This window comes from Ceratotherium simum, chromosome 21 (assembly GCF_057802395.1).
Source record: "Ceratotherium simum simum isolate JZ-2026a chromosome 21, ASM5780239v1, whole genome shotgun sequence".
Lineage (NCBI taxonomy): Eukaryota > Metazoa > Chordata > Mammalia > Perissodactyla > Rhinocerotidae > Ceratotherium > Ceratotherium simum.
Genome location: NC_141920.1, coordinates 39,486,679 through 39,775,036, shown reverse-complemented (window position 1 = coordinate 39,775,036; position 288,358 = coordinate 39,486,679). Strand labels below are relative to the sequence as shown.

At 39.8% G+C, this 288,358-nt stretch overlaps 1 long non-coding RNA gene across 1 annotated transcript; it reads left to right on the top strand.

Moving 5' to 3' along the window:
• The first annotated feature begins 66,372 nt into the window (after positions 1-66,372).
• Positions 66,373-73,987, top strand: LOC147914289 (uncharacterized). Its single transcript, XR_015555649.1, has 2 exons — positions 66,373-71,049; positions 73,036-73,987. It is a non-coding gene; the product is annotated as an uncharacterized LOC147914289 (long non-coding RNA).
• The last annotated feature ends 214,371 nt before the right edge of the window (positions 73,988-288,358 follow it).

The following is a 288,358-nucleotide window of genomic DNA, read 5'->3' as shown; positions in this document are numbered from 1 at the left end:
AGATGATAACGTGATTTTTATTCTTTATTTTATTAATGTGGTGTATCATGATTGGTTTGCAGATGATGAACCATCCCCGCATCCCTGGAATAAATTCCAACTGATCACGGTGTATGATCCTTTTAATGTATTGTTGTATGTTATTTGCTAGTATTTTGTTGATGATTTTTGCATTTGTGTTCATCAGTGATTTTGGTCTGTAATTTTCTTTTTTTGTGTTGTCCTTGTCTGGTTTTGGTATCAGGGTAATTTTGGCTTTGTAGAATGAGTTAGGAAGCATCCCTTCCTCTTCAATTTTTTGGAAGAGTTCGAGAAGGAGAGGTATTAAGACTTCTTTGAATGTTTCATAGAATTCACCAGGGAAGCTGTCTGCTCCTGGACTTTTATTTTGGGGAGATTTTTGATTACTGTTTCGATCTCCTTACTGGCGATTGGTCTATTCAAATTCTCTATTTCTTCTTGATTCAGTTTTGGAAGGTGGAATGATTCTAAGAATTTATCCATTTCTTCCAGACTATCCAATTTGTTGGCATATAGGTTTTTTGTAGTATTCTCTTAGAATCTTTTGTATTTCTGAGGTGTCCGTTGTAATTTCTCCTCCTTCATTTCTAATTTTATTTATTTGATCCTTCTCTCTTTTTTTCTTGGTGACTCTAGCTAAAGGCTTGTTAATTTTGTTTATCTTTTCAAAGAACCAGCTCTTGATTTCATTAATTTTTTCTATTGTTTTTTTAGTCTCTATTTCATTTATTTCTGCTCTGATTTTTATAATTTCCCTCCTTCTACTGATTTTGCGCTTTGTTTGTTCTTCTTTTTCCAGTTCCTTTAGGTGCATTGTTAGATTGTTTATTTGAGATTTTTCTTGTTTGTTGAGATAGGCCTGCATTGCTATAAACTTCCCTCTTAGAACCGCTTTTGCTGTATCTCATAAATTCTGGCAAGTCATATTTTCATTTTCATTTGTCTCCAGGTATTTTTTGATTTCTCCTTTGATTTCTTCATTGACCCAATTGTTGTTCAGTAGTATTTTGTTTAATCTCCACATATTTGTGGCTTTTCTGGTTTTCTTGCTATAGTTGATTTCTAGTTTCATACTGTTGTGGTCAGAAAAGATGCTCAGTATTATTTCAGTCTTCTTAAATTTATGGAGACTTGTTTTGTGGCCTAAAATGTGATCAATCCTGGAGAATGTTCCATGCGCATTTGAGAAGAATGTGTATTCTTCGGCCCCGTGGTGTATCTGTTACGTGCACACACTCCAATGCTGGCGGCGCTGGTTCGGATCCCAGGTGTGCACCGATGCACCGCTTGTCAGGCCATGCTGTGGCGGCGTCCCATACAAAGTAGAGGAAGATGGGCATGTATGTTAGCCCAGGGCCAGTCTTCCTCAGCAAAAAGAGGAGGATTGGCATGGATGTTAGCTCAGAGCTGATCTTCCTCACAAAAAAAAAAAAATTATTCTTTGGTTTTGAATGGAATGTTCTATATATATCCACTAAGTCCATCTGTTCTAGTGTGTTGTTTAAGGCCAATGTTTACTTATTGATCTTCTGTTTGGGTGATCTATCCATTGGTGAAAGTGGAGTGTTAAAGTCTCCTACTATTATTGTGTTACTGTCTATTTCTCCTTTTATGTCTGTTAATAACTGCTTTATATATTTAGGTGCTCCTACATTGGATGCATAGATATTTACAAGTGTTATATGCTCTTGTTGGATTGTTCCCTTGATCATTATGTAATGCCCTTCTTTGTCTCTTGTTACAGTTTTTGTTTTAAAGTCTATTTTGTCTGATATGAATATTGCTATCCCAGCTTTCCTTTCATTGCCGTTTGCATGGAGTATCTTTTTCCATCCCTTCACTTTCAGTTTGTGAGTGTCTTTAGGTCTGATATGTGTTCTTATATGCAGCATACATATGGGTCTTGTTTTTTATCCAATCAGCCACCCTATGCCTTTTAATTGGAGCATTTAGTCAATTGACCTTTAAAGTAGCTATTGATAAGTAAGTACTTACTGCCATTATTTTACTTTTTTTCTTGGTGTCTTAGTAGTTCTTCTCTGTTCCTTTCTTCTTCTCTTACTCTGTTCCTTTGTGGTTTGATGGCTTTCTTTAGCATTATGTTTGCATTCCTCTCTCTTAGTTTTTTGTGTATTTGTTATAGGTTTCTGGTTTGTGATTACCATGGGGTTTGTATATAGTAACCTACGTAAATGCAATCTATATTAAGTTGATGGTCTCTTTAGTTTGACCTCTGTCTGAAAGCTCTACTCTTTTACTCCCCTCCTCCCACATTTTATGTTTTTGTATCATATCTATCCTCTTTTTTGTGTGTTTGTATCCGTTACCCTCTTATCATGGAAATAGATAGTTTTTCTTATTTGTGGTCTTCTCTTTCCCCTTCTAACGAGTCCATTTAGCATTTCTTGTAGGACTGGTTTCTTGGTGATAAACTCCTTTAATTTTTGCTGGTCTTGGAAACTCTTTATCTCTCTTTCCATTCTGAATGATAACCTTGCTGGGTAGAGTATTCTTGGCTGTAGGTCTTTTCCTTTTAGCACTTTAAATATATCATGCCACTCTCTTCTAGCCTGTAAGGTTTCTGCTGAGAAGTCAGCTGATAGACTTATGGGGTTTCCTTTGTATGTAACTTGTTGTCTTTCTCTAGCAGCTTTTAGGGTCCTCTCTTTATTTTTAATTCTGTACATTTTAATTATGATGTGTCTTGGTGTGGGCCTCTTTGAGTTTATCTTGTTTGGTGCTCTCTGTGCTTTCTGTACCTGGATATCTGTTTCCTTCCTTAGGTTAGGGAAGTTTTCCACTATTATTTCTTCAAATAGCTTCTCTGCCCCTTTGTCTCTCTTTTCTCCTTCTAGGACACCTATAACATGGATGTTAGTGTGCTTGATGTTGTCCCAGAGGTCCCTTAGACTGTCCTCACTCTTTTTAATTCTTTTTTCTTTTACCTGTTCAGCTTGGGTGATTTCTTCTAGTCTTTCATCCAGCTCACAGATCCGTTCTTCTGTGTCCTCTACTCTGCTTTTAAGTCCCTCTAGTGAATTTTTCATTTCCACTCTTGTATTGTTCATTTCCGATTGGTTCTTTTTTATATCTTCCATTTCTTTGTTGACGTTCTCACTGACTTCATCCATTCTTCTCCCCAGATCAGTGAGCATCCTTAACACTCTTTGTTTGAACTCTCTGTCAGGTAGGTTGCTCATTTCTGTTTCACTTAGTTCCTTTTCTGGGGTTTTGTCCTGTTCCCTTACTTAGAACGTATTCCTTTGCCTCCTCATTTTGCCCCTTTCCCTGTGCTTGTGTCTTTGTGTTAGGTAGGTCAGCTACGTCTCCTGATCTTGGAGAGGTGACTTTATATAAGTGATGCCTTTTGAGGCCCAGCAGTGTGTTTCCCTCTCGTCACCAGATCCAAATGTTCCAGGAGTGACCTTGGTGTGGGCTATGTGTGTCCTTCTGTTGTGGCAGGGTTGCTCTTGCCGTAGGTGCCTGAGAAGGCTGAGCTGTCCCCCTGGCCAGCTGTTGTAATGCTCAGCTCCATGTAGTTGTTGTGGGCCCTTCAGTCTCTTTATCAGGTGTGGGGAACCCCAGCACAGTTGGCTGCAAGGTCTAATAGCACATTCCTGTTGCAGTTTTTCTGTTAAGTGAGTAGACCCCCAGAGTCTAGTTGTTAGGCTAGTTGTTAGGCTCAGGGGCTTACAATTTCTATAAGCCTCTGGCCCATAAGGCTTTTGTCAGCTCTCTGAGGATTGCAGATGGGTGGGTTTAGCCTCAGGTACAGGAGCACCTAATTGTTTCAGGCTTTGGAAGGTGGGGCCAATCCCCTATGTGGCTCTTTGAGAAGCACAAGTCATCTGCAGTTGACAAGCCCCACCGCCCACAGCTCCACACACACAGTCAACACAGTCCTGCCCTGTGCATGTGCCCTGACCCCCTGGAGTGGACCCAGTTGCTCCAAAGCAGGAGCCCCACACTCTCCACCCACTCTTGGGGCATACACCCTGCCCCACAGAGGTGAATCCACTCACAGAGAATCCAGGCAGCTTACTTAGCAGGCCCACAAGTTGCTGGACGGCTTGTTGTTGGGTGGGGCCCGTCCCAAGGGTGAGCTGCCTTCCTTGGCTGAGCTGGATTAAATCCGTGCTCTAGTTGGTGGGGCAGACCCTGGGCTAGCAGGCCACAAGGAGAGCTCCAAAGGCGTCTGCCAGCATCTGTGTCAGCACGTCCACACCAGGTCACAGCAATGGCTGCCGCCAATGTCCCAGTCCCTGGAGAGGTCTCATCTCTCCCCAAGATGCACCAGAGCCTATCAGGTGAGTCTCTTTTCACCAAAGGACTGTGCACCTTTCTTTCTGGTGATTTTAGGTTGCTTTCCAAAACGGGTGAGTTTGTGCATGGGCCCTTTCAGTGCCGGCTTTGATTTTTTTGTGCCCCAGCTTTTCTGGGGGTATTCCCCATTGTTGTTTGTGGCCAGCAAGGCCAGATATTATGACACTCGTCTCGGTTGTGCTGAGTCCAAATAATGCTTATAGTGGGCACGCTCCCGCGCTCAGGTCCCCACTCCTCCAGTGAGGGCTATGTATATTTGGGTTGCTCCCGGGTGGCGATGAAGTGCTTCGGCTTGTGAAGGCGGCGTTTTTTCTCTCCAGAAGGGAGTTTCTGCCTCTTGCACCTCAATTAGGATTGTCACTTGTTGTGGGGGTTCCTCTTATCCAGTTTTCAGTTCTCTTTCAGGGGTAATTTTTCCAAGAGTAGTTGTAAATTGGTTGTGTCCCTGGAAGGAGGTGAGTTCAGAGTCTGCCTACACCGCTGTCTTGACTTCTTCCTTTCTATAGCACATTTTCTTTATCCATTCATCCATTGACGGATGTTTAGGTTATTTTCACATCTTGGCTATGGTGAATAATGCCTCAGTGAATATGGGGATGCATAAACTTCTTCAAGATCTTGATTTTAATTCTTTTGGATAAATACCCAGAGGTGAGATTGTTGGATCATATAGTACACTGTACTATATGTCTGCCTGGTTGATATCAATGCTCTGAAATGTTTGTTTCTGATAATTTTCTCTAGTTGTAAATTTGTTTTCTATGTTGTTTCTATGCCTCTTAATCTCTTCACATCACCATTTCTGGAGTCAGAAATCTCCTAGATCCTTCTAACTAGACGAAAAAGCTTCTTAAATTCTTAAGGGCTTGTTCTCATAGTACCTTTAGTGTGGCTTTTACCTAACGGGAATTGTATTTTACATACAGAAATCCCACAAAATTTAAAAGAAATTATATTGCCTTGGACTGATGTGGAGACAGACAGTATAAACTGAAAAAGACGCCTATGGCAAACAAAAAGAAAGCAGGCCAAGAAAGCCACTCAGCAAAACTCGGCTAATTTTTTAAACAAAAAAGAACACTCAGAAGGCAGAACCAAAAGCCCAGAGGGCCAAGTCAAAAGCTTTTTATCTTTTTTGATGATCGTCATTCTAACAGATGTGATCATCTTCAGTACTGTAATCTCTTACTGTTATCTAGATCTCTTATAAACACATTTTGGCCATATATCATTGTGAAATCTGTCTCTCTGAGGGCTCAAGGACTGAAACTTCCTATTCTGCCCTCTTACTGATGTCACCCCTCGAAGATGTTTCCAGAACCCATTTTACTTTTCAGTAATAATTATTTTTTTCAAATGAGGCTAATTTTAATAAAATAGAAATATATTTTTATGGTAATTTTCAACTTTATGTGATGATATTTTACAACAATCTTATGAGGGAGAGAAAGGTAAATATTTTGTTTTTATTTTATGAATCAGAAAATCGCATCCAGTGAAGCTAAGCTGATTGTCAAGATCTCACCCTGTGAATGAAGGTGCATACTCAGTTTTGTCTGGGAATATGAGAAGCAATCGCCTCTACTCAATAGCATATAGGGAAAGGGATGATATTGCTGAACACTAATAGGTTGTGAATTCTTTCTGTCTACCTAAGACCCAAAACCTCACTAGTGTAGTAACTCCATCCGTGTCCTGAATTGCAGCAGGGAGGTGTGGCATTCTTGTTCATATGTATAGGTTGTTTGTCATGAAGTTTGTGTTGAAACTGCCTGAATAAACACACTCACCCAGGGAAAAAAATAAATGGGAAAACTATATAGGTGGCATATATTCACCCAAACATATATACATTTATAGTCACATAAGAGCTTACCCTAATCAGGGACACAGTAAAGGCAATATTCATGGAGGTAATTTTTAAGTAGAATTTCTTCAAGGGCAGCAGATATGTTCTGACAGTAACAAGTGTAATAAATTATGTGGGTTCTTTGGTGTTGGCTCAATGCAGCAGGAATGCTGTACCCTCTTTTTGGAATTCACTGACATTGCTCTGCTCAAAGGAATTATTGTTCTCACCTAGACTGGCTCTTTTTGTGAGGGAATTCACATGGCAATACACAAAGATGCAGGAGGAGCCACAAGATGACTAGAAGGATAGAAACTATATTTTATAATTTATCAAACTATAGAATTCCACAAATACATTTCATTAAAGAAAAAAAAGCACAGATTTTTGTTGCTTAACCTGTATTTTAGAGGCTGCAGCAGCGCAGGAATAAATACTGTAGTCCCTCCTTATCCACGGTTTCGGTTTCGCTTTGGCGGTTTCAGTTACCCGCAGTCACCTGCCGTGGATAATATTAAATGGAAAATTCCAGAAATAAACAATTTATAGGTTTTAAATTGAATACTCTTCTGAGTAAGGTGATAAAATTTCCTGCCCTCCAGCTCTGTCTGGCAGGGGATGTGACTCATCCCTTTGTCCAGCGTATCCATGCTGTATACACTACTCACCTTTGGTCACTTAGCAGCCATCTAGGTTATCAGATCCACTGTTGCAGCATTGTAGTGCTTGTGTTCAAGTAACCCTTATTTTACTTAATAATGGTCCCAAAGTGCAAGTGTAATGGTGCTGGAAATTTGATATTCTCTTACTGTGCCTAACTTATAAACTAAACTTTATCATAGGTATGTTTGTATAGGAAAAAACAGTCTATATAGGGTTTGGTACTATTTGCAGTTTCAGGCCTCCACTGAGAGTCTTGGAACATATCGCTCGCAGACAAGGGGGAACTACTGTAACGCTCCTGATGATAGTCATTAACCAGTATTTTTTGGACTCCACCTCCTAATGTCTCTGCAAGAATAACAACTTCCCTCCAATTCCTCCTGAATCTGTTTGGGCTGCCCCTGCAGGTTTCTCGCATGCATTCTGCAAATAAATCCTCTTGTCTTGAGGAAGGAGATGTGTGATGACACAGACTTCCCATTTCCTCCTCCAGCGCATTGACTCCTTGTGCCAATCAATCCCCGTTTGTCCTAGGGCATTGCCACTGCTCCACTGTCTGGCAATGTCCTCCTGGAGGCAGCTGATCCATGATATCAAGGGTGCCCACATTTATGCTGAGGGTGCTGATTCCTGGTCCTACTGGCCCTGATGCTGCTGCTGTTGTTCTTTCAGTCTCACGGACAGTATATGAAATTGATTTTACTTTTTCTCTTGCTTTTCTATCCTTAGGCCTCCAGCATACTTAGAGGCTACACCAAAATGCCACCACCATACTGCCACTATCCTGTGGTATTGCTCCATTTTTCTTGAACTGAAGTTGTGGTTTGGACCTTCTAAGATCCCCATTAAAATCTATATTAGTGGTCCCACCTTAAAAGCCCTCCAAACATGTCCAGGTACACTGAGTCCTTAGGACATATGTAGTTTAGACTCAAACTGGGCCCCTTTTACATGGACTAGATTCTTAGTCATTGGAAGCATTCTAGTTTCAAAGGCGACTTTCTTGAGGCCTTAAATAATCCAAAGGAAAAGTTGCACAGGCAGAGCCCCTATCCTCCAGAATTAATAGTGTGTAGACTTTGGAGGCATAAACAATGGCGATTTAGTCTCTTTATGATCTGATTCTTCTTGAAGTGTAAATTGGATCTGCACAGAGGCCAAGGGTCTTATGGAGAAATCAGTGATGTCCAGGGGGCCACAGTGGCCTGGAGTGCTTCTCCTAGTCATTTCTAGAACAAGTGTGGGAGGTTTTCATTACAACCTTCAGTGTTCTACATTCTTATTTGTGAGCTTGCTGCCTTGTCAGGAAGATCATGTAGAAGAAGGTTTACTTTTTTTTTTTTCCCCTTAACCTCCTGGTTTTCCTAAGGAGGCTTCATTTCATTTGTAATTCGATACCTGTTTAGGCAGGAATGCCCTGAAATTTCACTTGCAGATTGGAGTAGAGGAGAGAAATACTTGCCTGGAGCAACAGTGTCCATCCAGGCCAAAAATGACATTCTGATGTCTGAAGGCTGGAGAGCCTCATGTGCTCCACTTTGTATTTTTTGACGTCATACCATCCCAAAGCCTGCCTTTTTCCGAAGAATATTCTATTAAATGCTCAACTGTTCCATCAGATTGTGTCCCTCCTACCTACGTGGCATTGCTATATAAGCTTTGAAATATTTCTTTCAAGTCTTCAGATCTTAATATTTAAAAACTTTTCTCAGACTTCCTTCCCTTGGCACTCACTGAGTTTGCATTCTCTGGGCCTCTTACCATTCCTTAGCACCTTCATAATGTCAGACATGCGCTATGTCATTTGAATCTTAAGTATTCTGATCACCATTGCCCCAACTGTCAGTATCCCAGATGTGGCACGGAGCTGTGAGTGTTCTTGGGCAATCATTTGACTTCTCTGAACTGATCCATCTTTTTCTCACCTATTATACTGAATCTTATGGAATGCATACAATAGATTTTCAACAAATGTGTGCTGAATGAATGAATGAGCCTCTATTTATTTATCTGTGACATGAGTAGGCTGGACAAGTAAGCTCTTGTCCAGCCCAAACATTTGAAGATTCTTTAAGTCTATATCATTGCCATACGTTGTATGAACAACTTAGACAGGACAACACCCTGCAATTAGTTTTCTATTTTAAGCAGAAGACATTGATATACATATATATTTAATGTCATAGAAGGAAGACAAATTCATAATACACAGAATGGGCTCAGGATAAGAAGTTTTCTTTTGAAAAGTATACAGATATTTTCAGAAAATTCTTTAAGAAAAATAATGAAAAGATTATGAATTTTTTTTGTCTTGAAGTAACAAAAGCTTAATTAGATTCTTCCATCATACCTTAAAAGCATCTAGATTGCTTCATCCAATCATCTTTTGGATGTTTTGACTGGTCTCTTGGACTGTTATTTATAAGCTATCAATGAGAAAAATTATATAAATGTATTAGGGAGCTGGTTCTGACTTGAGATGATTATCCCTAATGTGGGACAAGTTACACAGTTTTAGAGGGAGACGAATATGGGCTTGAATTCTGGATCTGATATGCTCCTTACCAACTCTGAGCTGTTAGCCACTCTGAGACTCAATTTCCCCATCTGTATAATGTACAATAAATACACTTTCTTTTATGTTTCCAGACTTTTGGACACTCTGTGGTGTATTTATTGTACTATTTTTCAACTAACAATTAAATCCATTGTTTTAAATTTAGTGCCTATTATTTGAAAATAAAACTGATGTGCTGTCTTAACATAAGTTTATCCTCTGGTTTACACCTTTTCGGACACACTATAGATGCACATGGTTTCCATTTATGGAAGTGAAATGCACGTTAGTGGAAATAAAACATTGTCTTTAAAGAAAGGAAACAAACCACAGAAACTGACCCAGAAATGCTCTCTGGAACTATGAGTATTTAATCTTCCCTAAACTAAAAAATGTTATATTGAGGGTAAAGTGCAAATGACCAAAGATAAACAGGATGAATAATGATCGGTGTGGAAGGAAGATGCCTATAGTGAGACCCAGAGCTCAAAACTGCCATCCACCATGGCCAGGTTGGAAAGCTCCAGATGTTGCTGAGGGGGAAGGAGCTCTTCATCTGCTGAATCTCCATCAGGCCTGCCAGGTTAGTGCTGCCTTTCTCTACATGTGATTGAGGAGTCTCATGATGTACTGTGACAAATTGTGTAATGTGGACACAGAACTGTGTCCTCAAAGTCTCTAACATCATGAAGTCACCAGTTACCAGGTTGGTTTTCATTCTACTGGGATGATCTATTATGAGGATCCAGCAGCATGGAAACAGAACCTCAGTCTGTTCCATCTCCTCTCTGTTTACATGGGTCAGTTCTGGGTAACTCAACCTTCGCAATTAGACTGCAATAAGGCATCTTAGCATCGATGTAGCAGAACCCTTTCTTTTTGTAGTTGGGGAAACTGAGGCCCAGAACTGTTGTGTGACTTGCACAGGAAGAGCACAAGTGGCTAATGGCAGAGCTGGGTAAGAACCCATTTCTCCTGACCCTAAGTCCAGCGATCTTTTCACAAGACTATGCTTATCCTGTGCAGAATGTAAATCTGTAAGGAGGAATGATTGAAATATTCATCCATATCCTTAAAAGGAAATATAAATTTTGTGTGTGTAGAAGCAACAACTTGGGAGAAGTCCCTATATGGATGGTCTAGTGCTGAATGGCTGATTCCCTGAAGTTTCAAGGAGAGGTCCAGTGCCACAAACAACAAAAATAAGAGGCTGCATGGTGAGAGCCCTGTTGTGAACACGCAAAGGCTTTGGCATGAATTCAAGGAGCCTGTCTGAGTCAGAGCCTGCTCATTACGGATGGTAGGCAAGGCCATTACAGCTGAGATAAGATTTATCCTAACAAAACCTTCTGGGGAGCGCCTCATGCCATTTCCTGTGCTATGTATGCTTTGACTTGTACAGTTCCACAAACTATGCCAAATCCTTTGCTGTGACGTAGCCAGGTAGACACCCACACATCCAGAATTCTTTTTTAGGAAAAAAAAGAAAAAGAAAGAATGAAAATAAGACCAGAAGCTTACTACTTTTGGGAGGAAGACTCGCTCTCTTTTTAACTTCCTTTTATACTATTTTTCCTTTGGCTATGGCATTCTGAATCACATAGCCAAGAATCCCATCTCATGGTTTATATATAATTCTAATACTTGTACCTCATAAAAGCACTTATGTTTAGGTGAATAAAGGTCTATTTCTCTGCTATCAGATATGGTAGCCATTAGCCTCAAGTGGCTATTTAGATTTAAAATGATTAAAATTAAATGAAAATAAAAACTCACATCTTTAATTGCAGGAATTGTGTTTCACATGCTCCACAGCCACATGTGGCTAGTGGCTTCCATATTGGCCAGTGGAGATATGGAACATTTCCACCATCACAGAAAGTTCTAATGGGCAGCGCTGGTCTATTTGCTGAAGATTAAAGAAGTAGGGTTGTATAACTTGCCAGATTATATTAGATATGTTGAATGACACTCCTGATTGAAACAATGATAATGTTGGATGGAGTATTTTTTCAAAATTTGAGCTCCTCATTGAGGTGGCAAAAACACAAAAGGTATCTTTAGTCTCCAAACTGAAGTGAAAGTAGGAACCCTGTGAGGTAGGTTAAGTGCCACGGCTGGAACTTCTCCTGGAGTATCTAAGAAACTTAGGGAACTTGAGCTTCTGATTTGGCTCTGCGGGATAGAGGAGGGCAGAGGAGGTAAATCTTAGGGCCCACTTCAAGTGGAAGTCTGTTAGGACATCTCCTTATAATGCTGGGATTCTTAAGGGCTATGCCCTTGGAGATAAGGTGAGCTGGAAAGAAGCCTCACCCTCAGAAGGGGACATCTCCTCTAATAATATGTCATCATAAGCCAGCTCTTACATGAGTTTTAGTTCATATTCACACTGCCTTTGTGGCCTGGAAAATTGCAATTAGGTAATTTAACTTAAGTGACACTGTTTTGATAATGCTGTTAGGCTCCCAGCAGATGAAAATGCATATTTTTTCTGTAAAACTCTAAGTTCAAACTCATATTTAAAAACTCCCACAGAAAATTTCAGGTAAAAACGAGCAATCCACAGTCAAAAAATCACAATACACAAGGAAATGATGCTCAAAATCATTTTTGATAACAGAAATACAAATTAAGTTCAAAATGAGACACCATTGCACACTACCAGTTTGATAAGTTTTAAAACATTTGATGATATCAAATGATCACTAAGATGTAGAGGAACCAGAACTTTCGTCCACTGTTGGTTGGGGTGTAATGGGACAACTTTGGAAACCACTTTAGCATCAAGGATGATATTGAATCTATGCATTTCTGTAATACAATAATCCACTTCAAGAGACAATGTACACTCATGGAACAGAATATGTGTGCAAGAATGTTCACAGTAGTGTGATTTATAATAGCCAAAAACTGAAGGTAACCTAATTTTCATAGAAGTAGACTGAATCAATAAATTGTAATATAGTCATGCAATGGAATAAAATTCAGCAGTGACAATGAATAAATGACAGCTACATGCCTCAACATGGACGAACTCAAAAACAATGTTGAATGAAAGAAACAAGTCTTAGAATAATATTTATAGCATAAGTCTATTTATATAAGTTCTATTTATGTAATTATTTATATAAACCAAGCAAAATGAAGTTATATACATATACACCTATATATAATTGATATATATCTAGTATATGTATATTAGAAATACTAACATAGATGATAATTCTTAAAAGAAAAAACTGAAAGAAAAGAATGGTTAACATACAACTGAAGTTCAGGGTGAGAAAGGGATGTGATTTGGAAGACCCACACAGGGGAGCTTCTAAAATAGTATGTCTTCAACGTCTTAAATTGGGCGATGGAAACACAGGTATGCTTTCAAGTATATATATATTTCTTATCCTCGGATATTTGATCTATTAAATAATAGTGAAAGTTCTGAAATAAGTAAAATATCTAGGATCATCTAGATAAGAACTGACAATGCTGGAATTGCAACCCATTTCCACCAGGTCAATTGGCTTCTTCTTCCAAATACATTCTTCAGCATGTATTCTAAGAAGCAGCTTTCTCTCCTCACCTCATCCTCAGTCATCAATAATCCTTAATATTTTCTGTATCTTCCGGAAATCTGTGGATATCTCTTGTCCTACAATAATCTCACTCCCTATTCTCTTAATTGTTTTAGTATATTACAATCATACACACACACAAACACACAAACTGACCCTGGAGGATACAGAGATAATTCAGGGCACAGAAGAGAATGTAAAAAAACATTCCAATTTAAGAAGACATTGTAGGCATAAAGCAAGAATAGAATGCTGTGAAAAGGAACAAAGTGTATGAAAGAATCTTTTCAATTAAAAAAGGAGAAAAATGAAAAATATTCTCAAAATATGGAGCAACAAGAAAAGAATATGGAACGTTTTAGAGAAATAGTAAGAGACATAGAGATCTATCCAAAAGGTCCAACAGCCAGTAAGTAGTAGTGCCCAGAAAGATAGAACAGAGGAGCTGGCCTGGTGGCTTAGCGGTTAAGTGCGTGTGCTCCGCTACTGGCGGCCCGGGGTTCGGATCCCGGGTTGGCACCGACGCACCGCTTCTCCGGCCATGCTGAGGCCGCGTCCCACATACAGCAACTAGAAGGATGTGCAACTATGACATACAACTATCTACTGGGGCTTTGGGGAAGAAAAAAAGGAGGAGGATTGGCAATAGATGTTATCTCAGAGCCGGTCTTCCTCAGCAAAAAGAGGAGGATTAGCACGGATGTTAGCTCAGGGCTGATCTCCCTCACACACACACACAAAAAAGATAGAACAGAGGAACTTGAGGGGTCTAAACGATCTGAGAAGCCAAGTAGATACGTCTCAGAGCTGAAGGGGAACAGAATTCTTTAAATAGAAAAGATTCACCTCTACATCCTGATTATGAAATGTCAGAACACTAAGGATGAAGAGAATAAAAGACATTTTGGCAACAGAATTACCATTGGAAGCATCAAGTACTAGAAAAGTAATGGAACGATGCCTTCAGATTTCTGAAGATAAATAATTTCCCTTCCTCCCTTTTTTCCCCTTTCCTTCTCTCCATCCTTCAGTCCATCCACTCCTCCACTCATCCATCCATCTATTCATCCATCCATTTATGTTAACTCATCTTTCCTGAATTTTCTTTTATAGTCCATACATTTCCTCAGCTATTTCCTTATAGCAGTTGCCATGTGCGTTATAAACAGATCTGTCAAGTTTTTCGTTTTAAATCTGAACAATATTATTAACTCTTCTAGTATGTCATTTGCTGGTCTGTTTTCATATCTCATTTTTTTCCCTTGAGATTTGTTTTTACCAAAATGAATACTTAACAATACATGTTATTCTGAAACTTGCTTTTTCTCATTTAACGTATAAACAGCACATAATGCAAATATGGATCTAATTAACTCTACTTATTAGCTGTCTAATATTTCCTTGTAGACATTTACCACAATTTATTCAACCGCTTGCCCGTCTATTTACAGTAACCAAGTTCTAGTCTCTTAGAATAATAGAAGCCCAGAGAATTAACAAGTGTCCAGAATGGGGATCTGGGGAGATCCAAATTGTCATAGTGTATTTCAAGAGTTTGCACTATGTCACTCTCCACTCCATCAACTCTGTACATAGTATCTGATTTCTATACAGACCTATTATCTGCTTATCACTGGAAAATACATCTCCAGGTAACAGCATAGATTTCCTTTTAGAGAAGGGTACATGAGTTGCATGGTGCAAGGCTATATTTTCCTTCTCAAAAGGACTTTCCACTTCCCTTAACTCATTTCTGCTCTCCAAGCAAGTCACCAGAATGACAGATCCTACAGATTTCTATCTTGCTTTTGAAAAGGAAATATAATTCCTGACTCCCAAAACAGGTAACCTTAAGTATACACGTAGAGCTTATCTGGGCGAGAGATGATGAATAGTAATTTAATTCCGCTTCTTAAGCTAACAGCATAAGGTTATATGCTGCCTTTTTTACATGAACTCTGTCTACGCAGCAGAGAGAAAGATACACTGCAGTAAGCGCTATATTCCTTCTCAGTGTGAGAAATAAATGCAGCCAAATCAGTTTTATTTCCAAAGGAAATTTTATGAACCATCAACTTAATTGAAAAAATATCCTTTAAAAAGAGTTTACAATGGGGGCCGGCCCGGTGGCACAAGCGATTAAGTGCGCTCGCTCTGCAGGTTCGGATCCCGGGCGCACACCGACGCACAGCTTGTCAAGCCATGCTGTGGCAGCATCCCATATAAAGTGGAGGAAGATGGGCATGGATGCTAGCCCAGGGCCAGTCTTCCTCAGCAAAAAGAGGAGGATTGGCAGATGTTAGCTCAGGGCTGATCTTGCTCACAAAAAAAAAAAAAAAAAAGGGAGAGTTTACAATGAATACTTTTAAACATGTAAATATGGTATTTGAGCCTAATACTGGCTTTTTCTGCAGTAGGACTTTAGTCCTTTTAATTACAGATTTCTTTAGATACACCACTGCTTTACTTTTTCCCACTGACTTTTCAGAATTTTTGGCCATAATCTAGCATTTGAGATACAGGCTATTATTAATGTATTAATTTTGTAATGTTAATTATCTCTTACAAAAATCATTTAATTTTAAAATCTAAGCATACTATTTATTTTTACTATAGGTTTTTATTGGTTTTATTGCTCACTATTAGGCCTTTTTCAACTGTTTTCAACCATTATTTCTGCCATTTGATTGATTTCTCAGGTAATGTATTTGAGTGTTTTGATTTTTTTTTTTTTTCCAGGAAGGTTATGTGGATGCTACATTTTCAGTACCGTAGAATTGTTTTTAACTTAGGTATAATTAACATAAAATGCAGAAGTGTCACGTGTTCAGACTGATGAGTTTTTGACAATTGTGTAATATGTATAACCACTACCAATAATAATATGCAGAACATGTGCACCCCTCCAGGAAGTTCCCTCATGCACCTTTCCAGTCCATTCTCCATCCTCCCCTTTGCTTCCTTCCCCCAACACCCAATATTTGATTCCTATTGCCATAGATTAACTTTCCATGAATTTGGATTTCAAATAAATGGAATCACATGGCACGTACTCTGATCTGGCTTCCGTAACATATTTTTGAGATTCAACCATGTCGTTTTGTATATTAGTAGTTCATTCTTTTTTATTATTAAATAGCATTTCATTATATGAGTATACTACAATTGGTTTATCTAATTTTTTGTTAATGGACATTTGGGTTATTTCTAGCTTTTCAATATTATGAGGAAGGTTGCTGGAAATATTCTTATACACGTCTTTTTGTGGACATATGTTCTCATTTCTCTTGGGTAAGTACCCGGGAGTGAAATTTCTGGGTCACATGGTAAAGTTAAACTTTATGAGAAATTGCTGAAGAACTCGGAAAGTGATTGTCCTACTTTGTACTCCACAGAGCAGTCTACAAAGGTTCCAGTTGCTCCACATCTTTGCCAGTATTTACTCATAATGCATTCCATGATAATTGTGATAGGTGCCTGGGTGTTCTACCATTTACTTTTACTTTTTCAGTGTCGCCCATTCTGATCCTACACGGTTCTCCAAGGCTCACTGTCTTCAGGCTCAACTCCAGTGAAATAACACTAAGCTCATATTCTTTCAATGGTGTCCCAGTCACAAGCAGTGAAGGTTCTCTGTGGTCTGACCTTTACTTAAATTTCTAATTCTATCTCCCAATCTCTAATACATAAATTCCACACACTTTACGTTCTAGCCAAACCAGCTAGAGCTAGCTATTCCCCAAATCTGCTAGAAGATTTCTTGCTTCTCTGATTTTCTTCATGCTGTTCTCCACCGTCAAGTCCTTCCCTGACATCACTCATCTCCATAGTCGGCCCATTCCCCAAGACACAGTTCAAATTGTAACTTTTTATGACATTCACTCTCCCAAGCATGAAATTGAATTTCAGAATCCCTTTAGAATTTGATTCTTGTCTTTGTTCTAGGATGTTTCACTTTCACCTTTTATTATAGTTCATTTTTTGTATACTTTTAGGTCCCTTCCAGGTTGCAAGCTAGTTTGAAGGCAAGGACATATCCCATTTCTTCTCTGTTCACAGTGGGCCTTCAATAACTCATAACTGGAGGAATGAATAAGCTGAGTGAACTATAAATGCAAATGCTGAATGCTGTTTATGACCAGGGGTGGCCACTCCTTTTTAATTGAATTTTATTTTAGTGTCAGCTTATTTAAAACTAGTTATTCAGAGGTAGTCAGATCCACTTACCAGATAACATTTGTATAAAAAACAGTAGGAATGGTAAAAGTATGGGCTTTGGAATTAGATGGACCTGTGTTTCTATCCCATTTACTAGCTGTAAGACCATGAGCAAGTCTCTGAATACTTTGAGCTTAAATTTTGCTCATTTATCAAATGCGGATGATATTACTTCATTGTCTTGTTGTGACAATTAGATGAAATGAATGAAATACTCAAAACATGTTAGAGTTATCTTATTTTCTTTAATACAGCATACTGACCCACAAATCAAAATTTAAATTCTCTTCTTTTTTTAATTGTGAAATTTTTGTTGTACATTATTGTTTGTCAGTCACCATATAAATGCATCCCTCCACCCCTTGTGCCCACTCCCTAACCACCTTTCCCCAGGTAACCACCAAATAGTTCTATCTGTCCGTGTGTTGGTTTATCTTCCACATATGAGTGAAGTCATGCAGTGTTTGTCTTTCTTTTTCTAGCTTATTTTGCTTAACATAATACCCTCCAGGTCCATCCATGTTGTTTTAAATTCTCTTTAATAATTATTTTCTATGTAAAATTTAGAAGATTTTAAGGAGGACATTCACCATGGCCCTATATTGGCAACAATGAACCAAACCTAAGGACAGTGTGAGTTACATACCCACCTTCTAAAAAATCACTGGGGCCAGGCCCTGTCCCAGGCTTATCAAGAGGAGACACGTCATCCCTACTATCCAGGGAAGTCAGCCAGTGCCCCTTCCCAGCCTATTAAAGAAGAATTGAGAGAAGTGGGGGATTCACAAGAAGTGTGGGTGTCAACTGGTGAAGCAATTGCTCATGATAAAGATGCTTTCTCATCTCCGAAGCTAAGTGGTGGGATTTCTAAGAGAATCACACATAAAGACTGGAGATACCTGCAAAAGGGAAAGGTTAGATCTCTTTCCCAGATGGACACCTCCCAAGGCAAGCAGGCCTCCCTGTCTGCCCCATAGCCTAACTGAAGAGGGAGAGAAAAGATAAGGGGGCAGGATAGAGACCAAGGACCAGTGGTGGGTGGATTTGCGCACCCACAATTGGAATGCAAAGAGTTTCCTCTGGTGGCATTACAGAAAAGAGCCAGTTTTGTGTCATCTTGTCAATTCTCCACTGAAGACATTTTCTTAAAAGGCAAAGGCTGCCTATCAGGAACAAGTGTGTGGGGTTTTCCACCTGGAAAGGAAAATAAAGGAAAGGGGGAAGGGATTTAAATGAGCCAACATATTAGCAAATTGTGTAGTAGGGAGACCCCAATAAGGTCTTTGAAAGACTTCGTGCATGCAACCTATGAGACAGCTGGCATTTCAAAGTCTCTTTCACTCGGAGTGTGTTGGTGGCCAGTCCACGGTAGCTCAGAAGCAGCAACCACCACAGAAAAATGATGACAAACTTACCCAGTAAAAAGCCTTTTACCATTTTCCCTGATCCCTTCTGCCTCACCCAACATCAGAGTAGGTGGAGGCAAGAAGAAAGAGGACCGAGACGGATTTCAGAGATGGATTGTGTCTTCCCATTCACCAACTCCAAGGTGCCAGAGTAGGAGAGAGGAAAGAGCCGATCACAATCTCATCCATTCTGCAGGTGGGGCCTTTGCTTGGAGAAGGGGAGAGGTGCGATTTAAATAGCTACTTAGATTAAAATTTTAAAATGAACAGAATTTTGGTAATTGATGGCGACTAGAAAATCATGGAATCTGCCCAAGATGTACCTAAAGGACTGGACGAGAGATGCAGCAGAGATCCAAGGAAAGTAATAGTGTGGGAAATAGAAAACTTTTTCCTGTTTTTTTTTCCCCCTAACTTTTCTTATTTTTACCCCACTATATTGAGACTTAATGAACTGGCCAAAAATGCATTCCAAATAAAATTTTCTCAAATTACCCTTGCAAGTAGTCAACAGAGCGACATCAAATTTAAGAAGATTTTTTTTTTTTTTTTTGTGAGGAAGATGAGCCCTGAGCTAACATCCATGCCAATCCTCCTCTTTTTGCTGAGGAAGACTGGCCCTGGGCTAACACCCGTGCCCATCTTCCTCCACTTTATATGGGACGCCCCCACAGCATGGCGGGACAAGCGGTGTGTCAGTGCGCGCCTGATGGGAACCTTGGCCGCCAGCAGCAGAGCACACGCACTTAAACGCTACCCCATAGGGCAGCCCCCATAGTATACATTTTTAATGATATTTTACTGAGAATAGATTTTACTGAGACTAGATTTCAGATGCATTTTTAGCACGTCTGTTTTTTTGATCCGTTTTTTCTCTTGTGAAGCAGATTCTGCTACCTGCCTCCCCAACAGCCCTGATAATGAAGCCCCATTTTGTTCTCCAGTCAGGGCAGTGTCAGGCCCCAGGGAATGGGTCTAACCAATCTAAACCGATCACGGCATCCCCACTCCTCTCGCTGGTGAGCGTTTCAGGGGCAGGCTGGCCAGTGAGTTGTAAGCCTACATCTGCTGGAAGGCTTCTGGAAGGGGTTTTTTCCACCCTCACAAAAATCTACAAGGAAAGAAAAGCCGCCCATTTTTGCCTTTTCTGTTGTGTGGCAAGAATGTGATTCTTGGAGCAACCGCAAGCATTTCGCACCCAGAAGAGACGGTCCTGCCCACACACTGGGGAGGACAGGCTGCGAGTGGGAAAGCCATTTGCATCGCGAAAGCATCACCGAGTCGCTGAGCCAGCCGCAGCCTCCGGGTCGCCTTCACCCCCCGCGGGAGGCAGGTACGCGGCGTCCTCTCTGCGGGGTCAAGACAGCGGGTTTCCTGTCCTTGTGCAGGACGCACCAGCTGGTACACTTGGCCCAGAGGCCAGCGCCCTCCCAGGCTTGGGGACGGCAGTGGGAAGGAAAGGCGGCTCTTCCGGACACTGTGCAAACTGTTAGCAGAGGCCCTTTTGAAGTTACTTAAGAGCTCAAGGTAAGCAACTGTTATTTGTTTAGCGCCCGCAATCCAAAGATTATTCATCTACTCAGATCAAGAAAGCCATAGGTGTCATCCAGGAAGGGCTTCCAGGGCAAGAGGCCGCTGCAGTTTCTGTACCTGATCCTGAGGGTCTTGAGGATCTCAAAGTTCCTCCTAGTCAGAGAGAAAAAGAGTAGCATTCTGTGGGCCAGGAAAATGCCGCGATGACTAAGCTTGGGCTGACATCTTGTGGTTGGGCATGAAATAGGCGCTTCACTAAGAAATTGTTCCTGAAGACTGGCGAAGGGGTGGGAAGGGTGGTGCCCTGAGAATAGAAAATAATAAAAACCAATTAACTTTTTCGGATTCTATGATGATATTATTTAGTTGCATTTTAAAGGATATTTATGAGAAAGATTGGCTAATCTAAATGGCACAGGTAAAAGCTATCCAAAAATGTGACTAATTCTGTGTCCAATTAATTTCCAGGATATGAGAGGTTCCCTTTCCTTTATTGTTCAGTGGTCCCTAATTGGAGCCCCCTGTGGGTGCTGGCAGGTATTTCTGAGAACCCTGAGGAGTGCTAGAATGTTCCATATGCCCACCTGTGCCCCTGGGCAGACACTTCATGCTCCGGGCTCAGGCTTAGCCCCATTTCCCTCTGATTTTTCATCAGGTCATAGCTCCTAGCATGATGCCATATTACGCGGGCCTGTGCTTTGCCCCAAGAAGAGTCCACATTTTTAATATCCTCTGGAGTGAATGATCCGGGTTGCTGCCTCTGGTCCCTGTCTGAGGAAACAAAGCATGAGTCCACATTATATTAAGCTCTGCAGTGACACCCCTGCCCACAACCACACTGTTCACATTTTTAAACAGGCCACTTACCATACCATTTTGAAGCATTTGACTTTAGATTACAGTGCCAATGTTGAGAGTCTCCCAAAGAATAATGGGCTCCTGTTTGATATACATTTCATGACAAAAGTGGCTCACAAAGATGATTCTTCTCAAAAACATATAAGTCTATCCTGATCCCTAATTTTAACTTTTACCTTCAGAGCTACACAAAAGATATGTTTTAAAATAGAAGGTTCTTTTTCAATCTCACTGTATCACTATTTGCTGATGGCAAAGAGTTTAACTCCTCTATGCTTCCAAATGAAGACGGTAATACACACTTAATCGAATGAGGATGAAATGAGATTACTTATGGGAAAGCATCTTGAAACTATAAAGGATTACATAAACATGAATGTCTGTTAAGTTTTATCTTCAAGTCTTCTTTACTCAATACTTCTGAAGCTGGTAAATTAGAGTTCTTTAGTTACAATGTACGGTTCTGTGTTAATGCAGGGCTATTAGGAGAAAAATTATTCTTCATGTATTCAACATTAATTCATTTGTATACGTTGGGATTAACATTTTGGAGTATGTGAATATGCTTTTCTATTTTATGTTTCTGTGCATGTGGCCTTCTCCCTAGTCAACCTGCAGCACCCCATCACCTTGGGCAGATGGGTAAGGCGGGGGGTGGTTGGGAGGCTAGGGAGAGATGAGAATTGTTATGGCAGAAATTCAAAGAGAACAGAAAATAATCTTCTGATGTGTAAAGTTATTGTTGCTGATGTTCAACAAGAATCTTGAGAGTCAGGCTTTATTATGAGAGAAAGAATCTTCTAAAATTCCTCTAAGTCCCATTGAACAGATCAAGAGTTGGACCTGGAGGCTCGGATCATAGAATTTCTTCCATGTCCGTGTCATCTTTCATTACCAGGAGAGGGGTAAATGGACATACACTGGAGGAAAGAAAAGCCCAGTGGAAGGGTTACTGTCCTGGGTAGGATATAATACTAAAGAAAGCAAAGCCTGAAGAATATTTCTTTAAATACTCAAAGTTTTCTTTAAGGAGAAAGGGGAAAGGAGAAGTGGGGGGAAGGAATATATCAGTTGCTGAAGTCCTTATCCCTGGCAAGGTGGCCTGCTTTTCTTAAGATCATACCGATAGGTCTGGGGTAGCCCAAGAATGCTGTGGCCTACTTGCCTGGGATACTGGATAGAATCTGCAGGCCTCTGAGAAAAGCACTGCATGTGGCCTCTTCCAACCTGGCAATGGGCAGTGGTGCCCCTGCAGGGGCCAAAGACTGACACAGTGGGGAGACAGATGATCAGACATGTGTCTGATATCCCCTTCAAGACCTTGTTCTCATTTATAACCCTGGGAGAAGAAAACTTCGCAGTGATGAAGGCAGTGAAATGTACTTAGGCACAAGGAAAGGGCTTAAAATTGGGTGTTCGCAAGCTGTCCTCAGTTCCTATGTGGCATGGATGGGTCTCAGAAGCTCCTGCATGTCCCTTAAGAGGAGAAACAGAGATAATTGGGAGCATGGTCAAGCATCTTGCATGAATGTCATTTTGGTGGTGAAAGAAGAGCCGTCTTGGAACTGTCTGGCCCAGGATCACGACCATATCCTGGGAGGAATTCACAGCACCATCCAAAGCTGATGTGCTGATGGGGGCCCAGGCAGCAGGGACAGTAGCTGGGCACTGCTCAGCTATGCACTACCTGAGTGACACAGATACCAGCAGCTGACGACAGCAGGGTGAGCATTAACTCTTGTCTCAGAACCAGTGTGGACTGTGAATGCAGATCTGAGATGCTCCTGCCTCCAAGTCATAAGGACACATCTACCCCAAACCCTCCATAAGGAGAAGGGAGAAAGAGGTGCAATCTGACACATTGTGCATTTTACATAATGAATAATTTTATGCACAGTTTAAAACATTGAATCAGACTGAGATTACCAGATTGGATTATATCAATTACTTCCACTCCAGGTTTAGTAACAGGGAAATGGCATGGGGGGGTGGTCTGGCCCTAGGGTGCTGGTAATGTTCTATTTCTTGATCTGGGTGCTCACTCCATGGGTGTATTTACTTTGGGAAAATCTATGCAGCTGTACACTTAAAGTCTTTGCATATTTCGCTATGTATGTTATTCTTCAACAAAAAAGTTTGCTTGAAAATTCTAATGCCTTCGACATGCACATTCACAAGGACACACACATACAACCCAGTGGGTGGCACTTGTGAGAAGCAAAAAGTCAATTTTAGAGAAATGAAGATGCCACCTTTCTCCATACATTTGAGTACATGTGTGAATTTACTTAATGTGCTTTTGCTAATGAAACTGGGTCAAAAATCCACAAACCTGGAAGACTCCCCAAATATAGTGGCAGTGATGCCATAAGGAAAAACTCAGGCTAGCTCCATATTTACTATTCTCTAGAGCAGTAAGTTGAATAGAATCAATTTCAGTGACAGAAATTAAAGGAGATTTAGTCATCGTTATATCTGCATACTATCATACTAGATGTATTAGTAGTTGAAAATCATTTCTTATATTTTACTGTTATTTTGATATATTTTTAGAAATATCACATACTTTCCAATGTCCTTGGAAGGTTTAAATTAACTTTAACTAAATCTTCCCCAAATTGACATCAGCCTCGTAATACAGCAAGGTATAGTGGAAAGGAGAAAAGAGAAGGAGGAAAGTGGGTGAAATCCACATCTCTTAGCAGTTGTAAGGTGAACTACATAATCTCTCAGGCTGCTTCCTCACCACTGAGAAAATCCTCACATCTGACCGCCCCACAACCTTGTGAGGATAAAGGAGATGCTGCATGTTGAAGTCTCCTGCAAACTGCATTCACGGGATACTCCTTGGTGATTGCAGATCTGTCTTGAGAAATGAAGGACAGAACACATCCATGCTCTGTAACTCCCATGGTAGCTTCATATTTCTAGTGCTTTGGTACCTTGCTAGAAGGTCTAAAGGAAGCAGCATTGGCAATGTAAAATTCAATTGGTCGCTGATTAACGATGCTTAATAGTCTGTCCCACAAAGTGATGTATCTATAAAATAGCTTGCGCTACATGGAAGGCAACTGCTCTGTGGATATGATACAAAGTGGGAGTAAGATAATTCTTTCTTTATGTTCAGCCCTGCACATCTGTAGCTGACACTGTTGGTCCACCCAATTCCCTCTCTCCCACCACTTCAGTGCACAGCTGTAGATTCCAACTACCAGCTCTTGCATCACTGTGCCAGGGGGGCTTTCTCTGGTGAGTGAGGCTGGCTCTGCCTGCTCATGGAAGGTACTGGAAGTGTCAGAGGATTAATGCCCCTCAAAGCAGCGCTCAATCAATATCCCAGCTCCCTTGCCCCTGGAGAGAGATAACACTGAGACAAGTATTCTACACTGGCTCCCAGAACTCTCCAATGGGATTGAGCTCCAGTTACTCCAGTGGTAACTGGTCTGATATCATTATGGGGTGACTTCCCCTCTCTGTCTCACTTCCACACTGCCCTACCCCTGTTTCCTTCACCTCCTAGATACACTAATTACTTCAAATCCCTATCTTAGCATCCACTTCTGGGGGATCCCGAACTAAGAAAATGACCAACAATATTGGCTCCAATTTTTGACTTTTGAAGTTGAATTTATTGCCTCATTATGGTGTTTTCCCCCCACTGTCCATGCACCAGACCATGGACCAAAGGTTATAAGACTGAGTTGGGAATAGGTTATTGGTTTATTTTGGTAGATACATGCATGTATTCACTAGCATACTTTCTAAAATTAATCATTATCATTTAATATCATCTGGGTTGCTTCTCCTCCAAAATACTGATTCTCTAGAGTTCCGTAAAACCCCAAAGAAATAACTTTAGAATGTGTTAAGGATAACAAAAATATCTATTTCCTTAAGGAAAACAGATTTCTGAATATGCTGATTTATCAGGGAGGAATGAAATATTTTAATAGATGAGATTCATTCTACTGTGCAATTCTTCTGTCTCTCCCATTGATCCTCCCCCCCTTGCTTTCTCTTCCTTTTATCTCTCCACATCCCTTCTCTAATCTTTTGTCTTCCCATGAACCCCAACTTCCCACTCCACTTTAAAAGAAAAAGTATCAAATGACTCCTTGAGAACCTGTCATAGAATGAACACACTCACTCTCAGATAACAGCATGCCTTGCAAGATCTCTTTTCTTGGTACTAAGCTAATTTAAAAGACATTGGCTTCTGAGTACTTCATGAGCTAAAGTCTTGCCAATTAGAATATTCCTTAGTGGGTTGGAGTCTCCCAGAGTCATGTGTTATACTCTGAGATCTCAGATAACTTAGGAGAGTCAGACACAGATCTTCCAATGGAGAATAGACACACTATGGCTTAATTAAGACACAGATGAAGAGTAGTATCTTTTAAAAATGAACCGCTATTTTTTTGTTTTCAACTTAAATGTCACGACAGACTCCAACTACCTTCAAGAAGTTTCTTTGGAGAATAAGGACTGGCTTATAATCACTAAGTCACTTGGAAACCAAACCCTCCATAACCAAGCGTCCACCATAAAATGTATTTTCTTTGTTTTAGGCAAGAGAAAGAGAAGAGAGTCCATCTCTGAGCTGAGAGGATTTTGCCATTAATAGTGACACTAAACCTGGGCTTTTTTTTATAACTGGAATGCCAGAAAGAGATATTTATTCCTCTCATTTTTTCTTCTAGATAACCCAGGTTGATGTTTGAAGAACACAGAGACCTTTTCAAATGGGTGGGACTGAGAAACAAAAGAAGGAAGCTTCTGTTGGTACTGTTGATGTTTTCCCTGAAATTGGAGAATTAGAATGGGTGGTGCATGGCCTCATAAAGCTTCTTCTGTAAAGTTCAATAGGGAAGCAGGGTTTTCAGAGTTCTGAAATGCTCCCTTTGAGGATTAGGGGGTACTGTTTTATGGAGGTGATAGTACCTCAAAGTTTTCTGTGGGGAAAGGCGTTTGCCATAAAAATATAGGATGTGTGACTAAAATATAGCTTGTTGTGTTGCTGTGAGCATATCTTAACTTTTTATGGCCTGAATTTTTATTTCTTTCCAAAATAAGTCTTATATTTACTTAGTCAAGTGTGTTTGCAGAGCTCCCCTACAAAAATGCCAGAGTTTCTGAAATCTGCTGAACACAGAGGGGCCCTTTGATGAGGAGGGAATTAGCAGTCCCTGTGGTGAGAAACCCACTTCCCACACTGTAGGAATTTTCCATTTGATGGGATTTTAAGGTCTCTGTGCGCTTCAAGTGTTAACATAAGTGTGTTCATGGAAAATAGCATTTCCCACAACCTCCACGAGCTGGAAAGTTTTGTTTTATCTGCTTTAACCATAGTTGTAAAGATCCTTAATCTCCTTGTGTTCCTAATTCCAGTATATCTCTCCATCAGTCAAACACACATAATAAACATTCTTTCCTTTTGTAGAAGATATAAGAAAAATTAATCAAGCCTGGGAAAAAGTGAACATTTTAAGTTTTAAAAAAAGGTACTGATTTTCTTTGTGCTGTTTGAGTCATTCCGTAATCAGAGATGAGACCACTAGGGGCTTCAGTTGGAGTGACAATGTTTCATTTGTCAAATTGGGTGTGTGTAAATGAGTGTTAGTTGTATCATTCTTTATGTCTTTCAGTAAATATCAAATATTGTACAACAAAATAAAGAAGCAACAAAAACAAGAGTAAAGAATAAATAGCATATTCATGAATCAGGTTTTCATATACTTATTGGGAAAAATAGTTTTTTGTTAACTTAGTAAGACAGCTCTTTGACTTGAACGTAAGAAGTTTTATATAATGATGTCTTTATTCAATTTGAATCCTTGCTAAGGAATTGAAGGCAAGTGAAATCCAAATGCACTGTGAAAATTCATGTATCAAGTACTTACTAACGGACACTCAGAGGGTTAATGACAGCAATACTGTTTACCTAAAGCTAATTACACCAACTGAGTGTAGAAAAGACTCCAGTGAATCTAGTCATTGACTTTTTGTTTGTCCCCCCTGAAGGCTGTCATGTGCAGATGGGCCCCCATGGCCACTGTGCAGATCTTTAGATGTGGTAACTCATTGTCCATTTGTCTGGACTCTTTGTATGCTGTGGTGTGGATGCCCATCACTGAATGCCCATGGCAGTATTTTCTTTCATATTTAAAGTTACTAGAGGGCTGGGACCCATCAGAGCCTACTCATTCATCCAACAGACATTTAATAAGTGCCTACTATATGCCTAGCCCTGTACTGTGCAGTGACTTCACCCCTGTCAATTGAGTCTTTACTAAAGTACCCCAATAAGAGATGCTACCTAGACCAGGATAGAAAGACAAAGAGTAATAATGCTCAGAGAAGAGTAACAATGCTCTTGAAGATCTTTGTTTGATGCTAAAAGCTTTGGGTCCTCTGTTCTCACCAGCCCTACTTTAATCTTCAAGTGTTTTTGCCTTCTGCATTTTTAAATGCTTTTCCCCCAAGCCTGGAACCTTTTACAATACTCTCTATATTATAGATAACAATTGCCATCCGTAACTAATATTAAAAAATATAAGGGCACACTGTTAGTAATAAAGAGTGAGAAACAGTTCTTACTGACATCAGCTTCTTTTTCCACTCACTATTAGTTAAAGGACTGATTTAAAAAGCACATCAAATCATGACTTAATTGCTCAAGTCCATAAAATCCACAAGAGTTAATATGAAACTTGTTGAAGAAGCATTTCAAATGTGTGACTGGCTCTGCCAGCACTGAGGCCTTGTCGTAATACCATAAGTGGGGTTTCTGAAGTGAAAATTTGCCCTTGGAAAATCTCTACAGGCATGGTAAAGGTTTGCTTTGTCTTCCTCCATTAGCTCAAATCCCCCTTAGCAAGAATGGCAGTAGAAAAGGAAGATTTTGGAAAATGAGAATATGAGAATTGTAATGGATCATCCAGTACAGGGGTCTGGGAAGTTTTTGTAAAGGGTCAGGTGATAAATATAATTGGTTTTGTAGGTCATAAGGTTTCTGTGGCAACTACTAGACTTGACCATTGTAGTGTGAAAGCATTCACAGACAGTACACAAACAAATGGGCATGACTGTGTTCCAATAAAAGTTTGTTTTCATAAAAAAGCACAGAGCCAGATCTGGCCTGCCAGCTGTAGTTGCCAACCACTAATCTAGTTAGATTCTTTTTTTTTTAATTAAAAAAAAAACAACCTCTAATGTGCCAGCAAGGCCCATGCTCTTGGCATGGTTTAGAGCAAGAATTAAGGCTAAAAGATTGAGTAACAAAATGAGAGAACACAGTAGCATTTACTAAAATTAAAACATATGCACACATTACAACACCACATTTTGTATGAACTCATACAAAATAAAAGACATATTAAACACATAATGATTTCCTTTGGGGGAGGGTAGGAAACAAGAGAATGGGAAATTGGAATAAATAAATTAAATAAGAGACTATATTTCAAGGGATCAGTGATTATACTGTGCTTTGAACGGAGCCTCTGATTAACTCCACCCCCTGCTGCTGAATTCCCACCAAGAAAAGACACACTGAAGATAATACAAAAACAATATAAACTTTCACCTTGATTTGAACTGAAAGGCAGCTGTGTAAAAAGACTTGTTGGATATAGAAGATCATGACTTACCATGAATATCATATGATATAGCCTCACCATTTAACTCTATTTAATAAATATTGAATGCAATCAAAGTGCAGTACAGCATTCCATAGTATGATTCGTACAAGCTATGAAAATGAACTAAATAGCACTTTTCTCTGTTGGCAGAAAATAATACCTAAATAAGTGTTATTCAAAGTGTGGTCTGGGGGCCACTGCTGACCAATGAGTTTTTACTACAGATCTGGGATGAGACAAGTACAGCAATTGAGAGCAAGTGTTTAGAAACTTTCATAGCAATTTGTGTCACAGCATCTAAATGGACTTGTCTTACTGAACCAGGTGTAGACCAGGTAGGGTGTTGTCAAACTCATGTGATAAGTCACAAATGGCAGGAGCTGCATAATTGTTGAATGCAGTAGGGCCATATTCTGGAATAATTATCTAGATTAAGAAGTTTGTGATGGATTCTAAATCAAGTACTGTTTTATTTATTTAAAGTGTCTTGTTATAAAAAAGAAAAATCCAGTTGTACACTGTAGTTAGAGAAATAGGAAAGCATATGAATTCCATAAAGCCTTATAAGTTAAATTCAAGATTATTTTCTTTTGCAGGTGATAATGTGGAAGTTGATCAACAACTGTTGATATATGTGGAGGTATGTGGTTATTGAGGGGAAAGGTTTGGTGGAGGATGTTTGAACTGTGGAATGAACTCAGTGTTTCTGCAAGGTAAGCAACCAGTTTGATTCTGACTTTAAGGATGGAATTGGACTGTCTTGCTTATTTGTATAATCCTATGGGCATTTTAATTATTATTTTTTTTTGCTGAGGAAGATTCATCCTGAGCTAACATCTGTGTCAATCTTCCTCTCTTTTGTATGTGGGTAGCCACCACAGCATGGTTGCCAATGAGCAGTGTAGGTCCAAGCCTGGGAACTGAACCTGGGCCACCGAAGCAGAGTGCACCGAACTTAACCACTAGGCCACAGGGCTGGCCCCTTAATGATCTTAATACTACTGCCTGGCAAGGAAAAAATTCAACATGTCTTTCCATAGCAAATAAAGTTGAAGGGTAAAAGCCCAAGTTAGAAGCTTGGAAGAATAGGGTTTCTGCAGATGGTTCCATGACTTAACAACAATTATCAATGAAGTATTGGTGATCTTGATGTTGCACATCTGCCAAAGGTTGTCACCAAAAGCCTTACCAATTTGATAGAACATTAAACTTTTTTTCTACCAAAAGAATATCCATGTCCGATACTCATGTATACAGATCACATTCCTTTCACTAAAAGATAATTTACATTTAATTATAATTTTACAGGGAAGTCATGTAACTGCCTATTGCTGAGGGATTGAAGATAAATTTGGAAACACTGCATCACCTGCTTCATTTTGGATAAAAGTTAAAAAATTAACATCACGCTCAAAAACTCTTATTCTATTCTTGTCAACTACCTGTGTGGGAGTTAGTTAAATAGAACAAAGCAAGAATTTGGATAAGATTATCCCTGCTGCTAGTATTGTTATTAATCCAATCTAGATCAATGAAGCTAATAAGAAGCAAGCTTATTTGTCACACTAAACATTGAATATCAGTAAATACAGTTTGTTCAGAATGTTGTATATGTGTTTAATACGGCAAATTGCTCTTTCATTCATAATTTTGTTTAAATATAGTTACTGAAGGACAAAAAGTAACAAGCCTAACAATAATTTTCTATGCTAACCACCCATATACACACTTTCAACAAACAGCATGTATATTTTCTACAATTCTCTTCTTTTTTTTCTTTTTTGTGAGAAAGACCAGCCCTGAGCTAACATCTGATGCCAATCCTCCTCTTTTTTGCTGAGGAAGACTGGCCCTGGGCTAACATCTGTGTCCATCTTCCTCTACTTTATATGGGACGCCGCCACAGCATGGCTTAACAAGTGGTGCGTCAGTGCACTCCCGGGATCCGAACTGGCGAACTCCGGGCCACCGCAGAGGAGCGCGTGCACTTAACTGCTTGTGCCACCGGGCCAGCCCCCTATAATTCTTTTCTTTTTCCCTATATTCTGATTATGTTTGTTGAATCTATTAATAACATTTTTGACTTCTAATATATATGTATTTTTTTTCATTTTTTTTCTAGTAATTGTTTTTTATTTTCTTTTTAAAAAAGTATTTATCTGCAAAGGATTAGAAATTTTAAAAAACTGGTCTTTACAACAGGTAGCTTGAGAAGCATTGGCCTAAATAACTTGAATAAACAACAGACAGTGATATGTTGTAGCAAATTTAAAGACTAACTCATAAAGGCATAAGGAGAGGAGAAAATCTCACTTCTTGGGTAACTCCTGAAAAATGTATTGTACTTTTATCTCATTTGACCCTTGAGACAGGGCTGTGAGGTAGACAGAGATCATTAAGCTCTGAGAAGTTGACTTACTCAAAAGGCTTAACTGCTAGCAAGTTATAACGAAGGGTAACACTTACTGAGAGCTTGTTATGCCTGCCGCTGTATGAAGAGGGGGTCAGTTCTCCCTCCGGGACGTTCTCCCAAGTAGCCTATGCTTGCTTCTTTTTTGAGATTTCTGGGTATTCTTTTAATGGAAACATGATTTACTGGAGAGGGGATAGTTTTATATTTTAAATATCTACATCTCTAACATTCTCCCTGAATATACAAGATACGTAAGTGTGTGGCATGTGGGTATAAGTTTGATGTCCATGTAAGGAGTCATATCATGGGTGAGGGGTACAGATTTAATATGAGTATATGTATCACTTATTACAACGAGAGTGAGCCAATCTTTTGTCCTTCGGGGTGAGAAGATTCATTGAGTGGAGTTAGAGTCCTTGCACAGCAGGCTGGAATGTGTATGCACAGAACAAACTGACTCCTGGAGCAAGAAAAGCCAGTATTAGCTCCCATTCCTGATGGACTAGGCTTTGCTGAGAAGGTTGTAATAACCCTGGAAGAAGTATTTTGTTGATGTTGGGTCAAGGAATAGTTTTCATAAGGCTAGTCCCTCAGATTTAACCCCCGGATGCTTCCCTTATTCACAACACATTCTCTATCGGGACACCACTTCCATGGTCAGCAATTGGGATAGATCAGGTAAGTGGTCACAACAGCTTGCATCAGATTAGAAGGGATAGAAAGGGAGAGACATAGGTGAACTTGAAAGCTATGCAGGAGATGAGTCAGTAGGAGCAAGATACGGAGCAACAAAAGCAAGGTGCAGAAGAATAATACAGTATAAAATCATGGCATTTAAAGACATGAAAAACTATCTGCTATCGCATTTAAGAGTACAAAGAATTGAAGTCAAACTACAAAGAAAGGCAACTGATGAATAAAAATAAAATTCAGAATAGTGGCTACTGAGGAGATGGTTGGAGGAGGGCACACAGAGGACTCTCTTTCTTAAGGTGAGTGATGGCTACTGGGATTGTTTAATTCTCTTCCTGCCTCCGACATACATTTTGTAGATTCTCTCAAGTGAGTCAGATGTCTTATTTTATTAAGATGGGAAAAGCAACCAGAGGCAAAAACCTTGACTTAGATTGATGAATTTTGAGAGCCTGGACCGCAGTGCTGGGCCCTCCTCTATAGGAAATTTCTACTAAAAAGTGATTCAGGAAAAGCTCACCTCATTCAAAGATAAGTTAAGAAAAATAACCAGCTAGACAGCTGCACAAAGATACCACAAAAACACAGAAAAGGTAAAGCAGAGCCAGACTCACTGAGAGCCCTCCTCTGGAACTCACCACCTCAGAGCAAATAATGCCAACTGAGAGCAGAAGTCATATACACAGCGCCATGCACAGCGCAACTGAGAGCAGAAGTCATATGCACAGCACCATACACAAGTCATAGGCACAAATCATATACACAGCGGTCATGCAGAGCTCTAACTACTCACAGAAGAGGAAGGGGGACACCAGCAGGTGTTTAAATGGGAGTTGGCAGGGGTGGGGCATGGGGCAGGGGGCAGATCAATATAGAAGAATTGATGGGGCAGAGAGAAAATGGCTTTCTGAGGGACAAGGCCATGGGGACAGGAGGAGAAAATTTCTGTATTCCGAAAGAAGGCCTTAAAGATGATTGCTGAGTCTCCATGAATATTAGCTATTATAAAAGGAAAAAAAAACCTATTAAATAGCCTCTTTCCTGACCACTACATGACACTTGAGTTGTGTAGGTGGTCATCGTGGGAGGCTCAGGTTTCTGCTCACATAGCCCCTGGGCCTGGGAGAACCCTCCTCTTCAGCTGTCTCCTCCATTCTAAGGCAACCCTACCAACAAGAACACGTTAAATAGATGGAGTGCCTCCTGGTTCCTCTTGTGTGTCTTTCCTCGACTGGTCCTAGTGCTGGTCCCTGGGGACACAGGAACGTGGAGGCTCCTTCCACCATGCCTCTGTCCACGTACCCCAATCTAAGCTCCTTAGACCACCATCTTCTGTTTCCACATCGTTGCTGCCTTGATACCCAGGTTCAGAGCCCCAGACCTCAGAGCCTCACCTCCCCATGTCCAAGCCTACCCACACTTTGTCCCCGAGGCCGAGTGGCTCACGTTGAGGCCCTGTTTCTCCCTGTTCCTGCCCATCACATCTGCACATCTGGGCTTCAACTCTTGGGCAGCCAACGAGATTGGGAGTGGGGTGGACACTGCAGGGTGGCCAAGGCAGTTGAGACTTGTTTACTGTCTCATCATGAAACCCCAGGACAGTGTGCTGGAAGGTGCATCAAAGGGCTGGGGTCAAACACTGGAGGTGGAGTCAGAGCTGCTGGGTGGCCCAAGTCTCTGATCCATACCCAGTGCTTCTGGGCAGCCCTTCTGCTTGACTTTTCAGACCCAGCTCACCCCTGCATCCTGGGAACGAGTCTTCACTATTGGCTCCTGAAAACTTGGGACATCTAGCTCCATCCACACTGGACAGACAGAGGTGAGATGGGTGAGAGGGAAATAAGAGCTGGAAGGAGACAAGGAACATTGCTGGGTGGGTCTCTCATGAGCAGAGGCAGCTTGAGGGGACTTCCTGGGATGGAGTCCTGAGTGTGGGGTAGAGGGGAGTGTGAGGTCACAAAGGTCTCACTGTGACCCACCCAGAGCAGGGTCAGGGATTGGCCAAGCAGGTAAAGGGGGTTGATAAAAGGCCAGTTGCCACGGCCGGAGCCCAACAGAGAGAGGCTGGACATGAAAGGACTGTGCTCGGCCTTTTGCTTCTCCTCCTGACCCCTTTCACACGACCTCCTTCACACGGTACTCTCTCGAGGACTCCCTCACTCCCAAATTCTCTCATAGATCTCAGGCTCAGGCTATGGTCTGAGGTCTACAGCTTCCTTCACATCCTCTCCCCGAGGGTTCCTCTCGGTTCTCTGCTGCTGCAGTCCTGCACTCGGATTTCCCCAAAACTTCGTCTGGTGCCAGCTCCTCCATCCAGTGTCTTTGGCTTATTAGCTGATCCTCTCCTGTGTGTCCTGTCCACCTGGAGTCCCAAGAGCAGCTTTGAAGTGTAGATGACTATGATGGAATGACTATTTGAGTTTTCTGGATCACTATGCAAATGAGAAATGTGTCCTATCAGAGGGAAATGTTGAAGCTTCATAGCAAGGTCATTTTGAAGATGGGGCTGAGGAAGACATCGGTAACCTAGGACTAGTATGTGAGGGTACCACAAGACACTGCTGTTTGTAAATTCCTGCAGAGGTTGCAGAGGCTGCTAGGGAGAAAGGCCTCAAAAACATGGCCTGTGTCCTGGCATAGTTTACCCTGGCAAAGCCCCTGGCCCTCTGGATTGTGAACAGCCTTCAAGGGAAGAAGGTGTCTTGCAGGCCACTCCTCAACCACTAGGAGACACCAATGCCATGAAACCTTGAAAAGTCAGAAACTGACTACACAAGAGGAGCCTTTCTGAAGACACCAGAGCCCAAAATAGATAAGGGACATTGCTCATAGGAGGAAATCAGCAGCCACTGGAACATGCACAGATATGTCTTACAATGGAAGAGTTCTAGATACACATAATTTTATTTTATTTTATTCCTGACATATCTGCTCTTTACAAAGAGATGATAAGAAGTTTCTTAAAAGCAGAATAAGATAAACAAATAACATCTGAAGAGAAATTCAAGTTATTTTTGACACTACCAGATTATAATATTTTTATAAAAATCTTGCATAGTTCTTTAAAAGAAAATTACAGAGAAAAAAGAAAGAAAAGTGAAATAACCAAAGTATCAGAAGATATCAAAAGTACAATGACAAAATTCAAGAATTTGAAGAGATATTACACAAAACTGAGTGGTTCTACAAATTCCACATCAGTACTCTTAATAAGAAAGTCCATGAAGTTTTCATTGCATCCTGGGCTACAGAAAGAGCTTTTCATACAAAGGGAATGAAAGTGGCCACCTGAGAGAGGTCCTTAGGAAATAAACCATTAGATAGCTTGGCTTTGATGGCCAACTCCAGAAACATATGTTCACCAAACATTTTCACAAAAAGGGCATGCAAGCCAAGGGGACTCTTTGGCCCTCACATTGAAATTGGGGAAGCATTCTACCATCCATCAAAGATGTCCCAACTTGTGAGATCTTCCTCTTCTGGAGATGGAAGGTTTTGGCTTTTGCCTGAGGAAGAGTCTACAACTAGTCGTAGTGAGTCATCAAAATGTAAATTAATGACCTCAGAGTTGGGCCTTCTTGTGGCCACATCTACAGCCCTATGCAGACTGGATTCTTCTATGGTGAGGAGTGGTGTTTTTCACACTGGTGCCCCTGACATCAAGTTTTTCCTACAAATGCCAGCATGATTTCACCAATCGGAGGATGCCCACCTCTAAGTAGTAAATTTAGACCGTGTCCTCATCCATGGAAACCTGATGGCCTTCCAGTCCACCTCAGAGTTCTGCTATCAGGATCAGAGTATCGTTCCTGGATTTTCACATTGAGATAGAGAAAAGTAGCCCTGGATATCTGGGAACTGGGCTGGTATTATTATTTATCCTGTGGTGTTGCCAAGAGTACTAACAGCTAGGCAGTGGTGTCCTCTCATTGAACACAAACAGAATATGAGTATTAGATAACACTCTGTGATCACGGTGGATCAAGAAGAAATAAGAGCACTGTGTAATGATATTGAATGCAGACAAAAACATGAAAATTGTTCAAATTACAAAAACAGCATTTTCCTCTCCTAATTGGAATATGAATAACTGTGTTTTTTTTTTTTTTTTTACCAATCAGAGCTTTAGCTTCACTGTCCTATCACCTTCTGGATTAGATACTCGATTGTGCAGTTGCCCCCACTTTCTGATCATGTCCAATGCAGAGCAAAGCCCTGCTTCCTTGAATCCTCTCCAGAAATACCTCACATAAGTCCAACTCCTAAACATCTGTTCTAATATCTGATTATTGTGATGGTTCATAGTTCTCTATAGTGTGTATTTTAATTATTTTAATGAATCAGTAAGCCAAACTTGTTAAACTACAGCTGTTTTCCTTAGGGTCTTTGCCTGTAAGGCATTGACAGAAATGGAAGTTCACTAAGATTCAACTAAAACCAGGTGAAGCCTTTATTGCCTTGGACCAGAATCCTTGACTCAGCAAGAATGTGCATATGTGAGACCTTTTGTATGTCTACCTGTTGAGGTACCAACTTGCCCGTGGCTGAGTGGAAAGTTAATGTACAAAAAGCTCCAACAATCAATGAAGCTCTTTTGTGTATTGTTTATTTTTCCTAATTTTAAGGTGCTCTGGTACTTTTTCTTGATCTGATTAGATTTGTATTGTTCCTCATTGAATTTGTTTTCTGGCCTAACACCTGCTTCTATGGTCCCTCTGCTTGTCTAGTGTTGGTGTGTTTATAAGAAGAAATTTCTTTAGGAAATAGACTTGCATAGGCCTGATAAGAAAAATTCAGAGACCTGTGGGACAACATCAAGTGAGTCTACATAGGTGTAGTGGGGAAGACAAGGAGAGAGAAAGAGGAAAAAAAACTATTTGAAGAAATAATGGCTGAAAACTTCCAAAATATGATGAAAAAAATATTAACCTCCACACCCAAGAAGCTCAACAAACTCCAAGTAGGATAAATAAAAAGAATAGACACATTGTAGTCAAAATGTTGAAAACCAAAACCAGAAAATCTTGAAAACAGCAAGGAAAAAAATAACTCATTATGTACAAGAGAGCAACAATGCCTTAATGGCTGACCTCTCATCAGAAACTATGGAGGCCAAAAGACAATGGAATGACATATTTTAAGTGCTGAAAGAAACAAAAACCTTGCCAACCAATAACTTTATATCCAGCAAAACTATCATTCAAACCATGAAGGCAAAATAAAGACGTTCTCAGATAAACAAGGACTGAATTCATTGCTACCAGACTTTCTTGATAAGAAATACAAAAGAAATTCTCTCAGGCTGAAAGCAAATGATGTCAGACAGTACTCAAAGTCAAAAGAAGAAATGAGGAGCACCAGAAATGGTTAATATGTAGATGGATATATAGATAGACAGGTATATTTCTTGTTTCTTAATGTCTTTAAAAGCAACAACACACTGCATTATTGTGATTCTTATATATAACAATGTAATATCAATGACAATAATAGAACAAAGGGAAGAAATGAAGCTATATTGGAGCAAACTTTTATATTTTGATAGAATTAAGATAGTGTTAATCTTAAGTAGACTGTGATATGAGCAATATTTTAAACGCTAGAGCAGCTATTTAAAAATAACACAAAAAAGTAAAAAAAAAAATTCAACATAGGAATTAAAATGTTAGATGAAAAATATTTGACAATAAAGAAAGCAGTCAATAGGTATGAAGAATAAAAATTACAAAGGACATGTAGAAAGCAAATGAAAAAATGGCAGACAAATTCAATCATATCATATTCCATATCACATTAAATATAAATGGTCTAAATACCCCAATAATAAGGCAAAGACTGTCAGACTGGATAAGAAAGCATGATCACACTATAGGATGTTTACAAGAGACACTCCTTAAATTTAAAGACACTGAAAGATTGAAAATAAAAGAAAAAATATACAAATAGTAACCATAAGAGAGGTGGAATGGCTATATCAGATACAATAGATCCTAAGACAAGAATATTACTGGAGACAAAGAGGGACATCTCAATGATAAAAATTTAACACATCATCAAGATACAACAATTATAAATGTATACATACCTAATAACATGGTCTCATAATACATGAAGCAAACACTGACAGAATTGAAAGGAGCAATAGAAAATTCAATAGCTATAATTGGAGAATTCAGTACCCCACTCTGAATAACTGGTAGACCAACTAGACAGAAAATTGACAAAGATATAGAAGACTTGTACAACACTATCAACCAACCTGACTTTACTGAGCTATATGGAATACTCCCCTCAATGACTGCAGAATATAAATTCTTTTCAAGGGCATATGTAACATTCTCTGGGATACACCGAATGTTAAGCCATAAAATGACACTAAATTTAAAATGATCTAAATCATACAAAGTATATTCTCCAAGTAAAACAATTAAATTAGAAACCAAAAGAACATGCGAAAGAATGAAAGTAGACCCTTATCTTACACCATACACAAAAATTAACTCAAACTGGATTAAAGAATTCAATGTAAGACCTGAAACCATGAAAATTCTAGAAGAAAATATAGGCAGTATGCTGTTCGACATTGGTCTTAGCAACATATTTTCAAGCACCCTGTCTGACCAGGCAAGGGAAACAACAGGAAAAATAAACAAATGGGACTACATCAAATGAAAAAGCTTCTGCACAGCAAAGGAAACCATCAAGAAAATGAAAAGACAACCTAACAATTGGGAGAAGATATTTGCAAACCATATATCTGATAAGAGGTTAATCTCCAAAATATATAAAGAACTCATACATCTCAACAACAAAAAAACTAACAACCCAATTAAGAAATGGGCAAAAGATCTGAACAGGCATTTCTCCAAAGAAGATATACAGATGGCCAACAGGCACATGAAAAGATGCTCAACATCATTAACTATCAGGGCAATGCAAATCAAAACTGCAATGAGATATCACCTCACGCCTGTCAGAATGGCTATAATTAACAAGACAGGAAACAAGAAGTGTTGGAGAGGTTGTGGAGAGAAGGGAACTCTCATACACTGCTGGTGGGAGTGCAAACTGGTGCAGCCACTATGGAAAACAGTATGGAGAATCCTCAAAAATTAAGAATAGAACTACCATACGATCCAGCTATTCCACTGCTGGGTATTTATCCAAAGAACGTGAAAACATGCATGCATAAAGATACATGCACCCCTGTGTTCATCGCAGCATTATTCACAATAGCAAAGACTTGGAAGCAACCTAGGTGTCCGTCAAAGGACAAATGGATACAGAAAATGTGGTATATATCCACAATGGAATACTACTCAGCCATAAGAAACAATGAAATCCAGCCATTTGTGACAACATGGATGGACCTTGAGGGTATTATGCTAAGCAAAATAAGTCAGAGGGAGAAAGTCAAATACCATATTATCTCACTCATAAGTAGAAGATAAAAACAATAACAAACAAACACATAGAGACAGAGATTGGATTGGTGGTTACCAGAGGGGAAAGGAGAGGAAGGAGGTGAAAGGGATGATTAGGTGAATGCGTGTGGTGATGGATTGTAATTAGTCTTTGAGTGGTGAACATGAGCTAATCTATACAGAAATCGAAGTATAATGATGTACACCTGAAATTTATATAATGTTATAAACCAATGTGTTTTTCCGCAAAAAAAAAAAAAAAAAAAGACAGACCAACAGAAAGAAATCTAGGAAATCTCCAAATATTTAGAAATTAACAACACATTTCTAAATAAATCTCAGGTCAAAAGAAGAAATCACAAGGAAAGTTAGGAAATATTTTGAACTCAGTGAAAATGAAAACTTAACATCAAAATTTATGGGATGCAGCTAAAGCAGGGATTAGAAGGGATAGTTTTAAACACCTATATCAGGAAAGATTCAAGGTCTTAAAACCATTTGAATTATATACTTACAATAGGTGAATTTCATGGTATGCAAATTATACCTCAATAAAGGTGTTAAAATGTGAGAAGAAAGAAGAAAAAAGTTATTAAGTGGTATTTCTTTTAGGAACACAAGCATATTTACATAATAAGCTTTTTTTATTATAGTTATGGGCTAAGAAGCAATGGCATTTTGTTAAAAGGAATGATTTTGGTATGATTCAGTGCTTAAAAACCTGTAAACAGTATTTTTGTTTATATAAGATCAGGGTGAAATTCCCCATGATTTAAACTTCATGAATTTCCTATATTGAATTTATGAGTTATTAAATAACTTAAAGTGGTAACTTAAACAGTGGTAACTTATACCACTGTTTACATAACCGGTTTAAAACAAAAAACTTAAGTTTATGTATTTACATAATGAAATACAATGATAACTAAATGAAATGATAATAATGGATGTCTTTTAAAGGTTTTAATTTTATTCTTACAAAGCTACAATCATAAAGATTTAATGTATTAACTAAATTGTAATTTCCCAATCCTTATCTAACTTTAAGATCTTAGACAAATGAGTCAGTTAATTAATAAGTTTTGAAAGCCTGGAAATTTTCTAAATAAAACACAAACACAAAACACTTACTAAAAAGCATAATTTCTACTCTTATTGTTTTAAATTGCAATAGACTACAACAAAATATTCAGTTGTCTTTGGATGATATCTATCTCATCCAAATTATACAAATAGAAATAAATAAATACTTATATATATATATGTGTGTGCATATCCTTCCACTTCAATTGTTAAAAAGATATGTTTATGGAGAAAATATAGGGAAAAAATTCTTGGTTTTTTTGTTCTCTAGTTCTTTTTTGTGTCTAGAAAATGAACTTGGTTATTTTGATTAAAGATGATTTTAATATAAATGGTTAATTACATAAGATATGATACAGAAATACAAATATGTATAAAAGAAAATATATTTGATTTTCTGCTTAAGAAATTTCTAACAGTTTATTCATAGGAAAAATTTAATGTAATATATACATTGTTTAATATACTGATGAGTTAATTATGTTATAAAGCTATAGGTAAAAGTTTAAATTATTACCTATTTAATATCTGTTTGCCTAAATATATACATATAAAAGTACAATAATAAATTCTTTACTCCAAATTGTTACATAAATAATGTAAAACAAATAAAATTAAAATAAATGACTGGGGGCCGGCCCCATGGCTTAGCACTTAAGTTCGAGCGCTCCGCTACTGGCGGCCCGGATTCAGATCCCGGGCGTGCACCGACGCACCACTTCTCTGGCCATGCTGAGGCGGCGTGCCACATACAGCAACTAGAAGGATGCGCAACTATGACATACAACTATCTACTGGGGCTTTGGGGAAAAAAAAAAAGGAGGAGGATTGGCGATAGATGTTAGCTCAGAGTCGGTCTTCCTCAGCAAAAAGAGGAGGATTAGCATGGATGTTAGCTCAGGGCTGATCTTTCTCACAAAAAAAAAAAATAAAATAAATAAATAAATAAAATAAACGACTGGGCCATTTTATGCTTAGATTGTGGAGTTTCCTTTTGTTACTTAATTATTCTGTTTTGCCCTTCCAAAATTCAGAATAATAATTTGTTCTTTTACTCTACAAAATAAAGGGAAATAGGAATAATTAGGTTTCTTGAAATTCCTCAAGTTTTAATTAATTCAAAACTATATGAGAGGCTTTGTCCGCCAACCTTGGCGATTAAAAAAAAAATCCCACAAGACCTGACAAATCCAAAAGAGATTTGATCCTCCTAGGTGAACTGTATATAAGTAGAATGTATCAGTAGAAACATCTTTAAATGATTGTTTAATTTTCAAGTTAGAAGAAGCATGCGCATGTTTAAGCATAAGTAGTGAAACAATAACTCTCTATCAAAAATTTTTTCTCCGGGATTCTAGATTCACAAATCCCTTTCACGTTTTGTGCATGAAAATTCTGAACAAGTGGTAGGAATGCTGACTCAATTACCTGAGAATCATTAGAAGCCTCCTGCTTGTTTCAGTGTTTTGTTAGATCCGGTAACCAAGCTATATCTACCTTAAGATGTACAACAATAGCAAAATGCATGAAAACTTCCATTGATTTAGTTCTAGCATCTCCACTATACTTAATGGTTTCTTATCATATACAGCCTCTTTTCTTTTTTACATTTTAAAAACTTTATCATACTTTAGAAGATATAAAAATATAAAACATTTGCATTTTTTTAAAGTTAAAGTGTTTTAAAACTGGCTGCCTTTTCAACATTTTCCTTTAGATCTGTTTCTCCAAGATATAATAGACTAAAATCAGACAATCAGACCTCATACTAGCTTTATCAATATTGCAAAGACAAAGGATTAATTCCATGAGAAAACAGTTGAATAGGCTATATATTTACTGCTCCTAACATCCCCAATTATGGCAAGCCTTGGAGTCAGGCATCCACAGGCGAGCCAAGTTATGCTGTGATTTGTCTGCTACATCACCCACCCCTGTATCTTTACACTAAACCCTAGAGAAGCTAACATACAAACCCACTCAGAGATGTCTCAGGGATAAATTCTACAGATGCCTACTAGCCGCACCTGTCTCTGGAAGCTCTTGCTTCTGGCATCAAGAGGCAATGAAGCGAAAGCCTGGATGGTGGTGCCACAGCCACACATCCCTGGGGCAGTTACAAACAAACAGTTCATATAACCATCAGTAGTAACTTTTTTGGTTCTAAAAAATGTTCAGTTCTCAAATAGTGATAATAATATTAATCCATTAACTTTTAAGTCCTTAAAACAAAACAAATGAAGTCTTCAAAATATGTATTTAAACTTATTGCTATATTTGAAATAAGTTACAATATAAAAAAGCATCCATAGAATAATTTAAAGATGCACACTTTTTACTTTACTGTGTCAGTGCTTAGTTGATGAAAAGAGCAACATTAGGACTTCCAGAAATAATGACATAATTTCCTACTGACCGTCTGAATTCCCATCAGCCAATTCTTACAGCTTGCCATAGAAATTTTTTTAAAGAGAAAGACATTGCATTTTTATTGTATAGGTACAGCAGTTTTTTTTTTTTTAAATGATGGCTTGCAATCACACACCACCATTTTATTTATTTTAATTTTTTTGTGAGGAAGATTAGCCCTGAGCTAACATCTGTTGCCAATCCTCCTCTTTTTGCTGAGGAAGATTGGCCCTGAGCTAACATATGTGCTCATCTTCCTCTATTTTATATGTGGGACACCTGCCACAGCATAGCTTGATAAGCGGTGCATAGGTCCGTGCCTGGGATCTGAACCTGCAAACCTCAGGCCGCTGAAGTGGAGTGCATGAACTTAACCACTACGCCACTGGGATGGCTCCTATAGCAGTTTTAAAGGGACAAAATTCAAGTCAAGACAGATGAATTCTAATCAATGTAATTACCAAAGCATGACAGAAGATATTAAGAAGCACAATCATTAGAGGACCACAAATAACAGTTGGCCATCACTATAGAGTCGTTTGCATACCACCGGTCTAGATTAGAGCCAGCCTCCAGTGGAGAGCCTGCACTGGACTGGTTGAAGATGGCTCCTGTCCCTGCACCAAAGTGCTTGGACAGCAGAGGAGAAGTCTTAGTTACTTACCCTTGGAGGCTACCCATGAGGTCTGGACCAAGTGTTGGTTACTGCTCATACTCTAACACCCAAAGGTACATAAAGATTGTCTCATGAGAGTGCTTCATGTGGAGGGAAAGGCCCAGCTCTTTGAGAACTCTTCTCTCCACCTTTATAGTTTCGTTCTTTCAGTTAACATGATCTTGATCCAGTGGTAGAGGCACAAGTTCCCTTTCCTCTCTCAGATGTCTAAGGCAATGAAACAAGTTGATGACATCCTGTAACTGCTTGGAGGCTCTTCTATTTTGAAGGCCAGTAACATGCTCTATGGAATGCTTTACAAAGGACTTGGTATAAAAGAACCACTGGAACAGAACCTGTCTGGTAGCCATAGCCACCTACTTTCCCCTTCAAGGGTCTCCATCCATTACTGCATCACTCTAAAGCTAACCACCCTCCTTTCTTTACCTGAAGAAAGAGAACCCAATAATTACTTACCATAATTTTGGGATCTATGACCAGTATGGATTTTCTAGATGAGATAACTCTGATTTTATATGGTTCATACTTCAAAAGAAAAACTAAAATTTATGAAGCTGGGTATGCTATAAGAAATTTGAATTTGCCCTTGAAATATAAGCTTCATCCCAAATTAAATATTTCCAGTTGGCTAAATTAATTGCCCTCACCCAGACCTGTTGTTACTGAACCAAGAGGGCTCGCCTCCTGGTGAGTTAAATAAGACTCTACACTAGTGGAAGTTGTCTCACAAAGTCAAGTGTATTTGTAGCAAATAGGAGACCATGAGGAATCATTTTCAAAGTCATGGCATCCTCGAACACAGGGACCTTTATTTTGGTTGGGGAATGAATATTCAAAAGGGAGAGGCGGGTATTCACTTGTGCAGGCTCAGTTGGAGAACATGCTTCCACATACACTGCAGGTTACCGTAATGAGGCCTAAGCTCCTCCTGGAGAGATCTTAGCATTAAAAACAAGGCAAAGGTGGGCCGGCCCCGCGGTTAAGTGCACGCGCTCTGCTACTGGCGGCCTGGGTTCGGATCCTGGGCGCGCACCGACGCACCACTTGTCCAGCCATGCTGAGGCAGCATCCCACATACAGCAACTAGAAGGATGTGCAACTGTGACATACAACTATCTACTGGGGCTTTGGGGAAAAAAAAAATAAAAAAGAGGAAGATTGGCAATAGATGTTAGCTCAGAGTCGGTCTTCCTCAGCAAAAAGAGGAGGATTAGCATGGATGTTGGCTCAGGGCTGATCTTCCTCACCAAAAAAAAAATAAATAAATAAACAAGGCAAAGGTCATGGGCGTAGCCGTTCTGGTGAGGCTTGGTCAGTTTCAGGGTGGTTGGTGGTTACATCTCCTTAACATAGCAAAAGGGGAGAAAGCAACTTGGAAAAACAGTTAAATGATTCCAAACCCACCTTTGAGTTTCCCGGGGCACCTAGTGGGTGACACTGTCAGCTGACAAAAGATAAAGGAGTAAATATTTATAGTGATTGTTTCTGATCTTGTCCCACCTGCTGATGACACAACCCCAACAAGACCATGGAGGTGGGACATGGATGTGGTTGTGGTTTTTCCCTCTGGACACTATGGCAGTAATGGTAGGGGAAAAAATATTGCTTGATTTTGCATTCTGACTTGGGGAATCCTAACTTATCTTTGCAGTAATGGGGACACATATTTCACTGGTACCATTATTAAGAACTCTGTAGGTTTTATCTTTTATTCAGGAACTCCATTTTATCATCCACAAATCTCAGGGAAAATAAATAAGTAATGATCAAAGCTCTCAAAAACCCTCAAACTTCTAAGGCCTTATTCCCATTGGCCTTGATGGCAATAAGATCAATCACTTTTAGGGCTCAGAAGTTATCACCTTCTGTGTTAAAAAACTGCCTTCTGAATTTAAGAGTTACTTCCAATTCTAGATTCTACCCTATTATAAGCTGAGATGAGTAATTATTGCAAGGGTCTCACACAATACTTCTGATTTTATCACCAATAGGTACAATTTCTAAAACAGCCACTGAAGCAGCCACTGCATGATCTGAGACCTGGAGATTTGGTCCTCTGCAAAAGGCATCAGAGAAAAACTGCCCTTGACTCTCAATGGGAAAAGACTCTATCAAGTATTGTTAATGCCTGGTACAGTGAAATTCCAAGGTGTTGGTCCTCAGGCTTATGTTGCTCAACTTAAAAGACATAAGTCACTTCCTCCTGTCTACTGGACATCCACTGCATCAGGAGACCTGAAACTGAGGGTTCTTAGGAATTCTCCAGATGTTGTGGAGTGCAGAAACAGATTTCACCCAAGATGTCAGAATAAGATAAATTTTATGATTCTTCAGCACCCCTTTGCTTTTCCTTCTCTATTACTAATCAAATGCCCACTGTTGTCCTCTGACACCCTCTCAATATGATCTTCCTCATCTTCCTCCTATTCTTTTTGATGGCTCCTCCCCCGGCCATGGTCTTCTGCCACGTAAGAAAAAACGAAGCTCTCTGGCATGTTTTTCTCAGACCATAGCTTTTGGACACAAATTTAATAACTTCCTTTAAACACATATTTTCTTCTACAGATCTTTCTGGTACCTAAGTTTCTCTCACATAACAGATCCAAAATTTAGTCTTATAAAACACTGAACCTTGACCCATGTCAACAAAATGCTTCTGCTGAAGCCATTACAACCATCTCAGAAAGCTGGCCCAGTGGGAACTAAATGCTGGACTCTGTTTGGTCCAAAAGTCAGTTACACTACAGGCTGCTTTGCAGGAACTGTTTAATTCCTTGAGGGATAAAATATTGGGTCAATATTATTGCAAAATAATACTTATAATTCCAATACAGTTCATGCCTCGCTAGGATCTGCTGCTTATGTGGCAATCTGGTTTACCCTGAATGCAAGGATAACTTAGTGTGTAGTGTCAGCCACATACTGATGATCCTGCATATTCAGGATAATTGTTAGAGACTTTCAGATATTTAAAACTACTACCCTTCCAGTGAATCATATTTTCCTGAACAAAAATATGCATAAACCTCCAGAAAGAGGCAAGCAGAATCTACCTGGGAGAAGTCCAAGAGGTATAGCTGTCCCTTGTATGCATACTACGTGAGTGGCAGCTCCTTTGGTAGACATAATGCAACTGGAAAAGTAGAAGTAAGTCCAGAACCTATCTCTGACCCTAGCATATGTCATGCATGACACAATTTCTTCTCTGGAAGCACAACAAACCAGTTTAAATTTATCAGCCAGAGTCATGGATAATCACGAAGATGTTAACTATCTCTTAACTAGCCCAGGGGGAGTTTGTACGATAGCGAACACTTCTTGTTGTACCTACATACACCAAGCAAGTAAAATAGCCTGTTACTAAACTCAAAGAAAAAGGCACCCAGCTCTCCACCACCAACCTTACTGGATTCCAAGATGTGTTTTCTTGCCTCGGTTTGGTGATTTAGGTCCCTGTCTGCAGGCCTGTTACAGGAACTAATAACCATTTTTGTTTCTGAACTGCCTGCAGTGCAGTTGACTGATACATCCTGTCCAGAGTTTTCAATGCCACTGGGCAGCCAATGCCATGTCTGATGATACAACAACTCATCCTGCAGCAAAGGAGCAGGAGAGAGAACTCTGCCCACAGGCAGTGTGCTCTGGACAACAGCTGGTTAGTAACGTCTCAGCAATGGTGAAGACCATTGATTTATATCCTGAAGCCTGACTTTGGCTTTGGGTGAACAGGGGTCCTGAGAAAGAGAGAAACAGCCCGTGACGTCTGGGGACTGGCCTGGCACTATCTGTTAGGCCTTAGCGTCTCCAGGAGCAAAGCTGGCCCTCATAGCTAGGCCATAATGTTCTCCTGTTGAGTATAAACAATTTCACAGAATGCCAACATTAGAAGGGGCCACGCTGTGACTGTGGTGAATCAAGACAAAAGGAAAACCCCTCCAGTCTTGTCTGAATATAGACAGCAACACAAACATTGTCCAAACCACAAAATTGACTGATCACCCCCCGACCCCAGCTAATACGTCTAACAGTTGCTTCTTACCAATCATAGCTGTAGCCTCACTTCCGCCCAAATCTTAGATAAGATTTTTCAAGCTACAGAATCATAGAATTGACTTCACTTCCTGACAGCATCCACTGCAAAGCAAAGATCCAATTCCTCCAACCTTCCCAGGAAGCACTTACCTCAAGCTCCAAAGCCTATAATGTCCTCTCTAACGTGCTCCTACTGAGAGACCCCATAGTTCTCTGTGGTGTTGTCCCTCATTTCAATGAGCAGTAACTCAACTTGCTCAACCACAGGTCCGTTCCTGGTGGTCTTTGGCTGGAAGGCATTGACAGCGTAGAATAAAGAACCCTTCTGAGGGCACATCGCTGGATACCCCGTGAGAGACACACTTCCAAGGACTGTGGTTCAAGCAAAAATTGAAGTTACCACCAAAGAAGATGACCTCAAGCCACAAGGTCAAGTTGTGACCTCCCACTGACTGAATTGCTTATTTTTTTTCCTTTGCTTGTGTAAATAGTTAATATTAGCTATTTAGAATATTATGATTGTGTCATGCTTTTAAAAAATATTTTTATTTATGAAAGCCTCACATGATTCTGATGCACACAACGGGTAGAGAATCCCTCGTCCATGCCTAGGGCACTGAGGTGAGGGTCTGGATTTCATTACAACATTGCAGTATGTGGTCCTTGTAAAATCTTCACCCATTATCTTCTTGGGCCCTAGGATAGTGCTTTGGGGTTAGGTGGGACCTCTAAGGCTCAAAAAAATCATCTGCTCAAAATCAGAGTAGATGGTAAATCACAGCAACAGTTATAAGAACTAACATGTACTGAGTGCTCTCCGTGCTGAGCACTGTTCTGAATCCTTTGTGATTTTAACCTCCCGATAACCTAGAGGCTGGTACTATTATTAGCTTTGTTTACCAAGGGGAAGACTGAGCTACAGAGACACCCAGGAAACTTGCTCCAGGTCACTGGGCCAGCAGTGGGTACTGGGCGTCGAACCAGGGCATTCAGGTCCAGGGTCCACGCTCTTCCATACCACGGCCTGGGTGCCAGTGAGAACCTGGCCCTTCCCTCTCCTTCCAAGTACAGAGCTTTCAGTGTGGCTCACACACCCCTCCCCTTCTTGCATTCCTCTTTTGGGAAGAAGCAGGACAAGGCAAGGCAGTGAGTGGCACAGGAAATTGTACCATCCAGCCATGGCAGAGGCTCTTTGAAAACGTGACATTTCTCCTTGATGCCAAGTTCTTTTTTGTACAAAGTTGTGGGATAGGAGCAAGACTGAAGACGAGGGTGGCTTACAGGCCCGACTTGTTCCTGGTGGAGCCTGAAGTTGCTCTGAGTGTGACGCAGTTTCTCACCTACTTATCTACCTGCTCCCAGGGGGAGCTGGAGGGCTCCTGGCTCAAGCCTTATCTGTTTAGTTTCCTCTCCACCCATGAGGCTGCACCGGGGTTGATTCCTGGAGTGCCGCAGCAGGAAGCCTGGTCTTCTGTAGTTTTTAGAATTCCTGAGACCCTGAACCCCCAGCGAGGGATGCACCAAGGGTGCAGTGGACTATTCATGTACCATCAGCATCCCGACAAGTTTTTCTCTGCCAAAAAGTGCTTTTTAAGAGAAAAAGCATAGCACACACCCCAAATCTAATCTCCATTCCTATCTCCTCCTCCTTTCCCCCAGAGCTGACCATGATCTTGAAGGTGGTGCACACCATAGCATAGTATTTGAATACTTTTTTTACACAACCTTGTTCAATGAACAATGTAACAACTTATCTTCCATGTTATAGGCCTGCATGTCAATGGCCTCACAGTTCATGTCCTCCCCAGGTCCACTTCCTCAGGACATCCTACTTTTGTGTCTGGGTATTTTATCCCCACAGATCAGTTCCAGGAAAGGGTAGAGAAAGTTTCCTTCGGATTGTGGTCCCCGATATTTACACAAACGTAGAAGTTCATTTGGTTGGAAATTACTGGTTGCCACGACTCTGGTGGCTCAAGGGCACAGTGAGAGAGACAAGCCTGCGCCTGAGGCCACCTGTTCCCACAGAGGGGCCGCACCAGGCTGAGTCTATGCAACGCTGCACATTCTGCAGCAGGCTGAATTTCTCTGACGGAAACAGGCCCGAGAGCAGAGGCACTTGCTCAAGTTCTCAAATAGTCTCAGCAAAACACGTCCCAGAACTCCTGGCACCTGACCTCTGGCCCAGTGCTCCCTGCACAGACCCCAGGCCCTCTTGATGTCCGGGCCCAGACAGGTCACAGCAGTGCTTGTTTTTTTCCTTTTCCTCCTGGAAAGGGCAGCAATTTACCGGAGGTTTCCTTGCTCTGCTTCACAGAAGCTCTAACTTCAGACTTCCCTGGGCAGCTCCCACTGGACTGTGTTCACCTGCCCCTGGGAGAAGAGCAGTGTCGTGAGTTCAGGTTCATCACCCCAGGCCCTAGAATTCAGCCCAAGATTATTGAACTCCGGCAAGAGCATCGTGCTCAAGGAAGGTAGACCCTCCTCAGGCCCAGGGGAAAGAAAAGCTGCATTTTTGTTGGTTTGTTTTTGCCTTCTCTGTTGTGTGGCAAGAATGTGATTCTCGGAACAACCACAGGAAGGAAGTTCTGCCCACACACTGGGGAGGACAGGCTGTAAGTGGGAAAGCCAGTTTCATCGCGAAAACATCACAGAGTTGCTGAACCAGCCGCAGCCTCCTGGTCGCCTTCACCCCCCGCGGGAGGCAGGTACGCGGCGTCCTCTCTGCGGGGTCAAGACAGCGGGTTTCCTGTCCTTGTGCAGGACGCACCAGCTGGTACACTTGGCCCAGAGGCCAGCGCCCTCCCAGGCTTGGGGACGGCAGTGGGAAGGAAAGGCGGCTCTTCCGGAGACTGCGCAAACTGTTAGCAGAGGCCTTTCTGAAGTTTTACTTAGAGCTGAAGGTAATCAACTGTTATTTATTTAGTGCCTGCAATCCAAAGATTATTCATCTGCTCAGAATCTATAAAGAAAACGAAGGAGAAGGGAAAGGAAGGAATTGGTAGGAGTCATGGAAAAATGCAGACATGGCTAAGCTTAGGCTGACATCGTGTGGCTGAGCCCGAAAACAAGCGTTTCACTAAGAAATTGAGCAGGTGGGGCAGCTGTGGGAGGGGGGAGGGGGGAAGTCTCAGAACAAGAAACTTAAACCTTTGTAATCTCATCCTCACTTTTTCTTCATTCCTGTTTTTTATGATATGTCAAATTTCTTCAATATTCGTTTTCAGTATGGCTATAAGAAAGATAATATTTTAACTATGACTACAGGCTTAAACTTATTTCTGGCTAATAAAAAATTATTATTATGACGAATTCTGCTTCAGATGAATAAGCCATTCACCTAATATCTGTTGATGACTCCTTTTTTTTAGTGGTCAACATGATGCAATAGACTTGAGTGATTCATGTAGTTTCCTAACTAGAAATTAAAAAGGTGTGCTTCATACATTCCCTTCTTTACGGGGAGGACAGCAGACACGTCCCTATTTTACCTAGATGGAGGCCAAGTGATGCGTAAGGTCACACAGCCACCAAGTGGTAGGTGAGGCCTCGAAAGCGGGTACCTCAGACTCTAGAGCCAAGAGGTGGAGCTAATGGTCATCACTTCCTTCTAACGCGCGGGACAACAAGCAAGGTCTCCACAGGGTCTCATTTAATCTTTAAAACAAAACCACCCTGTAAGGTACAAAACTACCCTGTAACGTTCATATTGTGATGCTTGCTTTACAAATGAGGAAGCAGAAACTGAGAGTCACGGAGGGGCTTGTGGGAATCTGAACCTTGGCCTATTTACTTCCAAAGCCCACCTTCTCATCTGCCTCCACTTTTGGAGATAATCCATCTTATAGTTGTCCTTCTCCCCATGCCTTCCTGCCTAGCTTATATATGCCTCCCCTACATTCTGGGCTTCCAAGAAATTGTTAGCATTTGTTGCTATGGTTCTCCTTGAAATATTAGTTGATAAAGAGTTACTATTTTTTCCCAGAGACGTTTGCATTATAATAGATAAGGAGCTCTTGAACACAGAAAGCCTTTGGGATTAAAAGAGAGCATGTCAGACTATAACAAATACATGAGGCGAGGACATTTGGGGGACAGATAAACAAAGATCTCCTTTAAATAACCTCGCAAAGACAGTCCTGTCCTTGGCAGCCTAGGGTTCCCAGATGTCAGATTACATATCTGGTGTAATTGATAATCCAACTGGAGGCAAGCAGTTGTTTACTTGGCATTCTGGACAGATTTACCACCAGACCAATGCAAATGCTGCCTGAGAAGAGCTGGAAGCTGCCTCTAAAGCAAACAAGTTTATAGTTTCCCTAACATTTTGAAAAACAATGTATTTTTAATTCCAAAATACAAGTGGCCAGAACATTTTAATTCCAATTAACTTGTAGTTTTCATTTTTTCTGAAATAAATTTGAAGAACAGTGGCCAATGAGCTGGTGTAAAATATTTGTCCTTAGCAGAGAATGACACTCATGGAACACTTATTAAAGGCCAGTCAGATTCTGTACCCAATTCCAGTGTGGTGGGGTTTTTCTCCACACCAAATAATACCAACTGGGTGTCCTGCAATTCAACTCAATTCTGTTACTGTGTACTCGGAGATTGCATGAGACTCTACAGATTAGGGGCTCAATCCCACAAGACTGCTGCCCACTGCAGATGCCAATCACAAGTCTAGGTTGTTGCCTGTGGTTCAGACCGACCAGCTATAAATCAGAGGTTCCCACCACCCCCTCCTTGGGTCCAATTAATTTGCTAGAGTGGCTCACTGAACTCAGGAAACCAATTTACTCACTCGATTACCAGTTGATTACAAAGGATATTAAAGGATACAAATCAATAGCCATATGGAAGAGATGCATAGGGCAAGCTATGGGGTAAGGGTGCAAAGCTTCCATGCTCTCTCTGAGCATGCCGTTTTCCCAAATCTCTGTGTGTTCACCAATCTGGAAGCTCTCTGAGCCCCATTCTTTTGGGTTTTTATGGAGGCTTAATTACATAGGCATGGCTGATTAAATCATCAGCCATTGAGGATTGAATTCAATCTCCAGCCTCTTTCCTCTCTCTGGAAATCAGGGGGTGGGACTGAAATTTCCAAACCTCTAATCACATGGTTGGTTCCCCAGGAAACCAGCCCCATCCTGAGGTGCTTTCCAAAAGTCACCTTGTTAACATAAGCTCAGGTGTGGTTGAAAGAAGTTTGTTATGGCTATCAAGACACCTTTATCACTCTATCACTTAGGAAATTCTAAGGGATTTAGGAGATCTGTGCCAGAAACAACAAGGTGAAGACCAAATATATATTTCTTATTATAAATCACAATATCACAGCCAGGCAACTAGACCCTGTGCTAAGTGCTTTTTCTAAATTATCTCATTTAATCCCCACAAAACACCTGCAAGTTATATCTTCATTTCACAGATGCGAGATTTGCCCGCCAGAGGAATTGAGTGGTCTGTCTGAGGTTGCACAACTGGTAGAGAAAGAGCTGGATCTGAGTTTGTACATATCCATAGTATTAACCTGATGTTTTGGTAGTGAAATGGAATATCAACTCTAAGCTCTTAGTTTTAAAAATTATCCTCCTTCCTCTGTGGTACATGAGGAAGAAGGGTAGACAGGGACCCAGAGCAGACACTCTAGTCCCTTTTGCTAGCTGTAGTTGTACCCAGCTTCCCTGCATTGTGGAAGGCCCTCTTTCCTTTCCTGTCTGTTGGTCCCAAGTCAGAGCCCCCTTTGTGTGCCAGCAGGAATTTCTGAGAACGTGGGGAGTGCCGGAGTGTTTCGAGGGTCCGCTTTGCCTCAGTACCTTGTATTCCATGCTGAGGCTCGGTCTCCTCCCTCTTGCTGCTCCTGCGGGTGTGTGACCCCCTTTTCCTCCCTGTAGTTCTTCTCTCTGGTCTGTTTGCCAAAGACAGTGGACAACGATGATTCCCCAAAGAACAATTAGCACGGAGCTTTTGAGTTCAACAGACCTCACTGTGACACTTGCAGGTACTATAAGGGAATTCCAGTGCAGGAAGGGGAAACTTAAAATAAAACGCCAGATACCATTTTTCTAGACGTTAGCAACTTGCTTCTTCTCTGGGACCCTCCCTGCCTTCCACTTCAAGAGGCCAAGTGTTCAAGATCCTCCAGAGTGCAAGACCCCCAACTCCTGCCTCTGATCCCTGTCCAGGAAACAAAACATTCATTCATATTATAAGAACCTGTGAGAGGCGCATTCTACAGTGAAGATGGCGGCCCTTGACGTTTCTAAACAGGACACTTCTTTCCTGGCACGCACAGACTGCATTTTATTTATTTATTTATTTATTTTTTGTGAGGAAGATCAGCCCTGAGCTAACATCTGCCAATCCTCCTCTTTTTTTTGCTGAGGAAGACTGGCCCTGGGCTAACATCCGTGCCCATCTTCCTCCACTTTATATGGGACGCCGCCACAGCATGGCTTAACAAGCAGTGCGTCTGTGCGTGCCCGGGATCCGAACCGGTGAACCCTGGGCCACTGCAGCGGAACCGCTTGGCCACCGGGCCGGCCCTACAGACTGCATTTAGATACTTTACCTGTTGAATGTTTCTCCACTGCGACTGGGCTTGATTACCATCTGGATGACTGAAAGGGCTTGCTAAAAATGTCTCCTCCAAAAAGCAAGGCACTGTGCCCCAAATACACGTTTCATTTCTACCTTTAAAACCACAAGAAAGACATGCTTAAAAAAATTATAGCTCTATGTCAATGGCACTAGTTGAACCGCTCTAGGCCTCTAGATGAAGATAGTAAAGGTTGTGAGGTTAAAATACCGTAAGTATTCAAAACCATCTTGCAAACCTATAAAACTATATAAATGCAAGCTACTGTTGTCTCCTTTTTGTTTTCAGAGTTACTTGACCCAATGCTTCTGGAGTTGATGAATTAGAATTCCTCAGTTACCAAGTGTGGCTCTGTTACATGCAGGCATGTTGGAGGAAATATGCTAAAATTACTCTGCATATTTTACGTTAATGCATTTGTATCTTTTGGGATTAATATTTTGAAATATATGAATGTGCTTTTGGAGTCTATGTATGTATACAACTTCTCCCTCCTCTTCTTGAGAGAGTGGTTTTTTTTTTTTTTTTTTGCTTTAGACCAGAGAAATGAATGGAGTGCTGAGGAGATAGAGGAAAACAGATTAGGATTAGGATAATTATAGCAGAAATTTAAAGAGAAAAAAATAATATTCAACTCATGACATGAAATACAGAGTCCCTTTACAAGGCAAGAATCTTGAAAAATCAGGATCCGTTGGGCCGTTTTCTAACTTTGGAGGACTCTGATCATCAATTTTCTTCTATGGTAGAAAAGATACCCCTTTTGCTATGGCCACTAGGATAGGAGATAGATAATCCACAGTGAAGGAAGGAAAAGCTCAGCTAGGAGAGTTAATGCCCTAGAGTAGACGGATATGATATGGAAGAAAGGAAAATTTGAAGACTGCTGCTTCTAGGCCCAAAAATGGTGGTAAAAGGAAGGAAGGGAGATGGAGTAATAGGTTAGGCACCTGAAGTCTCTTCCTGAACTGAGGTTGGATCTAGTGATGGGACCAAGTTTTCTTAAGCTCACTCACTTGGATATGCAGCATCCCAAGAACATGGGGGCTGGGCAGGCTTCTGAGGGCACGCTGGATGGAGTCTGGAGCCCTCTATTTCTGTGTATGGTCATTGCCAACATGGCATTAGGTAACAGTGCTGCTGCAAGGGCAGGAGAGCAGAGTAGGGAGACAGGTGTAACTGATCTTGCTTCGACCAGCAGCTGCTTCTCAGAATGCCCTTGCCCCAGCCTGGGGTAGTCCCATCTAAGAGACTTTCATGGTGCAGTCTTGTTAGACAGAAAGAGGAAGAACTTGAGTTGAGTATAGCATGGATGGGACCCAAGTGTTCTCATCCCCCTTACTCACCCACCCTAAAGAGGGGAAAGAGAAATAGTTGGCAGCATGGTAGAGGATCCTGCCACAGTATCCTCTGGTCACTGTGGTGGGGCAAAGAGGTTCTGTCCTGGAGGGCTGCAAAGCAACCACATAAGCCAGAATCACATGGGAGTCATGACACTATTCCTGGGGAAGGAGGGGTCACAGCACCATCCAGATCTGACATGCGTCCCAGTCAGCAGGGACGACTGATGGGTATTGCTCTGCTGTGCTGGCCACAGACGTCAGCCACTGATGACAGCAGGATGACCTCGCTCCCAGAGGCCACCACCAAGGCCTGAATGCAGTTATGAAATTCTTTATCACCCCCCTAATATCTTGGCCAAGAAGGAGCACTAGAGGGACTTCTGGGGTGCTGGGGATGTTCTATTTCTTGATCTGAGTGCAGGTTATACACGTATGTTGAATTTGAGAAAATTCACCCTGATGTACACTTAGGATTCGTACATACTTTGGTAGGTACATTATAGTTCAAAAAAAGACGACTTAAAAAATCTGTACATGTCATCTACACTTTACCCCACAAAATGAAATACCACACACACACACACACACACACTCACACACACACACATATCAACAGGTTGTGAGAAACATCAAGTCAATTATAGAGAAATTTTAAAATGCATAATTTTTTCTTCACGTTTAAGATTAGCGTGAGCAAAAGTGTGACTTTACTTCATGCACTTTTGTTAAAGAAAGTGGAACAAAATTCAATGAACCTGGAAAACTCCCCAAATACTATGACAGGAATACTGTAAGGAAAAACTCAAGCTAGCTTGCTATTTAATTTTAGACCAGTATCAACCAAAGTTTTATAGATTAAATTCCAGGCTACAGCAGTTTAGGAACAGATTTAGCATCATTTTATCTGCATTTATGGATGGATTATTTATTGAAAAAATTTTCATACATTTTTATAGTTATTCTGGTGTATTTTTGGAAACATCACATGCTTCATAATATGTTTGGAGGTCATAAGGCTGCTTTAACTACAATCTTCCCTGAACCTAGCCTGAACTTTCCCTGATGGGCTAAAATTCAGCAGGGTATAGTGGAAAGCAAGGAGGACCCGTGTTGGAGTTTGCCCCTACTTGGCATTCAGAGGACCTTAGACGAATTGTTTAACTTCTTGGGGTGTGTAACGTAATTCTGACTCTAATTACCTGCAGTTAGGTCAGATTTCACAGGTTGAAGGCAAAGTCCTCTACAAGATTGCCCTCACTTACAGACACCAGCCACAAGCTTACGGGTTCCCAGGCCACCTGCACTTCTGATCAACTGCCTACAAATTCAGGGATTCCCACTATCCCCTAAGGTTCTATAATTTTCTAGAATGTCTCACAGAACTCAGGAAAGGGCTATACTTATGATTAATTACAGTTTTATGAGGAGCAAATGAGGAGCAGCCAAATGAAGAAAAGCACAGGGTGATGTCTGAGAGGGTCCCAAATGTGAAACTTGCATTTCCTCAAGACACATCACTCTCCTGGCACATTGATGTAACCGGGGAAGCTCACTTGAGATTTGGGTGTCCAGATTTTTTGTTGGGATTTCATTATGTAGGTATGATAGATATGACTGATTGGCCACAAGATAGAACTCAATCTAGTCCGCCTTCCCTCCCAAGATATCATGTGATCCTCTACTAACATGATTGGTTTTTCTAGCATGGACAGCCCCCATCATGAAACTATCTGGGGTTCCACCATGAGTTGCCTCATTAGTATAAGCTCAGATGTGGGCCCACCAGGAACAGCAAAGACACTCCTATTACTCAGGAAATTCCAAGGGTTTAGAGGCTCCTTCCCGGAAACCAGGGGCAAAAACCAGCCAAATCCTTTATCATATAACAGGCTGTTTGCCCACATAGTGTCGACATGAGGATTCTATGAGATGAGGAATTACAGAACACAGGACACCTTTTCATGATTCTAGATCCATCTTGAGAAATGAAAAGACAAAGCATGTCGGAACTCTGTAACCTGAGGAAGCTTCATCATGTTCTGTTTGGGCTTCTCACTAGGACGTCAAAAGGAAGCCCAGTTGGCCACATAAAATTGAATTGTCTCCTGACTACTGGAGCTTAATAGCTTGCCTTTGAAGAAGATGATCTATGCAATGTCGCAGTCAGGTGTCCTGTGGAATGTGAGCACAAGATAGTCCTTTCTGTATACTCAGCAATGTTGAGTTCCTGCATGACTGTGAGCAGGTGGTGTTGGTGCCTGCTCATATCCCTGTGACCTGACAGCCTCAGTTCACAGGGTCTGCTTTCACCTGCCAGTATGCACTGCATTTCTTTGTCTGAGGGCATTCTGTGGCCCCTGAAGCCTGTTTTGCCCATTGGAGGTGCCTAGGAATTAACACACCCCCTCCACTTATCCCAGCAGCCTTGCTATGTACATTTCCCAGCTCCCTCTCCTCTCAGACAGGTTAATTCTGAAGCACTGTGTTCAGTACTGTTCTCAGACTTCCCCATGTCACTCTGGTGACAGCTGGCTTGGCAACATATTCTTTATTTTATTTTATTTTTTATTGAGGTAACATTGGTTTATAACATTGTATAAATTTCAGGTGTCCATCATATTTCAACTTCTGTATAGACTACATCGTGTTCACCACCAAAAGTCTAGTTGCCATCCATCACCATAGGTATGCCTTTACCCCTTTCACCCCACCTCCCCTAACCTCCCTTCCACTCTGGTAACCACCAATCTATTCTCTGTATCTATGTGCTTGTTTTTTGTTGTTGTTATCTTCCACATACGAGTGAAGTCATGTGGTATTTGACTTTCTCCATCTGACTTATTTCACTTAGCATAATACCTTCAAGATCCATCCATGTTGTCAAAAATGGCAAGATTTCATCTTTTTTATGGCTGAGTAGTATTCCATTGTGTATATATATCACATCTTCTTTATCCATTCATCCTTGATGGCCACTTAGGTTTGTTTCCATGCCTTGGTTATTGTGAGTAATGCTGCAAAGAACATAGGGGTGCATGTATCTTTTTGAGTTAGTGTTTTCACGTTTTTTGGATAAATACCTGGAAGTGGAATAGCTGGATCATGTGGTAGTTCTGTTTACAATTTTTTGAGAAATCTCATAACAGAAATACTGTTTTCCATAGTGGCTGCACCAACTTACATTCCCACCAACAGTGTACAAGGGTTCCTTTTTCTCTACATCCTCTCCAACACTTATTTCTTGTCTTTTTAATAATAACCTTTATGAAAGTCATGAGGTGATATCTCATTGTGATTTTGTATTTCCTCAATAATTAGTGACGTTGAACATCTTTTCATGTGCCTGTTGGCCGTCTGTATATCTTCTGTGGAAAAGTGTTTGTTCAGATCCTCAGTCCATTTCTTAATTGAGTTGTTTGGTTTTTGTTGTTGAGTTGCATGAGTTCTTTGTATATTTTGGATATTAACTGCTTATTGGATATATGATTTACAAATATCTTCTCCCAATTGATAGGTTGCCTTTTTGTTTTGTTGATGACAAAGCATTCTTTATTGGCAGTATTTCCTCCCTGTCTCCCTTCCCCACTCCTCTTCCTGGTGTTTCCTTTATCACCCAAAAAATTATTATAATTCTTGACTCAGGATCTGTTTCTCAGGAAATCTGCACTGAAACAACGACTCAAAATGTTAGTTCCCCATTATCGGCTCTTAATAATGTTGACTGAGGAAAAATTCACTACAATTCAAACAGCAGATATTTATTTGGGCAATTAGAATTGCAATTTGGGAGACACAGACTCAGGTAGAAACCCAAAACGTGTTCTGATTACAGGAGAGAGGTTTAGAGTTTTGATGTGCAAAAGGGAGGAAGATAAGGTAAGTTGTATTAAGGAAGATTTCATTGGTGCTAGATGAGGTAAGGCTAGGTTTGTACTTCGTAGATTGGCTTGAGATTCAATTGTCAGGCGAAAGGCTAGACTCATGCTTCATTGATTGGTTAACATGGGTCATCAGTAAAGTCCAATTTTTTCAGTCCTTACAAACAGGGTATTCTTGTCCCCACTGACTTTTGGAATGTTAGTGGTTTGGTCCGGTTTGGAAGATAAAGAAAACAAAATGTGCAAGGCAATTTCTCTGAAATAGCTGCTCTGGCTTTATTTTAATATGGCTCCACTTATGTCATCTTTCACAATAATGTGGATGTGTTATCTCATTTCTGTTGTCCCTGAGATCTAGCGTCTTGTCTTCACAACCACCGTGTCCCACAGTCAATGGGCCGCCACACACAAGGACTCTGAGGAGGAAGAGGGGTCTGTTTATTTTGGTGGATGCGTGTGTGTGTATGTGCACATGCACCCAGTTTATTTTCCAAAATTAAATATTTATTTAGCATTTTGGGGGCAGCTTTTCCCTTACTGATATTCTGAATGTTGATGTATCCATACAGATAATCTGGAGTTTAGTGTAGCCCCAAAGAAATACACCTAAAATGTGTTAAAGAAAGAAAATCTGTATGTTTCCCTAAAGAAAATTATCAGATTTCTTATCATATTCATTTATCAGGGAGAACTGTGATTTTATGAGATGAAATGTATTCTACTTAAGTATTTGTTCTGCTCTCTCCATTGATCCTACTCCTCCTTGCCCCCTCTCCCTTCCTTTTGTGACTCTACATTCCTTTCCCACAGTTGGTCTTTTCTGGACCTCTCTACCCCTCACATACACTTTAAAAGAAGACAAGCTTCAGATGGTTCCTCCAGGCACCTGTCCCAGGTGAACACATTTCTGCAAAACACACCTCCTGATATTTTTACCTCTTGCTAAATTATTTTAAAAGACATTGTATTCTGAAGAAAGAGTTCAAGTATTGCTCGTTAGCATATTATTTAGAAGTCGTTGGGTGATCTTAGAATCGTGAGTCATAGTTGTAAATCTTGAGTAACTTAGGAGGCTTCAGACATAAATTCCCTGATGGAGAATATATACAACCTGGCTTGATCAAGAATCAGATGGAGAGAATATCTTTCAAAATGACAAATGTTCTTTTTTTTTTCTTTTGTGAGGAAGATAAGCCCTGAGCTAACATCCATGCTAATCCTCCTCTTTTTGCTGAGGAAGACCGGCTCTGAGCTAACATCTATTGTCAATCCTCCTCCTTTTTTTTCTCCCCAACCAAAGCCCCAGTAGATGTATGTCATAGTTGCACATCCTTCTAGTTGCTGTATGTGGGACGCGGCCTCAGCGTGGCCGGAGAAGCGGTGTGTTGGTGTGCTCCAGGGATCCGAACCCGGGACGCCAGTAGCAGAGCGTGCGCACTTAACCGCTAAGCCACGGGGCCAGCCCCAAATGTTCTTTTTATTTTGGTTTGAAAATCATGGCAGATTCTATCTACCTTCAAGTGGTTTCATGCAAGAGTAAAGACTGGCTTATAATAGCTAAATAGCTTGAAACCCTTTCAATAACCAACAGTCTAGCATGAAACATGTTTACTTTACTTCAAGAAAGAGGGAGGGACAAGACATTCTTTCTACCCCTGAACCTAAGCGGTTTTGCCTGTAAAAGTGACATCAAACCTGGGCTTCTCTTTGAAACTGGAATGCCAGGAAGAAATATTGATTTCTCTCAGTAGTTCCCGTTGGATAATCCAGGTTGGTATTTTAAGAACTCAGGTTGTTTCAAAATGGATGGGCTTGAGAGACAAAAGAAGGGAGATATTTTGGTTACTGCTGATGTTTTTGCTGGAGTTGCAAGATCATAGCCAGGAAAAATTCTTAAATTAAATTTAACAAAGATTTAGAATTTTCAGAGTTCTGAAATTTTCTCTTTGAGAATTAGGGTGTAGTGTTTTATGGAGATGGTAGTACTTTGATGTTTTTCTGTGGAGAAAGGAGTTTGCCATAAAAACATACGATGTATAACTAAAATATAATTTATTTTGTTGTTAGAGCCTATCTTAACTTTTTATGGCCTGCATTTGTTTTTTAGTAAAGCAAAATTTATCCTTTTATCTAATCAAGCATGTTTTCATAGCTCCCTTACAAAATGCCCAAATATCTGCAATCTGCTCAACATAGAAGGCCCTTTCATGAGGAAGGAATCTGTCATAGCTGTTTTGAGAAGCCCGCTTCTCACATTGTGGGGATTTTCCAGCTGGTGCCACTGTAAAGTCCCAGTGGGCATAAAGGGTTAATACTAATGAACTAGTGAAAATTGGTGTCTCCTAGTAAATTATTAAGGGTTTTTTTTTCGGGCAGGGTCTGATTTGTCCTAAAGACTTTTCATCTTCTTGTGTTGATATGTCAAACTTAAAATTGTCAGACTTAAAATTTCTCTTCAGATATGTATATAGAGACAAATAATGTAACACACTTTATATGTGTTTTCCCATCGATCAAGCATACATAGTAAACGTTTCTTCCTCCTAGAGGAGACAAACAAAAATGAATGAATGCCGGTGAAAGTGATAACTTTAGGTTAAAAAGAGTGTTATTGATTTGCTCTGTGCTATTTGAATTATTCATAACAAAAAGGAGAAAGCAGAGGTGCTTAGGGACACAACTTTTATTGAAAAGTCATAATGTTGAAAGTAGGGAAGAATTGAGAGTTAGAGATAAAGGAATTTTCCATTCTCTGATCTTTAATTCAGATATCCCCTGTAGTCTTTGACAGCCAAATGAGCACTGGGTAAAAGAAGAATTAGCATGTGAACGGCTCTATTGCTGGGATGGGTGTGTGAAAGACTATCAATTAGGTTTAACACTTCAGTTAGGGTGTTTTTACTGAGTTTTCAATTCCTAACTTCTTTGACTTACCTTTCCTCATTCCTAAAATAGACTTGCTTGTACTCAGATTTCTCTCTCTCTCTCTCAGTCTTTCTTGATCTACATTCCAAACAGTGAATGAATATATCCCTTTACATTATTTATTTCTATATACATATCTGAAGACAAATTTTAAGTCTGACAATATCAAGTTTTGGTAAGAATGTGACACAACGGGAACTTTTATATACCCCTGATGGAAATATACATTTTTACAAGCACCCTGAAGAACAATTGGTAATATTTTATCAGGTAGAAAATCTGCAACTTAATAATTCCCCTCCAATGTTTTCCTTATTAGTAAAATGGAGTTAATAATGTATCTACTTCACAGGATTCTTAGGATTAAAGGAATTAACAACTATAAAACAAATAGAATAATAAAAGATGTCTCATTATTATTATTATTATTAGTGGTTGTAATAATGGTAAGAGTAGCTTTATTTTTCTCGGTAACTATGCACCATAGAAAACTTGCACACATCCCCAAGGGGACTTGTGCAAAAATACTCATAACACCATTGTTTATAACAGCAAAAAAATGTGAAACAATTTACTCATTGAAAAGAGAATAGACAAATTGTGGTATATTCATGCAAAGAAATACTATACAGGCAGTACATGTGTCAACAGGGATGAATATCAAAAATAAATCAAAAATTAAAAAAACAATTTTCAAAAAAATAAATTATGATATCAGTTAGGCTAAAATATGTAAACAATGCTGCATATATTTTAAAAGGGATATTTATAAATGTTTTAAAAGTATAAAGAAGATATGGAAAGAACAATCCCAAAATTCAGGATTTTAGATACCTCTGATGGAGAGAGACAAGTTTGTAATCAGAGATGGGATTTCAATTGGATGGTTGTTTTATTTCTTAAGTTTCGTGTCCACTGTATTGTTCTTTATGTCTTTTGCTATATCTTAAATGTTGCCCTTAAAATAATTAGCAAACAGCAACAGAAAAGAACAAATAACATATTAGGGAATCAGGTGTGTATTTGTGTATTTTCAGTGTATAATAGTCATTTGTTAACTAAGTAAACCCTGTAAATTGAACATCAGAGGTGTTTGTGTAAAAAAGTCTGGATAGAGCTTAAGTCGCTGCTAAGATTGGAAGAAAACCACACACACTGTGGAAATTCGTGCATCCACCATTCACCAGTGCACACTCATAGAGTTACAGAAGGCTGGGCAGTTGACCTGAGAAGCAATAAGTGATTAGTTTTGTTAATCAAAGTGAGCTGAATTGCTTTCTCTATCCTGAATTTTACAAACCGTTTTGTTCTTCTGTGGCCTGAGGACAGGCTTTGTCCATTTGTATCTGAACTATTTTCACACTGTTGAGTGAGGGCCTTTATCATGCCCATGTCAGTGTTTTCTCACGTTTACATTTCTAGAGGGTAGTATTCTGTCTGAAGCACGTCGACAGATATTTATTGAGAGTCTATTATGTGCCAAACATTGTTAGATACTGACTCAACTCATTTAAATTGAATGTTTGATGAATGGCTTTTGAATCTATTTTTCTGAATATTCGTTGCCCAAATGAGAGATGTTCCCTAGGTGGGCCAGAAAGATGGGGATGCTCTGAGGGACCACTTTCTAATGCTTGACGTCCTCTATCCTTACCAGGTCCTCCTTGAACCCCACATTGGTGGCTGGTATGTTTCTAAAAGATCCCCCGAAAACCCAGAACCTTTTACATTATGCTAGGATTACCCATAATTATTATAAAAATATGAAAACTTTACATTTTTAGTAGGAAGATGTGAGAAACATTTCTGAGAGCAACTTATTTTTCCACTTAGCATCAGTCATAGGCCTGATCTGAAAACAATCTTAAAGTCTTACATGCTGTGGCTTAATTGTTATAGTTCATAGTCCAGAGGAGTAAACATGTGGCCCTGCTACAGGTTGAAGAAGTCTTTCTTTTTTTTTTTTTTATAATTTTATTTATTTATTTTTCCCCCAAAGCCCCAGTAGATAGTTGTATGTCACAGTTGCACATCCTTCTAGTGGCTTTATGTGGGACGTGGCCTCAGCATGGCAGGAGAAGCGGTGCGTCGGTGCGTGCCCAGGGTTTGAACCCAGGCCGCCAGCAGTGGAGCGCGCGCACTTAACCGCTAAGCCACGGGGCTGGCCCTGAAGAAGTCTTTCAAATGACTGAACAGCGGCTGCCAGCACCAAGGGTGCTGCCGCATGACAGCAAGCGAGGTTTCTGAAGTGGAAACTTGCCTTCGGAAAATCTCTGCAGTTACAGGAATTTCTGCAGACACAGCGCATGGTGATTTGTTTGTTTTTTCCAATCAGCATATTCACAGCTTCTATCCCTGGCACAGCATCATTGCCCTTTTATTTGCATTTACCCACAGAGTTTATGATGATGATAATAATAATAAAAATCATCATCATCATCATATTTGTTATAACAGATAAGATTAAATCAAGTATTGTCATGTGCCAGTCTGTTTTAAGCGCTTTAAGTTGTTCTAGCCCGATCAGCTGAAGACCACCCGAGACAAGCCTCTAGTCCTACTAAATGAGGTTGTTGACTCATTGCACTGAGGGAGAGCACATGCTAGAGGGAATGGGGTGCATCTTACCAAAGAAAGGAAAACATGCAGTAATTACAGGCTTTTGGAGAAGGGTGGAGTTTACATGAAATTTACCTGAAGCAGCATTTTGATGGGCTCGAGCAAAGCAGGGCTGTGTGTAAGGGGTCAGCATTAGGTCTGTACACAAGGCGGATCCAGGGTTCTATACTTTGAAATAGTAAAGGTAAGGTAGATGTGAAACATTGGGGCCAGAAGCCCCTTATTTGAAGGTGCACACATGAGTTGTAGATCCAGGCTGTTTTTCTGTGTCCAAGTGACTTAGATTTTCTACATTAGACTAAGATGTTTTTGTGGGAAGCCTCCAGGAGCAGAGATTAGCCAGGCTGACAGCCAGCAAGGAAACAGGACTTCAGTCCTGCAACAGCAAGGAACCAGATTCAGCCTACAACCTGAATGAGCTTGGAAACACTCTTCCCCAGAGCCTCTAGTCAGGAGCCCAGCCCTGCCAACACTTTGATTTCAGCCTTGTGAGACCCTTAGCAAAGGAACTCAGTGCACCCTCCTGGACTTATGACCTACAGAAACTGTGAGATAATAAATGTGTGTTAAAAAAAAGAAGACAAACCAAACCAAACCAAACAAGCAAATAGAACGGGATGTTTCATTCATACAGACGTGATTTCAAACATGTTTCTTATAGTCTATGATTTTAGAGAACAGGTTCTCAGTGAGTAAGAAACCAGTTGTCACCCAACAGAGAGTGTCTTATGACAATTTACAACTGTAGTGTGTCCTTAGAGGAAGATTGTTTGCTGTTCACTTTGCAGCTGGTTTTATCAGGTCTGTTTTCTAAGCCTAATGAAAGGCCAGGCAGTGTTTTATTTTCTCAGTCCAAATGATTTTTACTTTCTCAAGTAAAAACTTATTTAATCTTCACAACATTCTTACGAAGTAGGTAGTAAACTGAGGCATTGGGAGTGATAAGTTGCCCAAGAGGCAATAAGAAAATGTCATAAGGAGTGCTACCAGGCTTCCACCCAGGCCTTCCATCTTCAAAACCAAGTGCTTAACCACTATGCTGTACTGCCCTGTGAGCCCTTACAATTAGCAAAGGGAAATGGAATTCCTCTTAGGGAAGATAAGTTAGTTTCAAACAGTTCTCAGGCTAGAATATGAGACGTGGGTTAGTGCAGGTGATGGAACAAATAGAGTAATTCAGCAGCTCTGCATTAATAACAGTAAAATCCTAACATATTTACACATTCATTATGTACTAGGGGCTACATATGTGTATTAACTCATTAACTCTTACAAAAACACTGTGAACTAGGGTGATCCCCATTTTATAGACGAGCAAACTGTGGCCCACAGAGGTGAAGTAATTTGCCAAAGTTTGCATGGATTATAAGGGGTAGAACTGGGATCATGCCCCAGCTGGACTGGCCCGGTGGCATAGCAGTTAAGTTTGTGTGCTCCGCTTCGGCGGCCCGAGGTTTGCTGGTTGTGATCCTGGGTGCGGACATATGCACCGCTCATCAAGCCATGCCGAGGCAGCGTCCCACATAGAGCAACTAGAAGGATGTACAACTATGACATACAACTATCTACTGGGGCTTTGGGGAGAAAAAAGGAAAAAAGGAGGAAGATTGGCAACAGATGTTAGCTCAGGGTCACTCTTCCTCAAAAAAAAAAAAAAGAATTCTTACCTCTATGTGTAGGAAACTCTTACCAAAAAAAAAAAAAGTCACCAGGTGTCTAATGGAAGGTGTATAATTTGTGGGAGGCTGGAATTAGTAGCCAGAAGGAACTAGAATAACAGAATTTCAGACATTTACATCTTTTTTTGGAGGAGTGAGGAATTTGGAACTTGCCAGAGCATGCAAAGAGGGTTTGAGTCAATCTTATTGAGCTCTTAAGGGGCTGGAAGATTTTAGTTGACACTGATGTTGCATGCCCATTAAGCAGGTTCAGCAAGAACACCTGAAGAGCTGAGTTTACTCAAACCAGTGGCAAGTGATATATTATTAACTGGCAGCTATTTCTGGCACCTAGCATAGTGTCAGGTACATGGTTGTCCCTGAATAAATAAGTGTCTTTTGAATAAAAATAATGAATAAATGAATGACTGGTTGTTTTTAAACAACAATAATTACTAGCTAGAAGTCAATGCATTATTTCATTCTGTTGTGCTCATAAATAATCAGAAACTCTTTCCCGCTGCCACACTGTTTATATCTTTATCTTGTGACTTAGAGCATAGGCTACAGATGGTAGCTAATGCCTTCTAGTTTGTGACCATGGCACCTAATGCATGTGTCATGACTAAGACCAAAAAGAAGGTGGTACTCGATTCATCAAATTCCACATACTGAGGTTAATTTGGTGAGATAATGCACATTAAATGCAAAGCACAAAGTCTGTCATGGCCAATGTTTATTCTTTTCCTTCCAAAAATTTTGCATTAACCATTTTCTAAAATGAAAAGCTTTTTATAATGCGTCATAACTTTTAAACCCAATTTTGGGTTGAACACATTTTGTTCTATTTTCAGAACATATTAAACTCTTTTTTTTTTCTTTTGGTGATTTATTTTCATGAGCATTCATTTACCCTGCAAGTATTTACTGAGTGCACATTTCCAGACTGTGATGCAATGGTGGTCTTGAGGGCAGGCAATTGACAACATTCTTGGTTGCAAATAACAGAATCTGCTCTACTAGTTAAGTAATAAAATAAATGTATTCCAAGGTATTAGAGAGCTCACAGCATTATAGAGGACAAGAGAATTAGATATGGAGCCCCCTAAGCAGCACGAATGATGCTTAAATGGTACCACTGATCACTCTAGGCGAGACCCAAGTGCTGCTACCACCAGGCACCAGTTTTACAGATTTCACCACAGGTGCTCTGTGCAGGGTGCTATTTCCTGACCTCAGCCACTGCTCCATGTGAAATATGAGTTCTCTCTGCTACACTTTGTCACTATAACCAGGAAATGGATTCCATATGGCAACTACTTTCTCTCCCAAATCCAAGTTGGGGATATGTGATTGGTGGAGTTGAGGTCACATGTCCATGTCATAGTTACAAGGGTGTCTGAAAAAGTAAATAAGTGAATTCTGGCTTCTACCTGAGGGAGGCAGACTTATAATGTAGTGTTGGGGCCCAGGGCAGGCCACTCCCAAATATCCCACAATGGCATATTGATTATTTTGAATTAAAGTTACTTATTCTACTTGAAATTTTGACCCTTCTCTTTCCGTTCCCTTTGAAAGCAGGAAATAAATCTCCCATGTAAAATTACCCTACCTGCACCAGGAGATAGAGACATCCTTATCACCAGAGCTAGGGAATTTAGGGCTAAGAAGGCTGTATAAACAAACCTTGTTGCTTTTACTAATTTACTTCCTCAAGCCTAAATTCTGCTCAATTCCTCACTAATTACATACCCAAACTTAAGTTTCCTTGTCCTATCAAATCCTCACAAATTTGTTGTTTTTTGTTTGTGTAAAAAGATATATAAACTGCCTGCTTTGTTCATTCTCTGGGCATCAATTTTTATGATCTCCTGTGCTGCATATTAAATTGTTTTTTCTCCTGCTAATCTACTCTTATGTTGATTTTATTGTTAGTCCAGAACTCAAGAAGGGTAGTGAGGGGGATTTCCCCCTCCCTGACAGTGGGAAATTCTCCAAACATAGAAAGGCTGCTCAAAACATGCTAGGTAGCCACACCACATGACATACATCCTCCATGGCCGTGGAATCATGTATGAGCATATGCTGAAGCATATTTTGGAGAAGGCATTATCTCCTCTAAAGGATCTTAGCTTGCTGCTCTGTTTTACTAGCTCTTTCTTGGTCTTGTCTCTTCTATACTCTTAGAAGTCATTTCTCCCCAGTACTGATTACAGGAAAAGAATGTTTATTCTTATTAGTCATGACAGGAGTTCAACAATTTGTTGAACTCCTAATATGTTATGGGCTATATGCAAGAGAGCTTTACATTTACTTTAAATTTATTCTTCATAAAACCTTCGTAAACCTGTGAGATAGATATTCATCCACCCTTGAATTTTATAGGTAAGGAAACAGGCTCAGAGCAGTTAAGGTGTCTTCCTGGGATCCATGGTGCAATACAGAGTGAATGACAGAGCTGGAATTTGAGCCCAGGCCCCCAGGACTTCAACCCTAGTACTCTTCTTGCCCATTATGTTAAATCTTTCTCTTAAGTTCACACAAAATAGTTGATCGATAGACTATGAATTGTCCTCTAGGTTGATTAATTACTTATAGGTAACTAGACTGACATCTCTTTCCTCTACCAATAAATGAGTGAATGGTTCTGAATTCATATAAGAGATTCAAAAATATGAACAAAGTGATTGCCACATGGTGGCACCCCTTCCAGAGAAAAATCCACCTGCAGTGGATTATGTAAACTCCGTAAGTTCTGAATAAAGCAAGCTGGGATTGCTGATCTTGCAAGAAATGCAATGGGGATTCAAGAACAAGTAAGGCTCAGTCTCCACCTGCAGGGGTGCAGAGTCAGACAGGGTCCCAATTAGTTACTCTCTGGGTCTGGTTTGATCAGTCTCTGGTAACTCTAACTAGTGCCTATCCTTTGACTTATCTCCTAATCTCTCTCACCTTCATCTTCTTATCTACTAACACCAAATAGTGAAATTGCAGCTTTAAGTCTCTTTCCTCTTTCAAACTTCAATGACTCTATAGATTTGCCTACCAACCCACTTATCTCATGAATAAAGGCTTAACACAGGTTCGTGTCTGCAGTAGAAAGAATGATTACTACATCTACCTTGAGGAGTCACTATGGATACTCAAATGTGTATATTTCTATGGTTTATGCTTTCACTAGAGATGTTGGCTTTTGATAATATTAGCTAAGTCTGATTTCCTGTAAAATTCACATACACTTTTAAAATTCAAAGACTCTTTTATTTCCTAATAGACATGAATGATTTTTATCTTGAAAGAGACATATTGTTATTTTTATAAAAATAGGTTTGAGAAAAATGTAAAACAAACAATATTTTTCCCTCCACAGTGCCTACTTTTGTGTGTTTGTGCAGAGACACTCAAACTGTGTTCCATGGCATACCCAGAACATGTGTGAGGGGCTCCCAGGGGGTGGTGGTAGAGGGAGAGCTGGGGGTACCCACAGAATCACAGCCCTTACCCACTTCCCCAGGACCACTCTGCTTGACCTTGTTCTATGTCGACTTTCATTTGAAAAAAGGATTCCACTGCTCACATGAGTTTGGAAGCTGCTGAGGCAGAGAAGGATTGAGAGACAGCAATTGTTCCTAGTCATGGATGATGTGAAGGGAGTAGGTTAGGATGCACCTTCAGACCTTTTCACACTTGGGTTTCAGTTAGCTTTTTTCCCCCAAGAAACAAATTCTCAGCATCCAACATATCCATATTCGTTTGTCAGTTCAAAATTTTGTCCAAATCAAGTATATATTGCTTGAGCAAATCTGCCATTTTGGATTACTCCCAGGCCATTTTGTCCATGAAAACAAATCCTAGAAACGTCGTTTTCCCAAAATAATTTAGGTGAGGGATTTTTGCAGTAAATTAGGGAGGACTAACATCGTGTGGTACACTCAATTTGCACTCTCGTTTCTGGGAGGTGTCAGAGGTGTTGTGTAAATCTTCCTGGATTTCCTACTTTTCTGGAAATTTCTAATTCAGTTTGTAAAACTTGAGTTTTCCTGTGGCTAAGATTGTCACATTGGGTCTCCAGTTCTTACTCTGCCTTTTTTTACCCCACTTAGCAAAATTTCTTCTGCTCTGTTTCAAAATGGGGAAGGGACTTTAAAAACACCTGCAAGTGTTCCACTGGTTTTTTTCCAACACCCCTCAGCCTCAATTGTTCTAGGGCTGACACAAATGTCAGCTTCGAGTGGGTAGAATATTCCCTTCTCTGCGTGTGGGTATTTTTTCTCTGTGCCTGGATCTGCCTATGGGTTTGATCTCTCCCAAGCGCTGGAAATGTGTGGTTGACATTATGTTGTGCGTGACTTGCATATAATTGGCCAATATCACGTCTGGCTACACTTGTCATTGATCGCAGGATTCATTTCATTCCTTTCCTACATTTGGAGACTCGGGGATCTCTCTGCTCCCCCTGCACATGCACACAGTAACCAATGACCTTTATTCTTGCCTCCTTTTAATGGTGCTGTGGCCCTGCTCCTCGGAGCCTCAGAGAACCACCAGCTGACAGCTCAGTGGAGAGAGCACAATGACCCCCGAAGCAGAGCTGGACTCATTAGCAGGCTTCTCAGGCCCCTCTGTGCACAGCGGACATCGCAGTAGATGGAGAGGTAGGGTGGGATCAGACAAGTTGGGATCCAAATTATTTCTCAGCTTTGCTTCTGGCAGAAAAGTCTCACACCAGACCCCAAGCAGCAGCCTGCAAATTGGCCTTCAGAGCTCTCCTCGGTGACTCCAGAAAGAACCCAACGCTGCAAGTAAGGCTGGGCCGGGTATTCAACTATCCCTGAACCTTGTCTACTGCCACGGACTCCCCGGAGTGAAGGCAGTCCTTCCATGGCCACAGAGACAACCTCAGCCCTGATTGCTCTGCTCAGAGGGACAGGTTGCCATTTGAGCCTTGGAATTTTTTTTTTTTTTTTGAGTTACTTTTTTTTTTAATGAGTTACTTTTCAGGCACTCTTTAAATGGTTCTTACTTTTCTTCAGGCTGTGACAGTAGACCCTTCTTTCTTCAGGTATGGAGAGAGGAACAGGGAGGCTCTGTATAACTACTGGAGATTTATATTGGGCCTTTGAAGGTTCATTCTTTCATTCCTTCAGTTCTTCATTCATTTAACAAATGTTTATTGAGGGCACACTGTGTGTCAGGAACTGTTCTAGGCACATGGTAGTATTCATCAGCAAACAAAGCAAAGATCCTGTCCTCCTGGCACCTACGTTTGGCTCTTAGGTGTATTAAGGCACATTCAGAAGGAAATACTGACCATCGCCACACTCACGCCCTTAGGGCTATGGAAGGCAGGGCCATATCTGCCTAGCTCTGAGTCCAGGATCCACTCATGTTCAGCATGGCACACTGCTGGTATCTCCAGCAGCCCATAGTCCCTCAAGGCTGTGTGGATGGCAGCTACTGTGCCCAGGTTTTGGGCTTCGCTGGGACATCTCTTGTGGCAGACACTTTACGTGTTCACTCCCCTCTGGCACATTTATGGAGGGAAGTTTGGTGCCTGATGCCAGAGTCCCACCTCAGATCTTTATTTTTCTGCTTCAGGGTTTTTTCTGAAGTTGGAAAAGATTGTTCAGCCCTTAGGTGCAGTGTGGACATGGAGTTAATGACCCTCAGCCAACCCTCAATCACCAATAGGAGTTGGTGCATAAATGTTCCAGTTTCCAGCAGAGGGAAACTTCAGAGGCTTGTTCTATGTCCCTGGTTCACAGTTGCCATCACAGTAACAGCTCAATAATGCGCGTTTTATTGGCTTTTCTGTCTGCCCCGTCTCGTGCTCTCTGCTCCCTTGCTCCTGCTTCGTGGAATTGCCTAACAAATAAATTACACCTGAGCCCACTTCAGACACCGCTTCTGTGGGAACTCAAGCAAATACTCCTCCGTCACCTGTCTTCTCAAGGAGACTCATTTGAACGCAACCTAAGGAGTGATGGTGATGATAATTGATAATAATAATAATAGCAGCTATAATAATAATACTAGCTGGCCTTACCTATTTGAGGGCTTACAGCCTACCAGGTACTGTTCTAAGCAATGGCATATATTGACATCTTTCATCCTTCAGCTACTCTTTGAGATGAGTACCATTGTTACCCTCATTTCACATGTGAGAAAACTGAGGCACAAAGAGATTCCGTAACTTGTCCAAACCGGGATTTAATTATAGGCAGACTGTCTCTAGAGTCTACCACCTCGTGCTGTCTCATTTCAAGGAATTACAAGCCCCTAGACTCAAAAGGCTCCGTCTTTTCCAAGTCAACGAATGAGGTTGTGCTGGTGCCAGGAGAGGGGTCTGGAATGTCAATGAGAAAAAGGTGGCAGATTTGTAATTTCATAGATCTATCGATCGATCTCTCTCTCTCTCTCTCTATCAATCATCTATCTATATATCTCCTATTCCACATGCTTTTCTTATAGGTGTGATAATCATTCCTCCCACTGAAAGTTGGGACCATGTTTCCTCCCCTTGATTTGAGAGGGTTGTCACCACAATGGGTGTGGTGGAAGTGATGCTACATGACCTCTGAGGCTGGGTTAGGAAAGGTGATAGGGCTTTCACCTGGCTCGTTCTCTCTCTTTCTCAATAGGAGACTTGGGAACCCTGAACCATTGTGTGAGAAGTCTGACCACCTGAAGCTGCTAAGCTTGTGAGACCTCATGGAGAGGCCACGTAGAAACAAAGAGTTGTCCAGGGAGCCCCACTGCTCCAGCCACACCTATTTGAGATGACCCCAGAGTCAGCCACCAGCTGACTGAGACTTCATGAGAGACCCCGAGACAGAACTTCTCAGCTGAGATGCTCCCAAATTCCTGGCCCACATAAGAGATAATCAATGATTATTTTTGTTTCAAGCCACAAAGTTTTGGGGTGACTTATTATACAACAATTGATAACTAATATAGAAAGTTTCATAGTCAATAATCATTATAGTCTTCTTTATTAATTAGTTTACAACAATTTGATTGTCTAACATTTTTGTAATACTAGTTCTAACTTTTATTGTGAATTTGATATGTGTCAAGCACTATCCTTAGTGCATTGCATATATTAACTCACTTAACTGTCACAGCAACAATGTTTAATTATCAATGCTAAATGTGTAAAAGGAAGCATAGAGAAGTGAAGTAATTTGCTTGATGTCACTCAGCTAGTAAGTGATAGATGAGGAATTAAAAAATCAAGGGCCAGCCCTGATGGCCTAGTGGTTAAAGTTCAGCACTCACAGCTTCAGTGGGTCAGGTTTGGTTCCTGGGTGTGGAACCACACTACTTGTCTGTCAGTTGCCGTGCTGTGGCAGCAGCTCACATAGAAGAACTAGAACAACTTACAACTAGGATATACAACCATGCACTGGGACTTTGGGGAGGGAAAAAGAAGAGGAAGATTGGCAACAGATATTAGCTGAGGGAGAATCTTAAAAAAAAAAAAAAATCAAGTACATGCATTATTCCATCAAGTCTAAAATCACAAAGTCACACAGAATCATTTTTTGAACACTGCCAGGACTTTATAATAAAAATGGGATTTGTACACAAGAATATCTGCTTACAAGTACTACCACTTGGAAAGGACAAATTGATGTCAGTGTTCCTCATTTTGGTGACACTTTAAATAAAATAAAAATGAAATTACCCAGGAATTTAGACCAGGATTTGTGTTACAAATGAATGTTTGAATATTTTGAATGAATAAGACTGGCTCCATATTCAGCACGCTGGTGTAAAGATTAAGCCTGTGCAATTCAGAAATGATTACTCAACACACTTAATAACTACAAACATTTGTCTTTGGGACCAAAAAGTTACTCATTATAAGAGATTGAAAGAAAATTTGCAATAACTGTAGTATTTATTGATCATGTAGTATATCCTTTTATAGTCATTTTCTTATTTAATTCTCCCAACAATTTTAGGAGAATCTTCTTACTAATCTCATTTTACAGATGAGGTTAAGTAGCTTGCTCGAGATCCTGGGCAAAGAAGTGGCCAAGCTGCATTTAAATCCAGACCAGAGAGATGCCAAAGCCCCAGAATACAGTCTTTGCTCTCTCCTTCTTAGTGGTAGAAGACAGCTGACTGCACCAACATTTCATGATTATGAATTGAGTTTTCTCATCCACTTGGGGGCTGGTTGAATGGTCTTTACATCCATGGGAAGAGGGAAAGAAAGACATTTTAGGCAGATAATTTCTTCCTTTTTCCCTGTTTCTAAGTTTGGTCTTTGTAATCCTTAACAAGGAAACAGATTGCCTTTTCATATTTCTGTCTGCTTACTTAGAATTCTCCTTACCAATTTTCTCCCAACCAACTCCTCATCTATCTGGTTCCTTCAGACCTTTGTTGAAGAGTCAACACCTCTGACAGCCTCTCCTGACGCCTCCACATAGCATTGACCGCTCCTTACTTTCAGTTCCCTTCATATAAATCTCTCTCTGTACAATATCAGAATAGCCCATTTTTGTTGATCTTCTCCACCACTAGCCTAGGAGCTTCCTGAAGGTAGAGACTGTGTCTTGTTCTTGCTTCTCTAGTGACTAGCTCCATTTCTAGCACGTAATAGGTGCTTCAAATATAGTAGTGAACTAAATTAATAAATTTGAGCTTTTAAATAAAATGGATTATGCATTATATAGCTTTGTACTCCCATTGCTTAACTACGTCAGGTGCATAGCAAGTGCTCAAAATGTTTGCTAAATGAATTGGTTCAGCAGATTAGAGGTTTTAGCTAGAGTCCTAAGAAGTAGCAGTTTTATGAAAAGCAGTAAGCTTAAGTATCCCCAAAATGAATATATTTCTTTTAAAGCAGCTTTAAGAAACCAAATGCTCTTGCATTCTGGAGGGGATAGAGATATTTTCATTTTATACCTAATGAGGAATAAGATGTTCTTTTGACTTTTTCCCCTTTTAAAGCCAATGCATTCACCTACAACACTGGTCTACCAGTTATCTGGAAGTGAAATTAAGCTTAGAGCTGTATCCTTTTTTCTCTGGCCTCTATTTCATATTGAAAGAAAAGAATTTGTATTCCCATGTTCAAATTCCCCAGTTGCTGGAGGCTGAGTATGATGAGGAGACAGCCATGTGGGCCAGCGGAGAATATGTTTACTCAACTTCATTGCCATGACAGTTGGCCATGATAAGTTGGCTGGTTCCAGATGATCCAAGAATGATGCTATTCTGTAGCCACAAAGCAAGGGAGTGATCACATTGCCCAATCCTCTCATTTGATAATTGAGGGACATGGAGAACCGGCGGGGGATGGGGGGAAGGATGAAGTTTCTTGCCTATGGTTACACAGTTAGTGGCAGAGTTAGACATAGACATCAGTTCTGTAGATGCTAAGTGTCATTCTCACTATTTTAACACATATTATCATTGTCCATAAACCACTGAATGATTTTACTACAGACTTCTTGGGGATACTGGCTGTGCTTCTCTCCCCTACTATTTTTCTGATATAAAGGCTCAAGCTCTACATATCCTGGGCTCAGTTCATCACAGGTCTACCCAGAACAACAGAACAGGGGTCTCTATCACCTCCAAGCATTGCATAATAGGAAGAACAGGTCTCTTAGGCACCTGCTTCTTTTTTCTTATTAGAGAATTCTCCTGAGGAGAGTTTGAAAGATGGAAGCATAGGAGAATCCTGAGCTCACCTCCTCCCATAGACAAAACAGATGTACAACTACATGTGGAATAATTTCCTCTGAGGGAGATCTAGAAAACGGATCAAAAGAGCCTCCACAACAAGGGGCAACACCAAGAGGGGTGCAAGAGGCAGAGATATGGTCCCACTAGGGAAAAAACCACACCCTAGCTATGGCATTTCATTGTCGGGAGAAATCTCAAAGGTACAGAGCTTTTCCCAGAGAAGCAAGGGATTCGAGCTCTACATTAAGCATCCCAGCCCTGGATCCAGCACAGGAGAGACAAGACCCCAATACACCTGGCTTTGAAAAACAACAGGGAATACACTTGGGAAAACTATAGAACTACAGGGAAAGGAAAACCTGCTCTTGAAGAGCTAATGCGCAGACTCACTTGACCTGGAAATCAGTGCAAAAACACCAGATAGAAAAACACATAGTCCATAAGTGAACGAGATCCACTTACTAAGCTTGGAGCACATCCTGGAGAGGCAGGAGGCAGCTGGGACTCCCCTCAGGGACTGAGACACTGGAAGAAGCCATTTTTGTGACCTCATTTATCTGTGCTGGTGCTGGAGCTGGCAGGTACCACTTTGGAATTCTCCCTCTAGCCTGCTTGTCATGCACTGCCAGGCCTCATAACCAGCCACACCAAGGTCCTTCCCCACTCAATAGCACATCTGTTGCAGCCACGTGTGGCTGGTCCTTGCAACCAGCTGGCCTGGGCAAGCCCAGGCTACCAGCACGCTTGCAGCAGTTGTGGCCCTGCCACAACAGAAAGGCACACTCAGCCCACACAGGGGATACGCCTCGAGCATCTGGCACCGGTGACCAGAGGGGAGCATGCTGCTGGACCCCACAGGACATCTCCAGTATAAGACCACTTTTCCAAGATTGGGAAACATAGCTGATCTACCTGATACATAGAAATAAACACAGAGAATTAGGCAAAATGAAGAGACAAAGGAATATGTTCCAAATGAAAGAATGAGACAAATCCTCAGAAAAAGAATTAAGCAAAAACAGAGATAAACAATCTACCTGATAAAGAATTCAAAGTAATGATCATAAGGAGGCTCACTGAACTTGGGAGAAGAATGGATGAACACAGTGATAAATTCACCAAAGAATTAGAAAATATAAAACAGAATGAATCAGAGCTGAAGACTACAATAACAGAAATAAAAAAATCACTAGAGGAAATCAAAGCAGATTAGATGATACAGAAGAACAGATCAGCGATCTGGATGACAGAGTAGAGGAAATCACCCAAGCTGAACAGAAAAAAGAAAAAGGAATTTAAAAACATGAAGATAGTGTAAGGGACCTCTGGGACAACATCAAGCAATCTAACGTTTGCATTATAGGTGTCTCAGAAAGAGAAGAGAGAGAGAAAGGAGCAGACAACTTATTTGAAGAAATAATAACTGGAAACTTCCCTACCTTGGGGAAGGAAACAGATATCCAGGTCCAGGAAGCACATAAAGTCCTAAATAAGAGGAATCCAAAGAGATCCACACTAAGACACACTACAATTAAAATGTCAAAAATTAAATATAAAGAAAGAATCTTAAAGGCAGCAGGAGAAAACAAGCTATGTACAAGGGAACTCCCATAAGACTGTCAGCTGATCTTTAGCAGAAACCTTACAGGCTAGAAGAGAGTGGCATGCTATATTCAAAATACTGAAAGGAAAAAAACCTACAACCCAGAATACTCTACCCAGCAAGGTTATCATTCAGAATAGAAGGAGAGATAAAGAGTTTTCCAGACAAGCAAAAACTAAAGAAGTTCATTACCATTAAACCAGCCTTACAAGAAATGTTAAAGAGACTTCTTTAAGTGGAAAAGAAAAGGCCACAAATAGAAGTTAGAAAATTATGAAAGAAAAAATGCTCATTGATAAAGGCAAACCTATAGTAAAGGTAGTGGTTCAACCACATTTATAAAGCTAGTATTAAGATTAGAAGACAAAAGTAGTAAAATCATCTATATATACAATGAGAAGTTAAGGGATACACAAAATTAAAAGAGGTAATATAGTAAAATATGATATCAAAAACATAAAACATGGGGAAAAGGAGTAAAAGTGTAGGCTTTTAGAATATGTGTGAACTTAAGAGACTATCAACTTAAAATAGACTGCTATACACATAGGTTGTTATATATGAACCTCATGGTAACCAAAAACCAAAAATCTATAATAGATACAAAAAAATAATAAAATAAAGAGACAGGAATCCAAACATAACACTAAAGAAAGTCGTCAAATCACAAGATAAGAGAGCCAGAGAAAAAGAAAGGAACAGAAAACTACAAAGACATTCAGAAAACAATGAACAAAATGGCAATAAGTGCACACCTATCAATAATTACTTTAAATGTAAATGGACTAAATGCTTCAATCAAAAGACATAGGGTGGCTGAATGGATAAAAAAAACAAGATCCATATATGTGCTGCCTACAAGAGACACACCTCAGCTCTAAAGGCACTCACAGACTGAAAGTGAAAGGATGGAAAAAATTCTATGCAAATGGAAATGAATAGAAAACTGAGGTAGCAATACTTACATCAGACAATATGGACTTTAAAACAAAAACCATAACAAGAGACAAAGAAGGGCATTATATAATGTTAAAGGGAATGATCCAATAAGAGGATATAACACTTATAAATATGTATGCACCCAACATGGGAGCACCTAAATATATAAAGCAACTATTAACAGACATAAAAAGAGAAATAGATAGCAACACAATAATAGTAGGGGACATTAACACTGCACTTACACCAATGGATAGATCATCCAAACAGAAGATCAATAAGGAAATATTAGCTTTAAATGACACACTAGACCAGATGGACTTAATAGATGTATACAGAACATGCTATCCAAAAGCAGCAGAATATACATTCTTGTCAAATACACATGGAATATTCTCCAGGATAGATCACATATAAGGCCACAAAACAAGTCTCAATAAATTTAAGATGATTGAAATCATATCAAGTGGCTTTTCTGACTATAATGATATGAAACTAGAAATCAATTACAAGAAGAAAACTGAAAAAAACACAAACACATGGAGGCTAAATGACATGCTACTAAACAGCCAGTGTGGCAACAAAGAAATCAAAGAGAAAATAAAAAAATACCTTGAGACAAATGAAAATGAAAATACAAAGGTGCAAAATCTATGGGACACAGCAAAAGCAATTCTAAGAGGGAAGTTCATAGCAATACAGGCCTATCTAAAGAAATGAGAAAAATTTCAAATGAACAATCTAATTTTACACCTAAAGGAACTAGAAAAAGAAGAACTAACAAAGCCCAAAGTTAGTAGAAGGAATGAAATAATAAAGATAAGAGAAGAAATAAATGAAATAGAGACTAAAAAAAAATAGAAAAGATTGATGAAACTAACAGCTGGTTCTTTGAAAAGATAAAGTTGATAAACCTTTAGCCAGACTCATCAAGAAAAAAAGAGAGAGGGCCCAAATAAATTAACTCAGAAATGAAAAAGGAGAAGTTATAAGTGACACCACAGAAATACAAAGGATCATGTGAGATTACTATGACCAATTAATCATATGCCAAAAAATTGGATAACCTATAAGAAATGGATAAATTCCTAGAAACATACAATCTTCCAAAACTGAATCAAGAAGAAGCAGAAAATCTGATCAAACTGATTACTAGTAATAAAATTGAATCAGTAATCAAAAGACTCCAAATAAACAAAAGTCCAGGACCAGACAGCTTCACAGGTTAATTCTACCAAATATTTAAAGAAAAGTTAATACCTATCCTCCTCAAACTATTCCAAAAAATTCAAGAGGAAAGATTGCTCCCAAACTCATTCTATGAGGCCAGCATTATTCTGACACCAAAACCAGAAAAAGTTATATTATAGAAAAGAAAATTATAGGCCAATATCCCTGATGAACATAGATGCAAAAATCCTCAACAAAATATTAGCAAACTGAATTCAACACCACATAAAAAGGATCATACATCATGATCAAGTGGGATTTATTGCAGGGATGCAAGGATGACTCAATATCCATAAATCAATGTGATATACCACATTAACAAAATAAAGAATAAAAATCATATGATCATTTCAGTAGATGCAGAAAAAGTATTTGACAAAATTCAACATCCATTTATGGTAAAAACTCTCAACAAAGTGGGTATAGAGGAGAACATATCTCAACATAATAAAGGCCGTATATGACAAATCCACAGCTAACATCATACTCAATGGTACAAAAAGGAAAGCTTTTCCTGTAAGATCAGGAAGAACACAAGGAGGCTCACTTTCACCACTCTTATTCAACATACTGTTGGAAGTCCTAGCTACAGCAATCAGACAAGGAAAAGAAATAAAAGGCATCAAAATTGGAAAAGAAGATGTAAAACTGTCACTATTTGGAGATGACATAATACTATATATGGAAAACCCTAAAGACTCCACCAAAAAACTATTAGAACTAATAAATGAGTTCAGTAAAGTTGCAAGATACAAAACAAATATACAGAAATCAGTTGCATTTCTATACTCTAACAAAAAACTACTGGAAAGAGAAATTAAGAAAACAATCTCATTTACAATTATATCAAAAAGAATAAAATATCTAGGAATAAATTTAACCAAGGAAGTGAAAGACCTGTACACTGAAAACTGTAAAACATTGATGAAAGAAACCGAAGATGACACAAATAAATGGAAATACATATCATGCTCATGTATCAGAAGAATTAATATTGTTAAAATGTCCATAATACCCACAGCAATCTATAGATTCTATCCTATTAGAATATCAATGGCATTTTTCACAGAACTAGAATGAATAATCCTAAAATTTGTACAGAACTGCAAAAGACCCTGAAAGCCATAGCAATCTTGAGAAAGAAGAACAAAGCTGGAGGTATCATGCTCCCTGATTTCAAAGTATGCTACAAAGCTAAAGTAATCAAAACAATATGGTACTGACACAAAAACAGACACATATATCAATGGAACAGAATAGAGGGTCCAGAAATAAACCCACATCTGTTTGGTCAATTAATCTTCGACAAAGGAGCCAAGAACATGCAATAAAGAAAGAAAAATATCTTTAATAAATGGTGTTGGGAAAACTGGACAGCCACATGCAAAAGAATGAAAGTAGACCATTACCTTACATCACACACACAAAAATTAACTCAAAGTGGGTTAAAGACTTGAACGTAAGATTTGAAACCATAAAACTCTTAGAAGAAAACATAGATAGTAAACTCTTTGACATTGGCCTTAGCAATATTTTTTTGGATATGTCTCCTCAGGTAAGAGCAACAAAAGCAAAAATAAACAAATAGGAATACACCAAACTAAAAAGCTTTTGCCCAGAGAAGAAAACCATCAACAAAAACAAAACAAAAAGGCAACCTACTGAATGGGAAAATATATTTGCAAATGATATATCCAATAAAGGGTTAATATCCAAAATACATAAAGAACTCATACTACTCAATATCAAATAAACAAACAATCTCATTAAAAAAATGGGCAGAGGATCTGAATAGATATTCTCTCAAAGAAGACATACAAATGGCCAACAGACACATGAAGAGATGCTCAACATCACTAATTATCAGGGAAATGCAAATAAAAACCACAATGAGGTGATATCTCATTGTAGTTTTGATTTGCATTTCCCTGATAGTTAGTGATGTTGAACATCTTTTCATGTGTCTGTTGGCCATCTGTATATCTTCTTTGGAGAAATGTCTGTTCAGGTCTTTTGCCCATTTTTTAATTGGGTTGGTAGTTTTTTTGTTGTTGAGATGCATGAGTTCTTTATATATTTTGGAGGTTAAGCCCTTATCAGATGTATGGTTTGCAAATATCTTCTCCCAATTGTTAGGTTGTCTTTTCGTTTTGTTGATGGTTTCCTTTGCTGTGCAGAAGCTTTTTAGTTTGATGTAGTCCCATTTGTTTATTTTTTCTATTGTTTCTCTTGCCCGGTCAGATGTGGTGTTAGAAAAGATGTTGCTAAGACCGATGTCGAAGAGCGTACTGCCTATGTTTTCTTCTAGAACTTTCACAGTTTCAGGTCTTACATTCAACAACAATAAACAAACACATAGGGACAGAGATTGGATTGGTGGTTACCAGAGGGGAAGGGGGGAGGGTGGAGGGTGAAAGGGATAATTCGGTACATGTGTGTGGTGATGGGTTGTAATTAGTATTTTGGTGGTGAACATGATGTAGTCCATGCAGAAATAGAAGTACAATGATGTACACCTGAAATTTTTGCAATGTTATAAACCAATGTTACTGCAATAAAAAAAGAGATGGAACTGGGTTAAAAAAAAAAAAAAAAAAAAAAAAAAAAACCACAATGAGATATCACCTCACACCTGTTGGAATGGCTATTATCAAAAAGACAACAAATAAGTGTTGGCAAGGATGTGGAGCAAGGATGTGGTGCACTTTGGTAGGAATGTAAATTTGTGCAACCACTATGGAAGACTGCATGGAGTTTCCTCAAAATATTAAAAATAGAAGTATCATACAATCCAACAGTTCCACTTCTGGTATTTATCTGAAGAAAATTCGAAAAGTTATACGAACTTCTACGTTCATTGCAGTATTATTTACAATGTTCAAGATATGGAAGCAATCTAAGTGTTCACTGGTAGAGGAATGGATGAAGAAGAATGGCATATATATATACAATGAATGTTACACAGCCACAAAAAAGAGTGAAATCCTTTCATTTGTGACAACATGGATAGATCTAGAGGGTATTATGCTAAGTGAAATAAGTCAGACAGAGAAAGAATACTGTATGATTTCATTTACGTGTGGAATCTAAAAAAACAAAACAAACAAACAAACAAAACAAAACAGAAACAGACCAATAGATACAGAGAAAAAATTGGTGGTTGCCAGAGGGGAGTGCGGTGGGGGAAGGGCAAAATAGGTGAAGGGGATAAGAGGTATAAATTTATAGTCATAAAATAAATAACTCATGGGGCCACCCCCATGGCCTAGTGGTTAAGTTTGGCTGACTCTGCTTCAGTGGCCCGGGTTTGGTTCCCAGGCACCGATCTGCACCACCTATCAGTGGCCATGCTGTGCAGCAAACAACATATACAAATAGAGGAAGATTGGCACAGACGTTAGCTCAGGGTGAATCTTTCTCAGCAAAAAAAAAAGAAAAAAAAAGTCATGGGGATATAATGTACAACATAGGGCATATAATCAATAATATTGTAATAACTTTGCATAGTGACAGATGGTTGCTAGTCTCATCAGGGTGATCATTTTGTAATGTATATAAATGTCGAATCACTATGTTGTACACCTGAAACTAATACAATATTGTCTGTCAACTATACTTCAATAAAAAAAATCAAACACTAAAAAAAAAAAGAGAATTCTCCAAGTTCAAAATGGCCAAATTCCAGCTTAGTCAACCCTTACAGCATAATCATGTGGCCACACCTAGACATTGCCTGTCGTGAGGGAGGGCTGATACTGGCAGAGAAAGAGCAAAATGGATGTCCTGGAGCTTTCTATTTAAAATATACTGAATGTCCATGTTTAACTAATGCTCCCAGGTGTCGTCTGCTTTTTTGCCATTCTACTTTCAGGGCATAGTTTCCTTCCTGTTTTTCAAAGAGTTACCTTCTCCCTTCACTCCTTGTCCAGTTCTCTATCTGGTAACCTTCTTTGATGGCAAAGTTGGTTACAGGAACCAACTCTGGCTAATTTAAGATGAAGTGATTCTTTGGAAGGCTCTCAGGTGCTCACGGAACCTAAGGCAGGTGGAGACTGTGAGATGCCGGCAGGAGCAGTGTGATCAGGGGGCTGCCCTGGGACTTAGTGCTCCTTGGTTTAAGGCCTCTCACCCGTTCACGCTCTAGACTGCAACTGTCTGGCAGATCTGGCTGGAGTCACTTGACCCAAGCAAGTGATTCTAGCTCAGGAAAGCAGGGCTGTCATCATAGCTCATCTTAGTTTGAGTTTGGGTCTGAAAATCAGACCACGAGACAAGGATTGAAGTACAAGTAGTATATTTGGGAAGTGATCCCAGGAGGCACCTCGAGGGCAGCAGGAAAGTGAGACAGGGAAGGGAAGGCAGTCAGGTGCCTAACCACGCCAGCTGCCACACTGGGTACCTGGGGCTTAATCCTACCGGGGAACTCAGGGAACCTACGTGGAACTCACAACACAGAGTATCCCACCCAAGGGCAAGGGAGCTGGGATTAATGTCCACCGGCTCTCCTCAGTGATTGCTTGATAGCTGTCGGGGGGAGGTGGCGGGAGTCCATCTTCAGGCACTTCTGGAATGCCACAGGTAGGAATGGAGTGGTCCTGGGAAACGGAAGCAGAGGCCGGCAGCTGGAAGCCAAGAAGTCTTGCACTAACATAGTCTACTAGTTTCTGACTAATTTCTATTATTTTCCTATTTATTTCCCGATTACCACAAACTTAGTGACCAAAGATACAAATTTATATCTGGAGGTCAGAAGTCTAAAATCAAGGTGACGAAGAGCTGCATTCCTTTTGGAGGCTGCAGGGGAGAATCTATTTCCTTGCCTTTTCCAGCTTCTACATTTTTCACCTGCTTTTATTCCTTGGCTCATGGCTCCTTCCTCCATCCTCAAAGCCTGCAGAGTAGCATTGTCCCCTCTGACTCTGCATTTCTCTACTTCCCTCATCATTATGTGGTGTTTTCCTCCCCTGACTCTGACTCTCCTACCTCCATCTTATAATGTCCCTTGTGATTACGTTGGGCCCACCAGGGTAGGTCACGAGAATCTTCCCATCTCCAGGTCCTTAACTTAATCACACATGCAAAGTCCCATCCACCCAGATAAGGTCACATATTCACAGGTTCCGGGGATTAGGAGGCAGACGTCTTTGAGGGATTGTCCACCCTACCACACAGGGGAAGCTTCAGGCTGACTAGCCTTTTTCCAGCAGCAGGAGGGGACTGTCAGGACAGGGACATAGACACTGACCATCCAAAGAAGGACAAATACTTTCTACTTAAAAACATTTTCTCCTTTTTGCGCGGAATAAGTTGTCCTCCTCGCTGTCTACTTGGTTTAAAATCAAAATCAGATGAGGAAAAATAAAAGGCTCTGTGTCTTGGATCCCAGATCTTTGGAGTGACGAGACCCACTAAAGATCCTGCAGGATTCCCACACTGACTCCCACATGGCTGAGAGCAGTTCAAATCGCTTACACCTTCTTCTGCTTGTCCAAGTACCTTGCCTCTGAGAGCGTGTTTGCACCCACTTCAACCACCAGCTCCAGATCAACAACTTGACTTCCAGATAAGGTGCCCGGCACACAGAAGGAGTTCCCCAAATATCTGCTGGAAGAAGGAAGGGAGGAGGATGCAGACAGTAATGGATCCCTGTGTGCACGTGTGTGTGTATGAGTATGTTCTCATTCAGATCCTCTGGCGTCGGAGTAAACACTATACATAAACCAGGAGGCCAGCCTGGCCTGGAATCTTGAAGCAGAAGGGAGGGGCAGTGTCATTTATTTCAAGTCAACTCTCGGCAGACGTAGTCAATCTCCTCTTGTGCTTCTCCCATGCTGCTGACACGCAGAGCACTAAGGGCAGGAAGCAGGAGCCTGGGGGCCCCAGCCCTGACCTGTCCTGCACTTTGGTGCAGATCCGGCTCCTAGCCCGGGGCAGGAGTAGAGCTGGCTTGGAGGAAAATGCTGACACCATCTTGGTGGTGTGATGGGCCTCTCCCCTAAGGGCTGGTATTTCCTGAGCGGCTGAGTTTCAGCTGCAGGGCAAAGCTATCGTTGTAGGTACCATGGGAACAAATTATAAGAATCATTTCCCCAAATGCCCTCTCTTGCTAGAGTTCACACACAGTCAGAAGAAAGAAAATCCACCTCAATCAATTCCATCAGTTCTGGTGTCAAGCTCCTAAGCGCCTCTGAGGCTCCCGCACCACCCCTCCCATCCTCCTGCTTCTGCGCATGTCACCATGATTCACTCCTCAGACCTGACCTGGGCAATTCTATTTGTATTTAGGGAGCTAAGTGATACATGCCTAAGCTGTGTGTTTGTTTATGAACAGAAAGCTGTGCTGTCCAAATGTCAAATTTTAGCTACTGACAGTTTCTTCTAAATATAACATTCTGGGTGGGGGGAAAAAAACCCCAACCTCACTCCCCCTAAAAAGAAATAACACTGTTGCTGACCTTTTTTGTGGTCCTGGCTCTAAGCTGTTACATGGAAAAGCCTTCTGAGGGATGAACAATTGAAACTAGAAGATATTTTTCCAGTTACATTTTCTGTGGGACTTGTATTTTTCTTATTACGAGGGCTCCCATGGTACTTTATGAATGTCAGCTGGACATTAGACTCTCAGGTCTGCTGAAAACTGAAAAGGACATGGGGATTTAAGTCACTTTCCTAAGTCCATGCAGAGGTGTGGGTGCAGACGATGTGTGTTAACCAGGAATCCCCACTCTGTCTCCTCTGGTGATTTTCACAAATGCCTTGGCAATGCTTGGCTGAGTGGCCTGGCAGAGGAGGTGCCTTATCACCATGCAGGGACCTTTATTCTTTCCCCTCAGTCTCGGGAAAGTACAGACAGAGGTGGGAGAGTGTTTGAGGGGCCTCTGTGTGGTCTCTGGGATTGAGGGCCTGCCTCCGTCAGAGGCCCCTGAGAGCCCCCAAAGCTATTTCTGTTCTCCATGGGGTGTGGCCAGAGATATTGCATCTACCTTCAACTTTGCCACTTACTGCATTTATAAAAATTTAAGTGCTTTTGAATGCTTTTCATCTCGAAACCCCGCAGAGCGGGATGAAACTCACAGAAGGATGTGGAATTTGAAGCATCACCCTGTTACCTGGCAGCTTTCAGGAAAAACACTGCAGCCACAGCATGAGCCGTGCAGCCCTGCCCCTTAAAGGGCTCCCCACTGCCCTTGGGATAAAGTGGGAGTCCTTACTGTGGTCCACAAGTCTCTGAAGACGCCTGTGCAATTCTGCTTCTTAACTCGCATCACACTTAACCTGCTCTGTCAATATCTATCTTGTCTACTTGTTTATAAGCACTGGGAAGGAAGGAACCATGTTTTTCTCATGCACAGCTTTGTCCCCAGGGCTTAGCAGAGTTCCTGACACATAGCAGGTAAGCTCTTCACTCTTGGAAGAGTGAGTGGGATCAAATAACTTCTTCAGTTGACTAGAGTAGTAGTCAAATGCCTGAAGTCAGAAGGATTTGAGGAAGCTCAGACCACTGGCCTGGGTCAGACCACAGTTTCATGGAAAGGGTCTGAACTTAGAGTCTCTTGCTGCTTACCCTGTGTCCATGGTCAGTCAGGGAGAAAATGGTGTAACAGGCCTGCAAGGAACATAGAGGCTGAAGTTTCTTTCCAGTTGGTATATCTAAGTACATGTGGCAGAAATGGCCACTACCTGTCTTCAGGCCTGGTCTCCGCCAGACGTAGGCAGGTGAAAAGTGGCCTAGTTTCTTCTCTTTTCTTGGAACAGGGTTATGTCTAATTCCCCTCTGGGTGTTTATGCTGGGGTGGGCTCAAGTCAGGTAATATCGCCCCCACAAAGAGTTGAAGAGCAGCTGCTGCAAACCATTAAGCACGTTCAGTGACGGCTCATACCTGTGCATACACCTCCCATCTGCCTACTGACACCTATGCTCAAACTCAGGCCACGAAAGTAGGGACACAGCGTCCTTTTGTGTTGTTATCCACTTCAGATGTTCCCAGGGAAGCAGCAGCAGGCCTATGACAATGAGGATCCATTAGATGGCTGTATTGCATCTCTTTCCTGAACAGATGTTTCTTCTCCCAGCGCAGAGAGCTTTGTGGTTCCCCGCATTCCCCGCAAGGAGGCAGCCTCCTGACTGTGCGTGGAACAAACACTGGAAAAACCAGAGTGGGGCTTGCTGTCTCAGATCTGCAAGGAGCGCTGTGTTGTCCTGGTTGCATCACACTTTTCTGTCAGTGCGAAGACGTGCTGGAACCTTTCTCTGGAATACTGCTGGGGCTGAGCTTGCTGGCTTCCAGACTACGCAGAGGAGACAGCATGGTCTGATGGGCTCGTAATCAGGAGACCTGGTTTTTGTCCCACATCTTACACTATCTGGAGACAGTGCGATTGTATTACTTGTCCAGGGTGCTTCCTTCCCTCTCTACTCTTGTCATGGTTCCCTGAGGGCAGAGCATCCTTCCTGCCCCAATGGCTTTGGGCTTGGTCGGGTGACTTGCTTTGGCCAATGGAAGGTGGACATGACAGGATGCTAGTTGTAAGCTGAGGCTCTAAGGGCTCTCACTGCTCACTTCCCTTCTGGTTTTGTCAGCGCTGTGAGAAGAACTTGCCCTGGGCAGCTGCTAGAACCTCCAGAAAGGATGAGTCCCACAGGTCTACTGGCCAACCTACACGCTTATGAGTAAGAAACAAACGTTTGCTGTTGCAAACCATTGAGTTTTGGGGTTGTTTGTTACTAAGCATTATTGCAGCAATATCTGACTAATGTAAAGACTTTCAAGCTCCTTTATTTTACTTAGATTTAGGTTTGTTTTCTGTGTTTTTTTTTGGACTGAAGTGTGGTTTGCCTACAATAAAATGAACAGATCCTGCTATTCTTACTATAGTTAATGAACCGTGACGATGTTATACACTCGTGTAACTGCCACCCCAAACAAGCTATTGAACATTTTCCACCACTCTAGCAAATCCATATCCCTTTCTAGCAATTCTACTTCCTCCACTCAAGAGGGAACCACTTTCAGATTTCTGTCACTAAGGTTTAGTTTTGCCTGTTCTTGGGTTTCACACAGTATAGTCTCTTCGTGTCTGGCTTCTTTTGATCAACATAACGTTTTTTAAAGATTCATCCATGTTGTGTGCGTAAGTAGTTTATTCTTTTTATTGCTTGCTATTATTTTATTGTATGAGTATACCCCAATATACCACAATTTGTTTCTACATTCACCTGGTGATAGACAACTGGGTTGTTTCCAGGTTTTGGCTATTGTGAATAAAGGTACTTTGTGTGGATGTATATTTTTATTTCTCCTTGGTAAATAGCTGGAAATGGAGTTACTGGATTAGAGGGCAAATTGTTTTCCAAACTGGTTAAACCATATTAGCTTTGATTAACAGCATATTACAGTTCCATGGCCTTTACATGCTCAGCCACACTTGGTGTTTCTAGTCTTCTTAATTTTAGCCCTTCCCGTGGATGAGTAGTGGCATCTCATCATGGTTTAATTTTTTATTTTCCCGATGAGTAATGGCAGTGAGCATCTTTTCATGTGCTTGTTGGCCATTACTATATCTTCTTTTATACATCTAGGTCCTATGCCCATTTTTTAAATTGGATTTTTTTTTCATCTTATTGAGTTGTAAGAGTTCTTTATATGTTCTAGATACAAGTCTTTATGAGATAGATGCATTGCAAATATTTTCTCCTAGATTGTTCTATCAATAACTGAGTGTTGAAATCTTTGACTATTATATGGATTTGTCTATTTCTTCCTTCAGTTGTGTTAGTTTTTGCTTCATGTGTTTTGAATTTCTGTGATTCAATGCATGACTTATTTAAGATTGTTTATGTCTTCTAGACAAATTTCTTCTTTTGTCATTATGAAATGACCTTCTTTCCTCTTATAATACTTTCTGTCTTGAAGTTTACTTTGTCTGATAATAATATAGCTACTCCAGCTTTCATTTGCTTATTGTTTGTATGTTACATCCTTTTCTCTCCTCTTACTTTCAATCAGTTTGTGTCTTTATATTTAAAGGAGTATCTTTAGAAAGCAAATAATGGGTTTTCTTTTTTTGTTCTGTCAGATACTGTCTGTCTTTCAAATTTTTTTCTACTTAAATTTAATATAATTATTGTTGTAATGGGTTTATGTCTATCATTGGAAATTTATTTTTATTTTCTGTTTTTCTCATCTGTCCATCTTTCCTTTACTTCTCCTTTCTTGCCATCTTCTGGGTGAATCAAGTAGTTTTTTCAGTATTCCATTCATCTCTAAATTTTTCTTAGCTGTACCTCTTTATGTCATTTCATTTTCTAGTGGTTGACATGGATTGTAATAAACATTTTTAAATGATCACAGTCTACTTTTACATGGTATTGTATTCTTTCACACACACTATCAGAATTTGTAACGTTACAGTTAACTTTACTCCCCCCCGTCCTCTATGCTCTTGTTGTCATTATTGTTACCATTATATGCTATAAACCCTACAAAATGCTTTTATTATTTTTGTTTTAATCAATAGACTTTTAAATAAATTTAATATAATATGATAATTATAAAAGCATTTTATGTTTCTCCACATGTCGACCTTTCCTGGTATCCTTCACCCCTTGCTAGTGATCTGAGTCTCCATCTGATATTTTCCTTCAGTCTGTAAACGTAGTCTTGTAGTGCAGGTCCCTGTCTATAGAGGAGTCCTCCTCCTCCACCACCCTGTTGGGGATGAAAGCAGCCTTGGTTCTCTTCTCTCCTAGGAAGAGATTGTTACTGTCTACATTTTAGCTCACTTAGGTTTCTTTGTGTCCTCAGCTCTCTGATGGGTTTGAAAAAAATGATTTTAGAGCTTATCCTTTTTGCATTCTTTGTTAGGGTGGGAGTGACCATGTCTTGCACATTTCTCAACCTGAAACAGAAGTCCAGGATTTAGTTTGCTCATTTTAAAGTGAGAAGTTTAAACTCCATTCATTTATTCAACCAATAAACATTTCTGATCAGCCCTTCCAGAAGCTCAGCATCCAAACTATAGAGAAGCATAAAGCTTTCCTTTCAATGACTTCTTAGGATAAAGTTTTACATCTTTAATATGACCCTGAACATCCCATTTTTACCTGCTATTTTACACTTTGCACTTCTCTATCTTGATGCTTAATAATTCTTGAGACCTCTTATTATTTGTTTTCCTGATTGATTCTCAGCTGCATGAAGGGATGGTCCATTTATTTTGAAATGGTTGATCTGTGATTTCATGTGCATTATTTCTCCCAGCCCTTCCTCCTACCCTGGAAATGCCTTTTCCTTTTGTATTCAATGATCATTCTCCTTTCTCTCTCTTGAAGGCCCCCAAGACCTCTCTCTTTTTTTTTTTTTTTGTGAGGAAGATCAGCCCTGAGCTAACATCCATGCTAATCCTCCTCTTTTTGCTGAGGAAGACCGGCCCTGAGCTAACATCTATTGCCAGTCCTCCTCCTTTTTTTTTTCCCCCCAAAGCCCTAGTAGATAGTTGTGTATCATAGTTGCACATCCTTTTAGTTGCTGTATGTGGGACGCGGCCTCAGCATGGCCGGACAAGCGGTGCGTTGGTGCGCGCCCAGGATCCGAACCCGGGCCACCAGTATCGGAGCCCGCGCACTTTGCCGCTAAGCCACGGGGCCGGCCCCAGACCTCTCTTTTCCCCATATTCCATCCCCTAATCAAAAAGGCCCATCATTTGGACATGAGTGTAAATATTTTTGGTTTATGCCTCATTATTCAACTGTTTCCAGGTTTGAATTAAGAAAGTAAATTCCAGGATAACCCTGTTGCTTGTGAAGGGCTGGTATTCATTCCAATTGGTCAGTACCTGTGCATTACTAGTAATTAAATATTTTGTAAATCACTCCAACAGGATTATCAGTACTTTGCATGGTGCTTACCTCATATTATATACTTAATACATATTTTTTGAATAAGTTAAGGGTCTCCAGGATGCATGAGATGACACTGGTTTTCCATCTGCTAGGCTCTGTTCCATGCACTAGGATACAAAGATAAATGAGACACTGTCTCTGGCCTTAATTGGGATCCATACATGTATGTTGGACACCTACATCCTCCCATCCCAACATTTTGTTCTGGCCATTGCTATGGACACCTGCTGCATACCAGTGTATCCCAAGTGTACTTGCTACACCCCATATCTTTTGCTTTTTGCATCATTGTCAATACTCTCTGAATCTACCCTTGATCACTGGGGGGATAGGACCTAGAGAGGAAATACCTTTCTTTTTTTTCAGGCAGATAATTCTATGCACACTTTACACAGTCCCTCAGAGGGTCCTCAGTGGATGGAGCCCAGTTGCCTAGTGTTGATCAGCTCAGTAATTACCTGTTGGATTGCCTTTCCCTCATCTCATGTTTCATTATTGGAAGTCCCCACTCCTATTCCTTAGGATCACTTCCCAAAGTAAATTCGCTGTTTTTTGTGAGATCCCGAGCTAAGGTAACTTGTAAACTAGTAATCACAGTACAATGTGATCAGTGTGTTGATAATCATTACGGTCATGAGAACCAAGGAATTGTTTACAGAAAAATTACGTTTGAATTAGTCTTTAAGGAGGAGTAGAGGTAAGGCAGACAGACAAGATGGATGAGGGTGTTCTATGCTGAGAGAACAGTGTAGAAAGGCAAGGATGGTAGACAGCTTCCAAGATGACTCCCAGTGATCCCCACCTCTTGATACTCACATCCTCGTGTAGTCCCCTCCTCCTCCCACATTGCACCAAGACTGATCTGTGCCACCCATAGGATATGACAGAATTGCTGGTATGTATCTCCTGAGATTAGGCTATGAAAGACTTCAGCTTCCCTCGTGGAGTCTGTCCCTCTTGGGTCACGTGCTCTGGGAGAACGCAGCTACCGTGTCATGAGGACACTCAGGCTGCTCATGGAGAGGCCACATGGTGGAGAACTGAGGTCTCTGGTCAACAGTCAGCAAGGAGCTATCAACAACCACATGAGTGAGCTTGGAAGCAAGTGTCCTAACCCCAGTGGAGCCTTCAGATGACTGCAGCCCCAGACACCAGCTAGACTGCAACCTTGTGAGGGACCTGGAGCCAGACCACCCTGCTACGCTCCTCCTGGATTAAGACAATAAATGTTTGGGATAATTTGTTATGCAGCAATAAATAACCAGTGCAGAAAGGAATTGTGAGAAAACATGATGCGCTTTGGAATTGCAAGTGGATTATTTAAGTCCTTTCAACTCCAAAAATAATGAATGCATCAGTTAGGTCATCATTGTTGAGATTAAATGCATTGTTTTTGGAAAGGGACCACCCGCATTAAGTCCCTTCTCTGCTGTGTACTAACTTCGTGATCTTGGGCAATTTGTTTGACTTCTAAACTTTAATTTTCTCATTTGTAATATGGGATAGGAATTCATATCTATCTCACAGAATTGTGAGAGTTAAATAAGATGGAACATGTAAAGCTGTTATTATGTTTCTTGCGCGTGATGAACATACAGTAAATCTTAGCTATTATTATTCTTACAAAATGATTCCAAGCCCCAAACCTCAATTACGAGGATAGGTTATAGAAGAAGGTCGCAGCTTCCCTTTTTCTGGTTTTACTTATAGTCTCTCTTAGCTATTTTCAAGGATAAATTCAACAGAAACTTTCCCCTTTTCTTCTTAATCAACTTAGTTCCAGGAGTCTAAGAACTTGAAGAAGTGTAAAGATATGTTCAATACTTTTAATTAGTAACCACTAATACATTTCCCCAATGCGGCAACAAAAAGGTTGAAAGTAATCAGCTGAGGAAAGGTTAATTAACTCAATCTTTTATAGTTCAGAACAGGCGGGGCTGTGCTTCAAAACATTTTATTTAGGGTGGAGAACCTTATGCCCAAAGAGAAAAGAGAAAGAAAACTCAATCCAAACTAAGCTGAGAACAAACAAACAAACAAACAACAAAGCCAAGAAGACTGAGTGACAGCCCAGATTTATTCCCCTTTTTTTTTTTTTTTTTTTGGTTAAGCTGGTCCCTCCCAGAGAAGAACTCAGGATTGGCAAAGCCAGAATTGGGGAGGGGGTGGGGACACACACCCACCCACACACAGACACGACAACACCAGTCAGTGCTCTGAGACCAGTTAACGGTCACATTGGCCATTAGATGAGGTCTCTCTGAATGGTCCTGGCCTCTTTCTGCATCTTTTCCCCATCTCCAACAACTTTTCTTTGATCCCCATAAAAATTCTATGTCTTGCAGGTATCTTTCTCTCCGTTATTTCTACTCTGTGAATTGAAGTCATTGGACTGTTGCTCCCAGGGTCATTTGTGCATAAACTTCCTCTATCCTCCCTGATAGAAAGATTTCGAGCACCAGGGAACAGTAGGGGCAGATTTTTATCTGGGCGTCATGAACTCAGAACCCAGGAAATCATCCTAGGGCTGGGCTGTTACCTAGAACATCCTAAAGGGCTTTACAGCCAGAAGGGCAAGGCAGGGCCAGCAGTGATGTGAGCCCAAGCGAAGAGCACCACCTCTAGGAAGACAGACTAACATCTGCAGTTAGTATGAATTTCAGTTAATCTCACTGACATTAGGGGATTCAATTTAAGGAAAGTATTTCCCCTTTCCTTCTTTTTAAACATAACACTTATAGCCTGGGCTTCTTTGTTTCAGAATTTTGCCATTACATCAGATCAGCGTTACAAGGAAAATCTTCATAGTTGCTTTTCTTTGTCTCCCAATCTAACTGTGGCTATGTCTTAGGCTTCTCTGATTATTGTAATGCTCAGTGCAGTGCCAGGATGGCACAGGCAAGGCACACAGAGGCTTGATGAATGCACAGCTCCGGGATGCATGGAATGGCCTCTGGCATTTAGCTTGGACAAGGCAATATTCAAGATGGTGAAGGCAACTTGAAGAAATGGTACCTGCTCTGTGTTCAGGACTTAGGATTTGAAAACAAACAAATAAATAAAAAGAAAAGAAGGCTCTCCTTTCTACTTTCCTTCTCATCTTTATATCTCAATATAGAATTTTTTCCTTTAGAGAGAGAAGAAAAGTCATGGAAAAGAGTGAGGAACATTTGAGGCAGGGTAGAGGGGGGAGTTCATAGATTGGTGGTTGCTCTGAAGGTGTTTACATCCTTGCAAGGACAGCACTGCAGCTGAGAGAAGACTCATAGACAGTCTCCCCACTCTGCCTACATCCTGTCCAGCCAGGGGTTGTGCTGTGGTGGGAAGTCACCTCTCAGCATTTGGAGAGAGAGTTGTCTACTCTCAGGTTTCCTCATGTACTTGTGGGGCTATGGCTGAGTTCTGTGAGGCTGTGGGAGAAATGATTTGTTCCTTTACCTCCCTATAGCTGAATAATCTTGAAAAGGATAATCCCAGAGGCCAGGGATGTCTATTTTCACTGATGTCATCTGGTCCACCAACTAATGCCATGAAAAACCTGCACTGTCTTAGCGGTGACCGCAAAGACAGTGTGTCATGCCTAAATGTATTTTAGGATGACCATCAACATCACTGGGACAGCAGCATAGTGGAACTAGCACTGTCCAGACCTCAGAGGGGGATGTCCAGACTTGACTATGATGCACTGGACTCTTCTGAGCCGCCAGATCCGCTCATGCCAAATGAGGGCATCAGATTAGATGAGCTCATTCTCCCCTTGCTCCTCCATCAGTAATGAGATATACTTTATATCAGCTCTTTATAGATGGAAATTATGCAGGGATGACAAATGCTTTTCTATGTTAGACCTCAACCTTTAGAATTAACCAGCTTTCTGGGTCTTACTTTATCAAACTTGGGTCATGATCTGCAATTTTCTAACCAGCTTGTCCTGCTCAAATCATACCTAGACTATCTTAATTCATGATTTCTATACTCTTGGAAAAAAAATATGAGCATCTATAGAAACTTGAAACACCATCAAACACTTGCTCTCATGTACACACAGCTATGACCCCATGGTATAAACCTCTACAAGAGGCTTGGGGAAATTAATCATTAGACAAGCAACATAACAGTAATTTGCTTCCACTCATATAATGCTTTCAATGTGCTGGGCACATGTGCCACGTGCTATATGTATATTAACTCTCTTAATTCTCGCAACAACACTATGGAGTAGGCTTAATGTTTTACGGATTTTTCACACTGCACATGGGCAGTCAAGCTGTGTTGGATAGTGCCCGTGAGTTCCTCCAGACACACCCTCCCATCGTCACAATTCCTGGAATTGGGTTCCACTACATCCATCATTAACCAAGGGAGGGGTCAAAGGCTGCAGGCTTTGGAGTCACCTAGCCCCGGGTGTGAGTTCTGATTCCACTCCTTCTTAGCTGTGTAATTTCTGGTATATCTCTGAACCTCCCTGAACCTCAGTTTCCTTCTCTGTAGAATGAAAGTAATTCCATTTACGTGGCAAGTTGCAATGGGGGCTAAATGGGTTAATGAGAGTGTCTGGCACAATCAAGTTTCCCAACTAAAGCTGCTTTCTTCTCTCCTTTGCTCCTTCTTCTCTGATGTTCCTTCTCTCCCCTCTCCACCTGATTCCTTTTGTTTCCTAAGTCGTGCATTGTTTATTTATCGTACTTCCTCAGAAGAAAGATTATATTCGCTTCTCCCCTGTAAGTCCGTCTTGTGATTTGTTCTCTCTTTTCTACCCACAAATATTTCTTTTCTGGATTCACCACCTTCCTTAGGCTGGGATGCCCCAAACTTCACATTCTTTGCAGAGTAGCCCGTGGAAACTCCATCCTGGGGCTTTGAATCTCCTGTCCCTCCCTGCTCAGTACAATTGCATCTCAGCATCCAAGAACAGCCGTGTAACAACAGCACAGACAAGAGTCAGAGGAGGTCACTGGATTCTAATTATAGATAAAACAAGCCGGAGTTGTATAATTAGCTTGGAAGGAACATAGTTACAGCTGTTTTAAGGGTTGTGACCCCAACAGACAAAAGACAGAAAACTCAGGGAGGTGGATGCCTCATCAACCTTGCTTTTGAATAGCCTGGTTTGGGGGCTGATATATTGCTCCCTTACAAAGTATTTTGAGCTTCTAATTTCTGAATTTTTGTTTTTAAGGCATTCACAGAACGTTATACCTGGGAGACTGAAGGACTCCTTTGAAACTTAAATGACCCAAAGGAGCCATCCAAACCTGTGGGTGGAAGACGTATTCATGCATTTTTAAAAAGGCATATTATATACATCAGAGACTTGGATGGCTCATTAGGAAGGGTTTGGTGGAGTATGTAATTCAGGATTTAATGTGCTGTCCGTGGGCTAAGCTTACTGAGGCTCTGCTAAAGCTGTTTTATTTTACTTTATTTTCCACAGTAACATCTAAAGCCTAAAGCTTTACACAAAATGACTGACTAATCATTTGCATAGTTGCATTTTTGAAATCTAAGCCTTTTTCAAGTTAGATGAAAACCAGACGTACCTGAAACCAATATGCCTTCCACGAAACTTAAATAGCCTTGGTAAAATCTTCTCTTTTTTCTTCTTTTGATTTACAACTCAGCTGAGAATGAGTTATTTTAACTTTTGTCTCTGGGGGATTTTCTGTGCTTGGATTCCTGGAATGCAACTTTTGGGATTCCTCATAGAAAACAAGCTTAAGTTGTATTAAGCGATACAAGCGTTTATTAATCTTTTATTCTTTAGCATGTTAATAAACTTTTACATTTTTCAGGGTTAAAAAAAAAGAGTAAGGTGGTGAGCAGGATATAGAGGGAAGACAATATGATGACTGAGATTTTGAGAACTGTATGTTCAAGATATGAGAAGAGTAATCAGGTAGAGAGAGATGAAACTCAACTCTGCACCATGTGCGGATTCCAAGAGCTGTGTTTTCCCTAGGCCCTGCACATGGCACCTCTTTTCTTCATTCCTTTTCTGCCAAAATTATAGACATAAAAGCCATATTTCTCACTTTGTTGCTGTCCCAGTTGGCCACATAGAAATATCCAAACTCTTAGTGAGTCCATATGGCTATTGAGCATCACTGAACGTTCATTTTTTCTGGACTCTGGCGAGCTGCAGAGAGAAGCAATCTTTCCTCTCCTGGTGTGTGGAGAATGGGTCGTATTGAGGGTGCTGATGAGAGCCTGAGGGCCATGAGCTCGTACCCAGAGCCTCCTGACCATCCAGCTGTGGGTATCACAGCAGTGAGAGAGGGTGCAGGAAAAGGTGTATTTTTACAGCAGTATTTAAGAAGCAATATAAACAGTTTCCGAGCTATTTAATACTCTGTGGATGGAACATAGAGAAACATACTTCATTTGAAATATGAAGGGGAGTGTGTGAAAATTCTCTTCTCTAGGTGTCCTTAAAACTGGAGAAAGGTTTGGATTTTCTTCAGTCTGTTGTTTTTCATAGCATTAGGTAAAGCATTATGTTGTGGGTAGCAAGACAGGGCAAAATGGGGGAGAATAATTTATTGAACATCTGCTATGTGTCGATCAAGCCAATCACTGTGCTCGGTATTTTGTCCCCCACCCCCCAGCAAGGTGATCATGATTATCCCTACTTACAGATAAAGAAATTGAGACAAAAGGTGAGAAACTTAATCCATGATATCGTGTTGGGTTAGCAGTTGTTATCTTGGTTCTGCAACCATATAGCTGTGTGACCTGTTCCAACTCACAGAGTATCTCTGTCTCATTTTTCTCCTTTGTCAAATGAGTAAGTTGGGCTAGAGGTCTTGTGAATTCTGGAAGGAAGGTTCTGGACTCCAATATTCCAAGTATTTTCTGTAGATTCTGTGATCTCTTCCAAGAAGGATAGGTTAGATGACTCTCGGTGTTCCACAGAGCCTATAAACCTAGCTGATAGAAGAGATCCACACGGTTCCCAGCACATGGGAGAGCCCAAAGCACCATCTGGAACCTCTGCTGTTAGGACCTGGGGGAAACACAATAAAGGAGGATGGTCTTGTTCTGTCTGGAGAAAGTGAGTGCTCGGGTTACAGGCTTTTGAAAAGTGATGAGTTGAGGAACTGCACATTCCTTTGTACAGAAAACATGAGGTGTGACATTTGTGGCCCGCAACTTGAAGTAGACTCTTGGTCACTTCACAGATGCCCCTGATTCCCTTTCCCAGTTGGACAGGGTGCCCCATCCTTCTAATTTATTCAAGACTATTAAAATAGCTTTTTCTTGATTGCCTGATCTCCACCTTTCTTTTGTCCTTCTTAGCCTTCTCTCTCAATCTTTCTCTTGCCTCTGGCCTCATTTATTTTGTGTAAACTTCTCCTATAAATCCCAAGATTACTCTGCCAATCTTAAGATGATAAACTGGGTGATGTGCTCAGAATGAAAGGCCATGGTTAGTTACTCTATGTGAGACTGAAAAAACAGCATCATCTGACATAGCCCTCTGCTGGATTGCCAGATCCCTGTGTTGTGGGCAAGCATCATCATTTAGAGCCTTGGAGTGAATTGTTTTAAAGTACACTTTCTGCAAATGCTGTGGGCTCTGGTTCCTGGCATGCTCAACTTATGATCTTCAGTTCAGAACAAATACTGAGCTCAGCTTTGAGCTCCTCTCTTACCCAAACACTAAAATATTATCAGACAGCCCTGTCCCTTGTGTAACTAACCTCTTTTATTTTTCTTTAGCCTGTGTAAGGATTTCCCCTTAAGTTAGAAAAGTCTATTAACTATAGATTAATTCATTTGTGATTTTACTAATTTCTGGGCCAGGTTCTTCTTTCTTTGATAATATACTGGTGATGCTAAGAACTTTTCAGAAACTTTAAAAAGAATATCTATGACCACAATTGAAAAGCACAAGTTGAGGACTTCTTCCCAGCTAGATACTGTGTTGGGCACTGCACAGAATGCAGAGATGAGGAAAGCGTTTACATTCTTGTAGACAAATCCACAAACTGCTGCTGTGACAAGCATGCTGATGTAGTGTCAGTGGGGTCGGAGTTAAGGGGACTGCAGGCGTTCGAGGTGTGTGGAGGTGAGAACATTAGCTGCTTCCTGTCTCAGAGAGTTGCTGCCTGTGAGGATGTTATCATCTGTGGACACTTGGGGATCTATAAGTGGCATCTATTTTATTATTATTATTATTCCTGTGGAGAAAGAGTCCAAAGTCCTCTCAAAAGGCATGTCCTACCCTCAAAGTTCAGAATTCAGTCTCCTCATGCCTTCAAAGGATTAAAGAAATTTAACAGATTTATTGAGGTAAAATTGACGTTTTGTTCCTGTGTTATTTGGTTTTTCAGTAACACTTGTTGAAGTTAGCACTCTTCCTGGGACAATCTCCTGCTATGTTGGCCACAGCAACATTACCCCCTCCCAGAGGCCCCTCCCTCTCAAGTTGCCTTTCCTCCTTCTGTTGGAGGCCCCCTTTCTTTCCCTTAATCCAATTACAGGATTCTTAAAGACTAGGAACTGGGCCAGCATTGTTTCTCTCTCTTTTCCCCCTTTCCCTAGGTGATCTAAATCATTTTTATAATTTTAAATATCATCTTATAATGATAGCACACAATTTTATCTCTTTAAGCCAGGTCTTTCCTTTGGGCTTTAGTCTAACTTACCCAACTGCCTATGTGCTATTTCCATGTGGACATCTCACAGACATCTGAGACATGAGTCTAAGCTGGAAAGTTGGATTTCCATTCTCCCCTCACTCCTGTTGTTGTGGTTCTCAGCATTGGCTCTAACAACCAGTCACCCAGTTGCTCAAGCCAGAACTCTAGGAGCTCATCCATGACTTCTCCCCTCCCTGCATATGATCATTAGTGCTCCTAGTGGATCTGTTTAATACATGTCTTGAATCTGACCATCTCTTGCTATCTCTCTTAGCGTGCCTTTGGTTGTGACCATCATGATCTTCACCCGGATTAATGCAATTGCTCTTCCTGCTCACACTTCCGCAGTTATCTTAGCATGTAAATCACACAGTTCTATTTTCACCCTCCATAGGTCCCTCTGATGGCATTGTTTTTCTTATATCCACCCTTCCATATCAGGAAAAAAGGAAAAAGAAACTATTGTTGAACGGTTTTTTCCCTTGCAGAGATGCAACGATTTCTCTTTGTTGTTGAGAGTCCACTTTTTAAATTTTGCTTCCTACCCCGTGATGTTACCAAGACGTTTTCAAAAACAAAGACAGCTTTCCGCTTAAGACAAATTCTGGTGAGTTTTTCAGAATTATAAAGTATGCATATAATCAGAAATTGGAAGAAACTGAAAAGGTCCTTTGAAAGGTCTCTGCCATCCATTCACCAAGACTCCATGAGTCAATCTGCCAATAACAGGTGCCAACAGAGGAGCATTTATTTTCACTGCAATAATGACGTCAATGCCACAGATTCAACTGGAAAATATTTCAAGGGCAGTACATTCTGTAATATAGGAGTGAGAATTTACTGTTTTTATCTAGATTCTCCCTATAACTAACCTTCTCCTTCATTTAAATTTCACCGTTACTAGGGGAAGATGAGATGTTAGCCTGGCTACAATATGGAAATTAATTGAAGTTCTTCCTCAGACTGGGTTGGATAACTTAAAAATTAATATACTGTGCAGACAACAGTGCCTAAAGGTTATAGAGGCTGACTGGTGAGCTGCAGGCATTTGAGTCTGCCAAGCAGAATAAGGAATAGATAAAGCTAAATTACAGACCTATTAAAAATAAATTAGTGATGTCAAGAAAGCAAATTAAGATGCAGATAATCAATCTAATTTCAGAGTCTCTGGTGAGTGTTAGTGCTTAATTCTTCTCATGTTTGGTGAAAGCATCTATTAATTAAAAATATTTATATAAAAATGAGCCTGCACAAGCTCTTTATTTCAAGAGAGACCAACTTCAATTGACATGACTCTCGGAAGATGGCCTTGGTTTTATAGCGGAAGGCTAGACCTGCCTTCACATCATCTAAATTAGAGTCCATTTTCCTAAAATATCTTCGCTAGCCAGAGAGATCGTTTGCCTCACTTTCCTCCACTTCCATTTTCTTCCACTTTCTCTTCTGGCTTCTTGTGACCAATTCTAAACCTTCCATCCTGCTTCCTTCTACTCCATGATTGTTCCTAAAGCAGGGCTTGTAGCTGAACATCAAAGCCGAGAAAAGAGTTAGATTTGTAATTGATTTTGGAGAGGAAAGGGGTCAAATGAGCAGAGAGATCATGAGCTAGGAGAAGGGAAGATGCATTCAGAGACATGAGGGGGCATAGCAGGATGCCAAGTCCTTGAGCAAACACATGAGAAGGAATTACAGAAAGATATGAAGTCCTGTGAGTGTTAGCAGATATGAAACTTATGGATGAGATGAAAGACTGGGTCATCATAATACAGTTTACTATCTGATTACATTTTGCTTCTTTCTACTCAATATTTGGGAAAGAGGTTTACTACACAGGTGCTGGAAGCATGGGCTCAAGTGAAGCTTATCTTTTCACATCCATTCCTCTTACCCAACCTTTGACAGAGAGGCAGAGAATAACTCAGCAGGGAGACTGCATAGAGCTGTCCTGCACACTGGTCCTTCTGGAGTTAAAGGACCTCACGGCCTTGCAGCCCTGGAAGAAACGGAGCAAAGGCGGCCAATCCTGCTGCTATTATCTCACTGCCCTACTTTGTAGCAGAAAGCGATCGAGTCAGAGGCTGGAATCAAAGCAAATCTTCCCAGCCTGCTGCAAGTCCTGCTCCAGCAAGTCTAGTGCTTGCTGATAATGGTAGGAAGAATGGTGGAAGGGAACATGCATATTTTTGGTCTTTTTAACTCATGTTTTGATTGAAACAGTCATACAGCACACAGGAAAAAATTAAAAAAAAAAAAAACACTTAAAAAAAGGAGTAGATATAGAGTGAAAAGACAGTCTTCCCTTATTCTCTCAGTTTAGGTTTGATTTTCATGGGGGAAAAATGGTTTGCATAGGAGACAGAAAAAATAAATAAATAAGGAAAGTGACATGCAGCTCTGACAAAACATTAAGCATCTGCAGTTCAGAGCGATCAGCATCATAGGAGGCAATCAAAGTGGCTAATCCCCTCATATTCTCCTGGGGACAAAGAACTGCCGTTATGGCAGGACAGAGCTCTGGCCTGGACGGGCCCTAATCTTAAGGCATGGGCCACGCACATTTCTAGCCATTTCGCATGGCTATGTTGTTAGGGACAAGTCACCCACTTGTTTCTGTCAGTTGTCTCTGGGCATACCTTACGGGGCACCTCCATCTTGAGACCTGTCCAGTGATCGTAGGCAATGGGATTTTTTCACTCATTGAGTTTGACGCCTGAGAACTTTCAGTTTAGCATTTTATTTTGTATTTAGTCTATGCAACAACAACAACAACAACAAACACTTCAGTAATTATTTTCTTTGTCACGGCACTTAATTTACCTGGAGGAAGTGGTATATTCCCTGGGCATGTTCCAGCCATCGTGTTAAGTATAAAGATCTCAGGCTGCTCTGCCCAACCTTCTTTGGGGTTCTCTCTAGGGGTGCCAATGCAGTCGAACAGTGTGGACAGCATAACCCTGCAGAGGACCCTCATTGCTAACAGACCACAGTACTATTTTTATGCTTGTGTATTTTTATGCCTCTATATATGCATGCATAAAAATAACGCTACTGCTTTGTGGCAACTTGCAGACGTAAAGGTATCTGCCAGGAGATTGGCAGGTGACTCAAGAGCCTAAAACATATTCTTATTCTGCAATTTCCCCCAGGGCTTCTACAGCTTTAGAGCAAAAGAGGAATGAAGTTTATATCAGTGTGCAGGGAACATCCATCCTGAATTGCTGTTTAAAATTTAGAGACGGCCCGGCCTCTGTTTCAGCGTTGAAAGGTGTATTTCATAACTGCTGGAAGGAGGGTGTATGTCAGATGGCACCCTGTCCTTCTGTCCTGCTCTTTGCTGCTGTGACCTGACCGCCTCGTGTATTTCTGCAGTTCTGCTGCTGGGGCCACCATGTACCCTTCAGTCATCTAAGTCTGATAATTCTTAAAGAGAACTATGAACTGAGGAGTCCAGCGAGTTCCCTTTATCCCTCCAGATCCATTCTCTGCCCTACCTTTGCTCCAGGAAGCTGACCTTGACAGTTTACATCCCCTGGACACTCTCATTCTCTGGTTTCCTGTTGAGTCTGCTAGAGAAAGGACTTGTTAGGAGATCATTGGATGGACGAGACTGAGGCCACAACTTCAGCTGGTATAGCATGGTCTCAGTCCCCAGCTGTAGCTCTCACCAGCGTCTGGTCATGCTCCTTCTCACCGCAGCCTCCTTGTGCGGTATCAGCATCCTGCTGCTGCTGATCCTTCGGTGCCTCACCAACCACAGGTGGTTTCCTGAAACCTGCCCCACCTCTGTAGGTAGTCCTTTTATTAAACATCCTCTGTTACTACTTTTGAGCACCCACCTGTGTTCTGCCAGGACCCTGAGTGATGCAGCTTTAGTGTCCGTTAGGAAATTGGCTGATGGTGGCTTCCAAGTGGCAGCAAACTCCAGAACAGGCTGAAGGCTTATAAAACAGCCTGAGCAGTGTGATACATCCTGAGGGCAGGACCTCTGAAGCCCTCATGTCTTGATTTACAACGTTTTTTTTTTCAATCACCCATTGGTGAGTCTCATTGGGATTTAAGTAGTAAGAAAATATCAAAGGGCAGTTGGCAGTATAATTACGACCTTGAATACAGGATTAGCGAGATGTGAATTCAAATCCTAGTTTTGTTAGTTATTATAGATGTTTGCTCTCTCTGAGACTGTTTCTTTATTGCAGTCTTTCTTTTACACAGACTGTTTCTATATACACAAATGGGTGTAATCCTACCCCAGTCATATCGGATTCTTGTGAAGACTAGAGATGATGGCTGTAAAATACCAGCACCAGGAATGTCTCTTTCAAGGCACCCTCTCCTACCATAGCTCTATCTATGGACACACACATACACACACACACTCATGTGCACAAGCACACTTAGTTTTTTCTTTCCAAATCTACTTTGGCTTTAGCCCCAGTAAGAGAATTCTTCTATCCAGGGAATGCAGCCTGATGGAGTAGGTACTCTAGTGGTTTTGCAATATGTCAACAGACCAGTCTGAATTACATCCCAGAATTCCTTTTCCTGTATGGCTCCGGTGAGGATGTGCCACAAAAGAGACTTGGGTGAAAAGTGGAGTGTGGAAGTGAAGTGGCAGCCATATTGTGGTTCACACCCATTGTTTCTGATTTGCTGACTTGCCTAATTGGTGGAGGCAATAGCCAGGCCTGCAACTGCTCCACCGTCTCGCAGTCCCCCTACAGCTCCTCTGACTCGTGGGCCTGATGTGTGTGTTTAGCAATATGACAAAGGGCTTTGACTTCTGTAGGACAGCAAACTTCTAAGGTTAGAGGCGCAAGAAGTGATATAGATTTTAGTCCATTTTCACGGCTTCCAGCTGATGCTTATGGCTTCCATTTTGTTCTTGTTCTTTCCTACCTTGTAGCCATCTTCCCTTCGCAGCTGCCCGATATCGTTTCAGGCAGGACTTCAACCTCCAGCATCAGACTCAGAACTGTAAAAAATGCACACACACACACACACACACACACACACACACCCCCGAGAGGGGAGGTCTCTCAGCAGGAAACGAAGAACAGGGCTTTAGGTTCACTTGAACTCTATGTCTTGGCTGAAGCGAGGAATGACCTCCTGGCTTGTCATACTTCTGCCGAAGTTAGAGACACCCAGACCTGCCTGAAGTCCAGCCGGTAGCTGGTGTCATTGCTCACTTCTTGTTTTCTGGTGGTAAGAGGAGGGATTGGTAGTATGGTTGAGTGGTCAGAGGCCACTTTGAGAAGTTAGATCCCCAGGTCTGCAGAAAGCCAGCATTGGCATCTACCAGGAATGGAAACTAGCTGCATTCGTCCCCTCAGACCTGCAGCTCACCAGCCTCCGGGCTTTCCTTGCCTGGATACCCTCCAGGGGCCAATGCTGGGGGCAGGATTTAGGGGTTCTCAGGAATGAGAAAGCAGTGGGAACCAGGCCTTCTGCTGAGTTACTGCTATTCCCAATGTGTATTGAGAAACATCCTCCTGTGTAAGTAAGGTGGAACAATGTATGGAGGTATTCACCTTTTTTTTTTTTCTTCTTTCACTGGATTTCCCCCTTTCCCTCCATTTACCTCAGAGGAGGGATGTATAAGGCAAGGCCAGGAAACCAGAAAGTGCCTGCAGCTCTCCCAGGCTTTTGTGTTCTAAAACCCTACACTACTAGGGGAAATGGAAGATTTGCAGCTAAGAAAAAGAAAGAGGACTAGAGCTTTGTTCCCATCTTCAGACTAGAAAAGTGTTTTCCTTGGTCCAAGGCTGAAATGGGGGAAAATAGTGGGCAGGGTCTGCAGTAGCCTTACAAGAATGCTTTTGGAAGACGGCAAAGCCCTGGAGAGAAAGTGGCCATGTGGTACACTTAGGAGACAGGCCACCCCCAGCCTTGCAGGAAGGTTCCTGCATCCCTGGTGTGGCTCGTAGACAATTGAAGCCGTTGCCTTGAGGAGCCTCTCTGACCAAGAGGAAGGCCTTCTCTGCAATAATCTGAGCTCACAGACCCCATCCCTTCCTGCCTGTCACCACACCAGGATTTTATATAGACATATTCCTCCAATACTTTAGAATAATGATAACATAATGATAAGAGCTAGCTCTTAGATTGCAGGAACTATGTGCTAGCCACAGTTCTAATCACTTTACAAATATTAACTCACTTAATCATCATGAAAAACCCTATGAGGTGACATTTTACCACCCATTTTACAGATGAGGAAACTGAGGCCACACAGGCAGGATTTAAACCTAGACAGTTTAGCTCTAGGATCCATGCTTGAGTTGTAGTTGTCAAAGAAAGTGATATTTCTTGTATATATACTTCAGATTGTAGGCATAAATTCATACCAACTGAATAAGTAGTCATGTTTGCAATTAATATATTTTATCTTGGCAATTCCACAAGGAGAGAATCATTCACTGTCTGGAAGTGAAAGCAAGAGATGTATAGGAAGATCTGCTCATAGTACTTTGGCAGCCCAGCAGGGATCAGGAGAGAAGGTTTAAGATTCTTGAAGAGATCTATCTGTGGTCTCAGCAGTATCATCCTCTCAGCTAAGAGTCTGGAACATAATAAGCCCCCAATAAATATCAGCTGCTTTAATGATTATGATGACGATTATGGTTATTATCACCCCAGAGAGCACTGCACAGAGCCAATTTGCCAGCATAGAATGGCTGCCCCTCTGGATCCACAGCCCCTTTTCCAGGACTGGACCCATCTGAGGTCATCATGGTGATTACTCCACCCCTGCCTAGGGTGACCAGTCCTTAATTCGCTTCTTCCTCTTATCAAGGAGGGAACATAATCTGATCCTCTAAATTAGGAATTTGATGTACTAATCCTTTAAAAAGTATTTGCATTTAAAAAGAGAGGGTAATGCTTAACAAAAATGAAGCCACATTTAACGACGTAATCAGGGGATTCCACAGAATACTTAATGATGGAACAGCAGGATCCAATAGCTGTGATATATTGGGATGATCAGGTTTACCTCAGCCTCTCGTCTTCCCTGTGACCAAATGCATGCTGCTCACATCCTCCTCCCTGTCTGTCTTATAGGTAGGACACAGCAGTATGGCTCAAGAGCCGAAACGTGGCTGCATAAATGGGAGAAACCATGAGCATCAAAGACAAAAAAATCACTTTGGTGACATACAGTCTAAAGCATCGTGGCCTTGTCAAGCCTGCTAGGATGTAGCTCCGTTTCCACAGAGGAAAAGAGAGCTGGCCTGTTGTGTTTTTGAGAGTAGGAGGTGCCAGTGGAGACCAAGTTTGCCAAGAGCAGCTGCGTCAGAAAATACAGGTGTGTGTCATGGAAGGGATGCTCACCCAAGCGTGCTTGTATGGTTAGAGAAGTGATGTTCTGGGGGGGAATGACAAGAATGAATGAATGAGTTTCAGTGATGTTAAACTCCCAGTGAACAACTGACTGATAAACACCAGTTGATTTATTTGATCAAAATGAGGATGGATAGTGTTAGATAATTCCTGTGGAAGCTAGTACAATACTTTAATCACACATAATGTTCAATAAAGATTTATGGGGTTAGTTAATATAATGCATGAGATGCAAGTAGTAGAAAGATTGACCAATAGTGACCCAAGAGGCTCCAAGTTCTATTCATAGCATAGTCCCTAAACTGTGTGACATTGCCTCAGTTTCTCAGTATCTCAATCCTCAAATGCTTCCTCTGTAAAATTAAGGGCCAAGGCTAGATAATATTTTGGGTGCTTTCCAGCTAGATAGTGACATAGGAGTGCATTCTGTGCCTGGGCACCTTAAAATGAAAGTTGACAGTTATTCTCTGGAATGTCCTACTTCTCTCATAGACACGTCCACCTTCTGATTAATGGCTACCTGGTGACAGTCTCTTTCCATGTCCTGCCTCGAAACTCCTACAACCATCCACCACACTTGACACTTATCAATTGCTGAGTCTCACATGAAACTGTTTCTATGCTTCTAATTTTGCTTCTGCTATAAATTTACAGGTGACAGATGATAAAAAATTAATTCCGTTAAGTTCTCTCATGTCCCATGTGTCTATGTGGATCTAAATAATGGGTAGAAACATCTAGAAATAACATGGATTTTGGTGGGAAGACTTGGATTCTTTGTTTTAGAGGACCTATTTATAGATATGAAAGTTCTTGAGATTTTGACATGTGTGCTTAGATGTTTTAATCCTCCCTTTTAGTTTTTTGAATCTTATTTATTTTAAATTTCTTTTCAGACAAAATGATTTATTACTATACCTCTTCTCCCATTCCATTTCATTACCCTCTAATTAAATATCCCAATCATACTAACAATTCTTTTCTGTTTATTAGTAGAAAAATATTTAGTTTTAAATTTGATGTCATGTTAAACTTAGAGAAATGGCAACTTTTATTTCTTCTTCAGAAAGAAAATGTTCAAATGTCACCTATTTGTGGACTTTTCCTGACTCTTCGGCTTGTGACAGATATATGAGGAATTTGACAGTTGTTGTTTTTAACAGCCCATCTCAGAGGTGATAAATAAAATGAGTTGACATGGAATTCATCACCTTAATGTGCATCTGTGGGGTAATGGGAGACATCAAGCATGGAATGCCAAAGCATCTCCAGTGTTTGATTAGACCCCACATCTGGGTGTTCATGGCAAAGAGATAAAGCTGTCAGGAGTTTGTCTTAATGCTGTTGGACAAATATCCACTCCACTTACCTGTCCGAACACAGCTGCCCCTTACAGAAAATCAATAACTGGGACTCAGAAGCCACAAAAATTAGCACAACCCCACAAGCCAGGGCCAAGGATAATCTCAGATTGGCTTAGATGCTTATGAGAGGAAAGAAAGCAAGGGCGATGGGAAGACAGGGAAGATGACTCATGGCTCATTTGGGATTTTCTTTAGATTACAGACACTTTTCAGATGTAACAATGACGAAGCATTTTTGTACTTCTTTCATGTTTGAAAGCATTTTGGAATGCAGTGCCTTGGTTGACCTTCACGGTTCCAGGTAAGAGCCAGGGAGTGAGAGGTATGGTGTTCTGAACCGATAAGAGTGGGGCTTATCCACACTTCCCGTCCTACACCGGCTGCTTTGCCACTTTGGGGTAAATGTCTAAATGGCCACACAGAGCTAAGCGAGGGGTCAGTTTGCTATGTGGAAGGATAATGCCCATGCTGACGGTGCCGGAGGCCATTGAGGAACTGAAATGAGACGGCTGATGTGAAACTGCCAAGAGAATTAGAAAAGTGCTGTGAAAAAATAAGAGTCCCACTTGAGATGTTTAACATCTTACTATGGTGTTGTCCTAAAGAAGTATCAGTTATAACTGGTCCATTAACTCCATCTTTCCCACCCAAACTCTTCATCCTTCTGTGTTCTCGTCCCAGACAATGGCATAGGCTAAAACCTGGAAGTTGTCCTAGACTCTTCTGCATCTCTCATACATAATCAATCATTTGCCAAGCCCTATTGTCAAAATACCTCTTTAATATCCTTCACTTCTCTGTGTCTCCCTGACTCCATGTACTTTAGTCTAGATTTTTCCAGTAGCCCCCATCTTCTATTCATTGTAGCCAAAGTCATGATTTTAAATGCAAATCTAATCATATTACTCCCTATTTAATGCCAGCTCTTCAAACTAGCTCAAAGAACCAAGTCCAAATTCCTTAGCAGGGCTTGAGACTCCTTATAATTTGGATCCTCTAAGTTCTCCCGTGTCTTCTCTCTCCTCCCTCACAACCTCAAAACACTGTGTTTTAGCAGTAAGAAATAGTTACAGTTCCTGGAAGGCACTATAATCTTTCTCACGTCTAGCTTTTTGTTCTGGAACATTATCTCACCATCATTGACCAAGCTCACTCCTATACATCTTCCAGGGTTAAGTGTAGCCTTCCAGGAAGTTTTCCCCAATCACCTAAACCAGTGTTGGGGCTTCCTGCCTCAGTGAGTTTTACCAGAATACTCAATTGCACTTTATTTTTTTTAACTTTCTCATTTAAATATAACATTCATGCAGAAAAGTTCACAACTCATAATATACAGCTTATTTGTCCTGAAGTGAATATATCCATTAAACCACCAGTTTAGGCCTAGAAATTGAACATAACCAGTACCCCAGAAGCCCTCTTAATGCTCCCTTCCAATCAATATACTTTCTCCTTCACAAAGGTAATCATCATTTGAATTTTAATATTATAGTTTTGTCTGCTCTAGAACTTATCTAAATGGAATCATGCAGTACATGCCTGATTTCTTTTACTCAATAATATGCCTATGCGATTTTTCTATGCTGTTGGGTGTAGCTGTAGTTATTTTATCTTTATTACTGTGTTCCAGTGTATGAATAGACCACTATTTATATATTCATTTGGCTGTTGATAGGTATTTATGTTGTTTCCAGTTCTGGGTTATTGCAAGTAATGGTGTTACAAACATTTTTGTTGCTGTCTTTTGGTGAAAATAAGAACTTATTTCTCTTGGGTACATGTCTAGTAGTTATAAAATGGGTGTATGTTTGGCTTTAATAGATACTGTCAAAAAATTTCCAAAATGATCTTACCAATTTTCTTTCCCCAGCAGTGTCTGTAGGTTCCAATTGTTCCCTGTCATTGCCAACAATGGGTATTGTCAGTGGTTAGCCATTCTGGTGGTTGGATCATGGTGCCTCGTTGTGGTTATAATTTTCTTTTGATATTTCACAAATGTTTATTGGTCATGCAGGTGTCCTCTTTTCAAATGTCAGTTGAAGTCTCTTGCTCATTGATATATTGGAATGTATTTCTTATTCTTATTGATTCGTAGGAGTGACTTGTCAGGTACATGTGATGAAATATCTTATCCCACTATGTGGTCTACTTTCTCACCTTCTGATTGTGTCTTTTGTTGAGCAGAAGTTCTTATTTTTAATGTTATCCAATTTATTAATTGCTTCCCCTATGGTCATTGCTTTTTCATTCTGTTCAAGAAAACTTGCCCTGACCTGAAGTAGAGAAGATGGTCTTGGACGTTTTCTTCTAGAAGCTTTCTTGCTTTCTCTTTCATATTTAGGTCAACAACCTATCTGGAATTGTTTTTTACATATGATACACACCGTATTTTAATTATCCACTTAGTTGTCTGTCTCCCTCACCAGGCTGTGAAGAGCTAGGGGGAAGAATGTAAATTGCACCTTCTTAACCCCCAATGGGGGGACCATCTGTGTGACATTCAGTTCCTACCACTTTCTAACAGTAGAAATTTTTCTTACTTTTAGATAATTTTCCTCTCTGGATTTTAAAAAATTCTTTAGATTTAACTAAATTTGCATCCTCATGGGTTATTTGAGAAAATATATACACCACTCCTTTGCTATCATGATGTTATTTTACTTTGGGGATGTTTTCTCTGTTGTACATGGTGCACTTTGATTTTTGTGGCTTTTGATGTCATTTTCAAGTCCACATAAAGATATTTGGAGCAGAAGTGGAAACTGTATCGCATTAATTTAATTTATTTCTATATTTATTTTCTAGCAGTTATTGATTTAACCTTTTCTCTTTTTAATTGTATTTTTTTAAAATTAATACCTTCATATTGTTCAAATATCAAATATGTACATTGAGAAGTCCCTCTTCTATTCCTGCTACATTTACCCACTATCCCTATTCCCACTTTTATTGATTTCTTGTGCACACTTCCATGGTTTATTTATAAACACAGGGAAGATGCCTAGCAAATAGGGACACATGACCAGAGAGCACACACAACAGGCCATCTGGAAAAGCATTTATTGGGAGAGAAACTCAGAGAGACATAAGCAGTTAACAGATGCACGGTCCTCCATTACTCATTGCTCTCTGAGGTAGCAGACAGAGATCTAGAAAGGCTGATTGTCAGATTTTGGGAGCAGGTCTCCAGCCCTGGGGTGATGGGCTGCATGACTCCCCTTCTGGGCATGATCAGAGGGCTGGGATCTAAACCTTGTCGCTGCAGCTATGTGACAATAGCTATGTGGCCTCAGGACCAAATGCTCTACCACAGTCCTCTCCAGGATCAATTGTCTTAAGCTAACAGTTTTGTTTTAGTCTCTGGTATTGCTGTAGAGACCCTGGAGGATGGTTATGACACGAATAGGAAAATGAAAGCCATGAATAATACTTGAAGCCCTCCCCTAACACAGAGGCTCAGGGAGCCCAGATCCCCCAGAGGATAGGTTCCAGGTTGCTGAGAACTCTAACAACCCTTCTACCTGTCCCATACGCAGGACACTGAATGTTCTGACTCCCAGCTGATTTTGATGCATATTTAGGTGGTGTGTTGGTCCAGGCTAAGATGTTTCTTGACTGGCCAACAGATAATTAAGTGATTCTGTTGTCTAAGATGACCCTAGAATTTAGATTAATTTTCTGGGTCTTTGAGGCCCGGGGAATTTTGTTGGCTATTTGGCCTAGATGTTTAAAAGATTCTATATTTTGGTCATCAGCACAGTTATCCCCTAACCAGGAATTAGACTGTAATCAAGGTTGTAGTGTTCTATATTTCTTCCTGGGGCAACCATGGATACGTGTTGCTCAGATCTCTCTTCAAGAAAGAACTTGTTGCAAGGAATGCAGTTAGCTGCCAGTGCTCAGCTGTAGTACCTTCAAGATCTGCTGTGGCATCTGAGCTGAGGCCGCACTGTTCTTGGGCTGCTTTCAGCCAATGCCTGACCACTATGGAAGTACTAGGGCCTAGACTTTTCTGCTCAATGTCGGACTCCTCAGTGGCCATTCTTTGCGCTGGAGCTCCCCAATGGGTGGTTGAAACTTTCTCAGAGCTGCACCACAGTCTGAGCTGCTTCCTACATAATCTTTCTTTCTCTTCTCTATTCGCTGGTATAAGATCTGCATCATGGTCCGAAGGCTTTCCCTCACCCCTTTACATTTCACAGATGTTACCCTAAATAAATCTCTTGTACTTGTTATTCTGTCGTGGTGTCTGCTTTTTGAATTGACAAACATACTTTTGGAAGATTGCTTTTTCACATTTGGTCCAGAAGGTACAGGTAGGGTCCTGGAAGAGGTCCTGGAAAAACTAGAATGGCTAGATGACCATCTGCACCTTGGGCTCAGGTTGTGTTCAAGTAAGGCAGTAAAGGGAATCCACATGGGAATAATAGCCCAGGGAAGTGACAGCCCCTAGTCTGGAAAGTGTCATATATCCTCATAGGGTTCAGCCAGTCTGTAGCCCTTTACCCCATTTGTGGACATAAGCAATGTGTGGAGTTGGCCAAAGTTGACAGCTATGGCTGCAGTTCAGAGATCAAGAATATCTAAACCAGGCCTGCAGAATTCATCTCATGCCTCTTCTGCTAACTAGAGAGACTATGTCATCCTAGAATGGGAGAAGATTTCGCTAAAATGACATGCTTGGCTTTAGGACCTAGGATTCATATTAGACAATTGGTTTCACTGGCAAGTATGGGGTGATATAATTCAATGGAATATGCCAGCATACTGGAGATACTAGAAGCAGTATTTTAGGGGACGTGCTAATGGTTACCAACTCTTCCCAAGACCCAGCACAGTATGGCAGATGCAACAGCATGACAGATTAGAGGCCTCCAACTGTTAGAAATGCAATCAAGAATGCAAGATGGCCTGGATGACAATCCTACTGGAGGGATCCAGGTGCCAGACAAGCAGGAGGCACCGGTCCTTTCCCCACCAGCACCGTTATAACCACCTGAGGTTTCAGGTATTCCCGTCCTCTCAGGCAATGGGCTTCTTCTTCCAGGTAAGTGAGACCTTATGTCTTACAACCAAATGATAATACAAACATATTCTTATTTTTAGATGGCACACTAAATATTGGTTTGCATATAACTTTTTTTATTTAACAATATGTCCATATAATTTAGATAAATGAACAGTCCTTGTGTTCTCTCCATCCCTGTGGCAATTTCTAAGATGAAAATACTTGACAAGCATGAAAAGAATCTACAAGGATGGCTGCCTTTGTCCCTTTCCATTCTTAATTTCCAGGTTCCATTTGAAAAATAGACACTGGATAGGCAATAAATTATTAGTCTTTTCAAGTACGAGGAAACTGTTTTTAACATCAGAAAGGCTTACAGATATCTATCTGATTAAAGTTGACCTTTTAGAACTGATTGATTGACAGAATAGCCAATCATCAAGTGTTGCTGGGTCCATGTGAGTTTAGTAATACTTTCTGATAATTTTTCTTTTATGAATCACAGTACTATAAATATAACATAGTACATATATGTAAACATATGTATACATGTTATGTGTATACATATATGTATATGAAAAATGTTAGCACATATACGGGTAAGATATAATATTTATTCAGATGGTAATACTTGGTGTCCATGTGGAATATTAGAGCCTCTCATAGCTATAGAAGCAACAGATGTGTCATCTTAACACCTGGCATCAGATATTCTTTTAGAGAGAAGAGTCTTTGTTTAGGAAAATGCTTTTAAGAACTTTTTGGGATGGAAAGAGAGATCCTGAAGCATGAAGCCAGAGACATCAAAGGCAAGAAAGGAGAAGATTGAATTGTTCTGTGTGAGATGAAGAGAGGAGTTAGTTTTTACTCTGCAGAGCATGATGTCAGGAGGAGAGATGGAGTGAAGCAGGAATAAGGAGGTTGGTATGGGGTCGGAAAACCTATAGGGTAACATGTTCATGAAAAACCCCTGTGGGGTGATGACTGAAAGCTTTTTAAGAAGAATGTTTAATGTTGACTTCAAAGTTTTTCTTTACAATATGTCTGCAAAATCCTTTCCTTTTACTGTCCATAAATCTTCAGTAAAGTTTACCAAACACACAATTGCTTTATACAAGAAGGCTCTTAGTGGGGTAAAGATGGCATACGTAGTACAGTAAGATGATTCATAAACCAAGAAAGCAAGCAGTTAGAACTAGAGGTGCCCTGAGAACATGAAGCTTTGGAACTTCTCAGAAGCCTTGGCGAGAGTTTTGGAATCTATAGAGTATGTGAAGGGGGTAGTGGTGGGATCATAGGGGCACTTAGGAAAATGTTAGCTAAATCTCAAAAGACTTTGAGACCTCAGTTAATAGTTAGGTTTCATTCATTCATTTATACACCAATATTTATAGAAGACCTACAATATACTCTTCTAAATCCTGGAGAAGGAGTAATGAACAAACTATAGTCCCTGCCTATGTAGGGCTTGCATTCTAGTGGGCAAGACAGTTAATAAATACAAAAGAGGAAAACGTATGCACTAGGATGACAACAATTAAGAGGTGCTGTAGGAAATAAAACAAGGGCAATGAGTAGAGTCTGAGGAGATGCTTTTACATATAGGGTGGTCAGAAAAGGCTTTTCAGAGGAAGTAGCATTTGAGCAGAGCCTGAACAAAGATCTGGGGAAGAGCTTTCTAAGTGAATGATCAGTGAAACAGCAAGACCAAAGGCCCTGAGTCGGGAGTTTGCTTGAAGTATCCGAAGAACAGCAAATAGATCAGGGTGGCTGTAGTGCGCTGAGCAAGGGGGGAAAAAGCTGTAGGTGAGAGCAGAGATGTGGTTGTGGCCAGCTTATTAGAGTTTTGCAACTCTTGGAAAGGACTTTGAGTTTTATTCTAAATGTGGTGGGAACCTATTGGAAGGCTCTAAGTCGGAGTGTGATGAACATTTTCTGATTAACATTTTCAAGGGTTCACTCTGGCTGCTGCATAGAGAATGCTCTGTAGGGAGCAAAAGTAGAAGAAGGACATCAGCTAAGTCTCCTGTATTTGTCCAGGAGACAGAAGAATGTAGCCTGAACTAAGATAGTGGTAGCAGACGCTGTGAGAAATTGACCAAAGATATGTTGTAAAGGATTATTCAGTGGAATTCATTAATGGGTTGGATGTGAGTTGTGGTAGGAATAGAAAAATCAAGGATAGCTCTGCCGCTCTTCAGGGGCCATATTCCAAACAATGAGAATCACTTGAGTGAGAGTTTTGACTTTGAGATACTTTCTATAAATCAACCAAAAAGGTAAATTGGCATTATTTCCACTTGAAAATTATGCTTCTGATGATGCTGATGATTGTGGGTGTGGTTTATAAGAACAAACTACTTTTTATAATATGCATATGATCTAGCTACTATTCTTAGTGGTTGAAGACTTTGTGAGTAATTTATCATTTAGTGTTTGTGATATGAATAATAAAGGATCTCCAATTAAAATATTGCATATGTGTTGGCTCATTTTCTATCAAGTCTTTGGTTATCAAAAATTTTTATATAAAATAAATGCCTAGTAAAGCAGACTGGAATGATTGCAATAATCAGGAATCACTATAGATGCTATAACAATATGTGTTTTTACTCAAAGCTGATTTTAAGTTGGAGAATCTCAGTTCAAATCTCAGTTTTAACATAATATGTACACTCTTAGCAAATTTTTAAGTATACAACAGTATTGTTAACTATAGGCACTATGCTGTACAGTAGATCTCTAGAACTTACTTATATTGTATAACTGAAACTTTGTACCCTTTGAAAAATACCTCCTCATTTCCCTCTCCCTCCAGCTCCTGGCAACCACCATTCTACTCTTTGCTTCTATGAGTTTGACTGTTTTAGATTCATCATATAAGATGTATCATGTTAAGTGTTCTTATCACAAAAAATAATAATACATAAAGAGGATGATAGGAAACTTTTGACAGTGATGGATATCTTTATGGCACAGATTGTGGTGATGGTTTTAAGGGTATATACACGAAAAGCCACAATACAATGAGATTTTCACCAACTAATTTCAAAGTAGAATGCAGTTGTATTTCTATAATAAAGATCTAGCTTACTAAAAAAAAATCTCAATTTTACCTCTTTTTATCTTTGGGTCTTTGAACCATTCACTTAACTGCAGCTCTATTTCAACATCAGTTGTATGAAATAATGATACCCACCTGGCAGAGTAGTTATAAGGATTTGAGGATGATTAGCCAATGCCCACCCTATAAAATCACCCAATCAAGTTAATTTGAGTGCAAACTTATGTATGTTGATATAGACAAATATTGTATTACTGACATTTTCCATTTGGCAATTGACAATGTTTATCTACCTTGAATGTTTGATTATTTCTCTAAAATAGTGGTTCTAAATGCTGGCAATTTTGACCCCAGGGGAACACTTAGCAATGTTTAGAGACATTTTTGATTTTCATGACTGGAAGGTGCTACTGGCATCTAGTGAGTAGAGGATAGGGATGTGGCTATCAATGAACAATGCACAAGACAGCCTTCCAAACAAAGAATTATCCAGTCTAAAATATCAGTAGTGCCGACATTAAGAAACTCTGCTCTAAAACATAGTCCAGTCAGACACATTGGTCTCAGTTATAACCGTATTTCTTGTCCAGTTGGTTTAGGCATTTAAGTATGATGAAATAAGCATTACAGCACTAGAGCATCTTCATTGCCTTAAGGAAATACTCTAAAGAAGTTTGTGGTGTGTGAAATATTGTATTCGTGCTCAGCAAATACCCACTTCCCTCCCCTGTCTACTGTGGGCATTTGTGGCCACCTCATTGACGCTGGGATCAGTCATGTGACTTGCTTTGACTAATGGAATATTAGCAGATGTGATGCAGGTAGAGGCTTTAACTGGGCTTGGGTGGTTTGATTTACCTTTTACTCTTCTGCTATTTGCCATCAGATCCTTCCCTAAATATCCTTTGGTCCAAGGATACAAGAGACACTTGGATCAGACCCAAACCCAAGCCAAGCCAAGCCCAGCTGACATGCAACCTGAAACAGAACTGCTTGGCTGAGCCCAGCCAAGATCAGCCCAGATGCAAATCTTCAGACCTGTGAGCACGAGAATAAATGCTAGCTGTTGTAAGCCACTTGATTTTGAGATGATTTGTTATGCAACGTAATTGTGGCAATAGCTGACTAATAAGTGATGAATTGAGAAGACATCTTTTACTAAGTCTGCTGCATATTCAATGGACCTAAATAGGTAAGGAAGAGCAGCAATTTGAATATGGGAAGAAAACAATACAATAAAATGGAAATGATTATAATTAGCAAGTGTCCCTAAAGATCCTGACATTAAATCTGGCAATCATAGGCTCAAGGATTTCAGAGATGTGTTTGACACTTGCTATTTGGACATTATCGTATCTTGAATGTTTGAGCATTGTCTAAAACAGTCAGATCAGAGGAAATGGTTTCAGCAGTGATTATATTTTTTGATCAATTGACAAATGTGTATGTGTGTATTTTGGGGGGTAGAGGGTCCAAAACTTTCATTTGCTTCTCAATAGCATTTGAGGTCTTTTTTAATCCCTTCACACACATACACAAAATAACAAAAACAAAAAACCCCAAAAGCATAAACTAAGGATTCTTGATCCATATAATGCATGCTATAAAATTGGTCCTCAGTTGGAACTTTCTGGAGTGCTATCCTTCCATTCTCTGAGATCCCATTACCCAACCAAACCTGCTGTCTTTTTCTCCCTATTCTACAATGCTTATTTGTAACATGCTTACTGAGACGTCTATTAGGCAGAAGAAGTTGGGGGATAAAAACCATGACTTGTGAGCCATCTTTTGTGGCATTTGTGCTGCTGTCGTTACTTAGTATTTGGCAGTGTCATAATTCTGATTTAAAACTTTGAGTGGAAAATAGGAATTGTGATGACTTAGCATTTGTACGTATGTATACATGACCTACCATTTGTATGTATATTTAGGATAAGTGCAAAATCAAAATGGAGTGGTGAGTCAGAACCTTCTGCATCTGGAAGGAAGATCAGAGTGTGGGCAGCCTGGAGGATGGCGTCTGTACAGATGGCGGAATATCTGCCTCATGTGCCAAGTGAGCTAACAGAGGAGCAGCTTCTCTGACAGCTTATGGTAGAACGGAACATGTACATTTCGAAGACTAGCTGCAGAACTATGACTAACAAGCCTATGTTGACTTTTTTTAATTAAACTTTTTATTTTGAGATAAGTATAGATGCACACGTACTTGTAAGAAATAATACACAATGATCCAATATATGCTTCACCCAGTTTTCCCCAATGGCAATGTTATGCAAAATTATAGTAAAATATCACAACCAAGATGTTGACATTGACACAGTCAAGACAGAATATTTCCATCACTGGAAGATTCTTCATTTTGCACTTTTATAGCTACACCCATTTCCCTCCTATCTCCACCCCCTCTTTACCCTGTGACAATGATTATTCTGGTCTCCATTTCTATAATTATGTCATTTAAAGAATGTCATATAAAAGGAATTATGCAGAATGTAAACTTTTGGGATCACCTTTTTTTCACTTAGCGTAATTTTCTGGAAATTAATTTAGATTGCTAAGGGTATCAATAATTTGTTCCCTTTAATTGGTGGGTAGTAATCATTATACAGATGTACCATGGTTTGTTTAACCATTCACCCATTGAAGGACATCTGAGTTGTTTCCACTTTTTGGCTACTATGAATAAAGCTGCTATAAACATTCATTTACATGTTTTTGTGTGAACATGTTTGCATTTCTGTGGGGTAAATGCTCAGGAGTGCAATTTCTGGGTTGTATGATAGTTGCATGTTAAGTTTTTAAAGAAACTGACAACTGTTTTTCAGTGTGGCTATACCGTTTTGTATTCCCACCAGCAATGTATGAATGATCCAATATCTCCACATTCTCACCAGTCTGTGTTGTTGTCACTTTTTTTTTTTAACCATTCTTGCAGGTGTGCAGTGATAGCTCATTGTGGTTTTAATTTGCATTTCCTTAATGGCTAATGATGTTGAAGATCTTTACATGAACTTATTTGACATCTGCATATCTTTTTCAGTGAAGTGTCTTTTGCCCATTTTCTAATTGGATTTGTTGTTTGATGGTATTGTTGAGGTTTTCTATATCTTTGTTGATTTTCTGTCTAGTTCTATAAATTTTTGAGAAACGGATGTTGAAGTCCCCAACTGTAACTGCGGATGTATCTCTTTTTCTTTTCAGTTCTATCAGTTTTGCTTCGCGTGTTTTCCAGTTTTGTTGTTTGGTGCATACATATTTAAGATTGCTTTATCTTTTTGGTGGATTGATCCCTCTGTCATTACATAATGTTTCTCTCATTTCTAGTAATTTTCTTTGCCCTGGCATCTGCTTTATTGATATTATATAGCCATTTCTGAGTTCTTGTAATTAATATTTGCATAATATATCTTTTTCCATCCTTTTAATCTATCAATATTGTTGTATTTGAAGTGATTTTTTTTTGTAGACAGCATATAGTTGAGTAATATTTTTAATCCACTTGCCTATCTCTGTCTTTTAATTGATGATTTGAACCATTTACATTTAATGTACTTACTACCATTGGTGAGTTTACAGTTTTTTCTAGGTTATTTGGCTGCAGAAATGTGGTTATCGTCTAAAAAATTTTTTTCTTGCTAGGCTTCCTTTCCTAGGCCTTTGGATAGGGAAATCATACATTTTTTTTATCTGTGTCCATTGACATTTACAGGTTTCCACCTTCTTCAACTCCAAGTCAGGGATATATGAAGCAAAAAGAAAATCCAGGGAACTCGCCACCGTGTTGTTCCGTGTGTCCTGAGCTCCCTTGCTTATCTGCCTTATCCTCTCTACCTTTCAGAGTCCTTTTATGTTTGTTTTATATATGAGATCTATGGATTTTAGTCATGCCTATCAGAAAAAATAGGGAGCAGTATGTCTAATCCATTTTTTTGCAAGTGGAAGTCCTCCCATTTACATCTTAAAGAGGTAAACTAAGTTTCCATATTCAGACAGACTTTGATTCCAATCTTGGCTCCAGCCTTTGCTAAATTATAGATCTTTTGGCAAATAATTTACCTCTGTGACTCACTTTCCTCTTCTGCAAAATAGGTGAAGCAGAGTTGTGAGGAGTAAATGAATTAATCTAGGATAAGCATGTAGCACAAAGTAAGCTCTCATTAAATATGATTATTATTACCACTACTATTACTACTGTTACTGCTTTTGCAACAATTTTTATTGTTACTACCACTGTTACTACTCACAATCACTGTCTCTGTGGTTTTCTCTATGAGCACAAAAAGTCTTCAGTGACTTCCATCACAGAACATGGTTTACTGAAATAGCAATCAGTAGAGAGGTCAGGATGATCCCCTCTGGGAAATGAGGATGATGGTAAAGATGTTAGAACCTCTTGCCTCTCTGGTTGAAGACTATGATATGTTCAAGTAGACCCAAACCCAAGTGGGACTTGGGTTCAGACTCAGTGATTAGACTCTCATAATTGCAAGACGTGCTCCTGAACTGCTTTTATTTCATAGCTGTGTCCCTCTCTGCCTCTGCCTCTGCCTCATTTTGAACTTGGTCTCTCACTGCTTTCTCTCTTTGTCAAGACTTGTCTTTTCCTCCTTGGATTGTTCTTACTTTCTCAGGCTGGGGCCTCTCTCTGAAATGTTCATCTGGAATTGTTCTGGCACCACTGTCTGGTGTTCTCTGGATATATCACTCCCCTTGACTCTGGACAGGATGGCTGGAGGTTGGGTAGTGCCAATGGTAACAATAGATCATTTCTAAATCACTGGTGAGAATAATTAAGGAGAGGAAGCAGAGATCCAAGAGGCACATCTTGGTAGGCACTTACTAGAGACTCTAGAGTTTAAAGGCATAAACCCCATATTCAGAAGTAGATACAGTTCCTTGGAAAAGTTAATATCCTCTTGCATTTTTCTTAGTCTTTTTCTTAACAAAAAAAAAATTAGAAAATCTGTGGGAAAAGAAGCACATACAATTCCACCTTCCACTCTCCCAGGGATTATTACTTTTGCTTCTTGGACGCATATTCTTCCAGCTCCATCACTTAATATTTTCTGTTCTTCAACTTCTGCATCTAATGATGTTGTTGAGAAGGTTTTCTGGTGATTAGAATTGTTGTTCTCCAAAGACAATTCAAAATGGAACTAGACAAAGTTAATTCATTGCTCCACTTTTATCTGGCTAAAACCCAATGAATTTCTAAATACTGGAAAACCCCCACTTGAATATGCAAGTGGCCTACTTTCCATGCTATCCTTATATTTTTGTTATGGTAAATTATATGATTCAAATTTTGGAAAGACAGAAATAAGGAAGTTTTAATTTTAGGTTTTTTTGAGCATTGAATGCCTCCCACCATTGCAAATTAGTGTGGGTTTTTCATTGTTTGTGAAGTGGGGGTAATAAGTGCCCTTACTTCACAGATTTGCTTTGAGGATTAAAATAATGACAGCTTTTATCATAAAGAACAGAGCCTTACTCACAGTGGTTAGCTATTATTATTGTTGTTGCTATTGTAGTTATATTATCCAATCTATTCCTTTAACCAACAAGCGTGACAAGAGAAATAAGGTCAACAGAACTGCTTCAAATCCAATGATTATTTTTCCTGTTGTTTGAGAATTCACAAATCTTTGGTGAATTTGTTCCCATAAGACTGCAACTATGTGAGATAAGGAGCACCAAAAATTCTCACCTGGATCTCACAATTTATACCTGACAGGGAAAACCTTTCTTGCAAAATGGATCAAGAACAGCAGGGGGTCAGATGTCTTGCAGAATTGTTCTTGATGGTTTTGCCTTAGGGGGTTCAAGTTGGAGGCAGGAAGTTACTGAACAATTCCAGTCAGAGGGCTGAAAAGATTCGGCCAATGGGGTGGGGGTTTGGTGAAATACCTTAGAACAAGGAAAAGGAGACTAGCTATGATCTGAAAGACTTGTAGTATTCTTAAAGTTAAAGCTAAACTTAAAATACTTTAAAGGCAGGATATGCGTTGACTTTTTTTAACCTTTGAATTTAAGCTGACACAGGGTGAATATACCAGACATGGTCATTCCTTTCCAAAGCTAGTCTATGCAAATGACTACAGAATAGCTCATTCCCATTGTGCAAAGAAATTTAGTTCCTTCCTGGCCTTAGCAGAAGACAAAAACTATGTGCACCTTTTCAGAGTTTTTCCATGGGTTTCTCACTTAAAGTTGACATTTCTCCCAGCAACAATCTCTCCCTCACCCTTTCACTGCATGTCAGTCTGGAGTTAGATCTAACAAATTGTCAGTTTCTGCTTCATTCCCCAGAACACTTTTCTTTTCTATTTGATAGTCTCAGTGGTGACAGATTTTCCTTCCATCTTTCCCTAGCCCCAGATTGTTTTAATTACCTCTGCTGTGTTTTGTTAGATGGTAAACTGTGAAAATGGCCTCTGGTTGTTTAGGTTGCTTAGCTTAAAAAAACCAAAAAACCAAAACAACACTTGCTTGGCGTAAAAGGAAGCTCATAGGACCTAGAGATCTATTGATTTACTCATTTATTCATTAGGAAGGAAAGCAGAACTCAAGATAAGGGGTAATTCATCTGCGGTGTTCACCCTGTTTTGACTGCAGAGATTTTTCTTAGTTCACACTCAATTGACAGAGTGGTTCATGGGTGGGGGGAGGAGCTGGGACTTTGTCCTTCACTAGAAAGTCTTAGTCTAGAAGTCACATCATTTCCCTGGACTGTTTCCTTCATAGACTCCTGAGAAAGGGAAGATCAGCATCTCCTTGAACATGGACTGCCCTGCAGTGGGGCGTAAGTACAGATTAGGCATTACAATATTTGTGTTGAGTCCCTACGGCAGAGTGCTTGAGGCAGATCCTCCCTCCTCTAAGTCTCAGTTTCCTCATCTGTAATATGGAGGTAACAACAAAACCTGAGTTATGTTAATGAGTTAATGACTGTGTGTGTGTTTGTTAACATATGTGTATACTATGTTGTATTTGGTACCACATGGTAGTTCTTTGCGTTCATGACAGAGGATCTTTAAACTCTTTGATTGGCATCTCTTAGCAACTTAGTCTTGCACAATGCCCCGTTCATTAAAGAGGCTTGATACGTTAAAGGAGCTTTTTAAAGTTCATGAATAAATGAATGAATGAACTAAACTGAAGACATTAAGAAAATAGGAGGAAAGGAAAAGTGAGAAGTGTTTGAAAGAGTGTAGCTTATTTTTACCTCTTAAACATAGGAAACATTTTTAGAGAAGGAAATTCTATTCTCCGGAAACAAAAGCATCATTTAACTAACACCGTAAATGGGTTTTGGTTTGGTGATACCTATACTGATGATTATACCTCATACCTCTTTAGCTGAGAAAAAAATCTGTCAACATTAGTGTTACTAATAGTGATAAAAAATGATATTTATTAAAAGCTTACTCCTTTCCTGGCTACTATCCTAATTTCGTTACACTTCTTAACCCATTTAATCTCAATTTAATTCTCACAAGGCCACAAAGTAGGCACAGTTATTCTCCCATATTACTGATAAGAAGACTGAGAGACAAAGGTGACAATGACAAATTGATAATGACAGAATTGGTAAGCCTCTGAAAACAAACCCAATTTTAGAATTTTACTGTGGACATTTTCTGTTTGTTTGGTTTTTTTCTATATGGTAATGGAGTTCTTTTTGCCTAACTGCACATACCCAGGCACCTCTGCAGCAGGCAATCTAAGTATGTCACTGTTCATTAGCTATTTGTACCAACGATCATGCTGCGTTTTTAGAATGTCATATTTGACAATGTGCTAAATTGCCCTCTGCTATGAATAGCCCTCTGTATGAATCAGCTTGCAGACTTGCAGGCTTGTTCTTGTCAAATCAGTTCTAATCTCGAGTTTCCTAACCACAAACCTTCTTCTTTTTCTTCCTCTGTAGCTCCCAGGCAACTTTGGATACATAGTGCTTCAGCTAACAAAAGCTCCTACCTCCATCTGGGTATTGCTACCTCTCTTTCTGGCTTTGAAGCATGGTTGCTCTGCTGTTAAACAACTAACAGCAGTTTCAGCACCAGGGACAGTGTATTTTAATGACGTGGTAATAGAATGTAGAGTGGGGCATGCCTTGATTAAAATGGAACACTCTGCTTAAAGATTACAGTCCATTCCTATTCCTTCATGCAGTTCTGATTTTTATTCTGGTTACCAAGCTTCCTTCCCAGCTACAGAAGACTGCAATGCAGTTTGTGTATGCTGTGTTTCCAAATAACTTTTAATTAGATATTTAAATTAGATTGGTGCTGGTTCACTGAATCCAGCGTTTTTATATTTCTCCAATCCAATTATTAGGTGTTTTAATTCCTCAATTCGTAAATTGCCATTTATTTTAATATTACTTACCATGACATTAAAACTATAATTCCTAGACTTTCTCGTAAAGAAAATGAGATATAAAAGTCCAAAATTAAGAACAAAAATTCTAAGCAGTCAAATTCATAATAAAATAAAGTTTAAGCCATCAAATCCATAATCAAAAACTATTATCTGGACAGGTGATGATGAGGAAGAATGAACAAAAATACTCTAATATGAGGGAAAAACACACAGGATATCCTAAGGGATTTTGTTCTTTTTCTCAAGGTGGGAGTGAGTATGGGCCTTTTTGGTGAGATAGGCCACTGCACAGACCCATTCCAGCCTCTACTGGCCAGAATTATGTCTCAGTCCCAGCTGCAGGAGTCCCTCCTGGATGGAGGAGACCAGGTCATGAGCTGAGGAGTCAAGCAGATAGATGGAGGGTCATATAGCCCTTATGAATGTTTCAGGGATTGTTCTGGGTGCTTTTGCCTATTCAGTACTCACAACACTGTTATAGGGTAAGTACTATTACAACCTCCATATAGAAAAGGAAACTGAGGCATGGAGAAATTAAATAACTTGCCCAAGGTCACACAGATGGTAAGGATTGGGAGTAGGATTTGAACAGAAGCTGTCTGGTTCTGAGTTTGCACTTTCAACCCTCACTGTCACACCTCTTTAACAGGGCATATAGTGCAAAACAAGAAAAGGCCAGGCTGAGCTGCCAAGCCAAGTGGTCACAAATGGTAATAGTTCTTGCCTAACATAGAAGTTGTGAGGACAAAATATGGTAATACATGTTAAAATGCTTAGCTTAGTACCTGGCCCAGAACATTATTCTTAGTAACCATTAATTGAGAGTTTCCTATGTGCCTTCAAGAAGGAGCAAACCATTTAGTGACAACAATGATGATAATGACACAGGAGTACAAAGGAGATGAAGCCTGAAGCAACTCCTCTAACATGGGTATAGGCATTCCCTTCATTTATGTATTGCCCTCGACCTTGACTGGTAGTGGATGGAGTCAGGAAGTGGGGGATAAGGAAGGCAGGCAGAGGATTTGAAGGGATAAATGACTTGTCTTTTTTTCATGCTGTGGTGCATGAAAAGCAGGTGTTAAGTTTAAACAAACCTTGATCACAACCACTGACTCTGTCCCAGGGCATCTGTGCCCATGCTCTTCTCAGGCTGGAAAGCCCTAGCAGAGCAGTGACTGGCAAAGTCCAATAGGACCCACTATTTCCTTCACTAGCAATTCAAGGAAAACAACTAAAAGCCAAGCATCTGCTAGGATCCTCACAAAGATACATGCTTTACCCTCAGGGCACTCATTATCTAAGTGTGAAAATAAAGCACATTTACAATTAGCCAAGAATGTGGAACTGAGATCTGAGGGACACATGTAGGGATAATTAGTGTGTATCCTCCAGCAATAGTGACCAAGATCTTTTTCATGAATTTTTATCTAAGGATTTGGATCAGACATAAAATGGAGGTCGTGGGAGAGATGTCATGAGGTGGTTAGGACCTATACATAGAAGATGCTTGCTTAGCATCTGTGTTAGATTGCATTATCATTAACGATATTATTCACTTCCTTCCTCTTCCCTATTGGGGTGGAGTATACTGGACTGCCCACTGAATTTGGGATTGGGCATGTGATGGGCTTTGACCAAAGGAATGTGAGAAGAACATGCTTGGGGTACCCATTGGTCCAAGGAGGATGTGGAGAGGTATGCGCAGATATGGACCTGATCTGTGGCCTAGAGGAAACCCCAGACAGTCTGCCACCTGAAGCAAAGCCATCGTAGTCAATTTGCAGGCCTATGAGCAAGAAAAATAAATGCATGTTGCTGTAAGCTATTGGAGTTGGGAATGCTTGGTATTCAGCATTATTGAAGCAAGAAACAGACAAATACAACATCCATTCCTTTCCCTGAGAGCCCATGTGAAGTCTTGGTGGGAGAGGAAATTCACGTACCCAATGCCCACTGTTGAAGCTGAGTAGGGCCATATCCCCATCTCTCTGGTCTCCTATATGGGTTTATTTTTGGGGGGAGGGAGATTACCTATGACCCAAGCTTAGACAATCACACAGTCTCTTCTAGGACTTTAAACCTTAAGGCAGTGACCCAAGAACACAGTGAGTGTAGGTCATACATGAAAAATGTGGTATCCTGACCAGAGTTTTCCGGACAGGAGGCTAATTGCTATGCCTCTTGCTTCCTACTCTCTGTCACTTTCTTGGCTCCTACCTCCTCCAAAACCTATCCACCCATTCTTTTAGCTCCCAATATTTTTCCAATATATTCTCCATTACTTAAATAAGTCAGAGTCAGTGTCTGGTGCTTGTAATCAATAACTCTAACTCATTAATTGTAATACTGCTCAGAAAGTGATTTAGTCATGGAAACAGCCATATTAATATGCTGCATTGGGAGCTGCACGTCTGTGCCTCTTAAAGTTCCTCCTATATCCCCTACGTTGGACAGGTATTTGTGATGAGTAACCACCCTGGCTTTTAGCTCTACTAAAGTGCATCAATAAGACTTTTGAAGCCGTGGGGATCTTTGAATTTCCTATGGTGTGAGATAAGGCTCTTTCTCATTACTGTAAGAATGGCCCAGCTCCCAAAGCCATTCGGAAATCCACAGAGGGAGATCTGGCTTGCAGGCCTTGCGATAAACTCTTATTAACACTATCAAAAGTAATCTGCTTTTGTCTTGACCTCATTTTAGATTCGTGGCAGGAATAATGGACAGATTTGTAGAGTTTCCTTTTTCCTTTTAAAAGACTAGATAAATGTGCGTTTTCTCTCATCAGATTATGAAAGTCCATTGTAAATGGAAAGTTCATTGCTTTCCTTGATAACAGAAGTAATCTTTCCCATTGATGCCCCTCTGTCAGAAGATATACAATATAGTCCTGGAGATTGTTTTCTGTTAAAGCAGGCTGAGAATAAACTTAATTTTCTGGATTGTGCACTTTAAACCTCTCTCAGTCTGATGCGGTGAGAAAACGGTTTGTATCGGCTTTCAGCGAAGAAAAGATGTATGCTTTCTGCTGCTTCCAGTTACCTTTGGCTCTATGGGGCATAGGCAACTTGGTTACGATTGACCCCAATGTCCAAGTCTTCCAATTAGATTAATCTCTTTATTATTTATTTATTTTGGTGGGTGGATGGGTGGGAGCATTGAGAGGCCATGTGAGAGGCCACTAACATCAATGCTGATTTAGCATTGACTGTTAAAATCAGCTCAAGCTCAAAGTATAAGTAAAAGTACACCACATAACATTCATTGCATATGTTTAGCATTTTACGCATTTCAACTTATATCCATTTCTGTCATCTCAGCTTCTTTTCACATAGTTCTGTGCAGAGTGTGGAGTCTTCATGTTCCTTTGACAGATGGGAAAACCAAGGTGCACACAAATATGAGGAAATTTGACTCAGGTCACACAGTTGAACAAGACTAGCTATGGGTGGGGTTTTGGATCGCCAGGCTCTTGGCTCATTCTCCTTCCATCCACCAGCATGGCAGACAGGAGTCTAGAAAACATGATGGGATTTGAAACAAGACCAGAGCTGTGTCTGTGTCTTCCAGCTGTGCTCCTTCCTGATTGTTTGTGTGTGCTAAGACTAAGCCTTAGTTTTCTCATCCGTGAAATAGGAATAGTGACAATGCCTGGATTAAAATGAGATACATTTCAAGAAAAACACTTTGTAACGTGCAAAGTACAATAAAAACAAAATTATTTTTATTATATATTTATGATAATAATAATTGACATTTATAGAGTACTTGTCATGTGCCAGACATGATGTAACTTATTTTATTGTTTACATTGTGAAATAAGATGTTTATAGAAAAGTTCCTAAAACATAATTATATGATTGAAGAATTTGTTGTGAAGGGTACAGTTGTGAACTACCACCAAGTCAAGAATCAAAATGTTGCCAGCAACCCAGAAACTGCATGCCTACCTCTTTCTTTCTCTTCATCTTCTGGGAGGTCACCACTAGTGACCTCTAGTGTTCAGGCAATCATTTCTAAACTTCTCTCTGTATTTTAATAATTCCTAAATAATATAGTCAGTTTTGCCTGTTTTTGAATTTTACGTCGATGGAATCAAATAGTATATATTCTTTTGCATTTAGTTTCTTTTGTCAGCATCATGCTTTAAAGATTCATCCATCTTGTTCCATTTAATTGTAGTCATTTATTTTCATTACTGTATGATGGTCTACTGGATGAATATATAATAATTTACCTAAACCTTGTACCATTGACAGCCATTTAGGTTGTTTCTAACATTTTGCTCTTGAGAACTGCGCACCTATAAACAAGTACACATATTTTGGTACACACATGTATGCAGTTTTGTAGGTTATGCACTTAAGAGTAGAATTACTGAGTCACAGGTTTTATATATATCTTTAACTATAGTAGATACTGCCAAGTTGTGTTTTTAAAAAAGTGGATGTTCTAATTCACACTCCCACTGGCAATGTGTGAGATTTTATATTGTTCCATACCCTCTCCAATGTTCAATGTTGTAATATGTTTGAATACTAACTAGTCTGATGTGCATATAGTGGTATTTCATTAAAGTGTTAATATGCATTTTAAATATGTTGCACCTGTTTATAAATTTATTTATCTTCTTTTTTTTGGTGTTTGTTCAAAGTGATTGCCCATTTATTTTTATGTTATCTGTCTTTTTCTCATTTATTTATATGACTTTTTTCTTATAAAATCTGGATACAAGCCTTTGTTGGTTACACATATATCAAATATCTTTCCTCACCCTGTGCCTTGCCTTTTCCTTCTCTTAATGATGTCTTTTGATGACCATAAGTTCTTGATTTTAATGTTGTCTAATTTATTATTTATTTCTTCTTCGCTTGTGGCTTTTCGTATTTTGTTATACAAAAACTTTCATTTCCTTAAGGTTGTAAAATTATTCTTTTATATTATTTTCTCTGAGCTGGTGATTAGGGTGGGGTCTCTACAGAGCTTACCATCAGGCAGCTGGAGTTAAGCTGCTGGTGAGGAGGGGGAGAAAGGGGATGTAGATTTCGGGCTTGTGGCACGCATTTTACCTTATAAGGCTTAAGAGGGTCTGTACACAGAGACAAAAGTGTACAACAGTGTACAGATGGGAGGGTAGATGCAATAGGCTGGTCTTGGGAGAAGGTCTGTGGTTGCGCCATGGAAAAGAGCAAATGTTTTCTCTTAGTTCCATTTCAGACACACTCTCACACTCAAAAAACCATAAACAAGGTTTAAAAATTTTTTTTTTTAGTCAATTCTGATCCAGGTACTGTTATAAATAAAAATTTCTAGAGAAGAGAAGGATAAATAGAGCCTGTTGATATAAAACTTCTCCTCCTTTAACATGGAAAACTCACAATTCAGGTGAAATTTCAGACATACAAGAATGTGGAAGAAATTGTGAAATTAAGGTTAGAAGTTTGGTGTATTTTTAAATTAAGATCAGGGATTACCAATTTTGTGGAAGTTTTTCATTTCCTTTTCCCCCTGTTCCTCACCCCTCCAAACTACAGACCCTATTGCTGTTTTATAGAATACTAGAATTGGCAGATCTCAGACGCAATCTTTTTGTTTTTTGGATGAGGATACCAAGACTTTGCTATGGTCACAGAGCTAGTTAGTAAATAACCAAACCAGATTTCTGAATCTCCATACATTGCTTCTAAAAGTGTTATAGGGTACAGTTTTTTGAATAAAATTAAATTGCTTGAAGAAACTTCTGACAATTTAAGACACCATTAGTGAAACTGGAGACATTTATAGTTATTGTAAAGCCAGGACAAGTGGTAGAAAAGTCCATCCAAGTGTGGCCAACTCTCCAACTCTAGTCTTACATAAAATCTTAAATCTTTGAATCAATAAGAAAAGAAAGTGAGCCAGCTCTGAAGCCCTAGTGGTTAAAGTTCAGTGCTCTCACTGGTTTGGCGGCCCAGGTTCGTTTCCCGGTTGCGGAAACCACACCACCTGTCTCTCAGTTGCCATGCTGTGGTGGCGGCTCACATAGAAGAACTAGAAGGACTTACAACTAGGATATACAACCATGTACTGGGGCTTTGGGGAGGAAAAACAGAGTTTAAAAAAAAATCTTAAAAATAAGAAAAGAAAGTAACAAAATTTTATACAAAAATTTGAATAGACATTTTACAAAAGAGGATACCCAGGTGGCCAATAAATATGTGAAAAGGTGCTCAACTTCATTCACCATTTGGAAAATCCAAATTAAAGCCATAATGAAATACAACTACACAACTACAAGAATGCCAACAAACAAATAAAAAACAAGACCAAAGAAAACAAAAACATCACAGACAATACCAAGTATTGGTGAGGACATGGAACAACTGGAACTCTCATACTACGATGGTGGGACCGTAAAATGATCCAACCTCTTTGGAATACTGGTAGTCTACTAAAATTGAATAGATGGATATCCCGTGACCCAGCGATTCTACCGCTAGATATGTACCCAAGAGAACACATATGTGCACTAAAAGGCATTTAAAAGAATCTTAATAGCATAACTTTTCATAGAAGCCTCACTTTGGAGACTGCCCAAATTTTCATTTATCTCTTCAGTAAATGAATTATGGCATATTTATACAATGGAACACTACCCAGCAAGAGAAAACATTAACTACTACCACATGAAGTAGTATGAATAAATCTCACAAAATAATATTTAAGGACGAAAGGCAGACAGAACAGAGTATATCATGTATGATTTCATTTATACAAAATTCAAAAACAAATTTATGCTGCTGGAAGTCAGAATAGTGGTTACGTTTGGAGGGGAGATGGTAATGGTGGATAAGTGGAGCTCTGGTAATGTTTTCTTACTTGATCTGGGTACTGATTACCCAGGTGTGTTCAGTTTGTGAAAATTCATTAAGCCGTACATTTATGATGTGTACTTTTTCTTCTTCTTGTGTGTTATGCTACAATAAGATGTTCAAAAAAATCTTAACTTTCAGCAAAGTTTCAGGGCCAGAAGTCTTAAGGAAAAGAACACTACCATCCTCATGACAACCTGAATACATTTTCCATTTGACACAACGTTCCTTCCACTTAGCCTGGCATCTGCTGCACATCTGTATCCCTCACGGCATGGAGTAAGTTAACCCAGATACCAAGGAAAAATCATAGCAGTGGGAGAATGAACTTAAGATGAGTAGATTGGGGAGAGAAAGATAAGTTTTCAACTGGCATCAGGAATGAATATGAGAGTCCACAGGGGAGCAAGGAAAGAGAAAATAATCATTTTTGGCAGGGGCAAAGGCAGGTTTTGCAGTGGAGTCTAGCAGATTGTGAATGGGCAGAAACAGCACAAAAAATAAGCAATGGTTTAGACCAATGTAGGGGACATGGTGGGACCTGGGTTGTTCTCTGCCCTTGATAAAACATATTTGCTATCAGTAGCTGATACTGCCAAGGAAGGTATGTAATCCTGTATCATACAATACTTTTGAAAAATACATAAGCCAAAAAGATACAGAGAGAGAAAGAAAGGGAAAGAATGTGATCTTGATCTGAAAATTCTCTTTTTTCTGTACTAAAGTGATAGCAGGGGCTTGCTTTGATAGCAAGAAAAGAAAAGCAACTTTAATTGAGCACTCACAGCATGCAAGGAACATCCATAGGTATCAGGACACTTAATCTTTACAGCAGCCCGTGAACTGGTGAGTGTTATTCTCATTTATATTTGGGACTTGAGGCTCGGAGAGTTTGAGACACTTGCCCCTTGTCCCATCAGTAGTTTAAGACAAAGCCTAACTTTGAGCACAAGGTAGTCTGACTAAAACTTCTTGCTCTTATGGTGAAAACAAGCACCCTCCTATGGAAATAGCTCAGGTTCTCCCACTCTGCCTTGCTTCTCAGGAAGGACGACAATTCTCTAAAGAGACAACTGGCATGAAATGTCTGGTTGGAATATCTGTCTGGGGAATCCAGAAGGCAGAGTTGTGACTGTATTGATACTAAAAGGGGAGGGGCACACTGAATCTCAAACATTGAGCCATCTGATATGTGCTCCAGTGCACTGAGGGCATGCTGGTCTTCACTGTGGACCAACAGTCTTGGTTGCTTAGAGTACACCACTCTCCTTGTAGGTAGGACCCCAGGCTAAGCCTAGGCACAGGCTGAGTAGGTGGACATATGTTTAGATGATGTGATCTGGGTTGCACCACAAATCCCCAAAGGAACCCCAATTCTTTTATACCTACTCCAATGACAGAAATTCCCATCTGAGGGTAAGTTATGACCTGGAGAGGAATTCTATCCATTTATCACATGGGCCCCAGTTGTTTCACTGGGAGAACACATCGCCCCTTTGGTGGGCAGGTCACAAGGCTCTGGTGGGTGGGACCTCAAAGAAGCGCATTTTGATGGGGAAAGGGAGGAGAGTCAGGGCTGCTGATTTGAGGTTGGTCTCATAGCATCAGGCCATGGGGACTGGGGTCAGGGATGGGTGTGGGAAAGGGAGGGCTGGTTGCTGGAACTGGGAGCGGGAATGGAGGGGAGGAGGAGAAGACACACACACACACACAGAGACACACACACACACACACATACAGTTTCCCCCCACAGGTACTCTGTGAATGAAGTACATATTGGAGTCAGATATTCTGTATTTGAACCTCACTTCTCTCACTCTCAGTGTATGATCCAGGCCAAGTTACTTAACCTATCTGAGTCTCATTGACCTCATTTGAAAATCACTGTAGTGAAGATTGAATGAAAGAAAAATTCACGCATCACCTCCCATGCTGTGAACACAGTGTCTGGTCCAATGCCCTTGTGGGTGTATCTGGGGTGACACTGCAGAGCTGAGAACGGAGTCCAGGATGGACTCAGGAGGGAGGATGGGCCAGAGAGCAATAGAGAAGAGCATAGAGGAAATCCTATGGAGGCAGATTTCAATAGCATACCGGAATTATTTAACCAGCAAGACTTTCTGACGACAGAAGAGGCTGCCTTGTGAGAGAGTGCCCCTATGTTGGACGAATCACACAGAGACTGCAGGGACTCCTGCCAGGCACATTGAAGACTGGACTCCTTCAGTGGAGATTGTCTTCAGTTGGCAGCCCACATTGTGGCAGATTCCGGGGTTACTTTCCTTATAAGCATTAATCATGAAATTGGGAAGCTAATTGTCCAAAGATGAGTGTAGACATACAGGCAGGCTGACCTTGGAAAGGGCCCAGAGACAAACAGAAGGATGCTATTTTCATACCTGGTTTCACTGTTTGATGATCGACTTCTGGTTTGGGTGTGTAGTGGACACTGGATAGGTGCTTATGTGACATGCATTTTGTTTCTTTCCTCTGAACTGCACCCACATTTTCATCTAAGGAATTGCTTCTCTTTGGGTAGTGGTAGCAGATGCTATCAATGCTCCACCCTTATCATCCATAGTATGTACTCTAGGTTCTGGCTTCTTTTGCTCAACACTGCATTTGGCCTGACTTCCAACTGTCAGTTCTTGTGTTTCTTGTTCTGAGAATTTTCTTTGACCTCTAGAACCTCCAGAAGGCAATTACAAAGACCTAATGTATTCTAGGACCAGTCTTCACCTAATGACCGAGAGGATTGTATGTATAAACACTCCAGCTCCCTGGCCCTTCAGCCTACCCTTCCCTTCCTCACTTCTCACTCCTCTACTGGTGTTTTCCAGAATTGCCTTCAAGATAAGCTACTTACATTTAAATCTTCTTTTTCTGGATACGTTCCTAGAAGAACCCAAAGTAAGACATTAGCTCTCTTAAGGTTTGCGTGGATCAATCTCAGTTTATGTTCCAAAGGCAGCTTCTGAATGATGTAAGCAAATGAGCATGATATCAATCCCCGTGTCCTCAGCAATTAGTTTAGGGGTGGGCAGTAAGCAAGACCTATATAAATCAGCATATGGCTTCAGCAACTGGTTGTCCAGTCAGGAGGGCAGGGATTCTGACTTGTCCATTTCTGTGTCTGTAGTTCCAGGCAGAGCTAGGAGCTCCTATATCAGGCCCTCTGTCAATGTTGGGGCCTAATTCATGCTAAAGTAATAATGACTTATAGATCTGTGTTATCACTCCTCACAGGAAGAATTAGACCTTAAGAGGCGGAAGTGATTTAACCATAAAGCATATATCCCTACCTACAGGGTCCTGGCAGTGCGGCAGTTGAGTAGAGAAGCTGATTTGGAATAAGAATACCTATTCTGACTCTCAACAGCATAGATTGATTTTGTCTACTTGTGTAGTTTATATGAAAGGAATCATAAAGAGGATATTCTTAGTTCTGGCTTCTTTTGTTCAAGATGATGTTTGAAAGCATCCTTGTGGTGGTAGATAGCAATGATTCACTCATTCTCCTTGCTGCATAGTTATCCCATCATATGGGTATGCACAGTGTATCTATCCATCCTGCTGTTTATGATCATTGTATCCTTTCCAGTTTGGAGCTATTATGAATAGTGCTTCTATGAACACTCCAGTACATGTCTTTTTGTGCTCATAAGTATGCAGTTCTCTTGAGTATCTACCCCGGAGTGGAATTGTTTCTTCACAGGGCGTGCACATGCTCTACTTTAGCAAACAACACCTAATGCCCTTCCAAATTTGTTGTATTGTGCTTTGTATTTTTAAAAAGTTTGAATTAGTTCTTAATATCTAAAAATAAGATTTCCTATAAGAGGATCTGACAAACCGAGGGTCACATTGCCAAATGAAATCAAAATGGCTGGAGCTAGTTGTAGCCAGGTACTTTAGCTGAGGAGCTCACCTCAGGTCCCAACCAGTTGCTTCATTCACTGACAATACTTTCTTGAGCCCTGCTTTGGGGTTTGTTTTCCTTCGTTTGTGACGAATGAGACACCAGAGGTGAATATAATGGCCCCACAATTACTCATTTGGAAAATTCTAGAATGTGGCAAACCTGTTTCCTCTGTTTGGGTTTCATTGGAAACAGACCCTGAGATAAGGATGTGAGTGCATATAGTTTATTTGGGGGATGATCCCAGGAAACAAGGTTGGGGTGTGGGGAAGGGAGACGAGGAAGGAAAAGAGGCCAATGGAGTCTGATATCAAGTGTGGACATCTGGAGCTCAGTCCCAACGGGGATGTCTGAGAGCCAGTATGGACCACACCTCAGAGGTCTGCTGCTGGAATGGAGGGGGCAGGCCTCATTCATTGCTTGAGGACTGCTGGAGGAGAGTGATGATCACGACCCAGACTTCTGGCCTCTATACTTGCATGCAAAGTGGGCTCTGGAGCTTTGAGGATTTCTCAGGCTAACAGAAGCAGATGTTGACAGTTGGAAGGCAAGCAGTAGAACGGTAAGTCGAGGGGAATACAAGTGAGGCACCGACAGTAGCTGCTACATCGATACAGCCCACGTTTACCCCCGGGTCTCCAGTCCCTAGAATCCTATGTCTTAGAATCCTGGTTCCTGTAGCCTCAACTCATAGACCTGGCAATGTGTTGCTTTACATTCATGCATATGAAATTTCTGCTTTCATTTCAGAAGGTCCTTCGTCCCCTGCTGTCCCCTTACCAAGCATGTCAGGATAACTGCACATGATGGCAGTCCTATCCACGTTACCATCCAGAGCATCCGGGGTCCCTGCACAGAGAGGCTTTCTCTCCTCATTTCCTTCCCATCCAGGTACAATAACACTTCTATGGCTTCTGTGCAAGCATATTTAAAAGATTTTAATAATACATTTGCCGAGGTAGGTTCATCTTCTCCTTGCGTGTCCTGTGATTTCCAATCAAGTAGAACATTTAGATTATTGCACAGCCTCCTAAACCACAGTAACAGTTGCCTGGAGGTGGGAAATCTGTGTGAGGTAAAGTAGAAATTATTTTTCTTTTTATTGCTCTTCAATTTTCAGTATATATTCAGAGGTGATTTTTTTTTTTAATTCTTAAACTCTTAGAAGAGAGTAAGATCTGCATGAATAAGAGGAGACCTACTTATTTATAAGACTCTGCATTAAAAATACACATACACTGCAATGCCAAAAAAAGTTGCAAATGGTCTCTTTGACAAAGAGCCCTATGGGATTTTTGCAGAAGGAGGAAAAATCCAATTTCTCATTTAGGAAATAACAAATTTTAGCCATCTTCTGAGACTTGAGTGTATGGCCCCCAATTACGACAATTCATAGAGGGATACAGTCAGTGACAAATCACTTTCCAGTTTTACCAAAAAAGCCAAAGTCTAAAAACAAACCCTCCCAAACTTCAAAAAATAGCTGAAGCAATTAGAAAAAAAAAAGAGTATCAACCACAATTCCCATGTCAGCTGATTTTAAAAACTCATTTGATGGGGCCGGCCCGGTGATGCAAGTGGTTAAGCACGCATGCTCCGCTGTGGTGGCCTGGGGTTCGCCAGTTCGGATCCCTGGCACGCACTGACGCGCTACTTGTCAAGCCATGCTGTGGTGGCGTCCCATATAAAGTGGAGGAAGATGGGCATGGATGTTAGCCCAGGGCCAGTCTTCCTCAGCAAAAAGAGGAGGATTGGCAGATGTTAGCTCAGGGCCGATCTTCCTCACAAAAAAAAAAAGAAACTCATTTGAAAATGACAAATGATTAAAAGATTTGAAATCAAACCAAAACAAAAATACTTTATGAAAACACCACGTGGCTAACATGTGCAATGGGAAACTTACATCTGGAGGTATTAAATTCCTGACTGGAGAAATTTGGGAAAATTAAATTGAACCTATTAAGGAATCATTTTCAGTTAGTACTAGATATTTACACACACACACACACACACACACACACACACACACAAACAGTTGCTTCTCGTCATTCACAATGGTTATATTCTATAAAGTTGCCACAGACACTGAATTAGCAAATATTGAACTATTGCTCCTAGAGGAAATACAGTGTTATGTTCCTGCATGCCTCTGGTCACAACATTTTGGTCAACTAAGATGCCACTGGTGTTATAAATGTTCATTTGCCAACATTCTTGTAAAACAAGCCAGTCTTATCACCATTGAAAACCTACTCTTCCACTTAATCCTTTATCTGTATAACATGTAGCAAAATTTAAAAAAACATTCTTTCATAGCCTCTTGATCTGCAGAACCTGGAAATTTAACATTTTTCATGCCGTATCACTTTTTGAAACATACAAACCAGCCAGCAGTAGCTGAGAAGGGTTTGACATTTTCCTGACCCTGGGTAACATGACTGTAAATTTCTTTGGCATTCAGCATCATAACAGTGCTATTCACTATGCATGTTTTATCAGTCATCATCACATGAATCCACAAATTAAGCTGCTTTTCCATATTTTCCATAGCATTACAGATGTTGTTTTAGAACTTTCTAGAGTGGCTTCACATACAGATTAACAAATTTCCTCTGTATTTCTGGATGTGCCATGTTTTTGATTGATTAACATTGAACTCACAGCCAACAGCACTATAACTCATACCTGAACGAAGCTTATGTAACACATATATTTTCTCTATAAGGCACATCCCAGCCTTCTTGTGCTTAGGAACACTACACAGCACTTCAGCACTATGTTGGGGGCCATTTTAAACAGCAAAATCACCAAAAAAAGCACAAAATGTGAAAAATGTGACACTAAATAGACCATGGAAAGGACACTTGTTTACAGTATTAGAGCTGAGACAAGAAAGCAGAGAGTTGTCTGTTCAACCTCAGTTGGAAATGTGTGTGCCAGGCAGCTCAAATTTTTCACCACTCTGTGCATGTCTGTGAATGTTCCATGAGTACTGATTTTGGAGTTACAAACAAATCTTAGTGAGTAGGTGAATTTGCAATTATGGAATTCATCAGTAATGAGGATCAACTGTGTATTCTTGTTACTTGATGCTTAATACACCAGCCCTGGGTAATTCAAATAGAATTTTCATTAGTATTATTAATGCTTTCAAAGAGCAGGGATTATATAAGCACATTCTTGGAATAGGTGTTTTTTATTTGGTACCTTCTCTCACTCGTTCTCCTCATGTTGGTATTCCTTTACCTCTCTTGACTTATAGAAAAGATTTTTCTTCTAATTCGTAAGTGCTGTGTCCTAAGTGATATCTTGGGAATATGTCAAGTAGACTTGGTCTTGAATCCTGCTTATGGCTTATTTTTAGTTATGTGAACTTTGGCAAATTACTTACCCTCGAGAAAATAGTTCACTCCCAGAACCACTGTAAGAATTAAATAAGAAATGCATATTGTTCATTAGGTAGTAATTCCTTTTCTATATCCTGATTTGAATAGAGAGGCATATAAAATAGTGACTGAAAGAGTAGATTTGAGAGTCACTTGTCTTGCTTAAATTCCAGCTCCACCAGTTACCCATTGTGAAAGTGCAGAAACAAGTGCTAAGATGAAGCCTCCTTTGTCCTGGGTCCCTGAGTGACTATGTGGAGCAGGCCCCCACTCACTCTCACCATGACATGAGTGTGAAATGAACCTGTGTTGTGCTTTGAAAATGCCACATGGCTTAAATGTGCAATAGGATACTTGTCTTCAGAATAGATTCAGAGATTCAGGGATTAGTTTGTTTCTGTAGTATAACCAAGCCTGATCTGACACATATTCACAGGCCCACAGGACTGTGACCTTCCCTGGGGGCAAACAATTAGAGAGCTATATGGTTAAGTAGATGGACAGTGAGCTTGTGAGAGCTTAGAAAAGCGTATGACGATTTCAAGAGACCCAGGTGTTATTATTGTATGTGGGCATATGTATTTGGCGTAGGGGTGAGGTGCATTGCCAAAGAAGGGATGTCCCAAGAGGGAAGGACTCAAAGAGGAATTAAAGCTTTAGTAGAATCTCAAATCATTAGCAAAATTTAGTCATGAGGATAAGTGGAGATGGAAATGGTAGAGTGATAGAACATTCTAGGCAGAGGAAATTGCATGTAAAAATGTACAGAAGCATAAGAGAGAAGGTACTGGTAAGGGCTAGGACTCCCTGTCTCATTCTAGGAAGTCATTGAAGACTTTGGAGTAAGGAAATGACAGGAGCAGAACTAGGCTTTAGAAAGATTCCTCAATCATCAGCACTGATCACTGATTAGAATGGAGGGTTGCTATAAACAGGGAGAGCAGTAGGAGGCTCTCTTCTCATGTTATCTCCGTGCAGAGAAACTGTCAATCCTAGGGTGAGGGAAGAGATGGCTCTCAGAGGCATTGAAAAAAGATGGCATTTTATATGGTGAGTGTATCTGTTAGCTACAGCCATAATAATGCTGCATAACAGCAACAACAAAAATAACAAACCATCAAAAACTCAGTAGCTCACAGATATAAAATTTCTCTCACTCATGAGACTGCCAGCAGCTGGTCTTTGTTGGATTCAGTGGGGCTTGGCTCCAAGCTACAGGCCAAGTTCAAGTCTGTTCCACTTGTCTCATTCTGAGGCCTAGGCTGGAGGGGCAGTGGCTACCCAGAATATGTTGTTTTCACAACAATGGCATAAGTGCAAGAGGTCAAAGCCAGCTATGCAAGCACATGGTAAACCTTTGCTCATATCACAACTGCTGACATCCAATTGAACAAAGCAATCCACACGGACAAACCCAAAGTCAAAGCGTAGGTGTATTAGAGTTCTCTAGAGAGACAGAACTAATAGGATATTTACATACTTGCTTGCTTATTTATTTATTATAAGAAGTTGGCTCACATGATTATGGAATCTGGCAAGTCCCAAAATCTGAATTCAGTAAGTTGGAGACCCAAGAAAGCTGATGGTATAGTTTAGTCCAGAAGCCAGCAGGCTCAAGACCCAGGAAAAGCTGATGTTTCAGTTCAAGTTTAAAGGCGAGAAAGAACTGATGTCCCAGCTCAATTCAGTCAGGCAGAGGAGTTCTCTCTTATTTGCAGAAGGCTTAGCCTTTTTGTTCTATTCAGCTTCTAACTGGTTGGATGAGGCCTATCCACATTGGGGAGGGCAGTCTGCTTTAACTAGTCGACTGATTCAAATGATAATCTAATCCAAAATGCCCTCACAGACACACCCAGAATAATGTTTGATCAAGTATCTGGGCACACTGTGGCCCAGTCAAGTTGACATGAAATTCACCACCAGAGTAAGGAAATGCACTCTGCACACTGTGAGGACACACAGGAGTAAAGTATTGAGATCAGTTATTGAAACTGTAGCAGTAGGTTTGAGAGAAGGTGAAATCAAATTTATTCCAAGATTTAGAACTTGATTAACTGGAAGACTGTCCATCTTCTGTTTAATTATTTGGCCAGAAAAGTGTGTCGTTAAAGACCGGGTATCTGAGTCCTGCTCTAGCTGGAGAATAAATGGGTCCAAACTCATCTCCCTCCAATGCAAGAAGATGTATGAGCCTCAGGAAATATCTTCTGACCTTCTCAAAGCTTCTCATTCTTCATTTGGCTGCCTCTCTTTGAAGGCTGTCACTGTCTCAGATCCTCTAGCTTTACCACTTACAAGCTATGAGACTATTGACAACTTACCTTAGCCTTGCTGTATCTCAGGTTCTTGACCTGTAAGATGGACGTAATAATTCTACCTGCTTCTTGTTAAAGTAGGTAATATAGGTAAAGCACTTAGCGTGTACCTGGGCCATGAGGAAGTGCTCCATACATATTATCTGTTTTATTATTAACTCGCTTAATTTTCACAACAACTCCATCATGTAGGCCTTTTTTTTATAATCTCCATATTACAGATGAAGAATCTGAGATAGAGTAAGTGACTTTTGTGGGAGTACACAACCAGTGAGGTAAGTCTAAATCCATCTTGACCACCACATCCACACCCAGCTTCTTCTTAGAGAATAATTGCTTTTATCATCCAGTGGAACTAATTCCAGACCATTCCCTGTGTATTTATATTCATATTTGTAAAAGTATAATATTATTTTGTATATGTGTGCAGGTTCCCTTTTTAAAAATGCTATCATATTATATCCACATTTTGTTCTGCTGCTTGCTTTTATTCAACTTAATGCCATGTTTTGGAAGTCTTTGGTGTCACTAATATAATCCATCTTATATAAAGTGTGGCAAATAATTCAATAATCTAAATATACTGTCTATTATCTAGCCCTTTCGTTATGGGTAAACATGAAGTTCCCTTCCAATTCTCTGCTGTTACAAACGGTGCTGTATTGGCCACCCTAGGACCATCTTCCTGGTGTGTGTGGATGAGTGTTTCTCTAGGCAAGATACTGAGAAGCACACTTGCTGGGCCATAAGAGTGTGTGCAATTTGAGTACATACCACTCTCCACTGTAGCTCTATCAGTTCACACTGGGCACGAGAGGGATTTGTTTTCCTGGCATCAGAAATGCAGTAAGGGCTGGGGAAAATGACGAAGTGTGGTGGGGAGAGAAAAGTCCCCAGGAACCACAGGAGACTGAAGGCAAGTGTCTGCTCCTTTACGGTTTTCATTGGGCCTCCTGGATTCATTTTGGTTTCCAATTCCCAACTACTTCTGGGGAAGAAATAACACAAAGGAGATTCTTTTCTTTTATAATGGACAGAACATTATATCCCATTTGTCTGTGCTCAGGAGGCTTCTAAACTCTCACTTCTTTATTAGGAAATAAATTGGGATCTTTTGTTTAGAGCAGAGAGAACAATATTTGTTTTTTCCCATCCCCTATCTAGGCTAATATGCCCAGCTGGCACTATTATAAAACCCTTCTTAGGAGCCACTCGCCCTCCTGACTCACATCATATTTAGAGGTACAACTCACCATGAATAATTTCAGTTCACTAAAGAAGTCTGGGTGACTCAAGAGTTTAAAAAGCTGTAGAAAAAGAGTCTTTCCAAACGGTCAAAAAAGCAAAAAGAATTTCTCACGAGGAATTCTCCTTAGGCAATTGATAGCAGTCTTTGTAACTATCTCCAATAGTCAGCAGACAATTAGGAAAATGCTGTTCTTCTGACAATTTAGAAAGTTCAGTCTTTGGAAACTGGACAGCAAAGCTTGGTTCTAACCTAGTAACCAAAGCCATATAATTAATTAGTTGTTGCAGGTTTCAGGCAGAAAATGGCGTTGCTGTGTTACAGTAATAATCCCGGTTGTCGTTGAGTTATCAGCAAACTGCAGCTCCTCTCTCAGGGGAACAAACCCTGTAATTTAACAAATCACTGTGTTTTGCGTTTTGACATTGCACATGCTTTTCAATTTCCATCTGTTCCTCCAGTTCATTAGTATTTTATTGTTGCTACAGTCAGAAACATTTTAATAGGTTTTCTCCCTCTAAAATAACACACTATCAACTATCTTCTGTCATCCCTTTGGACATCTAAAAATGGCATGTCCATTCCAATTTTAAATTGCTTTTAGGAAGTATTATTTTGGGCATTTTCCCAAAAGTCCAAGATGGCTGCCTTTGGCTATGAACTAGAATAATTGCTTTGTGTATGAAAACAAAGATTCAAAGTCCACCTCAAGCACAGATTTTTAACAAAGAAATAGAGCAATGTCCTCTCATATTCCTAAACCATCTCTTTATTAGATCAGAACCTGGTCAAGAAACTCAGTGTGTGCACCAGCAAGTGCATATATATACAATTTCACATACACACCCCACACTCTCCCAAACACAATATACTTAGACACATGAACACACACACTCTGCATATGCCACATACCCATACCACATATGTACATTCATCTACACTCCATATACACACACACCCCACAGTCTTCCAAGCACAAACCACACATGTACCACACATGTACCACACGTACTTCAATGCACATGTATCACATAGACACAATGACATATACACTACACATATACACACAACCTCAAATACACAAACATACATACCCACGTTACGTAATCACATACACTCCACTCTTCCCCAACACAGCATAAACATAAATACACACACTCCACATACACACATGCACTCCACATACACATCACACACACACATGCACATACAAACACAATCCACATATACACAAACCACAACACACACATACATGACTACCTTGTGATGTGAGCATGAACAAAAATATTAACACACCAAAAACAGTAGTGAAAAAATTTATAAATAAACACAAGTAAAAGTGTACACTAGGAAACATATATTGAAATGTATATTGGGAAATACTTTGGAATGGAATTTAAGATTATTGCAGAAATTTTCATAACTTTTCAGAAAGTCCGATTTTGGGGGCCAGTGGTTTCCTTTTGTTGGTTATGTCCTGTCTGTTCACACTCAGACCCATTCCTCCTCAGTTGAAATGAAAGGTCAAGTCCCGTTTCAAGGGTGAAATCAGAGTATCTGATCAAACCCCACCCACAACCCCACACATTTGTTAATTTCCATGGAGTGATGGCAGAGGGCAGTATTGATTCCAGAATGTATTGGGAATATACCATGTGTTATACAAAGAAAGAGATCTCTCTGAGAACGTGGTTGTCCGTTGCTGGGGAGGGTGAGACAGTCTTGCTGGGAAATGCCCTCTAGAATGGATGGCCCTGTCATTCTCAGGCTCCCTTTTGTTCTGCGGTGTTTCTAGGCTGTGCTTGATCTTGAGCCTCCCGAAGACAGATTATGTGGGGGGACCAGCACTGCCTGGAATGCTGCTCACTGGGAGACCAAGAATCCTCACCCCTGGGAGCGGCCAATAAGTCCCTCCGAGGACAGAAGCCAGCTCAGTGCCTGTGAAAGTTCAAAGAAGCCTCTGCACACTCTAAGAGAGACCCCTCTCAGCAGAAGGCTAGGCATCCCCTTGGGATCTGCAGCACATACTCTCATGTCCTGTTATGAAACTGTCCTTTCCCCCATGTCAGCTTTAGAAAAAAATTCTAAGGGTGCTGCAGATTGCTGTCAGAACTGTGAGTGTGAAGGTCAATTGCAGAGGAGGCTTGAACTTAGAGTGACATCTGACTTCACAAGTTTAAGGGCTGTCTAAAGTCGGCTCTGACAAGAAATCAATACATGGAAAATACTGAGACCCTACTAGACTAGCTAAACAACTTTCCTGCTCACCTTTGTCTCTGTCCTCTCCTTTTTTCCCTTCCATTCCTACCCATCTTCTTGCCCTTCCTTCCTTCTTCCCTCCTTTCCTTCCTTCCTCTCTTTTACTCTCTTCTATCCTCCTTTCCTCCCTGTGGAGTCTTTAGCCTTTTTTAATTACGATCAGAGAAAGCTATTGTATTGTGTTCCAGGAGAAAGAGTACATGGCAGGCTTTTATTTAAATATAATCCACACCAGCTGAATGTCCAATTGTTTAAAGCAGGACTGTGTTTCAAAATTTGTTATAAGATTTATTCATTCATCTAATAGGCATTGAGTATTGACTTTTTTTTTTTTTAAAGATTTTATTTATTTATTTTCCCCCCAAAGCCCCAGCAGACAGTTGTATGCCATAGGTGCACATCCCTCCAGTTGCTGCATGTGGGACGCGGCCCCAGCACAGCCGGAGAAGCGGCGCGCCGGTGCGAGCCCGGGATCCAAACCCGGCCCGCCAGCAGCAGAGCGCGCGCACTTAACCGCTAAGCCACGGGGCCGGCCCTGAGTATTGACTTTTAACTAACTCTCTCGGTTCTTCCCCAGTAGAGAACTGTCTTTAACTAATAACTAATCTATTACTGTTTGGAGCCACTGATGACCAGCTGAAGTTAGTTTAGATGTGAGCATTGAGGCTATAAAATCTTTATTTTTTTCATCTGAAGGGTCAATAAACACATGAAATTCATCCCACATCTACTGTTTTCATACTCTCGTAATTATTCCCAAACTTACCTTCTTTTTTTTTTTTTGTTTTTTTAAAGATTTTATTTATTTTATTTTTTCCCCCAAAGCCCCAGTAGATAGTCGTATGTCATAGCTGCACATCCTTCTAGTTGCTGCATGTGGGACTCGGCCTCGGGATGGACGGAGAAGCGGTGCCTCGATGTGCACCCGGGATCCGAACCCAGGCCACCAGCATTGCAGCGCGCGCACTTAACCACCAAGCCACAGGGCCGGCCCCCAAACTTACCTTCTTAAAACTCTCTCTGGATGTTGTTCCCTCTTTAGACCTTTATCAGATAAAGGTCTCCTCTAATAAATAAAGCCTAAACTCTTCAGCAAGTTCACACTCAAAGAAGCCATTTGCAATCTGGCCCCAATCCTCCATTGATTCAACTTCCTAAATGCAAAGATTTGGTCATGTGTCTCCAAATCCTAGCTCTTGCATTCCTCTGGGTTCTGTATATTGGAAACCTAGCCATTCTTGAAGCTCACAAAACCTTTCCATGTGTCTAAGGCAGAATTAATTGCTCCTTCTTCTAGAATCCATAGCACATGGCTTATACTTTCACTTAGCCTTGCACAATAATTAGGGCTCTGCTGTCTCTCTCTTTTGAGGACTGGCACTTTCATCTTGGTGTAACTCATAGTTCCTAGCAATTTGCTGACACAAAGTGGGATCTCAGTAAATAATAATAGAAATATTAACTTGAAAGACACCGAAGTACTGGGTATCTGCTGTTGTTGTTTACCTAACACCCATTCCCTCTCCTTCAAGTAAGGTCATTTGGATTTTCCTTTGGAAATCACATCTTCCTAACTCAAAGGTCATGGGGACTGACCTTACCCAATTGGCCAAGGGGCATGCATATGATCTGACCTGGCCAACCACCTTCATAGTGATTGCTCCAGAGAAGAACACATGGTCCAATTGGTTTTACTAGAGTGAATCCCAGATCTTTTTATTTTTTGGCTTAAATAATTGGAAAAGATGTTGTTCCTTTGCTACTATAGCTCAACTGTCAGGATGCCAGCCTGGACTTGCTGATGGCCACATTTACTACTGTCTCTTGAGAGAATTTGGTTTCAAACTACGCTCATGTAAAGGAAAGAGCCAAGAGAAAGGGAGAAACAATTGCCCAATGACAAATTTTGATTCAGCCATGCCTAAAGACGTATGCCCACAGACATTTTATCATATGGCCCAATACATTCCTATTTTTGCTTTAACCAGTTTAATTTTTCTCTTATTTTTACTCTTTTCCTCTTTTATTCATTCTTTCACTCTTTATTTTTTTTCTGTCCTTTGCATCCAAAAGAATCCTGAGGGATAGAAATAAGTAGATGTCTGTCCCTTAAGGTCAAAGATCAAGTAGGAGAAGTTTGTTCTGCAACTTCCAACATCATGTTTCTGAAGATATCTTTCTGGAACCCAGTGATCCCATGTAACCTAGAACACTGCTTCTTAGTTTTAACTATACACATAAATCCCCTGGGGAATCTTGTTAAAATGCAGATTCTGACTGAGTAGGTGTGGGGTGGACCTGAGATCCTGCATTTCTAATAAGCTCCCAGGTGATTGTGATGATGCTGGCTGATGGAACACATTTTGTGTAGCAGGGACCTAGAGTCAAGTGTCTTCATTAGTGCCTATACCCTCCTGCCCAGCAGAAGTTATCTGTTAGCAAGCCACTTTTGCTTAAAGTGGTGATGGATCAACATGCCCCTCTTTTTCATATAACATCCTTAGGTTTTGTTTTTTGTTTTTTTTGGTGAGGAAGATTGGCCCTGAGCTAACATCTGTGCCAATCTTCCTCATTTTTATATGTGAGACGTTGCCACAATTTGGCTTGATGAGCAGTGTGTAGGTCTGCACCGGGGATCTGAACTCGTGAACCCTGGGCCACCGAAGCAGAGCATGCAAACTTAACCACTACGCCATGGGGCCAGCCCCATAACATCCTTGCTTTTAAACTGACCTTCTGAAGAAAAAGAAGCTGAGCCAAAAGCAAGATCACTAATGGTGGGATGAGAGAGCAACGTGTGTAGCCAGTGCAAAGGTGGGTGGAGTGACTCACTTAGAATGCCACAGAAAGGCAATGAACATCTTGAAATCCTCTCTTCCCCCTTTCTTGAATCATAATTTGTCTTATTGGAAGCATTTAGTGCAACATAGCCCGTCTCTGCTAGGACTTGGCGGAATTATGGCACATGCTTTCTTCTGGGGCCCACCCTGCTGCCCAACAGAATGACTATCCCACCTGGGCTGTGATCTAATTTATTTCCTTCCCTCGGTGCCAAATTCCTGGGTACAGACCCTGGGAACTGAAGCAGCACCATTGCTCACCCGCATCCAGAGTTGGCTGCTTACTGACAACGCCATGTGGCTCAGGATAAGCTTTACATGTTATCTTGCCTCATGATGCAGTGACTTGGTTTCGCTGTAACTGAAACATATGCCTTGTGAGTTTGTTATGTTTGGGGATTATTAATAACCACAAAAAAGTATTTAAGCAGGCATGAGCATCTCATCTCCCAGTAAACATGTCACTTTCAAATCCTGATTCTGCCCCCACATATTCATAAACTCCTCTCATCAAAATCACTGTTCGTGTTAAGACTGGGCATGCCTCCCATTTTCTAGCTTGTCCTCTCTGAATCTCCCTGTTTTTTTCCCTCCTAATCAAGAGTTAGTCAGGCAGAGGTGGCATTACTTGGTCCCAAGAGCATCTGTTATCAGCAGAGGTGAACGTGAGATGCCTAATCTTCCTTGAACCCCTTCTCGGGGTCTTCAGTGAAGGGTGGAAGATAAAGAAGGAAGCTTATTTGTGTTTTAAGAAGCAAATGTGACTTCAGATTTCAGGATCATTGGAGTCAGTGTTCCATAATTTAAGAAAAACACCGTGTGGTTACTTCATAGCTTCTGGAAAAGAACGTGATGACAAGGATGTCAGAGCTAAAGGCAACAACGAGAAGGAATAATTAGAAAAATCTGTTAGACTCGAGTTTGTGTTTCTGTTATGAGTGTTCGGAGAGAGGGAGCTTGAAGACTAAGAGTCTTTGGAATAAAATGTGATATTCAAAATAATACTTGGCTTAGATGGGTCCTGTATTAAAGTCACTGAGAAAGCTGAATGAGCAGCTTTATGGAATGAACAAAGCTGGCTCTGCATCAAGACAAACTTCTTCCTCTCTCTCAGCAGGCTTCTGGAGGCTTCTTCTGCTAGCTGATGGATATATGCTCAGGGAATGCAAACTGATTCTTTCACTAGATTAAGAAAAATCTAACCAGTAATCTAGATATTATGTAAAACCATTATACACGTTGCACTATGTACACAAATATAAGTTAAATTCGATTAATTGATGTTCCCATCAATTAAATATGTCTAATTAAGAGGGGAGAAGGCTGCATAGCAGTGCCAGGAAATGGGGGAGATAAACAGCCTTTCCTCCAAATTACTTTGGCTTCATTCCCTTAATTCAGCCCCGTATGAGTGGAAAATCAGTCTTTAGGTATTTGTTATGAGGCTTCTTTTATAGTACATAAATAGAGGTGTTGTTAGCAAAGGGTCCCAACTGATATCAAATAGATGGTGAGAAGCATGGGAAACCAAGGTTTTGTTTCTTCAGAGTTTTGAGATTACCCAAGGGGCCTTTGCTGCTGACAGCCAAATAGCTCCATAGACATTATTAGAGGAATAGAAAGCAAATTTGTGAGAAATGTCAAAGCGATAACCAAAGAGAGAGGAACAGAGTGCGTTACTCATTGTGGTGGGGATGTACCCATCAGTACGTGCACACCATTACTGTCATGAGAAGACTCCAAGATTTTACTGAGAGGTTACTATTTATCAATAAATTAAAAGAGACATCTGTTGTGCACACCTTTCCTGAGAACATGGTTCTTAGCTGGGACTGGGTACCTCCACCAAGAAAAATGTCACTGTTCTCAAGAGAGAAGGGGCCAGCTGTGGCATGAGTGGAGCTCAGCAGAGATGCACAGATCTTCCAGGTCATTTACTCATGGCTCTCCTAGGGGGACTGGCTGGCCTGAAAGCCTTTGCCTCCATCACTGGAAGGCATCAATTGGTGTCAAGGGACACTGAAATTAGGAGACCTGGCATCTACTCCTAGCTCAGCTGTGTGTCCCTGCGCTAGTAACTCTAGTTCTCTGAATTTCTGAGCTCAGGTTCCTCACCTGTAACATGAGAGTCTGGGACTACAGTACTGGTCCTAAGGCTTTACGTTCTATGACTGCCCGTGATGCTCTCATATCCCTTATCTAGACTTTCTGGAAATCCTGTCTATAATCAAAATATTGCCAGATCCTGTTCACCACCTCTACGACCACTGCCTGGTCCAGACTTCCTCACCTTTTGCTTGAATTACCACAGCAGCCTCCGAACTGACGCGTCTGCTTTCTTGTCTGCCCTGCACGGTCTGTTCTCAACCTAGAAGACTGGATGACCTCATATACTGCTCCCCCAGTGCTCTGCTTTTCTCCCTGTTCTTATAATGCCGCAAAGAGCCTGAGGACCCGGCCCAAGTTTATCTCTCTGATCCCATCTCCCACCATCACCCACGTGATTATTTCCATGCAGCCGCATAGCTACTCTGTTCCCTGATCACCCCTCCATGTACCAGCTGTTCCCCTGCTGGAATGCTCTTCTCACTCCCTCCCCAACCCCACCACATCCCAGATATGTGCATGACTCTGTCATCTCCTTCCAATCTCCACTCGAAGGTCAATTCCTTGATAAAAATTTTCCTGACCATTTCATTTAAAATTACATCAACTCCACAGCACTTTCCAATCTCCTTATTCTGCCTTTTACTTTCCATAGCACTGACTTTCAAGCATATAATATAATTCACATATCAATTGTGTTTTTTTCTTATCTTCCCTTACCAGCATGTAGGTTCCATGTGGGCAAGGACTCTTACCTACACACATATATTTTTTACTGTTGTATCCCCAGTGCCTAGAAGAGTTCCTGGTTCATAGATGTGCTCAGTAAAAGCTTGTTGATTGAACTAATAATGCTTATTCATTATTGACTCATTTATTACTTTTTTTACTCATTTATTTATTTACTCTTATTTATTTCTTGTCATGCTCTTGGATGTGAGTGATGCTAATAACTGACAGCAGTGAAAGTCCAGGAAGAGAGAATGCCTCCATATTGGAGGGCTGGCAGCATTTTCGCACACAGAAGACTACGTATCTATTCCTAAGTGGATGAGATGGTCATAATTTGGCATCTGTGCCTTATATTTTGTCATGCATGCTGTCAGTGTCCTCCTGTGCCCTGGCATTTGCTGTCCCCCGTGTTTCAGCACCTGTGTCTCTGCCTGAAAGCTTTCTCTGTCCACAGAAGCATGTGTGTGACCTGTGAGCAGGCACGGGCTCACAGTGTCAGGGAGCTAATTCCCCCTGGAGTATCCTCAAGTGATGAGGAATGGGAGTTGTTGGCTAAACATCCCCACTTCCTTGCCCCTTGGGGGGCACCATTCTCAGCCATATCTCTCCATGTCCCAGAAGTCTGCGGTGGGTTCAAGCCCCCGTTGCCTTGTTCATAAGTGTATGCTCTACTGACTTCCATCCCTTCCCTGTATTACTTCCCCACTCCCCTGCATTACTTCCCCGCTCCCCGGCTCTACCGGGTTTCCTGTGATCTCCTTCCAAATAAACCATATTCTTATCGCACCGACTGCTTCCAGGGGAACCAAAACGCTCATAAACATGTAACATAGACCCACCTCCCTCCTGTGTTGTTTAGAGCTTCTGCGTGTCAAGCAGATCACATTCTCCATGCTATTTAAACCTTTGCTAAGGATGTAGACCAGCTCATTCTTAAAGCCCCTGCCTACTCCATGACAAGATTCCAGCTTGTGAAAGGCAGGCTGATGTGCAATAGTTAAGATCCAGATTCTGCAGCCTGACTGCCCGGGTTCAAGTCCTAACTATGACCTACTAGCCATATGACCTTGGGCACATTACCTTACCTTTCTCTTCTCTAGTTCCCTCATCTGCAAAACACGTCTGCTAATAGTGCTGTCCCCTGAGGTTGTCATGAGGATTAAATGAGTTCACATTTGCAAAGCACTCTGACCAGTGCCTGGCCCAGAGTAGATGCTTCAAAATGTTAAATAATTAAATCCCCCATCTTGCCAACAAAGGAACTAAAGCTAAGGCAGGCTAAATTCACCGGCCAAGGTCATATAACTGACACTCCAGAACTGAAAAGCAGCTCTTTGGAACCCAAGTACAGTGTGATTTTTGTTACATTTCACTAAATTAAAAAAAAAAAAAAACTGAATCCAAGTGCCCACATTTTCTTGAGACATTTTCTATAATGAAGATTGGAAGATTATTTTGTGTATAATTACTACTAGCTAGTTAGCAGAAAGGCACAAGCAATTAAATATGTGGTACAAGTTAATTTGAAACAATATTAGCTTTATATATTTGGATTGCTCCATACACTTCATAGTAGAATGTCTGGTGGTAAATATTTCACATGGAGATTAAATCAATCTCTCCCTCGCCCCAGTACCATAATCCTCAAATATATGAACAGTTTTTATGTGAAGGAAAATAATGCACTTTTCTCATTCTCCACGGAGCAGTGAAGGAAAGGATTTAGGTTAAATTTTGCTGGAAGGAATTTCATCCAGATATAGGGCAGAGATTTTCTGATTAACGTGGAGAGTTAGAATGGCTAAAAGTTAGCTCAATGTGGGATTTGAGTTACACTTGGAAAATCTCCTTGTCCAAGAACGTCTTCCCTACTGGCTTATATTGGCGCCTAAATTCCTACTATTAAATATTTATTCCTTTGGTGAGTTTAGTTCAAACAATTCACTGAAAATTGTTCATGAAACAGTCACTGGGCTATATGTGCTAGGTAAGACTTGGCTGTTTCCAAGGCCTCTACAAAATGCAAATATTTTTGAGCTGGTGACACATTATGCTATTGTCAACAATTAACACTTCGGTGGGGATTCGCTTGACAGATCCTTTTTCAACTATGACAGCTGCCTGAGAACACAACTGCAAGAGACAAAGACATAAGATTCTAGTTATGGACAGGGATAAAGTGGAGGGAGGGGCAGTGTACAGGCCATAGCTATAAAGGAGGGTATTTAACATTTGTTGGCGTGTACCATGTACCAGGCACTGTGTTAGCTCCATCCCAACCACTCTGAGCTGGCCAGCCATTGGGATGGGTTTCTGAGGCAAGCTTAAGGCATAATGGGGAAGGGAGAAGCGAGGAGCATTGTAAAGACCCACTTTCCCTCAGTCCATGGTGGTTATAAGGCCCCTTGTTGGACCATAATGAGGAAGAATGGACACATCTCCATTGGCTCACTTTTGGGATAGGAGAGTGACTCAGAGTAGAGAAAGATGGAAATTCTCTTGTTACCACACAGAATTCTTAACCAATGTCAATGGAAATTCTTCATAGAAGTGAAGAAGTTGCAATGACTGCTCAGGGTTGTCAAATTTCTTTCTACCTTAAATTGAAGTCCCATGACAGCAGTAGGTTTATAAATAAATCCTTGGTTGAGGAGGACACATCATTGGGTGAAGGTTTATAACCCTTACTTAGCATATAGCAACCTGTTCAGAAGTACAAATTGGCATTATTGAAGTTAAATACAACATATTTGGTAGAAACAAGACATTTCTGATCTTCTTACCACATGTACCTTTACACACTGTCACTCCCTTTGCTCCCCATTTTACAGTCATTCTTTCAATACGTGTTTATTGAACATTTACTGTATGTCACTTAGCCTACCTGGACACCTCCTTATTTTGCTTCCTGTGTGTTAAAAGTATGACATGCCTTTAGCATCTGTTTGAGTTGCTATTAGATGGAGGATCTGCTCCTCTATCATTCAAAAAAGTAGACAGTTTCTCTTCTGATGAAAGATTGAGATATGAGCCTTTACCAAATATCTTATAAAACTCATTTCTGATAGATACAATAAAACATAAATATCAATTTAAAATATTTAAGGCATAGGGACTAATGTCAAAGCACGTTCTCTAATTAAACTTGTACTCTTCTCCAGTTTATCACACTTTTGTTATTTATTACACTTGCATTATTGCTACGAAGTCCACAATTCCTATAACGTGTCCCCATTTTGTTGCATTTGCTCATTTTTTATTTTTACAGGCCATATCTTGTCAAGATTCAGAGCTGGATCTTAATAGCAATACAACTTTGGCCAAATTATGTGACGTTTCCGACCTCAGTTTCTGTCTCTGCCCAATGAGGATGATAATACATGCCATGCTGGCCTGCTGTGAGGAATATACTAATGAAATAAAATGATGTGTGAAAGGTGCTGGCACGGTTCTGGTTACAGGAGCCGTGCTCAATAAGCAGTGATTATAACCCTGTCCCAAATTTTGGAGATTCCTGGGAGCTTTGCATTCTTGCTTGCTCCCTCTACCAGGCATTGGTGTGAGCTCTGACGCCTCAGCTAACCCCTCCTCTGATGTCATTTTTTCCTGCTTTACTCCTGCTTTTTCTCTCTGAGCCCTTCTCCTCAGTTTTGTGTTTCCAAATCAGAAGAGAAAAGCTGCAGAAAATCTCCCTTCACATTTTGCCATGGCAACCAGCTGTTTCTAGTGAAGCCTTACCCCCTTTCCTCATATCAACAGAAAATCTGCAGTTTACAACCTGATCCCTCCCCCCTGCCCTAGATGGGTTAATTTGAGCCATTTGGCTGAATATTCTTTAGTTCTTGCAAGAAATAAATAGCTTTAGACCATAATCCTGTTTATATTTTAACATATTCCTGATCTCTGCCTCACTGTCCATAAAAGAAAAATAAGAAAAAATAAATAAAGGCCTTCAAGCTGACCAGCCTGTTTAACAAAGCTCATCATCCGTCTCCTCCCACAGTGAACGATTCTCAGCCTTCAGACACTGCACAGATCCTCAACCTGCACCATGCTCTCCCACGGCTTGGACTTGCACTTCCAGGCAGGGCCAGTTTGTCACACAGGACCCCATGCTTAGAAGGGTTCCATGCTTGATTTAACGCTGTTGTCACTCTCTTGAAATTCTTCATCATTTTTGAACGAGGGCCCCAGCGCTTTCATTTTGCACTGAGCCCACAAGTTATGTAGCCAGTCCTGGTCCCAGGGCTCTTCTCCTTTGCCTTGGGCACCACCCTCGGCCACCACCCGACCACCTGCCACCTCTCTGAGTGCCTCCTAGCACCGCTGTGGCTGCAAGGCTGGGCTCTCGGCCAAGACAATGCTGGGATCAGACTCAAATACACTTTTATTAGAAACTCCAGTTGGAAGAAAACAGGAGGGTCCTCAGTGGTTACCCAGCACCCTTCATGTTTACACTGTTTTCATCTCTCCTAAACCTTGTGAAATGAAAATGGGAATAAAAAATAAAATACGAAAGTATGTTAGTTCACTCCAGCTTCCAGTTGTAGTTGATTTAGCAAGAGTGTGCCACCTTTGATAGACTTCCTTATTAAAGAGGAACATGCAAGATGGACGTCCGTGTTTAGGCAAACGAATAGAACTTATTGTCCCTCAGAGCAGCAAATGCCTCTGGTTTTAAGCATGTTTATTATAAAACAAGCACAATGTTTCACCCAGCAGCTGCATGATAAAAGCACATTACTTCCATCTCACTGAGTAGCACTCCCGGGTTAGAAGCCTGATGTGTAATAATTCAGGTGTCCTGAGGTTGACGTCTCCTGAGATCTTTTATCAGAACACTCACTAATCTAAAATTGGGAAAACATGACAACTGGCTGAGTTACTGAAATGGAAATAAAACATTTAATGTTAAGACCCAAAGAATTAAAAACTTGCTGTGGGTAAATATCTGCTAATAAAGATCATGGTAATTTGATTCATCAACAAAAACCCATAGACTAGCATCTGTGAGAACACGCACAAGATAAATCCCACAAGTTACAGGAGGCAGCAAAGGTTGAGGATGCCAGTAGGAGAGCTTTGGGGTCACAGGGAGGAGCAATCAGCCACATCCCTACAAATCATAAAGCAAAAACTACGTTAAAATGGGATCAATCTTTTCCTTCAAATTATCTTTTAAAATGGGAAAATTGGGAGTGGAGTCATGCTGCTATGATTCCGTGTTAAACCTAGGGTGATCTTTGTTACCCGGCACACTGTGGGTGAGAATTGTCCCTTGTTCATCATTTCCTAATTATTGGGGATTAAGTATTTCCAGCTGAGTGTTGGTGTTGATTGTGTTTTATTACATTTTAATCCCACGATGACTGGAAAACCAGGTGTGGTTGGCGGAGGTTGCTCTCCTCAAACCTACTTGGACCAGCGGTTTTTTAAGTAACACAAATCTGATCAGGTGGCTTACCTGTGGCAAACTCATCAGTGGCTTCACATTGCTCTTTGAATTAGTCTAGAATCCTGGATCTGCCAGCAGTGTCAAGTTCAGGTCTGCCTTCTTTCCCTAATTTTAACCCTTCATTATTCTTCTTGCTTGTGAGGCTCCTGTGAAACAAAAAGTATTTTCTTTTCTACTTCTAAAATTCCCATCTCCATTCATGGTGCTGTGAGCAGGGGCTGCGTCTGCTGTGTTCACTCCTCATCCACATGACCTATTGCCTGGCAATAGTACGTGCTGACTTAAAAAAAATATTCAATGGATCAGTAACTGAGTACACAAAGAACCTTCCACACTAAGACTGTGAGCTGAAGTTCAATTGTTATCCAGATAACAATAATAAAGTATACTAGACTAGAAGAGAAAAATTTGGGTCCATGGAAAGAATTTAGTGTTAAAGACAGAGGATATTCATTTTTTTAAAAAGCTATTTTTCTCCAGCTAACTAGCTAACTTTATAAAAGTAATTTTAAATGAAACTTTTAATTTATGAAATATTTTTAATGAAACATTATTTACAAAAGTAATACATGAAAACATTTGCTCTTAAATGTTTTCAGATGGGCCTGATATCTTTTTGTCTACCTCCCATAATCTCCAGAGGTAACCACTGTTATCAAGTTTTATATACATTTTTCTAGATCTTTTTCTATTTGTGTAGCAGCCCTATACAGTGATCCATAGAAACTACACCACAGTGGGTACCACTTCAGTCCTGCTCCTAGTGCTGAGTAGCCACAGATGAGGGGTGGGTGGCATTGGTGGCAGCATATGGCAGCATGTTGGGGGGGTCAAGGGGTCAATTCTTTGGGTCTAGGACACTGGGTATTGCCAGCGTCAAGGTGCAAACACAGCTGTCCTGTGGCTGGAACAAAGGATTGGGTACCAGGGACCTAGTCACTCTCGATTTAATAAGGAAACCATGGGGAGAGCTTATTGCAACTCCTTGTCATCTCAGAGTCAAATAGGTTTAGCTGGGGATGGCCATGTCCTGCAAAAGATCACAGAACAGTTTCTAGAATCAACACATGATTAGTGAACTATTAGATTGATTTGATTAATGATTTGTGCCAAAATTTGTCACAATAAGCATTTTTATGATTTTATTTATATTTATAACTTAGTTTAGTTAGAGAATAAAAGGAAATATGTTTTTCCTTATAAATTGATTAATATAGTAATTTATATTACTGTGCTAGTTGTTAAATATTTTAAATATTACCCTTGGGTTTTTTTCCTAATTTTTTATAATTATATATAACGCTCCAATAGATCTATTCCTCACTACTATGAAATTTTAGTAAGTTACCTAATTTCTCTACAGCTCAGTTTCCTTGTCTGTAAAATGCAATAGATAATAGCACCTACCCCTTAGGATTATTATATTGAATAAGTTACTACATGTAAAGAGCTAGGACACTTTCTGGCACATGGTTGGAACTGAAGAAATTCAATTATTATTTTCATTAACCCTTGTACATGCTTCCCTATATCATCATCTGCAAGTACTTGTCTTGGTAGTTAGAGGAAATGTTCTCTAGAGCTACAATGATATTCCTCCACAAGCCTAAAATCAATAGGCCTTTTTCAGAATTAAACTCCGATTATAATAGACGAGAGTAGAGACATACAGGCATTGTAATGATATTCAGAGCCCAAGATCTGACTGAAACTAGATTAAACACAGTGACATATCCAAAAAAGGACTTTATCCTCCATAAGGGAGCTGGTCTATCTTGGAAGCATTGGAAAAGGAGAGTTCAGTTCAACAAAAATGCACCAAGTACATGGTCCTGCATGTTGGAAGCACAGTGTGTCTCCTTCTCTGGAAATCGCTCCCTCTGGCTGGTTGCGGGTGGGGGTGGGGCACAGAGGACAGCGTGACTCTACCTGATACCTGCTCAGGACCCACTGGAGGGGAGGCCTCCACATAGGGGTATGACCAGAAGAGGCTGGCAAAATCCTACAGTGGGTGGGGACAGATGCTTATGGCTCTCAGAGCCTGTTGCCAATCCACCTTTGAATCTGCTGTTGGATCTTGGACTCTGGAGCAAACTCCTTCTATGGATTGTAATTCTGTGAAGGGAAGGCATTGTCTGATAGATGGGGTGTCCCTCTTCTTGGAAGATATCTTCCTCTATATCATCTCAACAGATATTTATGGAGGGCCCAGTCTGTGTACTGCACTATTCTCCTGCTGGGGATAAAATAGTGATAAAAACAATACAAACCCATGGCCTCCAAGGGCATTTATTCTAGTCTGGGTGTCAGGCACTAAATCATCCATCTACCTGTCTGTGGGGAAGGGTGCCAGAGGTTGAAATTTTAGATAAGAGTGGCCAGGAAGGCTTTTTTTGAGAAGAGGGCTTTTGAGTCAATCCGTAGGAAGTGAGGGAGTAGGCTTTGCAGAGCTGTTGGAGGAATTGCAAGCAGAGGGAAACACAAGGCGACAAGTGCCCATGGTGCTGGAGCTGAGTGACAGTGCACAACATAGAGAACAGGCAGGCAGATCATGTAGGGCTGGGACCCACTGCAAAGGCGTAGGCGTTTATTTGGGGATTTTGAACAGAGGAAGGACATGATCTAAAGGCTTGTTAGGATTCAGGATCCGCCTGTCTGTACAAAGGCGGGAGGGCGAGGCACATGGAGCAAGAAAGATGATACCTGGGATAGATAGGTAAATGTAGACTAAAATTGTTTTCATTTTTTGATTTCGTGTATCAGTTTCTCATGATCTTTATCATTAAAAATCAACATCCAGATTATAATCATTTAGGAATACCTGCCAGATCATACAGCGGGTATGACTTTCATAAGCCAAGTGCTCCCTTGTGCAAGATGTAACTCGTTCTTTTATATAACTAAATTTAATTTCTAGTTAGAGAACCATTAATCCTAGTTAAATTTAATGCTAGGGTAAATTAAATTATTTAGAACTTCTAATGCAGGTCTGGGCTTTCTCATTCAGTTTAGGGATTTCTCTTGCTTCTTCTCATGGTGGGTATTTCCTGCTGTACCTTCCTACTCCTGTGCTGGCATTAATGTGGGTGCCATTGGTTGACACTGCTGTCCCACTCTAGTACCACTGAAATATCTGAGTTTCTAGCTGGACTTTGGACACTGGTCCTGTGTTTTGGGGTCCCCAAATCTATCTGAGGGTTCTCTTACCTTGGCCTTACCTCTGGGTAGACAGCAACCAATGCTCTAATTCTCTTGATTTTCCTAGAAGGTTTTACTCCATATTACCTGTGGAACATTTTCCCAGGCTGGTGGAAGAAGGAAAGGAAGCTTATGTCTGTTTTTTTTTTTTTTTTTAATGTCTCTGCCACAGGCTTCAAAGCTATTTGTGTGCGTGTGTGTGTGTGTGTGTGTGTGTGTACGTGGCATATCTATAAAGAGAATGCTTATGAGCAATCACAAGGAATGAACTATTGACAAATGCAACATCATGATAAATCTCAAATTGTACAGTATGCTAAAATATTATTTGATTGCATTTGTATAAATTCTAGATAATACAAACTAAACTATAAGAGAAAGCAGATCAGTGTTTGTGTAGTGATGGGGCAAAAAGGAGAGATTTTGAAAGGTCATGGGGAAACTTTTGGGGGTGAAGGATGTGTTCATTACTATGATTGTGGTGATAGTTTCATGGATGTCTACATATGTCAAAACATATCAAATTGCGTAATTTAAATACATTCGGGATATGTTTGTCAATTATAGCTCAATAAAGCTGATAAAAAGTTGAATAGAGATAGGACCTTAGGGCAGTTGTGTTATTATAAGTAGTAGCATAGGAACAGCTGAAGACATGCCACTTGATGTCTACATCCCATCTCTCTGGTCCATCTGTGTTGGACGCTATGAGAGATAACTATTTCTTTTTCAATTCTATATAGATTTTTACTGACTATGATATGGAGAGATGGAGTATAGTGGCTTAGTGTTTGCCAATTGAGTGGTCTGGGCCATGGAGACAGAGGTGCAGAGATCAATAGGCTGTCTGAACTTGCTGCTGGCAGCCACCTCCTCAGCATGTATAGGCCTCATTTTTGCAGAGGCCGTCCTTCTGATCTCAGAAGTAGCACCCCCGTAAGTGTCTTGCTTGCTGTTAAATACTCACACCTTACTCTCCACCAGACGCCCAGCTTCTCAGCCAACTGCAGGGACAGGGTCTGCTGGGCTGAGGCTCAGTGCAAAAAGTGCACCCTCTGCAATGGCCGGTCCTGGAGGCCATGTGCTCCTCACTCATGGTCATCTTGCTGATGGTGGGACTGCATGCAGGGCAGGTCCCATTCCTCCATGTATGTCAGAAAGTGTCTCCATGCTGATGGAGTCAGAGGCCCTGCTGTAGGTGAAGAGAGAGGTGCGCAGGGAATAATCCTGCATCTTTCTGGTCAGCCTTAGAGAATAGTCTCACAGTCCATGTTCTTGTTGGTGAAGAAACCGGCAGGTCTTTCAGTTGCCCATCTTAACGGCCTTGGAGGCCACAACCATGTATTCACTTATGGTCTCAGGGAGCTCAACAGAGCCTCCACTTGCCCATCCACAGCTGGTGTTGGAACTGCTTGTGACATGCATTGGCCGGCATCCCTCTTGTAGGTAGCCATGTAGGGATCCCCAGGAGCATGGCAGATTCCGGATAGACACATTTCAGCAGCTCTAGGTTGATGTGCAGGTGAAGGTTACTCACTGGCGCCATGTCATCTTCTCCTCTGCGCTCTGTTTTGAAAGGGAAGACTGAGCGTTAACTTGTCCTCTTTCTTCACTTTACAATAATAATAATAAGGGACAAATGATCTAAGTGCCAGGGATGGGGGAAAAGATTATGGGAAAAGGAGATGAGGCAGAAAGTCACTTTATTCTCTACAATGTTGTTCCCCCACTGTAGATATTTTCTTGCAAGGTTGAGGACCAGCCCCTAGCCCTTCTTTGGTAAAAATATCGAGGCCTTCTTACTGTTGGAGGCCTTTGGAACTAGACCCTAGAGCATTGTCTTAGCACTGCGGAGACTTCTCCTGGGATGGGAGATCTCCTAAATATTGTCAGCAAGACAGTTTGTGTGTACAACATCGTGGGGATGTTGCTAAGATTATAAAACCCCAAAGCTGAAGTTGGCCTCCTTTCTAAATGTCGTTTTGACATTCCTTTATATATAAGATACAGGAAATGGGGTGATAAAACTAATCTTTATTGCATTATTTGTGCAAAGTATCTGGTGCAGACTTTTACTTGGGAACCCTGGGGAAAGCTCTGGGTTACAGGAGAGGAAAGAAGAAATTCTCTAAACATGAGCGTGCTCCTGATATTATTTCACCAGAACTTTCGGACTCCAGTGACCTCAGTCTAACTCCTGCCCTAAATGTTCACTGAGGTATTTTATTAAATTGAGCTTCTAATCACCCGGAAGACATTTTCCTGAACCATGGCCATGGCCAGCGGAGGTGGGCCTGAAGGGTAGGAAGTGGGGAAGGGTTGAAATTCTCCAAATCTATTAGCTAAGGCAAGCATCTAGTTTGGGAAGAATTCTAGCAATTTTAGTTTCTTTTAGTAAAATCTATCATTGAAGTATAGTATGTATACAGAAAAGTACACTTATCCTAAAAGTGTACAGCTCAATACATTTTTGGAATTAAAGCACACCCATGGAACCAGCACCTAGAGAACAAAGCAGAGCATTTTCAGCCTCTCAAATCACCCTCACACACAGACAGACAGAAAGACACACACATGCACACACACACGCACATGCCACTTCTGGTCACTGCCTATGCCTCTCATGCAACTAACCGCTATTCTGACTTCTAATACTATAGATAAGTTTTGCCTGTTTTGGAATGTTACCTAGATAGAGTTGTACCTATGTTTACTGTTTCTGGCTTCTCTTGCTCAGAATTATGTTTATGAGATTCATCTGTGTGCACATGACAGTACTTCATTCATCCCCATTGCTTCTCATTTCCATTGTGTGAACATATCACAAATATTTTTAATCCATTCTATTGTCAATGGACATTTGGTTTGTTTCCAAGTTTCAGCAATTATTAAGAAAGCTTCTATGAAAATTTTTATACATGGCTTTTGGTGAACATAGCCCACCCAATTATTTACTGGTAATTTGTATATTCTTTTTTGTGAAGTGTCTGTTCAAGTCTTTTATCCATTTTCCTTTTTATTGGGTTATCTGTCTTTTTTCCATGTTGATTAATAGGAGTTGTTATATATCCCGACCACGTATATTGCAAATAACTTCTCCCATTCTGTGGTTTGACAATTCTTTTTTGAAAACTGAGAGATTTCTAATCCTCCTCTTATGCTTATAGGCTATGTGGTCTTGGGGCATTCACCTATTTTCTCTATCAAAGTTTTCTCATCAGTAAAATGAGACTTTGACTTCTTAATTTTTTATTTTCTGTTAAGCCTGTATTACATTACATACATCCTTTTGCACAAGTTGAGTGAGGTTCTAAATCAAAATTTTGGGGTTCCCCTTGGCTGGGTCAAAGTGCAAGAGGAGAGAACAAAGGAGCTGCACTAAATGGAAAGAGGTCTGAGACAGGCAGTGACATGGCAGGGACAACTCCAGCCTTGTACTCCCTCCTCCTCTAAATCTCTAGCCATTTGGGAAGTAGCTTTGAGAGTTCCATACTATGGAAGGACTTCCTGCTAAAGAAAACTTATTGCCCAGGCAGGATGAAAATGGCCGTTTCCAAGTTCTGCTGCACTGGAGTCCTACTGTCTTAAACACTCTACCTGGGGCTTTAGCCATTTCCTGCCTGGCTTGTTGAAGGAGACTGCTGCCATCTTGTTGCCAAAAGAAGGACCTACAGTAGTATTGATGCTTAATAGATTATTTTAAAACGGGCAAAGAAGACCCTGAGCGAAAAACACAATTTGGGTGGTGATGGTATAGAATGTTTGTGTGGAATTTTGCTTCCTTAATTTTGTTGGTCTCACATTGACCTTCTGAGAGAGGTGTATATTATTCCTGTTTCCTCATGAAGGAGCTCAAGGAATCAGTGTAGGTTGACAAAATCATACAGAGGCTGGAATGAGATAGGACTGGTTTTAATTATTAATTCCTGATCAAGTTATGTTACTTTTCTGTGCCATATTTTTCTTGCCTATAAAATGGAGATGATGCCTTCAAGCTTTTGGGCAGTTTTGAAGATTATGGGCCTGCATTGTCCAATAGAGCAGCCATTAGCCATATGTGGCTATTGAGCACTTGAAATGTGGCTTGTTCCAAATTGAGATATACTCTAAGTTTAATAAACATATCAGATTTCACAGACTTGGTATTGATTCCATGTTGATATAGGCAGCCTTAGCGGTCTAGGGGTTAAGATTCTGCTCTCTCACTGTCACAGCCCGGGTTTATTCCTGGTCAGGGAAGCACACCACCCACCTGTCAGTTGTTATACTGTGATGGCAGCATGTTGCTGCAATGCTGAAAACTGTGCACCAGTATTTCAAATACCAGCAGGGTCACCCATAGTGGACAGGTTTTAGTGGAGCTTCCAGACTAAGACAGACTAGGAAGAAGGACCTGGCCACCCACTTCCACAAAATTTGTCATTAAGACCCTATGAATAGCAGCGGAGCATTGTCTGATATAGCCCCAAATGGCGAGAGGATGGTGCAAAAAGACCGGGCAGGGTTCTGCTTTGCTGTACACAGGGTCACTAGGAGTCAGAATCAACTCGACAGCACTAACAATAACAAACATGTTGAAATGATACTATTTTGAATATATTGGGTTAAATAAAATATTTTATTAAATTTAATCTCACCTGTTTCTTTTTACTTTTTTAGATGTGGCTATTAGAAAAATTTTTATATATGTGGCTTATATTATATTTCTATTGGGCAGCATTCTTATAGGTTATGGCTTATAACAGCCGTATCCATGGCTGTGAGTTCACCGCTGTCCCACTTACAGTGGCAGATTCTGCTTATTCTATTTTGTTAGAGCACCAGAGAAAGGACGGAGAAAGGTGGGAGGCACAGATCTCGCTTCATGTCCGCATCTCCCACAAACAGATTCCTAGTTACCCCCCCTCTCCTAGGGACACTTATGGGAATCAAGAAACGTCCATCCTCATTATCCCTTTTACTCCTTGTCCTGGGCCTCCTCATGGAAAGTTCTTTTTCTATTTTTCACTGTGAGTGCATCTAATCCTTCCAGCCCATTTTCTTTCTAGTTCAAGTGGCTCCACAGATACTTCTCTGCGTTTCTAGCAGCCCCAGGCTTACCTTGTCTCTGGGAGAGGAAAAACTGGTAAATAGGATATTCACTAGGCTCTTAGATCTTTAAATGCTTGCCCCTGTTTGGTGTGGCTGGGGAAGGAATCTCTGCTCTCAGAATACCCTTGAGAGAAGAGGGGAAGGAGAAAAACAGAAAATACTCTGATTTATCATTTAAGAAATGATGTTGCTACTTACCAATCTTTTATAGAGGGCTGATCGTGTGTCAAGAGTAAGCTAACATTGATTGAAAGCCAGGAAATATGCCAAGGGCATCAATACATTGTCTCATTTATCCTTGCAACCAATCCCCATTTTACAGATGAGAGACTAAGGCTTGAAATCTCTCGGTATCCTCTTCTGCTAAGATTCAAAGTCTTGATAGTCTAACTCTAGAGCCTACCAATTCAATAACCATACTTTACTTCACTAAGTTAAGCATTCAGCAGAATATCAGGCACATAGTAAGGACTTAATAAATGGTAGCATTTAGTAGTATTGTGGTCGCTGTTCTTATTAGCAAATTGTCCAATCAGTAAGAAGGAAAGCTGGCTTTTAAGCCCGGTTCCAAACCTCTTTTTCCTCTCTCTTCCACCTTCAAGTCCATTCTTGTTACTCTTAGTGTCCTTTCTGATGACTCATTTACTAGACTCGAGGTGGTGCATAATTTCGACCACCTGCCAGCTTCCACTGGTCAGTAGTGGCTGCTGGGAGTGTTGACAGGAGTCTGAGGTCACATCAAAACTTAGAGAGAAAGAATGCCATAGTTGACTGGAATGTCTCCCATGGGCATGGGAGGAAGGCATGGTGGCAACATGGCCACATATTTGTCATTTCAGCTTTCCACACTCACTATAGTCTCATTACTCAGAGGTGTCCAACCACTGAGTCTGTCATCCTTAGATTTTCCCCCCAGGCTCAAGCTCTTCTTTCATTTTTTAAAAGAAAGCTACTTTTCAACTAATTTAAGCCATTGCCATAAACAGTGGGTCACAACTCCCAGAGGCACTGACATTGTAATGGCGAATTAACTCCGAAGATGCTCTTCCCTAACCTACCTTTCCTCACAGTTAAATGTCATTTACTCCTGTAGGCCTGGGGAGGGGGGCAAGGAGGTGATAGAGAAAGAGGGAAATATTTGGAGGCAGCTAACCTTTCCTTGTATCCCCCATCACACTGCATCCACCTGTGGATGGACCCTACTTTAGTGATAGCTGGACGTCCTCTAGCAAATCCTGAATGAACAGATTTTAAATGTTTATTTGTGGGGCTACTCTTTTATTTGGACTCAAACTAGAATCCATTTTCTCTCCATAACTGAGATTATTTGGAAATAGATATTCTCCTACTGACAGGCCCAAATATTCTTTATTACATGGCATAAACACAAAGCACTGATATTTGTTTGAAATATGCCCCAAAAGCCTCCAAAAGGGGAAAAAAGTGTGTGGAAATGGCATGAATTAGAACGGGCTGTAATACTCTGAATGTACAGTCTGTCCTCAGCCTTGCTGTTTTGCAAAAAGCATCTAAAATTTATGCTCGTAGATTTGTCAGTTTAAAATTGTGAGCTGTGTGTTAGGCCAGTGCTGTAAAATATTGAAGGCATCACTGTAGATGGGAGAGTGGGGTGGGATCATAATACATCAAGATCAAAGGCATCATGCAGGCTTGATAAATTCTGCAGAGATTTTTATCCCACCTCATTTGTGAATTTCAAGAAGCTTTGCATAATACCTTCTTTTTCTCCCCATAGACATTTAGGAAGGACAACAAATTTTATAGTCTTGCTGTCACTTTTGGAGGCAGGCTGTCGATGAACAAGGTGTAAATAATGTAATATCCTTAATAAATAAGTGTGGACAAATCACTTTGTAAAATAAGGTTAGAAAAAGAGGCGTTAGGTGGTTGATGACTCATGGCAAACTGATGAGGAGGAGTGGGGACTGAGGTTCCCGTGCTGTCTCCCAGAGCAGTAGTATTATAACTGTCTCTATTCTGAAGCACTGCAGATTTAACAATTTCAGCATCATCATCCACAATAATCTTAAAGAGAAAACACAACATTAACTATCGAAAGGGGAAAATACTTCTGGGCCTTGTTTAAATAAGTACTGATGGGGCCAGCCCCGTGGTTTAGCGGTTAAGTGTGTGCGCTCCGCTACTGGCGGCCCGGGTTCGGATCCCGGGCGTGCACCGACGCACCGCTTCTCCGGCCATGCTGAGGCCACGTCCCACATACAGCAACTAGAAGGATGTGCAACTATGACATACAACTATCTGCTGGGGCTTTGGGGAAAAAAAAAAAGGGAGGAGGATTGGCAATAGATGTTAGCTCAGAGCCGGTCTTCCTCAGCGAAAAGAGGAGGATTAGCACAGATGTTAGCTCAGGGCTGATCTTCCTCACACACACACACACAAAAAAAAAACAAAAAAGTACTGATGCCACTCACTTATAGAACATCTGGGTGGTGGAAAATGACGATATCAAATAGAACGTTGAAACAGGGGAATCCAAACTACAGCATATTTTTATTATTTTTTTCAAGAGATGATATCCCAGGCAGGCTTTGTATTTTGCTTTTCTTTCCCACAAGCCAAAACCAAGATGTCTTTAGAATCTGCCTGGGAGCATGGCCAGTCCTTATATCCCTTAGCAATAAAATTGAAATGAACTTGATTAAATTGTATGTGATTATATTATCACTTTTAAATATGTCAAGGGACCCTTGTGATTTGGTTTATGATCATTTTGGAGTACAAATAAGCTGATTCTATTGGATAGTGGAGAGAAGCTAATTGCGGGAAAAATTCTTTCCTTCAAAGACTTACATAAGCCTGTCTAATTGGCGTGTATGTGCTCAGAAAGGCATGCCTGACACAAGATTATTTTCAGAAGCAGCTTTTATAATAGGTGTGGAGCTTGCTGCCTTGCTCTTCCATTTCAAAACATATGCATGGAGCTAAGCCCTGTGTCCATGTTAGAACCGACGGCTGAATGCCAGCTAACGTTGGATGAAGGAAGAACGCTTAAGCAACTCATCAATTGGATTTCTGTTTCGCTACCAGTTTTCTGAACCATTTATGTTTTCTCCTGCTCTTTGGCATTAATTACATCTATTTTTGAAGACCAGACGCATGTCTAAGGAGTCTTTATTTATGCTAGGCACTTTGGTACATGCCAAGAATGTCATGAGGGTATTACCCTTGGGGGGGCTGACAGTCTAATGAGGAAATGCGTGGCGTTTTACTCAAGCCACTATGTTATAAATCTGGTCCCCAGGTGTGAAAGGCAAGACCTCAACGTAATTAACCCTTCCTGAATTCCTACTGTGTTCAAGGCACCAAAAAAACCTATGAATTTCAAGTACATAGTTATGAAACCAAGGGCTACAAAGCCGACATTCACAATCTGTTCTCAACAGGATATCAGCATCTTACTTGATAAATGGGTGTGTTCTTCACTCAGCTGACATGGGCTGCCAGCAACAGGAAGTTGCTGATGATGGCAGTAAACCTCATTCTGAGCCAGAAGTCTGTGTATTCTGCTAAGCCTGCTAAGGGAGAAGAGACCATGCTTGAGAATAGGCTGCCACTGTCCCCGGGTGAGAGGGGTTATTGAAGCAACTGGCTGGCAGGCATGAGAACTCTCCATAGTTGTGGGAAATATCACGCATGCATTTGACTCTGGCTTCCTAGCCTGTTTACTTTTTTATCTTTCCATCTCCTAGAAACAAGTTTTTTTCCTCTTACAATAAATGAGAGAGATGATCGAAAAAGAGCCTGTCTTTACAAGTCACACCAAAAAACGTCTCCTTTTAAAACCCATTCCATCTTGGAAAACAGGCACTATTATGAAACTCTGCTAGATTTCTCCACCAAAGTTTACCCAGATGTGGATGAGACTGAGGGAGCTAAGGAGTTGTTTGTGAAAACTTCACAGACCTATATGTGCACAGGTATCCTTTCAACCACTTGAGTGGATCTAAGAAATATTTTGACTTCCAAAATGGCCATATTTTAAAAATGAGTAGGCATACTGCTGGTGAAAACAAAATTAGTCCAATTAGTTCAGAAAGCTTTTTGGCAGCATCTACTAAAGTCAGGACAAATATGTATACCCTATGACTCAGCAATGCTCCTCCTGGGTATATATCCAAGCATAATGAATGCATATCTTTACAAAAAGATACGTTCAAGAATGTTCAGGTCAGCATACCCGATGACTATCAAGAGTAAATGGATAAATAGTACATATTCTCATAATGGAATATTATATGCCAACAAGGATGAAAGAACTACAGCTACATGCAACAACGTGGATGAATCTCAAAAACGAAATGTTGAGTAAAGGAAGCCAGACACAAATGAGTACACACTATGTATAAACTTCCAAAAACAAACAAAAACTGCTGTTAGATGGCAGAATAATGGTTACCTTTGCGGAGGTAGAAGCTGGAAGAGGACACAAGGGGACTTTCTGGGGGACTGCAATGTTCTTCTTGAAATGGGTGCTGGTTACACGGGTATGTTCACTTCATGAAAATTCATTGAATTGTACACTTATGACTTGTGCTCTTTTCTGTATGTAGGCTGTACTTCAAAAAATTAATGTAAAAACGTGGCGGTTAGTCTGTGGGACACTGTGAGATGTCTTATAAATCAAGAGCAGTCAATATAAGTAACATTAAGTGTCTTTTGTTATTAACCAATCAACTGTTTATTAAATACCAACATTTGTCTGGCACTGTTAAGCTTTAGAGAGAAATTTAAAAAAAAAAGAGGGGCTGGCCCCAGGGGTGCAATGGTTAAGTTCAGCGGCTGGGTTCACAGCTTTGCATCCTGGGCGCAGACCAACACCCCTCATCAAGTTTTCCTGTGGCAGCGTCCCACATACAAAATAGAGGAAGATGGGCACAGATGTTAGCTCAGGGCTGCTCTTCCTCAAGCAAAAATAGGAAGATTGGCAAAAGGTGTTAGCTCAGGGCCAATCTTCCTCACTGAAAAAAAAAAGAACAACACATGGACACTTCCCTAGGTGAGTGCAAAATCTAATTGGAGAGACAAGCCAAATGAACCTATTAGAAAATTTCATAGGTCAGTATAAAGTTGAAGCACCAACAAGTATGTTTGGAAAAATAGTTAAATCCAAGTTCAGATAGGCAGAAATAGGCCCTGGCTCCTTCAAGGGTTAACACGTGCTCCCACTTCCATCCTGGTGTCGGTGGCAGTTCTTTGAGAAGCCTTCCCTGATTCGCCTCTCTTCTATACTTCCATAATGTCCCAAAATGAAGCTGGGTAGCTCAAATCATGATGAGTTAATCAATCATGTACTGTATTGTTTATTGTACATCTCTCCATGTGGTAGGGACAGTTCTGTATCCCTGGGCCTAGCTCAGATGCAGAGAATTTGCCTGAATAAATAAGAGAGGGGGAATAAAGAGTTTAACATGAGCTGACATTGTGAATAAAGACTTTTCAAAGGGGCCTCAACTAAGCTAGATTTTGAGTGATGTGTAGGAAATAAAGCAATATGCAGCATATGGAAAATGAATATTAACTGAGCAACAGAGAATGTCTCCAACTGTTTCCATGTGAGTCATTTTTAGTTATCACAATAACCCTATGATACTGGCCATACAATTTGTAGTTTATTTATCCCTCTCTAATATTCAGAGAGGCTAATTAACTTGCTCCAACTCACACAGTTAGTGAATATCCAAAATTTGAAACTTTAAAAGGTTTACTACCTATAAATGGCTCATCTTAGAAAAAAAGAAGGCAGCTTAGCACATATAGAAGTGCTCAGCTGGGTCAATAGAGCTCCCACACTATTATATGCATTATTTGGGCTCTGAGAGATCTTTTGGGTGGAGACTATTTTGTTCCATTAAGAAAACAGTAGGATATTTTTGTTTTGCTTTTAAAGAAGGCAAAACGATTTCTCTACAAGCTTAATTTATTTGACCATATAAATCCCAGGCAATTGTTAAGTCTTAAAATAGTTTTGTCCATATCTGAAAAGGAGAGATTTGGGTATAAAATCAATACAAGCTATCAAAATGCATTTCTCAAATAAAACGTAGGAGCACCTTCAGTGAGAAGAGGGTTGGAGTGTGAGGCCAGAGTAATGACTCACCCTGATTTGGCAGGTAACCAGGTTCTGGATCCTACTACTAAATGTGCTCTCAGCTCCCCTCCCCCTGTCCCCACTTGTGTGCTGCATGTCTGTTTCCAAGTGCCTGGGTGTTTATACACACATGGTACAGATAATGCCCATAAGCTCTCTAGTGTCCAGCAGATCAACATACCCACATTGAAGTCTTTCATGTCAGCTAAAAACCATAGAAAGATGAAGCTAGGGGAAATAATACACAAAACAATAAAAGCCTTGGAATTTATTTCATTTCGTCCCTTTCTCTACAGATGACAAGTTTGAGGCCTAATGATGTTGTATTAGTTAGCTTTTGCTGCCTAACAAACCACTCCAAAACTCAGTGGCTTAAAATATTAGGTATTTTTTTACCTTCTAGAGTCTCCAAGTCAGCTGGAGATTCTTTCGGCCTCATTTAGGACTGAGTTCTGGGTTTATTCATGCATGATTGGTCAGCAGGGGTGGGCTGGTCTAGAATGGCCTTACCCACATGACTAGCTACGAGCTGGGGTGTTCCTCCAGCAGGCTAGCCTGGGCTTGATCACATAGTAGTGGTAGGGGTCCAAGAGAGTGAGTGGAAATGTGCAAGGCCTCTTGAGGCCGTTGCTTCTACCACATTCTGTCGGCAAAAGAGAGCTGCAAGGCCAGACTAGATTCAAGGGGAAGTGGGATAGACATTACCTCTTGATGGAAGGAGCAGAAAGGCCACATTGCTCAGAATATGAATACAGAGAGAGATAGGGACTTTGGGACAATTTTTCAATCAATCAATCACAGAAGTGAAATGGAGGGACTGATCAAATGTCACTTGGGCCATTAGAAGCAAAGGCCAGACCAGCTCAGCGTCCCAAGCTGCCGCCATGCTTCCTCTACCATACTGCATGTTTTGTTTGGATTATGACTGAGATCTTCCTCTGGGAATGCTAGCACGTTGTCATGGTGTTGGTTGAGTATAAAGAGAAGAGGGGATATGAATATCTGACCTTCCAATTTATCTTCTGGCCCAGGCTCCATTGGAATACGTTCTATGAAAAGAAGAAATGATTTAAACAAAAATTCATACTTCTTCAAAATTGGACAGAAGCAAGACTTATTTATCTGTAGATAAATGGACGTGCTTGGCCCCAAGAGGCAGACCACAATTGCTTGGGAGTTGACATCCCCGGGAATAACCCTTATCCAAAGAGAACTAGGAGTTGGTGGAAAAACGCCTGAAACTACTCACCTTTTAGTAGGAGAGTTCTGAAGTGGGTCCCACTCTCTCAGAGGGTCTCCAGCAGGACTGAGTGCCAATTTCCCAAGATGGTGATCTGTTCATTAATCACCCTTTATTGGCTAACTAATGAGACTGAGACATTAGATTTTTTGTTTTATTTAACTTTAGTGGATTTATATTTAAATTTAAACAGTCACACGTGGCTAGCATCTATGATATCACATAGTGAAGTTCTAGTTGTTTGCTAGGCATAGGTGCTTATAGTTTTATCTCCATAGTCCTCAAATTTCATTGGCAAAAGATAAGAATAAATTAAATTTTTTTGCACTCTTCAAATAGAATTTCAAATAGAGAGGCCAAATGTAAAACAGATAAATATATAATGACGACTTAGAAAAAATTTAAATAAGAACAACAGAATGATAAAGAAGACTTGCCCTAAAAGATATAAAAATGCCCTCTAAAGCCATGGTTAGTAAGTTGCTACTGCATTTGAGCAGCAAGAGAGAAATAGATTGAAGGATCAGAAGAGTCCGGAAACAGGCTCATGAATAGATGGGAATTTGGTATATGATAAAGGTAGTATTTCTTTTTTGTGTGTGTGAGGAAGATCAGCCCTGAGCTAACATCCATGCCAATCCTCCTCTTTTTGCTGAGGAAGACTGACCCTGAGCTAACATCCGTGCTGATCTTCCTCCACTTTATGTGGGACACCGTCACAGCATGGCCTGACAAGAGGTGTGCCAGTGCGTGCCCAGGATCCGAACCTGGGCCGCCAGCAGCAGAGCGTGCGCACTTAACCACTAAGCCACGGGGCATGCCCAAGGTAGTATTTCAAAGTGGTAAGGAAATATAAATAGTATTGGGACCACTGGGGTTATCCCTTTAGAAAAAGGTAAAAGAGCCTGATTTCAAATTATACATAGTAAATTCCAGATTGAGTTAATTGATAAATAAAATAAATAAAAATAAAACATGTAAAAGAGCTAAAAGATAAATATAGAAGAATGTTTTTATAATTGTGAGTTGGGGGAACAAAAACCTCCTAAAAATCAATAAGACAAAGGTAATATTCCATTCTAACAATGGAAGTCAACAAGTTGAGTTCCAGTTTCCAGCCACTGTCCTCAGGGATCAAGCATCCCAGACCAAGTCCCTGCTCTCCTGGACCTGCCATTCTACTCCAACTTTCATGAGAGAAGCTTTGCTTCATCGTCTTTCCTTTCTACAATAACATAATGTTTTTGGATTTTTTGAAAGTGCATAATCAATATACAAGTACACTTTCCTAATAAAATACATTTAAAATGTACAAGCATATGGAATAAACCATGAAAATCCACATAAGCCCCTTCTCAGATGTATTCTCTGTCCAAATATTTTTTGGTGTTCATTTGTTAGTCCCATTTTGGGAATATGAATAGTCTTGTTTAGGTTTTGCTAGAGACTACCAAATTTCGTCATGATAATCATTACTGACTTACACTCCCATGAACTGTGTGTTAGACTGCTCTTTGCCTCTCATGTTCCTCAGCACTGGATGTTATCATTGTTGTTAATTTCTTGCCAGTATGATGGGTGAAAATATTTTCTTATTATTTGATCTTGTGTTTCCCTGATTAATGGTGAGTTCTGTTCATCTTGCACCCCTTGGGTCATCTTTTGTAAATTACCTGTACCAAGCTCTGCCTTTTACTCTGTAACTTAGTTGCTTTTAATTCTCCTTTTCTGTGAAGCAAATCATCAGCAAATGCCTTCTTGTCACAGGGCTGAAACCTCAGGCTCAGGTTTCAATCTTCCTTCACGCGCAATCCCATGACCAGTTCATCCCTGTCCCCTGCTCTCCTCACCTCCTTTCTAGCTCCTCTGTTTCCTTTCTGGTTCAGGCTTCCATTACTTGCCATCAAATGACTCTCCCTGCCCCTATTCCTCTCCTACCACCCAAGTCCCCTCTTCTGTGGAAGTTCTGATCCTGCTGATCCTCTGCTCAGAAAAACCTCAACAATGGCTGCCCGCTGTATCCAGAGATGCAAGATTTCCAAGATTGACCTTGAAGACCTTCGTGGTGTGAGCCCAACTACACTCCTCCCTTCCCTCCCACTCTCTCTCTCTTTAATATTTTACCATGCAGTTACCTTCTCCTTCCTTGAACATGCCTCTCATTTTCTTAGACCCTTGCTTTTGTTATTTACTCAGTGGTGAATGCCCTCTATTTCTGTTTCTACCACTCAAAATCCTTCTTGTGTTTTTCAAGGAACATTTCAAAATTCCTTCTCACATAGGAAGGTGGGTTTTTTCCCCCATTAACACTTACTATTAAAACTTTCTAACATACAGAAAAGACGAAAGAATTTTACAGTGAACCCCCATATATTCCATCTAGTTCCTACCATCAACACTTTACTGCATTTACTTTGTCACACATCTAACCATCAATCCATGCTTCTCTATCCATCCATCAACCCATCTTATTTTAATGCATTTCAAAGTGAAGTACAGACTTGAGTACATTTCTCCTAAATACACAGTGATATATCATTAACCGGAGTTCAATATTTATTTGCAGTTTCCTTTTGAGGTAAAATTCGCACGCAAACGAGATGCACACATCAAAAGTATAGCATGTGATGAGTTTCAAAAATGCATACACCTGTGTGACCTAAACCCCTACCAAGATAGAAAACAGAAAGTGTTCTCATGCTCTTAACCAGTCATGTCTCCATTCCAAAGGGCATTACTTCTCTCTCTTTTTTGTTTGTTACCAGAGATTAGTTTTGCCTGTTCTAGAATATCATATTAATAGAATTATATAATATAGACACTTTTGAGTCAGTCTTCCTTTACTCAGAAAAATGCTTTGTCAAATGGCCTTGTATAAGAGTAACACGTCATATTCCTCCTACTGAATGGCTAACTCTGTGAGGCTGGGGCTCTGTCATGCACATCTCTGAATGCTCTGCAGTGTTGAGCACTCAGCCTTACACATAATAGGGATTCAGTATGCATTTGCTGAAGTGGGAGTCAGAGTTCCTAAGAGAATTTGGAAAATTAGAAGAAAATATACTTCCTGTGTTCTGCTATGTTGGATTGAAGTTAAAGGAAGAGTCAACATTTCTGAGTTTCTACATTTGGTGAGAAGAATGTAACAATTATCTGCCTTTCATAGCTGCCTTTCCTGCTTTTGCAAAGGAGGGAGCTGGGTGGGTTCTTCAATGCATCCTCAGAGTAGCTACATTTTGTGGCAGAGAGCAGCAATTCCCACGTACAAACTGGCAAAACCTCTTATTTCCTTTAGAATCCTGGTAACAACGTGAATAGAGAATGTTCATGGTCAGCATCAGTGTCTTAAACAGAAATCTTGGATTAAGACTATGAGCCTGGGTGGAAGAAAGAGGCCTTAATAAGCGCTCAACCATTAAAAATCCAGTCTATATTTCTTACAATTCCTATGGGAAATTTCCATAATAATAATAATTCTGTTAGACTTATTTGGCAGGATTGGCTTTGTGCATAGAAATGTGCTGGGAGGCTTGACATACATAAAAACACAGTAAATGGTTCTCACCTTCACTTTCCAGGAGCTTAGGGTCTCATGGGACAAAAAGGTCCTTGAAGAACGCACAGCACCGCTGTGGCATCTGCTGGTGACCTGTAAGAACAGATTTGCCATCCAAAAGGTACCAATTCAGAGAATACTCATTCTTTCTCCTGTCATGGATGATTATCTGACATTACTGAGGAAAAAGTTAACTACTTTTTTTCTAAAAAGAGTTGTATATGTATTGACCATAAAATTATGACTGGAGTAGCTGGCTCTATTTCCCCTGTAGAATTTTGTTGCTAGAATTAAACATTAGCCTCATCATTTGATAATCATAAGGCACATTTGGAGTCAGCAAACCAAGCATGATCAATTTTCATTTCTGGTGCTTAAAAGAGCTCTGTATTTCTGCTCAAAAGAGTTAAATTGGCTAATTTTTTTTTTTGGAAAATTGATCCTTCTGATCTTCTTTTCACTTTGTTTCATGCCCTTTTCTGAATTATTATTTATCAACATTGTGGTTTTCTTTTTTGTAGTAATTTGAACTTAAGGAGAGAGCAACTTTTGCAAGGCAGGCCTATACTGCAACTCCTGATGCATCCTGCAGGATGGGCCAGATTTTACGTTCTTTGGGAGTATGGAAAATCATTCACTGTGTTCCAAGAAAATTTTTCACAGGAGCCTTCACAGTGGGATCTCACATGGAAGCATGCTTTTTCTCTCTGTGCTCCCAATGTTGTTTTCTGAAATCTTCATGTTTGTGCATTCATATTCATTAGGAGTCAAAGTGATGTTCCACTCCGGTTAATTTCTCCATGCAGAAAGCAATAGAGATTTCTATGACATTGCCTGTGGTGGGCAGTGAGAGGAATCCCTAACTCAACTCGGTACTTTCCCCACTGGGTAAATGATTCCTCAGAATAGTTAATAGGGCGTTGAAATCTGCAAAAATGCTAATGCCTCTGCCAAACACCTACGATTATCAGCTCAATCTTTAGCTGTTGGAATCCGACATAAATCCTCCGAATGTATTAAAGTCAGCCGTGGTAGCTGGCAGAGAGGCTTGTTATGTTGACCTTGGGCAAAGCTTTCCCTGATAGCAATTCAATAGAAGATGGGTGCCAAGACACCATATTTTTCTAAAGAAGAGAATGAAGAGGCTGTTTAAGTTAAGCATTTACTGTCAAACACCATAAAAGCAGGATTCGGGCTTCCGTATATGAGCTGCATTCCAATGAGACCCTGAGAGGAGGGACATTATGCCAAGATCAGAGAGAGAGGGACATCTAACTGCCCATTATTCCTCACTTCACCATGGGGACTTAAAGTGCCTAATGACTTTGTGTTCCCTCCAACAGAGTTTTATTGCCACAAATTGTGATATTTTGGTAAAATATGGGCAGAAGATCACGTCTCTAAAGTTTCCCACAGAATCTGGAGGTAGGAATATATTGAATAAAATCAATAGATGTTTCTCAATGAGGATTAACTGGTAGAATTGAAATCCCCTGCATAAAACATGAAGGAAAAAAGGTATCACTTATAAACTAGCTAAAGACCTATTACTCTTTTAAATACCAGTCAAGGCCAAACATCATAATATTGTTGAAATAATAATGTTTTGGAAATGTTGGGTTAAAAATAATTAAAATTAATTTCATCTGTTTCTTTTTACTTTTTTTTTTTTTTTTTTTTGCTGGGAAAGAGTTGCCCTGAGCTAACATCTGTTGCCAATCTTCCTCTTTTTTTTTTTTTCCTCACCAAAGCCCCAGTACATAGTCATATATTCTAGCTATAAGTCCTTCTGGTTCTTCTACATGAGCTGCCGCCACAGCGTGGCTACTGACAGATGAATGGTGTGGTTCTGTGACCAGGAACCAAACCCGGGCCTCCAAAGCAGAGTGCATCAAACTTTAACCACTAGGCCATCAGGGCTGGCTCTCTTTTTGCTTTTTTAATGTGGCTACTAGAAAACTTAAAATTACATATGTGGCCCACATTATATTTCTAATGGACAATACTTCCGGTGGCTTCTTAGCCTATTTGGATTGAAAGAGCAAATCCTCATCTTGGTTTATGATGCTTTACATCATCTGGACCTTGATGGTCTCTTCAGCTGCCTCTCCTTAGCATTCCTCACTTGTGCACTCCACTCTAGCCACACTAGCCCTCTTGATATTTCTGAATACGTAAAGCTTACCCCTCCCTCAGGGCCTTTGCACGTGCTGTTCTCTCTACCTGAAATGCACTTTTCTGGATTTTCTCATTTGTAGCTCCTTTACTTCATTTAAGTGAAGGATTGCTACCTTTCTGAGAAGACTTTTCGTTCACTCTACCTAATATAAACTCCCATCTTCCTAATGCCCAATATCTCCTTATCCTGCTTGTTTTTCTTCATAATATTTATTACCATCAGATATTATTTTTTAGCAGGAATTATTTATTTATTTATTTTTTATTGAAACGTAATTGACATATAACATTATATTAGTTTTAGGTGCACCATCAGATAATATATAATTATTTTATATTATTTGTTGTTTTATTTATTATTTAATGTATTATTTATCTGTCTATTTTCAGTATCTTCTTCTAGAAGGTAAGTAACTTTACAGAAGGGGCAGTGGTGTGCTGTATCCAGCTTGTACCGGGTCACAAGAGCCAACTCTTAAACTTTCAGGAATTTCGAAAGCTGATTTTAATACACAGCCATTACTAAAATTCAGTTATATAAACTTATGATTAAATGAATTATATTAAAAACAAAGATAATAGATGCTCAATCTTCATTCTTTTGTAATTGCTTTTTTACATTTTACTCTTATCCATGTTCTAGACATTATTTATATCTGTTGTACCTATAGGGTGGAAATACTACATAATATTATATTACTACCTATCTTTACCAACTTATGTTGCTATGTTACAAATCAGGACTTTCTTTTGGGGGGTTGGAGGAAGCCCTTACACACTACTAGCACTCCATTGGGCAAGACCTTGTATTTTCACTGTTGTTCTCCCAGTGTCTGCAGAGACAAGATCTAACACTAATGTGTTGATGAAGAAATATTAATTTAACGGATGGGATTTCATGAAAAGGGCTGAACAGTGTGGACTGAAGTCATTTAAGAAGATTTGAAGAAGGAGCAATATATCCTAAAAGATTTGGAAGATTTAGAACCTGGAGAGGAGTAGGATGTGTGTGTGTGCATGTATGCACACATGCACATTTTTGGCCAAAGCAACCATATAAGCTAAGGAATGAAAAATGAGACATTTAAAATGAATTTAGGGGCTGTGAATGGAACCATCTGTAGTTCAGAAAGGTAGAGAGGGATGGGATTGATTTCTGCAGGCTTACATTGAGATTTTAGCAAAGCTCTGGGTTTCTGAGCAGATTAACGCATATGAATCCTGCCCTACTAGCGCCAAGTTCCCTGAATCAGCCCAGAGGTGGCCTGGCTGCCTCTTCTCCCTGCCATCCTCTGAAAGCACCTGAGTTGTCTATGTGCCTCCTGCAGGTCATTAAGGCCTATATTAATGCCCCCCTAGGTGAGCACTCAGGCCGCCAGCTTTGCAATTCAATTCCTTGTAGATTGCTCCTTTTTAGCTCATCGGTATGTACTCTGCTCACCTGCCAATTCATTCACAGGTTTTAGATGATATGAAATATTATTCTTCCAGACTTGAAGGAATGGAGGCCCAAGCAAGTCTGTGTTATATTCAAAAGCCCACACCCCTCCTGCATCAGCTTTCAGGCACTTTAGTTCAAGGGATAATTGTGTGGAAGAACGACTCCACTCTTATTTTTCTAAGTTTGGGTTCATTACATAACAGAGACCCTACAGCCAGTCCAGAATCATTCAGAGCCCCACCACAGAGAGAAAGGCAGCTAAGACTCATTACGGTGAAAATTCCAGAAAACCCAAATAGAACAGACTTAACAAAAAAAGAATGTCATGGAAAAATGCTTGCTTTAGGCACAGCTTGATCTGTGCTTCAAATGATACCACCAGTACCCGTTTTCACTCTCTACATGTCTCTTAACTTATCTTACACAACAAAGCTCCGCGTTGGCTTTATTTTCAGACAATTGCTTCCCTAATAGATTTAAGTTGACTATGGCACTTCCAGATCTTACATTTTCTGGGCTTCAAATCCCATGGAAAAGAGTGAGAATTTCTCTCCTAGAAATCTCAGTGGGAGAAAAATGATAATAATAAATAATACTTGAATTGGCTTTTAACTTGTTACTCAATATGTAAGTAGTTTACTATACATGTATAAACTCCCTTATATATATAGTACCTCCTTTAATCTTTACATCTTCCACGTGAGACGTGTAATTAGATTACTCCTATTTTAAAAATATAGAAACTGAGGTAGAGACAGATTAAATAAACTTCCAAGGCCACACATATAATAATTGGCTCAGTGGGAACTCCAAACCAAGCAGCTGGCCAACTCACTCCAATACAGGACCCCTGGAAGGGCCTTTAAATGTATCTCATTGGCTCTGATTGGGTCACGTGGACCAACCCCTGAACCAATCCCTGCAGCCCTGGGTCACTCAGTCCTGAGTTGTGTGTGGCCCCTGAAGTTGAAGGGTCGTGCTTATCTACCTGGCATGGACTAAAAGTTGAGGATAGGTGGGTCTTCACAGGGCTGTTACTTAAGTAGAGAGAAAGCTACAAGGTTGACTACAGAGGAATCTCAAGCCAACTGGGACTCTATTTTGCCTTTGTGATTTTCACTAGGGCAGAACGGGTCACCCTCCACTCAAAGATACAGCCAGTTTCCTGAAGCTCTGGTCAGTAGGGGTGGACCAGTCCCTCCTCAGAATGATGGACATGAAGGGAACCTCCATGACCCTGGGAGTGGGGACAATCCATGCTGTGCTGAATAGGGGCTCTATCCCAGTGTGGTAGCTGGTCTTGTCTGTCTGCCAACTCTCCCTACAGGGCTTTCCTGCTCCCAGCCATAGCCCAGGCATTTGAGAACTCATTGGAAGAAGCCGTTTGTGCCAGGCTTTTAAAGCATGCGTGGCAATAAACTAGAAGTGGAAATCGCCACTCAGAGAAATGAAGGCGTCATGTTTTCACAAAATACTGCTCCTGTGGTGGGGGTGGGGGCACAGGAACGACCCCTCCGGCTGTCCAGACCTTTCCACCTTGTCAGCTTAATGAATTTGAGCACCAAAGCCCGCTGGCAATTGTCCGTGCTTGGAGTGAGACAGTGATGTAATCGCGTTTAAAATAGTTAATAAGGAATTAATGAGAGGTTATCTCCTTGTCTTCAATCATTTCCTGGTGAGAAGATTCTCTAGCAGAACTCATTAGAGCTGTTCCTTTGCAGCTACTGAAATTACCCTGTTTTGAAATCACTCAGGGTTTTCAAGAAGCAAACTCATTTCAAGTCATTATTTCGGAATGCTATAAGACTATAGTATAAAAAAATTGTTTTATTCTTTTTTTTAAGCCAAAGATCTATTCCAATCATGAGGGTTTGACACTTATTTTGTTATCTAAATTCAACTCATACCTAAATTTTATTTTAGGATGGCATTTTTGCAGGCACATGAAGGAAGGCAAAGGCCATTGGGGTCTCCATCAGAGATAGTAGATGAAGACAGATTTATTCTAATAGGTTACGGGAGACGAATTCAGTTCAATCCATTTGAACAAATATTCACTGTGTACCTTCTGTGTTGTGATAAGTGGAGTGTTTAAGATACAAAAAGTAGAGTCTAGCTTGTTAAGAGTAAAGACTCTGGGATCACACTGGAAGCCATAAATCTCAACCCCAACATTTGCCATCTTTGTGGTCTTGGGCAACTAAAATCTCTAATTTTCAAGTTTTTCTAATATTCAAAATGGGGACAAATGTAATACTTTCCTTACAGGGTTAATATAAGGAGTAAAAGAAGAAATCTATAAAAAGTATTTAAACGTGTGTCTGGTGCATAGTAAGGGCCCCGTGGGTGTCTGATCAAGGATCTCAAATTAGCATAAAACTATAAAAGAGAACTTTCTGCTTGGAAGTTGACAAAGTACATAGAACACTATCTGGTCAGGTCCTGTCAGCAAATTATATTTTATTTCAGGTAATCATAATGGCTCTCAGGGAAGCTACTTCCATCAGAGCACCTGGGAAAAAACAGAAATTACATCCAGGTGTATATGGGAATTTATCATGTTACCAAGATTACATTTTAATTCAGGATAGTTTATTGACTATATAGTGCTGTAATAATTCCTATCTATATGGAAGAAAACATAAGATCCCTTCCTGACTCAGATGGGAATTCCAGGTGAATTAAAGAGCTAAATAAAAAGAAAAATAATAGTCTTAGAACAAATTATAAGGGAATTTTTCATAACTTTATGATGATGGAGCATTCGTAAACAAGGCAACAATCTCAGGATCCATCATAAAATAGAGATAATTGACTATATAAATATTTTAAAAATAGTATGGCAAATATACCATTAGTAACGTGAAAATGTAAACTACATAGATTGTTAACATAATTATGACATAAATGACAAGAAAAATGTACTGTTTGGCTCCACTGTTCAAAGAAGTCATTCAATCGATAAAATTAAAACCAAAGACAAATAATTCCAATAAGTATGAACAGACAATTCAGAGAAGAACTGGAAAAAGCCAATTGAGAGAAAGATGCTGAACCACTTGCAGGAAAATGCAAATTAAAAAATGAATTATCTGGGGCCAGCTAGTGGCACAATGGTTAGGTTTGACATGATCCACTTAAGCGGCCCAGGTTCGCAGGTTCGGATCCCGGGTGCAGACCTACACCACTCATCAAGCCATGCTTTGGCAGCGACCCACATACAAAATAAAGGAAGATTGGCACAGATGTTAGCTCGGGGCCAATCTTCCTCAAGCAAAAAGAGAAGGATTGGCAATGAATGTTAGTTTAGGGTCAATCTTCCTCACCAAAAAAAAAAAAAAAAAAAAAAAAGAATTATTATTAGTTTTTCAGTCATCAGATTTGCAATCCAATATGATGAGACTTTTTTTTCAGGGGGTGGGGAAGAAGGTGAGGGGACACTGGCATTTCTGGTGGTAGAGTAAGTTGTTACCACGTCTGAGAAAGTTATCTAGAAATATTGCTTAAAATTAAAAAATGTTGATACCCTTTGTGTAAGTAATGCCATTTTAGAGAATCTTGCCTACAGAAATAAAAGCACAGGAAGATAATGATATATGTAGCAGAGAGTTTATTGCAGCTTTGCAGAGGAAGAAAATTGAAAGTAAGCTGAAAAATGCATCAACGATGTAAGAGTTGAATAAATTATGGTACATACATTCTATTGAACATTATGCAACTTTTAAAGAAAATAAGTTAGGGATGTTTATTTATTTTTACATCCCCTAAATACATTTTTCCAACTCTTGCTTTTTTGCTGGCTTTTCTCAGCCTCAAAAGGAAGGCTTTACTGTAGCTTTGTTTACATTTTTCTCCACATCAATAGTAAGAGAACTGCACCCTGGATGGAACTTCACCTGTTAGATTCATATTCTATGTGGCATGAAATTGCTGTCTGAGCATAGCTGAGGAATCGAGAGGGATGGAATATTGAAAACACATCAGGGCTAGCATGGAGAAGAACACAGGTAACATGTAAATTGTTCATTTAGACTGGTTGTTGTGTAATGCATTTCAAGGCGTGGCTCCTCCTGCTGGAGAGATGCCTCTTTACAAGACCTTGGAAGATTTAGCCATACAACCTGGGGTTGTTCTCATGATACCAAATTTAATGTGGCTGTCTGTCCTCTGGGACTTGCAAGCTGAGGTCATAACTACCTTCTACATCATCAAAGCCAATTAATTATTTTTATAATACCTTCATCCTGGTGTCCTTTGATGACTTCCAATATCTGAACCAATTCATTCATGCTGCCATTTCTACAAGTATTTAGTGAATACCTGATAGGTATCATGCACTATTCTGGACACTGAGGATAGAGTAGTGTCAAATAGACCAAGTCTATGCTCTTATGAAGTTCATATTCTAATCAGGGGCAAGAGTGGAGAACAGACAATAGAAAAATCAATGAATGGCTATATACAAGATGATGATAAATATATAAAAAAAATAAAGTGAGTAAGGAGATGGAGAGTACATCCACATGTGCATGCAAGTGTGGAGGCCTGCACATAGATGTGCATGCATGTACCCACGCTATTTTAAATAAGAGGGTAAGAGAGTGTGGTTAGGGAAGGCCTCTCTGCAAAAGAGACATTTCAGCAGGACCATAGCTAAGAGAGGACATGAGCTATTGGGGCTTCCCAGGGAAGAGGGTTCCATGCAGAGGGAACAGTGAGTGAACCTGCAGGCAGAAGCATATGTGGTGTGTATGATCCCAGGGAGAGTGAGGCAGCCGTGCACCTGGAGCAGAGGGGTTGGGGGTGGTGGTGGACAGTGGAAGGCAGTCTGGGGTCAGATCATCGGGGCCCCTCTGGCTGGCTGAAGAGTTTCCATTTTACTCTGCTTGAAGCCTCCCCAGGTGTTTGAGCAGAAGGCTGATGAGATCTCACTTAATGTTTTTTTTTTTTTTTAATTTTTTGTTTATTGCAGTAACATTGGTTTATAAAATTGTAAAAATTTCAGGTGTACATCATTATACTTCTATTTCTGCATAGATTACATCATGTTCACCACCCAAATACTAATTACAACCCATCACCACACACATGTACCTAACTATCCCTTTCACCCTCCTCCCTCCCCCCTTCCCCTCTGGAAACCACCAATGCAATCTCTGTCCCTATGTGTTTGTTTATTGTTGTTATTATCTACTACCTAATGAAGGAAATCATACGGTATTTGACCTTCTCCCTCTGACTTATTTCACTTTACATTATACCCTCAATGTCCATCCATGTTGTCACAAATGGCTGGATTCTACCATATGATCCAGCTATTCCACTGCTGGGTATTTATCCAAAGAACTTGAAAACACCAATTTGTAAAGGTACATGCACCCCTGTGTTCATTGCAGCGTTATTCACAATAGCCAAGACTTGGAAGCAACCTAAGTGCCCATCAAGGGACGAATGGATAAAGAAGATGTGGTATATGTACACAATGGAATACTACTCACTTAATGTTTGAAGAAGGATTGCACTGCTCTGGCTGCTGTGAAGAGAACAGACAGGAGGAAGCAATGGTGGAGGAGGGAGGCTCTTTCCGAGGCTCAGGGGAAGATTGTGGTGGCTTAGATCAGAGGGAAGCTATGGAGGCAGCGAGCAGTGGTTTGATTTGGGACCTTCTGAAGGTGGAGCTGACCAAACTTGCTGATGGCTCAGACGCGAGGCAAGAGATCAGAGTCAAGGGTGACTCCTCTGGTTTTGGCTGAGCCCCTGGAAGAGCTCCTTTCACAGACATTTCTAGTCTCAGAATCTACATCCTCATTCATGGGAAAGGGTTGGAAGATTTGCATACCAGACTTCTGGGGGAGCTCTGGAGAAGGGCTGCTAGGTAGTGTCTGCATCCAGCTACTAGGTGCCCAGGCCTTTCTCCTCTACCTCTGCTCTAAGTGAAGCACAAAACTCATACTTGTATCTCACTTTAGAATCGAACAAATGTTGACTTCATTCAAATAATTCATTTAACACTCAGAAGGACCCTGTGTGGTGTTCTTCTTATCCTGAATCTTCTTGTTATTCTGATTTTGTAGATGAAACAGCTCAGGGTCAGGGCTAACTTGGTTTCTCCAGTGTAGCAGGGCTCTGATTTGAACCCAAACCCTCTGGTATCCACACCACAGCATGCAGAGTCCTACGTGAACTCCAAGTCATTCCCCATGTCCTGCCTCATCCACACTTCCCCATGACCTTGCCAGTATGTGGAACAGATATAAATAGCTGTACGATGTGAACAAGGAAAGCAAAGCTCAGAAGTATTTACTGAGAAGCCCAGAGACCACACTGTGGTCCTGTGCTCATGTGAGACCTGGGGCTTCTGACACTCAGCACAGTGCTGCACGTCACAGTCCGGGAACCTGGGAGACTGCTGACAACAACAAAAAACCAACAGACAACTCTGATGTTTTCAATCTAGCTTGTTCAAACACTGAGTTTCTTTAAAAATAGGGCTTTCTGGGAAGCAAAATTCAATGACACTGTGTTCTTAAGGAATCTGTTGGCTTACTTAACACCTCTCAGAGGAGATTTTGGCAGAGTCCAACTGTGAGCTCAAAACTTCCCATTGACAGGAGGGGTCAGCACAAGAAGCAGAACCAGTCCAAGGAAAGAAAAGTTCTTAAGTCTTCTCTGCACTAAAAATCTGAAGCTATTGCTCTAACCCATCTGAAGCAGGCTGATCAGAGAAGGCACATCATCGAGACAGCAAGATCCCATCCTTTTCAAGGAATCACTACTCCGTGTCAGCTCAAAACTCAGAAGGCACAGAGGCACGGGGAAGGCTCGGATGCCTTTTGTTCCTGCTGCCTCCTTGTGCTGCCTCCAGCCTGCTGCAGGAGATGAAGCTGGCTGGCTTTGCTCTGAGATGCTCTGCAGCCCTCTCTGCTTAATTTCCGGTGGACCCTCAGTGCCCAGAGAGAGCGTATGTTTTTCTTGTGATGTTGGTAATGAACCGCCGCTGGGAACAAATTAATGAGCGTATCAGAAACTGCAGTGGAACTGTATTACGATTCATGAACACCACGATGAAGATGCCAGTTAAGCTCTGGTATAAATACACACAAACTCTGAAGAAGCAAACTCCTTTTTCTTCTAATGAGAGAAGAATTTAAAATAACATCATTCTGCCCTGAGCAGCATTGCCAGGGGAGAATTCCTTAGTGGATAGCTAGTTTTTCTAATTTCATATTTAATGCATAAAGAAACATAGGGGAGTTTAATTTTACTTTTTATATTTGTGTGCATATACTATACCTTGAAATATGTATAATATATATACCATGTATGGGTATAAAATATAAAAAAGGTAAATAGTGTCACCTTTCTACGTGCTATACCATGTTTGCTCGTTAAATGAGATCTTTTCTTTTTCTTGACTGTTGTGTTTACATGGCCTTTCATTAATATTCTTCTTTAACATTCTGAATTTGGAATTTGGATTCAGAAATTGAAATTAAAAAAAAATTACCACATTGCTTTGCAGAGACCTATGATTTTAAAGCTCATGGTATGGGGAGAAAAACTTCCATTTACTTCAAAGGTACAATGGGGTTGTGTTGGGAACACATATACGTTTCTGAGTTTGTGATCCCTAATATGCATAGGATGCTGAAATTTATGGTGCGGGATGTTGTTGCAATAGAAGGCCTAACACAGAGGAGCCACGGAGCCCCAGTTTTCCATAAAATTACCTGGGGCTGCTGCAGAGAGGGTTGGGAAATAACCGGGAAGGAATCTCAGTAGTAAGGTTCCAGGCTTTCTCCTCCCAATTCAATTCAGATGATTGAACGTTACCTGCTTTACATTATTAGGGCTGCAGGTAAAATTCATTTCATTAAAGCATGCTATAAATCAAAGCTAGAACACTATAGGTTAGTAGTAGATTGAGCATGGGTTTTAGGATCAGTAAGACTTGACCTCATATATTAACTCCAGTATTTATTAGCTATTAGATTTGGGGCACATGTAACCTCTTGGAAGCTTGATTTCTAAGACAGAATGACAATAATACCTACCTGCTTGGTTGCCATGAGGGTTAAAGATAGTGAAATAAAATGCCTTACGCTTAATTTTCACAAAAGATTGTGAATATTATAATAGATTCTAGCTGGTAACTAGTTATCAGTTTAAGTGGTTTGTTTTCCTCCCCTGACAACTGCAGAACATGAAGCCTCCTTCCTCCAACTGCCCTAATGTCAAGGCAACAGAACGTAATTTCTCCTTGAGTTGGAGACTATTTAGCTAACCACGGTCTCAAATGTTACAGTTTTAGAAAGGGGAACAAAATTCAATCAAAAGTATTGTTTATTTGTCCTAAGTGACCAATTTGAATGTAGAAAATTGTGGGAAATAATTTACTAAGACTTGAAGCAGTAGTGTAACAGTTCTTTTCACCACCTCATTTTCAGTGATGTATTCTTGAATTGTTCTTTAGTAGCTTCTTAACATCTTGACCTGTGAATTTCCATCCAAAACAGTATGCACAAGAGAAAGCACAATGACTAAATCAGGAGTAGGGGTCAAACCAACTTTTCAGGAGTAATGGCGCATCTGTGTTAGATTCCAGTATGGTCCTTCGTCTCTAACTTCAGAAGTTGGGTTTTTAGTGGGGACCATGTTAGTGCACTATTCCTTTGCCTGTGTCCCTCCAGTCTTAGTACAGGCTTGGCATGCTGCATCTCTTATTTTCCTCTATTCCTTATAACAGAGTGACTCCCTATTTTAACAGAGATTCGGGTCACTAGTTAATGAATTGCTCAATGGTCAATAATGTGGAAAAAATGACCAGAAATGCATTTATTTTGAATGGGATGTTAGTCTTTACAGCTGGATAAAATTGGTTATATATTGGAAATTACAGGAGAAAATTCAAACTGAATGATACTGGCGAAGGAAAAATGGAGGATTTACTTCCCTTCGTCCCCTCCCCACCCTCCCCCTCCCTGCCCCCTGCTTTGGGGATTTTGTTACTCTAGTTGAACTATCTCAGATTTATTTTATCTAGTTCAAAAACCAAAAAAGATGAGATATTGTATGGCCTTGTCAAACTTAGCAACCCAAAATGAAATTTTGATGGCTGGAACCAGTTTCACATAGGCAGAAGATCTTGAAAGTACCATTCACAAAGTGACAGTGAATGTTAACAGGGGCATCACAATTTAAGTTGTTGCAAAATCAAATAAGACCAGAGATGGGATACCCATTTGCTAATTTATAGCAGAAAAATTGGTGTTGTAGATAAAAATGGCTTCTATCCATCTTGAAAATTCATCCTTGAAGGGTAGTGAATCAAGGCTTATGAAAGGCCTTTTATGAATCACTCTGCACAGAATTAGAAGAGTTTTAAGGATTCATTCATATTCACAGCCACCAGACTTTCTGAAATACTTGTTGACTCTACGGGGCCATCTTAGCACAGCTGGAGTGTTTCACATCAGCCAATACAGAGTCTAAGCTCAATGTTCTCAAACTGGTTCTTTGCATAGTGCCTAAAATGAAACAATGTCATGAAGCAATGGTAAGTTACTCAGCAAAGAGCAATGATATTTGGTAGCTGCCAGAATGCTGAGATGAAGTCCCAGCCTATTTTGTAGATTTCTATTCAGTTCCCCCAGGAAGGCAATTTCTTTGTTTTACTTTTACAAAGTTCTTTTGCTATGGCACTCATTTTCTAGGAATGTGATTTTAGTAATGATGATATCACTCTGAAGTCAATTAAGATACTATCTTAGTTTGGCTTCCCCCAGAAGCACATTCTGAGATAAGAATTCAAGAGCAAGTGGTTTATTGGGAAGACATCTCAGGAAAAACTGAGGCATGGGGAGAAGGAAACTGATAGAGCACGGGTTATAAAACAAGTTACCACTGGGGGCAGCTGGAGCTCAGTGTCACTGGGAAGCACTGGGAAATGGTGTGGAATATGCCTCAGTTACCCCACATCAGGGATAAGGAAGGTCAGAGCAGAAGGCAAATAGGCGGCAGTGACAGGGTCTGCGACAGATGGGGACATTGTGATGAAGGAACTGATTTCAGCAAAGTTCTATGGAGATTAGGATTAGTTTGGGAAGAGCAGGAAGAAATGCTGCACATAGGAAGATAAAGCAGAGGAAGCCAAAAAAATATCACAGGAATGGCAGAACATTTGATGCATTGATTCTGTAGTGAGGAAGGGTGCTTTGGTTAATACTGACCATCCACCATTATTAATTCTTAAGTATCCGCAGAATGGTTACTCAGCATGTAGGTTTTCCTGGCCCTGATCCTTTGCTTCTTCCTGTTGGCCTCTATTTGACTATATCCTTGATGATCATCACTGGTGGACAAGCAAAGGAGGTGGGTGGGCAGGAGAGGGGGAGAGGGACAGGAAAGAATATTAAGAAGGAGGAGGAGAGCAAAAGACAATCTAGACTATGTAACCCAGATCAAAAGTTTTTACAAATAGATCTGTGGATCAATACTAGACCGTGATGACATTTTTTTCTAAGCCAAGGAGGAAAGAGAAATAAAAGGACAGCAAAGTGAAATTTCTGTAAAGGTAAATCTACTCTGATATTATATCTTGCCAACATTTTGATATTAAGATTTTCTCTTTTATGCAACAATAGTAATAACAGATCGGTACTTTTAAAAAAATACTCTCTCAAAGCAAAATAAAGAATTAGAAACTTCATAGTCTCAGTTTTAAAAAGGTGCTTGTATTTTGCTAGTATGAGAAACCCAGAGTCCTAGAACAATTAGCCTCATCCACTGAGGCATTCCTTACATCATTCTGAAGAGTCAACCAAGGATAACGACTGTAGGTCACTCCTTAGCAAGGTTGCTTTTGAAATAGAGCCAGTATATTCTAGTGGATCAGAGCGCAGGCTGGTCCAGAGACTGGGTCTATCAGCATGGCCACTTGCTGCCCATGAGAAATTTTATGAGTTATTCAAATCTTTATGTCTTAATATACTGATCTGCAGAATGGGCAAAATAATAATAACACCTACCTCAAAAGGTTGATGTGAAAATAAACAAAAAAATACATGTACAATGCCCAGGAAGAGATCTGCCACACCCTAAGCATACAATAGATGCTACCTGTTGTTGTTAACTGTAAGTCCTACTGTGTGATAATGGAAACATGCTAATAGCTGGAAATTTCCTAAATTGAATTTCGTTCTGAAATAATGCTTTCTAATTAAATTGCTTGACCTATATACATTACAACAGGTAAAGAAGGATTTTTTAAATAAAGTATTCAAAGAGCTAAACATAATTTCAGGCACCGAGGACAGTGATATTACTCATTGTAGGTAATAACTTTAAATTTTCACATTATCTTAATGAATATGGAATTACTCTTCAGAAGGACTCTGCTGTAAAGAATTTACATTTGTATAAAAGCGTTTGTAAAGCTTTTAAGCTTTAGCACTAGTTCTTGACAAACAACTTGTTTTTACTCATTCTTTGTAAGCATTTCTTATTATAATTGGTATGAAAAACAATGACATTTTCTTCTTAATTAAGGCACCTTTTGGAAATTTATAGTTGGCTATAGTAACTGTTTAATACTATAATATATCATAACTGCATTATAAAATAATAAAGTGAAGAGGCCATCTTATGTTCTAGGCTTTTTTCTATAGTTTCAATAGCACTTTAGCAGACAAGGTAGTACGTGAGGATTTAGGTGATGGCAATGGTTCTATTATACCATGAGTATAAATTTTGAATGAAAGTCTATGAGAAACATAGAATGAGAAGATAAAGTCTTCATAGAAAAGAAAATGAAAACTGAACAGATGGGCCAATTCTGCCTTTCCAGGTGGAGTTCTTTCCCAACGTGAAAGCACCCTGGTGGACAAAAGAAAAGAAGTTTTGTCTGAACTCAGCCCCTGAAGCCATAAATGCAGACTCTTTTCCCGTTACCTTAAGGGAGTCTTGGCCAGGATGGCGGGGAGAATGACGGGAGGAGGGAGACAAGACAAGTTTAGACACGTTAGCTTCTTTATCTCCTAATGGACAAACTAAAAGTTGATTTTACTTCCAAGCAAAATCTCATTAGCTGAGCTCAGCAGAACTCCTGAGAGACAGTTATTGGCCATCCCTAATCACTTCTCAAGTGGTCACTTGGCTGGACTTTTATAAGTCAGCTAGTTTCCAGACTTGCTGGTGGTGGTGGCTACGGTACCTAAGAAAACGATACAATGGCTAGCTGGTCTTTTTCCTCTGACGTCCTTACGTTCAACGAAGCCACAAGCAGCTGTTTGTAGATGTTTATTATAATTTGTTGGGAAAATGCAGCTCACATTTGTGGTTTCAAAATGACATTTTCCAGTCTGACAAGGTACACTTCTGTTTTTATTCCTGTTTAGGAATTTGAAAACTGATTTGGATAGTCCCCAAGTGCCCCACTCCTCAATGCAGGTGTTAAATTGATAGCATCTAAGTGTCTACCCTGGATGGCTAATTATGGATCCAGATGGTTATATATATTTAATTCAATATGACCACCTAATTTTACTGGGAGCACCATGTGCTTCAGTATTTCAACTTATTAAATTCCTGTGCAAAAGATCCATTTTCTGGGCACTGAGAAGAATACCAATGAAATGTAATGCACAACACATACACATATAGGCAAACATACTGACATAACATGGATATTTGATTAAATCCCCTCTTCGGAGTGGATTTACAGATTTTGAGAAATGGTTATTAAAACTGAGGTTTTAATCGGCAGTACTTAATGTTGGGTGGATCCTAAGATGAAAGTGCTGAATGTGCATTTTTAAAAAGATGATTTGCAAAAATACAACTTGTAGAACTCAGCAGTTTCAACCAAAAAGTGAATATTGTGATGTAGATTGGAAATCAGAAAATTAGAAGTGAATAAAATTTTGTCTGTTTATGGGTTTTTCAGTCGTTGCTGTATAGTCACCAAATATGTGTGAAGCCCAGAGTCACACAGCAAAGCTGATTGCAAGATTGATTTTGCAGATACAGCATTTCCGTATCTGCAGATTCCTTATCAAAAGTAAGCTCTCCAGTTGGTATTGCAGGTAATGATTGAAGAATGGCCAGATGACATGACATCACTCTCTCTCTCTCTCTTCTACTGAGGAAGATTCACCTTTAGCTAACATCTGAGCCAATCTTCCTCTATTTTGTATGTGGGACGCCACCACAATATGGCTGGTGAGTGGAGTAGGCCCACACCCAGCATCCAAACCCTCCAACCTGGGCCACCAAAGTGGAGTGTGTGGAACTTTAACCACTCGGCCATGGGACCGGGCCCTCTCTCTCTTTTTTCTATGCCATGCTGATATTAGATCCAGAATTTAAAACTGATAACTTTAGTCTGGTGAGGTAGGCACATGTCAGAGAGTTTCAGCTATGCAATGGCTGTAATTATGCTCAGCACAGACTAATTTGAGGAACAATGAACCCCTGCCATTTTTCTCACTGCCTTGCAGTAGGAGAGGAAGAAAAGCACCCCACAAGCTCCGTTAGCTTTCTGTTATGGGGGTGCAGACCTGACCAGAGATTCCAGTCTGGTCCCGCCCCTCTCTGACCTCACTTCCCATCCTGCTGTTCCTGCACATGCTCCCTGTGTCTCTCCCCAAATGAACAAAGAGTTCTCTCTGTAGTTGTTTAGCCATGGCCCAAGGTGCTTGTCTATATCATGTGTCCACTTATCTTGTAAGTCTAGCTCATCTATTTTATCTTTTGGGAAGCTTTCCCTCACCACCCCAGGCCCCAGACCCTATCACGCTCCCCTTTGTGCCACCACCATGCCCAGGAAAAACCACTAGGGCTTCCTGAATGATCTATTTCCGTGTTTGTCTCCATCATTAGACTATGGGATACTAGAAAACAGAGATCATGATGTATTTAATCATCTGGTACCCAGTGCCTAGTAGGCACAATTCCACATGGTGGATGCTCAAAAGATGTTTATTGAAGGAAGTGGGATAAAGGAAGACAGTTATTTGAAACACTGGGACCAAGGATCTTGAAGTAAATCCAAGATTCATCAGCTCCAGTGGTGTTTTGTTTTTTTATTATTCCAGGTAATAGAGAGTATTGCTGCTTATGACATGCTTCTGTCTGCAATGCATACGCAAACGTTGGAACTAACAGCAGCACAGAATGGAAAGAAGAGGTAACATCTGATCTGCCCATTCTTTAATCCCACCTGCAACACCAAACCTGAGGCCTTTAGTATTTGATGAGGAATCAGAAGAGCTGTATCTACAAACCCTATTTTGCACTCAGCTTCCTTGTGTGACTCTTGAATTCACAACTATTAGAGGATTATGAGGTGGCAATTAGAAAACCTATAAATTCAGAGTGAATTTTATCCACCTCTAATTTTCCAATTGGCAATCTGTATCACAATACTCCCTCTTTGGTTGAAATTGCTGAGTTCTACAAACTATATTTTCACATTGACTTAAGAAGTCTGCTTGGCATCTTTCCCCAGACCATAGAAATCCATAAAGTGCTGATTGTCTTGAAATAAATATAAAGTAAAGGTAAAATTACTTGCTGAGGCAACTAAGCCAAATACTAAGAAAGTATAGAGCCAGGAAATTGCAACATCTTATGGCTGTATTGGATATCTCATCAGACCATGGATTTTCTTCCAAAATTTAGGCATGATAAAGGCAACTTCCCAACTTCACCAAAGGTGATCAGGGAAGCCCCAGTAGCAAATGAACTGAGAGCAAGCAGAATAAATTTTCTAAAGTAATGATGGTCAAACTGGGGGTTGCATTTCCCATCAAGGGCTCAGTATTGGGTAACTGAAAACCATAAAAAATAGGTGTTAATAGTAAACACAAAACAACTACAAAGTTTGGAAATAATTTAAAATAGTAAAATTATAGTTCAGGCTCGGTAGCCAAAAATGTGGGGCAAACAATTATCTAAAAGCACCTCCACGGCGCCATAAACGGCAGGGTCAGTGCTGCAATGGGTCTTAGACACTTTGTAGCAGAATTCATTTTTATTGAAATCTTCCACTCAGAACACCCATAGGCAAACCTGAAAAAACACTCCAGTTCAAGTAAAAACAAGAATGAATTCCACAGACCATCCTCTCCTTCTTCTCCTCTACTTCGTGTGGTGGGTTCGGAGACTCTAGGACTTTGTTAGATCATAATTGTGACCACAATTAGCGAGACTCCTTAACAACAATTAAACATTTGACTTTTTCTTATCTTGTTTTTTAAAAAATTATGTTTACTTATTTCTAATAGGTGATAGATGTATATAGTTAAAAATTCAAAAGGGACAAAAGGTAATAGAAATTTCTGGTTTGAAGACGACAGCATAAAATTGCCATGTACCCTCTCTCTTTTCATAAATCACCCCCAAACCAGAAGGAAAAATCTGAGGGAAAAAAGAAAAGCAAAGCCCATATTCGACATAATTAGGTGTAATTGAGGTGTTGAATAGGAGTGGGTGGAAGGGGCATCAAAGGAATGGAGAGGACTCAGCGTGAGTCACCTCCCTTCTTTGGTCTGGAACCTTCCCTGGAGGCAATCACAACTACCAGTCCATTGTGTATCCTTCTGGAGATAATCTATATTATTTTTCTGTAATCACACAAATAGTACGCATTATACACACAATTCTGTGCTTTGAGAGAGAGAGATATATATATATTTATTATTATTATTATTTATTTATTTTTTTTTTGCTGAGGAAGATTTGCCCTGAACTAACCTCTGGACCAATCTTTTTCTATTCGGTATGTGGGTCACTGCCACAGCATGGCCACTGACAAGTGGCATAGGTCTGCACCTGGGAACTGAACCCAGGCTGCCGAAGCGGAGCATGCCAAACTTAACCACTAGGCCACGGGGCTGACCTCAGCACATTGATATTTTTAAAGGCTATATTTGCACATCAGTTCAAATAGATATGCTAGTTTTCTTTTTTTAAAAAAAACCTGTGTAGTATTTTATTATATGGTTGCCCATAATTTATTTAATCAGTTCTTATTTATAGACATGTAGGTTGTTTATAGCCAGCCCTGGTTGTCTGGTTGTTAAGATCTGGCTCTCTAATTGCCAGGTTCATTTCTGGGTCAGGGAACCACACCACCGGTCTGTTGGTTGTCACACTGTGGCGGCTGCCATTGATGTGATGCTGAAAGCTATGTCACTGGTATTTCAAATACCAGAAGAGTCACCCATGGTGGACAGGTTTCAGTGGAGCTTCCAGACTAGACAGACTAGGACGAAGGACCTGGTCACCCACCTCTGAAAAAATTGGCCATGAAAACTCTATGAATAGCAGTGGAGCATTGTCTAATACAGCACTGGAAGGGGGGAGAATGGCGCAAAAAGACTAGATAGGGTACTGCTTTGCTGTACACAGAGACACTAGGAGTCGAAATCAACACAATGGCACTAACAACAAAGATTGTTTACAATAATTTGCAGCTACAAGCAATGCTCCAAGGAATGAAGCTGTATATCCATCATTTGGCACACGCATATCTGTAGAATAAACTCCTAGAAGGTGAACTGTTGTTTCAAAGGGTATATGCATTTTTAATTTTGATATTTACTTTTTAAGTATTCTTAAAAGGGCTGTTCCAATTCATACTTTTACTGGCAATGACAGATATTTACTTTCTTCACAATGATGCCAATAAAGTGTGTTTTCAAACTTGTTGACCTCTCCTAATATGTTAATGTTAATGTCAAAGTTTAATATGCAGCTTTTCTATTGTAAGTGAAGTTAACATTTTTACTGTATTTGGAACTTTTTAATGATCCCTCTTGTCATACGCATTGTTCACTTTTTCTATTGGGTTATTGCGCTAATTTTTTAAATTGATTTGTAGAAACTCTTTGTATGTTAAGGGAATTAATTTTCCATGACATGAGCTGCAAATATTTTTTACAAAGTTGTTTTTTGACTGTTGACTTTGTATATAGTGCTTTTGGACACAATTAAAGAAAATATCTTATTGTAGTTTAATTTACCAACCTTTCTTTTTATGCTGTCTACATCTTTTATCACACCAAAGAGTCTTGTCCACCTTAAAATTATATAAAAATTTCATGTGTTTTCTTTTGTTAATTTTGTTTTTATTTGCTATAATAAATGTTTTGTAATCAATCTGAAATTTGTTTCATTTTAAATTAAAGTATGGAGTTTAAGGTATATGTACATTTTTTTTTCCCCAGAAGGCTATTAAGCTGTTCCAATGTATTTGTTGAGTAAGCTTTTCTCTCTGCACTCTCAGAATGTTATCTTCATGCTGAGATAAATATTTACATATTTAAAATGTTAAAATGTTATCTTCATTACATATTTAATTGCCACATATATATGAATATTTCTGGACTTCTACTATTCATTTCTTATCCAGGTGTCAGTACCACCCCATTTAAATTACTGTGGCCGTACAATATGCTTCAGTATTTGCTAGCTCTAGTTCTTTCTTCTTTTTGTCCCCCCTGAATATCCAAGGTGATATTGGGTTGCTTATTTTTCCATATGAAGTTTAGAGTGAGTTTATCTAGTTCCAAATAGAATACTATTTCCTTTTTTCTTTGTATTGCCTTCAATTTATAGCCAACACAAGAATGCTTAATATCATTATAATGCTAAGCACATAGGATTTTTTCCACTTTTTATCTCTTTTTTTGTATGCCACTAGTATTGCAAAAAATTTTTTTTACAAATTTTGCATATTTTTGTTAAATTTATTTATGTATCTTTTTTTTTTGGTTGCTACTTCACATAGGGTCTCTTATTCCATTATATCATCTGATTATTCGAATGTATAAAAGCTACTGATTTCTATGTGTTACTTTTGTGCCTAGAAACTTTTTGAATTCTCAAATGGTTTGTGGTAGTTTCTAATTATATTCTTTCTAATTTTCCATATTAACATCTGCACACAGTCATTTTATTTCTTGGTTTCTCACTATAATTGTTTTTAAATTTTGTTTAATTGCATTGGTTGGTATTTCTAGAGCAACATCAAGTGATAATGATGATAGTACCATCTTTATTTTATTTTATTATTATTATTTTTTGTGCATGAGGAAGATCAGCCCCAAGCTAACATCCAATGCCAATCCTGCTCTTTTTTTTTTTTTTTTGCCAAGGAAGATTGGCCCTGAGCTAACATCTGTGCCCATCTTCCTCTACTTTATATAGGACACCGCCACAGCACGACATGACAAGGTGAGTTGGTGTGCACCCAGGATCCGAACGCGAGAACCCCAGGCCACCAAAGCGGAGCACGCACCAATTACTTGTGCCACTGGGCCAGCCCCCTCCTTATTTTATTTTTAACATTAATGAAAATGCTTTTTAGTGTTTCCCTAATAAACCTAATGCTGACTTTGGGTTGTGGTCATTTATATTTCAGAGCATTACTTTATTCCTACTTTATAGTGTTATTTTTTTAATCAAGAATGGATTTTGATTCTTATTAAAAAGGTCTTTATAGCATATATGATGGTGAGTGTTCACTTTTGGTCTGTTTATATGGTGACCTATATTAATAAATTTTCTAATATTGATACCTTCTTGCATTTTTTAATTGAATCCTACCTGGCTATTCTGTCATAATTTTTTAACATACTGCTGCATTTTGCCTTATAATATTTTGTTGGGGTTTTTTTAATCACTTCTCATGTGATTTATCTGAAGTTTTCTTTCATTGTACTAACTGTCAGGTTTGGTAGCAATGTTATAGTATTTTCAAAGAAAGAAAGAAGTTTGAAAAAATTTTTTCTATGCTTTAGAAAATTTAAAACAAACATTAGAATTATCTGTTCTTTAAAGGTTTAGTCGAAATCCTCTGGGAAACCATCTGTGCTTCATGCTTTTTTGGGAAGGCAGTTCTTTGAAGTACTTTTTTCCCCCTCTGGCAGCTGGATTGCTTAGATTCTCTATCTTTCCTGGAACTGGTTCTGGTCAAGTTTTGATCAGCAACGGGCTCTGAGAATCAATTATAGAGAAATCAAATTTTTGGAAGCATGTTGACAGCTATTTGGGCACTTTTCATTTCTTTGGTTAGCTTTTATAGAGTTAGAGATATAAAAAATGTAAATTCAAAACATGCACCACAGACTTGCTAAAACAAGCATTAGAGAGTATCTTGACTGTATATGTTCTGCCGCCTTCCAAAAACGGAAATTGGCAGAAATACTTGAGTGACAAGAAAAGGCAGGGACAGTTTTCAGAGGTTGTAAAGCTTTAAGATGCTGCATAGCTCACAAAAATAGACTTGCGGAAATAAAGTCATGTCCGTGAGAAAGATGCTTGGTAGAAACCAACCCCCCTGCCATTTATTATTCTAAAACTCACCTTCTCACCCTTGGCGATCACTGATTTCTGTATCTTCTTCACAAAGATTTGGTATATCCTTGTGCATGAGGAAAACTGACAGTCCATACCTACAGCTGCCTTTGCTTATCAACACAGATCGTGGGCTCAGACCCATAGTGTCTGTTTTTTGTTCTTCAAAGTATGTTGTGTTGCACGGGCCTAGAACTGAGAATCAATTAGGCAACAGGGAAGGAGAGGAAGAAAACAAAGAACACAAATCATTTTAATCACCTACTATGTATATGACCTGATAAAACCTCTACATATATTGTGTCATTTAATTTTTACCACTTCAATTTCACAAAGAACTGTGGTTCAGTGAAGTTAAATGAATTTGTTATAGTCACATAATTAATGCATAACTGAGTTGCAATATGAACTTATGTTCTTTCTACTACACTATCCTAAAACTCAAATAACAAAATGAAGAGTTGCAAAGAAATAAAAATTTTGTTAGTAGAGTAATGCATTAGTGACCCCAAGAAAATGGGTTATGAAAGTCCATGGGCAACAAAAGCTGAGGTCACCAAAATTTCACATCTTAGCCAATAATTGTAATTCCTTTTTTATTAAATCTTTTATTACATCGGGGAGGAAATAACGCTGTTATTTGTTTCTATTTTGAAGCTGTCAGACACATTTAAAAAAAAAAAAGGAAGGAAAATTATGACTTTGTTCTTAGCAACTTCCTGGTCAGAGAAGTAATTTTCTAAGTAGACAGTTAGTTCCTGAGTGTGGATGCTGCTATTTCAGTCTGACCTAGAAATCCACCCGCCAGCCATAAGAAATTGGCAGACACCTCTCAGAAGGGTTTCCTGTGAAAAGATTGGCTTTACAGCAGTATACAATAAGCACTCAATCCAGGATGGCTTCAGGAGATAAATTTCAACATGGAAACAACACCCACCAGCACCACACTAACCAGAGCCCACTGCTTGCTGGACTAAAATAAAGCTGATATTTCATTCTTCTCATGAGTTCGTACATACTCCTCAGTAGTTTTCTTAGAACTCAGATTTTATTCCATTAGCCTAAATGTATGTTTCCAAGAGAGTTTTACGGAAAGTAGCATTCCCTTAAGACAATCTTGCAAATGATATTTCTAAAGGTAAAAATGTGTTTAGGAAAATTGGACACTACATTCATCTCTTGGTGATTTGCAATGCACATTCACATATTAAAGGCTCTGAGAAGTCCTGCAATAAAGAAACTTGCTTAATTTTGTATCATCCAGCGTTTTCAAAACAATATTTGACCAACAATATTTCTTTTTATTTGTGTAATACTATAAATATCTCACATTTTGTATATTCTGTGTACAAACTTTTTTTCTAAATCAGGGGTTGGCAAACTAGAGCTCATGAACCAAGTACACCCACAGCCTCCTTTTGTCTACCCCAGAGCCAAGAATGTTTTTACATTTCTAAAAGTTTGCAAAAAAAAAAAAAAAGGCTATATAACAGGGGTGTAGGGGATCAGAATTAGGCACCCCAAAATATGTCTCTTTGGCTTGATTATTTTTAAAGACAAAAGACTCTGAAGGAAACTTTGACCTTCCCTCTAACTGCCTAAAAGAATTTAAGGTAGAAGGCCTGTTCCAGGAAGGAGCTAATACCATATGATAACTATAGTATAATATGAACTATGTGTGGTAGACAGGAGGATTCTTGCTAAGCCCACTTTTATCAAAGTTCTCTCTCTTGGGTCACGTTGTCTATAGATGGCCCAGCAAACATTTGTTTTCCAAACACTTGCTTTTCCATATTCATGTAAATTGCCTTCCTCCCTTTTGAAGTCCTAAAACACCACCCCCAACATCCTCCTTTTTCTTTAGCTGAAGATGATATTTAAGGTGGTGGCTTCAGTCATTTTGGTCAGTTACTCAGTTTTCCTGGGTTTCTCACATGTATACATGTTATTAAATTTGCTTGCTTTTCTCCTGTTATTCTGTCTCATGTCAATTTAATTCTTAGACCAGCCAGAAGGACCTAGAGAGTAGAGGAATAGTTCTTCCTCCCCTACAGGGGCCTTACATGACCCTCAGACCCTAAGATACTTACTCTCTGGTCCTTTCCAGAAAAAGTTTGCCTACCTCTGTTAATCTAAACTTAAAATATTAACACAATTTAAGTAAATAAAAGTACATTACTTATTACAAATTATGTAAAGGAATGAGGCAATAATTCATTTTTCTGTTTAAAAATCACTCTTTTAAATAATTCAAAGTTGAACTATTCAAATGAAAAGCATGACAATGAAAAGATTAGAGGGCTCAGGCAGCTCCTAAAGGTTTAAACTCTTAATTTAGGAGTCTATCAAGAGGCAACATTTCATGGGATAAAATAAAGATTAGCTTTAATTGACTCAAAAATAACTTTGATGCTATACAATTGAATAATTTCTATCCTCATAGAATCACTTACCATCTTTTATAGTCTCTTATTTATAAAATAAGCAGATTGAGCTCACTGGTTCTTCATTTAGGTAGAGAGTTTCAAAATTATCTGATAATTTAAATGCTTGAGGTTTGCAAGCTGCACCTCCATCCCACATTAACTGGGTCATCTCAAAAAGTCACTGAATCTGGGAGACTTTTTCAAAAACACACATCCTTTGGTTAGATCCTCCCTTTTGAGATGCAAATTACGTAGACATGAGGTAGGCCCTCTATGTGTAATTTGATAGACCTTCCAGAAATTTCTTCTTTGCTTTTTCTCCTCTTCTTTCCTCTTTACTACTGTGTAACAAACCACCTCAAAATTTACTGGCCTAAAACAGCAATGTAATATGACCACATATTAATATGTCTTATGGTTCTCTGTGTTGACTGGGATTAGTTGGGTGGTTCTCACTTTGGGTTTTTCATCCAATTATGGTCAGATGGCATATCAGGATATGGTCATCTGAAGGCTCAGTTGGGCTGGACGACCAAGGTGGCTCGCTCACGTGGCTGGCAGTTGATGCTGTTGATGGGAACCTCATCTGGGAATATCAGCTGAAACACCTACAAGTAGTTTCTCCATGTGGTTTGGGCTTCTCACAGCATGGAAGTTAGGTTCAGAGAGGCAGCATCCAAGAGACCCAGGTGAAATCTTCAAGAGACCTAGCCTCAGAAGCTCAGAACATCACTTCTACAGCATTCTATTGGTCAAGCAAGTCATTAAGGCCAACTCAGTTTCAAGGGGAGGGGAATTAGGTTCCATTTCTTGACGTGAGGTGTAGCTTGAGTGGGAAGGAATTTGTACCCTTTATCTTTGGAGTCTGTCTACCATACTTCACAGCTAGAAGATACCTAATCATCTAAGAAGCAGTACCATTCCAAGATTATGGTGAATAAAGGGACAGCCCTTTCTCTTTTTAATTTATCATTGACAAGGCATTGATGCGACTCACTGTTTCTATTGGAAAAGTGGAAACTAAAAACTTGAGTATACTCTGATGTCCTTTGAAGAGGAACTACATTTAGAGTGGCCTGAGGTTGCAATTGTTTTATTTTTTTGTGGCACTTTCTTGTCAGGTAACTCAATGTTTTATGCAACCTCATCAACTGTGGGGTTACTATACAGTCTGGATGATATGATGTAGGGTGTGTGTTTAATTCAAAATTGATGTGGTTCTGCAAATGCATGCAGTACACACAGCAAGACAGTGTACTTATTGGGGATGTTTCAGGATTTATTTGTTTACACAATTGAATAAAAGCAATAATTGGACAGACTGATTCATTGCTTAGGGACAGTCCTGAAAGCAAATGATCTATTTAAATGTGTCTCTCCATTTATTTAGCCATGTTGTATATTTTTCCCTTAATACTCTGTCTTTTACGTATGCCTTACTATATATTAATTGATGTATATGTAAAGGATGATTGTACTAAAATAGAAATATGTCTTGCTATTTGGGCTGATACTTACTTAAGGCATATTACAGTGAGCTAGGTAGGGGAGAGGGAGGCCAATTTAGGCCAATTTAGTCAAGGCTTCACATTCATGAAGAGTCTTAAATTTAGAACTGGATATTTTCTCAAATGAGGTCATACTTATACTCAGAGAGATACCCTAACACCAAAGAAAAAGACATTCATCATACAGCTTTAGACCTGAATTCATGATTGGACCACTACAAAAACTTGTAGTACATGACAAATTTTTTTAACTAGAACTAAATCCCGTGGGTGTCTTGTGAATAGTATCATTATATTGTAATGCATTTGTGTGTATATGTTACAGTGGTTGGGTTTCTTCCAATATAAACGCATCCTATTGACCACAATTTTTGAATTCTGTTTTGATCTTTCTTCATTTTGCTAAATATATAGGCACTTCAAGAGATGGCTGGGCCATCTCTTAACTTCAAGAAGCCACGCATCTCCCTCATATCCATTTTCTGGGGGTCAGGAGGGTGGTGTAAATGGTGCTCTGTTGACCCAGTTTTGATAACTCTCCTTAACTTTACTTAAGTAACATAGAAAAAAGTGTTTATCTTCTTTGCAATAGATGCAAGAAATTCATTTGTGGGAGAAGACTAGCTCTTCTGAAAAAAGCCTTTGATATGTGGTTATAGTGCGGAAGTCAGCTTCAAACTGGCTTCCACATTCACACGACAGAAGAGAACTTTAATAATTGTGTGTGAGAAGAAAGGGAAGGGGCAAGCTGAGCAGTGAGTATGGGGCGAGTTCAAGGAGGGAGAAAACTACAACTATTACATTGTTTCCTGTATAAACCGTTGTTAAGATACTTGCTTCATAAATTCCACATTGCCCAGGAATGTTTTTGTGCGAGTGTTCTTTTTGAGAATCTCAGAAAAAAGAGTAATGAAACGACTGGCTAGTTGGACTACATGAAGGAATAACGTAATTGAGTGAGAGTGGGTTGCTGAGCAGGGTCCCAGCAGGGCAGAAAATGGATAGCCTTGCTCCAGGCTGCTCTAGTAAGGCCAGAGGGCTTGGTAATGGGAGGTGAGAGCAGGGCTCAGCTGAGTCTAAGGGGTTTTCAACAGTGGGGAAAGTAACCTGGGCTTTATCTTTGTCCTGTGGATGCCAGGAAGCTCGGTCCCACTCTTCCTTGTGGGGAGACACAATCAGCACTGGGGTTAGAACAGAATCTTGGTACCAGACAGATGGAAGCCTGTAGCCCGACTCTTCAACATGGTAGTGGTGTAACATTTGGCAAATTCCTTAACTATCACTGCCTCAGTTTCCCCCACAGTGCATTGGGGTTAATGATACTCACCTTAAAGTGTTTCTCTGAGACTTAAACGATATAATGCATAAAACATTCCTGCGAGAGACCCACATCTAGTAAGTGCTTGATAAACGATAACTATCATTGTTGTTATTAGTGTATTAGTAGTACCACAACTATGAAAGATGTTCAGATATTGGCTAAGAAAACTACAGGAAAACCACTTGCTTTGAATGAATATCATGCATCTGGCAGTTCTACATTTGTATGGAACTTGGCAGTAACAATTCAGAGCAGAAAGAGCTAAAGCAATAGACACAGAATTGGTGATTTTTCAAAACTGAACTCTGAGACTTGGAGACGCAATGTCCTCTGGAATTGTAATGCAGGCTCTGGATCAAAAGTAAATATTAAGACATCAATTAGTGAGGACTGGCGTGGGGTAGGGACCAATAGAGGTCCCTCATTGGTCCCTCATAGGAGGACAGGGAAGGAAAAAAATTAAATATGTGATATTCAGAGCTAAAAAATAATTGCAGCTTAGAGAGTTCCTTAGGTCAGTTCTCTGAGATTTAGACCCTGAGGTCAAGATTCGTGTGTTCCCAGGAGGAACTGGTGAGGATGAAGGGGAAGAAAGACAGGGAAAGGAAAGTGCAGAAGCCAAACAAGAGCACAGTATTACAAGTCCCAGCCTCAGCCCGATCTCGGAAGCTCTGGAGCTGCTTCCCTGGAGGTCAAGAAACTGGCTTCTGCTACTCAATGCCTGTCAGTCTTTGACACTTTCCAGCTCTCATCATATGGCAGCAACTAGAAGCAGAGTGGACAGAACCTGTTGGAGGCCAGTCACCCAGCCAGAGCTAGACATGGCCTTACTTATGGCGTGATGTTCAGTTGGTACCCACAAGGACAATCAAACTAGTCATTAAATGTGTAAATCCTTCTGTACAGTAACAGGTTGGTAAAGAGCCATTTCTCTGAGGACCCCGAGTGCCCCATGACTACTCTGGCTTCCCCAAGCCCAGGCCCAGGACCCTTCAGATCTTCCTGCTGGCTTCTGGCTGTTGATCTGATTGTTCAATGTCTTATCATAGATGCTGAAAAAGATTTGGAGTATCACCCATGGATAGGAGTCTTCCAGATCATCAATCAGTATATAATTTTGAAAGTTGTTAGTCAATCCTTTAATGAAATTGTATACAGTTTCTTCAACTCTCCTCTCAAGGGAATACATTCCAAAGCACCATGGGATGCAGCAAAGCTAGCACTTTCTGAGATTTTCATACGTTAATTTCTCTTCCTTATCTAGGAAGGCCTGGACATTTTTAGTAATGTCTTTGGACTGATTTAGTAAAGTGACCTTTAATGGCAAATCAGCTCACTTGTCTTTGAAACCCAGGTGTTTAATGGGAAACTTTGTAGAAATAGGCTATGAATCACTGTAAAGTGACACACCCTGAGAAGAGAGAGGAAGGTAGTGTGTCACTATTTAGTACACAAGCTTGTTGCTATGTTTACTCCTGTGAGTTCCATTGAGGCTCCTATAATGACTGTTTTGACAAGCTAAATCTGTCTTCCATCCAAGCTGGTAAATAGAGCTATTTCATAGTATAGTGGGAGGAGGACACACCTGTAAGGGGGTGATGAAATAACCAAGGATGTACTGCTAGGATGGATGCGCTTAACTCTTTCTATGAGTCATTTGCCTCCTAGTCAAATTCCAGTGGAACTTGACTCAGAGGCTCAAGAATAGATGAGACATTTATCCCCCAATCGGCTTCTGGATTACTTCTAGCTGGTGTATGTAATAACATACTTTCTGATCTTAGGTGTGGGTGTATATGTGACGGGGTTGTCGTAGATAGGGTTTCCCCAGACGCACCCCCTAAAACAAAGTTATGAGGGCCAGCAGCTTCTTTGGGTGGTGATCCCAGGAAGCACTGGAAGGGAAGTGAGTGATTAAGGAAGGAAATGAGGTGTCACTGAGCAGGTTATCGCCATGGGCCACTAGAATTCAACCCTACTGGGAAAGTCTGGGTGCCAGTGTAGAGCATGTGACTCAGGTTGTCCCCACCAAAGTGCCAGCAACATCACTCTATGTCCAGGCCATTTCACTCCTGTATTTACCTGTCTTCTCAGGATAGATATGTGAGTTTAAAAACCTGTGGTTAGTTGATGAGTCAGAAAAAATGGGGGCTGGGTGTAATGCTTTGTTTATGACTTGACATTCTTGACATTGGACATTAAAATGGGCATCTCTGTAACTTAAACCATGGAAACATGAGAGGTTTTACTAACTGCCGTCTTCTAGCTTTATAAAGTCATCAGTGTTATCCCTCCATTAACAAACTCATAGTAGACATTTTGACATTTCTGGGTTGATGTCCTTACTAACGACTCTTCTAGAGAGGACACAAATGTGAAAACCCTTAGACATCTCCACAGCCATACCCAAGGCAAAGGAAAGATATAGGAAAATGGGACCTTTTCTTAATCTCTCTAAATTCCATTTCTTTAATTTCTATTATCAAAGAATGAATTCAGAGAGGCAATCTAAGGAATATCAACCAGTGGACTGAGGAAACTGAAACAATTGCAATACTGTTACTTTAAGGCAGTCTAGATGACTTCGTGTAACAAAATGAACCCTAGATTGGGAGTCAGAAGACTTATTTTGAGTCCATGATCTGCCCATCTAGAGCAGTAACCATGGTCTACTCCTTCCCTCTCCTGGCCTCAGTTTTACCATGTAAACAAGGAGAAGTCTGCATTATATGATCTCTTCTTTTGCCAAAATTCAACAAATTTATTTGTTTTTCTTTCTAGTTACATGTCTTTTTCCAGGGGGAAAGATAATATTGTCTTTTTTTATTTTCCTACCCTTTTTTCCCCATTACCTAAGAAATTTCACAAACTTAGAAAACATTTGCAAAATATAGAAAAGGAAAGAAAATCATCCATAGCCTCTTCATTCTATTTTAGTATGCCTTTTTCATTCTTTCCTATGAAAACTATTTTTATGTAGTCAAAATTATAATATATATTTGTTTTTGTATTTTTATACAGCTGTGAGAAAGGAAACAGGAAGGAAGGTGATAGCTTTTTTCAAACACTTGAAAGGCTGCCACATAGAAGAGATGACAAACTTATTCTGTGCAAATTCAAGGGATCAGTGAGGAGAAAGAACATCAATTTTGCCTTATTACAGGGAAAAAGTTTCCCTTTCTGTCTCCCTAGCTGAGTGGTGTTCGAAGGGCATGCAACAGGACAGAACTAGAGAAGTGTTAGGACAAGGCGATTTCACTTCATTTTGGAGAACATATAGTTCTAAGGTTTTACCATTTAAGCTCTTTTTCTGATACTCTAGCTGGCACCTTTCATTTCTGTAAAGTCTTCAACATTCCATTAACAAACTCACAGCAGCCACTTAGCTATGTCCATATTTCTGAGTTGATGTTCTTACTAATGACTCTTCTAGGGAGCACACAGATATAAAAACCTTTAGACATCTCCACAGTTGTGTGCAAGGCGAAAGAGATATATAGGAAAAACTGGACCTTTTCATAATCTCTCCAAATTGCATTTCTTAATTTCTATTATCAACTACTAAACTGCACCAACTTTACCTTGTACACTCTTCCTAGTAAATCCAGACTAGTTTATTTCACTCTCTTTCCATATAATATTTTGGCAAAATTATAGATCAGACTCCTGACATTGGTTCTGTTAGATTAATCACTGATGATTTGGCTTTTGTCAGCTGTGGGTAACATGGGTGCAATACATGCAGTGTCACATCCATTAAACCTTGCTCATAAACATAGATTTCAATTCTTCTCGAGAAATGGATGAAAACAAAAACCCTAATTCTTTTCTCCACCCCTTCTTTTTCTTCTTTTTTCTTTTTCTTTTTTTTTTTTTTTTACTTTAGTGCAGTTCTTGAAAATACATTTTAGTGTCTGTGGGAGTTAAACTGATCATCAACTGGAAGCTAATGCTGTCCTGCTTGAGGAACCATGCGGAAGGGGACACTTGGGTATTCAGTATCCTCGTAAGATTAGAGAAGCATCAGCAGGAGGAATTAAATCCTCTTGACATATCAATGCAGAAGGCGTTTAGCTAAAACATTTTTTTTTTACCAAACTGCCTTTTAAAGGTTTTATTTAGATTTACAACCGAGAGACTTTGAAGGCAGGTAAAGAAAGATGGATATTCAAACATGATCTGGAATAGGCATGCTTAGGCACGAGACACGTTTTTTAAAGAACCAGATATCTGGTTCTTTAATTTCTCTCTGTTGCAACAATTCTTATTTAGTTGTTGATATCTTACTTCTGGTGGTTTTAAGTCTCCAAGTTGCCTCTATTTGTTTTATTTCATATGATCTTAAAACAAGAGCTCTAACAATAGGAAATGAAGACATGAAGTCCACTCAAAGAACTCAAGACTCTGAAAAATAAAGGACCTTACTAAAGTTATAAGAATATTAATAATAGTAATGAGACTTAGTTCCAGAACTTCTGCTGCCCATTTTTATTTTTTTCCCTCTATGTTAGGCTATGGATGGTTATACGTATATTTCATTTGTTTATTTTTAAATAAATTATCTTGAAATGTGAAGAAGTAGAAATTGAAATAAGGTTGACTCAACAACAGTAGGTGATCAACTATTGTCTCTGGAAAGAGATAGAATGGTATTATGGAAAGAGCATGGGGCCAAAGACAGAAAATGGACTCAAATCTTAGCTCCCTGCCAATTTAATTGAGATGGGTAAGCTGCCCATTTCCATATTTCTTCTGAAATATATTTCCTTACATTCTATTTTAAAATAAGTGTGTTTAGTAAAACCCGTTTCTCTTTTAGCTCTGTCCTTCAATGTGAAAAACTTACTCAATCCTTCTGAGCTTCATTTTCTACATATTTGTAAACTCTTTCCAAGGTGATCCTTAATTTGATGGTATTAGTTGGCAGTTCCCAATAGCTTGGAATGGTAAATAGTTGTCCCGTGGCTGCCAAGCATGGTGTCTACTCTTCTGTAAATTTGGATTTTCTAATATCCCACGAAAGAAGGAAACATGGAAGTTATCTATAGTGTAGACAGTTACTTAATCTCTGTAAATACTGAATTTCAATTATAATCTCTTTAAGGTATATCTAGGTTGCCAATTACACTCATGTCATCATTTTGCATGGCCACTCTGTAGTTTCAATAATGTCTAACTTCCCTAAGTTCATTACTTATAAAGAGAAATGCAAAACAAAACCCCTGCTCTGCAGGGCTCAGCTTCTCTCCATCTGGAGGAACCTAGGGGTAATTCTGAATTTGTAGGGTAGCAGAAATCTGGAGTCTTCACAGTAGATAAAGATGCCGTCTTGAATTTTTTTTCTTTTATGGATTTTTTTCCTAATTTCTTTAAACTAAACATTTTATTCTGCAATAATTGTAGATTCATATGTAGTTGTAAGGAATAACACAGAGAGATCCCCTGTACCCTTTACCCAGTTTTAGCTATTCTCGTTCTTTTATCCTTCCACACAAATTTTAGAATAATCTTGTCTATATCTATAAAAAATGTCACTGTGATTTTGATAGTAATTGGATTAAACCTGTATATCAATTTGGGGAGAACTGACTTCATTATTGAGTCTTCCAATCCATGAACATGGTATTTCTCTCCATTTATTTACATCTTCTTTTAGTTTTTCATCAATGTTGTGTAGTTTTCAACAAACATATCCTATAAATGTGTTGTTAGATTTACATCTAAGTATTTCATTTTTTGAGTGATTATAAATGGTATTATATTTAATTTTGGTGTCCATATGTACATTGATAATATATAGAAATACAATTGAGTTTTGAATGTTTATCTTGTATCCTGAAAACTCACTGAGCTCACTTATTAGTTGTAGGAGTGTTTTGCAAATTTCTTGGGATTTTCCACATAGATAATTATGTCATCTGCAAATAGAGACAGTTTTATTTATTCCTGTCTGAGCAAGATGCCTTTTATTTCTTTTGCTTGCCATATTGCCCTGGCTAGAACTTCCAGTACTATGTTGAATAAAAGTAGCAAGGGAAAACATCTTTGCATTATTCTCAATCTTAGGGAGAAAGTATTCATTATTTAACTATTAATTATAAAGTTAGCTGTAGGATTTTCATAGATGCACTTTATCAATTCAAAGATATTCCACTTTTTCCTATTTTTCTGAGAGTTTCATCATGAATAAGTTTTGAATTTTGTCAAATGATTTTTCTGTGTTGATTGACATAATCACATGATTTTTCTTTTTTAGGTTGTTAATATGGTGGACTATACTAATTGATTTTTTAATATTGAATATTGGTGTATAATTATTTCTACATATTGCAGAATTCTAAGTACTAATAATTTGTTAAAGATTTTGCATCTGTAAGAATGAGAGATATTGGACTATAATCTTCTCTTTTTGTACTATCTTTGTCTTTTGGTATCAGGTAAATATTAGCTTTATGAAGCAAATTGGGGAGTGTTATTTCTTCTTCTGTTTTTTGGAAAAGTTTATATACAATTGGTATTAATTATTCCTTAAATGTTTGGTAGAATTCTCCAGTGAAACCATCTGGGTCTGGAGATTACTTTTTGGAGAGTTTTAACATTATGAATACAATTTCATTAATATTAATAGGGCTATGCAAATGATCTATTTCATAATGATTGAAATTCATTTTTCAAAAAAATAAAACTGTGTAAGTTGTCAGATTTATATGTGTAGAGTCTTTTTGGAAATGTCCCTATATTATCTTTTTTATTTATGCAGATTTTATAGTAATATCCCCTATCTTATCTCTGATATTGGCAGTTTATGTCTTCTCTCTATTTTTCTTTGTTAGCCTTGCAAGAGGTTTGTAAATTTTACTGATCCTTTGAAAGAACCAGTACTCTGTTTCAATAAGTTTCTTTCTTTCTTTTTTTTTTTACTTTCAAATTCATTGATTTATTTATCTTTATTATTTACCTCCTTTTGCTTGCTTTAGATATATTTTGCTCCTCTTTTTCTAGGTTCTTGAGGTGAAGCCTTATATTATTAATTTAAGACTTTTCCTTTTTTCAAACATATGCATTTACTTCAAAAATTTTCCTTTCAGAACTGCTTTAGCAGAGTCCCACAAATTTTGATATGTTTTATTCTCATTTTTATTCAGTTAAATGTATTTTTAAGTGTCTCTTGAGACTTTTTATTGTGGCATGGATTATTAAATGTGTATTGTTTAGTTTCCAAGTTTTGGAGACTTTCCTGTTATCTTTTTATTATTGATTTCTAGTTTGATACAATTTTAGTCAGAGAATACACGCTGCATCCTTCTAATTCTTTTAAATTTGTTGAGGTTTGTTTTTATGGCCCAAAATATGGTCTATCTTGGTATATGTTCTGTGAATGTCAGAGAAGAATGTGCATTCTGCTGTTGTTGGGTGGAGTGTTCTATAAATGTTAGTTAGATCCTGTTGGTCGATGGAGAGGGAAAGTCCATTGTGTTTACCCACATTTATGCTTACTCTATTATTCCTTCCTTCTTGATTTTCCAAGCTTTCTTCTTTTATCATTTCCTTTCTGTTTAGAGAAATTTCTTAACCATTATTTTAGGGTATGTATCCTGGCAACAAATTCTCTCAGTTTTCCTTCACCTGAGAAGGTCTTGACATCCCCTTCATTCCTGAAGGATATTTTCACTTGGTATAGAGTTTTGGGTTGACAGTTTTTTTCTTTCAACACTTCCTCCATAGTTTCTGATGAGAAATCCATTGTCATTCAAGTTGCTTTTCTTCTGTAAGCAAAGTGCCAATTTTTCTGGTTGTTTTGAAGATTTTTTTCTTCATCTTTAGTTTTCAGAGTTTAATCGTGATGTGTGTTGGTGTGGACTTACTTGAATTAATCCTATTTAAGATTCACTCAGCTTCTTGAACCTGTAGGTTTATATCTCTTGTCAAATTTGGGGATTTTTCAGCCATTGTTTCTTTGAATATTTTTTCAACCATGCACTCTTACTCTCCTTCCAGAACTCTGATGACACAGATATTAGGTCTTTGTTTTAGTACCACAGATCCCTGAGGCTATGTTCATTTTTATTTTTATTCTGTCTTGTCTCTGTTGTTCAGCTTGGTAATTTATATTGTTTTATCTCCTGATTCACTGATTCTTTCCTCTCTCACCTCCATTCCGTCATTTAGCTTATCCATTGAGCCATATTTTGATTATTCTATTTTTCAGTTTTGAAATTTCATTTGGTCCTTCTTTATATCCCTTTGCTGAAACTTTCTATTTCCTTAGTGAGCCTTTCTATTTATTTATTTGTTTTAAGCATATTCATCGTTGCTCATTGAAGCATTTTTGCCATAGGTACTTTGAAAGTCCTTGTCAGATGATTCTAACATTTTTGTAATCTTGGCGGTGACACCTATTCATTGTCTTTTTTAGTTCAGTTTTAGATTTTCCTGGTCCTTAGTATCACAAATGATTTTTTTACTGAAACTTGTATATGTTTGTATTATGTCATGAGACTCTGGATCTTCTTTAAATCTCACATTCTGTTGGATTTCTCTTACACAGCTCCAGCAGTGCAAGGGGCTGGGAGGACCATCTCATTACTGTCAGATGGAGATAGAATTCCAGGTTCTTCACTTGGCTTCTATTGACAACAGAGATGAGGGGTACTCCTTATTATTATTGGGCAGCTATGGGTGTTCCAACTCCCCTCATGATGTTCACTGACAATGAAGCGAGGGTGTCACCCTCATTTTGCATGGCATAAGAGACAAAATATACAATAGTTCCTTCTCAAATATTCTGGCACCGTTTCCTTGACTAGATATGATTTTCTAAGCCTAATTGTCTCAGATGCATGGAAAGGACAGTAATGACTATTAAAAAGTAATTCTCATCAATATCTTGATATTTAAATCAAATGGGGTTGTTGGCTTTATCTTAACACAGAAGAAGGAGGTGTTTGAAAGCTAAAGACTATTGATCTGTAATTCTGGTGACATGGGAAACACTGATTTTGTAATAATGTTGTAAATATCTTAATTTACCTGAGTAGAGTTTCTCGGTTTTAATTTTATACCTAAAGTGCTTTGTGTACCTCAAATTAAATAAAATTACCATTCTACGGAATTTAAACTGCTGAAGAGCCTTCTCTTGCACTTCAGTAACTGGTGCAGGTTTAATAAAGCACAGCATTAAGTAACTTTTCAAATCATGTCTTCAAAAGGAGCAGGGTAAGATCCTTATGAATTATCTATGGTCAGAAACCATGATTCAGTCTTCTTAGGCAAACTGAGTGAGAAAATCCTTTCATTATGTTCCCTTCCCCAGGTAGAATTCCTTATTTGTCATTCTGCCCTGTATTGGAATCTTTACATTTTAGTCTCCCTTCCAAAAAATAGCTTCTTGAAGGTCATGTCCACATCTGACTAACTTCTATCCCTAGTTCCTAGCATAGAAAAAAAAAGTTTGTTATGTGTCAGTTATGGTTCTCTTCTTGAGTAGCCTGCCTCATTGCATACTCTCTCACAGCCACAGATGTGACCCAAATAGTAGCCAGCTATCTTTGTAAATGTCTATTGCTGATCACAAAGGACGGTTTTAAAGGGAGCAGAATAAGGTTGTGTTGGGCAGTGATTAAGAGACAGGGTCTGTCTCAGACTAGTCATGAACTCTTGGAGAAGTTACCTTATGACTCTGAGCTTTAGCTTCTTTATCTATAAAATGCATAAATTAATAGCACTCATCTTGTAGAATTTTTCTAAAACAATGAATTATTTCATGTAAACTCCTTGGTACTGTGCCTGTCACATAATAAACAATCAACAGTTTCTTTTTTTTTTCTTCAATGATTGATGCAAATCCATGCTTATTATTTATGGTAAGTAGTCCCCAAGATGGGCTCCGATGAACCCTGCCTCCTGGTATTCATGCCCTTGTATATTTCCCTCCCTTTGAATGCAGACTGAACCTACTGACTCACTTCTATCAAACAGAATATGACAAAAATGATGAGATGTCTCTTCCAAGGTTAAGTTACAACATGACCATGACTTTCATCTTGTTTGCCTGTCTTGCTCTCTCACTTGCTTGCTCTGAGGGAGGCCAGCTGCCACATTGTAAGCTACCCTATGGAGACTCTCATGTAACAAGGTGCTGGGGGAAGCCTCTGGCCAAAATCCAGCCTTCAGCCCAACAGCCTGTGAGGAACTGAATCCCACCAAGAGCCATATGAGTGAGCTTGGAAGTGAACCCTCCTTCAGTTGAGTCTTGAGATGACTGCAGCCTTGGCCAACCTTTAAACTACAGCCTTTGAGAAACCTAGAGCCTGAGGACCACTAAGCCACAGTCATATTTCTGACTCATTAAATAAATGTTTGTTGTTTTAAAACACTAAATTTTGAGTGTTACAAATTTGTTACATGGCAATAGATAACTAATACTGTATTGCAAAAAGGACGAAGATCATAAGACCTATTGGTGATGGCTCATTAGAATCTTTACATTCAGAAAGCTGCCTATTATGACCACATTTGTACATTCAGCCATGGGAGAAATATGATTGATAAAGACATGTGCCCCTTGTGCTATGCCCCCTACCTTATATCCCCACCTGATGTTTACTTGGTTGAACATAATTTATAATAAGCACAATATCTGAGGCTGAACAGCAAAGTGGTGGTGATGTGGGGCAGAGAAAAAGAGAGAAAAGAATTAGTACTGACATTTTATGTCTTTTAAAAAATCTGACCTTTTGGAAATATCACTGTGTACATTTAAAATATTAATAAAGGCTCTTGCTGTTAGTAGGCAAAGAGTGTTGTTGTCATGTGTGAACTTTTATTGAAGTAAAAGAAAATTGACAGTTTTATTAGCAATAGAACATCACATGAGAAAATGTAAAGGAGGAAGAAAAGCTGCCACAGTAGTAATTAGTTACATAAGCTGACTATCATTAGGCAGCTGAGATTTTAGACAAGGGGAGCCTAAATGTGACTTTTGAGCCTCTTCCACTGAAGCCAGTGTAAATTAAGGCTAGATTGGGAAGGCACTATTCCTATTCTATTGTTTTTGGAAGGATTCTCTAAATGTTTTTATATTTCCCTTTTTTTTTTTCATTTCAGCTAAGAGATTCTCCTCAAGAAAAATCGTATAGAAGAGCTTCTAATCCCCTATGCACTGCTACCCATTTTTGCATTCATTCAACAAATATTTATTAAGTACTCACAAGGTGCCTGACATTTTTCAAGTCTCAGAGGAATCAATGATGAATAAAAGAGATAAGGTCGTTGCCCTTGGGGAGTTTATGTTCCAAAGGGGAAGATAGGAAATAGGCAAGCACATAAATATTATGTAACTGCTATGTTGAAAGAGAAAGATCTAGGAGGAATAATCATAAAATAGCATCATTTTTTCTCACTGAAACTTCTTTAAACTCTTTGAAATTAGCTCTTCCTCCTCCTGGATAAAATGTTGGTCCAGCCCCAGAGCTTCTTCAACTCATATCATCAATCCAGCAATAAAAATTTCTCCAATCACTTTTAGGCACAAAACAGTGTCATTTAAGTAATAAAAGTATCCAGTCCTATGGACTAGTCAAACCTCTTAATTTTCATTTGTAGCCTAAAGCTTCTCACTTTACTAATGAACAGGGGCAGCCACAATTGATTTCTCTCCGTGAGACTTTCCCCTGTAAGTGTCTGGCACCACCTGGGAGACAGTTTCCAAAAGATTCCCTGAAGCCCCTATCAGATTGGGACAAACAGTCGGGGAGGGAGGGAAAATCCACAGTAAACCAACAACTCTCCCCAAAATCTCTTTCTCTGAGATGTTTACTCTTAACCTTTTCATATACTTGAGGTGAGTGTTGGGGCTCAGGCCACAAAAACTTTTCTTTTCCCCAATATCTTCTGCAAGTTTTAGCCTAACATCTCATTTTGGGAATGTGCAAGTGCTTGGCACCAGTGTTTTATTCTCAGCTTTTTAGGGCCTTAGCCAAATTAGAGACAGAAAGATACCCAATTAAACAGCTATCTATCTATCTATCTATCTATCTATCTATCTATCTATCTATCTTCCAGGTAGTAGTAATAGCAATAATTACAAATAATTACAGCAAACTATGACATAGTTTATTACTGGGGTGATAGGAAAGTCTTTTTAAGCAGGCAACCCTGACCCATTGAAGGGATTTTACAAAAAGGAAATAAGGAAGAATAGTGTCATTGAGTTGACCTTGGGCTTATTTATCAAAATTTAAGCAACTTGAAGGAAGGGATCTTGACTTATGCTTTTGTAGCACTACCCATTGTCCCTCTCCCAGCACTGTTCAATCGTAAAGCCTAGCTAATCTTTGGTGTATTGACTGAATGATTGGGAAGATACAAAACTGAGAGGTCCCTTGTTGATATTCTTAGCCACGTGAATTCATGCCCATTAAAACATGCCATTTTTGTTGGTCAGGTTGGTGGTACAGTTTTGGGGGCTTACCAGCCACTGAGATATCTTCCTTTTGCTTACATTTTCCCTCCTTTCAGACCCAGTCTTTCTTTATTTAGAAAAAAACATTTTTAAAACTGTGGCCTGTATTTTAGAGATTTTTAACTGTAAAGAGAATCTCACGCTAAAGTTTGAACCTGTCTTGGCTTGATATGTGATTCTTCTTTTACTGATATATTTATGGATGCAGAAAGGAAACTTGGACATTTACAGAAAACTTTATGAATATTTGAAGAAATGCCCATCAAGTAGAGTTAAGAGACTAAGCGCTTTTATAGCAGAAAAAAAAAAATAGCTGTCACAGAACCTAGACTCAAGTGGGAGTTGTACGTGCAAACTACATGAAATCTATTTACTAGAAAATAAATATATGTCCTTATGAAAGACCTGGAGGCAGCCAAGGACTGTCCTTACCTTGCTCTCTAGGTTTTTCTAACACTGGTCTAAATGCCAAACTTACTCCTTGTCTAAGGCATTTCTGTCCAAAAATAAGCTGTCAAGTAGAACTCAGGTGAAATGTGAGTTGTTTGCATAATTTAAGAATTACGAGTATGTGATTAAGCTAGTTGGGCTGACCTTTAGTTTCAAGAATTTGAAACCAAAAATGCATGGGAAAAAAGTAGTTATCCCTCTCGGCAATGACAAGACAGTCTTTAACAACTGAATCACCTCGTAGTGTATAATGGGTATTCAACAGTTATTTGTAGATTTGTGCATTATTTTTTTGTTCAGCCTATGTTCATTGGCTATGTATTATGTGCCAAGCACTGAACTAGACACAGAGCATTCAAAGAGGACCACCACATCCTTTTTGCCCTCAAAGGCAAAATGAATGTCACACTTTATTTTATGCTGATGATTTAATATTTTTGATATCTAGAGTTAAATAAAATATATTGCTAAAGTTATCCTCACTTGTTTCTTTTTACTCTTTAAATGTGACTGCTAGAAAACTTAAAGTTACACAAGTGGCTCACATTACATTTCTGTTGGACAACACTGGTCTAGAGGGAATTGCCCCCATGTGCCCAAGCCCCCTGCCTGCACTTCAGTCCCACACTGGTGAAAGTCAGGAGAGGGCTTCACTACAAGTGCTATTTACTGGCAACCTAAGTACTTTGCCAGGAATCTCTGAGTGGATTTAGCCCTCCTGTCTGGATGTATAAAATCCTCAAGTCCTTATCTAAGCTTGCATCTCAAGTGCAATACTGTTTATAAAAACATTTTATAAGTGTTTTCTCTTTCTTGCACAAGTGTGTCCAAACTTTAGGGATGGTGTCCCTTAGGGAAGAACACAGGCCTTTTTTTAAGTCCTTAGAGTTGTAAAACTTCTCCATTCAGGTCAAATGTAAAAACATTTGCCACATATATCAACTACCACAGTCAAGTTTTGGAAAGCAGTCACCAATAATTGACCATTAATATTTTCTTTTTTAGAAACCAAGAAGAAGATGGAAGAGATCAGATGTGACTGGAGTAGTGACATGACTGAGAAGTAAGTGGAAAGCCTCTTCAAAGAGATGCAACAATGAGTAACCGGTTATCAATTGATAGCAATTATGGATGATGACTCTGTCGTTTTTCTTCAGGAATTTCCTTTGGCAAATTGTTTTACTTACTCTTGTAGGTTTTAAGTACTTCAAAGTTGGGAAATATCTCTGTGGTAGATTGCTTGCAAAAATGGCCACAGTTATTCCCTTCCCTGTTTCCATGCCCCTTTGCCATGTGGCTTTGTTGTTTTTCCCATTGAGAGGTGGAACCTATTTCTCCATTCCTTGAATTTTGTTTTACCTGTGACTTGCTTTGACAAATGCAGCAGAAATGACACTTTGCCAGTTCTGAGTCTGTACCGTATGAGACCTTTCATGCTTCTGTCTTTCTCTTAGAAGTTGGCAACCATCATGAGAACAAGCCCAAAGTATCCTGGTAAAAGGTATTTTAAAAATGTGGAACAGAAATGAACTACCCCAGACAAGGTCATCCTAGATTAGCCAGCACAGGAACCTAGAAGCTGACCACAGACATGTGAGTTAGTCTGCTGAGACCAGAACACCCACCCAACTAAACCCAGCCCCAATTACTGACCTGTAGAATCATGAGTTAAATTAATGATTACTGTATTAAGCCACTATGTTTTAGAGTGGTGTGTTATGCAGAAAAAGCTAACTGATAGAGTCTTCCAATTCTTTTATTTCTTTTCCACACAATAGAATCTAAATTTCTAAGGTTGGGTGAATACTGCTGGTTACACTCTGTAACATTTTTTTTTTTTATTCCCCCCCCGAAAGCCCCAGTAGATAGTTGTATGTTATAGCTGCACATCCTTCTAGTTGCTGTCTCTGTAACATTTAAGTGATACGCCTATTTGAATATTGAAATCATACTCCTTGTCCCCAAAATGATTTAACTTTAGATGATACTGAAAATTTAGAAGACAATTAAGAATCTGGAAGGCTGTAAGTAGTCTGGTTCTACATGCGTTAGTAAGGTCAGATGATTTTGAAGGTTCTAAAACAATTTTATCTCCAGATAAGTTCTCACAGAAAAGACCTGTTATATATAAAAAAATAACGTCTGTATTGATTCTAATCATTTTGGAATGTTTTCCACTGTTTTATTATGCCCTCTGAAGATTTGAGTTCAGTCACTAAACTCCATCCCCTAGCAGACAAATTGCCAATATTATTTCCTTTTGAGTGGGATAATACCATAACCAGGGTGCTCTTTGGAGTACATTTCTCTTCAGGGAAACTGCGCCTGCTTTAATGTAGCTAGGGGTAAATATGAAGGTGACATGTCACGTGACACTTGGCAATGCTAAAGACTTGAAGAAATAAGCATCCTACTTCAAATATGCACATAGGAAAGAGAGTGCTTATAGAAACATTTCCTTTAAAGAAATCTGATTCAATGAATGGTCATTCAAACTGGATCTTAGCTGGACTATTTTTTTTTTCCTCCTATAACAAAAACAAACATGGAATAGGAGTGTTGGACTAGAGTTCCCATGGGGTGGTACCTGGTGGGAAGGCCACAGGGAAGGAATATGGACCTTTGGAAGTGAGCATAGGATGGGCAGAAAGTGGAGGGGATGAGTGAGGTGGTGGAGAGATGAGCCCACTATTACAGAATCCCCATCGTTCAGTGACACCACAATGCATCACAATAACTTCCTCAAACATATGCAAGTTGTGATTATATTTCTTGAGGAAGCTGAATAGGGGTGGAGTTTTATGTCAGTGAATCCAATTGATGTGGCAGCTATACGTGACATGGTCATAGGTATGGAGATGAAAGAAAAGAGTGGGATGGTAACATTGGAGATTTTGTGAAATTTTGACGAAGGACTTTGTGAATTGTGGGGAGGGACTAGAAACACCCACAATATGAAGTTAAATGTTTCAATTAAGGCTACCTTAATTTCTGACAGGCAGAGGGGTTCCAAGTTATTTAAAAGGTGCTATGTTGTAGAAGGTTTCCCAGCATATGGGTCATAAGGAGCAATGTACAGCTGCATCATGAAATCACTGCCCTTGAACTGAGTTAAATGCACCAAATCCAACCACAAAAGTGCAATTCATCGAGCAGGGAGTAAACATTGATCCACAGAGGGCATGGTGGTCCTCATGAGAGGAGAGGTGGAAACTGCTCTGAGACTGACATCAGAACCTCTGGAAAAGCATTTCTAAGACTAAATGCTTCAGAGAGATCAAGGCTCATGAGAGAGCCAAGAGAGGGATGTGAAACTACCCAATGACTTTCTCATGACATTTCAGACTGGAAGGTGATGATGGTGATGTTTAACTAAGGTTTTGTTTTGTGAATAAACTGAAGATCATTCCAGAAGGGAAAGGAGCTTCCGTAGTGTGTCCTGATTTGTTGAGAGAGGATTCCCTGCACACTAGATGCTAGACTGTCTTGAACCCAGGGCTGGCTGTCAGCAACTGTTGGAATCCTGGTTGAGGCTACTCATTTCCAGAAATTGGAGATATTTGTTAGGAGTGTAGTGCCAGGAAATAGAATATTTTAAAATCGTTGTCAGAACAGTATCTATCAAACTTGGATTTATGGATTCTCTAGGAAAAATTTTGCTTTTAGAATTTTCATTGGATAACTAAATAAATAACAATATTTTAAAACCTATTTTGGATCCTCCAGATGATCCCCTATAAGTTAGTCTTGTCCTGCAATTTCAGTGCCTGCATTTTCAATCACGGAGCCAAGTGAAGGCTCTAAGATGTCATTACATGGTACAAATAAAGGTTTTGTGATTAACAATGGAAAAGTGGTGGGAGAATTGAGCCGTCGTGAAACACAAAATACTAAAGGCATGTCAAATTCAGAGGCAGCACTAGGGTCCAGAAATTTTATTTATCTTTTAAAGATACCTGTGCATTACTTGTATTTGGGAAATACTGGGTTAGAGTATGCCGCTGAAATCCTGCAAGAGTGGCAGGCTCCTGGGCAGAAGGTGCTAGGAAAGCGGTGTGGTCTCACATTGGGAATGCTTTGTGCTGGCTGCACTGCCCAGCACAGCAGCCCCTGGCCACATGGGGCTATTGAAACACAAATATAAATGGATTAATTTTTTTTTTAAGTAAAAAGTCAGCTGCTCAGTTCCACATTTCAAACGTTTCAGTTGCCACATTTTGTTAGCTACATTTCAAGGGTTCAATATCTACATGTGGCTAGAGGCTACTGTATTTGACAGTACAAACACAGAAAATGCCCATCATCATGGAAAATTCTACTGGACAGCTTTGCTCCATGTTCTCCAACTTTCAAACGCTTCAGTTCTTTTGTGGAAATAACTAATAAACACTTGCCTGGGTCTATGGCAATTGAAAGAATTGGTTGGATTCATATACCTATTTTGTGACTACACATGATCGGGGGTAAAAAACGCATATGTGCTGCGATGTGAAACTTGTTTAGCAAGCATGATACATGCTGGAGCGTCTACTTTGGAAAATGAGGCTTGACAGCAGTTAGTCACAAGAGGAATGCTGATAATTTGGATATCATCTGAGAGGACTCCAAATTCTCCCTCATTGTGAAGCACATTTGAGAGAAATAAAGAGGACTGTGGCACCAACAGCCTTCAAGGAATAAGATAAAATGTCCAGCAAGTTTTCAACAGGGAGCCCTGGTCCAGCTGTGGATGACTAGCAGGATGTCCATGTGACTCAGTCTCCACTGGTTAGATCCCCATCGTGGAGGGCACCAGGGCTTAGAGCTTGTTCTCTGAATCCTGGGGAAGTCACCAAACTCAAAAATCATGACTGTGTGGCATTCCTAAGGAGGCTGACGCCAAGCTCTTACACTTTCAGTCTCTATCAGGATTCTCACGCACAACCCTGGCACCAAAGCAGAAGAGATGTCAGACTTTGAGGCCGCAAAGTACAGCATGGAGACCGTTAGCAGGTTGGGTCCTGCATCTGAAACCAGGACATCATATTGAGAGGTGGGAGACAGCGAGAGGGCCCCAGAAGTTTCTTGCCAGCTCAACAGAATAGGGGCTTGAAATTAGATTCAATTTGAGTTATAGAGAAAATAAGAAAATGTAACATTCTTTGTTTATCCAAATTTGAGGAATAGGAACTATTCTCTATTCATGTGTTTCTCATAGAAGCAGGGGAAGGGAGGTTTGTAAAAAGTTTATAGTGTAGGAGGTAGGCAGGAGATGAAACACAGGTAGCCCCCAAGCACAGAGGAGAGGAGACAGACGGAACCTTGGGGATGTAGGTTCAGGATCATCTGGGGGCAGGCACTCAAAAGAGACCCAGAACTGGGGGCTTGAGTGAAGGTAAGCTAAATCTATGAGAGTCAGTAGACAGCAAGTTATATTGTATTTCATTTTAATAAGCACTGCATTTTCTGTGTGTGTATGCATGTGTGTATCTTCATATTTTATGTATCTAACTGTGCTCACCATCACCTCACTTCTTTATTTAATATGGTATATTTAGGGGCTGGCCCTGTGGCGCAGTGGTTAAGTGCGCACGCTCCACTGCTGGCAGCCCGGGTTTGGATCCCGGGCACACACCGATGCACTGCTTGTCAAGCCATGCTGTGGTGGCATCCCATATAAAGTGGAGGAAGATGGGCATGGATGTTAGCCCAGGGCCAGTCTTCCTCAGCAAAAAAAAAAAAGAGGAGGATTGGCATGGATGTTAGCTCAGGGCTGATCTTCCTCACACACACACACAAAAATATGGTATATTTAGTTAAAACATTTATATTCTGCATACTATATGCTGGGCATAGTTGTAAATGCTTTATAAATAACAACTCATTAAATCCTCATAACAATCCTAGCACATGGAATTGACAGCCACAGTTCAGAAATGAAGAGACTGGTACAAAGATGGTAAGTGATTTCCTGAATATTCCACAGATAGAAATAGTTCTGCTGATACTTAAACCTGGGATTTCTGGTTTCAGAATCTAGGCTCTTAACCACCCTGTTTTGCTAAGCCACTCTCCATCCTCATTCTATTCTTTGGAGGTTAAAAGATAGACATTAACAAAAAATGTCAGCTCATGTTTCAGCAGATTTTGTTGAATACAGCAAGGCAAAATCCTCTCTAGTCCTTCAAAAAACGCTTTCCGCAAGAAGGTCACGGCTAACTTATCAGATTCCCTTCAGTATCACTCACTAAACATCAATGGAACCACCTTGAATTGTGAGTTCTGGTGTGGCTTAGCTGAAAATTCAAGGTTCCCCTTAGAGTTAGGAAGGGGTTGGTTGGACTACTGGACCAGAATAAGGAGGTGGGCCATTTGACATTTTTTTATCAAAATATACTTCACATATCATACAACTTGCCCTTATAAAGTGGACAAGTCAGTGATGTTTAACATATTCACACATTTGTACCACCATCTATCTAATTCTAGAACATTTTCCCCACCACCAAAAGAAACCTATACCCTTTAGCAGTCAACAGTCTCTCATGCCCATAAAAGGAATTGATTTACTTTAGTCTCTATTTATTTGCCTATTCTGGACATTTTATATAAATGTAATCATACAATATGAGGCCTTTTATGTCTGGCTCCTTTCACTTAGCATAATATTTTCAAGGTTTATCCATATTGTGACCTATATTAGTACTTCATTTCTTTTAAGGCCAAATAATATTCCATTGTAAGGTTATATCACATTTTCTTTAACCATTCTTTAGTTGAGGGACACTTGGGTTATTTCCACTTTCTGGTATTGTGAATAATGCTGTTATAAGATCAGTATAGAAGTTTTTGTGTGGATGTATGTTTTTAACTCTCTTAGGTATATGCCTAGGAGTAGAATTGCTGGGTCATAAGATACCTCTGTGCTTAACTTTTCGAGAAACTGCCAAAATGTTTACCAAAGGGTTGCATCATTTTACCTTCCCCCCAGGAATGTAGGTGGGTTCCGTTTTCTCCACATCCTTGCCAACACTTGTTATGGTTTGTGTTTTTGATTATAAACACCCTAGAAGGTATGAAGTAGTATCTCATTGTGGTTTTAACTTACATTTGCATAATGATTAACGACATTAAGCATCTTTTCATGTGCTTTTTGGCCATTTGTATGTCTTATTTGGGGAAAAGTCTACCTATTCACATGCTTTGCCCATTTTTAAATTAGGTTATGTGTCTTTTTATTATCGAGTCATAAGAGCTCTTTATATATCATACATACGGGTTCCTTATTAGATACATGCTATACAAGAATTTTCTCCCATTCTATGGGTAGTCCTTTCACTGTTTTATGGTATCATGTAAAGCACAAATGTATTTAACTTTGATGAAGTCAAATTATCTATTTTTTCTTTGGATGTTTGTGCTTTTGTTGTCATATCTTAAGAAACCACTGTCTAATCAAAAGTCATGAAAATTTATACTTATGTTTTCTTCTAAGATTTTTATAGTTTTAACTCTTATAGTTAGGTGTATTTTGAGTTCATTTTATATATGGTGTGAAGGAGTGGTCCAACATCATTCTTTTGCATGTGGATATCTAGTGGCTCCAGCACCATTTGTTGAAAAGACGATTCTTTCCCCATTGAATTATCTTGGCACCTTTGTCAAATATCAATTCACCAAAAATATGTAGGTTTATTCCTGGACTCTCAATTCTATTCCATCGACCAAATGTCTATTATTAAATCAAAGTAGTTCACAGTTTGAACATTCATTAGATCATGCTACATTCATTTTAATGATGTTATACCTTTGCATACCTGAGTTTTCATATAAAAATCCATAAAAATCATTGTGGAAAAGGACAGGAATGTGAGGGTGTCCAATCTGATCCTGAATTTTAAAAAGTTTTGTAGTGTTCAATGGGAAATCACATTCCATTAGTAACTGCACTTATTTACAACTGAATCAATATTTATGTGTGTCAGGTTTCCAAATGGCTACTCATTTGTTAATACACACGTAATTATTAGGTTGTTTGGATATAACTCTTTGATAAATGGAACTGTTAGTATTTCTTTTGGCCTAAAGTTGTTATGAAAAAATTACTGAGATACTAAGGATGCCGTGAGTCTAGAAAACTTGGGAACCTCTGACCAAGGAGCTTACTAGAAGGAGACAGGATATGTGACTAAGCAAGCACAATAAAATGTTATAGAGTTGTGAACAAAGTCTATATTGACAGTAGAGTGGAGTGTTCAGCTTCAGAGGGGAGATGATACTTCATCTGGTTTTCAGGAACAAGGGAGTGTTAATGTCATTAGTCCTGAAGAGGGGAAGAGAAAGGATCTGGAAAAAGGACATGGAATCTGAAGCATAGAAAGTGATTTACCTGAGATGGATTTTGGGAGAGCATATCAGATGGAGACTATCTTTTCTTTCATAGGTTAAGAAGCAGCTAAGAGGTGAGAAATGGAGTAACTGAATGAATGGTCGTCTGGATAGCTAATGGTGAAGGAAATGAGAGAAACAGGACAGGAGCTCATTGTTACTAAGAGTCGGGTCAAGTGTTTCTATTTAGATTCGCTTGAAAGAAATGCCTGGGACAAAGATACTGGTGCAGGTAGTTTATTGGAACATGACTCAGGAGGCAGGAATGAGGAAAAAGAGAGAGTGATACAGGAAATTCAGAGCAGCCAAGATGAATGTGCACTATCAAGGCTGCCACTGTGGGCGATGCGGGCTCAGTTCTGTGAGACCTCTGAGATGCCTACAGAATGCCTTTCAGAATTGCTCCAGGACAAACATGAGGCTGAGCATTTAACCCCAAGCTTTCCTCCTATCAGGGACTTTAGCTCCTCTGTACTTCTAGGCTGTGCGTTGAGTAGGTTCCTGCAGCTTTTGGAGAGACTCTGAGATGGAAGAGTAGAGAAATACCGAGAAGAGGAGGGCCTCTGGCAACTTGAGTCTTGCATGGAACTACCCAGCAGAGCTGTATCTAAAATCTGAGAGGGCCCGAGAGGATGTGGCAAGGGGAAACAAAGTTGTTTGTACAGAAAACATTCCTGAGTAGAGAGAAGGAAGCCATAGAAAAGAGAAGACATATACATTAGAACAGTGATTTTCAAAGTGTGGTCCCCTGGACAAGATGTATAAACATCACTTCAGAACATGTTAGCAATGCATTGGGCCTTGTCCCATACCAACTGAATCGAAAAGCTGGTATCAGGCCCAATAGTGAATGTGAATTTTAACAAGTCTTCTCTGTGATTCTAATGGGCACTAAAATTTGAAAGTCACTGTGTATATGTGTGTGTGTGTGGTGTGTGTGTGCGTGTGTGAGAGAGTGAGAGCAGATGAGAGAGAGAGAGGAGAGATTCAGGTGAGACATGAGAAGAAAAGAGCAAGCCCACGCATTATATATTAATTCGTTCAATCAATATTTATTGAATGTTTATGTATGCAAAGTACATCCTCACAATTATGCTAAGAATCAACAAAGGCAGAAGAAGAATATGGACTCAAATGAAATACAAATATTCCTAAGTCCCCATTTTTCATCAGTAACTTCAAAATACATTCCTATCCAGCATTTCACAAGACGTATTGAAAAGTGACCAAACTGATTACTTTGAATTTTAGCACCTCTTTGTATCTCTCTTCTGACAGGATGAAAAATGACATGGCCAAATTGTGGATAAGTGAAAAAAAGAGTAAGAGAAAAGTAGGATCCACCAACTAGTTGACTGGTACTTGAAAAAGTGTGAACTAAAGATATGTACCTTTTCCTGCTGTCTATCTTACACTCTAGTGGCAGCTAAAAAGTAAAAAATTGTCAGTGCTTCAATTTGGGGATGGATACCTTTCAATGTCTACTGGCATGGAGCAGTTATGAAAAAGCATAATGCGTCACCCTCCACGATTATTTTCTAAGAAAAAATAAGCATGAAAAGTCTCTATTCATTGTGATGACAAGAGAGAAAATGTTTCTGTACTTATAGCATGTAATTTTGTGTTATGAACTGAATACTTATCTGGAAACCATGCCCATCTTCTTTTTGAGGAAATCTATCCTTATTCTATAAAGCTTTTCTTTACATGGATTTCTAAGGCATTTTGTGATCACAGAAAATAATTGCTCCCATTTTCTGTCCAACTCTACTTATGACTGAATCAGTTGACTCTATTGAATCTTGCATAGAGAGTTTCAGCCCAAATGACATTGGCATCGGGAGTGGGAGTGTTATCCTGGCTGAGAGATAGAACTACTGATGACTGTTCTCTCCTCCAAGGAGAACAAAATACCCCTTCTTCCTTGTGTGTAATTACCCAATGGGGCAACAGTCTTGAATTTCCTACCTTGATGGAACACACTATCAGACCGTGATGTTTTGAGGCCTGGTTACCATAGCTAGAGGTATAATTGATCTGTACACATTTCAGCACCTGGCTATTCCTTTTGTGTGAGTTTGGGAGAGGGGCGAGGGCTTTGTTTGAAAAAGCCAGTGTAAGAACAGAGCTGCCTCTAGCCAGGGTTGTGTGCTCAAGAGACAGAGAAAATGAAAGAGATGAGTACTTCCATATGTAGTATGGATTATATTTGGATTACTAACAAATAAAAATGTATACAACAGGAAGAATGCTCTTTCAAAGATTAAATTTCTCTTTTTATTGGCTATGTACTAGAGAGAGATAATGACTCATTTTGGGGCACAAAACCTATTTCTTTATGTCACCCATAACAGGAGGGAAAAATGTATGTGTATGTGTGTGTGTGTGTGTGTGTAATCTGTCTTTGGGGGTCAAAGGAGGAAAGTTTTCAGGGAAGCAACTTTGGAGATCTAAAAGGAGGGCTGTGGCATCATAAGAGGGGAGTAGAGAAAGTTCAGTATTGAGAGATGCTGGTTTTTAGACTGACCCCAAAGGCTGGGGTCAGTGAGCGTCAGTGAGCATAGTGAAGGACCTTGGAGGATGGGCAGCTAGCCAGAGCCTGATAGCAGAACCTAGCTGAGAGGCCCCGTCCTAGCACTGAGCTCCAAGCATGGCTCAACAGGCAGTATGTGGCAAAATCTAATATCCACTCATGATAAATACTCTCAACTATCTAGGAATAGAGTGGAACTTACTCAACTTGATAAAAAATGTCCACAAAAAATCTACAGCTAACATCACACTTAATGGTGGGAAACTGGACACTTTCCTGCTAAGATTGAGAACAAGGCAAAGATGTCCTCTCTCATCGATCCTATCCAACATCCTACTGTAAGTCCTAGATGTTGAATTAAGACAAGAAAGGGAAAAGTAAATTGTATAAACTGGAAAAGAAAAAATAAAACGGTTCCTATTTTCAGAGGACATGATTTTCTATATAAAATTCCGAAGAATTGACAAAAAAAATTTTTAAAAAACCCTGGAAATAATCGGTGAGTATAACAAAGTCACAAGGTACAAAGATACAAGGTTAATGTACAAAAGTTAATTGATTTCCTATATACCAGCAATGAACAATTATAATTTTAAATTAAAAAATACCATTTACAATAACGCCAAGAGGTGACATACTCCAGTATAATAAATCCAAAAGAGTGTTTACAGGATCTATATGTGGAAAACTACAAAACTCTTATGAAAGAAATCAAAGAGCTAAATAAATAGAAAAATATTACATGTTCATGAATTGGAAAACTCAATATTGTTAAGATATTGATTCTTTCCCACTTGGTCTGTAGATTCAACACAATCACAATCAAAATCTCAGTACTCTATAGATATCCTAAAAATTTATTCTAAATTTTATATGGAAAGGTAAAAGTCCATGAATAGCCAATTCACTATTGAAAAGGAACAAAGTTGGAAGAGTCACATTACCCTACGTCAAGACTTACTCTCTAACACTACAGTAAACAAGGCAGCATGGTTTTAGCAAAAGAATAGACACATAGATTATGGACCAGAATAGAGAGACCAGAAATAGACCCACACATACAAAATTAACTGATCTTTGACACAGAAGCAGAGGCAATAAAATGGAAAAAGGAGTTTTTTCACCATATGGTGATGGATCAAATGGATGTTCATATGCAAAATAATAATAATAATAAAGAATCTAAACACAAACTTTACACAAAATATTAACTCAAAATGGATCATATACCTAAATGTAAAGTGCAAAACTATGGAACATCTGTAAGAAAACAGGAGAGAATCTACATTACAGTGGGTTTGGTGCTGAGCTTTTAAATACAATACCAATAAAACTATCTTTGAAAATATATTGAGAAGTTGGATTTAATTAAAATTAAAACTGCGTTGCAAAAAAAAAAAAAAATGCTACAAAGAGAAACAAAAGGCAAGCCACAGACTAGGAGAAACTATTTGCAAAACACAATACTGATAAAGAATTTGTATGCAAAATATACAATGAACACTTAAAAGTCAACAATAGGAAAAACATTTTTTAAATGTGCAGCTTGGAACAGATACATCAAAGAAGACATACAAATAGCAAAGAAGCATATGAAAACATGCTCAGTATCTTTTGTCACTAAGAAATTTCAAATTGAAACAATGAAGTACCACTACACACCTAATGCATATTGCATTACAACACATAAAATCCAAAAACCTGATAATACTAATTACTGAATGAGAAGCAACAACAATTCTCACTCATTGGTGATGGGAATGCAAAAATGGTATGGCTAATTTAGAAAGCATTTTAGCAGTTGCTTATCAAACTAAGCATAGAACATATGATTCAGCCATCATGCTCCTACGTATTTACACAAATGATTTAAAAAATTATGTCCATATACAAACCTGCACAGGAATTTTTACAGCGGCTTTATACATCATCACAAAAAATCTTGAGGCAACCAAGATGTCCTTCAATAAGTGAGTAGACAAACTGTGATATATCCATACAAGGTAATATTATTCAACAATAGAATGCTAAGTGAAAGAAACCAATCTGAAAAGACTACGTACTGTATTATTCCAGTTATATGACCTTCAGGGAAAGACAACACCACATTGATGGCAAAAAGATCAGTGGTTGCTAGAGGTTTGGGGGAGGGGGAGGAAGGTTGAATAAGTGATGTAGAGGGAGTTCCAGTCCAAGGTGGTGACATAGAGCTTCCTAAAGTCACTTCCCATGGATGCACTAAATCAATAACAGAAAGATAGTTGGAAAAATCTCAAAATACTTGGAGATTAAATAACACTCTTCTACATAACACATGGGTCATAGAGGAAATATCATGAGAAATTGAACAATATTTTGAACTAAACGTAAATGACAACACAACTTATGAAAATTTGTGGGATGCAGTGAAAGTAGTGTTTAGTGGGAAATTTATAGCATCTAATGCATATATTAGAAAAGAAGAAATATCTAAAATCAATCATCTAAGATTCCGCCTTAGGAAACAAGAAAAAGAAGAACAAATAAAATCCAAAGTAAGCAGAAGAAAAGAAATAATAAAACAGAGCAGAAATCAATGGAACTGAAAACAAAAAATTGATAGAGAAAAATCAACAAAACAAATAGCTAATTTTTAAAAAAGTTCAATAAAATCAATAAGCCTCTAGCCAGGCTAACTAATAAAAAAAGAGAGAGGACACAAATTACTAATATCAGAAATGAAAGAGGGGACATCACTATAGATCCCATGGACATTAAAAGGATAATTGAGGAATATTATGAACAAATACTATTGGCCACTAATTTGATAACCTAGATGAAATGGACTAAATTCTTGCAAGACACAATCTGCCAAAACTCACACAAGAAGAAATAGACAAACTTTATAGATCTACATCTATTAAAGTAATTGAATCCAGAATTAATAACCCTCCCAAACAGAAAACATCAGGCCCAGATGGGTTCACTAGTGAATTCTACCAAACATTTAAGGAAGAAATTATATCAATTCTCTACAATCTCTTTAGAAGAGAGAAGACGAGAGAGTACTTTCTAACTCATTCTATGGAGCCAGCACTACCCTAATACCAAAATCAGACAAAGATATTATAAGAAAACTACAGAGTAATATCCCTCATGAACATAGATGCAAGAATCCTCCCCAAAATATTAGCAAATTGAATCTAACCAATGTACAAAAAGAATTATATACCATGTCCAAGTGGGATTTATCCCAGGTATGCAAGGCTGGTTCAAAATTTGAAAATCGACTAGTTTAATCCATCACATCAACTGGCTAAAGAAGAAAACTCACATGATCATATCAATAGAAACAGAAAAAGCATTTAACAAAACCTAACACCCATTTATGATAAAAATTCTCAGTAAACTAGAAATAGAAGAGAACTTCCTCAGCTTGGTAAAGAATTTCTACAAAAAACCTATGGCTAACATCATATTTAATCGTGAGAAAGTCAAAGCTTTCCCATTAAGATCAGGAACGAGGCAAGAATGTCTCCTCTCACCACTTCTTTTCAACATTGTACTGGAAGTCCCAGTGAATGCAATAAGACAAGAAAAGGAAATTAAAGGTATACATATTGGGAAGGAAGAAATAAAACTCTTTGTTCGTGGATGACAATTGTATATGTAGAAAATCTGAAAGAATTGACAGAAAAATCTCCTGGAACTAATAAGTGATTATTGTAGGATTGCTGTAGTTAATAAACAAAAGTCAATCACTTTCCTATATACCAGCAATGAACAAGTGGAATTTGAAATTAAAAACACAATACCATTTTCATTAGCACACCCCGAATGAAATACTTAGGTATAAATCTAACAAAATACATACAAAATCTATATGAGAAAAACTACAAAACTCTGATGGATGAAATCAAAGGCATAAATAAATAGAGATTCCATATTCATGGATAGAAAGACTTGATATTGTCAAGATGTCAATTCTTTCCAACTTGATCTATAGATTCAATGCTAGTCCAATTAAAATTCCCACAAGTTATTTTATGGATATTGATAAACTGATTCTAAAGTTTATACGGAGAAGCAAAAGACCAACACAGTACTGAAGGAGAAGAACAAAGTTGGAGGACTGATACAATCTGACTTCAAGACTTACAAGAAAGCTATAGTAATCAAGACACTGTGATATTGATGAAACAATAGACAAATTGTTCAATGGAAAAGAATAGAGATAGACCCAGATAAACATAGTCAATTGATTTATTACAAAGGAAAAAAAACAATAATAATTAACAAAGCAAAAATAGTCTTTTCAACGTATGGTGCTGAAACAACTGGACATCCACAGGCAAAAAAATGAATCTACACACAGACCTTACACCCTTCACAAAAATTAAGTCAAAATAGGTCACAAACCTAAGTTTAAAATACAAAACTATAAAACTCCTAGAAGATAACATAGGAAAAAATCTACATGACCTTGGGTTTGGTGATGCTTTTTTAGATACAACCCCAAAGGCACGATCCATGAAAGAAATAATCAAGGAGCTGGATTTCACAAAAACTGAAAAATTCTACTTTGTGAAAGACACTATTAAGAGAATGATAAGACGAGTCACAGACTGGGAGAAAATATCTGCAAAAGACATATCTAATAAACAACTGCTATTAAAAATATACAAAATACACTTTTAAAACTCAACAATAAGAAAAAAACAACCTAATTAAAAAATGGCCAAAGACCTTAACAGATACCTCACCAAAGAAGATATACAAAGGGCAAATAAGCATATGAAAAGATGCTCTACATCATATATCATCAGGGAAATGCAAATTAAAACACCAATGTGAGACCACTATACACCTATTAGAATGGCCAAAATTCAGAACACCGCAACACCAAATGCTGGTGAGGATGTGGAACAAGAGGAACTTTCTCATTCATTGCTGTTTTGAATGCAAAATGATACAGCCACTTTGGAAGACATTTTGATGGTTTCTTACAAAACTAAACATACTCTTACCGTAAGAACCAGCAATTATACTCCTTAGTATTTATTCAAATCAGTTGAAAAATTAGGTCCACACAAAAACCTGCACACGTTAATGTTTATAGCAGCTTTATAAGTAATCACCAAAACTTGGAAGCAACTAAGATGTTCTTCAAAAGGTGAATGGATAAATAAACTATGATACGTCCAGACAACGGAATATTATTCGGCACTAAAAAGAAATGAGCTATCAAGCCATGAAATCACATAGAGGAAATTTAATTGCATATTACTAAATGAAGGAAGCCAATCTGAAAAGGGTACATTCTGGCATACTGTATGATCCAACTCTATGATATTCTGGAAAACACAAAACTATGGAGACAGTAAAAAGTTCAGTGGTTTCCAGAGTCTAGAGGGGAGAGAAGGAAGAATGAGCAGTACACAAGGGATTTTTAGAGCAGTGATACTACGCTATATGATAGTATAATGTTGGATACATGGCATTGCACATTTGTCCTAACCAATAGAATATACAACACCAAGAGTGAACCTTAAGGTAAAGTACAGACTCTGGTTGATAATGATGAGTATTTTTTAATTTCCCCCACCTTTATTGAGATATAATTGACAACATTGTGTGAGTTTAAGGTGTACAACATGATGATTTGATATATGTATATATTATGAAATGATTACCACATTAAGGTTAATTAACATATTTATCACTTCATATAGTTACCATTTTGTGTGTGCATGTGGTAAGAACAGTTAAGATCTACTCTCTTAGCAAATTTCAAGTATACAATACTATATTGTCAACTATAGTCACCAAGTTGTACATTAGATGCTCAGAACTTATTCATCTTTTTTGCTGAGAAAGACCAGCTCTGAGCTAACATCTATTGCCAATCCTCCTCCTTTTTTTTTTCCCCAAAGCCCCAGTAGATAGTTGTATGTCATAGTTGCACATCCTTCTAGTTGCTGTATGTGGGACGTGGCCTCAGCATGGCTGGAGAAGCGGTGCGTCGGTGCATGCCCAGGATCTGAACCTGGGCTGCCAGTAGCGGAGTGCGCGCACTTAACCGCTAAGCCACGGGGCCGGCGCCAGAACTTATTCATCTTATAAAAGAAAATTTGTGGTCTTTGACCAAAACTTTCCCATTACCCTCACTCTGCAGCCCTAGTAACCTCCAACCTACTCTCTGTTTCTATGAGTTTGATGTTTTAGATTCCAAATATTAGTGATATCATGCAGTATTTGCCTTTCTATGACTTGTATCACTTAGCATAATGCCTTCATGTTTCATCCACGTTGTTGTTAATTGCAGGATTTCCTTTTCTATGGCTGAAGAATACTTCATTGTGTGTATATAGCACATTTTCTCTATCTGTTGTCAGACACTTTGGTCATTTCTATGTCTTAGCTATTGTGAATAACGCTGCAATGAACATGGGAGTGCAGATATCTCTTTGAGATGATGATTTCATTTCCTTTGGATACATATCCAGAAGTGGAATTGCTGGATCATATGGTAGTTCTATTTTTAATTATTTGAGGAACCTCCATACTGTTTTCCACAGCGGCTATACCAATTCACATTCCCATCAACAAGCCACAAGAGTTCCCTTTCCTCCACATTGTTGTCAACACTTGTTATCTCTGGTCTTTTTGATAATAGCCATTCTAACAGGTCTGAAGTGATATCTCATTGTGGTTTTGATTTACATTCCCTGGTGATTAGTGATGTTGAGCCTCTTTCATGTACCTGTTGGCTTTTTGTATGTCTTCTTTGGAAAAAAGTCTATTCATGTCCTTTGACAATGATATGTTAATGTAGGATCATCAGTTGTAACAAATGTACCACTCTGGGGGCCGGGCAGGTGGCGCAAGGGGGTGTGTGTGCTCCACTGCAGCGGCCCAGGTTTCGCCAGTTCGGATCCTGGGCGCACACCAATGCACTGCTTGTTAGGCCATGCTGTGGCGGCGTCCCATATAAAGTACAGGAAGATGGGCACGGATGTCAGCTCAGGGCCAGTCTTCCTCAGCAAAACAAAAAAAAAGGAGGAGGATTGGCATCAGATGTTAGCTCAGGGCTGGTCTTCCTCACCCACACAAAAAAATGTACCACTCTGTTGGGGGATGTTGATGATATGGAGGCTATGCACATGTGGAGGCAGTGGATATATGGGAAATCTCTGTACCTTCTACTCAATTTTCCTGTCAACCTGAAAGTGCTCTTAAAAAAATAAAGTCTGTTAAAAAATAAATACGTAAATACAAAATAATTAAGATACATATTCTTTTCCTCTCTTGACTGATTCTCTTTCTTTTCTGTGACCAAGTTGCCTGCTCCATACACTATCTTATTTCTAGCCTACATTTTAGGTCAACTTACTAGCTGATATCTCTCAGTCTTATTCTTTAAGACTCAACTGAATGCATATTTGAAGATTGACTCTTCATTACAACTTTCTCTATTTGCTAAACATAAGGCTGATGTGTTCTTTTTTTAAACTATCTTTTTGTGTGTGTGTGTGAGGAAGATCAGCCCTGAGCTAACATCCGTGCTAATCCTCCTCTTGTTGCTGAGGAAGACCGGCTCTGAGTTAACATCTATTCCCAATCCTCCTCCTTTATTTTTTTCCCCAAAGTCCCAGTAGATAGTTGTACATCATAGTTGCACATCCTTCTAGTTGCTGTATGTGTGACACGGCCTCAGCATGGCCGAAGAAGCAGTGTGTCGGTGCGCACCTGGGATCCGAACCCGGGCCAGCAGTAGCAGAGCGCACGCACTTAACCGCTAAGCCATGGGGCCAGCCCAACGCTAATGTGTTCTTGAGCTCTGTTTTCCTTAATCTCACTCAGGAAATTCTTGTCTTCCATGACTGCATTTATCCTGTTCTCAGATCTGTGTTTCTGGCCAGTTCCCTGAGTATTTCTATTCTCTCTACTCTGAGATTAAATTTTCTCTCAGGACAGCAGTATCTGTATCTCAAAATGTGACCTTGATCTCTGAGTGCCAGCTTTTGGTGGACACATGTGGGGATGGTCCACTTTGCTTCAGCCTCCTTTTCTTATCAATCTGTTGCCTCTCAAACATGCCAATCTCATTCCTGCCTCAGGCCTTTTGCACTTAAGACTTCTCCTCTCGGAACACCCTTGTCCCAAACGTTGTGATCCTCCCTCACCTTATTCAGATATCTGCTTAAGTGTCAGGTCCTTAGAGAGAACTTCTCTGTCTATCCTATCCAAAGCAACATGCTCATCACATAACTTTCTGTTTCAGAGTGGCTTTATTTTTCTTTTGAACAAGTTAATAATATATATTTATCATAGTTTATTGTCAGTCTCTCTGCACTAGATCTTAAGCTTCAAGGAAGAAGCTGTTTCTGCCTTGTTCATTACCATATTCCCACCATCTAGGACAGTGTCTGGGTTACTCAAATAGTTTTCAATGCTGAATGAGTGAGTATCAGCTATATATTGGAGGGCATGTTTTTTCTTTCTCTTGTTCCAGAACATGCTTAGAACATTATGGCATTAGAATAAAACATAATGCTTCCAGTGGTAAAGTTGCAAGAGGTTGCTTCCCTTTGGACGCTTTTTCCTCTACATCCATTACCATGTACCATTGATGTCTGACTTCTGAGGAATGACAATAAACTCAGCCCATGGGCTTTTCATAGGATCATGTTCTTGTTTCTAATCTTCTAGTGGCCCAAACTGATGCACAGGCCCATGAAAGCCACAATACCAGAAGCAGCACAGCCCACTGTACATCTACAGATCCTTTTATGGGAAGCTTTCAAATTACCCATCTCAGCTACGATGTCTGTTGATTGAGGCAACAGAGTGAAAATAATAAACAAATGCCTGTGTGCAGCCAGGCGTGGATGGATAGAGTAAAGATAAACTGGTTCAGAGGCTTGGGAAGTCCATAGCAATGTCTGAAACTGCCACCCAGTAGAAAATCGGAGACCATGGAAACAGCTAAGCATGGTCCACTGAGTTGGCGGGGTTCCCATTACTGAAACAATACTTTCCAGAGCAAAAACCCATATGCCTAAACCAAGGATGGGATTGGCAGACCTAGGGGACTACCACACCCTTAATATATCTGGGAAAGTATTTGCAATAGACCCAGTCCCTGGACTTAGGACCTAGGCTGTGACTCCCACTAGGCCAATTGCTGCCCTAGTAGGCCAACTTTTGTCTCCTATATGTCTGACTTACACCATCAGCTACCTCAATTCACAATTCAGGAAATCTAGAAAATAATATTTCTCTACAGACTACGAGTTTTCCAACTGACCTTCAGCCTCAGCCCGTGGTTTATTGTCCAACAGCATGTGAAGATAAAGCAAAGACTTCAGAGCAATGGTTCTTGGTTCAAGTCTGGAAAGCCCATGCTTGATCTTTCAGGGTGGCAGTAGACTGCAGTGGTTAGTAGTTCAGACCCTGATTACAGACAACTCCTTTCCAAGCCTGGCCCTATTATATCTCACTCAAGGATGTAGAACAGATGCTTATCTTTTCTCAGTCTCTGTTTCCTCATCTATGAAACAGGCCCAATAATAGTAACTAACTCATGGAGTTGTTATAAAGCCCAGTGAAATAGTCCATACAAATAATTTAACATGACTTTCATCATCATCTTTTCCACCTCTCCAAAATGAAGTCACCACTGCAGGTAAGCTGTCTCATCTATATTGCAGAGCTCTGGGTACACCTTCCTGCCCCTGGGTATTTGTTAATTCTGTATCCTCCACACAGCACATGTTTTCTCTTCTTATGTAAAACTTACCCCCTTATAGTAGGGACTCAGTAAGGTCAATTGACTAAAAGTAAATAATATTGGCTAAAAAAAATGCACTCACAATAATTTTTCAAAAAGCAATTATAAGAATAACTTAAAAGATAAAAATTCAACCAAAAAAAGTTACTGACACAATAGAAGATCCTAAAATTAACAGGCCCAGGCCATCTCAGATGCCAACAGACCGACGGCCTGAGGATGTGCTTCTGACGTCCAGCAACCCGACAGAGATGTGCTCTGAAAGCGGAGGCTCCCGACAGCCTCCAGGCAGGAAAGGCAGTGGGCAGAAGACTTGCTCTTTCAGGTTCCTTTAGGTCAACAAGAGGTTCCCATCACCACCCAGTCTCTTCCTAGCCCCCTGCAGGCTCGCACAGTGGGCACTGACTCCTTCCCACTTCATTAGACAGATGGCCCAACAAATTGATTAGCTGGAAGCCCAATGTGGTTATTATGGTGTTTGCTAAAGAGTATTTATTTTTCTTGAGTAATTATCCAGTTTGGAGATTTCCTAATCCATGCTGTCTGGCCTAGTGTTTACAAAAGCTCTTATCTCATAACTGATGACTTTTTTGGCCATGAAAAACTCTGCATAAGCCATAGAAGGGCAAGAAAGCAACAGGATGACTTTAAATCACTGGCATATGCTGCTCAGGGAACTTGACACAGCTAGGAAAAAAAGTCGCTAAATTCAGGGTACATAAATGCATCTTTGCATTCCAAAAAGGGAGGAATAATCAAATCAATACATCTGGGGAAATGGATTTCACCTTCTTGATCAGCAGTAAATTCTGTTGGAGACTGTCATCAAATGCACACTTTGCCCCATCAGTGTTAGCTGTCCACCCAACACTGTCACCTGTGCTGTGAACGGTATTCTCATAGAGCAATGTTCTCAAATTGTGGTCCCAACACCACCAGAATCAGCATCATCTGGAACTTGTTAGAATGCAAATTCTTGGGCCTCACTTCCAACTTACTGAATCAGAGACTCTGTGTTTTAATACACCCTCCAGGCACTTTAGAAGCATGCTAAAGTTTGATAACTAATGGACTAGTATAGGCCTTATAAGGGATCAGATTTCAATCCTCTTATTTACCTGTAGAGGCACAGAAAAGTTTCCAGTGATCTAGGACTTTCAGACTAAGTCTTAAGTCCTAAGGTTGCTGTGGGTTTGACTTTGGTACAGAGTTCAAGAAGCTGATGGATGTTTCAGGTAAACGTCAGAGCCTACATCCCCTCTGACCCCAATTATCTTTCATTATACTTTTGACCTCCAGAAGTTGAGAGATACTGTCAAGGTCAGCAATCTCTAGAGACCAGATCTTGGCTGGTTCAGTATGGTTCCTGCAGAAAGTAGGGACTACCCCATAAGTCAAGTCTACCCTAGGAAATCTCATATATTTACAAAGCCTGGATTCACATCAGGGAAACCTAAAAAACAATTCAACACATGAGGAAGCCCACAAATCAACTCATTTCAGAAGAATCTTCCTGAAATGGGCTACTTTTAAAGGAAATTTCCAACAGGGTACAGGTATGGGTAAATTTCGGTTAGAATTGCTGTGTTGGTTATGATGTTTCTGGTTGTAAGTAACAGAAAACTTAGTTCAAATAAGCTCAAACAGAAAGGGCTATGTGTTGGCTTATGTAAAGTCTGAAATGGCCTAACTTCAGAAACAGTGACAACTGTGTCATAGGGCAGATTTTTTTCTTCTTTCAGTCCTTCTTTTCTCTGTTCAATTTATTCTCAGACAGAATCACCTCAAATGACAGCAAGGGTGGCCTCTAGAAGCTTGAGGCTTATGCTCCACCAACATGGGAAAAACAAACACCCTCTTTTCTGGGAGCTGCATCGAAAGTCCTGGTTAGGGCTCTCTCTGGCCTGCCTTGGCTCACGCACCTATTCCGTTACCCGTTGGTGAGGTTAATGTTGAATCACCCTGGCCTGAGGTAGAGGTAATGCCAACCAAGAGAACCAAAAGAAAAGAGACGGACTCAGCCAAGTGGAAAGTAAGGGCCTTGCTGTCCAAAAAGAGATATCAGGCTGGTAAAAACAAGTGATTTCTATTTCAGGCACAAGAAAATGTGTAGAGCTCAGGGTTTCAGGATAATGCTGCCTTTTGACCCTGTCATCTACATGCATAGTAGGGGCCTTGGTTCTATTGCCAGAGTACATACACATTTAGAGACAGATCAAGACCATTGAATCCAATATTGGCCAATGACATCAAGTGCCCTTTTCCTGTTCTTTTTACAAATAATGCAAATTCATGTGGTAATATGTTAAGTAGTGGGAGGAGAGGAGTAGTGGGAGGCTTTTACTCATTTATAAGGAGAATATTCTGGAAGACCAGAAAAAAATGCATAACAATCAATTATGTAAAAATTTCAGGACCAAGTGGCCTATAAAGAACTCAGCTTTGAAAATAAATTTAACAAGTCATTAGTTAAAAACTGGTTCATAAAACCATATGAATGTCTTTTTTCATTGCATATTTTCAAAAACAGATACTTGACTTACAAAAGACAACCTTGCTCCCTCCTCCCAGTCTGAAGATTCATATTCACTACTGCAGCTAACTCTCGTCTTTTAAGAGGTGAGAGATTGGCAAATCCAGACCTAAATACATCAACTCTTCCATGCATAATGAAAAGTCATTTGAATTTTCACACCAAATGTGACATGTTAGTTGTGGAACAGCAAGTGTGAAAGGGTTATGTGTGGAATGGCAAGTGTGGAAAGGCAATTGTGTAATGGTAAGTGTGGAATAAGTGTGGATGGCAAGTGTGGAACACGATGCAGTGAATTGCTGTGAATATAGCTGCTATGTTGTACAGCACGTCTTTAAGGAAGGAGAACTGGGGGACTGTGCTGAAACACCAAATGTCACACCTCACTGCCTTTCTATCAGATGGAACACTACTATGGATTAGTTCTGTCACAGGAGTATCTCAGCCCTGCCAAAATGTATGAAGCCCTCCCTTCCTGGTACTGTCCAGTTGGATCCAGTGCACTGCCTGCTTTAGGCCTGAAGGTGGAAGGAACAGAGTCAGCCTTCCTTTTGTTGTCCGTTTTGATATTCTGTTTCTCTAGCCAACTCAGATGGGAAGGTCACTGTAGGCAAATGTGAACCCCTTCACTGCCATGAGTTCAAAGGTAATGCAGAAGGACAAGGTTTATGTCAAGGGAGAGGAAGGAAAATCAGATTTGAAATGGCAGGTGAAGGGTGGTTACTAGTTTAGGCTCTGGACTTAGAAAGACTTGGGGTTGGATTCTAGCTCTACTATTTATTCACCCTGTGTTCTTGAAAAAGTTAGAAAAAAAAAAGAAAAAGCACAGCACCAGATTTCTCATCTCAACGAAGGCTCAGACATGGTTACGAGGATTAAGAAAGATGAGATATGTCATGTGTTTACTTGGTGAGCACTCAATTGATGATAGTTATTATGAGTAGTAAAAATACTGAATAAATAATGAAATAAAGTGGAAAAAAAAAAAAACTAAGCAAATTCACTTGACCAATGGGTTATCACTTTTTCACCAATTCTGGACTTTGCTGTAAGTAATCCCAGAAGTCTACACAAACTTTAGAAATGTATACCCTGAGTTAGATCTTAGGGATTCTTGAAAATTCAGATTTATTTATTTTCAGTGGTTTTACTAACATATTTCTGATTGCTTCTTGTTTTTTGCTACTGGCAATAAACAATCTAGTTTTTATGCTGTCTTAAAATACTTACTAAACTATTTTGTTCGGTAGTTCTCCTTTTTAAGTTAATATATTTTCAGCTTGTTTGTAAGAATATTTCTACCAATATTTGAAATTAAGATAGAGCCTGAGAGAGGTTGCTGTTGAAAATATTTTCTCCAAAATGTTTTAATTTACGAAGTCAAGAAATACATTGACACATTTTAATCAAGATTAGATGAAGAAATATCACCTTTCCCTAAAACATATTAGTTTTCACTTTATTTTCTTCTATTATGAAATTTATGGGCTCAAAAAGAGCATGCAGTTTTGAAGTAACTGGTAAGAAAGCATTCTCAATTTGGTCTTAGGAGTGATCCAAACCTAGAACATAATTACACAAAAAATAGTGTTTCTGCAGTGGTATAAATAAAAGGGAAAGATTCGTAAGAAAGAGAAAGGAGACTGGAAAATTCATCTTGTTAAGACCACAAGGAATAGCAAAAACAGGAAAAGCTGCATTCGTATCTAAATCCTAGAGTACTTTTAACTGCAATAGATAGAAAACCAGGCTCAAATTGGCTTAAGCAAAAAAAATGAATTTATTCATTTACTAGCTCATATATCCTGAAAAGTTAGGGACTGGTCAGGCTTTATGCTTCATATAATCAGACCTCAATTTCTCTCTATCTTTCAGTCTTGCTGTCTTCTCAGTTGATCTTGTTCTTGGGCTCTACAACCCAGAAAAAGAGAGAGAGCTCTTTCTCCTAAGAGCTAAACAAGTTTATTGGGTCTCTCATTGGTAGGATTTTGGTCAAGTCCCCATCCCAGAACCAAATCCTGTGGCGAGGGGGATATGATGCCCTGTCTGGGTAGACCTGAGTCTTATGGCCACCCCTGAAGTCCAACGTATAGTCACCATCATAAACCGCGTGTGGAGATGTGGAGGAGGTAAGAGTTCCAAGGGAAAATCAAATGCTGCTGTTGGAAAGGGAAAGATGACTGGGTTCTCCAATGTCCAGTTTAAATTCTACCTTCTCTGTGACATCTTTCTAGATCTCAAATTACGCAGTGACTGTTTCTTCCTCTCAACACGTAAAAGACACTGTGAGTGATGTGCTTTACCATGGCAGCCATTATCTTAATTCCTGTACTATTTTTTAAATCTCATATTATTCCTGCAGGTGCTGTTGGTGCCCTGTCCAGTTTCCCTGTAATGGCCAATGCACCCATCCCCCAGCTGCTGTGAGTGTTGGCTGCCAACATCTCATAGTTGCTCCCCTTCTTCAGAGAATTGCTCTCAGGTTAATGCAAGCCACTTTGGCCAAGAGTTTATGTCCTCTACTCCCAATCCAGGGGCAGCCCACAGCCAAATACTCTCTCACACAGACTACAAAAGATTGAATGCAGCTGGGACTACATTCTTACTTAGCTCCCTTTCCTGGCTCATCCTGATTCCCTTATTGGAGAACTCTTCCCCAATAAGTCATGCGCACCAAAACTCTTTTTCAGGCTCTGCTCCTATGAGACTTGACCTAAGATAATTATTCAACTTGTCACTTTAATTTATCTCTAATCTTTAAGATTCTTGAGAGCAGAGGCCCTGTTTTGGTCTATCCTCACTTTTTAATATGATTCAACTTTTCATATATATGTAGTGTTTTTTCAACTTCCTTAAGAAGATAAGAACCACATCTATTGTAGTATTTCTCAAACATTAATGTTCATACAGATATCCTGGAGATCTTATTAAAACAACTCAGTGGGCCTGGGTTGGGACCTGAGGTCTTCATTTCTAACAAGTTCCCAGGAGATGCTGATGCTGCTCGTTTGAGAATCACACTTTGAATAGCAAGCTCTACCATGCACAAATTATTTTAAATCACCCCCAGCACTTCCTATCTTGCTTTCTAGCCAATAAGCACTCAGTTAATGTTTGTTATTGGATTATAAACTAATTGAAGAACATATGAATTGAAGGCATTTTGATTGAAAAGAAAGCTGATTTAAAAATACATTCCGTAAAGGTGTATAGATTCTTTGTCCTACATGGAAGGCTCTCAGTAAAAGTTATTAAAGGAGACATTTTTTAAAAGTTTCCAGATAACTTGCAAGAGAAATATTTCCTGAACCTAATTTCTTCTTTTCTAGGATCCAGAGCTAGGGGGCCAATTAGTAATGGGCCAGTATTTCTCAGATATTCCAACAGAAATTGAAAATGGCCATTTTGTGAAGAAGTAGAATGTGATTTCTTATTTGCTATGGGAAATCCAATGTCCACGCCGGGCATCAGTTTCTGAGTTTAATCTTAAAGTCAGTTATGCTTGGGCCTTTGATTTATTTCTAGAAAGGATAAGGGCTGCAGTCGGGCTTCTGCTGGAATGTGCGTTATGGGTCCTGGAGCCATGAGTGGCTTCATCCCAGTACTCACAGCTCAGCTGTCCCTCTGACATTATACTCTACTAATTATAGCTGAGATACCGATCAATCTGTCATTTCTGGAATCCTGCAGAATCAGGCTCTTATCACATCAAAGAGTGTGATTCTTCAGTTTTAGCGCTAGACCTTTCTTTTGGAACAAAGATTTGTGTTCATTATGTTTATGTCTCTGGTGTGAGAGAGAAAATCTATGTAAGCCTAATAAATCCTAATGTCTATACACTGGAAATGTATAGAGCAGGACAATCTATTTAGTATAAAGATGAAGTTTTCAATCCTGGCTACAACAGAATTGCCTGGGGACTTATGTGAAAATACAGTTTCAGCAGTTCTGGGGCAGGGCCCAGTCATCTCCAGTGTTAATAAAGCTCTCCAGAGGATTCTGATGCACAAGGTTGAGCATCACTGATGTAAAGTGGTAATTCTCAAACGTTTGTGTGCTTCGGAATCATCTGGAGGGATTTTTAAAATGCAGATTCCTGAGCCCCATCGCAGACATTCTGACTTAACAGGTCTGAGGAGGGCCTGAGAATTTGCATTTCTAATAAGCTCAAGTGATGCTGAGGCTGCTGGTCCCCAGATCACAGTTTACTCATCACTGGCAAAACAGCTTATTAGAATCTCCTGGTAAGATTTTAAAATCCCCATGCTCAGCAAAGGTACCAGCATCTCTGGGGGCAGAATTAAGCCATCAATATTTTTTCAAAGCAGTTATTTTCAGTGTGCAGCCAAGTTTGAGAGCCACAGGTGGAGAGTAATATGGGATCAATCTTACCCTTAATTTGTAGAGAAAGCCCCCTGTGGGTACATGCAATGAGGAAGAGCATTGGTCTTGCAATAGGCAAGTGGAGGTACAAATCCCAGCACAGACATTAAATAACTGCGGGACTGGGTGCACATTACTTAATCTATCTAAGCCTCAACATCCTCATCTATAAAATGAGTATTATACCAATAGTAACTTCCTCAAAGAAATGAGATCATGAATTAAAGCTTTTGGCTCAAAGCCTGACACATAACAAGTGCTCAATAAATGTACATGGGTATTATTACTGTATCATTTGTTATTATTACTGTTGTTATTATATAAAGAATTTTACTGATAATTTCTCCTAGCCACACATAATGCTTCTTGGAACTACTTGCTTATGCCTGATGTTCTTTATTTTAGAGAGTCTATGTTGTCCGGGTGTGTTGGGGGGTAGGGTAGTTCTTCAGCATTATTTTCCATATACACAGATAGCACATTTAGATTTAAGGGACATTTATCTCTCTGTGTATATGTTTCTTAGATTATTTCCCAACCACAAGCTTTAAAGACAAGAAGATGTGTTTGGGAGGATGTAAACTGAAAATCTCAAAGTTATGGCACACTTGAAAAGCTGAAGGAGAGAGACTGCTTTTAAAAATGGCCCTCTACCTTTTCCTGTGTCCACACTCTTTGCAATGCGACTGTGTAGTCCTTCCCATAAAGAGGAAAGGTCTGTTTGCCACCCCTGGAATCTGGGCTGCCTTGTGATTTGCTTTGGTCAATAGAGTATGGTGGAAATAATTGGGAATGAGTTCTGAACCCGGACCCCAAGAGGTTCTTGCACACTTCTGTTCTCTCTTTTGCTCTTTTGTCTTTATCATGAAGACATGCTAAGCTAGCAGGAAGAAGTATGAGATACAGGAGAGCAAGGTCAAGTCTACTCAAATATCCCAACTGAGGCTGCAAACACATGAGAGAACCCAGCCGAGAGCAACAAAATCTCCTGGACAACCCACAGAATACAACAGATGCATTAATAGTCAGCGTGGGTCTGCAGAACCACCCAGCCAATCCATAGAATTACGAGAAATAATAATTAGTTATTGTTTTAAGCCATTAGGTTTTGGGCTAGTGTGTTACATGGCACTAGCTACCTGATATAGAAGGCTGAATGAAGAGAAGGAAAAAAAAAGAGTAAAGACAACGAGGACTGAAATAATGGAAGCCACATTTCACTACTTCCAAAAAGAATTTTTGAGGGTTGGTCTTCTGGGCACATTACACATAACATAAATGAACGAACATTTATTTACTTCCACAAAAATAAGTTATATTTCATTGAGGCTTTGGAATTAGAGTCTTCTGGTCATGCTTTTGAAGAATGTTTTTTGTTTGTTTGTTTTGGGCTTTTGTTTTTTTTTAATCAGCAGTCTGTAGACAAATTCAGAAAGTCTGCAGGAGGAGAGACTTCCTGGTGGATTCTATTCCAGACAAAAGCCAGATGACATTTCTAGTGTATAGGTCACAGACAAGGCTAAAGGAATAATAGATTGTACCAGTTTCCCATTTTAGGCTTATAAGATTTGGCGGAAGCTACAAGTTACAGGTCTATCTACAAAGTCATCCTAAGTAGTGGGAATTGAGGACAGAGGGCAGTGGGGAAACTACTAATTTTGCTTTTCAAAGAAACTGCCTCCCAGGGACGTGGACACATAACATTTATCTTCATAGAGCCATTGGCAAAACCACAAAGAAAGGTACTTTGAAGTCATGAACTAGTGTCACTGTGTGCTTATCGGTGCTGAAATCCCAGATCTACTCCTCAGTAAAGAAAACAAGAACTGCCAACATCCTCCTGCAATACAACTCTCCTTTTGTAAATGTGATTTAACTGTTCAACCCCATAAGACTAAAGTGCCTAAGAATGTAGAATCTAATTATTCCACACAAAATTAAGTTTGTGTTTAATTTCTTTAAAGTGCCCAGATACATTTGGCAAGCAAACTTATTGATAGCAATTTGACAAATAAAATATTCCATTTTGGTATGTTGTCTGTGTATGAGATTTGACTTAGATAATTTGTGATCTACAATGTGGAAGGCAGGGACAACTAAGAAATAAAATTGCTCTATTAGATTATTTAGGTCACAATGCCTATGACAAGGATGCCCCAATTCCAGGAGTCGTTGATTACTGGACAGGCGATTTCTAGGTTGTAATGGATTTTTACAGAGCATCTTCTGTATGTAATGGGACTGTATGGGGGTCAAAGCAATCAAGAACCAGTTTTTCAGAATGATTGACCTTCAGAAAGATCTACATGTGAAAGGAAATCAGACAATGTAACAAATAGTTAAACTACAGTGTACAAATACTATTAGAGGTAGGGCAGAAGGCTGGACTGCAAAAGGGCAGCATTAAGAGAATGGTCACTGGGATGTAGAAAATATTTTTGAAGGAAGAGTATGAATTTTCCAACTGGAAAAGTTGGAGGAGGCCATTTCTGGCAAGAAACACAGCTTGTGCAATGTTATGACACCACGATGGACCTCTGTATATTTGGGAAATAGCAGTTGCTTTGGTAGGGCTAAAGGTCACGTTCACTGGGGAAAGTAGGAGGAGCTGGAGCTGGAGAATCAGGTCTGGGTTACATGGCGGATGCCCTAAGGTACTATGATAAGGATTTTATCCAGGAAAAAATGGAGAGGGTAAGGCTAGAGGTAGGGACACCATTTAATGGAATATAGTGGTAGTCTACATCACAGATGGAGAGATCTTGAAATGGAGTGTAGTACTCCTGGCTGGCATGAAGCAGACCTCGAGCCAGGATTTGTGTGCAAGTGATTTATAAAGGCAGTGCTATAAAAAAAAAAAAATGCATGATGGAATATGGGAAGCAGAACAGAGAAGGCAGAAAAATCAAACAAGGATGTGAAATGAGAAACAGTCTCAGTCTCAGCCTAATCCCAGGATGAGCTCTGTAGCATAAATTACACCTCACTCTGTATCCCATACCAGTTAGCTATTGGGCAGAAGCTATCCTGAGGGACACATAAACTCTGAGTCACTTCTGTCTCTCTCTTTAGGGGAAATACATACATCCTTGGCCTAGGGTCTGCTTCTTGTTGAACAGGAGCACAACACCATTTCCATGCCAAAGGACAATCCTCTGAAGGTCAAAGGTATGAGCGTTTAGTGGCAAGAGCACAGAAACTGGGCAATGGTGGAAGAAAGTTGGTAAAAAGATCCTAGGGGTTCTGGGCAGAGTGCCAACAGTATCTATTACACAGTGGTAGTGAAGAAAAGGAGACAAAGAACAATAGTTTCCAAATTGTGTTTCCAGGAACATTTAATTCTGTGAAATTTCTGTGTTAGCAATGGGAGTGGTGGTTGTAAGTTTGAAAGTGCTGAGTTAAAAAAAATCAAAGACCTTCTTCACTGCGGGAATTTTCAGATCCTTTGATGTTTCAAGAGAAAAATAAGATAAGAAGCATTTTCAAGCTTATTTAACCAGGGCACACTTTGGCAAATACTTGATTGGGGAGATAGTAGGAGTTTGCATTGACTGACCTAAATGGATTATTATAAATGGTGAGGGTGAGGAAAGTGTTTAAGGGTGACTCCTGTGTTTCTGAAAATGGCTGAGGATAAACATATGGAAAACACAAGAGTTTAATTGAAGGGAATAAAAGCAGCTCACACAGTAAATTGATAGAGAAGAATTGAAAATATTGGAAAATCCAGGATAAAGAGGTCCAGTAACCTAAGAGCTAAAAAATGTCTTTTTGGTTTGGAAAATAGATCATATTCTTAATGAGCAGGCATCAGTGGAATTTTGAGTATGTTCAGAATATTGCAGAGGGAAGTAAATGTAAGGGGAGGGGAGGAAGTAGAGCAACTAGTTTGCAAATAAATGACTGTGAAAAGAAAGGGGGAATAAAGGAATGAATGAGAGTGTCTTTACATGGAGAAATTTGAGTGTGTGCATACACTGAGAAAAAGGAAATATTGCAGAATAAATAGTTGAAAATTTAGAAGAGTAAATAAGTGATTAATGGAGTGATTAAGTTTTTTGAAATATGTAAATTAAAGAATTCATTTGGTAAGAGGGGTTCAAGATAGCGGTGTGGGAAGACCCTGAACTCAGTTCTTCCCAGGGACACAACAAAATTACAAATACATATGGAATAATTCCCTCTGAAAGCACCCTGAAAATTGGATGAACAAAACCTATACAACAAAGGATAAAAGGATAGCATTGAGACACATAGGAGAGACAGAGACCTGGTCTCACTAAGGAAAAACCCCACCCCAGCCATGGTGATCCACAATCGGGAGTGATCTCAAAGGTATGGAATGTTTCCCTGAGGAGAAAGGGATTCGAACTACACATCATGCATCCAAACCCTTAGATCCTGAACAGGACAGACAAGCCCCCAAAACAGCTGGCTTTGAAAACCCACAGGGATTACATCCAGAAAAACCATAGAACTGTAGAAAACAGAGAACCCACTCTTAAAGGGGTCACAGACTCACTCACTCTACAGAGAAATGAGAGCAAAAACACCAATTTGAAAAGCACATAGACCATATGTGAAAGAGAATTACTTATTAACCCCAAAGCATCTGCCAGAGAGTCAAGAACCAGTTGGGACTCTCCCCAGGGACTGACACACTGTCAGAGCCATTTTTACAACCTCAATCTACCTTGCTTATGCTAATGCAGGCAGTGCCATTCTGGAATTTTACCTCTAACCTGCTAGCACAAGTGGGCACACCCTGCTGAGAGCCCTGCCCACCCTTATTCCTAGGCTGCACCTCACAGCTGGACCAGGAGATAGCCCTGCCCACCAATGCACTGCAGCAGTCACACCCAAGCATCGCAGGCAGACTGGGTGTGATTGCGCTGTGGGCCCCACAGGACATCTCCTATTTAAGGCCACTCCCTCAAGACTGGGAGAGATAGCTGATGTACCTAATACAAAGAAACAAACCAAGAGAGGCAAAATGAGGAGACACAGGAATATGTTTCAAACAAAAGAACAAGACAAAACCTCATAAAAAGGACTAAAGAAAATGGAGATAAGCAATTTACCTCGTAAAAAAAAGTTCAAAGTAATGGTCATAAAGATGCTCATTGAACTCAGAAGAGGAATGGATGAACACAGTGACAACTTCAATAAAGAGATAGAATATATACGAAAGTATCAAGCTGAAGTTATAACTGAACGGAAAAATATGGTAGGGGGTTCAACAGCACAATAGATGAAGTAGAAGAACAAATCAGTGAGCTGGAAGAAAAAACAAATCGCCCAGATAGAGCAACAAAATGAAAAAAGAATTTTAAGAAGCGAAGATATCTTAAGGGAGCTATGAGACAACATCAAGTGGAATAACATTCACATCATGGGATCCCAGAAAGAGAAGAGAAAAAGAGAAAAGGCCAGAAAAACTATCTGAAGAAATAATGGCTGAAAACTTCCCTGACCTGGGAAAGGAAACAGAGATCTAGGTCCAGAAAGCCCAGAGAGTTCCAAATAAGATGAACCCAAAGAGACCCACACCAAGACACATTATAATTAAAAAGATAAAAGTTAAAGATAAAGAAAGGATAAAAGCAACAAGAGAAAAACAAGTATTACGTACAAAGGAAACACTATAAGGCTATCAGCAGATTTTTCAGCAGAAATTTTACAGGTCAGAAAAGAGTGGCATGACATATTCAAAGTGATGAAAGGAAAAAACTTCCAACCAAGAATTCTCTACCCAGCAAGGTTATCATTAAGAATTGAAAGAGAGATTAAGAGTTTTCCAGATAAGCAAAAGCTAAAGGAGTTCATCACTACTAAACCAGCCCTACAAGAAATGTTAAAGGGACTTCTTTAACCTGAAAAGAAATGGCACTAATTAATAATAAGAAAACATACATCCATTAATACTTATATTAATTATAAGATATCATTAATTAATATATACATTAATAATAAGAAAACATACAAAAGTAAAAATCTCACTGCAAAATTTAAATATATAATTAAGCTAGTGGATCAACACTTATAAAGCAATCATGAAGGTTAAAATTGAAAGTAGTAAAATTAACTAAAATTACAATAATTTGTTAAGGGATGCATCAAACAAAAAAATGTAAAATGTATCATCAAAAATATGAAATGAGAGAGGATTAAAAAGGTAAAGCTCTGGGGGCTGGCATGCTGGTGTAGTGGTTAAGTTCACGCACTCCGCTTCAGCTGCCCAGGGTTCACAGGTTTGGACCCTGGGCTCAGACTTATGCACCACTTATCAAGCCATGCTGTGACAGGCGTCCCACATATAAAGTAGAGGAAGATGGGCATGGATGTTAGCCCAGGGCCAATCTTCCTCAGCAAAAAAAGGAGGATTGGCAACAGGTGTTAGGTCAAGGCTAATCTTCCTCACCAAAAAAAAAGTAAAGCTCTGGAATGTGTTTAAATTTAAGCTATCAACTTAAAACCGACTGCTATCTACATAGGATGCTATATGTGAACCTCACAGTAACTACAAGGATAAAACCTGTAGTAAATACACAAAAGAGAATGAGAAAGGAATCTAAACATAACACTAAAGAAAGCTATGAAGACACAAGGGAAGCAAGAAAGAGAAGAGAGGAACTACAAAAACAGCCAGAAAACAGTTAACAAAATGGCAATAAGTACACACTTATCAATAATTACTTTAAATGTAAATGGACTAAATTCACCAATTAGAAGACATAGAGTGGCTGAATGGATAAAAGAGAAAAATCTGTCTATATATTGCCTAGAGGATACTCACTTCAGAAGTAAGGACACACACGGACTGAAAGTGAAGGGATGCAAAAAGATATTCCACACAAATAAAACAAAAAGAAAGCTGGAGTACCTACACTCATATCACACAAAATAGACTTTAAAATAAAGACTGTAATAAAAGATAAATAAGAGCATGACATAATGATAAAAGGGGTCAATCCAGCAAGAAGATATAACATTTATAAATATATATGCACCCAACATAGGAGCACCAAAACATATATAGCAAATATTAAATAGATCACGTTAAGCCACAAAACTAGTCTTAATTAATTTGAGAAGATTGAAGTCATATCAATCTTCTTTTTAGACCACTTTGGTATGAAACTAGAAATCAAGTCCAAAAACAAAAAAAAGAAAGAAATTGGTTACAAGAGGGACACCAGAAAAACCAAAAAAAAGTGAAGATTAAACAACATGCTACTGAACAACCAATAGGTCTTCGAAGAAATAATAGGGGAAATAAGAAAATACCTAGATATATATGAAAATTGAAATACAACATACCAAAATACATGGGATGCAGCAAAAGCAGTTCTAAGAGGAAAGTTCATAGAAATAAGGCTTACCTCAAGAAACAAGAAAAATTTCAAATAAACAATATAACTTTACACCCAAAGAAACTAGAAAAAGAAGAACACACCCCAAAATTAGTAGAAGGAAAGAAATAATAAATATCAGAGTGGAAATAAATGAAATAGAGACTAAAAAGACAACAGAAAAGATCTATGAAATAGAAATGTTTCTTTGAAAAGATAAACAAAATCAAAAAACCTTTAACTAGACTAACTGGGACAAAAAGAGGAAAGGCTCAAATAAATAAAATTAGAATAGAAAGAGAAATTACAACTGATACTGCAGAAATACAAAGGATCATAAGAAACTACTACAAACAATTATACACCAACAAATTGGACAATCTAGAAGAAATGGATAAATTCCTAGAAACATAAAATCTTCCAAGACTGAATCATGAAGAAATAGAAAATCTGAAGAGACTGATTACCAGTAAGCAGAGTGAAAGAAAACTCAAAAACCTCCCAACAAACAAAAGTCCAGGACCAGATGGCTTCACTAGTGAATTCTACCAAATATTCAAAGATGATTTAACATCTATCCTTTTCAAACCCTTCCAAAAAATTGAAGATGAGGGGAAGCTTCCAAACACATTCTACAAAGCCAGCATTATCCTGATACCAAAACCAGACAAAGACACCACGAAAAGATAAAATTATAGGGGCTGGCCTGGTGGTGTAGTGGTTAAGCTTGTACGCTCCACTTTTCTGGCCCGGGGTTTACAGGTTCTGATCCCAGGCATAGAGCTACAAACCACTTATCAAGCCATGCTGTGGCAGGTATCCCACATATAAAGTGGAGGAAGATGGACACCGATGTTAGCCCAGGGCCAATCTTCCTCAGGAAAAAGAGGAGGGTTGGCAGTGGATGTTAGCTGGGGGCTAATCTTCCTTGCCAAATAAATAAATAAATGATAAGCCAATGTTCTTGGTGAACATAGATGCAAAAAATCCTCAACAAAATATTAGCAAACTGAATCTAAAAATACATTAAGAAGATTATACACCATGATCAAGTGGGATTTATTCCAGGGATGCAAGGATGTTTCAACATTTGCAAATCAATCAACATGACACATCACATTAACACAATGAAGGATAAAAATCCCATGATCATCTCAAGAGATGAAGAGAAATCATTTAACAAAATACAACAGCCATTTATGATAACCCTCAACAAAGTGGGTATAGAGGGAACACACTTAAAAAATAATAAAGGCCATATATGACAAACCCACAGCTAATGTCATGCTCAATGGTAAAAAGCTAAAAGCTTTTCCTCTAAGATCAGGAATAAGACAAGGATGCCCACTTTTGTCACTCTATTTAACATAGAATTGGAAGTCTTAGCCAGAGCAATTAGGCAAGAAAAGGAAACAAAAGTCATCTAAGATGGAAAGGGAGGGGACTGGCCCATGGCCTTTTCATTAAGTTTGGCACACCCCGCTTTGGCAGCCCGGGTTTGGTTCCTGGGCTCCGACCTACACCACTCATCAGCAGTCATGCTGTGGCAGTGACCCACATACTAAATAGAGGAAGACTGGCATAGTTGTTAGCTCAAGGTGAATTTTCCTCAAGCAAAAAGAGGAAAATTGACAACAGATGTTAGCTCCGGGCAAGTCTTCCTCAACAACAACAACAACAACAAAAATGGAAAGGAAGAAGTAAAACTGTCACTACATGTAGATGAATGACATATAGAAAACCTGAAAGACTCTATTTAAAACTGCTAGAACTAATAAGTGAATTCAATAAAGTTGCAGGATACAAATCAATATACAGAAATCTGTGATGTTTCTATACGCTAATAACAAACTACCAGAAAGAGAAATTAAGAAAACAATTCCATTTACAAAATTGCCTCAAGAAGAATACCTAGGAATAAATTTAATCAAGGATGTGCAAGACCTTTCACAAGGATGTGAAAGACTAAAAACTATAAGATCCCGATGAAAGAAACTGAAAAAGACACAAATAAATGGAAAGATATTCTGTGCTCATGGATTGGAAGAATTAACCTGTTAAAATGTCCATACTTCCAAAAGCTATCTATAGATTCAATACAATCCCTATTAAAATTTCAGTGATATACTTCCCAGAAGTAGAACAAATAATTCTAAAATTTGTAGTGAACCACAAAGTATCCTGAATAGCCAAAGCAATAGTGAGAAAGAAGAACAAAGCTGGAGGTATTACGCTCCATGATTTAAAACTATACTACAAAGCTATAGCAATCAAAACAGTATGGTATTGGCACAAAAACAGATGCACAGATCAATGGAACAGAATTAAGAGCCCAGAAACAAACCCACACACATATGGACAATTGATCTTTGAAAGGAGCCAAGGACATACAATGTAGAAAGGACAATCTCTTCAATAAATGGTGTTGGGAAAACCAAAGATCCACATGCAAAAGAATGAAACTCAGTCATTCTCGCACACCATACACAAAAATTAATTTAAAATGGATTAAAGACATGAATGTAAGACCTGAAATCATAAAATTCCTAGAAGAGACCATAAGCAGTAAGCTCCTTGGCATCAATCTTAGTGATGTATTTGTAGGTCTGAGCCCAAATGCAAGGGAAACAAAAGCAGAAACAAATAAATGGGACTACATTAAACTAAAAAGCTTCTACACAGCAAAGGAAACCATCATCAAAATGAAAAGGCAATCTACTGAGCAGAAGAAGGTATTTGCAAACCATCTATCTGATAGGGAGTTAATATCCAAAATATATAAAGAACTCATACAACTCAACAACAACAATAAAAAAAAAAACAATTAAAAAATGGGCAGAGGATCTGAATCAACCTTTTTCCAAAGACATACATATGGCCAACAGGCACATGAAAAAATGTTCAACATCACAAATTATTAGGAAAATACAAATCACAACCACAATGAGATACCACCTCACACCCGTTAGAATGGCTATCGTCAAAAAGACAAGAAATAACAGGTGTTGAAGAGGATGTGGAGAAAAGGGAACCCTTGTGGACTGTTGATGGGAATGCAAATTGGTGAAGCCACTATGGAAAACAGTTTGGAAATTCCTCAAATAACAATAAATAGAGGGGGCAGCCCAGTGGCGTAGCAGTTAAGTGCACACGCTCTGCTTCACCGGCCCAGGGTTAGCAGGCTCAAATCCTGGGCACGCACCGACGCACCGCTTGTCAAGCCGTGCTGTGGCGGCATCCCATCTAAAGTAGAGGAAGATGGGCATGAATGTTAGCCTAGGGACCATCTTCCTCAGCAAAAAGAGGAGGATTGGCATCAGATGTTACCTCAGGGCTAATCTTCCTCACAAAAAGAAAAAGAAAAAAAATTTTAAATAGAACTACCATATGATCCAGCTATTGGACTTCTGGATATTTATCTGAAGAATACAAAAACACTAATTCAAAAAGATATATACGCCCTTATGTTCACTGCAGCATTATTTACAACAACCAAGATATGGAAACAACCTAAGTGTCCATCAATAGATGAATAGATAAAAAAAGATGTGGTAAATACATACAATGGAATACTACTCAGCTGTGAAGAAGAATGAAATCTTGCTGTTCACGACAGCATAGATGGACCTTGAGGGTATTATGTTAAATGAAGTAAGTCAGATGGAGAACGACAAATGCCATATGATATCACTCATATGTGGAATCTAAAAAAAAAAATGAACAAGCAAAATAAAATGAAGATAAAGTCATAGATACAGAGAACAGATTAGTGGTTACCGGAGGGGAAGGGGGCGGGCGGGGTGGGTGAAGAGGGTGAAAGGAGTCAATTATATAATAATGGATGGTAACTAGACTGGTGGTGGTGAGCACTTTGTAGTGTATACAGATGTCAAATTATAATGCTGTACACCTGACACTCATATAATAATAAAAAATTGAAAACAGATTGGATGACTTACATAAAAAAAAGAATTAACTTTGGGAAAATGGATAAAAATGTGGTGATAATAGATTGGGATGATTGCCATGGTATGGGAACAGGTGGAATGGTGTAACTAAGAGGAATTATCCTATGAGACGTTCAGGAGTCTGGTAGGTCTTTATTCTTTCATCAAATGTTTATTGATTGTGTCAAACGTGCCAGGTACTATTCTAGGCCATGGGGCAGGGCGGTTGGACAGTATCTATGTAGATATAATTACGCTTCTTGCCCTCGAGGAGCAGACATTTTAGAAGGAGGGGCAGACTGTATTGAAGAGTTTGTGAAGGTTTGGAGTAGAAGAATATTTACCAAGAACATATAATAAGATCACTGAATATCACTGAGCACCCTGCTGAGTGGTATGAATGATAAAAACTGCATAATTTTCTCCAGTGCTGTTCCATTACACCTTGGCAGGAAGAAAGAGAAGTTTGGAGAATCTAGGTTTGGGATTTTACAAGATGGGTTGATGAAATTAAAGATAAGATAGCGAAGATAGCTGAAGTGATGTACAATGGGGTCCCAGGAGGACAGGCAGAAAGTAGGGAGGTGTCAAGAGCTGGCAGAATGATGAGGTCAAAGGACTAAGGTATAAAGGGTCAGAGAGAATGCGTTTTAATTTTGTAGTTGGGGAATAGGATTTTAGAGGTGGCTCAGCTTAGGTTCTTGGAATTGGGTCATGAGAGTGTGTGGGAGAAGCTTAGTGGAGGTGAAGGTCCTTGGAGTTAAGGAGGTTACAGTACTGAAAAATCCAGACACCAATGTCACCTATGATGCTGGCAAGAGTTGGAGCAAGAATTAACATCACCATTCAGATGCCAAGGTCCTCAGGAATGAATAAATGAATGAATGAATCTAATCTTCCCCATTTGTCTCTAGAACGTTAAATTCAATGCTATACCAGACACACATATCCAGGACTCAATAGTCATTATGAAACGCTTTCCTGATTTACCAAGCAGTAGGCAAGAAATAAGCAGCAATTTTCCACAAAGAAAAACCAGTTTATGGATATTCAGAGACATAAAGTTCTTTCTTCCCATGTTATCTGAATTTATAAATAACGTCAAAATGTTTGAACCCCTTCTCTGTTGCCTAAAAGAGGTGGATATCAGTTTGCTGAGGGATGTGAGATGCCCACCTCAAGTCCTAGGGGTTTGATGGTATCCGAATCCCACTCCAGTCACTCGTAGATGACCAGTACTGCCCTATGCACAAGAGAGGCTCACCGAACGCTTGCTGAAAATAAATGACTTGAGCCATGTGTCAAAATAGGGCAAGGAGACTTCCTCCATCTGGGATAGATGTCTGATTTACTTGTCACTGACATAATCTAAGGGAAGTCATTTCCTCAGGAAATACCAGACTCTTGGCATACTGTTTAGCTACTCTCAACATTTCAGATAGGCAGATTAACATGACGAGGGTCAGGGAATACCCAAGATAAACCCTATGGAATGAGATTAGTAGTGACCTATCTATTGTTGCTTCGTGATATTGATTCTTGTTTATAACTCTCAGAAACTTCTTCCAGGTGCTCCCTGTCACCCTTTCCCATTCAGTCTGCAGGGCCCTTCCTCAAGTGCCCATCACAGTGAACAAATGCTTTGATAATTTCACCTATATTCTACAACAGGACTCAGGATGTGCGGAACTTGGGCCAGTGATGTTTTAATATTATTCTTGGTCTTTACAACAACTCTGAAAGGTGGGCATTACTATCTCAGTTTTACAAATCAATAAATTGAGGCTTAGAGGTTAAATTTCTTGCCCAATGGAAATACCACAAGTAGTTCTGGGGCAGTCCTCTGAGCCAGGTCAGGGCAGTGGCAAAGCTGGTGCTTTTTCCAAAATCCCAGGTGGCCTCTATTGGAACTAGAACCTTTTAGACCCTTTTGGGATGTCTTGAGGATGAAAGTTGTTTGAGGCTTAGATTCCAGGTACACCAATATTTGACTTCTACTTGATACCATATCAGTGTAACCATCTCCTTATCATCTTGGACTGTATACTGCCAACAAAGAGGATTGCAAGAGGATAAATGAGCCCTTCCTGACCTCTTCCAGATTCAAGATTCCATGAGGGATCCTGGGCAGTCCCTCCTTGGTAGTAATACCCCTTTCTCACCTTCCCCATCAAAGTGGCTGCTGTTATAGCTCTATCAGCTCCAAGGAACAGAAGTAACATGAATGCACTAATAATAAAAAAACACACGCACACACACAAAAATACAATTCCATCCACTGGTTCATCCCATATAAACAATTGACTCCAAACAACAAATTTAATGGAGGTGGGATGGGTATACAGTGCACTATCATGACAGGTAGAAATAGTTACTGCTTTACTAACATGATAGGAAGAAATTGTTACCTGAAATCTGTGGGAGTCAAAGACCATAAGAATTTAATACACATAAGGAGATTCTGGCAGGAGGCCTCCAGGAATGGCTCTCCAGCCACCAGCCATGGAATGGGAAGGTGGCAAAGAAAGTTTGCCTTTGCCTGACTGCCTTTAGTGTTACAGAAAACCATAAATAGATTTGGAAAGCTAGTGGATTTATTATCAAGCTTTTCTGCAATGTTCTTTCATATGGGGAACAATATGGAATTGAACATCCCCACAGCATACATGGCTCTGCTCCCAGGGCCACCAGCTTAGCAAAACCTTCCCTGCTTCTCTCAGAGGTTGAGATTGATTTACTTGTTTGGGGAGCAGTGCAGGAACATTATATTTAAACTGAAAAAAACTTTCAATTCAAAAGCAAAATCTGAATAAATAAATACATAGATGGGGCGTCTTTGATATGCAGTTTGATACGAGAAGGAATAGGACAGTTTGGAAGGCATCTCTCTGGTATGAGGGGAATGCCTGAGGAGAATGAATTTCTTCAGGGGAAAAAATCCCAGGGAAAAATAGTGCATCTCCTTAAGATCAAATGTAAAGAGAATCACCACAGTTTAGTAAAATGCTTAGCTTAGCTTGGATTTTTTTTTCCTGTCACATAGAGATAGAGAGAGACGGAATACTTTGAAAGGGTGACCTATGACCTGGAGGTCTAGAGCCCTCAACATTTGACCCAAATCCCAAATTCTACATCCTCTTTCCTCCACCTAGAAAGAACACGTTATTCTTGAAACTTGACGTCTATTCCATTATGTGAAAAATAATAGTTAAAACCCACTGTCTCAGTCAGCGTTTAACCAGAGAAGTAGAACCAGTAGGATTATATATATCCATATATATATGGATTTGTTACAGGGATTTGACCTGTAACAACTCATGTGGCTGCTCATTAAACAGTCTCTGTAAGACTGTTGTTTTTGCACCTGATACTGAAATGTGAAGTCCCCAGGACAGGCAGTTGAGAGACGAAGATGAAGGGAAAGTAGGGGAGATCAAGGACGAGCAAGAGTCCACTGGGAGGGACAGGAACCCTTGGCAGTCTTATTGCCTCTTATTTTGGTGGTATGGGTGTCCTATAGAAGCTGAGTTCTTTGTCCTGAGCTAAACACACACTTGGCCCAAGAGTCAGAGAAGTTGAAGGAAGATCCAGAGGAAGGTGGGGCAGTTGCCATTCCAGCTGCTGCCCCACAGCAACAAGGTGAACCTGTAGATTAATGAAAAGGCATGTGAGTGAAAAGAGCATCTTCCTCAACCTTCCAAAAGTAAGAGTATATGGCTTATGTGTCACCTCCAGCCTCCAAATCTCCTATGAAAATATTTCTAGTGGCCCATCTTAACCAGAAACATAGAGGAAGGTAATTCTGGGAAGTGTAGGTTAGCCTAGCCACATTGATACATTACAAAGCCTTCACACACTCACTTTCATGACAAAACACTGACCCTACTCCAATGTATACTATAAAACTAGGGCTGAGCCACAGCATGATGAGAGGGAGCCAGTGACTCAAGGCAGGTGGCATGGCCAAATCCAAGAACAGACCCACAATTTCACCAAGCAACCCACTTTAACTACACAACTGTTATCAAGATCCATCATGCCTCCTCTGCCCGTGAATGCTTCCTCAGTTTCCTCTTTAAAACCAAGGGAAAAAATACACACCTTTAGCCATTGTCAGACACACACAGAGTAGGGCAATATAAACAACAGGGAGGGGGATAAAACATATCCAAGTTCTCTGAGACATAATAGCAGTTCTCTTTTCTTTAGTGATATTTCCAAATATTACACATTTTTCTTCTAGAGGTTCATGTTTAGACCAAGTTTTGGTTTCCTCCTCTGGTGATGTATTTATATCAGTTGATTTGGAGTTATGTTTTGTTTTTTTTTAACACTGCTCATTCATAACCCAGACTCCCTGTCAGGCAATTTAATCCATTGGGCAGTAAATACATTTGATACACAATATAGGATGTAATCTGAGGCGCTTGTGGCATGAAAATACCAAAGCCACATCAGAAATCAAGAATCCTATGGTTAGGTTGAACAGGATGAGTATATATGGGCAACATAACCAGTTATGACGCAACATTTCAGTAATTTAAAAATATCTCATAAAATGATTTTGTAAGTACTACATATGTGTGTGTGTGTTTCGTTAGTGTTGTTAGTGTCAATGAATGTATGAATGAATGAAATGATTTTTTGGGGAGGATAAGAGCTTTGAACCTGGTTTAAAAGTGACAAAGAACTTGAAAATGTAAAAGAAGTAACCAGGTAGGGCATTATAGCGGGAGTAACATATGGAAAGTATGTTAGAGTATAGTGGGAGTAACATACGGAAAGTATAGTAGAGAAAATTAATGGTCAAGTAACAAGAATCTAGGCTGATGAGAAGGAGGGGCAAGTGAGTAAGTGGCTCCTCTTACAAGGGAACTGAGAAATCTGAGTTGTATATGATAGACAATAAGGAGCCATTTGTGGGGTTAGGAACGATTTGCTGAAAATGCCAGATAAATATACCAGATGGATGATAGAAAGGAAGCTCCAGAAAACTAGAGGCCTAAGAGCTAGTGCTAAAATCCAGTTAATGAGGAAAACAAGGACTCCATTTAAGGTTATGACTTGGAAACAGAAAAGTAAGCATCTATGAATCATTAAGCAGAAAAAACTGGCCATCAAACAACCAGCAAGTAAAACTGAGCTCCTCCAGTGGTCTCAACTCAGGACCAGGCCCTGTGGGACACACTCTGGAAAATAAAGTCTCTCCTCTCTTTGAGGGAGGGCCAGGCTAAGATACCAACAATTAGGGGAAAGACCCTCCTCTCCCTAAAAGAACGTGCTGAGAGAAACAAGGAGATCTTCAAAGGGAAAGAACAGTTATTCTTCATATTAAAGATTGGGTTTGATTGAAGCATGACAGATTTTAGTTTCCAAAGATGTCCACACCTATGGCCACACCTATGCCCACACGTATGTCTCCCATCTCACATGCTCTTCTTACAATGAGACATTAACACTTCTCCTCGGAGAGCTGGGATCCATGCTACCTCTACGGAACTGATGCTGTGTGACTTCTGAAGCAAGGTCATAAAACCTAGTTTCTGCCTTTCTCTCTCCCTCTTGGGACATGCACTTTGGAATCCCCAAGCTGCCATGCAAAAACCCCACCTTCCTGAAGCTGCCATACCGAAGTGACCGTGTAGGGAGAGCATAAGTTTTGAAGTAGGTGCTCAGTGAGCTGCAGCCATTCTAGCCCTCAGTTGTTTGAGTCTTCTCAGTCAAGATGGTGGGCATGAGTGAGGGAGCCTGGAAGCTTCCAACCCCAGCCTTGGGCAGCCCCAGCTGATGCCCCATGGAGCCAGCCTTCCAGTCATCCAGCTCAGGACTCAGACCTCATTGAGCAGAGATGAGCTGTCTTCACAGTGCTCTGCCCAAATTCCTGAACCATAAAATCCATTAAAATGTTAAAATCTTGTCTTATACCACTAAGTGTTTGGGGTAATTTGTTACACAAACTTTAAGGACTTTTGGGAGAATATAGGTTGATGGAAAAGATGGAAACGTATGTCCAACAAAAGTAAGAGTGCTGGAAAATGGCCTTAGTAGAGGTAGTGCTATTAGTGGTAGTTTGTGGAGTAGTAGCAGCATTGACAGTAGTGGTGGTGGTCATAGAATTAGGAAGTAGCTAACACATCTAACCTAAGTGTCTTAGATATATTTTTTCACCTAATCCTTACAAAATGAAAGTGAGGATAATGTTTTGTTATCTCCATTTTACAGGGAAAAATGAAGTGCAAAGAGATGGAAGAACTTGTCCAAGGCGCCTGTGAGTGGTGGAGACAGGTGGGATAAGGCTCCAGGTAGTCTGGCTTCAGAGTCTGCCTGCTAGCCGCTTGAGTGCCTGAGTAAAGGTTTGGAGGCAGTAGGAATCTTAACACTAAAACTAATAACAACTAGCATTTATTTAGCACTTACCCAGACTCTCTGCCAGGTGCCATACTATGGGTTTTAAATGAATTGTCTTAATAGACAATGCAGGTTGGACGGATGGCTAGGAGTATAAATGCACGCAGTATCCTGAAGTTGACTCTATTTGGGGCAAAAGAGATAGGTTAGAAAAATTATTTTCCCTTAGTCATGAATTTTGCAACCTACTTAAAACAATGCAGAATAGAAGTGCCTAAGAAGGTCATCGAAAGCCCCGTAACCAGAGAATCAGTGGGGAATGCAAGAGCAATAGCACTGTAGATTGTAAATTAAATCCAGCTACTCCGAATCAGAGAATCTGTGTGGCACATAAGCAATCACTCATGAACATCCTTTTATCTTAAGCCGACCTTGTCAATAACTTCGAATAGCATTGGAAGAGAATTCAATAAAGACCCAGCCCGCAGGCCTACTTTAAAAAAAATTATTATTAATCTCCAATGATGCAACATTCATTGTGAGTCACTCATAATAATTTGCAGGGATAGAAAAAAATTAAGTTCTTTCTCTCATTTAGTAGAGCAACGCTCAAAAATTAAAACAGATGCAGATATGTGGCTTGTCCACATTCTGATTCTGCTACCAGATATTCATCTGACAGATCAAATCCTTCTCAGGAATTAGCACTTATTACAAGATAAAATCTGGGAAGATGGAATAAGGAATTTTCTCTCTATAATGTATGCAGTTTTTTTGTGTGATTTTCTGTTACTCGTGATTTTTGGTCTCCTCCATCATCACCTGTGTTTGATCTCTGCAGTGCCCTTTGGATTTCGATTAAATTGTGAACTCCTAGAAGGCACATGCTGTCCTACTTAATACATTCTCTACAGCCCTCAACCAAGGATTTTATGTGGGAAAGGGCTTGATATCGGGGGAAACAGTGAGGGTGGTAAACACAGTGGTGCTTCTACCCACAGCCATGCCCTCCTTCATCCTTGTAACATAATGCAGATTTCTTTTCCAAATCAATTATGTGCCCCAAACTAGGAAAAAAATCTCGATTGGTTGGAGTCAATCTTGGTTGCCCTCTACCTCTTTCCCATTCTCCACTGAAAATACCGACATAAGAGGACATCCAGGAAAGAGTCTACCCCCAGATAAAAAGACAACTCCTTTTTCCCAACACAGTTCTTCCTTCCTTCTTAGCATACTGTGGCAAGGAGGTGCTGTGGCAGCCATCTTGCAACCATGTGGAGAGAGCCTCAGAAGTGATGGCAATGGGCTAGAGGAGCAGGGAATTTTAGAAAGAATTTGGGTCCTAGATGGCATCACTGAGCTACTGAGCCTTGTACCACCCACCTCCAGATGTCTTTTTTCCCACCTCCTGACTTCTCATTTTAAGCCACTTTTGGTCAAGTTTAACATTACTTGTGGTCAACCATATCCTAAAGGACACAACGCTGCTCTGAGTATAGAAACAAAGATTTTCTGTGAAACTAACATTCATGAAACATGAATAAGAGTTATATCTCAAACCTGTACAGCCCCCCTACAAGTTTTCATAAAATATAAGGAACCCACAACTTGCACTAGCTCTTCTTATAGCACTATCTTCACTCCTGGGGCAATTGCCCTGTACTGGAAAACGTTAGCGTGTATATTTTCTCCGGGATACAGTTAATAGAGCCCATAATTCTTAAGCCTATTTTGTGGCGATTGTTATGTTCCCAGAAGATCAAAAATGAGGCAAGGGGAAGAGATGCTGCTAAGGAATCTCAAAATCCTCATAAACATACCAGAGGAGAAAGGACTATAACACAGTGGTTAAGTACTTGAGATGGTAGAAAAGAGAACAAGATATTAATTTCAGCTATATCACATGCTGTTTTTTTGATTTTAGGCAAATTTCTTTACCTCCTTAAACCTCAGTTTTCTCCTCTATAAAGGGGAAACAATGGCAATGATTACATTATTTTGTTATTGTGAGGATTAAATGACAATGTTCTTAATACAATATCTGGTTAGCACACATTCTTTATGGCAACTGAGGCTTTAAGAAATCATAATGTGTTTCCTGACAGAGAGGTGACTCTGCTGGAATTAGTCTTGTATCCTCTCATCTCCAGGCAAAGATGGACTCCTCTTATCCACTTTTCTTTAAGCCCCTGAAATTTGCCTTTGGTAACTTTTCGCTGCCCCTTCTTTGTGCATGATGAATGGTTGGCTTGACTTGATATCATCTTTGTAAAAACACTGGGGCGTGCAGAGGGTTTCATCAGATTCCTTGCCCTAGTCCTTGCCTCCCTTGTGATACAGGCCTGATAGCACCAACTCTTGATCTCTCAATGGGGCTTCCCTGGGAACCAAGGGAATGGTAATAGAAGACAGTTACAAAGTAACATTGATTTGTTTTAGGGTCACTGCCTGGTTCTTCATAACTCCGCTGCCCAATTTTGTTTCTATCAGTATTTGTAAACAGGAAGCTAATAGATCTAATCTTTCCTGCAGATACTATGGGTATATGTATGTATCAGAACTGTGTTTTGTCTAAAATTTTTAGTTTTGTAGATTGAACACTTTTGTGAAGCCTGTGCTCTCTAATTTAGTTCTACTCAAAGGGTGATCCAGGGAACAGTAGCATCAGGATCTCCTGAAACTTGTAGGAAGGCAAATTCCTGGCCTGCCCCGGACCTACTGAAGCAGGATCTCTAAGGCGGGCTCAGGACCTGTGCTCTATCCGGGGCTCCAGGTGATTCTGACGCATACTTAAATTTCAGAACCACTGCTCTCCTTCACCCTATTGTTTTACCTTCTACTTTTGGCACTCAGTCTGTTTCTCTCCTTCCTGTCACTATAGGCAGTGGGCTTTGTGACCCCTGGTTTAGACTATGAGCCTGTGAGTAACTTTTATTCCTACATTTTCTCTGTACTCTTCACGAACTTGCCGTGTACCTGCTGTGTACATATCCCTTGGCACAGAGCCAGGCGCAAAAATAGACCCCAGTCCAGCTAGGAGTAATAACAGATGAAGTCATATAACTCCAGGAAGGAGCAAAGGCCTGTTTGAACTCTTTTGGAAAGAGAAAGTGCTAGAAAGTTAGAGGAGATGGGGCTGGCCCAGTGGCGGTTAAGTGCTTGCGCTCCGCTGCAGCGGCCCGAGGTGCACCGATTCCGCCCCGGGCGCGCACCGATGCACCGCTTGTCAGGCCACGCTGTGGCTGCATCCCATATAAAGTGGAGGAAGATGGGCATGGATGTTAGCCCAGGGCCAGTCTTCCTCAGCAAAAAGAGGAGGATTGGCAACAGATGTTAGCTCAGGGCTGATCTTCCTCACACACACACACACACACACACACACAAATAGTAGGTTAGAGGAGAAAAACCCATTAAGTAAAATTGATCAGAACTATAAACACAGAAAGAAGAGGTGTGTGGGTTTTGAGGGTGGACAGAAATTTCTGTAACCTGACTAGGCAGATAATTTTATCTAAAAGTGAGTAAATAGTAGGGTGCATTATGTTCTGAATCTTTAACACATATTTATTTCAAGAACTTGAGTCTTGCCTCCCCCTTCCCCTCACACAGATGGAAGTCACCCGTTATTCTGCCCTCTCTCACTTTAACATTCTCTGAAAACATCGTGTCACCCCTGGAAGCTTCCAGTTTTCAAAATAATCTTCCATAGGCCATAAGGAGCTACCATTGTGATTTAAAGACATCTCTAATTAATAAATGGCTGTTTAAAAAAAAAGTCTCAAATAGCTAAACACATACAGGGAAGATCAAGTGTTTGCCACACAAGCAATCAAACAAATTGATGAACAGGAAGAAAATGACTATGGAACTAAAACTGTTCTATTATTAACCAGCAATCTGCATATTTTCCCCCAATTACTGCTTAGAATGGGATCTGAGTCAGTTGAAACCTAATTACTGGCATATCACTTTGTTGATTAGAAGCCCTGCAACAGTCACTGCTCGAGCTTCATTTGCATAAACCCCTCAAAACCACCCGGTAGGATGTCAGTCATGAGTTGCTCCCAGAAGTCTGTGCTGCAGCTAGAACTTTCTGGAGAAATGTACACCACTATCCCTGTCACTCTGCTGAGTAAATATTCTGTCATTCACAGTCCTTATTCACTTAAGAGGAAGGCATGTCTCTTGTAAAGATTTTTCCAGGAATTATTCCTACACATGGTGCAGTGAAGTACTTTGGGGATGATTTCCAGAATGTGAATGGAGGACCTGAGTTCTGCGGCTGGTGTCTATCATCTTGTTAAAGAAACAAACAAGTATATAAATAAGCAAACCAAAACACTCCCTGTTGAACAATGGCACTCCTAATTTGCCCCCTACCCTGGGAATAGATACTGCACGTATTATTACCTTAATCTAGGACAGAGTTTGGCCAGTTCCTCATGGAGGGGCATGAACATTGGTTTTGGCTGCTTGTGTGTCCTTCTACTGCACTCAACATGGGTGAATCTAGATGACCTCCCCCAGAAATACTGCATCAGGAGTTATATTCATGGCTCACATACTAATTAAATTGTTCAGTGTTTTTGTTTCTCCACTTAGCTCTCCCTAGCATGCCCCAAATTAGCTATGTTAGCCTTCTCCATTCTCTTCCAGCACCCAAGCTAACCCACAGGGGAGTTCCTCACCCATTTCAATGAGAAAATTGAAGTTGTGGGGAAGCAAAGATATCTTACCTTCTTGTAGCTGCTCTGATTTCTCAATTACACCCTCCTCTTCCTCATTTATTCTATTTAATCATTTACCCAGGCCTGGAAAATCTGTCTTTAATGTCTCTGGAATGTACCTGCTGCTGCCAACCCCTTCGTTAAGGCCACAGATATGGAAGGAGAGAAGGACCAGGTGTGGGCAGAGGTTAGGAAGTCCATGGAAGCGGAAGTGTTTCAGTGCATCTGGTACACAGGACTACTTATGGTATAAGCTGCATCTACCTCTCTGGCTGTGTTGCTTGTCTGCTCCTTCATCCTGTGCACACAGTGGCCCAAGTATGGCCACCTGCTGGCATTGCTCTTCTCTGCTGGGCCTGCCATGGTCTCAGGTTCCCTTAGACTTGTGCACTCTCTGCCTAGAGTCCTTGTCTTCAGCTCCTTAAATCCTATTCTTCCTTCAGGACTCATGTCAGATGTTACCCCGTCTGAGAAGTCTTCCCTGACTCCCACAGGTCATCTTAGGTGCCCCTCTAATGTGCACCACTGCACCTTGGGGTCACCTATTCCAATACTCTTTTAAGACGCTTACACTTAATGACAATTGCCCATTGTTTTGTTATTGCTGTAAATCCCTTCACCTTTACCATGATCTACTAAGAGCAGGATCTTGTCTTCTACATTCCTAGGACTCCTACCACTATACACAATGCCTACCATGAGAAAGGGATTCATATATCATTTGTTAAGAAGTAAGTAGATTTGTAGTCAAAAGTCCCAACTCTGCTGTTCCCTAGCTGTGTGAACTCGAGACATTCACTTAGTCTTTCTGAATTTCAGCTTTTTCATTTTTAAGAGAAATTTCTAAACAGTATCATTTGTTTTCCATCTCCCTCTCGAATGACCTAACAAAAACCATGCATAGAAAACTTCAGTTCAAGGGTTAGATCCTTGATAAGGTAATTGGGGAGATTTATCTGAGTACGGTGGTAGAATCAAGTTCTTTTGAAGAATTGTTCATCCCTTTTGGGCTAGATTTGCAAGATTATGCAAAGTGATTGGAAGACAGGGCAGGTTTTTGTCTTCCTAAATATCGTTTTTAAACTGTAAAGTTTAAAGTGATTTTAATAAAGTGATCTTAATAAAGTGATCTTTATTCCAGTTTAACCCATCTCATTTTATAGGTAGAGAAACAGAAGTCTCTGGATCTGTAATTTTTTTAAACACTTTTATAGAATCTTATACAAAATGTACTATTACCAGCTATAAACCAAAAAGGCATGCTCTTTAGCAGTGGGGAAAATACTGCTTTTGTAGCTTGCAACTTTCGACGTTTATTTTGAAAGGGTAGCCAGAATAAAAGAATAGAAACTATGAGAAATGCTGCAGAATGTTTACTCACTTAAAAAAATTACAGTGCCTATCTGGAAAAAAACATAGTTATTTCATCAAAGAAAATGTATTCATTAGTAAAACGTGGGCTTCTATAGAGAAGTATAGATTTTCTTACCAACAGAACTTGAAAAAGAAGTGGCTCCCAGGAGCGGAGTGTAGAACGTAATAACATCAAGTCAGGGGGGCATGCACTCCTGTCATTTTCCAACAAGGGTTTTTTGAATGTAATCATAGTTATTAGCTGCAATCTTGCAGAGGAAATCTGAGCAATAACACTAGCTCATCTTGAGTCCCTTTAGATCCTGCGCATGTGGGAAGGCTCCTTTGCACAGTGGTTAGTATTTACTTTCCATATAAACTCAAATATTGCTTCTGTGCTTTAGGAGGGATTGATAGTAGACTTTATACACCAGGGGAAATATTTAATGAACATGATTCTTATTTTCTATAACTCTCTAATCCTGAAACACTGAGGTGTCTCACCCAGAGATGGTTACCAGTAATTTTTGTTTTCCCATCAGAACACAGAACAGTGGGCAGAGGGACTCACCTTAAATTGATGGTAAGAAAGGGAGGCAGTGGCCCACTTTTTGGTAAATTTTATACGTGTCAAGACTTGAGCATTCTGGTTAGTATGCTGGGAGGTGGATCCTAAAATAGCCAGTGTCCCTCTGAGTTGTAAATCTCTAACAAAATCCTGTTATACCATGGCAGAGTAACGTCTGACTTATGGACAAGTTGCTCTAGAGAAAGACAGTTTAATGTAGTTTCAAGTATATAAAATAAAATAAAATTAGGACATTGAGGTATTGATTTATAGGTGATTCCTTATGGAAAACCGATAAGAATGAATAACAATATGTCACAAGAGGAGCTTTTAAAGTGCTTTAACGTAATTTATTCCTTTAACTAAGGTGAATGACAGCCCTATGCTTTCTATGAATTTATTTAGCAAACAGAAGGAATTACCCCACAGAATGAATAGCTTAAATTCTTTTCTTTGTTTCCCTCCCGAGCCACCCCAAAAGCCACATCAGTGTCTGTCAATGGGATGAAGGTATGGGTCATCCCTGAGGGGTACTCTCTAATCCAAACCACTGGCAAGGCTGAGGCACCATCGGTGAGTTTCCCATGCAACTCCTTCTCACGGGGAGCATCAGTCTCACACAGGAGCTTAGGCAGTGTGTTGATTGCCCCAATTCTTTTCTGGGATTTCCAATTGCTATAAGGTCACAATCTGGACAGGGTTCATTCTTTGACGAAGGACAGCCAGAGGGAACTGGAATACAAATAACAGCAGCATCCACCAAAATGCCGAAGTGGTGGCTTACCAGCTGCCTTCTCTGTTGGGCATCAACACAAGGGCCTGTTTCCCTGGGTTTTATGGCTCTTTTGTTTCACGCTATTGATACACACTGCATTGCTCTCTACTCAGCTCTATTGTTTGCTTGATGACTGAGATTATTTGCTGTGTGTGACATATTCTTGGTAATGAGCCCACCACTTCCACCCAAACATCCCTATCGGTGTGCCCTTTATTTCCATTCCCTATTTCTCCATGCAAGGAATCACTCCAAGACAGCTGCTGCCAGTTACCTGGACCTTGCTCTTCTTTTAGAGGGTCATAGCTCGGCCCCTGAAGTGGCTTTCTCCAAGCCCACGGGGTTCCAAGTAGGGCATCCATGCATAACCCAGGGCCAAGACCCCAGTGCTTGCCAAACCTCACAGGGAGGAATCTATTTCTTCTCTGATATGATCCTAAATGCCTGATTTCAGGTTGGGCTGCTCAGAATTAAAAAAGAATGTTTCGGGGCCAGCCCGGTGGCGCAGTGGCTAAGGGCATGGGCTCTACTTCGGCGGCCCGAGAGTTCGCAGGTTTGGGTCCCAGGCGTGCACCATTGCACCGCTTGTCAAGCCATGCCTTGGTGGCGTCCCATATGAAAAAAAAAATAGAGGAAGATGGGCATGGATGTTAGCCCAGGGCTGGTCTTCCTTGGCAAAAAGAGGAGGATTGGAATAGATATTAGCTCAGGGCTGATCTTCCTCACAAAAAAATAAAATAAAATAAAAAAATAAAAAAGAATTTTTCTCTAGGGAAAGAACACCACCAATTTTAGTGAAAACTAACTGTATTCCACCTTCACATCCTGGTGTCTCCAGTCTGGAGCCATTTCTGGCCTCAAGGACACTGGTGCCTACATCAGGTCTTGAGAAAGACACAGCTGGGATGACAACGTTAGAAGCAGGGCTCTGCCTGCATGTTCTCTGGACCTTAACCTGTCCTGTTCCAGGTGCTGCTGCCGTGATGAACATGTGTGATCAACTGAGAGCAGGAAGACTGGGCTTTGATGCTGATGGATCCAACAGGAGCAATGAAGTTCAGTGCAAAACATCTAGTAGACTTGTCCCTCTTATTTTTTAATCAGTAACTTGAAGACTTTGGGGAACAGGAACAGGACACTGGCACCAATAACGGGAAACTATGACTATGGAAAGTGTTCATCGAGGAGACCTTGAATGAGGGGCTCTAGCTCTAATGTCACAAGTAGGTCAAAGGGCGTAGGTTATAGCCACTGGGCAAGTTCTTATGTGAGGGCCTCCATAAGGACTGAGGAATAAAACACTAGTTTCCTTTTCCCCACTGCCTCCCTAAATAGTTTTCCCTCTGATTGATAATTGAGTCTGGGGTTTTTGTTTGCCTGTTTGTCTGTTTCCTCACCAAAAGCCTAAGCTTCACTGTTTCTGGGAACTGGAATCTGTACTTGTGAAGTCCCTGGGGTAGAAGATCGACAAGATATTGTCTTCTGACTTAAGTGTCTAGAAATATGTGAGATATTTTGATCCTAGCTTGCCTCTGTCTGGGCCATAGAAAATGAGCCACTCAAAAACCAAAGGGAAATAATAACCACCACGTCACCTGGTTGGGAAGAGTTGCTCTCACCTCTTGTTTTTCTACTTCTTTAGAAATAGTTGCTTGGTTGTTTTGGTTAAATACATTGTCCCAAAGCAGAGTCTTTTGCTACGAAGCAGATAAATATTGGAAATTTCCATTAGAAAGAGTATTAAATATGAAATCCAATCAGTACAAGATGGTAAGACTGTGGGCTAGGATTCTGGAAATAAGGAGGGGTTTTGGCTCATGCGGCACTGCTCTGATACTCCACATTGTACCAGAGGCAGGTGAGATTCTTGCAAATAATTCCCAGTGTCTGCAAGTTTCGCTGTAAAAATCTCTATGAATATGAATAGCTTTGAGAGTCCGACACTCTGATCATGTGCCAAGGCTCTCCACAGGCAGGAAAAAAGTCATCAATTTGTGAGAATGAAGTTGAAGATGCAGAATAAAGCAAGAATCTTTGATCTTGAGATGAGCAGATGCCCTCCATCTTGGGGTTTCTCCAATTAAATCAAGAGTGTTTTTGGCTTTGCCCTTTTAGGTGAAGGAAAAACTGGCACTGATACTCTTTTGAATTTCCTTTCAAGGTTGAGAATATGGGTAGCACAGCTCAGTCATTGCTATTGGTGTCTTGATGGGCCAAAAGGATGCTGCAAAATAAGATTCTAGTCTATGTCTCTTTGTTTCCTGATATAATTTCTTAAATTAAGTCTTTAAATTTGTGCATTGCCTTTCTGTGATACATCAACTCACCGAAGAAGTCAAAGATTAAGACTGTGCCCTACAGGAAAAATCGAGGCACAGAAAGCATTTGCCAGCCACTCCTGGCATCAGAAATGCTTCAAAGACCATCTGCCCATGGGTCCATACAGTTGGTTTTGCTGAGCCACTGGAGCTGGAGGGAGGACATCTAGCTCCCTTCATCCCCAGTTCTTCCACTCAATGAACCTTGGGGGAATGTTACAGGAAAGAGACACTTGGATGTTCTACTCCCTATGATGGGAGTTCTAGAACATTCATAGAGCTGTAGAAACTTCTGTTGGAAGAGACATTGAGCATGATGAAGTCTAAATGCTCTATTACAGATGAGGACAGCATGATGCAGAAAAGCTGATGGAAAATGTTTGTGACGGCCCCTGAGATTGAAGAGCTACAAGACATTTTATTCTGACCCAAGCGTCCAGATATATGGCAGACATTTATATATTTAAGTATATAAATATAAGTGTAAATGTGAATATAAACAAATATGTCTAATATTGAGTGGAACTTTTCCTGAAAAGCCAAAATCATAGATAATTCCTGAAGCTGAGAAGGACAAATAAAATGCGGTACTGTGTTGTTTTTTGGGGAAGTACTGGGTTCGTGATAGAAGGATTTTCCTTCTCATCTTGGTTTGGGTTCCCCTTAAAGCAGATTTTGAGTGTAAGTGATTTGGGATGTGATTCCAGGAAATCCCAATAGGGGAGTGAGGGAGTAAGAAAGGGGAGTAAATCCAATAAAGAATGTATTATGGAGCAGGTTATTACTGAAAACAATTGAATCTCAGTCCTGCTGGGGAACACTAGGAGACGTAGTAGAACATGCCTCAGAGTTGTCCCACCTGAGGGATGTGAAAACTAGGGTATTTATACACCAACTCCTATTCATCCTTTCTCAGTGATGTCAACTCCTCAGCATTTCTGATCTGCACTGCAAGAGGCTGAAAACCCTCAGGTGAGAGTCACAGCTGCAGGCAGTAGGATGTTGTGGGTGTGTACTGGAATGGTAATAACTGAGGAGATGAGACTGGGACAATTGCAGAATCAGCTACAATTCTCCAACCACGGCCAAGAGGTGAGGTGTTGTCTTCTGAGCTCTAAGGCCAAATTTTGTGGCCCTCCAAGAGACTCGTAAAGTCACGGGCTGCTATAAGAAAGAGAGGCTGATCTCATCTCGGGACGGATATTTACCAAGGTTTAGAATCTGCAGGAACTTTCTGATCAGAGTAGAGAATGTTGTCAGAGTTCATGGAAGTTCTTGACACAGGTTCCCAGGAGTTGGGAGTTGTGTTTGAACATAGGGTCTAGTGTCTTCTTGTAGTCCAGTAATTTCTGAAGGCAGGGATCCCTCTAAAGTGGTCTATACAGCAGGCTTGGAAAGCATCATGTAATAGTTTTGTTTTCTGTAACCCATAGAGAGTGAGGATGAGGACTTGAACAGTTCCAATGACTCCGTGTGTAGAATCATGGAAGTTAATAGAGTTAAGGAGTTGTGGGGCTCCTAGCCAATAACTGGGATCCCTAACATGAAAAAAACGTTGGAAGCAGGGACCACTGTCGGGGCCAAAGGAAGACTCAGCTGCGTCTCTCTCTTCTCTTCCACAGAAGAGCCAGAGCAAAGTTGAATATCACCTCAGGAAAACCACGGATATCTACTGGAAGCCCATCTATATCAGAGGGAAACAGATCCACTGAGAGGAAGAACAAAGCCATGTCACTACCAACAATTATAATAATTGTATCCAGTCAGTAAAGAGACTTGCTGTTTTCCTTTTCCACTGGAAGAATTAGAATCTAGACATGTTGGGGGAAGGAGAGAGCTTTAGACAGATTATGAATTTGAAATATTAAACAGGATTGTATTAAGTTCTCATAATTGACTTTATTAGAAAAGTTATGAAATTGAGCCAAAATTTCACTGGTATAGGAAAAGATGATTTAAAGGATCATGGTTAATAGCACTCATTTAAAATACAGGGAAAGGGTTTTTATGTTTTCTCATGCTCTAGAATGTCAGCTCAATGAGAACTGTGATTCTACTTTGTTAGTTCTGTTTCCTACATTTCTAGAACAGGTTCTGTGCCTAGTAAATGTTTATTAATGTTTGTTGAATGAATGAATATCTTCCCCAGTGAGTTAATGTTGTACTAACTGTATGTTGAAGCATACAAACCAACCAAAATGTAAATATGAATGTTAAAGATAAAAATTTTGCTATATGTCAGTGCGTCTAGTGTTTCTGTCTCTAAGCTCACAAAGTTTTCTTCCTTGTTTTCCACTCTCCAGCCAGACTGACCTTCCTTCTGCTCCTTGGATTGTTCTACCTTCTTACTGCCTCAGGATTGCTCTTGCTAAGTCCTCCTCCTGGCTGCCTTCCTAAAGATCTTAGCGAAGCTCTGCCTTTTCCATTTTCTAGTTTTTCTCAAATATTTCTCCCTATAGACTCTCCATACCCATGTTCTATCTCATTATCCTGTTTTATATATTTACTCCACAGTACTCCTGATATATCCTATTTCTGAATGTTACTTGGTTCATCTCTTCTACTTCCACTAAAAGGTAAGCTCCACTAGAGGAGAAACATTTTCTGCCTTGTTACCTCTGTCTCCCCGTGTGTAGACCAGCACCTCAGGCAGAGAAGGTATCTTGGTTTGAATACACAGAGACAAGAACTTTGATTCAAATAAGTCTTTGGCTGTATCTTAAGAAACACAGGTGAGGGGTTCTGAAAATTAGAGAGTGAAGAGGAGGTGGCCAATAAATCCGTGTAATTGAGTAGGTTACACTGGGTGCAACTGGAGCTTATCCTCACAGGGAACCCTTTGAGAGACTGTGTGGAACCCACCTCAGAATTATCCCACCGACGGCAAAGAGAAGCTGGGGTATTTATCTACCAGTTCTCGCCTCTTGTTGGTTGATGTTTCTTACAGGGAACATTAACTCCTCAGCACTTCTGGTCTATCCCTCACCCCATGCCAGCAGCAAGAGAAAGCCTTTAGGCAGAGGGCCCCAGATGTTGAAGTGGGAACTGTTTAATGAATCTGCAGATAGCCTCCACGAAGGCCAAGGGGATATGGCACTGACATTTCTACTAGAGTATTGAGTAAATGTTGAATGAATAAATAAACCATCCATCTGAAAGAAAATAAAATGAATGATGTATAAAGGCAACACAGAACTTTTTTATGTTAGTATATAATGTATTCCTAAAATTACAGGCCAAGTGCTATAAAGGAAAATGTTTATTTTCAGAAAGACCCTAGAGAAAGTAAACAGTTAAGGTTGAGAGCTAAATAATTTTTCAGATCAGGTTCACAAAAAAGTAAATTACTCACTAACAGATTTGCATGTAGCTTTTAGAGTCTTACTTGGCGGGGATGTTTGCATATATAAAAAATGAAAGCTAAAGTTATTTGATATTTTATTGTTCATTTAGGAGCAGTGTTTTGTTCTAGTGGTTTCATTTTATGAAATTACTTCTGAGGTGCTAACTCTATTTCAGATGGTCTCAGCTTGTTCCTAACTTTGAACGTCGTGTGGCACCTGCTCTTCGTTCTGGTCCTTGCGGTAATATCCGAGCAAAGGAAATAACACCTAGTCCGATGTATGAACCAGCGGCAGCACTGAGAAGTGGTCTGCAGGGGCCTTTTCCCCCTTATTATCTCATTACCTCCCAAGGAACTCCTAAATAACTACCCACTCTAAGTAAAACCAGTGCATGCGGCCACAGCTTCAACATCAGCGCACTACTGCCTCTCCAAGCAGCGTGGCCCCTAAATCACCATCATACAGAAACTCTGGAACCACCGCTTTTCTGGATCTATCTCTGTGGTTCCAGCATAAACTCTGGGGTCACAGCCACTGTCCTGCAGCGCTCCTCCTTGGTGAGAATAATCAGCACAGCCTGGTAGTGGAGCAGAGAAGTGTGATTGTTGAAGTTGTTAATGGAAGATCTTCATCATGGGTCCCCTGGAGTTTGGAGCTGTGTTTGAACATGTGGTTTAGTGCCCCCTTGTGGTCAGAGATTTCTAAATGCAGGAGGCCCACTAGAAGAGGCCCTGTGAGATCTGTTAACAAATCCTATAATTTGATTTTTTTAACTCTTTAAAAATGTTATAATAATTTTAAGTTTACAGAAAAGTTACAATAATACTATAAAGAACTATTATGTACTCTTGACCCAGATTTATCAATTTCTAATATTTTTGCTACATTTATTTTATCATTCTCTCTATTTTTTTTCTGAACTATTACACATTTTGTTGGATACAACATGCTCCTTTATTCCCTAGTACCTTAATATATATTTCCTAAAATCAAAGATGGCTTCTAATATTACTACTAAATAGTTATTAAAATCAGGATATTTAACATTAGATATAACACTTAGATATAATCCACAATTCATAATGTAATTTTAACAATTATCCTGGTAATATCCTTAATGCAACATATTTTTTTTTTCTATAGGATCTGGTTAAGCATCATGCACAGTTATCAGTTTTATTTCTCTTTAGATCTTAATCTGGGACAGTTGCTCAGTCTTTCTTGGTCTTTTGTAACATTGACATTTCTGACAAATGTAAGCAATTTATTTATTTATTTATTTTTTTAAAAGCCGGTTTCGTTTTTTTTTTTTTTTTTTTTAATTTTTATTTATTTTTTTTCCCCCAAAGCCCCAGTAGATAGTTGTATGTCATAGTTGCACAGCCTTCTAGTTGCTGTATGTGGAACGCGGCCTCATCGTGGCCGGAGAAGCGGTGCGTCGGTGCCCGCCCGGGATCCGAACCCGGGCCACCAGCAGCGGAGCGCGCGCACTTAACCGCTAAGCCACGGGGCCGGCCCCTGTAAGCAATTTAAATTTTGGATTTTTTGTTGTTGCTGTTATTATTGCCTACATGGCATGTTTCATGGATATGATCACGGCTCCAAAGGGACTTAAGAGAAAGAAATCCAACACAAAAAACAGGTCTAAAATTGGAACAGAGAAAATGTCCAAGATGCCTTGATATATCATGTAATCATATAACAATGCAAGTTTCAGGGAAAAGTTAACGTCTAAAGTGAAGATTCCCAACCAAATATGGGATGTTTCAATCTGTTGCTGTCTCCTCCAAAGGTGTCATCATCTCTTTTCCTAGCCATACTAGCATTCTCATCTTACCATCTTTTGACAGGAATTAAATTAACTCTTGTCTCCACAAACCTCATTGCTCAAAATGCACCTCTCGACAGTCATGAAATATGAGTATCTCCAACACAGGCAGCCTGCTATCTAATTTACAGAGTAGCTGATAGCTCTCTTCCTTCCCAGCTCATGGGAAAGTATAAGGCACACAGTATGGAATTATCCAAATGTATTACTTGATTTTTGTTTTGTTTTGTTTTTTAGCTCAAACAGCTGTGCTCTCTATTAGCAGTTGTCAACCTGGCTTTAACCTCAGGTGAGAGCAAAGGCATCACAGAACATAAATGAGCTCACACAATGAATTGCTGGTATCCTGAATTGAATTGTTTCTACAAAATTTCCTCAAGAGTTCCAAAATATTCCTGTATGTACTGTGCTGGGCACTGGGGCTCCAAAATTAACCAAGTAGGTATTCTTCCTGCTCTCTGGGACTTTAAAGTTAAGTGGGAGAGAAATAAAATTATGCAATTATATATTGATAAGAAATATTATTAGGCAAATGCACCATGATGCTGAAGTATGTAGGAGGGCATGCTATGCAGATCTGGGAGCTGAAAGTCTTTTCATAGGAGGAAGTTTCTTCTACACTGGGACAGTTAAGATATGTAGAGGGTGGCAAAACCAGGAGGGATTATGGGGAAGAGAGTGACTCAGAAAGAATGTACGATCTGTGCCAAAGCCCAGAGGACAAAAGGAGATAGGAAAATCAGAAGAATTGAAGATTTTTCTCATTATCAGTCAGCTATTGCTGTAAAGATGCTGTGTAACAAGCTGCCTTAAAAGACAATGACTTTCTGCCATAAGCATTTATTCTCATACTCATGAGTCTGTAGACTGACTATAGTTTGACTGACCTACAGTGAGCTCAGAAGGATATCTTGGTTTCAGGAAGTGGTTAATCTGGGCCTAGATACAAGATACAGATTAGATTTGGGTATTCTTCAATGTGTTTATTCTGGGGATCATGCTGAAGGGCAAGCAGCTACCCAGGCATGTTCTTTTCATGACAGATCACTGGACCGAAAAATCAAGTCAAACCACACAAGCACATTTAAAGTTCCTGCTTATATTAAAAGCACTAACATCCCATTGGCCAAAGTAAGTTACACAGCCAAGCCCAAAGCGATGGGACAGAGGGATACATTCTGCCCTCATTGGAGGAGGGTATGTGGATATTTACTGAACACAAAACTAAACTATCACATATGATATGTCTGGATTATATAAACTAGAAAGAACTAGAGAGGAAGGTAGGGGCCATATGAGCTACTTACAAAGTTCAGACTTCATCCATGTATGGCTTTCAATTGGGAGAGACAGTCATATTTGTATTTTAATATGATCACATTGGTTGAAGTTAGATAATAGACTAGAACAGAACAAGACTGATGCTGAGGCAAATGTAAGGAAGATATCGAGGGAACAGAATCATCTTTGAAATCTTCTCCAATAAACTAAGGAAACATGTAAGCTACCGAGACACTTCAGCCTATATTATTTTTCACTTCTTCATTTTTTTTTTTTTTTTTTGGTGAGAAGATCAGCCCTAAGCTACCATCTATTGCCAATCTCCCTACTTTTGCTGAGGAAAATTAGCCCTGAGCTAACGTCTGTGGCCATCTTCCTCTATTTGCATATGGGATGCCACCACAGCATGGCTTGATGAACGGTGTGTAGGTCCATGCCTGGGATCAGAACCTGCAAACCCCGGGCCTCCAAAGCAGAGTATGCAAACTTAACCACTACACCACCTGTACTTCTTCATTTTAACAGATTAAAACAGAAACTAGGATTAATGGCAAGTTCCAAGGCCAAACACATTGATTTGAAATTGGTGATAGGAAATACATCAAATTACCCTGGATGCTCTGGCTGTAACTATTTTGTTGTTGTTTTATAGATATTGTTTTCCTCTACAAAACTCTTGCTCTCATTATTTTAAGTGTGGGTTTTAAGTGTGGGGCCCTCAGAACTGTGTTTTATGGGATATTACTACTCAGTGTGTGGTCCCTGGATGAGAAGCATCAGCATCACTTGGAAGCTTTCCAAAGATGCAGAATCTTGGACCCTAAGGTAGACCTATAGAGTTAGAAACTACTAGCATTTTCATAAGATCCCTGGGTGGTTCTTATGCTCGTTAAAGTCTGAGAAGTACTTTATAGGATATTTAAGGAAGAAATACAAATTAGAAAAAAGGCAGCTTCAGTGAATCAGTCAATGCCTCACACTTATAAGATGCTATGGTCTGCAAAGTGGTACACACAGAGATGTATTATTTCAGGCTTCCTACGCCCAGGGGGCTGCAATCTTGTAGTACGAAAGCCGCATAGAGGCTTCATACCTAAATACTGCAGTATAGGATAAGGGTGTTAAGACAAAGTGTTAAATCATTAGCAACAACCAGATTTTAGGAAAGCTTAGTAGAAGGTGGGATATGCAGACTAGACTTTAAAGTATTTCTGGCGTTCCAAGAGGCAATTATGAGGTAAGAAGACATTCCAGGACTCAGATAGTCGGGGAAAGGCAGGGCATATCAAAAAAAAGACTCAAAAGAAAGGTCTAACTGGACCAACCAAATGTGAGAGGAAGCAGAGGTTGGAGTATGCTTTGAAACCAGTTAGTTTAAAATGATACCTAAGTAAAACTGAAGTTAAAATTAAAGATATGAAGAGAATGTGGAAAATGGTTTGAGGTAGGGAAAACAGTGGGATTCTGCATCGAGTGGTGGTCAAGAGCATAGACTCTGGAGTGAAGAGAATAGGAGAGAACTTTCTACTCTGCTACTTACTAGCAGTGTGACCTCCGGCAAGTCATTTAATTCTAAGCCTCAGTTTCTTCATTAGTAAAATTGGGGGTGATTATACACATCTTGTTGTAGTTTGTTACAGTAATGGCTCCCAATGAATCTCACCTGCTTTCCATATCTTTATAATGACCCACATTGACTCTGCTACTTAGTCATGTGACTTGCAAATGTGATACAAGCAGAATCCTGCTGAGTTCTTGTGCACTGGGGCTTTCCTCTTGCAAAGCTGTCCTGAGACTACCATCACCTGGAGAAGCCTCCCAGAAAGAAGCCCAGGTGAAAAGCCACGTGGAGGGAGAGGCACAGCCATTCCAGTCTTCCCAGCAGAGTGTAACCCTTGGCCAACTCGCCAGCTGAATGCAGCCTCATGAGTGAGCCTGGGTGGGAGTATCAGAAACACAACCCAGTCAACCCACAGAAGTATAGGAATGAATGAATCTTTATTGGTTTTGTTTTGTTTTGTTTTATCCTCCTCCAGTGACAATCAAATTCAGGTATATTTTCTATTGCCCACCTTTCATTCACAAGATTATGTTTATTGAGCAACTATTGGGTTCTAGACACGATACTTGATGCTAGGAATATCCACATTAAATTAAAAGATAAGATAAAATTAGATTTAATGAACAGTGTCCCTAAACTCAAGGTCCTTATACCTACACTCCAGTGAAAGAAACATGCAAATAACCAGAAGTAAAAACTCAATTTGAGTAAATACCTAGCAGTGCTAGCAGTGGAATAGCTGAATTATATGGGAGTTATATTTTTAACTTTTTAAGAAACTTCCAAAGCATTTTCTAATACACATGTTGTGATATCTCATTTTGATTTTAATTTTCCCATTTTCCCAAATGATCAATAATATTGAGCATCTTTTCAGGTGCTTGTCATCCCTATATCTTTGTTTGTGAAGTGTCTGTTCAAATCTTTTTTCTGTTTCTTTATTGTTTTTTTTTTCCCCCTTTTATTGATTTTTGAGGGTACTTTATATATTCTGGATACAAGTCCTTTTTCAGATGCTCTGCAATTATTTTCTCTTCATCTTTTCATTCTCCTAACCTGTAGGTGAATGGTCACAGCAGTTCCATTTGTAATAGCCCAAAACTAGAAACAATACAAATGTCTGTTAGCAGGTGAAAAAGCAAACAAATTGCAGCATATCCTTCCAATAGAATACTATCCCCCAACAAAGGGAATGAACTATTTTTCTTAACATAGTAAGAAAACTCTTATTGTTTTAAACCACTAAGTGTTAGACTGTTTTGTTGTGTGGCAATAGATAAATGGAACATATCTATCTCATAGGTTTTACATATATTATCCTGTTTCATCTTCACAATACTCTTATGAGATATGTACTTACTCATAAAGAGACCTAAAGAAAAATTATATTTTATATTCTGCATAAAATTATATATATTTTATATCCTCTGTTTATTTATATATAAAATATATTTTAACTTTGAGGATTCAGTTTTAGAAAAGACAGAAGCATAATATATACACTCTACATGCTATTCTACAATTTGCCTTTTCTCTTCTCCTCTTTTATAGCTTGACAATATATCTCTTGGAGACTCTCCTTGTCAACACACAGAGCTCTACCTCACTCTTGTAATTACCTAGTATTCTATTGAATGCATGTTTTGTAATTTATGGAGCCACTCCCCTGCCTATGGGCTTTAGGTTGCTTCTCATTTTTTAAATTATTACAGATCATTTTATAATGAACATATTTATACATTATATTTCATTTATACATTATATTTATACATTTGTGAGAGTAATTGTAGCCTAAATTCCTAGAAGTAAAAATCCAGGTTTAAGGTGTATGTACATTTTATTTTTGATAGTTTTTTATCTATCACATCGATATTCAATGAGGTTGCATCAATTTACATTCTCATCAGGAGTATATGAGACTACCCGGTTCCTGTAACCATCATTAATAATATTATAAATTATTAAATCTTTTGGTAGTTTCTAATTGGATAAGTGAAAAATGATGTCTCATTTTTGTTCCAGTACCATTACTTAATAGGAATGATGTTGAGAAACTTTTTACATGTCTATAAACTACTTATAGTTCTGTTTTCTGGTCAGATATATTATGCATTTTTCTAATGTGGTTCTGTTTTTTTAATTATTGATTTGAAAGAATACTTCACAAATTAAGGAAATGACCCTTTTTTCTTATGTGCTAAGAATATTTTTTCTATGTTTATCATTTCTCTTTTGGCCTTTGTTTACAATATAGTGTTGCTGCCATACAGAAATTTTGCATTTTATATAATCAAATTTATCAGTCTTTCATATTTCCTTGGAGTAGTTTTACAGTTTAGTTTTATTTAAATACTTAAATCTTTGCTCCATCTGGATTTTTTTGATGCAACAATTTAGACAGAGATCCACTAAAATATGTTTTCAAATCTCTAAAATTTGTCTCAATTCCATGCATTGAAAAATCCATCAATTCACATTGATCTATAATCTAACTCATGAAATACCAAATTCAAATTCAAACCCATTTTACCAAATTGATTTAATTGCTGTAGCATCCTAAAATCTGATAGACTTAGGCCCCTTAATTACTTATTTTCTCTTCAGAATTTATGTTTATTATTCTCAAATATTTATATTTCCATAAGGAGGTAAGACTAGTCTACTGCAAAAAAAGTATATTTTTACAGGAATTTATAGGTCAATTTAAGAGGACTTGAATGACATCACACAATAGCAAACCTTCATCACCAGCACCTGTAAGTCTTCCTCATGTCCTTCAGTGGTGGCCAATACTGATCCTTTAAAGACACATTTGCTTTTTTGGAAATGGGAAAAGTCTTATAGAGTCAAGCAAGGTTCATAGTGAGGGATGCTATTGGTTAGTTGTTTTATGATCAAAACTAGATTGAGGCTGGATGAGACCGCTCCTCTTGAATCTCTTTAGGACTAGCTCAGAGAATTTTTCCAAAAGAGGCATCCCAAGTATATTTGAGCAACTCCCTTGCAATGGAGTAGACTTATGGCCTCTCAGGGTGACTATACTGAAGGGACAATGCTCAGTTGTACATGTACGTTTTAGTATATTCATTTAACCATCATTAAAATAATAAAAACAGTGCAACGTAATGAAAAATGTTCAATATATTAAATAAAAACTGAACACAAATTTTACATTCACCATGATTACAGCTATTTAAAAATTAACGTGCTCATAACAAAAATGCAAAAAGAACCCTCCAGTAAAATGGAGGGATTAGAAGAGATTTTTTTTCTTCCTGAAAAATTCAATTAATGCTGTTAGAACCGTGTTGATATAATAAAGTAACAGCTTAATTACTTTGTGTCATATCTCCTGAGGAAGAACCGTCTGAGGAACATGAAGTGGAAATGTGACAAGGATGTCATTCTGGCCCACACGTGGAGTGACATCATAATATAATAGCAGGCAAACGGAAACTGAAGTCACAAGATCTGCTTTCAGAATCCAGCTCTGTTGTGTTAGCTGGGGCTTATCTGACTCTCAAGATTCCTTATATGGAAAATTAAATCACTAGATTCGCTTCACATGGTTTTTAGAGCCTTGCTCCTCAGAGTGTGGTCCATGGACCAGCAGTTTCAGCATCACCTGGAGCGTGTTAGAAATGCAGAGTCTCACGCCCCATCCAGACCTCGGGAATCAGAGCACCTGAGAATAGAGCCTAGTACTCGTGTTTTCACAACCTCTCCAGGTGACTCTCATGCATGTCAGTTTGAGCAGCACTACTTTAGAAAACTAAATGAATTGAATATAATTACAAACACCGCTTTCCACCAGTCCATCATCATTAAGTCAATCACTTACAACGAAAGGTTAACGGTGCATACTGAAAGCCTGGGAACAACCAGTGTTCTCCTAATTTTGGAAAATTTTTCTCCATTTTTTCTTTACTTACTTAGTGTTATTTGGACTTGGACAAGAACATTAAACATTCAGTAGATGAGAATTCTGCCTTTTAGTTTCATAAATATTTATTGAGTTCTACCTGTGTCCCAGACCTTGTTTCATATGCTAGGGGTACAGCCATGAAGATCTACATGGCTCCTACCTTCAGGGAGTTTCTAGGCTACCAGGGAAGACAGGCAATAAACCAATCACAGCAGGTGTAGAGAGGGTTGCACAGGAGGAGTCACTAGTTACCGTGACATCATCTATCATCTAAATTGAGGCTCTTACCTATGAGGTAGAGGATGGACATTAGGGGGTCCACGAACCCCTGAATTTTGTTTACATTTGAAGACAAATATATACATATTTTCATTGTTCTGGAGAGAGAGTTTTCAAAGATTTCCTCGAAATCCAAATATTTAAGGACCTCTGCTGAGATCATTACAGGCCAGTTTATCGTCCCAATGTCTGAAGCCATTATTTTCATCTGTAAGATCCCCTTTTCCCCTCTTCCCCTAAGAATGCTTACTTTGGCCTGAATTACCCAAGTATAGGTTGAAAACCCTGTTTACTCTGCAGCATAGAGTTATCTCTTCATCCTTCTATGAAAAATCGAAGGCGCATTCTCTACAGATGTGGGCTCAGTCAGGTGAACAGCTACACTGCTTTATTACAAGACATGGATGTAGACGAAATGTCCTAAGACGAGCTCTTGAAAGGACCTTCCCTGACACGTGTTCAACATTTAGTTCACAGTTCTTAGAGATGAATGAGCAGTTCTGGGGATATAAGCTTAAAACTCTGCAAGTTGATTAAAACACTGTGCTCAAATCCAGACCAATTAATAACAGAGTCCCCATGGGGTTAATATTAAGGGTGGCTGTCATGTTTTTCATCTTCATTTCAGGGTTTCTGCAAGTGGATTAATCAGCCCTTGTGTATTCACTCTACCATCAGAGCGACAATTCCTGTTGATTATTATGTTACAAATACCGGCGACATTCAATAAACCTTGCAGAGAAAGTTTTATGAGTTTGGGCAAATATCCACTACAGCGCATGAAGCAGATCAGATAATAACAGCAGCTGCAGGCTCTGGAAGCTCACGGGCTCCCTCAATGACATGTACTGAATTGGAATGTCAACCTGGTGAGTTAGTTCACCCTCATTACCTAAATCATTCCATGGTCAAGGCAAATCTAGCACATATGTTTAAAATATCAGCACTCGTATCGTTTTTTTTTTTATGTAGTCCAAGTTGCTTAAATAGTGGATTTCAAAGAGCCTTTACATTAACTTTTAGCGCCAATAGTGAGACAATAAATGGAGTTTAACCCTAATTCTCCCCAAATGTCGTGGAACTTTTAATAACCCAAAACAGGCAAAAAAACTTTGTGTTTCATTTTCTCACAAATGTCATACTCCATTCTCAGGGGGGCCTTGGTTTACAATTGCTCGAGGGTTAGGCAAGTTTTAAGTGGAGTCTCGGTGGTTTGGTCAGTGTCCTAGTGGACTCAAGGGTCATCTCAATTTTTGTCACGTTTCAAATGGAAGAATCAAGAGCAGTGTGTGTGGTTTGCGTGGTCTGGAAATCCCTGGCTGCCCCACGGTGGTTCAAGCCATGAGCCCAGAATAATAACTGCCCATGGTTCTCCCCCACCTCCCCTCACATTCTCACTACTTGAGCTTCTGGTGCTTTCATGAAGGAGAGGATAAAGAAGAGGTACTATTCTTTCTCTTTTAATAGCCTGTGTGGGATTCCTTACCTGGGGCCCTTGTTCCATTTACCCCTGGTATGCTGTACTGTCTCCCTACTCATCAATTTATCTAGGATTACAGGAACATGGAAACAAAACCAGGCCGCCGCCTCCCTGCTGTGGTTCCTGCAGGTCCTCTTTCATTGCGGACAGAGCTCTTGTTGCTGGCAATGTTTCTTCCCCGGCTTTCTCCCTTCCTCTCCCACCTGTTTCCAAAAGGATTGCAGATGTCCTCAGCCCTTTAGCGAGAGGAAGAGAAGTGGGACGAGCAGGGATCCAGTCTTTGAGAAAGATGGCTGTCTTCTCACCTGGCTTCAGCATCTTCCCAAGGCACCCCGATCTACATCGAGTTGGCCTAGAGGCAGCTTCACACTTACTGAGAATCACCAAGACTGTGTGTAGGGGCACTAGCCTATGTCCCCTATAACAACCATGTGTCCTTCTGGCCACCTTCTGGGCAGGACACCAACCATCTGGTATTGTAACTGTTTGTCTCAAAGAACATCACCTCTTGAGGGAACACAGAGCCCTTCCACATGAGCTACTGGTCCTTAGAATGCTGGCTATGTAAGGACAGTCCCTCTTGATAGCACGTGGCCTTTGTTCCCCTGCCTATATAAGCAACTGCCTCTCTGCTTGCGGTACCAGTAATTCCAGCCAGCCTGCCGCCACTGGACACTCCCCATAAGAAAGACCCAATAAACCCTTATGTCTCACACGCCGTCTCTGGGTCTTTTCTTTGATCCCTCCGTAACATACCCTGCACTGCTCGCACAACTGGGCTTGTGGCCAGGCACTGTGCTATCAAGAGGGAAAAGGGAAGACCTGTGGCATATTTATTTGTAGTCATCTGAGAACCATCACAGGCAAATCTGACCGTTATCAGAATAATCACAATATCAATGATTGCCAAACAATACCATTGGCAGCATACAAGGCACTAGATAGTTGGAAAGTACATTCCTTTAAACAAATTTTTTTCTTAAGCCTGTTATTACTCTGAGGTTTGCATGGGCATATTCTTTCTCAATCTCCTTCCACTAAGAAGGGAAAGTATGGCCTAAAAGAAAACAGTCACAGACTCAAGGTCTCAAAGCAATAGAATGAAAATTAAACATCCGAAGACTGGCTCATCCCCCTAGATGAGACACTCACAGCTCACCTGTTCCATGTTTCAGCTAGGATACCTGGCAGGCAGCCATGACGTGGAACCACCATCCTGTCCTCTTCACGTCAAATATCTATAAAGAAAATATAAGGGGAGTTAAAAAAAAAAAATCAGACTTTAGAAGGCAAGTAAGGCAAAGCCTGTGTTTTAAGAATTGGTGTATGAGAACTGCCACAGGAATGGGGCTCCCTCCCTTCCTTCCTTCCTTCCTTCCTTCCTTCCTTCCTTCCTTCCTCCCTCCCTCCCTCCTTCCCTCCTTCCTTCCTCCCTTCCTTCCTTGGAGCACTGTGGAAACATATGGCTTGCATATCTGTCCTACTCTTCAGTAGTTAGGAGTGGCTGAATGTACATAAGAAATGCTATGTATTTTGCCAGTCGAACACCTATAAGCTGTAAAGCTAGCCTTCTGGCAGTCCTTGCCCAAGAGGACAGCAGGCCAGGCTGCTTTCCACCCTGCCAGACTTTCATGGTTTATGTTACATGTGAGCCAAGGGAAAGCCGAGCTGTGCAATTAAATCTGAAAGATGAGGAGGGAAGAATGTCCAGCTGTGTTGACCTGTGTACCTGTAATGATTTTCTACAAATCTAAATCAAGATGTGGCTTAAAGAATCTATTCTAATGTGTATTTCTTTTTATCAAAAGACTTACAAAAGTATAAATATCAATCCATTACATTATACATGGAACAAATCACCTTTATTGAAAACAGCAGAATTACCCAATATTTGGAATATTTGGGAATTTGGGGATAAGAGATTCTGTTGCCATATACAATGAGTTTCTATATTTTGGGAGGTGATTTGATTTCAAATTTGATGCCAGAGTTTACCTGTCCTCCAAAAGCTCTCCCTCCTGTGCCTGAAGTCTCGACCAGCTCCTTATTTGGTGTGGAGCCATTGTATCTCTAGAAGGTGTCAGGTAAGGCTAATGGATATCTTGAGAAGGGAAACCCAACTATGAGTGATACACATAGGCTGGCATTCCAGTTATCAAGCAGACAGCAAGGTCTCCAAAGGAAATGGATGGGTGTGTTTGGAGGATGGTTTGCACGGAGACAGGGATCCCTGAATAGACTGTCTGGGAGATAGCCCTGGGTGGTCAAGAGAGAGTGGGGGTACTGATATAGGCTACTTTCTAGCAGCTTCTCTCTTCAGCTTTAATTCCATGACCTTGTCCCCAACCTCCCCATATCACTTACTGTCTGTTGGCTACACTGCTCGATCTCCTGCAGAAATACACAATAAATAGCTTCAGATGTAATGTGGTTCATGTCTTGATTTCACAGACTTTTACTTTCCATTTCTATCTAAAATGTAAACTGAAATTAAATCTTTCCCCTAAAGAGCTCAGAGCTGTAAGAGGATGTTATACTAAGAGGTGGTAAATCAATCATCACTGAGATGGAACAATCCAGAGCAGCATTACCACAGCCTCGGTGCACCTTGAGTAATCACAGCAAATGCTTGGG